General features: G+C 41.5%; 4 protein-coding genes across 5 annotated transcripts; 2 read left to right on the forward strand and 2 right to left on the reverse strand.

Annotated features, from left to right (window-relative positions):
• Positions 1–15,046: 15,046 nt before the first annotated feature.
• Positions 15,047–53,490, forward strand: LOC143673968 (apoptosis-stimulating of p53 protein 2). Its single transcript, XM_077149141.1, has 16 exons — positions 15,047–15,179; positions 21,157–21,239; positions 24,790–24,891; positions 26,860–27,034; positions 27,672–27,853; positions 28,222–28,386; positions 28,762–28,990; positions 30,268–30,378; positions 30,692–30,840; positions 31,429–31,891; positions 35,321–36,093; positions 38,782–38,919; positions 39,596–39,729; positions 48,344–48,510; positions 50,298–50,497; positions 52,523–53,490. Exons 1-16 carry the CDS (start codon positions 15,092–15,094, stop codon positions 52,562–52,564), a joined length of 3,201 nt encoding a protein of 1,066 aa, XP_077005256.1. The 5' UTR covers positions 15,047–15,091; the 3' UTR covers positions 52,565–53,490.
• A 3,507-nt stretch (positions 53,491–56,997) lies between these two features.
• CAPN2 (calpain 2) lies at positions 56,998–127,771 on the reverse strand. Of its 2 annotated transcripts, XM_077149147.1 has the most exons (21): positions 127,380–127,771; positions 122,842–122,911; positions 88,117–88,235; positions 87,324–87,457; positions 86,027–86,195; positions 84,805–84,888; positions 83,286–83,371; positions 82,405–82,479; positions 81,155–81,315; positions 79,121–79,290; positions 77,903–77,914; positions 76,839–77,050; positions 74,846–74,882; positions 73,728–73,793; positions 72,476–72,533; positions 69,422–69,486; positions 62,068–62,136; positions 61,314–61,392; positions 59,971–60,087; positions 59,670–59,728; positions 56,998–57,948 (listed from the first exon to the last, which is right to left on the reverse strand). In XM_077149147.1, exons 1-21 carry the CDS (start codon positions 127,614–127,616, stop codon positions 57,925–57,927), a joined length of 2,103 nt encoding a protein of 700 aa, XP_077005262.1. In that variant the 5' UTR covers positions 127,617–127,771; the 3' UTR covers positions 56,998–57,924. The 2 variants fall into 2 exon arrangements, with proteins under 2 accessions (XP_077005262.1, XP_077005263.1); XM_077149148.1 differs by lacking the exon at positions 77,903–77,914 and having other exon boundaries at positions 127,380–127,770.
• An 11,023-nt stretch (positions 127,772–138,794) lies between these two features.
• On the reverse strand, positions 138,795–139,219 carry LOC143662319 (eukaryotic translation initiation factor 1A, X-chromosomal-like). Its single transcript, XM_077135948.1, has 2 exons — positions 139,028–139,219; positions 138,795–138,977 (listed from the first exon to the last, which is right to left on the reverse strand). Exons 1-2 carry the CDS (start codon positions 139,217–139,219, stop codon positions 138,795–138,797), a joined length of 375 nt encoding a protein of 124 aa, XP_076992063.1.
• Positions 139,220–182,042: 42,823 nt separating this feature from the next.
• CAPN8 (calpain 8) lies at positions 182,043–247,812 on the forward strand. Its single transcript, XM_077149149.1, has 10 exons — positions 182,043–182,423; positions 191,270–191,339; positions 238,368–238,486; positions 239,100–239,233; positions 240,418–240,586; positions 241,579–241,662; positions 243,168–243,253; positions 245,872–245,946; positions 246,662–246,819; positions 247,489–247,812. The coding sequence occupies exons 1-10, from the start codon at positions 182,202–182,204 to the stop codon at positions 247,497–247,499; spliced, it is 1,128 nt and encodes a 375-aa protein (XP_077005264.1). The 5' UTR covers positions 182,043–182,201; the 3' UTR covers positions 247,500–247,812.
• Positions 247,813–264,335: the final 16,523 nt, after the last annotated feature.

Genomic DNA, 264,335 nt, shown 5'->3' on the forward strand with positions numbered 1-264,335 from the left:
GGTGTGCTGTTAAGTCCTTGATTTTTGCTCTTTCTTATTTTTTAATATAGACATTTAGGGCAATAAATTTCACTCTTCGTACAGCCTTTGCCACATCCCATAAGTTCTGATAAGTTGTATTCTCATTTTCATTCATATCCAGATAGCTACTGATTTCTCTAGCAATTCCGTCTTTGACCCACTGGTTGTTTAAGAGAATGTTATTTGTGAATGTTTTCTCTTCGGTGGTTATTGAGATCCAGCCTCATTCCATTGTGATCAGAGAAAGTGACTTGATTACTTTCAATGTCTTTAAATTTATAAAGACCTGCTTTGTGCCCCAGCATATTATCTATCCTGGAGAATGTTCCATGATACAGTAGAGAAGAATTGTGTTTTGGGGTGCAGTGACCTATATTATGTCTGTTAGGTATAACTCATTTACCAAGTTATTGACTTCTCTGTTTCCTTGTTGATCTTCTGTCTGGTTGTTCTATCTATGGAGGAGAGTGGTGTATTGAAGCCTCCTATTATTATTGAAACATCTATCACTCCTTTCAGTTTTGTCAGTCTGTCTCATGTACTCTGGAGCTCCTTGATTGGGAGCATAAACATTTATGATTATTATATCTTCTTGGTGAATTGGCCCTTAATTAGTATATAGTGTCCTTCTTTGTCTCTTTTGATGTCTTTACATTTAAAGTCTATTTTGTCCGATATCAGTATAGCTACTCCTGCTTTCTTTTGGTTACAACTTGCCTGGAAAATCTTTTTCCATCCTTTCACTTTCAATCTATTTGTATCCTTGTGTCTAAGATGAGCCTCTTGTAAGCAACATATAGCTGGATTATGTTTCTTAATCCATTCTGCCAATCTGTATCTTTTAATTGTCAAGTTTAGTCCATTAACATTCAAAGTTGTTACTGAAAAGGAGTTTCTTAATTCCATCATCTTACCTTTTTAATTTTATTTGTCAGATCTGTATATTCTTTTCCCTCTTTCTCTTTGCATTCTTTAAATTACCTTAGTGGTACTCTTCAGTTCTGAAAATATTGAAACCATCCATTGTGAGCTTCCTCCTTCCTCTGTACTTCAGATTCTTTATGAATGTGTACCTACCCTTTCTTCTTATTTTCTTAGAGGAAGAAGTGTTCTTTCCCTTTGCCAAGGCTTACTCTCTTCTGTGAAATGCTTGATTTCACTGAAGTTCAGAAAAAGAAGCCTAGGCTAGAGAGAGAATCCCTTGCTGTCTGAGTTTTGCTCCCGGTATTGAGAACTATTTTCATAAAACCAGTTCTAAATTTGGTCTTCCTTAAGTTTTTTTGCAGCAGTTGACTCTGATCCTTTGCTTTATGAGAGGGGTACTGTTCTGGTTCTCTCCAACATTTTTTGTGTCCTTTTTGTAATGTGTGTGTAAAAATGCTATATTTTTATTTGGTAGTAATATCATCATACCGGCTTCCTTTTGTAGAAATTTGCATGGTATGTTTTCCATCTTTTTACTTTCAGCCTTTCTGTATCTTTATGTTTTAGGTATGCCTTTTATAAATAGCACATATATGAATTTTTAAATTCAAATTTTGACTTTTCTCATGCAGTATAATGCTCTTGAGATCCATGCAAGTTGGTGCATGTATCAGTAGTGCACTCTTTTTTGTTTTTAAATTTTTATTGATAAATCTTAACACATAAACATTCCATACAGGGTGTACAATCAGTGGTTCACAGTATCATCACATAGTTGTGTATTCATCACCATGATCATTTTTTAGAACATTTGCATCACTCCAGAAAAAGAAATAAGAAGAAAAAAGAAAAAACTCACACATCCCATACCCCTTACCCCTGCCTCTTATTGACCACTAGTAATTCAATCTACTTTACCCCTTATCTCCTCTATTATTTGTGTACTTTTTACCTGTATTATTTTACACATCTGTCCTTATCTTGGATAAAAGGGATAGCAGACACAAGGTTTTCACAATCACATGGTCACGTTGTAAAGTTCTATCTTTATACAGTTGTCTTCAAGAATCAAGGCTACTGGAACACAACTCAACAGTTTCAGGTATTGCCCTCCAGCCACTCCAATAACCACAAACTAAAAAGGGATAGCTATAGAATGCATAAGAATAACTTCCAGGATAACCTGTCGACTCTGTTTGAAATCTCTCAGCCACTGAAAGTTTATTTTGTCTCATTTCTCTTTTCCCCCATTTGTTCAAGAAGGCTTTCTCAATCCCATGATGCTGGGTCCTGCCTCATTCAGGGAATCCTGTCCCATGTCACCAGAAAGATTTACACCCCTGGGAGTCATGCCCCATGCAGAGGGGATAGAGGAGTGAGTTCAGCTGCTGAGTTGGCATAGAGAGAAAGGCCACATCTGAGCAACAAAAGAGGTTCTCTAGGGGTAACTTTTAGGCCTAATTTTAAGTAGACTTAGCCTATCCTTTGCAGGAGTAAGTTTCATAGGGGTGAAGCCCAAGATTAAGCACTCAGCGTATTGAAGATCAGGAATTTCCCAGATGGGGAAGTTGAATATTTCTTCCTTTCTCCCCAGTGCCCCAACGGAACTTTGAAAATCCATTTTTTTCCTCTACCCAAATTACTCTAAGATATATCGGGGCATCACACTAACCTGTGCAAACCAACAAGATCTCATGCCCTAATCAGGATGCCATTTACTTATGATGTTCAGATAAACTGACTATACAAGTTAAATTAGGTAATGCGCTACCCAGAATTTGAATTTTGCACCAAATAAACATCTCCCACTTTGGTCTCACACAGAAGTTGAAGTTTTAGAATATGGGCCATATCATCCTTCACCCTGTATTCTGATCCACCTCAGTCCTACCCAGATCAGCTTCCTTCACATCTCTAATCCAAGTCTGATCCCTTTTTCAACTTTTTAAACATCTCCTCTGTGGGGTACTGCTGATTTTCATTGCGTCAGAACTCTAACTCAGGGTCTCGGGTGTCACATAAATACTCAAGTTTCTGGGAACGACCAGGTTATATACAAACAGCTCAGTATCTCAGAATTTAGAAATAACAGAGCTTCTGAATGTATTTGACTGCTGTAAAGTTTACAATCTAGGACCCTTTACGTTAGGCCCAACCTGATAACCCACGCTTTTGACTTTGGTTCACCGAGTTTTTAAATTATAGTTAGCTGATAGAGTGAGGCATTATAATATTTGTTTCTGACATTTCATTCAGTAAATAGCGCTTAATGTTCATTCACTTAGTTGCCTGCCTCACAACTTCATTCCTTCTGTGGCTGCTCAGTAGTCCTTTATATATATCTCTCAGTAGTCCTTTGTGTGTGTACTCCACAGTTTCCCCTTTCAGTCCTCAGTTGTACCCTTAGGCCACCTCCCTCCATTGAGCTTCCCAAATACTGCTGCCAGGAACACACTGTGTCCCCATACTCAGTTTCTCCAGGTATATACCTAGTAACAGGGTTACAGGATCATATGACAACCCCGCACCTAGCCTCCTGTGGAAACACTGCACTGCCATCCATGGGATTGCACCTCTCAGTTTCCTTACTGACAGTGAATAAGTACATCTTTCTCCACATTTTCTTTAGCACTTGTTTCTCTCTGTTCATTTTTAAACAGTTGATTCACACATCATACAATCCAACCTAAGTATAGACATGCTTTCTTCACCATAAGCTGTATGAAGACATTTCCTTTTCTTTCACAAAGAATCCATACCATTTCCCAATACCCCCACCTGTTCACTTTAGTTTTGGCATAACGCATTTGTAAAATTCAGTGGAAGCATATTATGGTGTTACTGTTGACTATAGACCTTAGCTTACATTGATTATGCTTTTTCCTGTATACCATCCATTTTCAACACCTTGCAATATTGACATTCATTTATTCTCCCTTATGCAAAAGTGTTTTTTTTATTTGTACATTTAATCACCATCATTGTCCACTCTAGGTGTTCAAGTCTTTCGTTCTGGTTTTATGCATGCTCCCAGTCCTCTCTGAACTAGACTCACTTTCAACTTTATTCAGTGTACTTCTGTTATTGTGCTACCATCAAGTAGTATTGTGCTGGCCATTTCTGAGTTTTTACAGTCAGTCCTGTTGGACAACCTATAGTCCTTCAGCACCAGTTGCCTAATCTCTACATTATTTCTATCTCCTGATAACCTGTGTGACTTCAACTCTCAAAGTCTCAAGTAAGACCGTACAGTATTTTACCTTTTGTTTCTGGCTAATTTCACTCAGCATAATGTCCTCTAGGTTCATCTGTGCTGTTAACATGCTTCATAATTTTATTCTGTCTTACAGCTGTGTAATATTCCATCGTATGTATATACCACAGCTTGTTGAGCCACTTGTTGATTGATACACATTTGTGGTGTTTCTGTATCATAGCAATCATAAATAGTATTGCTATAAACATTGGTGTGCAAATGTCCAGTGTAGTAGTGCACTCCTTTTAACTGCTGAGTAACATTCTAAGGTATGGATGTAACATAGTTTAAGCAGTCTCCTCTTGAGGATATTTTGGTCGTTTTCAAACTCTGCAGTCTGTTCTGTAACTACTTGTTGAAGTGTGCTTTGAATATTATTGCTTTTTTTTGCCTTTGCCTTGTATATGTGTTATATTTTATAATGAAAATAGTAGAACATTTTTCCTGTTCAGGGATTTGTTGCTGGGTAGTTTTCTCCTCTTAAGGAGCAGGACAGTTTACCTCATAGTATCTTGAAAGTGGGAGATTGTAAGGCTGGCTTTATTTTTGTTTTACCTTTTCCTGAAGATAAGTGTTCTTTAGAGTACTAGCTATAAGGAAATAGGGAGTCTTATTAGCCTCTCCTCTGTGAACAGGCCCTAAATTTTTATTTCTGTCCCTTGTGTCCAGCCAGACGGCTAAAAAGATAGCTCAAATTTGCGTTGCAGTTAGAAGGAACTGCATAGAGAAGTTTGCCAGGTATAGCAAATGCTGTCAATCAGGATAAAGCATTTTCTGTTACTCTCCCTAGGATCGTCCTTTCATTTAATATTTGGCCTACTAATTCCTTACAGTCTTGTCGGTTTCTCCCTGCTTTTATGAAGATGCTTTTAATATTTTATCTGATATTTTGGTTGTTTTCAGCCAAGAGTTTTGAATGTAAATAACCTTCCTTGCCATATTACTGGAAATGGAACTAAGTATTTATAGCTTTCTAGACATAGCTTTGTAACTTTTTTTAGCTTTTGTTTAATTTTCAAAAGAACTGCTTAATTTTCATTTGAAAAACTAAACAGAAGGCTACACAATTTAATTTTGAGGCAGTGCATATAGAAAAATAATGTAGCTCAAAATAGGGTTTTAATGAAATCCTAAAGCATTTTCACATTCTTGAAATTTAGCTAAATAGAGCTTTTCCTACTCTTTTCCATCAGTTGCAGTAATTGAGTAAGATTTACTACTTTAACAGATACATTATATTATTTATAATCATATTGTATACTTGGATAAAATAGAAAACAAAAGGCAAAGAAACTAGATCTAAGCCTTAAACTGTGAAGTCATTATTTTTATCCTGACGTGCTACCTTTACTGCAATACTTAAACTTTTTTTCCCCCGTGTTCATCATAGCAATATACAAAAGAACACAGGTATTTGTTATATATATATATATATATATATATATAGGTTTAGGATTATTGTCTTCCTGTGGCTTATTTCTTTTATCACAAAATATGCTACCTCTTTATCCCTGTTAATGCCTTTTGTGTTAATGTCAGTATTTTGCCTTATATTAATATTGCTGTTTGTTGTCGTCTGCTACCTGCCAGAATGCAATATACCAGAAATGGAATGGCTTTTAAAAAGGGGAATTTAATAAGTTGGTAGTTTACGGTTCTAAGGCCGAGAAAATGTCCCAATTAAAACAAATCCATAGAAATATCCAATCAAAGGCATCCAGATAAAGATACCTTGGTTCAAGGAGGCCAATGAAGTTCAGGGTTTCTCTCTCAAGTGAGAAGGCACATGGCCAACACAGTCAAGGCTTCTGTCTCAGCTGAAAAGACACGTGGCGAACATGGTGTCATCTGCTAGCTTTCTCTTCTGGCTTCCAGTTTCATAAAACTCCCCGGGAGGTGTTTTCCTTTTTAATCTCCGAAGGTTGCTGGCTCGTGGACTCTGCTTCGTCGTGCTGCAGCATTCTCTGCTCTTTCTGAATCTCTTTCTTTCTCCAAAATGTTTCCTCTTTTATAGGACTCCAGAGACTAATCAAGACCCACCCGCATGGGTGGAGACATGTTGTCACCTAATTCAGTGTAGCAACCACTCTTCATTGGGTTACATCTCCAGGGAGATGATCTAATTACAGATTCAAACATACGGTATTGAATAGGGATTATTCCTCTTTTACAAAATGGGATTTAGATTAAAACATGGCATTTCTAGGGGATATACATCCTTTCAAACCAGCACGCTGTTCCAGCCTTATTTTAAAAAATATTTTTAATTATAAATCTTAACACACAAACATTCCATACATGGTGTACAATCAGTGGCTTACAATATCATCGCAAAGGTGTGTATTCATCACCATGATCATTTTTTAGAAAATTTTCCAGCTTTCTTTTGATTGATGTTTGTCTACTCAGTCTTTTAACATCTCTGTACCTTCAGCTTTCAGTGTCATAATATTTTAAGTATGTCTCTTTCAAACAGCTTAGCTGGATTAGAAAAATCTAGCTGAGATTCTTTTCTATAATAGTAGTGTTTATTTTATTCTGATTTATGAAATTACTGGTATATTTGTACTTAATTCTGCTTTGAATTGTTTCCTTTTGCAAGTTTGGGAAGTTAAACATTCTATTTATCTATTACCCTTAAAGTCTACAGTTATTCATTCAGCCATATTTATTAGGTACCCGTTGTGTGCCAGACGCAGTTGTAGCTTCTAGGGATTCTGAGATGAACAAGACATCACAGGGATCCCAACCCTCAGGGAGTTCACAGTCTCCTGGTGGAGTTAGACATCAAATAGGTAAAAGAATAAAAGCAGGTGGTGATAGTACCATGGAGAAAAGTAAGATAATATCAAGAGGTAATTGACAGTGATGGAGAGGGGGTGCCTGTTTTATCTGAATTGAAAGGAAGGCCTGACTCTGGATAGTACTGCCCTCTGAAGTTCTGGGCAGTGAGTTTTCCAGGCTGAGCCAATTCTGAGATAATCTCAGTCCCTGAGATAATGAGCTTGGCACAGATGGAAGAGCAGCCACTGGGACCTCAGTCCTGGAGCTTAGCCGCAGGCTCGCATTCCCCTGGATGGTGTAACGTGGGCTGGAGGCGACTTCTTGTCTTCTGAGTGCTGTCTTTGCCCTGGAACCTGGAGGTTTCCCTTGTTTCTTTTGAATACTGCTATGTTGGTTTCTTTGGGGAGAAGGGTCTACTCAAAATTTCTTTTGATGGATGTCTACTCAGCCGTGGGTGTTTCCTTTTCGTTGGGGGTGGGATGGTCTCATTTAGAATTTCTGTGGTTTACAGAAGGGAGTTATCTGCCATCTCAGTATGCCGTGTTACTGGAAGTAGACCCAGAACTGCATTTGGTTATTGCCATCAAGTAGATGAATTTCAGAGTTAGTTTAAAAATTGACTGCTGTATGCTTGGCTATGCTGTTCTCTGCATTTAAGGTACTCACATAATGATACTCTTTAATTCCTGATTAGTTTATTGAGTTTGCTTAGAATATTTCAAAGTTCTTATATTTAAGAATTATAGGGCGGGCGACGGTGGCTAAGCAGGTAAGAGTGCTTGCCTGCCATGCCCGAGGACCCGGGTTCGATTCCCGGTGCCTGCTCATGTTAAAAAAAAAAAAAAGAAAATTATATTAACTTTGAGTTTCTTTGATCTTAAGCAGTTGTATCCTCAGACAGTATGTTTGGATTTTATATCCTGGATCCCTTGAGATTAAAAGATTTTTCTAGAGGTGTTCAAGATACATTATTTTTTCTGAAGCTTTCATTTATTAGGGCATTAACATGTGCCCTTCTTTTTGCTTTATGAAACTTCTGAGAACTGGCAGCCTTGTTAGGAGAAGAGACAGACAGATACATAGTTCCACGATAGTAAATAGCCCTTCATTGGAAATGAATGTCTGAATTTTAATATAATTTGCTTTTTTTTTATTAATTAACGGAAGAAAAGAAATTAACCCAACATTTAGAAATCATACCATTCTACATATGCAATCAGTAATTCTTAACATCATCACTTAGATGCATGATCATGATCATCGTTGCTTAGTACGTTTGCATCGGTTTAGAAGAACTAGCAACACAACAGAAAAAGATATAGAATGTTAATATAGAGAAAAAAAATAAAAGTAATAATAATAGTAAAAAAAAAAAACCCTATAGCTCAGATGCAATTCATTCAGTGTTTTAACATGATTACTTTACAATTAGGTATTATTGTGCTGTCCATTTTTGAGTTTTTGTATCTAGTCCTGTTGCACAGTCTGTATCTCTTCAGCTCCAATTACCCATTATCTTACCCTGTTTCTAAGTCCTGTGGGTCTCTGTTACCAATGACATATTCCAAGTTTATTCTCGAATGTCGGTTCACATCAGTGGGACCATACAGTATTTGTCCTTTAGTTTTTGGCTAGACTCACTCAGCATAATGTTCTCTAGGTCCATCCATGTTATTATATGCTTCATAAGTTTAGCCTGTCTTAAAGCTGCATAATATTCCATCGTATGTATATACCACAGTTTGTTTAGCCACTCTTCTGTTGATGGACATTTTGGCTGTTTCCATCTCTTTGCAATTGTAAATAACGCTGCTATAAACATTGGTGTGCAAATGTCCGTTTGTGTCTTTGCCCTTAAGTCCTTTGAGTAGATACCCAGCAATGGTATTGCTGGGTCGTATGGCAATTCTATATTCAGCTTTTTGAGGAACCGCCAAACTGCCTTCCACAGCGGTTACACCATTTGACATTCCCACCAACAGTGGATAAGTGTGCCTCTTTCTCCGCATCCTCTCCAGCACTTGTCATTTTCTGTTTTGTTGATAATGGCCATTCTGGTGGGTGTGAGATGAGATCTCATTGTGGTTTTGATTTGCATTTCTCTAATGGCCAGGGACATTGAGCATCTCTTCATGTGCCTCTTGTCCATTTGTATTTCCTCTTCTGGTAGGTGTCTGTTCAAGTCTTTTTCCCATTTTGTAATTGGGTTGGCTTTCTTTTTGTTGTTGAGTTGAACAATCTCTTTATAAATTCTGGATACTAGACCTTTATCTGATATGTCATTTCCAAATATTGTCTCCCATTGTGTAGGCTGTCTTTCTACTTTCTTGATGAAGTTCTTTGATGCACAAAAGTGTTTAATTTTGAGGACCTCCCATTTATTTATTTCTTTCTTCAGTGCTCTTGCTTTAGGTTTCAGGTCCATAAAACCGCCTCCAATTGTAAGTTTCATAAGATATCTCCCTACATTTTCCTCTAACTGTTTTATGGTCTTAGACCTAATGTTTAGATCTTTGATCCATTTTGAGTTAACTTTTGTATAGGGTGTGAGAGATGGGTCTTCTTTCATTCTTTTGCATATGGATATCCAGTTCTGTAGGCACCATTTATTGAAGAGACTGTTCTGTCCCAGGTGAGTTGCTTGACTGCCTTATCAAAGATCAAATGTCCATAGATGAGAGAGTCTATATCTGAGCACTCTATTCGATTCCATTGGTTGACATATCTATCTTTATGCCAATACCATGCTGTTTTGACCACTGTGGCTTCATAATATGCCTTAAAGTCAGGCAGCGCGAGACCTCCAGCTTCATTTTTTTTCCTCAAGATGTTTTTAGCAATTCGGGGCACCCTGCCCTTCCAGATAAATTTGCTTATTGGTTTTTCTGTTTCTGAAAAATAAGTTGTTGGGATTTTGATTGGTATTGCATTGAATCTGTAAATCAGTTTAGGTAGGATTGACATCTTAACTGTATTTAGTCTTCCAATCCATGAACACGGTATGCCCTTCCATCTATTTAGGTCTTCTGTGATTTCTTTTAACAGTATTTTGTAGTTTTCTTTATATAGATTTTTTGTCTCTTTAGTTAAATTTATTCCTAGGTATTTTATTCTTTTAGTTGCAATTGTAAATGGGATTCGTTTCTTGATTTCCCCCTCAGCTTGTTCATTACTAGTGTATAGAAATGCTACAGATTCTTGAATGTTGATCTTGTAACCTGCTACTTTGCTGTACTCATTTATTAGCTCTAGTAGTTTTGTTGTGGATTTCTCCGGGTTTTCGACGTATAGTATCGTATCGTCTGCAAACAGTGATAGTTTTACTTCTTCCTTTCCAATTTTGATGCCTTGTATTTCTTTTTCTTGCCTAATTGCTTTGGCTAGAACCTCCAACACAATGTTGAATAATAGTGGTGATAGTGGACATCCTTGTCTTGTTCCTGATCTTAGGGGGAAAGTTTTCAATTTTTCCCCATTGAGGATGATATTAGCTGTGGGTTTTTCATATATTCCCTCTATCATTTTAAGGAAGTTCCCTTGTATTCCTATCTTTTGAAGTGTTTTCAACAGGAAAGGATGTTGAATCTTGTCAAATGCCTTCTCTGCATCAATTGAGATGATCATGTGATTTTTCTGCTTTGATTTGTTGATATGGTGTATTACATTAATTGATTTTCTTATGTTGAACCATCCTTGCATACCTGGGATGAATCCTACTTGGTCATGTTGTATAATTCTTTTCATGTGTTGTTGGACACGATTTGCTAGAATTTTATTGAGGATTTTTGCATCTATATTCATTAGAGAGATTGGTCTGTAGTTTTCTTTTTTTGTAATATCTTTGCCTGGTTTTGGTATGAGGGTGATGTTGGCTTCATAGAATGAATTAGGTAGTTTTCCCTCCACTTCGATTTTTTTGAAGAGTTTGAGGAGAGTTGGTACTAATTCTTTCTGGAATGTTTGATAGAATTCACATGTGAAGCCGTCTGGTCCTGGACTTTTCTTTTTAGGGAGCTTTTGAATGACTGATTCAATTTCTTTACTTGTGATTGGTTTGTTGAGGTCATCTATGTCTTCTTGAGTCAAAGTTGGTTGTTCATGTCTTTCCAGGAACCCGTCCATTTCATCTAAATTGTTGTATTTATTAGCGTAAAGTTGTTCATAGTTTCCTGTTATTACCGCCTTTATTTCTGTGAGGTCAGTAGTTATGTCTCCTCTTCCATTTCTGATCTTATTTATTTGCATCCTCTCTCTTCTTCTTTTTGTCAATCTTGCTAAGGGCCCATCAATCTTATTGATTTTCTCATAGAACCAACTTCTGGTCTTATTGATTTTCTCTATTGTTTTCATGTTTTCAATTTCATTTATTTCTGCTCTAATCTTTGTTATTTCTTTCCTTTTGCTTGCTTTGGGATTAGTTTGCTGTTCTTTCTCCAGTTCTTCCAAGTGGACAGTTAATTCCTGCATTTTTGCCTTTTCTTCTTTTCTGATAAAGGCATTTAGGGCAATAAATTTCCCTCTTAGCACTGCCTTTGCTGCGTCCCATAAGTTTTGATATGTTGTGTTTTCATTTTCATTCGCCTCGAGGTATTTACTAATTTCTCTTGCAATTTCTTCTTTGACCCACTGGTTGTTTAAGAGTGTGTTGTTGAGCCTCCACGTATTTGTGAATTTTCTGGCACTCCGCCTATTATTGATTTCCAACTTCATTCCTTTATGATCCGAGAAAGTGTTGTGTATGATTTCAATCTTTTTAAATTTGTTAAGACTTGCTTTGTGACCCAGCATATGGTCTATCTTTGAGAATGATCCATGAGTACTTGAGAAAAAGGTGTATCCAGCTGTTGTGGGATGTAATGTCGTATAAATGTCTGTTAAGTCTAACTCATTTATAGTAATATTCAGATTCTCTATTTCTTTATTGATCCTCTGTGTAGATGTTCTGTCCATTGATGAGAGTGGTGAATTGAAGTCTCCAGCTATTATGGTATATGTGTCTATTTCCCTTTTCAGTGTTTGCAGTGTATTCCTCACGTATTTTGGGGCATTCTGGTTCAGTGCGTAAATATTTATGATTGTTATGTCTTCTTGTTTAATTGTTCCTTTTATTAGTAGATAGTGTCCTTCTTTGTCTCTTTTAACTGTTTACATTTGAAGTCTAACTTGTTGGATATTAGTATAGCCACTCCTGCTCTTTTCTGGTTGTTATTTGCATGAAATATCTTTTCCCAACCTTTCACTTTCAACCTGTGTTTATCTTTGGGTCTAAGATGTGTTTCCTGTAAACAGCATCTAGAAGGATCCTGTTTTTTAATCCATTCTGCCAGTCTATGTCTTTTGATTGGGGAATTCAGTCCATTAACATTTAGTGTTATTACTGTTTGGATAATATTTTCCTCTACCATTTTGCCTTTTGTATTATATATATCATATCTGACTTTCCTTCTTTCTACACTCTTCTCCATACCTCTCTCTTCTGTCTTTTCGTATCTGACTCTAGTGCTCCCTTTAGTATTTCTTGCAGAGCTGGTCTCTTGGTCACAAATTCTCTCAGTGACCTTTTGTCTGAGAATGTTTTAATTTTTCCCTCAGTTTTGAAGGACAATTTTGCTGGATATAGGAGTCTTGGTTGGCAGTTTTTCTCTTTTAGTAATTTAAATATATCATCCCACTGTCTTCTAGCTTCCATGGTTTCTGCTGAGAAATCTACACATTGTCTTATTGGGTTTCCCTTGTATGTGATGGATTGTTTTTCTCTTGCTGCTTTCAAGATCCTCTCTCTCTCTTTGACCTCTGACATTCTAATTAGTAAGTGTCTTGGAGAACGCCTATTTGGGTCTAATCTTTTGGGGTGCGCTGCATTTCTTGGATCTGTAAATTTAGGTCTTTCATAAGAGTTGGGAAATTTTCAGTGATAATTTCTTCCATTAGTTTTTCTCCTCCTCTCCCTTCTCTTCTCCTTCTGGGACACCCACAACGCGTATATTTGTGCGGTTCATATTGTCCTTGAGTTCCCTGATACCCTGTTCAAATTTTTCCATTCTTTTCCCGATAGTTTCTATTTCTTTTTGGAATTCAGATGTTCCATCCTCCAAATCACTAATTTTATCTTCTGTCTCTTTAAATCTATCATTGTAGGTATCCATTGTTTTTTCCATCTTTTCTACTTTATCCTTCACTTCCATAAGCTCTGTGATTTGTTTTTTCAGTTTTTCTATTTCTTCTTTTTGTTCAGCCCATGTCTTCTTCATGTCCTCTGTCAATTTATCGATTTCGTTTTTGAAGAGTTTTTCCATTTCTGTTCGTATATTCAGCATTAGTTGTCTCAGCTCCTGTATCTCATTTGAACTATTGGTTTGTTCCTTTGACTGGGCCATATTTTCAATTTTCTGAGCGTGATCCATTATCTTCTGCTGGCATCTGGGCATTTAGTCAGATTTCCCTGGGTGTTGGACCCAACAGGTTGAAAGATTTTTCTGTGAAATCTCTGGGTTCTGTTTTTCTTATCCTGCCCAGTAGGTGGCGCTCGTGGCACACATTTGTCTACGGGTCCCACCAGCAAAAGGTGCTGTGGGTCCTTTAACTTTGGAAAACCCTTGCCGTGGGGAGGTTCGCCAGCCGAAGCGGCTTGGAAGAGTGCCAGCCGGCCTGGGGGTCCGAACGCGGGGCGGGTTGCCGGCCGCCGCAGCCCAGGAGAGCGCCCCTCCGAATTTCCTAGTCGGCCCGGGGCGCCAAGCGTGGTGGGAGGGTGCCACCTGCCGCGGCCCGGGAGAGTGCACCGTTCCCAGCTGGGCCGGGGAGTCACGTGTTTGGAAGGGACCCCCCCCCCCGGTCACTGTTCTCCGCGGCCTGGGGGTTTCCGATCCAATTCTCTCAGTTGGTCTGGGGGGCCGCGCGTGGTGGGGGCGCCAGCCGCCGCAGCTTGAGGGGACCGCCTGCCCAATTCTGCCAACTGGCCCGGGAAGGAGGAAGGGAGGGGCTCTGGCCGCTTACCGCCCCGCCCGGGGAAGCTCACACCCCTCGGCGATCACCGGAGCGTGTTCTCCCAGCCAGTCAGCCGTTCCAGGATGGGGTACGCTGTCTTTTTGATCTCTGTCATGGCTCCGGGAGCTGTTCTGTATCGTTACTACTCCCCTAGTAGCTGTTCTGGAGGAGGAAAGGTGAGGATGGCAAGGCTGTCGAGGATGGTGGCGGAGGATCCGGTGAAGGCGGAAGAGGGCACGGTGGTGGTTGGAGAGCCGCTGGAGTAGGAGAAGAAAGGGAAGGATAAGATGGTGGATGGAGCGCCGGCGGAGAAGGGGAAAGAGAAGGGCAAGATGGTGGCGGGAGCGCCACGAGGGGAGAAAGTGGAAGAGGAGGGCTAGATGGCGGTGGGAGCGCCACCGGCAGAGAAAGGAAGAGGAGGGCTAGATGGCGGCGGGAGCGCCGCTGGCGGAGAAAGAGGAAGAGGAGGGTTAGATGGCGGCTGGAACGCCGGCGGAGAAGGGGGAAGAGGAGGGCTAGATGGCGGCGGGATCGCTGCCAGCAGAGAAAGGGGAAGAGGAGGTCTAGATGGTGTCGGGAGCGCCGGCGGAGAAGGGGGAAGAGGAGGGCTAGATATAATTTGCTTTTGAAAGTATAATTTAATAGCCTAGTGAGTAGTAAGACTAGGATATTTAGAGAGTGGTTTTTTAAATTTTTCTATTTTTATATTTATAGAATCATAGAACATTGGAGTTAGAAGAAACTTCAGAGACCAGCCTGAGCAGAAACTTTTGAAACCTAAAATATTTAAATGGCATGCCTGTGAATGTACAGCTAGTAAGAGGTTCACTGGATTAGAATCATGAACTCCCTACTGTTGACCCAGATCCATTCCTTTTTCTAGTACTCCGTTCTGGCTTGACACTGATTTTATGTGTGGAAAATCTGTGATACTTCATTTTCTAAGAGTTCTTTTAATGAAAAACAATTACCTAAGACTAATTTTTTCATACATTCAAAATGCATAGTTTGCAGGAAGTATAGATGGTTAAATGATTCCCTTTTTTTTTTTTTTTTTTTGCCAACTGATAATGTGATTTCACTTCATTTCTTTTAGAATGTCCAGTTGCTGATAATGAGCGAATGTTTGATGTTCTTCAACGATTTGGAAGCCAGAGGAATGAAGTTCGTTTCTTTCTTCGTCATGAACGCCCTCCTAGCAGGGACTCTGGTAGGTAATATTTTATGAATCATAGCAAATATTTGAGCTTTTGTTCTGTGCATTGGAGTAGTTGGGAAAGAGTTGGCACGTTATCAGGAGCCAGGTAATTTGAGGAATGAATGAGAGGTAAGGAAGTAGAAACAGTGAGGATAGACCACTCTTAAGAGCTGACTCTCAGAGGGAAGAGAGAAAGGATAATGGTTTTGTTCTGTTTTGAAAATCAGAGAAATTTGACCATACTTTTTAAAAAATATTTTTATTAAGAAATCTTTAATAAAATATACAGCCCATCTGCAGTATAGAGTCAGTGGCTCACAGTATCATCACATAGTTGTGTATTCATCACCGTGATCATTTTTTAACATTTGTATCACTCCAGAAAAGAAATGGTGAGAAAAACAAAAAACTCATACATCCCATACCTCTTACCCTCCCTCTTATTGACCACTTAGAATTTCAGTCTACCCATTTTTTTTTACCCCTTATCCTGCCTTATTATTTGTTTTCCTTATTTTTTTAAAAATTCATCTGTCCATACCCTGCATAACAGGAGCATCAGACACAAATTTTTTTAAAAATATTTTTTTTGAGAAATCTTCACACACATACAGTCCATACATGCTGTACAATCAGTGGCTCACAATATCATCACATAGTTGTGTATTCATCATCAAGGTCATTTTTGGAACATTTGCATCCAGGAAAAAAAATAAAAAGAAAAAAGAAAAATACTCCTATATCCCATACCCGTTACTCCTCCCTTTCATTGACCCTTAGTGTTTAAATCTATAATTTATTACGCTTTATCCCCCATTATTATTTACTTTTTATCCTTATTTTTTAATTCATCTGTTTATACCCTGTATAAAAGGAGCATCAGCCACAAGGTTTTCACAATCACACGGTCACATTGTAAAACCTATATAGTTTACAGTCATTTTCAAGAATCAAGGCTTCTGGAACACAGCTCAGCAATTTCGGGTACTGCCCTCCAGCTACTCCAATACACCGTAAACTAATATCTATAGAATGCATATGAATAACCTCCAGGATAACCTTTTGACTCTGTTTGAAATCTCTTAACCACCAAAACTTTGTCTTATTTTTCTCTTCCCCTGTTTGTTCAAGAAGGCTTTCTCAATCCCATGATGCTGGGTCCCAGCTCATCTCAGGAGTCCTGTCCCATATTGCCAGGGAGGTCTATATCCCTGGGAGTCATGTCCCGTTTGGTGGGGTGTGAGGCGGGCAGTGACTTTACCTGCTGAGTTGGCTTAGAGAGGCCACATCTGAGCAACAAAAGAGGTTCTCTGGAGGTGACTCTTAGGCCTCATTTTAAGTCGGCTTAGACTTTCTATTGCAGTAATAAGTTTCATAGGGGCGAACCCCAAGATTGAGACTCAACCTACTGAATTGGTTGTCCCGACTGCTTGTGAGAAGATCAGGAATTCCCCTGATGGGAAGTTGAATATTTCCTCCTTTCTTCCCAGTCCCCCAGGAGACTTTGCAAATACTTTTTTATTCTCTGCCCAAATTATTCTGTGATATATTGGGGCATCACACTAATCCTTGCAAACCAACACAATCTCATGCCCTATTCAAGATTCCATATAATTATGGCGTTCAAATAAGCTGATCATACAAGTTAAATTAGATAATGTGCTGCCTAAAATATAAATTTTGTATCAAATAAACACCCCTTCCACTGATCTTACACAGAAGTTGAAGTTTTAAAATGGACAATATCATTCTTTACCCTGCATTCTGATTTGCCTTAATCCTATCCAGGTCAGCTTCATTCTTGTCTCTAGTTGAAGTCTGATCACTTTTTCAACTTGTTTAACAATTGCTGTACAGTTGCTGTATGGGGTAATGTTGACTGTTATAGCTTTATAGCTCTAACTCAAGAGTTTCACGTATCACATAAATACTTGAAGTTTCTGGGAATGACCAGGTTATATACAAATAGCTCAGTATCTCAAAATTAGAAATCTCCTGAATAGATAAGACTACTGTAAGAGCATACACTCTAGGATGCTTTACAATAGGTGCCACGTGATAACCCCTACTCTCAACTTCAGTTCACCGAGTTTGTGTATTTATTGCTAGTCTATATGCATGAGGCATATTTGCCTTTTTGTTTCTGCCATTCCATTCAACATACTGTCCTTAAGGTTCCTTCACCTAGTTGCATGCCTCACAACTTCATTCTTTCTTGCAGCTGTAGTCCATTGTATATATAAACCACAGTTCCCCCTTCTATTCCTCAGTCAGTGTACCCTTAGGCCACCTCTATCCATTGCAAATCGGGAACACTGCTGCCATAAACACCTGTATGCAAATGTCTATTTGTGTCCCCACTCTCAGCTCCTCCAGGTATATATCTAGCAGTGAGGTTGCAGGATCATGTGGCAACCCCATCCCTAGCTTCCTGTGGAACCACCACACTGCCCTCCAAGGGGCTGCACCTCCCAGCTTCCCTACCAACAGTGAATAGGTACATCTCTTTCTCCACATTTTCTCTAGTACTTGTTTCTCTCTGTTCATTTTTTTTTTTGCATGGGCAGTCATGGGGAATCGAACCTGGGTCTCTGGCATGGCAGGCTAGAATTCTGCCGTTGAATAAACCGTTGCACTGCCCTCTCTGTTCATTTTTAAAAAGTTTTATTTGCACACGATACAATTCAACTTAAGTAGATGGGCATGCCTCTACCACCATTATCTATATGAAGACATTTCCTTTTTTTCTGCAAAGAATCCATACCCATCCCTCATATCCCCCAGTTGTTGACATTTAGTTTTGTGATCTTAATTTTTTAATGTGGATGGGAAGGAGCCAGTAGAGGAAGAAGTTGAGACTATAAGAAAGAAGGAATAGTTAATTTGGTAAGATCCCTGAGAAGGTACTCCACAACCGAGATGAAGAGTTTCCTCCTAGAGAAGAGGACAGAAAGGACAGAAAGAAAACTTGCAAATGCAGGTAAATTTTGTGCATTTTGTGGGAGCACATTGAGGGACTTCTTATCTGAAAGCATTTGTTTTTTTGTGAGGTATAGGAGGCAGAGTCATTTGAAAGTAATAATGATGGTGGCAGTGTGATGTGATTGGAAGTGTGAGCTGTTGTGAAGAATAAGAGAGGGTGCTTACCAGGGAAGCCAGATTGCTGGGGACTGTTGAAGGTGGGTTGTGATTAGAGACCGTGGGACTAAAGGCCATGGGAGACATGGGAGACTGTGATTTTCCTCTAGCATGCACGGCAGCCCAGGTGGGGCTTGTATGTGGGGAAGCAAACAGTTGGGTTGATCTGAGGGTGGGTTTTTGGCAGACAAATTCAGTGGAAAGTCAGTGGGACAGAGGATGGTGGGGGGACATTGGCAAGATAGAGGTTCTAATAATGAACTGTATCATTTAAGGTGCGTAGGGAAGAAGTGAATATTGGAGGGGGCAATGGGGAAAAAGTGAACTGGATTAGGAGACTGTGAGTCTCAGTTAGATTAAAGAATAGGTGTAATGAAAGGAAATGAGTAAATTAGATTGAGAGGAGGTTTTCATTGAAAGGTAAAATGTTTGGATTTAAGATTTCACAGGTAGAACATTCAGGTAATAAGATTCTGTGCTTGGCCATGAAATCTGTCTGGATTAGATGTAGATGAGGTAGCTACAGAACTGAGATTCTAGTTTTTGGATGTATCAATCTATGTGAAAGTAACGTGATTGGAATGAAGGTAGGACTTGGAGGTAGAGAACAAGGGAGTCAGGTGGTCACATCTGTTGTGACTTACGGTTGTGAGTAGAAGTTTTCGGTTGACAGTCAGGACAGGGTAGGAGGTAACACCAAAGGATGGAAGCAACACAGAACAGCGAAGGCAGCACCAGCCTTCCTGTGACCCTGGAGGTCTTGTAGGATGTGAGAGAAGCAGCTTCAAATCTAAGTTCTGAGAGAGAAGCTGTGTTCTCAGTGGATGGTCACTGTTCGAAGCAGTATTGCTGTGTGTTTCTGTAAATGTGGAATCTTTAAAATGGAAAGTTCAGTGTAATTTGTGACTTCAGTATATAATTATTGGGAGTAAGAATGGAAGTAATGTTAATTATTGGGTGTTATAAAATCTCAATTTTGTAATTAAATATTCCTTTCATACAAGTGCCCATGTGGTACCAAGCAATTAGAAATTAAGTTTAGAATGTGTAGGGTCCTAGAATTGCCTCAGTGTGGCCTCTGCCACTCTACAGATGAAACACACCGTTCCTTAGGGGTTGAATGGCTTGTCAGAGGCCACACATCTATAGGCCGAGCCAAGAGTGGAACCTGAATCACCTGAGCTAGCTTACTGTGTTTCAGCAGTACTGGTGTCTGCAATTTTATTTTAAGTAAACTTAAATTTTTCTTCCTATGCCTTCTTTTTTGTAGTTGTAGATTGGTACTTGCATTTTATTTTTGTTTTGTTCTTTATATTACTATACACCTCTTCTGATAAATAAATTGAATTTTACTTCTCCATCCACCAGTTCAAATATCTTCTTAATTAGTACTGGATAAATTATTAAATAGCCTCTCAATAGTGAAATATGCAGTGTCAATGTGTCTGTAATGTGAGATATAGAATCTGAAGATAAAGGAACTCTTTACACATTGTTGCAACACACCAGTGCCACACAGTGTTTAAATTGGGATAAAACAGTATTTTGTCTTTCAGTGTTAAAAATTAACCTTTTTAAATATAGACTTCTAGATTAAGGATTAAGAGATTGTTACCATATATATATTTATATGTTGCAATTTAACTAGGACGTGTGGCCCAAAAGGTATATGAAATGGTTTTTTAGACTCTTGCTTTTGCATACTCTTGAACAGGATTATGTAACTGAACACGTGAAGACGAGACTAGTTAAGTGCTTTCCCTTTGAGATGGCAAAGAAGGCAGTTATTCTTAAATTATAGAAGTTTTTCTTTTTCCTTGCAGAATTACTGTGACAGTTTACCTGAGCTCTTTCATTGGAGAACTAAAGAGAATTTTAAAAATAAAGCTAACATTTTAGACTAAATTTTAAGTGTGATACCTGGCTTTGAGGATTGACATTTCTGTTTAGTTATTGGCACAGGAATATGTGTTAAACTTCAAGTTAGGTTCAGTAGACGTTTTATTGAAAAAAAAAGATTTTAATCTAAAATTTCTCGAGAGGTAGTTTAATACTTTGTCTAATTTCTGGGATGACAGGTACAAGTTTAATTATTTTTAAAATTCTTGTTGTTATTGTTTGTTTCTCAAAATGTGTTAGTTTAAACCAAGACTAATTTCTTCTTATAGTGCATTAAGTGGGACTGACAAACCCATGTATTTTGGCCTGAAAAATCCTTTTTAGTCACATAAGCTGGATATTCAGTGTTTTCCAGCTAATACTTTTCCAAACTAAAAATGGAAACTTTTTACTTTAATAAGTGGGGCAGTACTTCATAGTGCTTATGAATTAATACAAAATGTCCTCAATAAACCACATAGTCAAGATACCACTTACTCATTTTCAGTTGCTTCCTTCCCCCTATAAGTTACAATCACTGTTAATGAACCCAAGGATTGACTAATTTAATTTTCATCTCTTTTGATGGAGCTATTCCTATTTAACGTCTGTATAGCTAAATAGAAAACCAGGAGAAGCAACTGTAAGCAAATGATGTGAATTACCCATTAATCAGAAATGAAATTATTTTGTTTATTTACCCGCCTTTGGTTTCCAAATCATGCAGCTTTTCTAGTGTTTATTTAGTATGTGGTATTTCTAAGTGCTAATGATTCACTATTCTAAGTAAGTAATTGATTTTCCTAAGTAGGCTGAATTATGAGACTTGAATGCCTTTGCTTTTAGAAAATATTTTAAGTATACTTTCAACTTAATGTGTCAAACAGCAATAACAGGATTCAGAAATGAACTGCTCTACTTACAGTATCTCCATCTTTGGTGCTAATGCATAGTGTTTTAATTTTGTGCTTAGTGAGTGGACCAAGATCTCAGGATCCAAGTTTAAAAAGAAATGGTGTAAAAGTTCCTGGTGAATATCGAAGAAAGGAGAATGGCGTAAGTGATTGTTTTGTACCCGTACTATGTAAACCATAATAATGTTACTTTTTTAACCTTTAAATCTCAGATTACTTTGTTATTTAGTGGATTAAGGATGACTTTTTAAAAATGTTATTTAGAAAATTACTTCATAATAAAATAAAAATTATTTCACAGAAACATTTAATATTTAATGGTGGCTAGATAACTATCGTAAGAAGTTAGATGCTTAAATGTACCACCAATTTAGGACAAAATAAATGTTGCGTAAGTTTGAGGAAGTATTCATTATTTTGTAATTTCTATTTGTTGCTATGATATCTTTAAGAAAAATGGAAAGTTGTATATTAATGTGTTATTAATGAATATGAATTTCAGCCAGTGTCTTTGGTGTACCTTGTAGGCATTTTCTTTTCAGAGTCAAAACTTTTAATACTGTTAAGGCTTAGCAAAATTACCTTTTTTCAGTCTATAGTAAGTATGTGTTAGAATTCAAATTGTGCTAAGGTACCATTTGCTCTTCCTCTGCCTTTCTCCACTCTCCTCCTGTTCCTGTTCTTTGACTTTATGGTTATCTTACAGTGCTGAAAGGATGATGTAATGGTCGCCAGAATGGTCTCACCCATTAACCGGAGTTGGGTGTGTCTTCATCCAATCTTTTTCCCTCATTGAGCTATAACTGACCTACAAAAAAACACACATTTGAATGTAGAGTTTGATAAGTTTCGACATATATGTCATATATTTAAATGTATGTGTGGGTGAAATGATCACCACAATCAAGATAACCAAAATATCCATCGCCCCCCCCAAAGGTTTCCTTGTGTATCTTCGTAATCCCTCCCATTCTGTCTTCCCTTTCTCCCATCCTCAGGAAACTATAGGTCCGTTTTCTGTCCCTACAGATTAGTGGTTTTTTTTCTAGACTTTTGTATAGATGGAATCATCTGGTCTGTGCTCTTTTTGTCTAGTTTCTTTTATTCAGCATAATTATTTTGAGATTCATCATGTTGTGTATATCATTAGCTAGTTGCTTTTTATTGCTCAGTAATTACTCCATTGTCTGGATAAACTATAACTTGTTTATCTGTTTACCTTTTGGTAAGTATTTGGCTCATTCCCAGTTTTTGGCTTTTGCATATTAAGCTGCTTTGGACATTTAGTTGGATTTCTCTTGGAGAGATACTTAGAAATGAAATGGCTGGGTCATAAGGTAGGTGTATGTTACCTTTTCAAAAGCTGCTATCAGTTGTTTTCCACAGTGGTTGTGTTATTTTACATTACCCCCAAAGAGTTCCAGGTCCTTAACATCCTTGCCGATATTTCGTATTTTTAATTTTGGCTGTTCTAATAGGTGTGTAGTGGTGTATCAATATTTTTTTTTCTTTTAACATTTCTCAGTTGCACATAGTTAATTTTTTTAATTAGGGAAATTGTAGTTTTACAGAATTCCCATATACTGCCCTCTTGCCTCCTTTCACACACTGCCACCCACATACCCAGAGTTTTCCTAATTAATACTGCATTAGTGTGGAGCTTTTGTGGTGGAACACTATTGTTATATTCATATAGTTTACATTAGGGTTCCCTGTGTTGTAAAGTTCTGTGGTTTTTAAAAATTTTTAATGTGGTTTTAATTTATATTTATCTAATGATTAATGATGTTAGCATCTTTTCTTGGTGGAGTATTTGTTCAAATCTTTTGCCCATTTTTTTTTCTTTATTGACTTGTTTGGCTTCTTATTACTGAGTTTTGAGAATTCTTTATATATTTTGGGTCCGAATCTTTAATCAGATACGGAATTTGCAAATATTTTCTCCCAGTCTAGACTTTTATTTTATTATTTATTTTTTTTGCATGGGCCTCCTGCATGACGACAGATGATAACTCTACCTGCTGAGCAAAATGCATCCTCTTTTTTTTGGTGGGGGTTGAGGTGCATGGTCCAGGAATTGAACCCAGTTCTTCTGCATGAAGGGCGAGCATTCTACCACTGAACCACCTGTGCACCCCCCCCCTTTTTTTAAACAGTGTTTTTGAAGAGCAAAAGTTCCTAATCTTGATGAGGATCATTTTTTTTTTTTTTTAATTTATGGAGCATGCTTTTGGTGTGTGTCTAAGAAATCCTTGTCCATCCTTTTCACAAATATTTTTTTTCTTTTGTTCTGTTCTAGAAGTTTTGTAGTTGAAGGTTTTATGTTTAAGTCCGTGATCCATTTGGAGTTTACATTTGCAAATAATGTGAGGATCAAAGCTTTATTGTATTTTTTTTCCTTGTGGCTATCCACTTGTCCAAGCAGTATTTGTTGAAAAGACTATTCTTTTTTTATTAAATTGCCTTTACACTGTCGACTAAAATTAATTGTACCATACACGTGTGCATCTGTTTTTGGACTCTGTTCTGTTCCATTGACCTCTTTCTTTGGATGGGAATATCATACTGTCTTAATTACTGGAACTTTGTAAGTCTTGAAGTAAAATAGTGTAAGTTCTCTAACTCATTTCTTTTTCAAAAGTATTTTGGCTATTCTAGATCCTTTACATTTCTATATAAATTTTTGTATCATCTTCTCAATTTCTGCAAAAATACCTGCTGGGATTTTGATTGTGGTTCTGTTGAATCCGTTGATCAGCTCGGGAAGAATTTCTGTTTGGACAATTATTGACCTTTTCCATTTATGAATACAGTATATTCCATTGATTTAGGCCTTTCTCTCAGCAATGTTTTGTAGTTCAGTGTGAGATCTTGTAATTCTTCTGTTAATTTTATCCCTAAATATTTCGTGTTTCTTGATGCTATTATTTTAAATGGTATTAAAAAATACCTCCTTGTTGCTACGTTAGAATACTGGTTAATTTATATTAAGATGGTAGTGTTTGTTGCTAATATATAGAAATACAATTTATTTTGCTTATTTTATCTTTTATCTTGCTAAACTACTTTATTTTGGTAGCTTTTTTGTGGAATTCCATAGGATTTTCCTCATAGGTGGTCATGTTGTCTGGGAATAAAAGCATCTTAACTTTTTCCTTTCCAATCTGAATATTTCTTTTCCTTTGTTGCACTGGCTGGAACATCTAGACAATGTGGAATACAAATTGTGAACCTAGACATTCTTCATTCCTGATAATCCAATGTTATCTTGAACTTTTTAATGCTAGTATCATATGCTGATTATATTCTTGGGTTGCTATCAATGTCCCTAACATGTTTAATGGCCAAATACTGCTCATCAAATATAAATTAACTATAGAGCAAGATAATTCCAAAATGTTCAATTTCTATCACTGACTGTTCAAATTATTTATTTTTAAATTTACAACATAAAACAAAAGATTATTGATCTGTATATTGTATGTTTTGCATCAATAATTTTCTTCATTATGTGGAATGAGGTAAGTATTCAGATATAAAAATTAATGACGTGTTTAATATTTTAAGAGAAAAATGGCTTAATAATTTTGTCATGGCTTATTTAGATGAAGCTTATAAATATTCCTTTGAGGGCGGAATCTCTGTGATCATTTTGTAAGTCAGTATGTGATTGTTTATGTTTTTATTTGTAGGTTAATAGTCCCAGGATGGATCTGACTCTTGCTGAACTTCAGGAAATGGCATCTCGCCAGCAGCAACAGATTGAGGCTCAACAGCAAATGCTGGCTACTAAGGTAATGTCTTCTTTTAAAAGACTTAACTGGCCACTGTTGTTAATGTATATTAATGTAAAGCTATTTACACTTCACCTTCATTTTTGAACCAGTTTACCTCACAGATATGAGTTAATATTATCAATCCAGAAAATACCTACTGTATGGTGCTTTCTTCCCCTTGCTGTAGCATTTTATAGAAACTTCTGTGTGAAGACTAAAGCTGTTAAATTATCCCACTTATTGAAGATCTTCCCGATCCCTTATTCAGGTCCAAGTTAACCATACTATATGATGATAAAACAAGAAAGGCACCAAAAAACATTCCATTTTGCTGCTAGAAACTATTTTTGTTTTTACTCGTTGCTTACAGCAAGAAAATCTTGAAAGTTTACTAATGCTAACACTGTCCCCTTCTATTGCTTGGTACCAATAACAGCCTGCTTGCCTTTATTTGGAGACATTTCCACCCACCAACTAATGCTAATCCTGGTCTTGAACAAGGGAAATATAGAAACCCCACTGCATTGCTGTCAAAACCATTCTTGCTGCTGATTCTTCTGCCAGCCCTGGGCTTCTTATTTAAACCAAATTCACCAAACTTTTTCTGTAAAGGGTCACATGGTAAGCTTTGCAGGTTGTACTGTCTCTGTGACAACTATTCAACTCCGCCATTTTAGTGCAAACAGCGGATTCATGATGTGCTGAATAACAGTAAAACCTTCGTATTGTGCAGAATATGTAAACAAATGGGTATGGCTGTGTTCCAATGAGACTTTACTCTCTAGACAGATAGTAGGCTGGATTTGGCTTGTTGGCTTTGTGGTTTGCTAACCTGTGGTCTTGATACTCAGTATCCATGTGTGACGTGTCTTTCAGTGATTGTCAGTTCACTGAAGCTGGAGTAGATATAGATAGCAAGTTACCCAAAAGGGCTTTGAACTAATGGCCAGGAATTCTTTAAGAGGGTTTTCAATATGTACTGTGGCCTTCCATACGTTACTTCCTAGGGTTTCTATGCAGTCATTCCTATTTGCGATACCAGGCACCAGCCTTTTCAAAATCATTTATGTCGTTGCTTCTCAGACTTTAATATGTATACAATTCACCTAGGGGACGTGTTAAAAACTCATATTCTGATTTATTAGGTGTTGGTTGGGGTCTGGCACGCTGCATTTCTAACCTGCCGGGGTAATGCCCATGCACTGAGTAGCAAGGACATGTATTGACATAAAAAGATTGATTGTTGCAGAATAAATCTCTAACCTTGGCTTCCTTATTTTGTAGTTATTTCTATGTATATGTTTTGGGCATATTATGCTGAGAAATTTACCTTGGATTCTAAATTGTGTGGCTCTCTCACTCAGTTTTAGTTAGATTTTTAAACTACAACAGGAATGTAATTTTTAATTGCAGTTTTCTGAAGGGATAAAGTATTTCTTTAGCTCTTTTTCAGTTACCATTTATATTGACTGAACACTAAAGAGCTTTACATTTCATACTTCATTTAGTCCTCACTGCAGCCCTATGAGGTGGTTAGGATTTATAATCCCTATTTTATAGATGAAGAAACATTTATTCATACTTGGTGAGGCTATGTAACTTGCACATAGTCTTATAGCTAATAAATTGCAGAGATTTAAACCGTTTTCTATACTATCCTTATTACATGAGCTCTTGAAATTGTAGCAGCAGTTCATGAAAACTAGTTCAAGAATCACTGATTGCTTGCTGCATAAGTATCATTTGTATTAAAGTTACTGATCCCTTGGCTCTTACTCCATAAGAGTCTGATTTGTTAAGTGTGGAGTATGTTTTTAACAAGATACTATGGTGGTTCTGATGGCAGTTTATAGGACAGATGTTTGAGACTAGAAAAATGTTGTAGGTGCATCTCAGTTGGGTATCTAACGATTGTGGTTAGATTATTTTCAGGTTAGTGGTATACTTGTTTAAAATGGTAAATCTGTTGATTGCCTTTCCCTTTAGGAACAGCGCTTAAAGTTTTTGAAACAACAAGATCAGCGTCAACAGCAACAAGCTACTGAGCAGGAGAAACTCAAGAGGCTGCAAGAAATAGCTGAGAATCAAGAAGCTAAGCTAAAAAAAGTGAGAGCACTTAAAGGCCATGTGGAACAGAAGAGACTAAGCAATGGGAAGCTGGGTAAGCAGATTATGTATTAAATTGCTTTGGTATAAGAAAACACACTGATGTTTGACATTTATATAAGTAATTAAGTAGAAGATGTAGTAAGATGATGAGACTTTGAAGATAACTTTGTAAAAGGTTTTTTTCTTTCTTTTTTAGTATAATTCAGTTTGGATTTTGCTGGTTCCTATGAATTGAATTCAGCTCTTGAATGTTTAGAAAAGGTTTCTAAGTTACCTTTGGAAAATGTGAATTTTTTTCTTGAGTTTTTTTTGACTGAAAGTTTTATCTAGGCAGGGATTTTTATTCATATAATAGTTCCATCTATTATGAAACCATTATAATGAAAATCTTAGTGATTTAATAGTGTCATCTGCCACTATAAAATTGAGAAGAAAGTTTTTAAGAAATTTCATTGTTACTCAAGTTTTGTGTTTAATGTTTAATAATATTTATAATATGAATTCTGCTAAAGAGACAGTGGCACAGACGTTTAGAGATGCCTGTGTTGATTTCAGTTGTTTCTAAATAGGTCAGTTCTGAAAATTTTCTCTACTCTTCATTAGAAAGTTTTTGCCTGGGTTGTGATCCATTGTTTTTTTCTTAAAGTTTTGTTGCTGTTTGTTCTCTCTCTCTCTCTATCTCATTCTAGTGGAGGAAATTGAACAGATGAATAGTTTGTTCCAGCAAAAACAGAGGGAGCTCGTTCTGGCTGTGTCAAAAGTTGAGGAACTTACAAGACAGCTAGAGATGCTCAAGAACGGCAGGATAGATGGGCACCATGACAACCAGTCTGCCGTGGCCGAGCTGGATCGCCTCTACAAGGAACTACAGGTAAAACTTAACCACTTACTAAGTACAGTGTAACTTTCTCTCCAAAAACAATTTGTTCGTATAAGTAGCAAGAAATACTGGGTTTTAGTTGCTTTTCCTTAAAGGGGGAGAGGGACCTACCCCGGAAAGAATCCAGAATAACCTTCATAGTACTGCATACAGGAAATTTAAGGCATTCCTCATAACCCAGCCAGAGGTCTGTCACAGGTGTCACTTCATTTTAAACCAGAAGATGAGAAATGTGGAGTGGTGGAGGAACCTTACGTTTTTAGAAATTATGTAATTGATGTCTTTGTGATTGTTTGAGAACATTTTATTCCTACTGCTTGGGTCCCTTTTTTCTTTTCTTTTTTTTTCATTTTATTCAGTTAAGAAACAAATTAAATCAAGAGCAGAATGCCAAGCTGCAACAACAGAGGGAGTGTTTGAATCAGCGCAATTCCGAAGTGGCAGTCATGGACAAGCGCGTTAATGAGCTGAGGGACAGGCTGTGGAAGAAGAAGGCAGCACTGCAGCACAAAGAGCATTTACCAGTGAGTGGGGCTGCTTGTGATGGGCCTAGGGAGGAGGGAACAGGATGACCAGGCCAGTGAGGTCAGTTATTAATAAGCAGCTTCTACAGAATCATTACAAGGTGTGCCCTGAGAAAAAGAGGACAGTGTTTATGGATCCTCACACCGAAAACTCTCCTGGTGTTTTACTTTTTATGTAGCTCTACTTTTCTTTCCAAAACTTGTAATAAAGAATGAGCAAGAGCTCCCTGTGAGGTGTTTTTTTTGGGGACATTTCTTGTAGACTCTCTTATTAGATCCTGCTTATTTTAAGGAAATATGAACATTAAAAATGTCATAGCTTTTTTTGAGTTTAGAGTGATTTGTAATATTGAAGAATCTGTGCCTCTTTCTAAGGTTTCATCTGATGGAAGTCTTCCCCAGCAAGCCATGTCAGCACCGAGTCGAGTGGCCGCAGTAGGTCCTTATATCCAGTCCTCTACTATGCCACGGATTCCTTCAAGACCCGAGCTTCTGGTGAAGCCCGTCCTGCCAGATGGCTCCTTGACCATGCAGGTTCCAGAGGGGCCGATGAAAATGCAGACACTGCCAAATATGAGAACTGGGGCTGCTTCACAAACTAAAGGTAAAAACGAGCAATTTCTCAGTCCTTTCATAACTTAATTTCTTCTCTTCTCCGCTGTTTTTTTCCCTATTTCTTTTTTTTTGTCTTCAGTATTCCTTGTTCACATTTAAATTCTAAGAATCCCCTTGTATTCTTTGCTATTACAGTAACAAGTTTTTTAACCCTAAATAATAAATTATATTCAGGAAATGAAATAAAACATAATAATTTCAGAAAATTGTTTTTAAAAGTTCTTTCCTTTTATTAAAGAGTTTTGATCTGATGTTAACTTGCGAATTTTCCTTTTTGGATAAAACACCATATATAGGTGTTAGTGGTATCATCTTTACAGAATGTGAGATTATGTGAGGTTAAAGCGTGTGAGGTTATTCTTGAACCATTGTGTTCAAGAATGGTGTTAAATAGTCAAATGTACTTATGCCTGAGAATTTCCTTGCTGGTAATTATTAGAATAATGGTTAAAAATATGGAGAGATAAAGGTAAAAATAACAGAGGCTCCTTGCCTTATGTGGATAAATAATATATTTAGCAGTGTTTGTATTTTGTGTGGTCCTCATATAATTGGGGAGTTCCAAGCCAGTTTTGAAATGGTAAGAGAATGAAGGGAGACATTTGAGAAAAGCAGGGGTGAAAACATATTTTAATGACCTTATTCAGATCCCTGGAAGGAGAAAGTGATAGTATTATTTGTTTTTCCTGACCACTATCATGTGTAAAAAGTAACTAATTAAAAAATTCATAATTTTCCCATAATTACTACTCTGAAGTGTCATGTTCTCTGGATTTTTATAGAGTTACATTTGCTTTATTTAGATAAAGAAAAGCCGTAGATTTGAAGTTTACTTCCCAGTGTAGAAACAAGCTTAAGCACACTGATTTGTGAGTCTGTGCTAGAAGTCATGGATTGAAAGTGTGCGCTTTTTTGCCTTGTGGTTGTGAACATATAATTTCTGGCGTTGTCTGTAAGACATACCTCAGTTGTGCTCAGTTGTAAATTATTTTCTGTGTGTGATGGTGATGTTTTCTTACACAGTGAAGAGTAATTTTTTCTGGCTGGTTCAAGCAGACTTGAACGTATCTGCCATGTCTAATTTTGAATTGCTTGAGTGAAGGGAGAAAATCTTAACTTAGAAATATAAAATCTAATACAATTTTTTCCTAAATAAATTGTTGTGAATCTGAAATTGAAATCTGTTTTTAGAGGTTAAAATTCTTAGCAGTAAAATGAAAAGCTCTTTAGAATACTCTTATCTATAACTGCTTTTCTGCATTCTAGGCTCTAAAATCCATCCCGTTGTCCCTGATTGGAGTCATTCAAATGCAGATCTTTTCCCCAGCCAAGGCTCTGCTCCTGTACTGAAAAGTGCTGGGAATACCCTGGAACAAGGTGAGGTTTATTTGTGCTGCTCCTGAACATTATATTTTGGTCATCTGAAAGGTAGGTGCCTGTGTATATCTTCTAAGAGTGTTGATTTTCTAGTGTGTTAAAACTATGGGCCGTGTTTAATAGTATTCTACAGTATCTTTATTTAGCTGTGGAACTAAGGTACTATCATTGTAGCATTTGGGTTACTCTTTTATCTATTTAATTTAAAAATATGAAAGCATTTAGTGGATACAGAGTTTCAGAGAGAGTTAGAAAAGTGAATAAAAAGTTGCAGAGTTTGGATATGAATGTGATTTCCTTCTGTCTGCTTCAGCTGATGATGGGGAGGTTCCACTGAGGGAGAAAGAGAAGAAAGTACGCCCCTTCTCAATGTTTGACACTGTGGACCAGTCTGCAGCCCCACCCTCGTTTGGTACTCTGAGGAAGAACCAGAGCAGCGAAGATATCTTACGGGATGCTCAGGTACCTAATTTTCTGGTTTTAGAAATGGAATGGCTATTGTAATTTCTGCTGCTAGAGTACATCTGTGGTTTCACACCAAGTTGGAGAATGGCTGCTATTACTTGTTTCTAGGTCATATTTTGTGTGATTCTCTAAAAATATGCGTTCATCGAAAAACATATTTGAGTTGTTGAAATACCTTATTTCTTCAAAATTTGGAGTTGAGGTTAATTTTGATGATGAATCTTCTATAATCTTAACCTTTGACAGCCAAGTTACAGATGAGTGCTTGAAGCTTATTTTCATTTATTGGAACCAGTGGTGAATACTAAAGATAGCAAAGTTTTCAAATGGGCACATAAAGTTGCCTAAATGGAAAGTTGCCTAAGTAGGCATGGAAGGAAGACTTAGGGGAGGAATTGTATTGCTTTACTGAAGTCCATTATTCAATGTGATTAAATCCAGAGATGAAAACTTTGTAGTGATTTAAAATGTTAGAGCTAATGAATTTTTATAGCTTGTACTTATATTTGTAAAATAAAGTTATCTAGAGCATCTGTGTCTCCAATTGAGCAGTATCTTAACTGGTTTTTTGTGTTTTTGTTAAAGGCTGCTAATAAAAATGTGGCTAAGGTACCACCTCCTGTTCCTACAAAACCAAAACAGATTAATTTGCCTTATTTTGGACAAACTAATCAGTTGCCATCAGACACGAAGCCAGATGGAAATCCTCAGCAGTTGTCAACAGCTGTTACATCCATGGGAAATAAACCGAAGACGGCAGGGCAGCAGCAGAAGGTCCTTCTGTCTCCCAGTATACTTTCAGTTGGCCAAGACCAAGCCCTTTCTCCAGGTTCTAAGCAAGAAAGTCCACCTGCTGCTGCTGTCCGACCCTTTACTCCTCAGCCTTCTAAAGACTCACTTCTTCCACCCTTCAGAAAACCACAGACCGTGGCTACAAGCTCAATATATTCCATGTATACACAGCATCAGGCTCCTGGAAAAAATTTCCAGCAGGCAGTGCAGAGTGCATTGACCAAGACCCACACCAGAGGGCCACACTTTTCGAGTGGTAAGGTTCTGGTTCTTAGTTTCACCTGTGTAGATGATGTGTCACAGTCCTGCACCAGAGCTACCATCTGTTCGTAAGTGGGCAAAATAACTTGGCTGATGCTTTTGTTCTAAGAGTTTTAATTGGGCATTTACAAGAGTGCCTGCTAAATGTTAGCTACTATAGTAGGCACTAAAGAGGATAGATGAATAAAATGTGGTTCCAATTCTTGAAGAACTCACATAGGTAATTACAATGTAAAAGGCTATGACTACACTGTAGGTTTGAACATACGTTTTTGGAGCACAGAGGATTGGACAACTGTACTTATATACAGGTTTTAAAAACATGACACTTTCTATTATATTTTAAATTGTTCAAATGAAGGCATAGCCATTAATAAAACGATTGGGCTGTGTTAAATATACAAAATCTGATAATTTGTTATGCTTTCTTAACATTCATTAGCCTGGTTTATGAGACTAGAGTAAAATGAACACTTTTAAAAAAAATTGTTAAATATAACATATATACAAAGAAAAGAAAGAAAAAGCAATGATTTTTCAAAGTACACGTCAACAAGTAGTTACAGAACAGATTTCAGAGTTTCTTATGGGTTACCATTCCACTGTTTCAGAGTTTTCCCTTTTATCTGCTCCAAAACACTTGAGGTTAGAAGAAATATATTTTTTCTTTTTTGTGAAACATAGCATATATTAAAAATAAAACCCAGTACATTTCAAAGCACAGTTGTCCTGTGCTCTAGTTCGCTTATTCTTTCTTCTTCCTTTTCAGATCTGCTGTTGTGTATCTCTAGTATAGTTTTGATTTGGTCTAGAGTATCTGTAATCTCTGTGATATCTGCTATTTTTCTATTTATTCTTTTGGATTCCTCTTTATGTTCTTCTAGTGTCTTCTTGATCTCCTTTATGTCATTAACCAACCATTGATTTTATTTAGTAGACTTATATGGACATCTTTGATTAGTTGTTCCAAAGTCTCTGTCCCCTCTGGTGTTTTAATTTGGTCATTAGGCTAGGCTATATCTGTCTGCATCATGATATGCTTAGTGATCTTCTGTTGACCTCCAGGCATGTAAATATGTTGGTAGGGTTACTTTGGAAGTTGATTTTCTTCAGTAGTCTAAAGCTTTGTATTTGTGTAATGGATATAGACCAGAATATGGGGCATGGGGTGGGGCACAACAATGCGGTGAGTGTTGCAGCATAGGTATAGGGTTGGGGTGCTGCTACGTTGGTGCCTCTGAGCATGGGGTTGTGGAGGTACAGTATGGGGGCCGTGTGGATGGGGTACAGCATGGGGAACACAGAGGTAGGGCGCAGTGGAGGTGGTTGGGGAGTCCTGTGCGGATGCACGGGGACTGGTGTACAGGTAGGTGCGGGTGGGCACGTGGAGCGTGGGGTTTTGGGTATCAGGGTGTGGGGTAGGTTGCACGAAAATCGGGGCACAAGGAGAACAGAGTGTGGGCATTTCCTTGAGCAGGAGGAGGGCTCTGGGCCCGGGATGTAGATGTATGAGTGTATAGGGGCGGGGCACAAGGTGTGGGGGGTTGCAGGACCTGAGTCAGGGTTGGGTGATGTCAGGTGGGTGAGGCTCTTGCGCAGGTGCGGTGGTGGTGGGGGCTATGTAGCACAGATGTGCATGTGAGCACCTGACAGTTCTGGGAGCAGGGCACTTACTATGGTAGTTAGGGCAAAGGTGTGGTGTGCACCTGTGCAGGGCAAGGGGTTGGGGTACAGGGGTCAAGAGATCAGTGCGTGGATGCGTGGGCGCCCAGCAGGAAGTTTGTGGCCGTGTATGCGCATAGGTATGGGAGGCGGGGCTCTGGTGTGCGCGTTCTTGGGCCTGGGGGGCGGGGTCCCGGTGTGCGCTGGCCTAGTGGGTGGGGTCCTGGGGCATCTGAGCAGGTCTGAGGGGTGGGGCCCTGGTGTGCATGTGTCTGGGGGGCAGGGCCATGGTGTTCATATGCGCAGAGCTGGGGGCATCGGCAGGGGTGTGCCTGCATGGACTGGGAGCAGGTGTGGCCTAGATGGGCTAGTCAGTGCTTGCCCAGAGCTGGGGTGCATGGGGTGGGGGTGGGGGCTCGTGTGAACGCACGTATCTTGTAGGGATGTATGCTGAGTATACTGATGTACACATGCGCGGAGCTGGGGGCGGGGCAGGGTTGCGCGACTATTTAAGCTGGGGGCGGTTGTATCCTGGGTATGAAGGTGAGTGGGGTCAGCCGGGTTCTGCCGGAGGTGGGGATCGCAGGTCGATGGAGCAGCTCCGCCAGACTGCGCGCTTTCGTGGAAGAGGTGGGTCCGGCTGGAGCAGCCACCCGCATGGGCGCGGGGTGGGGGTGCCTGGAGCACCGTAGTGTGTGTGTACTAGTGAGATAGGGTTCAGGTTTGTGAGGTTTGGGGTGAATCGCGGCTGGCGGGGCCGGGGTGGTGCGCGTCAGGGTAAGGTGTTAAAGGAACGCGGCTTGGTTTACTTCCTTTCCCTTGTTACCCTCTGCACTCCACAGGGCTCCTGGCCTCTGGAAAGGGGCTTCTTAGGCTCTTTGCACTAGTTGGACAGTATCTAGTTCTCTGTATCTCCGTTCTTCAGCTTTTGTAGCCAGGGCCTCCCTGCATGTTGTAGGAAACTCTCCTGGGTCACTTACACCCCGGGATTGCCGTCCCAGTCGTTCTCCCATCCCTTCTCTAGCTGTTCCTTGGAGCAGAGGTGAACTCGACTTATCCTGTTCCACCATTTTCCCGTTAATGGTCAAAATCAGTGCTTTTTAATTGAATGAAAAAAAGTCCTTCCAGTCATCAAATAAGCATGTAATTGGGGCCTAATATGTTATGAAGGAAATTAAACAACAAAGCATCAATTAATATGATACTTTTTCTTTCTGAGTCTTATGGTGAAAACGGCTAATATAATAATTTGGAAATTAGATAATTTTGGTATAATTAGAGTGTTAAAGAGAATGACTTAGCTAAATTAAGTGGGCCTTAATAATTTTATAGGCCAAACATCATTTTTCACATTAATTGACTTTTGAAAAGTGAAAGCTGGGATATTGCATGTTTAATTTCAATCTGGACATGGGAGCATTACCAGTTTTCATTGGTTCTAAGTTATTGCCCATATTTTGACATTCGAAATTTAGATACATTTTATAATCAGTGGTTTCTTATAATTGCCAGCATTCTCTTTCTTGTTGGTTCATGTTCATAAAGTAATGTGTAATCGGTAGGGGTTTTGATTCTGTAATAAGTTTATTATCTGTAATAAGTTTTTTGTTGTTTTTAAAATTATTACTTGAAAACATTAGTTGAAGGGCATTATGTAGTAATTGTAAAATTAAAGGAGGCTTTAGTTTTTGTTAGCAATATCTGTTGGTTGCCAGGTTTATTTACTTAATAGTAAATAGGGCTTCTTTTCTTTTCCAATTAGTATATGGCAAGCCTGTGATGTCTGCCCCAAATCAGCAGCAGCACCCAGAGAACATTTATTCCAGTAGTCAGGGCAAGCCTGGCAGTCCAGAACCTGAAACAGAACCTGTTTCTTCAGTTCAGGAGAACCATGAAAGTGAAAGAATTCCTCGTCCACTCAGCCCAACCAAATTACTGCCTTTCTTATCCAATCCTTACCGAAACCAGAGTGATGCTGACTTAGAAGCCCTACGAAAAAAACTGTCCAATGCGCCAAGACCACTAAAAAAACGCAGCTCAATTACAGAGCCTGAGGGTCCGAATGGGCCAAATATTCAAAAGCTTTTGTATCAGAGAACCACCATAGCTGCCATGGAGACCATCTCTGCCCCATCATACCCATCTAAGTCACCTTCAGTGACAGTCAGTTCGGAAAGCCAAATAGAAATCCAAAATCCATATTTACCTGTGGAACCGGAGAAGGAGGATGTCTCCCTGGCTCCTGATCCGGTGCCCCCCGAGGAAACTAGGAGTGCAAGTGCAGAGAAGAATGACATCCCAGCTTCTCTGGGCCTTGGTGATGTGCCTGAAGGAGCCCCAGAGGGCAGCCCGAATCTGCAGGGTAATGTGGAAGAGCCAAATGCAGAAGCTCCCCATCTACTTGAGATGTACCTGGAGGAGTATCCCCCATACCCACCCCCACCGTATCCATCTGGGGAACCTGAAGTGGGGGCAGGAGAAGACTCTGGGAGCCTACGCCCACCCGAAGTCACTGGGCAAGTGTCTGTGCCTCCTGTAAGTAACGTGGTAGTTTTCAACACTGTCACTTGTCATAAATGACTTTCTAGGGTGGTTGATCATCAGAAATCAGCGGAACACCAACAAGTAATTATGACCATTTTGTAAGGGATGGTTTGTGTTTAAATTGTCTTGTACAATTTGCTTTTTTGTTTTAAAATTCCCTTGGTACAGAATGGATCTTATAAATTTTATTGAAATATAGTATATTGAGTATAAAAAACAGTTCTTGTTCTTTTAGGAAGCACACATTCCTTTGTGAAGGAAGCAGAATTTTGTTTTCTACTTCAAGATACACACTAACTGTTTCATCTCTAGCTGATGCCACGTATTAGGGAAGCAACACTAGACTGGGAGTGAAAAGACCTGAATTTGAAACTTTTGATCACTAGCTTAGCTCTGTGAAATCAGGCAGATGGTCTAATTTCTCTTACTGGTGATATTGCTCTTTTTAAAACTTTTCTTTTTCTATCAGTGAATTTTGTTTTTAATGAAATATTAGTTGGGACTTTAACCAACAGTTCTGGATGAAATGGGGGCAGGGAGAAGTAACTGGGGCAGAGGGTAGGGTGGGCACCGTATTTAGCCTCTTCCTCACTTCCAGTATGGTTTGAAAATCTCTCGATAATGCAGTGATCCCAAAGTTCCTTTTTACTCTACCGTTAAAGTTACTCTAAAACTTCGTATGTTTGGCTTGGACCTGCCTTCCACACTTCTTTCAGATACTAAGCTTTTGTTCAGAAATTTAGCATGTCACCTTAAATAGGTGAGAGAAAATAAAAATCTCAGAATGTCTTTAAATAAAAATGCTTTTTCAGAATTTAATTTAAAGTCATTTTGTTTCAGTAAGTGCGGAAAGCAGGAGGGTGCTGAATTATGAAATTTTAAAAATGGGTCAAAAGCAAAATTGCATTTTTTAGGATCTCTTAAATTTTCAAAGATGATTATTCAGAGTTGCTTTAACTTATACTTATGGTAAACATTTGCGTTAAAGTTTTATATAGTAAATATTTGATTTCAGAAACAAAAGTTTTGAAATAGAGGTTAAAACTTTTTAAACAGCTCTGCGCCTCCTCAATCCTGAGGCTTGATTCTCTTAATTTGATTATTAAACATAAGAAAAGTAGTTTACACCATCATGGCCAAAACCAACTTACACTACAGTGACTTGTGTTATTTCCCTTTTTGTTGAGTCAAAATTTGTCATAATAGTTCACATTTTCAAGGAAAAAAAAGTATAATGGTGTTATGCTTTCTTTTTAAGGTTGTTATTCTTTTCCTAGGAGAGTGATTTACTTTTTACTTCTCAGTCTCAAGTAAAATGGAAGCCACACTGTCTGTGCATTCTTTGAAAGTGTGTATCGCGAGTGTCGTCACATGGGCATACTTGTGAATTATGTTCCCCATATCATTATAATGTTTGCAATTTCTCTCTCTCTTTTTTTTTTAAGAAACATTTTAGCCATTGCATATTTTGTGAAATGGTCTTTGCTCAGGAACATTTAAGGAAACATTTCTACTTTGCTGATTGTGTTTAAGAAACCTGTTTTATAAAAAGTGGAACAGTTTTTAAGTTTGGGGTCATTGAGTTCTGGCCTCTCCTCGTGGTTGGTCACTGTGCAGGCCTCCCCGGCTGTGTCTAGGCAGGAGTGCTTGTACCTCGCAGCAGCAGGACCTGCAGTGTGAACACTGGGCTCGCCTTCTCCCTCGCTGTGTATTGTCTCTCGGAAGGCACTGTAACCATGTGCTTGGCATTTTTTTCTTTAAGAAATAGTCACTGTATGTTGTGCAAGCACTTGTGGAAATTTGTAAAATAAAAGTTATATGAATGCTTCTATTTTTTAAAAAAAGAAACCTATTTTATAAGGATAGTAGATCTAGTGTTTAAATTTGCCCTTTTTTAGCCTGACTTATTTCAATATAGCAAGACTTGATTATATACTCATGGATCTTTGAGTATAGTTAGAATTTTTAATATAAATTTGTACTAACATTTTAAGACTGGTAGAGTATTACTTAGTATTTTTAAGACAGACTAATAATCTTTATTATTCACTTGAATTATGTGTTTACCCCCTGAGGAGGCATTCTGACATGAGATGATTAAGAGGAAGGGTTAAGAGATGTCAGATGGTCTGAATTTGAATTCCGGCCCTGCCATTGTTTACTGGCTGGGTGCCTGATTTTTCTTCTGAACAATGGAGATAATAGGGTTTTTGTGAGGATTAAATGAGTAATCATTCAGTTGTGCTTTTGCCCAGTTGAAGAATGTGGGATTTGCTATCCTATATCAAATATCTAACTTAAAGATTAGTTTTGGCTAATTTTAATACTTGACAGAAAGCCTGTTTGCCACATTCAATTATATTTTTAATTTATACTATAATGTAAAGAAAAGAAGCCCTGATTTGCATTAAATGTAATTTCAGTAGGTTTTGTAAAGTTAAGTTTCTCTCACTTTGTTGCTTACATGGGATATTCACTTTGTGAAAATTTATTGAAGTATATATTATGATTCATGTACTTTCCTGGATATGTTATATATACCTCAGTGAAATGTCCTAAATGCACCTATATTTTTAACATTCCTTTCACAAACATAGCTAGATGTCATTCCTGCCCTTTTGGTGTTGTTCTCTTCTGCTTGGACCAGAATCCTTTGTTTTCCATGTATCTCCTCTGCAGGGCAAGAGGACAAACTTGCGCAAAACTGGCTCAGAGCGGATTGCTCACGGAATGAGGGTGAAATTCAACCCCCTTGCTTTGCTTCTGGATTCATCACTGGAGGGAGAATTTGACCTCGTACAGAGAATTATTTATGAGGTATGGTTATAATTAGTAAATTTAAAAAATATGACTTTGTATTTTGTTATAAATCTCTAATCAGAAAACTATTATAGAGAAATTCTTTTTTTTTTTTAGTTTTTTCTCTTTTGGAGAGGTGAGATGGTGGAAAGTTCTTGATCATGTTCCAAAACAGACTATGCTATTTTAGAGAAGTGACTGAAGCTTGTGACAATGCAGAAGTTAAATTTTCATTGAGACTGCTCTAGAGTGCTTTTCTTTCTTATGGAGACCATTTCTCCCATTTACAAATTGCTCAGATATAGATGTGTACTGTACAGTATTAAATTACAGTTGTTATCCCTACTTTCCAGAAGCCTACTGTTTAAATGTAACTTCCACTTAGAAAAAAATTTGTGGTGGTAAGTTAGGATAAATAAACAAAAAATGACTATAAAAATATAATTCCTGGTACTTCTTCAATTTTCAAAAACCTTTTTATAGGGAGCTGCCTACTTAATGTGGTTATTTAGTCTGTTTTATTTCTAGAAATTTTTCTTGGTATAGTTTTCTTGGCTCCTATAGGTTTCAGTTATGCTTTTAAAAAAGTGTTGCAAGACTGTTTCTACTGTCTTGACCCTAAGGACCCAGTTAATGTGGTAGTTCAGGAGATAAAAAATTTTGAGTTATTTTTACCTTCTTGTTGATCTTATAGGTTGATGACCCAAGCCTGCCTAATGATGAAGGTATCACAGCTCTCCACAATGCTGTGTGTGCAGGTCACACAGAAATTGTTAAATTCCTGGTACAGTTTGGTGTAAATGTCAATGCTGCTGATAGTGATGGATGGTAAGATTTTATTTTAAATTCCAGTCAAACTTTAGTTGTAGTGTCTGTTGTATGTAAACAGCATTGTAGGTGCTGCTGAAAGGCAAAGAGGTATGCCAGTTATGTACTTAAACTGCTCACAGCCTAGCTGGAGAAACATGGTATAAATTTTTGAGGGGTTGATGTTATATCATGTAAAGCAAGTAGATGGAGTTTTAAAAAAGTTTAGTAGTTAAATAATAACTTCAAATTATCTCACTTTTTGAGATAAATTTAAAAAGTGGCACACTTTTCGTTAACATGCTTAAATTTGAGAAGTGCTAATTTAAGCAAGGTTACCCAGTGTTTTAGTTTCCCTGGCTGCTTCAAGCTAATACCATGCTATGGGTTAGCTTAAACAATAGGATTTCTTGGCTCACGGTTTTGAGGTTAGGAAAAAAGTTCAAATCAAGTCATCATCAAGGTAATGTTTTTTTCCCAAAGAATGGTGTTCTGGGGCTGGGGCTGGTGCTGGGGCCAGTGATCCTTCGTCCTCAGCTAGTCACATGGTGAGGGCAAGGCACCTGGTGGCCTCTCCTTGCCTCTTCCATCTCTTCCTGGTTCTGTTCAGCTTCTGGCTGCTGTCTCTGGCTTTCTTTCTGTCTGGATTTCACTCTACTTTTAAAGGACCCCAGCAATAGGATTAAGTGATGTGGGCCACACCTTAAGTGACCTCATAAGAGAGTTCTACTTGCGATGGGTTCACACCAAACCACCTGAAACTTTTCAGGCTTTAATATATGAAAGTCTATTGTGGGTCTCCAAGAGGAGAATATAATTTGCAGCATTTCCTAGATATATTTTTCATGGAACATTTTATGGAATTGCTGTTGTGGATAAGACAGGAAATATTATTTTAAAGATGAATATTGCTTGCTAGATAATGCAAATGTTAGTCTACGTTAAATAATAGTAATGGTCCTAATAAGTTATAGTTAATTCCAATAACTGTAAGAATGGATGGTATACAGTGTATTTAGGTTCATTTTTGGTTTTTTTTGCCATAGAGCCCTGGGAAATTTGAGAAAGTTGAAACCTCGACCAGGGGCTGATGCTCTGCAGGTTCTTGACTCAGCTATAGGAAAGAATTCAAGAACTAGCTAGTATGCACAGCCAAAGAATTCAAAGACTAGCCAGTGTATACAGCCCAAAATTTTAATGTGTAGTGAAAGTACAGGCTCAAAGGGGGTGAGCGTGGACCTTCTCCAAAGGAGGAGAAATCAGCTTCACTTTTTTAAAAAAAGAAAGTTTAAAAGTTTAATATACTCCCTTTGTGGAGGAGGATAGAAAATTGACTTTTTATGTAGAATTTTTTTTGTTAAGTTGTAATCACACTGTATCTTCTCTATATTTTAATTTTTTAAAAGTATTTTTGTTGAAAAACATCATACACATACAGTCCATCCGTAGCATACAGTTAATGGCTCACAGTATAATCACATAGTTCATCATTCCAGGATCATTTTTAGAACATTTGCATCACTCCAGAAAAGAAAAGAAAAAGAAAAAGAAAAACTCATATATCCCAAACACTTTATTTTGTCTCACTTCTCTCTTCCCTGTTTGTCTGGTAAGGCTTTCTTGATCCCATGATACTGGGTACTGGCTCATCCTGGGTGTCCTGTCTCGTTGCCAGGGAGAGTTACACCCCTGGGAGTCATGTCCCACATAAGGGGGAGGGCAGTGATTCAGCTGGTGAGTTGACTTAGAGAGCGAGGCCACATCTCAGCAACAAAACAGATTTTCTGGAAGTGACTCTTAGGCATAATTTTAAGCAGGCGTAGCTTCTCCCTTGCAGGAATAATTTTCATAGGGACAAACCCCAAGATCGAGGGCTTAGCCTATTGAATTGGTTGTCCCCACTGCTTGTGAGAATATCAGAAATTTCCCAGTTGGGGAAGTTGGATATTTCCTCCCTTCTCCCCAGTCCCCCAAGGGGACTTTGCAAATACTTTTTTACTCTCTGCCCAAATTACTCGGATATATTGGGGCATCACATTAATTTGTACAGACCAGCAAGATCTCGTGCCCTATTCAAGATTCCATGTAATTATGGTGTTGAAATAAACTGATCATACAAGTTAAATTAGAGAATATGCTATCCAAAATACAAATTTCACACCAAATAAACATCTCACCCTTTTTGGTCTCACATAGTAGTTGAAGTTTTAAAATATGGATGATGATATCTTTTATGTTGTATTCTGATTTACCTTAGTCCTATCCAGATTAGCTCCATTCATATCTCTAGCCGAAGTCTGATCCTTTTTCACCTTTCTTAACAGTTGCTGTATAGGGTAATGCTGACTTTCATAGCTTCAGTGGTCTAGCTCAGAGTCTCAGGTGTCACGTAAATTCCCGACGTTTCTGGAAACAACCAGGCTATTCACAAATGGCTCAGTATCTCAGAATTTAGAAATAAGTTACAACTCCTGAATATGAGTGACTGCTGTAAGAATTTACAGTCTAGGGACCCGTAAGTAGGCCCCAACCTGATAACCTGTGCTTTCAACTTCAGTTCACCAAGTTTGTATATTATAGTTAGTCCCTGTGAGTGAAGCGTGATAATATTTGTCTTTTATACTTGCCATTTCATTCAACGTACTGTCCTTAAGGTTCATTCACCTAGTTGCATGCCTCACAACTTTATTCCTTTTTTGTATCCACTCATTAGTCCAGTGTGTGTGTGTGTGTGTGTGTGTGTGTATATATATATACACACCACAGTTCCCCCTTCCATTGCTCAGTTATTGTACTCTTAGACCACCTATTTGAAATTACTTTTAAAGAGAGTAAGATTTACTATATCAAGGTTAAGTAAAAAATATATACCAAAATGGTAAAACTGTGCCTTTTCTTATGAGTCATTCTATTTAGTTTTCTAATATTTAAAAAAATACATCATATTGACAAGGCACGTACCCACACATACCTTTGCGTTTAGGTCAAAGGTATGTGTTATCAGGCCCCAACCTGATAACCCGTGCTCTCGACTTCAGTTCACTGTGTTTTTATATTGTAGTTAGTCCATATGAGTGAGGCATGATAATATTTGTCTTTTTGTTTCCGACATTTCATTCAACGTATAGACCTTAAGGTTCATCTTCCTACTTGCAGGCCTCACAACTTCATTCCTTCTTGGGGCTCTCAGTAGTCCATTGTATGCATACTCCTCAGTTTCCCCTCCTATCCCTCAGTTGTACCCTTAAGACACCTTAATCCATTGCAAATCATGACCACTGCTGCCATAAACACCAGTGAGCAAATGTCCATTGGTGTCCGCACTCTCAGATCCTCCAGGTATATACCTAGCATTGGGTTTGCAAGGATTATATGGCAGCCCCACCCCTAGCCTCCTGTGAAACCACCACGCTGCCCTTCGGAGACGCTGTGCCTCTCAGTTTCCCTACCAACAGTGAATAGATACATCTTTTTCTCCACATTTTCTTAGCACTTGTTTTTCTCTGTTCAGTTTTTAATTTTTTTTTTTTTTTTTTTACATGAACAGGCTCAGAGTCAAACCCGGGTCTCCAGCATGGCAGCAAGAATTCTGCCACTGAGCCACCGTTGCACCACTCTTTGTTCGTTTTTAAACAGTTTTATTTACATGTTGTACAATCCAACCTAAGTAAATAGCCATGCCTTCACGACCATAATCTATATAAAGACATTTCCTTTTCTTTGGCAAAGAATTCATATCCGTCCACCATATCCCCCACTGCTGACATTTAGTTTTGGCGTAATACATTTGTTACATTCAGTGGAAGCATTTTACAGTGTTACTGCTGACTATAGAACCTAGCTGGCATTGATTGTACTTTTTCCTGTATACCATACCATTTTTAGCACCTTGTACTGTTGACATTTGTTTGTTCTCCCTCATGCAAAAACATTTTTACATTTGTACGTTTAATGGCCATCATTGCCCACTTTAGGCATTACTAAATTATACTGTCTCAATCTTTATCCTGTATTGTTGTGCTACCATCAGATAGTATTGTGCTATCCATTTCTGAATGTTTGTAATCAGTCCTGTGGAACATTCTGTATTCTTTCACCACCAAATGCCCAATCTTTGCCTTATTTCTATCTCCTGATAACCTGTGTTCTTAAACTCTCAAAGTTCACTCATTAATGTTCGTATTAGTGAGACCATACAATAATTATCCTTTTGTTTCTGGCTAATTTCACTCATCGTAATGCCCTCAAGTTTCATCCACATTGTTACATGCTTCGTGATTTCATTCTGTCATACAGCTGTGTAATTTTCCACCATATGTATATACCACAGTTTGTTGAGCCACTCATCCATTGATGGACATTTGGGCTGTTTCCACCTCTTGGCAGTTGTAAATAATGCTGCTATAAACATTGATCTGCAAATGTCCGTTTGTGTAGTAGTGTACTCTTTTAACTGCTGAGTAATACTGTAAGGTATGGATGTACCATAGTTTGTTTAAGCATTCTCCTCTTGAGAATATTTTGGTTGTTTACAAACTCTGGGGTGTACATTCTTGAGCTTCGTGTTGTCATTCGATTCCCTGAGGCCCCTGCTCATAATTTTCCATTCTTCTCCCTGTATTTTCTTTTGTGTGTCGAATTTCAGATGTCCTGTCCTCTAGTTCACTAATCCTTTCTTCTGTTTCTTCAAATCTGTGGTTTTTGGTTTGCATTGTTTTCCTCTCTTCTGTTGTGCCTTTCATTCCCATAAGTTCTGCAGTTTATTTTTTCAGGTTTTTGTTCTTCTTTATGTTTACTCAATGTCTTCTTTATATCCTCCCTCAACTCGTTGATTTGATTTTTTATGAGATTTTCCATGTCTGCTTGAACATCCTGAATTAGTTATGTTACCTCCTGTATCTCATTTGAAGTAGTTGGTTTGTTCCTTTGACTGGGCCATATCTTTGATTTTCCTAGTATGACTAGTTATTTTTTGCTGGCATCTAAGCATTTGATTTCCTTAATTAGTTTGTTCTGGAGGTTGCTTTCACTCCTGTTCTTTGGCATTCAGTTCAACTTATACTAGATCTCTAGTATAGGTTCTGTTTAACTAATCAGAATTTTTCAGTTTATTGCCCTGCCTATGTGGAGACTTTTTTTTTTTTTTTTGAGGATGGTCTTCTCAGATAGTATCAACCCCAGTCAGATTTTCCCAGACCAGACAGACCCAGTCTCAGGAGGAGAGATAAGTCTGTATCAGGTTTCCCTGAGGGTGAGACCTAGCAGATGGTCAGACTTTCCTATGATGCCTCTAAACTCTGTGCTCTTCCTGTCCTGCCCAGCTTGTGGTGCTGGTCAGCTGGCAGCTCCGCACTGGTAAAAAGTGATGTTGTGTCTTTAAGTTCAGCAACCTCTCCCTGCCAGTGGTGTGGTTGAATCAGAGCCTGAGGTAGGAGGTGGGCTTTGGTTGCTTCTGGCCCTAGAGCCTGAATTCCCTGAAAGAGGGCCTCCACTTGAGCTGCCCCCATCCCTACCCCTTTTCTTAGAGAATATCTTCCCTTTAGGGAATTAACCCCTTTCATCTAACTAGTTACTTTGTCTCTCAGACATGCCTTAATTCTGCTCTTGCCTGAGGCAGTGCTGGAGCCTGAGAGTGCTTGCAATTTTATGAGCTGCCCAGAATTAAAAAAAAGGCATTTTTGGAGTTCCCTGCTCCCTGGGTTTGCCAGTTAAAGGCTGGTATTGGCCCTGGTCCCTCGTTGTCAGACTTCCTGAGGGGCTGTGGGCCCAGCTGGGGGGCTCTGGCTGAGGGGGTCCTGCATTTGAGTTCTCAGTTTGTCTCCTTTATTCATTGGCCTCTGGTAGGGCCTTCTGTGGGCATCTCGTGTCTGTCCATCTGTATGTTCATAGTCAGAAGTGGGGTTGGTGTGTGAGTGAGAGTAGGAATATTGTATTTATGCGATAAAATGTCCTTTTTCTTGTTGGGGGGGGGGAGTTGGGGGGGAAAGAGCTGGAGTTGGTGTGTGGCTCTATGTGTCCCCAGGCTCTGAGTGCCCCTTTTCTTAGGATCTAGCCCTTTTCCAATATTTTGTGCCATCCAACTAAAAAAAGCCTCTGATTTTTTGTTCTTTTTTTTCCCATCAGCCCCACCTCCTCTGCTGGGCCAGAAGTCCTGGTTCCCTTAGTGCTTATTCCACGTTTATCTGTGCTGCTGGCCTGTTTTCATTAGTCAGAATTTGTTAATAAATTCCACAATTGGAGCTTGGTTGAGCTAAGCCCTTGCTACTAGTAAAGTCTGTTTCCTTTCTCCTCGGAGAACCAGCCTGCCGTGCCCATGCAGGAGGGCTGCCGGCCTCCGTGGCTTGGGGGACTCACAGTTCTGGGTGGAATCACATCTGGTCCAGCTTGTCCAGACTGGTGTACGCTGTGTGTCTGATCACTGATGTGGCCCCAGCAGTTGTTCTGTACTGTTCCTGCCTGTTTACTAGCTGCTCTGGAGGAGGAACTAAATCCCACACCTCAATTAGTCACCAGCTTGCCCTCTGTATTTTAATTTTATAGCCTGTTTTTCTCTTGGAAATAGTTAATGATATATCACATCTCATATATACATAAATTAATTATATATGCACATACATTTAAAATATTTTTATGTATAGAATTTTTATATCTAGAATATACAAGTATATCTATTATATATATATAATTCTATATAATAGAATTATGTATTCTATCAAGTGACTACTCATTTTTTGTGAACTTTTCCCTCCTGTTAGACATTTAGATTGTTTACCCTTTTTTTTTTGTCATAAATAATGCTTGAGAAGCTTTTTGGTTGCAGTGTTGAAAGGTTTATAAAATTAATGTGTGCCTGCTGTGGAAAATATACAAAATATAGAAATAAAAAGAGGAAAATAAGCCATCTGTATGTACTTCCATAATCTAGAGGTAAACAGCATTTAATATTTTAATGTATTTCCTTTAAGCTCTTTTATATGAGGTGAGCTCAGAATGTATATAATTTTGTAGCCTAATATTTTGGTTTAATATAGCAAAAGCAAAATAAATTCTGAGTGTGTCATAATGTCCTTGCTTTTCTAATGTTGGGAGTATAGCTTGATTATTATTTTTCACTGTTAGAAACGATGCAGTTAAAAAATACATAGTAATATTCACCAAACTGTTGCTAGTAGTGGTTTGAGATGGAGGACGGCGAATTACAGCCGACCTGTATTTCATATGTTTCTGTGATGTTTGGAATGTTCATAGTGAACACACGGGAATAAAAATAGGGAAAGAAAGTAATGATGCTGATTGAACATCTCTGCTAAATGGAACCATTTCAGTAGTTAGACTTTTTTCTCTGAATGTGCTAAAGAACTTGACCATGCGGAATCTTTTTATAACACATCACACCCTGTTACTGCGTTGTTTTCTTGGATTCCTCATACGGTTCTGGGGAAAGGGAAATTGTGTTTTCCTGCTAGATTTATTGTGAATACATAAAGTGTAACAGTAGTTAAGAAAAAATATATAGATATAGCACTTATGAAATGGGAGTTCTTAGCGTCACTTCAAAGTTAAAGGGTCTTTGAGTTATAGTTAGAATGTGTTCTTGATACTGCACCAGCAGAGAGCTGGGATTCGAGGCAATGTATTGGATCGGGAGATGCGGTCTGTGTGTCCCTTATCTGGAATGCAGTGAAACAGGATTAACCTGAAGCCATACCCTACTAGGCAGCGCTTGGCTCTCATGCTCTTTAAAGGCTTTTTTTCCTTCTTTTTTAATAAAAGCACTCATTGCTTAATTTGCCAACTTTTTCTGCCCTTCCTTCCTTCCTCTCTCCCTCCTTCCCCAAGGGAGGGAAGAAAAAGAGAAGTAAACCAAGACTTAGTACTTTGGGTCCTGATCCAGTCGCTATTCTCAGGCCCATCGTCGGAGTTTGGTCCGTGATACTGACTCACCTTACACCTTCACTGAATTGCTGTGAGGCCATTTATAATGATACTCATTCATAACACATTTGAGGTGCTGGGGAAGATTCTCTCTGATGGTATTAATAAGTTCTTGCTGCCAGTTACCTGAAACAGATTAAAATAAATGTATTTTAAAGCCACTTTTCTACTCTGAATTTCCAAATAAGATTACATTCAGGTGTCAGGAATTAGGACTACGGCACATCTTTTTGGGGTACACAATTCGACAACTTTCGGCTTAATGCCTTTCGCATTGGCAGTGGTTGAACGGGGGTTGGTAAAGGCGCATGGTTTGAGTGCAGGCCCCATACTTTAAGGGCTGTTAGGTCCTTTGCTTACTTCTGGCAGAAATAATTAACCTGGGTGCTCCAGGACATAGACCTAAGTACATTTTAGTTTATCCTGTTTATTATTAGATTGTTAAAGAAATTTAATTTTCTTTCACTCATTTCTCTCACCAATACTCTGTAACATATTCCTTTGTGGTTGTAATCCTATGATGGGTTCAAGCATCTTTGTTTAATTGCTTTGTTTTATTGATTTATTTTTGTTTAAGAGGTTTTCAGAAGAAAGGGCTTACTAGGTGATAGACTCAAGAATTTTCTTTACAGATATATTGGCACAGTAGATGTCATTCAGATTAGGAAAACATTTCTAGCCCTTGTGTTTTACTTCACAGGACTCCATTACATTGTGCAGCCTCATGTAACAATGTTCAAGTGTGTAAGTTTTTGGTAGAATCTGGAGCTGCTGTGTTTGCTATGACCTACAGTGACATGCAGACTGCTGCAGATAAGTGCGAGGAAATGGAGGAAGGCTACACGCAGTGTTCTCAGTTTCTTTATGGTAGGTAACAATTAGAATTAAACATGCTGAGTACTTATCTTATATTGCTAGCTTGGGTATAATTTGATAATTATTTTTGTGTTTGTGTTGTATATAGTCCTAGGCATTGAAAATAAAGCAGTCTTAGCCACTAATATTAATGCAGCTTTTGTTTGCATGCCTAAGAAACAGTTTTTGTCGGGTACAACTTTAATTGTAAAAATAAGTGATGTAACACTGACCTAGTTGTGTTAGTGACTTTTTACTATCAAAATATCTTCTAAGATTTTTTAATACCTAGTAAGTGATGGTATAACCTTGCAAATAAGTAAATAGGACTGACTCCTTCCAAGTTGATTCTAGAGAAGTGTGTCAGCAGTATCAGTATAAGAATCCAGATGGCCCAAGTTTCCCTGCTAAAACAAACTTTTATGAAATGAAAACAACATGTATTGGAACTAATTGTCTTACACTTGTGCTGATACCACACTGTTTTGATTATCAAGTTATGTTCTTCATCTGTCTCATTTTTTTGTTTGTTTGTTTAAGTTTTGAACTCTGGACCATAGGATATTTTGATATATTAAATTAATTGGCTATCTTGAACTATATTTAATTATGGAATATAATTTAAAAAACATTTAGGGACATTTGATCAGAGGTCTTTTGTTTATTTAATATGGATACTCTGACTTTTCTATCATATCTAAAATGCCATATTTCTGCATTCTAACATTATGATTTTAAAAAATTGTTTCTTTCCCTGTTTGGCAATTGGTAGAGAGCACTGTAATTGACAAAACATTTAATTGAGATTGTTTTTCTCACTCTGCTCTTAGTGCTAGGTAAAGAAAGAAATCCTGTTTTCACAGTTCTTTGGTCATTATGCTTAGAAGTAGCTGAAATTTGACTGTCATGCCATTCTTTTTTGTGTGTGTGAAATATAACATATATCCAAAACAATATAAATTTCCAAGTACATTTTAACAAGTAGTTATAGAGCAGAAATTTTGGTATGGATTTTTAGTTTTTTTCTTCTAGCTGCTCCAAAACACTGGAGACCGACAGAAATATCAATATAGTGATTCAGCAGTCATATTCCTTTGTTAAATCCTATCTTCTCTTATACTTCTCCTTCGCTTTGACTAGCTATGTACATAAAAGCAGTAAATTTAGGAGTTCATCACAACAATTAGTTGTAGAACAGATTTCAGAGTTTGGTATGGGTTACAGTTCCACAATTTTAGGTTTTTATTTCTAGCTACTCTAAGGTACTGGAGGCTAAAAGAAATCTCGGTATAATGATTTAGCACTCATACTCATTTGTTAAATACAGCCTTCTCTGTACAACTCCACCATCACCTTCATACTTTTTCCCATTCTTTAGGGGTATTTGGGCTATGCCCATTCTAGCTTTTTCATGTTGGAAGGGTCACTTTTTTTTAAAATACTCTATAGGCTCAGAACAGTTCTTTCTTTATTTCCACAAAGGTTTGCGAACATTTTTGTACTCTGAAAGACCAGTTTAGAGAGATGCTTATATTTAAGGTTCATCAGTTTGTAGAGCTGTTGTAGAGATGATAACGTATGTATGTGTCTTTTGTATATTCCCTATACTTTCTTGGCCCTCCATTCTTGCCCCTTGTCCTCTGGAAGTTTATTTATTGAATCTTTAATGTAATAATTCTAACATTCTAGATGTACCCATTTCTATTTCTTCCCATTTGTTTTTATATAGCTAAAAGTTCTTAAGAGTGATATACTCTGAGTTATATATTCTATGCTGTATCTTACTCTTACAATTTTAGGAGTTCAGGAGAAAATGGGCATAATGAATAAAGGAGTCATTTATGCACTTTGGGATTATGAACCTCAGAATGATGATGAGCTGCCCATGAAAGAGGGAGACTGCATGACAGTTATCCGCAGGGAAGATGAAAATGAAATTGAGTGGTGGTGGGCACGCCTGAACGATAAGGAGGGATACGTTCCACGCAACTTGCTGGGAGTAAGTACTTCTAACATGTAATGATAGTCTTATATGTGTCAGAGAGGAGCTTTGCAAAAATTGCTGTTATGGCTACAGTGCAACTTCCTGCCCTTTAGTTAGATAATTGGATAATATGAGAATTGAGTTTGTGACATTTGAAATGGATTTTAAATCTTTCTAAATCAGGATTTATAAATCTGATCCATCTAAGTGTATGGTAGAGAGATGAAAAGGGCATTAAAGGCAAAAGTCTTTTTGACTTTGTTCTTTCTCTGCTTTTTTTTTTTGCATGGGTAAGCACCGGGAATCGAACCTGGGTCTCTGACTTGGCAGGGGAGAAGAGCCACATGGCCCGCCCTCTACTATTTGATTTTCATAATGTTTCATAAAGGGCGGGCCACGGTGGCTCAGCAGGTAAGAATGCTTGCCTGCCATGCCTGAGGAGCTGGCAGTCTGGATTCTGAGCTGCACCTCCTCCTGCTGAATTTTCCTCGTCCATGTTGTTTGTCTGGTGTATATTATAAATGACATCATACATCTTGACTGCTGCCTTCCTGATAACAGAATTTACTGTTACATAAACATTTGGGGTTTAGACAGCATTCATTTGTGTGAGGAGAATGCAAATTATAAAGAATAATGAAAGCGAAAAAAAAAATTAGGCCATATTTATTGTTAAAAACAACAGCAAACTTTCAGATTACCAATGAAAGTAGAAATGTAAAGGGCGTACTCTTTCAGGTACCTCGGTTTACTTCTGTGAAGTCTGTAGAACCTGAGAAGTATAATATCTTGCATGTTTTTCTCTAATAAACATTAATAGTAAATAAACACCATTACTTTTCATAGTTGTTTACCTGGAAAAAGCCCTCCTTCTTGGAAATTAAAATATTGATTTTCTAAAGAAGAGGCTCTGTGCTGCTGAGACATACGGGGAGAGTGATTCATTCCCAGGTGTGGAAGCAGTTAGTCAGCATCTGTAACTGCCTTGTGAACACGGCTGTCTCAGGGTTCTCAGATCAATAGCCTGAAGAGTTCATCTTAATCCTATGGTTAAATATTTGTGGTCTTTTGGAAATCCTTTTCTGGGTAGCTTCTGTTCAACTGTTTTTTGTTTCTTTTGAGGTCTTAAAAATTAAATTGCATAAATGTTGACTATTTAAGTCAGAGGCTCAGATAGCAACCCAGAAAATTATATTGGCTAAGTATTTTTTCTCAGATAGAAAATAATCCTTTACATGGTAATAATCCAATAGTTAGCTTTTCAGTTTTGGCTAGAAGTCGAGTTTTCTTTTCTCTGACTTTTTTCCTTCACTAATTTCTTTTACTAGTTTTTTTTCTTTTTCTTCTTCAAGGGTAGGAGGAGGAAGAAGTTTTGTTTCATTTGCCTGTTGAATTACTAGTTTGACTGGCTGTTAGCCTCAAGACTAGAGGTCTTGCAAACTTCACAAAACTCTCTAGCCCTCCTTATGGAAAATATAAAACAGCGAAAATCCTAAATTTAAAGACCTGCTCATCCTTCCTTAAATATGTAGAATTTTAGTCTGTGAAGCTTCGTTTCTCATAGCCGGCCCCTGACAGCATTAAATCCATTCTGAATGAAGTTAATCTCTTACCTTTCTTTCCTAGTAATGGGAGCTCTGACAGCTGGGATTTGTAGCATGTCGCAAACTGCCTTTAATAGTTTGTATTCCTTGTTAGGTTTGATTTATTGTTCAATGAACTGTGTAAATTGAGTTTATGCTTAGACCTGTCATGGTGTGGCTAGCCTTTGATTTTTATATTACTACACCATGATATTGTCACAGTTGGTAGGTCCCTGTGACGTCTGAATGTCTTTTGCAGAATAGATGACTAAAGCACTTGCTAAATGTGATCTTTGTGTACTCAGGCAGGTATGGGTGCTTCACCCAACAGAAAGTCCATCTTCCTTAGTATGATTTCCTTCCTCTGATATCTGCTCCCTTCCCAGTATTTCTTGAATTCTTGTTGTACTCACATGCTTCTTTGTATTTTGTAAATAATTTCTAAACTCTCTTACAGCTGTACCCAAGAATTAAACCAAGACAAAGGAGCTTGGCCTGAATTTTACAGAATTTTACTTAACGAAGAACTAATTCCCATCATCACCAAGAAGAAATGATACAGTTGTTTTGGGCAGAAAAATTCACAAGACTTGTTTCAACGACAGTGTAGTGTGAAAGTGCTGAAGATGTGCTTTAGAAGAAAGTGAAGGGCTGAAAACTGTTAGTGGAGTCTATTCGGCTTGATGAAAGGGAGCTTAGGAGGAAGCTGACGGTGCTGCTGGAGGTAAAGGTGTTCCAGGTAGCACGAAGGAAGGTGGGCAGCAGCAGTCTGGTTTACTACAGGAAATAGGACCATTTGTTTTGCTGTTGTGAACATCAACTTTGTCTCCTGCTTGGTTGGTGTTTCCAGCACTTGCCCCTGTGCTGGGCCATGATAGCCCCATCCCTGTCTCCACAGCACCAGAGCGCCCACAGCAGACTTGTGTGAAGGTTCAAAGGTGCTGCACACTTTTATATTATCAGTGAAGAACTGTGAATTGGTTATCAGCAATAACTTTATTATATAAGGTCTTGTAGCATCTTACTAATTATACATACATTTCAGATATTGAAACTAAGCTACACTATAGGTAATTAGATTTAGAATACTATTTTTAGGCTGAATTTGAATCTATATTTATTGTCTTTTGTATCTTGGAAATTAGAAACTTGCTATAGACTTACCTATAATGTTTGTCAAAATCATAACTGACTTTAAAAACAATTGTAATAAACTTTTTTCTCTAAGCTTTTTACTGGTTTTAGTTTTTAATGTCATAAACAGCCTTTGTTTAAAAATCACAAGCCACTGGAATATCTTACACAGCAGAATGATGACTTACTTAATGCAATATGTATTCATTGTAATAAATTTCCTTACTAGCCATGTGATTAAATATAGAAAATATTTCTTTGTTCATAAAAACCCTTCACATTTGCAATTCATGACTTTTGAGAGTGGTCTTTGATAAAAAAGTGGGTGCTTTTTTTTTTTTTTAAGCTTAGAGATCATGGTTTATAGAAGCTTTCTTATGCCTTTTGGCTAGAGCCTCTAAGAAACTGTTCGTTTTTGCATGGGCAGGTACCGGGAATTGAACCCAGGTCTCTGGCATGGCAGGCGAGAACTCTGCCACTGAGCCACCAGGCCCACCCTAAGAGACTGTTTTTATGTCCTGGTTTTATTTCAGGTTTTTCATAGAGTTATATAAATTGATTAATGGATTGAAAGCTTATATAGACAAATTTTCCACATTGTTTTATTGTTACCAAGTTTGTGAATTGTGTTGGAACCCATTTTGCTTAGTGAAACAATTTTATTTAATAGATGATATAAATGACAGTGGTCACTTTCCTTAAACATTTTTATGAGTTAAATTCTAACAGGGAAGGTAGATGAAACAGATTATACCATACCTTTCAGAGTATTGTAGAAATACTGATAACATGAACTAACTGTCAAAAGACTTGGGTATTAAGGAGAATTCTCAGTCCCCCCCACCAATATTCCTGTCACTGGTTATTCAATCAAACATTTATCTAGGTACTCTTGTGAAGGGGTGTTCAGATATAATTAGCTGATCTTAAAATAGGGAGATTATCTGGGTGAGCCCAGTGTAATCCTATGAGCCCTTAGCAGGAGGGTCAGACCAGAGAGATGAGGTCAGAGATTCAAAAGTGCAAGAACTCAGTCCACAAATGTCAGAAAAGAGATATAAAGCCATGATGATGCTTTTATATTCCTTAATCCTAAACTTGGGAGATCATTTGTTATTGTTCCCCTCTCACATATTTATTTTATTACAAAAATAATACTGCTCCTTGTAGAAATATTCGCAAGTACAGAGAATGGTTATGGAGCAGAGGGGGAAAGAGACCACTCCAGAGGAACTACTGTTAATATTTGGGCATATTTCTAATCTTATCAATGATTTTTTTTCCTTACATAGTTCAGTGCATGCTATTTTAGGAATTCATATTCTCCTGTTTCATTCTTGACATTGTATCATAAATATTTATTATCATGATTTTAATGGCTGTATAATATGTCATCATGTAATGCGCCCAATCATTTATCTAATATTGAACATATGACTTAATATTTTCTAGTTCTTATGTATTAAAATAGATGCTGTAGTCACATCTTTGTGTTAGCAGAGCTTTCAGGTTTTTGAAAAATAAGGTGGGTGGGGAAGGCAGTTGGAGCATAGTCCATGCTAAAGTGGGTAGAGTGTGAATTTTAGCTGTGTTCAGAGTGTAAAGGCAGTGGAGCCATAGGGAAATTTTAACTAGGGGACAAAGAAAGAGGAACACGTGAAAGAAGAGTCCTGAGAGCAAGAGAAGCAGAAGGGAAGTCAAGGGAGAATAGATTCTCAAGAGAGAGGGGATAGTGAATGGTGTTAAAGACAGCTGAGACATCCAAGAAGATACTGGCTGGTGCATATTTATATGATTTCGCGTCAGGCACTTTTAAAAGACTGGTAGATGGGTACAAGGGTGGTTCAGTGGTAGAATTCTGGCCTGCCATGCAGGAGACCCAGGTTCGATTCCAGGCCCATTCACTTCCCAAACAAACAAAAAACAAACAAAAATTCAACAAATGGTGCTGCAAAAATGGGATACTCACATGGACAAAGAATGAAGTGTGACCCCTGCCATACAGCATACAAAAAGAAAAGTGGTAGGGCCATTAGGCAGACTGCAGTAGGTTGAGTCATTGGGAAACTGAAATTGGAGATCTAATGTGGCCAGCTTCTCAGGAAGCTATGTTCTGGAGGGAAGGAGAGATAAGGGTAGAGGTATGTGTATGTCTGTACTAAGTGTACTTGAGGATGTGGTAAGCACTTAGGTATGTTTAAATGCTGTAGGGAAAGAAGAATGGAAAGAAAAATTGAAGATAGAAAACAGAGGGGGTCTAATTGATAGGCCTGAGGCTGTAATTCCGAGCAGAGAGTCTGGGATGGTTTTCCTCCAAGCGAAGAAGGAAAGAGGTATGATGATTTAGGTAAGGGTGAGTTTATACAGAGTCAGACAGTTGAGAGGATAACTTTACCATCTTTTTTTTCCCCCTGTGAAATAAAATAGGAATCAGCAAATGTTATAGTATGTGGGAAATCTCAGCATACTTAATAATATATATGGTATAATTACATAAAATTACATGCATGGAAGGAAATATATTAAGTTGTCTTTAGATGCTGATTCTATTGGTGATTCCCTTCCCCTTCTCTTTTTCAGTCTTTTCTAAAACTGCTTTGATAAACATCTACCAATAGCATATGTTGAGGCTTAAATAGCCTATTAGAAATGAGATTGTGAACTAGGTCAGCTCTACCGATGAAAGTGTGGCAGAAGGGACCCAGTACTCAGCACAGCAGTAAAGGTTTGGAATAACCACCCTGCGATTTGGGAAGGGCTTGCCTTTCTCCTCTCTTCTATACTCAGTCTCTAAGGCCCCCTCCCTCAGATCTCTTCTGACTCCACTTCTGTCCCCTCCCAGCCCACATCCTATGTTACCATATTCTAGCCACTCGAGTCACCAGCCTCAGTCTCTTCATCCTGTGTCCTTCAGCCTTACTTTGCTTGCCCACCTTCCACCCTGAATCCGTTCAGGTACCTATTAACTCTACCCCTAAACCTGTACTGCTGAACAGAGAAAACCCACTGAAGAGTGGATTAGGATCACTTCTTACGGTCGTCTCCAATCCCCTCTGGGCCCTCAAAACCACTCTGCAAGCAGGAAGAACTTACACTCATTTGAGGAGTTTGAGAAATCTCTGCTCTCCTTTTTTTTTTTTTTTTTTAAAGGAAAGACAGAGAGAAGGAAGGAAGGATAGAAGGAAGGAAGGAAGGAAGAAAGGGAAACATTTTTAAACATTTTCTTGTTTTATTGTATTCTGTTTCTCCGTTTTTTTGTTACATGGGCTGGGGCCGGGAATCGAACCGAGGTCCTCCGGCATAGCAGGCAAGCACTTTGCCCGCTGAGCCACCGCGGCCCGCCCTCTGCTCTCCTTTTTATGACAAACTAGGACATGCATCTTTCCCATTTTCTATGGTTTCTCAAGAATTACTAGAAGCAGACCAGTGATTTCACCTGCATGTTTTCTCTGCACCTTTGTTCCCTATGTAAGTGGGGGTCAACTGAATTGAAATTTAAGTGGCCCAGTAAAGCAGGAACCTTCCTTAGGAGCACGTGAATCCTTGTCTGTGCCTCCTTAAAAGAGACCAACAAGCAATAGAAATCAGAGCTGTGCTGACTTTACTAGGACTTCTGAATTGGATTTTTAAGAACTTTACAGTTACAAATTTTAATTTTCGGTAAGATGCCTTTTCCTCTCAATAGGTGAATTTGCAGAGGTAAATTAGCTACCTTGTTAAAGTAGAAACAAGCTATAATTATGTGTGATCATAAACCATCCTGCTGGGGTCACCCTTCAGAAAGGAAAACAGATACGGTGTGATTGCACAAGGCTTATTTATTTAACAGTACATTTGGAAGAAGATAAGGCAACAAGGCAATATTTTTATAGTTTTGCTAGCATTTTCCCAAGGTAAAGCCAGGAAACACCTTGTTTTTTTTTTTCCCTGTAAGAATTCCTACATGATATCTCCCTAACTCCATGCACAAACACTAGACAAGGTGAAGCTGGGAAAGTTTTGTGGCAGCAAATACTTTGTTTTGTCTATCATAATTGTTTTGCAAACTGGACTCCTGGTTTTGGTGTGCTGCTTCATCTGATCAAGGGCAGAATCTCTTCGCTGTTGATAACACGAGATGCATAAGCCAAATATGCCCAAGCACTTGAGTTGAAGACATTTTGTTGTTGCCAATCAATACTATATAAAACCTGTTTAACACAAATGTTGGAGGTAAGTCTCCTTACCTTGACAAAATTTTTCCTTGATGCATATTTCCCACTTTGCGCAAGGGAAATAGTAATTCCTGGGCTGCTGTTTGGTAGATGCCACAGTTGCATTTTTAAGCTCAAAGCTGCTTTAGATATTACCACCAAGGGCCTCCTGCCCTTTGAGACTGACTTAATATTTGCTCAGCTGTTAAATACCTTCCTGCATCTATCCGGATTTAATATTGCTATAAACAGGAAAGTGTGTAAAAGTAAAAAATATATACTATTTACAGACTGAAAGCTTTCTTTGAACTTATCAAGGGTTAAGTGACTCACTTTGCATTATTGTAAGATATACAAATCTTTTACTTTGAAAGTTCTGTTATGTCGATTAGTATTATTTTCAGCTATAATCATCAGTTGAAATAAATGCTCCCATAATTTCATAATCCAGATAAAAAGTGTTTCTCTGTGGAAATTTAGTCGTTGGCTGGTTTTCTTCCAAGGGAAGTCTTCATGCAGATTTGTTGTAACTTCAGAGTACTGAGAAACAGAGCCACTGTGAGGGAGAAAAAATACAAGTCAGATCAGTGAATGTTTTTTCAATTAAAGGCTATTTAAAAGTACCTGTTGGTTATTCTGCAAGTTCAAGAAAACTGACCCAAGGCTAAGATATAAATGCACTGACTCCTATTCTTTCTACCTAATTTTTAGAATCTAGCATTTTACACAAGGTTAGTAGCTGTGTGTAATTTGAATCAGGTAGTCACAAATCATATTACAGGGTTGACTGAATATATAAGATTTGAAATTCAGACAACATATAAATGAACATTTTCACTTATCTCTGCCTCAGAAAAGTTACATCAAAAGCCTTTAAACAGGAAGTTTTCAACTTTGGTTCTGGTTGGAATGACCTGGGGGGACTTTAAATCAGATTCTAATTTTAATTGGACTGGGATAGCACCTGAACATCAGGATTTAAAAACAAAAAAACAAAAAAAAAACTCCCCAGGTGATTTAATCTGCAGCCAAAGTTGAATGAAAATCAGTCAAATTGAAGGAGAGATTATGTTGCTCATCCTTAGCAGAGACTGCTAAAGTGTGGGAATCTCTAGGAACCTGTGAAAGACAAGTTGAGGAGTAGGAGGGAAAGCCAGTGGGTAAGATCTTTCTCGGAGGAAATGGGATGAGAGTGGACTGAGTAGGCAGGCCAGTATAGACAGGGTGGGAGCTGGGATGGAATAGGATCCCTAACAATAATGATAAAGAGCTAGAGGTTCCAGAACTTAATGATGTGGCATGTTTTATGTCACAATTGTATTGATTCTACTTTGTCTTACAGTCTCAATGTAGGGATATTTCCTGGGCTTCATATAGCATTAATCAAGTTGAAGTTATTTGTAACCAGTTAAAATGTATTTTCAACTGGCCAGAGATTTATGTCTCATTTCATAGTAGCAAACTTTTTTGCTACTAAATTTCTCCAGAGTTCAAAATTCAAGGAAAAGAGTTGCCAGTCCCTTATTCCAGATTCCTTCTTAGAACCTTGTTCCTCTGTTTTGTGGGGATGGGGCTGATTGCTTTGCCATTTCCACCCACTGCTGGCCACCTGACCCACTCCTCCCCATTTGGCTCATTTGCAGGGAAAGACCTTTCCTTCACGTTAAGAGAACATTTTGCAGTTTGCTTTTTGTGAAATTGGAATGCCAATGTAATTTGGATTGATGATTATTTCGGATGTGAGCACTACTGGATTCCAGACACATGAGCACAACGATATCATATATGGCAAGATTATTTACTTGTCAGTTTTTTTTTTAAAGGGGAAAGAGCAAAGTAATTAGCTCAGAAAGCATTTAGAGCTGTTCTAAGAATGACATCTTTCCAAAACCAAGTTGAATTTTATCCAGAGCGTTTCTTTATATAAGCAACTTCTCTCATGCATGTTAATTAGCAGTTCATTTTCCCAGCAGTGATCTGCCCTCTTTTCTTCTTTTAACCTTGCTCTAAACTCAAGGAAAGTTCACGGGGGACAGAGCCAGGTGTGTTTCCTTGGACTTGAGAATCAATTGGGGAAAAAAAAACTGCAAAAAAAAGTGCATCATGGCATCTCAGTGCCATTTACAGGCCTATCCCATACAGACCAGAAGGTTTAAAGCAAAGTTTTAAAAAGTAGGTCAACAACCCATAGGTCTCTGCCACTTACATAACAGTTCTTCTCCCCCTGCCCCTGTCCCTTTTAAGAGTGAGGTGGTTGGTGAAAAGCTGCAGACTTACAGAGATAAGGTTGAGCTCTATTGTTCCGGTATTCTCGGGATCCAGCTGCTTAAATATCTCTGTGGAGAAAGAAAAAGAAATGTCATACGTTACTTAGCTGAACCATGGATCACATTGTCTTCTTCCCTTATTTGGCAGGTGACTTAACTGAATGTCATAAGCTATTACTTCTCCCTCCCCCAAATTAATAGAGGACATTTCATTCTCAACTCTGGGAGAAGCATGTTTCACCTGGGGTGAAAAATAGTCTGCTTTAATACCAAGAAAACAGAAGTGGGTCTTTTCCCAAATATCCACTTACTGAACAGTGTTTCTAGGCGAACTAAGCACCGAACAAAATTATCAAAATCGATGATGAGCTCGTCGTCTGCAAACCGAGCGACGATGACTTGGTGGAGCTGGCAGGGCAGCTTGAAGCCTGGAGGTACAAGGAACAAGCAATCTGATTGGGAAGTATTAGATGGCAATGGATAGCTGTTCATGGGATACAGAACTGATGTGGCAACTTAAATGACAATTAGAATTGCTCTTGTCTCTTGGCTGCTCTTCTGTGAGACTTGTTTTGCAAAGCCAGTCTTTGCAATAACAACCTTCTGCTGTTTATTTTCACGTTTGCCCTTTCCCTGCCTGTTTCCTTACTGTTTTCTTCTACTGACTCAAATTTCCCTGACTACTACTACCCTTTGTTTTGAACAAACCTAACTCATGTTTCCCAAGACTTCTCTTGCCTGTCACTATTTCTGTGGTCCATGCTGTTTCATGACGTTAACGGTGCTACCCGTTTTTTTGTTTTTGTTTTAGCTCAGAATCATCTCAAAAACTAGATGCTACCTCATATATGTGGCAGAAACTGTGGTATCCCAATATTAATTCTCCCGTTTTCTATAGGAAGAGAATTTTAATGGACTCATAGCTGCCTAGAATGAAGGCCATATCTCCCAGCTTCCCTTCCAGCTCTTTACCACCTTGTGACTCAAGTCTGGCCAGTGGGATGTGAGCAGAAGTGATGCGGGCCTTGAAGGCAAGGACCCTGAAGAACCTTTAAGATCGGGTTCTTCCCTGTCGCTCGGATGTGGTTGTGTCCCAGGTCATGTAGGTTTGGGCAACACTCTAAGGAATGTTGAAGCAACATGACAGGAGGAGCAGATCCCCGATAGCATGAGGTGCCATTCCATCTTGGACTGCCTGAACTTGGATTGTTCTGAGGGGAAAATGTATCTTAGTGAAACCACTGTTGTTTGTGGTGTCTCCAGCAGCATTATATCCCAATTAATAAACTGCATGATTTCATGCTTTCATACTCTTAATCCCCACTCTGCTGGTCTACCTCAAGCTTGTATGCCTTTTACTGATATCAAATTCCGTCTAACCAACCCTACACCAGAATAGAGGAGCTGAGGGAAACCTATTGAGAAGCAGCTTCAGCGGCCTGCTGTGCCAGATTTCTCAGAAGGAAACTTGGATTTAAGAAGGCCATAGAGGACAAAGAGTTTTATTTTACCAATTCGTCTTTAAAAGGGGAATGAAAATGATGTGCCTGTATTAAATCAGCACCTACTTTATAGCCTACCAAACTTTGTATTGTCCAGTATAAAATAAGATCTTTTATTCTATAAATAAAAGAAAATAGTTACGAAGTATTACCTGCTTCTTCTAGTGCTTTCCGCATCTCATAGGAATTCATGGTACCAGACCTGTCAACATCAATTTCCCGGTAAATTTTCTGGAACAGGAAAAACAGCTATAAGAACCACGACCCAAAGCAAAGCAGGCGGCAAGTTACCACAGTGCTTTGTGTTGAGTGGGGATGAAGTTTTTCTAGATCTGTGCCTCTAGTTTGGCACTGGAAGACTCACTCGTGTTTCTACCATAAATATCTAATGGTACTTTGCCTCTTTCTGTGAGCTGGTTTGTAAATACTCCCATCATTATATAGTGGTTGCCTGAGAAAACCTAATTATTATTATTATTTTTGCAAGTTCCACTGCTTAGCAGGCTGCCCTTCTCAGAAATTCTCACCATCCTGTTTTTCAATCAATTAGCCTACTACCATGGGCCTTATGTTAATTTTTGTACTTGAGCTACCAAATATCCAAACTACAAGAGCCGCACAACCTTTTCAGGTACCCTTATGGTGGCTTTTTGATGTCTCCATATATGGTAAATAATCATGTGAAGATAGAGAGACCACTTAACTTGACAGGTCCCTAGTTTTCTCTAGGTGATTGTTTGCATTTCCCCTGCCCCATCTTTACTGAGCTCCATTATAGATAAAACCTTAAGTCCCATAAAACTTTCCTCACCCTCCTGATTAGTTGCTGCCTCGTAAGGTATGTGCACAGCATGTTCCTCAACATCGATCCACCCGTCCCTCCCATTAGCCCTCCCGGAGTCTTACTTGGTATTTCTGAATCTTTGTCCAGAGAATGTAGAACTCCTTCAACCCCAACTTACCACTCCCATCCGACTGCCTTCAGTTAAGGAAAGCTCTTTGAGTCTGGTTTCATTTGGGCATCTAGTTTGTCCTTTTAACCGGACACTTCTAATAATGAATATCCACAAGGAGGTTTGGCAGATCCTTGCAGAAAGACTTTTCTTTCTTTTCCATTGCCCAAACCTCCATCTAAAGGGTTGGAGGAAGGGCAAGGTAGATATCTGGCTCCCTTCTGATTTAAGTCAAGTTTTTTTTTTGTTTTTTTAATATTTGCTTGGCTTTTTTTTTTTTTAATTTTTAAAATTGTATAATATAACATATATACAAAACAAAGAAAGAGAAAAGCAATAGTTTTCGGAGCACTCTTCAGCAAGTACACAGGACAGATCCCAGAGTTTGTCATGGGCTACCATACTGTAACCAAGAAATCAGGATTTAGGGGGTGATTTTGATTAGTGAATTATTATATAAATATTCCATTTTGCTTTCTGGAACACTGGAGTAGACAGGGAAATACCTGAAATCTCTGAATTGTAATCCAGCTGCCTTAGATCTCTGATAATGATTGTATAGCCCTTATCTTCTGCCCCTAGGATTGTAAATACCTTGTGACTAGCTTTCATCTGTACCTAGGTATCCAGTTTTTCAACTTCAGAGTCTTGTAATCAGTAAAGATATCCCCTAATGGCTGTTAATGAAGGGTCTTGGGTCCACTCGGAACTAGTCCATCCAAGTCTCAAATTATCTTGATGACACAAAACTGGATTTAACCTAAGTGAGCCCACCTGACATGCGCAGTTCTTAGACTTTAACCTTTAGTGAGCCACCTATACCCCATTCTGCCATTTTCTTTCATACATTCTGTGACTAAGCATGGAATCAATCTGTGCATGCTTAATAATAATGATGTAATTACATCATCTGGGGCCATGGTGCTCATTATCCTAAACCCTGCCCACCTTTTCTCTAATAAAACTACCCGAATTACTGCAGATTTTGGGTTGTTAGGCCATCTGCTCTCCTACTATGCATATAGTAATAAACTCCTTCTCTGTTTGCAACTCTGGTGTCTCAGGAATTGGTTATTGAGCATGTTAGGCAGAAGAATCCACAGACTTTGGTAACAATATCATCTCAGATTTTTCTAGACCATAGGAGGCTAGAAAGAGTAAAATTTTTTATCACAATCAACTTTTTTTCTTTTTTGTAAAAAATAACATATATACAAAAAAAGCAATAAATTCCAAAGCACAGAAAAACAATTAGTTGTAGAACAATTTTCAGAGTTTGGTATGGGTTAAAATTCCACAATTTTAGATTTTTACTTCTAGCTGCTCTAAGAGACTGGAGACTAAAATATCAGTATAATGATCCACATTCATTTTTTAAACGCTACCTTCTCTATATAACTCCACGATCACCTTTGATCTTTCTGTCCCACTCTTTAGGGGTATTTGGGCTATGGGCCATTCTAACTTTTTCATGTTGGAAGGGGCTGTCAATAATATGGGGCAGGGAGATGGAACTAGCTGATGTTCTGGAGAGGTTGGGCCCTCTAGGTTTCTGGACTTATCTAGTCCACATCTGGAAGTTGCAGGTTTCTGGAAAGTTTCCATAGTGCATTGATTTAAGTTAGTTTTGATCTAGAGATCAAAACCTGTGGCAGCCCCAGATTCTGCTAAAGACGAGCAGAGGACTTCAGATGGCTCCTATTGGTTGGGCCCTTGCCATTTTTTTGAGTATTCCTGAGGCCTCTTGTGAGGGGAGCCCCAGAGTAGGTGCACACTGTAAGGAGACTCAGACCACCCCTTTCCATCACTTCCCATGGAGCGCATGAAGCAAGGTGGGTAGACTGTTATCAGTGGCCTTGGAAGGGACAAAGGGAAGGAGAATGATCATGGAGAGTGAAGCCCCTTATCTAAAAATCAAGAAGGAAATCTTGATCAAAGAACAAACAACCCAATTATAAAATGGGCTAAATATATGAATAGGCATTTTTCTGAAAAACAAATACAGATGGCCCAAAAGTACATGAAGAGATACTCATTTTCATTAGCTATAAGGGAAATGCAGATCACGACTTCAATGAGATACCACTTCACACCTATAAGCATGGCTGCTATTAAACAAACAGGGAACTATAAATGTTGGAGACGATGTGGAGAAATTGGGACTCTTATGCACTGCTGGTAGGAATGTATATTGGTAGAGCCACTATGGAAGACAGTTTGGCAGTTCCTTAAGAAACTAAATATTGAGTTGCCCTATGACCCAGCAACAGCACTACTTGGTATATTCCCAGAAGAGCTGAAAGCAATGACACAAACAGACATTTGCACACCAATATTCATAGCAGCATTATTCACAATCACCAAACGATGGAAACCATCCAAATGCCCATCAACAGAGTAGTGGAAAATGAAAATGTAGTATATACATACGATGGAATATTATGCAGCAGTAAGACAAAATGACGTCCTGAAGCACTTGACAAGATGGAGGAGCCTTGAGGACATAATGCTGAGTGAAATAAGCCAGACAAAAAGGATAGATACTGCATGACTCCACTTTTATGACCATGGTAAAGGTAAAATCAGAGGCTTATAACACAGAGTATGGGGGAAGTAGAGATGGGTGAATGATTAGCTAATGAGACTGAACTCAAATGTAAGGGAATAGATACAAGTGAAGGCAGTTCTCAAGTGGGTCTATAAGTAATATTACCATATTGAAGGTGAACAAAATTGAAAGGGGTTGTATAAACATATGTGTACCCCTGATTAACACTAGAAATATGTGAGCTCTTCCAAGAACTATTCCAAAGGTATGATTCATGTACAAAGAGTGCTTAAGTCCATGGTATGGGGGGGGGAAACTGCTATTGCATGTTATGGGCTATGTTTAACAGGAAAACATCAGTACTACCACAGCAACAGCAGGGGTAAATAATGGGTGAAAGGACAAGAGTTAAGGAGAGGTTTAGATTTCCTATTTGGTGAGGGTGTGTTTATTGGTTATCTTTCTTTTGCGAACAATGAAATTATCTAAAATTGAGAGTGTTGATGGACTGTGGACTTTGGGCATAATACCTGATGCCTAATGAACGCAGGTGGCTGAAGGATGTACTGACTGAGAAGTAGATTGGTGAATGATGGTGTATACGTTTGATTGAATATTGTGCTGCTACAAAAAAGTCCGAAGTCATGAGGCATGCAAAGATGTGAATGAACCTGTGGGACATTTGGTGAGACAAAATAAGGCAGTAATGAAAGAACAATTATTGTATGATCTCTTTTAGAAAATGCTTATAAGACAGGGGCCTAAACTGTAAGCTCTTATAGCAGATGTTTTAAGTCTGGAGTGATAATTATTACTTCTGGATTTTGAAAGACTGTTTTATGTATCTATAACCTGGTATTAGAGGTAAGAACGAAGCCAATCAGGTCCCGATTAAGGTAATTCAAAACAAAGGGGTAAGGAAGACATTGTCTATATTTTAGAACTGCACCTACTCTTTGAGACAAAGGAAGAAAGGTTTATTTTGTCCAGAACCTAAATTTTCTGTAACACATATTCTAACTCAGCTCATTTGAACAACTGAAACACAGGGAGCCCAGAAGAACGAGAGCCTTTATAAGTACATGGAACCTTGGGTAGGACATGAGATTTTGCTGGTTTGTCCAGAGTGATGCCCCGATGAATCCCAGAGTGATTTGATCAGTGAGTATTTGCAAAGTCCCCTTCGGGGAATGGTGAGAACACGGGAAAATTCAACTTCCCCAAGTTGAATTCTTGATATTCTCACAAGCAGTGTGGACAACAAAAGCTACAGGCTGAGCCTCCAGTCTTGGGGTTTGTTCATATGAAACTTAACCCCACAAAGGATAGGTAAAGCCTACTTAAAATTAGGCCTAAGAGTCACCCCCAAGAGAACCTCTTTTGTTGCTCAGAGGTGGCCTCTCTCTCCAGCCAACACAGCAAGCAGACTCACCACCCTCCCCCTGTCTACGTGGGACATGACTACCAGGGGTGTGGACCTTCCTGGCAACATGGAACAGAAATCCCAGAATGAGCTGGGACTCAGCATCAAGGGATTTAGAAAAACTCTAGAATGAGCTGAGACTCAGCATCAAGGGATTGAGAAAACCTTCTCAACCAAAAGGGGGAAGAGTGAAATGAGACAAAGTGTCAATGGCTGAGAGATTCCAAACAGAGTCGAGAGGTTATCCTGGAGGTTATTCTTATGCATTAAGTAGATATCACCTTGATAGTCAAGATGTAATGGAGAGGCTGGAGGGAACTGCCTGAAAATGTAGAGCTGTGTTCCAGCAGCCATGTTTCTTGATGATGACTGAATAATGCTATAGCTTCCACAGTGTGCCTGTGTGATTGTGAAAACCTTGTGTCTGATGCTCCTTTTATTTACCTTGTCAACAGATGAGTAGAACATATGGAATAAAAATAAATAATAGGGGGAACAAATGTTAAAATAAATTTAGTTTGAAATGCTAGTGATCAATGAAAGCGAGGGGTAAAGGGTATGGTATGTATAATCTTTTTTTTTTCTGTTTTTGTTTTATTTCTTTTTCTGTTGTCTTTTTATTTCTTTTTCTGATTTGATGCAAATGTTCTAAGAAATGATGAAAATGCAACTATGTGATGATATTTTGAATTACTGATTATATATGTAGAATGGTATGATCACATTACTGTTTTAGTTTGATGTTAAATTTTTTTTAATTAATAATTTTTTTTAAAAAACAGAAAAAAAAGAATGAGGTCCTTTAATCCTGTACAGATTATTGTAATACCTGGATACATCCTAGAATATATTAAACAGATAATCAAAAAATATTGGCAAAGTACCTTGAAGGACGGGAGAAAAAATATGGAACTATTAAACTTTACCATCACGGAATCCCCTGATACTGTGTCAAACATTAGGGACAACCAAGTCAATAGGCCAAGCCCTTTATCTTGTGAAGCTTATGTAGGTAGCAGAAAAGCTTAGACTACCTATAGGCATGCCTAAGAGTTACTTCTGGAGGACCTCTTTTGTTGCTCAGATGTGACTTCACTCTCTAAGCCCAACTCTGCAAGTGAAATCATTGCCTTCCCCCTCTACATGGGACATGATGTCCAGAGGTGAAAGTCTCCCTGGAGACATGGGAGTTGACTCCCAGGAATGAGTCCAGCCCTGGCACCATGGGATCAGTGATTACATCCTGACCAAAAAGGGGATAAGAAGTGTAACTAATAAAGTATCAGTGGCTGAGCAAATTCAATTGAGTTGAGAGGCTACTGTGGAGGTCCCTCTTATGCAAGCTTCAGTTAGACACTGCTGCCTATCACAACTTGCCAAAACCATTCCAGCCAATCATAAAGAACTCCTAGGGCAATATATAAAATTCTGCAATGGGTCCATGTGCTAGGGTAACTTCCCAGAAACCTACAATTTCTAGATGGGTCCCTGGACCAGATAAGTCCTGAAATCTGGAGAGCACAGCCTCTTCAGAACATCAGCTAGGTCCATCTCCCTACTCCATATTATTGACAGCCTCTTACAACATGAAAAAGCTAGAATGGCCATAGCCCAAATACCCCTAAAGAGTGAAAGAAAGATCAAAGGTGATGGTAGAATTATAAAGAGAAGGTAGGGTTTAACAAACGAATATGATTGCTGAATCATTAAATTGATATTTCTTTTATCTCCAGCATCTCAGAGCAGCTAAAAGTAAAAACCTAAAATTGTAGAATTTTAACCCATACCAAACTCTGAAATCTGTTCTTCAACCTATTGTTGTGCTGTGCTTTGAAATTTATTGCTTTTTTGTATATATGCTATTTTTTTACCAAAAAAGGAAAAAAAAGTTGATTATGATGGTAAAGAAATATTTATTCCTTCTAGCCTCCTATATTCTGGAGCAGCTAGAAAGAAAAATGAGAGGATAGTATAGTAGCTCATGACAAATTCTGGGATCTGTCCTGTAACTATTTGTTGAAGAGAGCTTTGATAACTATTGTTTCTTTCTTTCTTTGCTTTGTATATATGTTATATTCTACAATAAAAAAAGTTAAAAAAAAAAAAAAAAAAAAGAATACGAACTCAGCTCTGGCACTGCGGGATCAACAAAGCCATTCTGACCAAAAGGGAAAAAAATGTAACAAATAAGGTGGCTGAGAGAGTTCATATAGAATCTATAGGCTACTCTGGAAGTCACGCTTACACAAGCTTCAGTTAGACACTGCTACCCATCATAACTTGCCAAACCCCAAGCAAAACCATTCCTGCCAATCCTAAAGAATACCTGGGGCATTTATAAGACTCTGCAAAAGTTCCATGCACTAGGATAACTTTCCAGAAATCTACAACCTTCAGATGGGTCCCTGGACCAGATAAGTTCTGAAATGCAAAGGGCCCAGCCTCTCCAGAGCATCAACTATTTCCATCCCCCTATCCCATATTATCAACAGCCCCTTCCAACATGAAAAAGTTAGAATAGGCATAACTCAAATACCCTTAGAGAGTGGGAGAAAGATCAAAGGTGATGGTGGAGTTATACAGAGAAGGTAAAGTTTAAAAAATGAGTATGATTGTTGAATCATTATCTAATCTTTCTTTCAGTTTCCAGTACCTTAGAGCAGCTAGAAGTAAAAACCTAAAATTGTGGAATTGTAACCCATACCAAACTCTGAAATCTGTTCTACAACTAATTGTTGCAAGAGACTTGGAAATTTATTACTTATATATATGTATGTTATTTAAAGAGAAGTTCATACTGTACGTTGATTGATTTTATTAATAAAAAAAGAAACCTAAATAAAAAATAAAAATATAAAAACGAATTTAAAAATTAAAAGAAAAACAAAAAATAGAGAACGAGAAGTATAACAAAGGAGATAGGATTTTAAAAAATAATAATAATACAGATTCACATCAGAAATTTTATGGTTTAGGAAATATTTTCCTAGGGGAAGTAATGGAAACCCTGTGTCTGAGGAAACAAATTTAAGCTCTTTTGGGTAGAGGGTGGTGGGTGTGCTGTTGGGAATTTCCTGCGCCAGCTTGAGGAGTGGGCGGGCTGCTCTGCAGTCTGAGCCTCTGCAGGTGGCAGAGGTGGGATGTCTGTTTTCATCATCTGAGGTTTCTCACATCACGTTAGGGAGGGAGGTCAGTGCTGATGAGGGTCCTACAGCCATTCAGTGGTTTGAGCAGAACTAGCTGTTCTGAAGGGCGAGAAAGCAACGTGTTTGAATCTTTTCAGAAGGGGATTTTAAATTCTCTAAGTTTTGTTTTTGGAGCAACATTAAAGGATACATCCAGCATGTCAACCATGATTTTGCAAGTCTCAATGCTGAAGCCATCTGACTTGATGTCTTGGCCTAGAAGACAAAATAAGTATGAAAGGCAAACCTTCTAGAGCAGCACCATCCAAATCTTTCTGTGATGACGGAAATATTCTATATCTGCGCTATCCAGCACAGTAGCTATAGGTGGCTACTGAGCACTTGAAATGTGGCTTTTATTTAGTTTTTGTTAATTTAAATGATTTTAAATAGCCACATGTGGCTAGTGATTCCTATTCTGGGACAGTTCAGAGGGTGACTTCTCTGTATATCTGCAGTGGGCAAACAGGGTTTTAATTGCTTTTTTGAATAAGTGAAAAGATGATAAATGAATGTGCTAACAGAGTACAAATCTCTTGTGGCTGCCAGGCAGGGAAAAGAAAATTGGAGGGCATATGTGTTCATTGTAGGTTATGCCCTGTGATAGGAGGAAGTTTACTATAGCTGTCAGTCTGCACTGATAGCTTACCTCTATGTCCCCAGCTGAGTGAGAAACCTGATGACCAGGAGAGACTGTGTTCCACTGGATAATTCCAGTTGAGTTGGTGAGTGGCAGGGGATATGAGAACCTTGTTACAAATATGTGTATCTAGGCGTCCCACAGACTTCACAAAGAGCGAGGAGCCCACGTGTTTGCTATGTCCTTGTTAAAGGTTCTATCCTACTGATCTATCTGAGAGCTGCTGCCTGGGTACCAACCCCTTCTTAGGTGTAGAATTACAGCCCAGAGGCTGAGCTAGAGGCCTCGGGCAGAAGACGGGAATCTCCAGGCAGCCAGGGGGAGGGGACGTGAGCACAGAGGCAAGTAGTGTAGCAAATGGTGCTCCCCCAGCAAGGAGCAGGCTGAATCCAGGCATGATCTGATCCTTCCCCACCTCCCACCCACCGCTCTCCATCTGTGAAGAAACAATGAGGCTTTAGTCTTCCAGCACACATCTGAAAAGCCCCATGACCTCACTTGTGCCTGGCCGCCTCGAGGGGGACCGCCATCTTCTTACCTGCCCCCAAATCAGAGGAGGGAGGGCTTCCCAGGGAGCCCTGCAGCGGACTGGCCATTATGGCCCTTCCCTCTTGTGTGGAGGAGTCCTGGCTGGGAGCCCAGGGAATCCCAGAGGCTCTAATGTGGCCCTGTATGCAGTGGCCACAGGGCAGGGGGCAGTTATGTGTGGTTTCTGTGAGGGCATGGCATTCCCACGCTGGGCTCCTGCGGTGCTGACGGAGGCCTCTCTTTATCCTGCGGGCCAGGCCAGGGGCCGTTTTCACTGTCAGAGGGAACAACTTCCCTTGCACCCACCAGGCTTGTTGAGATGATCCACAGGGCTAATGTCCAGGACATAATGCTTTTGTTTCCAATCCAGATTTATAACTTACTTCTAATATTGTAAAAACCCTGCTCATTGGATTGCTATCTGTGCTGGTTTGAAAGTACTGTGCACCCAGAAAAGCCATGTTTTAATCCTGATCCAATCTTGTGGGGGACAACCATTTCTTTTAATTCTGATTCAAGAATGTAGGTTGGAATCTCTTAATTAGATCACCTCCATGGAAGTGTGACACATCAAATTGTGGGTGTTAGCCTTTGATCGGATGGAGATGTGACTCCACCCATTCAGAGTGGGTCTGGATTAGCTTATTGGAATCCGTAAAGAAGAGGAAACATTTGAGAGAAACCTGAGAGCCAACGAAACTTCAGAGCTGACAGAACAGAGACACGGATGTATGGAGATGCTTGGAGCCCAGCAGATGTTGCCGTGTGCTTTCCCATGAGATGTTAAAGAAGCCAGAACCCAGAGAGAGCCAAGGGAAGCCAAGAGTTGAAAGCCAACTTTCAACTTCCCCAGAGAAGCAAACTGAGGAACGCCCACAGGAACAGAGGCCGAAAGCAACGGAGCCCAGGAGCAAGGGACCAGCAGATGCTAGCCACGTGCCTTCCCAGCTGACAGAGGCATTCCAGACAGCATCAGTCTTTCTTGAGTGAAGGTAACCTCTTGTGGGTGCCTTAATTTGGACACTTTCACTTCCTCAGAAGTGTAAACTTGTAAATTATTAAATTCCTCTTTATAAAAGTAGTTCTGGCTCTGGCATATCACATTCCAGCAACTACAAATTAGAACACTATCTTTATCAAAAACAGCACAATCCTTGTTATTAATTTGAGAATATATATATATTTCCCCCCAGTGGCAACGAACACTGAGTGGGTTAAACAATCAATCCTTTGATAGTTTTGCTTAAGAAATAGTTACAGACTGAAAAGATTTTCAAAAATCGGGGGTCCGGTCCATTTCTCAAGTCTCTATCCAATTAAATTCATTGTGTGGAGACCCTGCAGCCTGGGCTGAAGGCAGCCACTTCTGGAGGCTTGCAGTTGTTTGCTTGGCCCACTGGCTTAAGTGACTTGACATTTCAGACTAGACTTATTTATACACAATTGGGAGATGAGGCCTGTTAATCTCTCTTTCTCTTAGTTTCGGCACAGGTATAAGATGGTCCATTGACCTTTCCATGCTGGCTCATCAGTGGGATTTTATCACTATATCAATGTTTCCCCACTAAATACAGCCACAGAATTCAAGAACTCGGGAATGCTTTCTGGCTCCCATTATCTGTGCTGCCTCAGTCTTTTCTTATCGATTTGCCATCATAATAGCTGCCATTTGTTGACACAGGCTCTGTGCTAGGCAATTCCCACATTTAAGGCTTTCAACTACTCTAAGAGCCAAGCAAAAATGCCTATTTTGTAGATAAGGAAACATGTGAGAGAGGCTACATGACTTGGTTTAGATCATAAAGTGGTGGAAATTTGGACTTGATCTTTGGCCTCTGGAAAATTTTGTTCATTTAAAAAAAATTACATTATATAAGAGCTCCCTTCATCCAATTCTTTGGGGGTAACAGTGTCTGTAGGAGTAGGGAGTGATGCTTTAGCCACAGCAGCCAGTATGTAGAAGGGAAGGATTCCATGTTCCCTCATGCCCATAGGAGGAGGATCAGGATGAGAGATTTACAGTGAGGGGATACTTACGCTTTGCTAGAACTCTTCTCAGGATTGTCTGCAACTCAAAGGCAGAAATCTCTGCATCCTGTGGACATGCAAACAGAGCACCATTACTCCCTCCTGCAGAGACAGATGCACAGGGTGGCAGGTGTGCACTGGACCCCTCCTCTGTTTAATCTTGTTCCAGCCCTTGTGAGGGGCATTAGGTAGGCCTAGGGAAGCATCTATAATCTGCAAGTCTGACAGCCCTGTATGCTGCTGCTGCTGTTCCAGACCACACTTTGAGTGGCACTGCCACAGCCCAGTCATCCATGTTTTAACATACAGTGTGCTCTACGGGGAATTCATTCAACATTTCTTTGCTGTAAAGAAGAAAGAATAAATTCTCCACCCTACCCAAGTTTGTGTCTTAGTTCTCTCATACTGTTTCTCCTGTCCAGCATGAATTCCTCATCCCTTACAACTCAAAATCTCAGGCTTTCTGTAAAACTGACTAAAACAAACTAGCTGCCCCTAAGAATGGTGTAGCCCTTTCTCCATTGTGTCGGGGCTCCTCAGAACTTCTTCAGGTACTTCCATTTACTTACGCCTATTAAGTGTAATCGAGGCGCAATTGCCTTTGTTTAAAATTGAGACTGACTGTAGTCATTTTTGCTTTTGGGGGGTGTGTGTGTATGACTCATGTCAGCAGGAAAATAAGTCGCTAGAATGCCCCTTTCCCTTGAGAAACTGGGAAGAGGAAAACAGGTGAGTTTTTGGCTAAGGAAAGGGAGGCCCAGATGAGCTCGATAGTAGATACTGGACAGGGCTAAATTTGTGTGTGTGTGTGTGTGTGTGTGTTGGGAGGAAAGAGGGCTGAATAATTTTGTAGAAAACTGCAATCTAAATGGCTGAGGGATTTTTTTAGGACAGGGAAGTCAATTACAATACTGAGTTGTAAGCTGTTTGCATTTTTGTGACTTGAAATACTTTCCTTTCCTCAAATGCTCATAAATGAATTGCTTTTGTGGAAATCCAGGATATGGGGCTGAGTTCCATGTCTCAGTGGGCATGGACAGAGAAAATAAAACAGCGACAAGATGAGAACAAAAACCCCTTGAAAGGAGAAACCCAGAGCCAGTATTGTGCATGAAAACGGAGGCCTCTGGCAATGGGTGGAGACCTTAAGGAAGACCCGTTCTCCTTTGCTTTTGTTCAGTTTGTTTATTCTCCCCTTTAAATGGAAGTTTTTTCCTTTGTATTAGGCAAAGTGCATAACGGAGGTTTTTGGAATATCTACCTCTCCTGCCAACTGGGCGAACAGTTTTCTGAATCCATCATCAATGTCATCCTCGCTGATATCAATCTGGAGGTGAGCGGCAGAAACAGAAATAAGAAAACATGGGTCAGAGCAAAGAATGATCACAAGGTCTCCCTTCCATGGCTGCCAGCTGGCCCTCTTCCTAGCTCTCCAACTCCATCCTCCCTTTGTAGGTTCTCTTGGGCCTGAATTCTAAGGTTATTGGGATTGAGATCAAGGACAGTGTGCAGAATTAATGATAGAATTTCTTTCCAGTTAAAACACATGAGAGGGAATATAAACCGTGTGGGAAGGAGTTATACTCAAATTTCTCACAACAGGTATCTTCTCTAGCATCCAATCCAAATCACCTTTCATGATCCACTCCAAAAGGCACTGGTAAGCTTAATGCCTAGCCGGAGTGTCATGGAAGAATTTTGACAGTGGCTACTGAGTGTAGCCCATGGGTCCCTTTGAAATTGTTCAGCCTCTTACTCAATAGAGACAAGCACAGAGCTTCAGCTACTGAAGCCACCTCAGTTCCCAGGACAGAAGAGAAGGATGTATCTCACGTGACTCCAAAGCTATGCCTATCGGTGGTGCTCTCCTCCCTTCACTTTGGATATGCTGATGTTCAGCAGAATTTGCAGTTCCCGAACTGAAGCCCTAAAATACCTTCAGGATTGTTACTGAGTCACAATTTTTGGAACGCTTAGGAACTTGAGAAATCATGTCATGCAGCTCTTTCATTTTCATCTCATTTCAGAGGAGCAATCCAAGGTCCAACAAGGAAAAGTAACAAGAATTTTGTTCCTCCAGCCCTCAGTGCTGCGTGGAGGTGCCTCCTTGTCCCAGCCCTCTCCATGCAGAGGGCCTAACTCAGCCCTAACAGGAAAGGAACTGGACCCCACACCCAGCACAGTGGCCAGAGCCCAGGCAGGGAGAGACCCTCTGATTCCCACTGCATCTTCCTGCTGTATCCTGCATTTTAATCCGTGTTTATGAAGTCTTAGGGGCCTCCTAAACTCTTGATATTATTTTTTGCTGCTCTGTTCTCTGGGCTGTCCGTGACAGAGAGAGGGTGGGACTCAAGGGGTTAGTTGTAAGTTTGTAAGTACCTCTTCAAGGTTGGCCTCAATTTCATCATCGACAACCCTGGAAATAGAAGGAAAGTATATGTTACTGGAAAGGAGGCTAGGGCAAAAAACAAAGTGTTGCAGAAATCATTGCTAAAATTGAAGGGCAACATTAAAATCCAGCTTGGGGTGGGGGTGACAGGATGATTCTGTGTCCCAAGTTTATATGATAGCAGATCACCTAAAGAGCAGAAATTAAGACACAAATGATCCATGGGAAGTGTCATGGCCAAAATAACTTGGAAAGTTGGAGATTTTTGTTTGCTAGTTTTCAGTCTTTAATAAATAGCACAATCTTTCCATCTGGTACAGTTCTAGTATTTTAGGCATCTCATTCAGTGCTGCCCTGAAGGAACAGCTCTTAAGTTCCAGCTGAAATGCTCTTCACCCTGGTAAACATATTGTCTACCCTTTTGTGTAAGGTTGAGAAGGCAGGCAGTGTGGAGGCCTTGTGTTATTTCAACAGAAGCACAGGCACTGGGTAATTTATTCCTGTGCACAGGCCTGCATATAAGGATGTCTTCTGCTTTATGAAGCAGATAAGGGTATCTCCTTGACCTGAGCATCCTCATAGAAGAAAAGATAAAGGGACCTCTTGTGGCTGATAGAATCTGGAACAGATTAATATCTTGGGACAAGGAAATTAGACACCTTTATGGGCAGGGGGAAGGGAGGGCTGTCCTATTGGGGTGGAGAAAAGAGTTGAACTGAGGGAACTGAGGCTCCCCTTGGACACTGCCTTGTGATTGGCAGGGAGGAGCAGTACTGAGTTTGATGCACACCAGTGTCATTCAGGTGCCATCTGGTCAAGTTCCCATTTCTGTGTCAGTGGGGACTGCAAGCTGAACACACGAGGCTTCCTCCAAGGATCCTAGTGGCAGCTGCGAGGGAAAGTTCCTTCCCTGTGGCAAGCTTAGCAACAGAAGAGAACCCATCGATGGCAGGAAACCTACAGCCACACTGTAGTGACGTGTGCCCTGCACTTGCAGCTGACTAGCAGTGTTTTCTCTCCTAAACAGCATCCTGATTTCTCATGTGAAATAATTTCTCTGTCATTTATTGTCTGGAAGCAAGGATAATTCCCTGCTTCTACCTCCCACTGCCCTCGTCCCTCTACAGGAGCCAGCAGGCTGGGTGGCTGACTGGTGCCCAGGCCCCACCACTCTCTACTGGGTCTCTGGATGTGAGCAAGGGGCAGAGGTGACCTAGCAGCTGCTCTGGCTCCTGCTTCCATGCCCAGGAACCTCCAGCACTTCCTTGGTTCCTGCCTTTCTTCATCTCATCCACCTGCCTCCCAACCATTTTGGACTCCCAAAGGCCTTTCACTGTTTGTCCTTTTGCTTAAGTTGTCCAAGGGTGATTCTGTCCCTTGCAGCCATGTACCCAACCGAATATACATGGCTGAGGCAGTGGGCAAAGTGGCAGGAACCTGTGTGAATAGAGGCCACTGAGCAGTGGACTAGAGATGATACTGAAACTGACAGTGGCAGGAAGCGGTAATGCCAGCCACAAAAGGGTACTCAGACAGCTGGGAGCCAATGAGGAAGGGGAGGGACCTGGAGGCCTAATGACTATGATAGGGAGAGGATATCACTTATATCCTTGGGGGCTGTCCAGGCCAGTGGAGAATTAGACCAGAACTGCCCACTTTTCTCCAAATGATGAGAGGGGGTTCAGAGGTAGTCTAATACGGGTCATTTAAATGAAAATAATTCAGTAATCCAGACACACAACTGTGAAATTAGATTCTACAATTCACTCTACAATCAAAATATCCTTGAGCGACTTTTTTCTTTGCTTATTTGACTATAACACTAAAAAATTCTTCGATCCCTCAAATTCCCATACCAACCCTTTGAAGCAGGCAGGAATGATGGATAAAGAAATCAATATTCAGAGGAGCTATTTATGGGTCAAGAAGAGATTAACGGATAAAGAAGGGGTGTGGGGGAAGAAGGGGGCCAAAACAACCTACTGGTAGTCAGCTTTCTTTTCAGAAAATACGCGAATGCAGAAATCGCCGTCCTTGTTGGGTTCGAAAGTGGAAGGCACTATGATGTACTCGCCCGCCGGCAGCTTAAAGCGGTTGAGCACCTCACGGAGGTTGATGAAGGTATCTGACCGCTCCCGCGCTCTGTGCGTCAGGAAGAAGTTTTTGCTGAGGTGGATGTTGGTCTGCCCTGTGAACTGATGGATAAACAGAGAAACAAGTGGAAGTAGCGGGGCAAAAGGCTCCACAGACATGTCTTTTCCACTTATCGAGATAAAAGGATTACAGTGACAATGTCTGCCTCATTTAGATATAAAGCAAACTTTCTACCCCAAACAAGTGTCCACTGAGAAACTCGTAGGCATACATGCAACGGGGGCCCTTCAGTCGCTCAGCTCTCTCAGCAGAGATGCCCCACTTCCCACAGGAAGTTAATTCCTCGGCCTTCACACAGGGGCACAGAAGACATCTAAGGAAGAAGGCCGTGTGACGACACAGGCAGAGATTGGAGGATATAGCTGCAAGCCAAGAATTGCCGAGGATTGCCAGCAGAAGTTAGGAAGAGGCAGGGAACGATTCTTCTGTTTTTAAAATTCTACTTTTAGAGACAAACACTACCCCCTTCCTTGCCCCACCAAACAAGGTTTCCCTAGAGCCTTCTGAGGGAGCCTGACCCTGCTGATACACTGATCTTGGACTTCTCGCCTCCCAAACTGTGAAAGGATTGTTTTAAGCCACCTAGTGGTAGTACTTTCTTATGGCAGCTGTAGGAGACGAATGCAGTTGTCTACCTGGAAAGAAACCATGCGTGGGCTCTGCCAGGCGGCGAGGAAGCAGCAAGCCATACAAGGAAGCCCTGGATACCTTGACTTGAAACTTAGACCAGTGGGATCTAGAACCTGGGCCCCTCAGCAGGAGGAGAATCATCCTTCACAGCCACCAGCCCTCCCCAGGCTTCATGAGATCCCCTGAGCTCCGGCAGCCTCAGCCTCTTGCTGGCTGATGAACCTGAATCCTCAGGAACAGGAACTAATGCAAGCCAGACATACCTCCTCTGGCACCTGCAAAGGTAAAGAGAGCCACGCTTAATTCTGATTCTGGGAAAGCTGCAAATAAAAAGCCATCACTCTGATTGTCTCTTTTATTACCCCCTTTCCTTGGAAGCTTTAGCAATATTAGCCAAATCAACATGATAATTATTTTCCAAGAAACTCAAAGCATTTCCACCTTAAAAAAAAATCTTATGACGTGGCAATTTATTTTAACTTATAAAGTCCACATTTATAGACCAAAAAGCAAAGGCATGGAGATGTGAAAGGACATGTCTAAGGTCTCTTAGCAGGGGAGCACAGCTGTACCCAGAGAAAGCAGGTGGGCTCCTATTCTTTGGGTTAGGAGCATGTGTCAGTTCTAGGCTTCTGTCTGTCACAGCCAGCCTGTGTTTCCTACTTCCTCTCTCTGGTCTTGGTTTCCTCATCTCTAAAATGGGACCAAATGATCACCAACATCCTTCCCAGCTCTGCAAATCCATGTCTGCATTTCCAAGTGCATGGGGGTGATGGAGGACCATATCTCACAATTCAGTTTGCACTGTCCCTGGAGCTATTCTGTCCCACATCTGAAATCCTCAACTGCTATTTCAGAGACCAAGGGGTATGGAATTATGGGCACTTTTAGAACTGATGGTACTTGCCCAGCTCTTGCCCAAATCCATTTCTCAGGTGGGTGAATGGTATGCAGTCAGTGTCCCGCCAGGGGAAGCCACATTGCCGGTGAGGACACCTTCTCCCTTGACCCCCTTGTCCAGGTTTCACTAGAGGTGTGCTGATAAACTGGTTCTCGGGGAATGGCAAGAGCCCTGATTTGTAGTATCTGCCAATTTCCATGGTAGAAAGACCCCCAGCGTTGTTCTCAGGTCAGTGTGTCCTCACTGATCACAGGGCTGGGAAAAGATGCACACATTCCGGCTTTCGGGAGCTGGGGGGGGGGGGGGCTGGCTCCCACACAGCATGGCACACCACCCATCAAATAAAAATGTACCCCCACACCCGCTGCTCTGACGTCTCCCTTTAGAGTGGGGACCCCTTTGCAGCTCTCTGAGGCTCCTGGAAGTTCTCCTAAGACTGGCCGGGCCTGTAGCTTTGCTCTTCCTTGGCCAAGACCCCTGTCTGGGTCCCATCCCCAGTCCTGCCTCCGGGGTTGGCCTTCCACAGAGAGGCTGGGAGGGCAGAGGAGGAAGGGGGGGCCCGCCTCTGGCCTGCGCGCACCTCGTAGATGCCGAAGCCGATGGTGTGCATGTCCTCGCCCATCTTCCTCTGCCGCCGCCGGTGCTTCTGGATGAGGCCCACCAGGAAGGTGCAGCCGCTCTCTCCGTCCTCCTGGTCCTCATCCTCCTCCTCCAGCTTGATCAGGTACTGAGGGTTCATCCAGAAGGTATCTGCAGCCAGAGAGGGCCGGGGCAGTCAGCCGGGGCAGCCCGGACGGGCTAGCACTGTCAGCACCGGCGTGGGCGGTGGGAGGAGCCTACAGGAACCCCGCCCCCCGGCAATGGGGTGGGGCAGCAGGAGCAGAGTCCAGGAGGGGCTGGTGGGCAGCGCCCTGCCGGTGAGCAAGGTGCAATGGGGGGCTGCGGAGAGAGGACGCCCCGTTGTGGCTGAGTCTCTTGGGGATCCTCTTGCAGTTCTCTCTCTCTCTCCTGCCCTCAGTCTGGCTTGTCTTGGGGACTGTTTCTATCACCTGGAAGCAGAGTGGTTAGAGCCCCAGGCACAAGTTTCCTTCGGCTCGGCTTGCAGCTCCCCTAGCAGTACTTTCCTGTCATCATGCTCTAAGGGGAAAGGAAGGATTGGCCAAGCTGTGTTGGCAGAGGAGATTCAGGGCTGTGTTCTCCCCTCAGTGAACCCAGAGGCCAGGAACAGCGTGTGCACAATATCAGCCTTGCATTTTGTGTCCCTCGCCCTCGCTACCCTATCCCTCTGCCTACGCTCGTGGCGTCTCAACAGTCCCCATTTCCAAAACCTGTTTACAGGAAGGATCTGGTATTCATTCATGGTTAAGGGTAACTGTGCTGACTGCCTACTCTAACAGGAAAAACTCTAACTGTGGAATTAGCAGCATCATCTAATGCAGCAGGCCTCGGGCTGCTGCCAGTTTCTGTAAATAAAGTTGTATTGGAAATGCCCATTTGATTAAATAGGATTGCCTTTGGACTACAGCAGGAGAGTTGAGTAATTCCAGTAGAGCCTGGATGGCCCTCAAAACTGAAATACTCTCTGGGCCCTCTACAGAGAGTTTGATCTAGAGGGTAAGGGAGGTAATAGTGTGGGAGGCGGAGGGTCTTCTCTGCACCTCTGAATCCACCACTTGGTGGCTGCGTACTTGAGGTGAAGGAGGAAGAGCCCCACATCTGGAGGTACCAGCCAGCTGGTCCCAGTGAGCCTACTTGCTCTGTGGCCCTGGTAAGCCCTTGGAGCCTCAGTTCCCTCGTCTATAACAGAGAATCAAGCTATGACAATGATCTGCCCACCCGAGTACTGAGAGTCAGACTGCTTGGGTTCACAGCCCAGCTTCCTACACTGCAAGGCTGAACCTCTCTAAGGCCTCCATTTCCTCATCTTGAAGACAGAGATGGTCATCAGAGGCCTGTCCTGAAAGTCTGTGGTAAGGGTCAAATGGAATAATATATACAAAGCACCTAGAGTAGGTCCTAGCACAGAGTGTGTTTGCTCCATACTCGGCAGCTACTGTCAGGGTTAGGGGATTCTGAGGGTGGAAGGGGAGTGGAGGATTGAGCCATCAGGGCAGAAGGGCCCAGAGAAATCCCCACCCTCCTCTCAGTAGGGGGTTAGTCCACATTTGCTGAATGAGTGGGGCAGGTGGGAGGGCTGCTGGCCACAGCGAGGACCTGGTATGCAGAGGGGCCTCTGGATGCGGTGGGTGTGGGTCCCTGCAGGGCTTGGCTGCCTGGGCTCAGGGTGGATAAGGGCGCTCCTGGGGGCGGTGGGGGGAGTGGGATTGTGCACAGATTCAGTGGGCACAGCGGAAGGTCACAGGTGCCAGTAAAGGACATCAAAGAAATAGCAAGTCATGGCTTCTACCTATGGAAAAGAAGCAAATGAATGCAGAAGATAATGGGCTGAGAAAATAGAGAAGGATGGCAGTCTGGGGCTCAGGGAGGAGGGAGATGGAGAGGATCTATGTGAGTGAGGGCTGCTCCTCTAGGCTGCCAGGCTGGGGGATGGCACACGGGGTAGGGTGAGGGGCGTCCTTGGCCTCTCATGCCCCAGCACGGTGACAGGCCTTACTCGGGTAGTTCCTGCAGCCTCCTGCGGTAGAACCCCGCCTCCAGTTCCCATCTTTCTTGGTGAGTTTCCACTTCTTATAGGAATCGCTGGTGAGAGTGTCGGGGGTCAGGTTGCAGATCTCCAGGCGGGAATAGTGCCTCAGGAAGTCACTGAAAGACATCCTGGCAAAAGCAGACACACAAGCATCCCACAGTTACAAGAGGATGCACCGGTAAGCTCTGACCTTCCATCTAAGGCCAGATGAGGAGCGCCCAGGAGATGGCTCCTTGGGACTGAACGGGCACGAGTTCTGGTCCTTACTATGCTACCTTCTAGCTGGATGACTTCAAGCAAGTTACTTAAACTTCTCTGAAGCTCAGGATGCTTCTCTATAAAAACGGGAGAAGGAATATCAAATGATGTTGTATATGGGGACTCATTTAGTAAAATGCAAGTTCTGTACAGATGTCCATGGTCCTCAGGGTTGCACAGACTCACAGACAAGTGGGTCTGCTGCTGCTGGCTAAGGGACCAGTGCTTCAGGGGCTGGGTAGAATCTCCAGGAACCAGTTAGGAGAAAGGCCCCATTTTTCTCCTAATTTTCTTTTGGCATCTGAGCATTCATTCCTCTCAGCCTTCTTTGTTTGTAAAGCTGCTCAGTTTTTTTTTTTTTTTTATTAATTAAAAAAAGAATTAACAAAACAATTAGAAATCATTCCAATCTACATGTACAATCAGTAATTCTTAATAACATCACATAGTTGCATATTCATCATTTCTTAGTACATTTGCATCGATTTAGAAAAAGAAATAAAAAGACAACAGAATAAGAATTAAAACAATAATAGAAAGAAAAAAAAACAAAAAAAATAAAGCTGCTCAGTTTTAAACCCTTTGTTGAGCTAGCCACATTGAAGTCAATTAGATTTAAGAACGTTTTGCTCAATGTTGCATAGTGAATCACTGAGAGGAATTTAAAATAATGACAACAAAAACAACAACAACGAAACCAGGATTCTGTCTCTTCTCTACTGGAATAATAATCTCATTTCTGGTTGACACTTTTTTCTAGTTAGAAACCTGCCCTTTACATGGGCAGGCACTGGGAATCAAACCCGGGTCCTCGGGCATGGCAGGCAAGCATTCTTACCTGCTGAGCCACCGTGGCTCGCCCCCCCCCCTTTTTTTTTTTTTAACTAACAATTTTCTAGTAAAAAAACCAACAACACGGAGGCAGATGCATCTTTCCCTGAAGACGCTTCTAAACTTACCAGAATTCCCCATCTTCATGCTGATTGGTCAGCCTTTCTCTGACCTCTGGGTCTATAGTGTTCCAGTTCGGGCAGCTGGAAAACAGCAATGGGAGAGGTATGAGAAGCAGTAAGGGGGATGATGACGTCCCCCCCCAGGACCCCAAAAGTTTCGGAACAGGGATGTCGACCCTCACCTCTGAGGGCCAGGAGCCCCAGGGGAGGAAGGCAAGGGGATGATTTATCCTGGGAGTTGTTGACCAGGAGAGCCCAGAAATGGAATACAACCCACCAGTGAGCGAGAGGAAGTAGCATCAACTGCCCAAACCGAGATGGGCTTGCCTCTGTTTTAGGGGAAAGTGAAAGTCTGACGAGGAGCGCTTGGCCCTGCAGCTGCCCTGGAAGCTTGTCCAGGTGTCTCTCTGCTGTGGCAGAGGTTACCTGGGATTGGGCCAGGGAAACGGTGGGAGAACTGCAGGTACCCTGCTGTGGAGGAGGAGAAAAGAGAAGCAGAAGGAAGGCTACAAGAGAGGCTCAAAGGAGGAGATTATACCCCAAATAGTTGAAACTATGGCAGGCCTAAGGGTGAGCTCCAGAAATCAACAGAGGAAGTTCTTTCTGGTCTTTGGCATAAAACTCACATCCTTGAAATAGAACAAGTGCTTGGTGGTGGCGGGGGAGGCATTTTTTTTTCCTGGAGGCTCAATGGAACGGTGAATTTGAGCTACAGAGGGAGTTAACCATGAGCTATAAAAGGAACAAGTATCACAGGAGCCCTGGGCTTTGCCAAAGGGCACCCGGACTGCTGAAAGTAGAGGCCCGGTTAAAAGACCCTTAGAGGTGCCCCCGACACCTACGCTCTCGCTTCACCTGGTCCCACGATTCCAACCTGGGGCACCTACTTGTCATTCCATTTCCCGGTCCACTCCACTTCTCCCCAGGGATTTCGGATGCGGATCAGCTTCTGCAGGCTTCCTCTACTTTCAACCTGAGGAGAGAGGCGGACTTCAAGCCAGGCCTGCAATGACTCGGGCTCGAAGCCTCCTCGGCATGAGCCAGGGGAGGTTTGGGAGTGCGAGGCGTGAGGGTGGGACTGGTGGGGGACAAAAGGTGGAATGAGGTGTGACTTCCAAACCATTCGCTGCTCAGGTTTGGAAAGTGGGATCTGGGTCTGGGAGGCCCACAGCTAGCTAACCCTTCTGGTGAGCCTGATGCATAAACGTGCTTTTCTAGGCTGTGCTTTGGCATTTTACCTCTCTGAACCTCAGTTTAATGGACTATATCAGGATGCACTTTCACCGTAGGAACTCAGGGAAGCTTTGCCGCTTGTCACAAGAACACTCTGGCAATAACAAGCAAGCGCAGTACATGAGTCTTGCTTGAATCCTGGATTGAGGGGAGGGTCGCTAAAGGACATTTTGGGGAGGGGGAATTGGGAATATTTAAATATGGGTTATATATTAGATGATGTTATTTAATGAACATTCATTTCCTTGGGTATGATAATGGTACTGTATTATGTAAGAGAATGTCCTATTTTTAGGAGACCAATGCTCAAGTATTTAGCAGAAAGTATCTCGACATCTGCAACTTTCAAATGGCTCAGGAAAAGTATACAAACAGACAGAAAGCCGATGGGACAAAATGCTAACAACTGTTGGATCTCGAGGAACAGTATATATATTTTATTCTACTCATTCAGCTTCTCTGTAGATTTGAAATTTTCCAAAACAAAGATTTGGTGGCAGAGGAGGGGAAATTCAAAAAACAAAACATGTGAGAAGACCTAAAGTCTAATCTGGGTTTTGTAATTAACAGTGAACTTGGGCTGTCTAAGAATATCTATAGTAATAATAAGAGTGGTAGTACTGGAGAAAGATAGCAAGGACAGCTACCTATTAATGCACAATGTGATTTAATCAACCCAGCAATTTTAAAGATGAGGAAACTAAGGGACAGAGTTTGAATCACTTGCCCAGCCCCACAGATGGTAAGAGGCTGAGGCAGAGGCAGATTTGCACACATTTGGATTTAGAGATAACGGCTTCAAATGTGAAAAGAGATCAAATGTGAAAGCCCTTTAAAGAATATAAGCCACTATAAAACAGAAGCGAAGTGTTCTTTTATTATTTTCACTTGCCTGCTCCAGAATACCAAAGTTGTAATTTATAAACCCATTTGAAAGAAAAAAATTCCTAGGAGCCCGACACGCCGCCACCAGAGGGCAGCACGGCCCGCGCGCCGGCAGCTGGGCTCGGGAAGGGAAAACCCGATTCCAGTTCCAACTCCAGGAATGCGAGGTCCGTTTAGAAAGGGGATCTTGGTACGCACAAGCTCCACCCCGGGCAATCGCGGGCAGAATGTGCTTTTGGTTACTGTGTTAAGGAGGTAGGCCCCTAGAAGTCCTTGCTAGGCAGTTACCTCCTCGGCTGCGGTGACCGAGTACGCGTGCCCCTTCACCAGCTTCTGGAACGTGATGGCCTCCGAGTCCGCAGCGCTGGTGATCTGCGAACAGGGCGAGAGTCAGCCAGGGCCAGCGCCTTCTCCCTTCCACCCGCTCCTCCCTCCTCCGGGCCTACAAACGCCCCAGGGCTGTCCCTGACCCCGGACGTGCAAGCGAGAGCAGAGGGCCCTGGCCTGGGGAGGGAGGCCACAAAGTTGGCTTTGCCGCACCTGGAGGACCTCCGCCCCACTTTCTGATGCTGAAATGCTGTTAACAACCAGCAAAAATGTAAATGATGCAACCCTCCAGGAGGGCGAACACAGTCTGACATTAAAGCCCTGGCATTAGTGTGGAGGAGGGGGGGGGTGCGCAGGAGACGCAGGCCGGGCAGCGCTGAGTGGCTCAGAACAGATGCCTAGAAAGCATCACGAGTCCCCCAGATGCACCAGCCAGCAGCATGGGCTGTATACGAGGTCAGTTCTTTTGTCTATGGCCAGCACTCAGATTTTGTTTCTTCTGTATTAGAAACTCCTCAAAACCACTCCATTCTCTGTCTATTTTGATGAAGGTTGATATTTTTGCCTTGGTAATGGGAGGAAGGTTGAGAGTAGAAAGGGTCTTGTGCTTTGGCATGGTCCCAGAAAAAGTTTGAGAACAGGGTTCCAATCTGTTCCCATGTGGACCTGTTCCTGGAAGCAAGTGGGGCTGGGGTATTGGGTGCAGCCTTTGCTATGAGGCTCCTTGAGGACAGGACGTCTTGCCACCTCCCTTCCCCTGGTGAGGTTTGCCAGCTAGGCTGTTATGAGGAAATGGTTCCTTTCTGTCCCTTTGCCATTAACCCGGGTATAGTGAAGGAAATGGCTTCAGACACAGGCTGTATGGACTGGTGGGGATAGGGGTGGGTTGTCCCAAGAAGTCCTTCCCTAAGGACTGGCATAGAGCATAGGGCAGGGGGCTCTGCTGAGGGGTGGGGATTCAGAGGAGGGTAGAGAGGAAAAGGCAGGAGACACCATCACCCCATCAGTGGTACCCCAGACAGCCTGGCTGCTGCCTAACGACCCCTTACTCCAGGAGTAATGGGGTGGGCAAGGCATGGGGTAATGGTAACTAGGGGCAGAGGACTTCCTTGGTCCTGCTGGAGCCTCACCTCAGTGAGAGCAGACTGGGGATGGGGTGTCAGGGAGGGAGGCGTGGACTTACGTCGATGGAGCAGCCAAGGAGGGAACCTTTCTGCAGAGCCCTCTGGATGATCTTGAACAAGTTGGGAGGGGCCTTCCTCAACTCATACCACTCGGCGATGCCTCCGGTAAAGTCCTCGAAGCCCTCAGTGGTGGCACCCCCCGAGAGCGCTTCATAACAGCCATTGATCCTGTAAGAGGGAGCAGATGCTTCTGACACTCCTGCCTCTCAAAGTGATGCCCCCTTTGTTTGAGGCTCCAGGACCCTCTGCTCAAATTTTCCTTGGCTGTCTCCAACTCAGGGTGTCCAGGAAGGCAAGTTATCATCTCCACAGTGGCCATTTTCTAGGTACTTAGTGACTTTTTTTTGAAACCTTCATAAAATCTAAGAGTTGGAAGGCCAACAATGATCATCTGTTCCAATCTATCAAGTGTGCGCATTGATTTTTCCCACATCCTGGCAGGAAAGGGGACGTCTGGGTGTTGGTTGTTTGGCATTGATAGCTCAAAAACAAAAGACAACAATTCAACAGCCAAAGAGTTTGCCTGAGACATAGGCACTGTGTCTCGTGGGCTCTTTGCTTCCGGCTTCCCGTGTTGGAGTCTGACAGTTTGTCTGACTCTCCTATTTGAGCATCACTCACACCCCAGGTTCTCCCAGCTGGGTATGTGAATCCTGACCCTTCCCCCTGGGCCTAATGCTGTGAACAATGGAAGTCCACACCATGTCTTAGAGTCAGTGGCTTTGATGGAAGGGACTGAGACAGCAAGGCCAGAACTAGGTCTTTCCAGAAAGGGGCTGGCGGGGGACTTCCTGCTGAGAATGGCAGCTCTGAGCTGTACAGTTTGACTCTGGGCAACCTGTGTGGGAAGCAGCTGGGTGGGGTGTGTGGAAGCCATCTCTCATCAGTGACACCATATATTTCAGGCAAGTTTCTGTAATTTTCATACTTTTCATACTTTCATACAAAATCTGCAATGGGTAGATTTTGTCCATTGGCAAAAACTCTTTGCTGTCTTTAATTGGGAAAAAAAATATATAATATGACCTGCCAAGAAAGTTGAGAGTTCCTCCCCAAGGCCAGCACAATCAGCAGCACAACTTGTTCCTGTGCATGTGGTTAAAAATGGCAATAGCATAGTGTGGGCCAGCCTCCCTGCACGCACTGTGTCCTTGAATTTAGAGGTCTGTTTTGGTCAAAGTTGTCCTGTTTTAGAATAGAACTTCTATACAAAGTAGTCCTTGACTGTTTTCTGTTGTTTGGGAACCTGGGGCTGACTCGGGGGCAGGCTGTCAGGGGAGGGGCATGGTCACTCACTTGGCATAGGCCTTCTCCAGCAGGGCACTCCAGAACTCACTGCCTTCTGCTGAATGTACAAAGAGCAGCTCTCCATCCTTGGTGGGCAGCCTGTCGTCCACCACAACCTCCACCCACTCGCCATACTGCCAGAACTGCAGGACAAGGGGAAGGTAAGGGGGTGGCATGAGGTGACTAGAAATGGAGCCAGGGACAGCGTGGGGGCCCTGAGCCTCAGCTGCATCTGACTCCCTCCTGACCCCACCTTCCGGCTCCATTCCTTGAGCCGCCTCCTGGGACGAGATGCTCCTTCTAACGTCCCTACTGCATAGAGTCCTCACCAAGAAACTGAGGACAGAAGACACTCTTCATTCCCTCCAAATCCACACCCACTTCTCTAGCAGTCTATCTTGCACCTTAGGCTTTTACAAATGTTATTTCTCATTTACCAGGACGAAGGGAGGGAAATGAGGAGTTCCTTGGCATTTTGTCTCAGATCTCAAATAATAAACTTAAAAAACAAACAAACAAAAACTTGAGAATTACTGTTCCTGAGCATCCTGCTCTACTTCCCTCCTTGCAATGTCCCAAGAGGCTTCCAACTACTATCCCCACAGGGACCCACATCAAGGGTGGGTCAGGAACTTCCTGCTCTCTCTCAGCGTCCTTGGTGGATGTGTTTCTCACACTTGTAAGCAGCGTTGGTCTTGGGAGTCTGCAAGCACCAGAGACTAACAAACTTGGCCAAACCAGGGAACCAATTCCTAGTGCCCAGGACCTGTTGAAGAGAATCTCGAGGTAACCACCGAATTACCTGAAAGTGGAAGATCCCTGCATAATTTTCCTGGAAGCTCTGGTTTAAGGGAACAACTCGAGCCAGGACTTCTTCATTCAAGGTGAGGGAGGCAATGGCTGCCAGAAGCCAGCAGTCCCCTGTAAACACAGTACAAGGAATGCTCATTGAAGCCGAAGACAACCAATGAACAGAGTGATGTTTCAATCAGTTCTCACCTTAGGGTTAGGTAGGAGCATTTGGATAGTTTGAGGAGAATGCTAAGGGAGAAATGTTTTTGTTGTGTTGGTGGTTAGGTGGATTTGGGAGAGCTCATTCTCTGAAAGACTAAGTAGTCTCTGTAACGGCTGAACTGTGTTCTCAGAGTATTTGTAGAGTGAAGGAATCTCATTCATCACCACTAGCTTCTGAGAAAATAAGGTTTAAAGGTGAGTTTAGAGTGAGAGGAAGAAGGTGTTTGATAGATGGGAAGAGGCCGAATGTTTTATATCTGTGATGGTTAAGTTCATGTGTCACCTTGGTTAAGTTATGGCATCCAGTTGTTTGGTCAAGCAAGCACTAGCCTGACTGCTATTGTGAGAGTATTTTGTGGATTTAAATCATCAGTTGATTGCATCTATGACTGATGATATCTACAGTTAACAAAGGAGATTGACTTAAACAATGGGAGAAGCTTTACATTTCAGGATTCCAGCAGTCAGAAGGAAGAATTTCCACCTCTGCTTTAGCCAGTCAGCTTCTCTTGAGGAACTGATCAAAAACCTTCATTGGAGTTTGCAGCTCGTGACCTGCACCTCAGAATTCAGACGTGCCAATCCTCATAATCATCTGAGCCAGTTCCTATAATAAATCTCGTAATTTTTACATATATATATGATCTCCTGTCAGTTCTGTTTTTCTGAGAAGGCTTACTAATATCTAAGAATGAGGTCCTGGGGAGAAGGGTACGGGGACAAGAAAAGAGATCTGGCAGTACCAGATCCTTGGTACCCAGATGTACCAAGGAAATGCAGATGGACTGTCCATGCGTCGGAGGAGAAGGTGTAGAATGCTGGATGGCTGTGAGTGTTCCCGGGAGGGGCCGGGACATGTAACAGAGGTCACTTCTAGGGCATGGGCACCTGCAGGGGACGGCAAGGACAGGAACAACCAGGTGGGCAGCCGGTCAAGCAGCCGGCCCCTCTCTGTGCCCATGTCCTCCTCTGTGGAATGCAGATAAGTGTGCGAGGCATAGTGAGAGCACGTGTGCAAAGCACCCAGCACCAGTTGGGGCTCAGCAAACAGCAAGTACCACGATCATTTCCTGTGGTTAGAGGCAAGCTGGTGGCAGCCACAGCACAACAGGCTTGCTGGGAGAGGTCATGTTTATCACAAACTACAAAGGCTCAGACTGAGGGGAGATCTGGAAAGAAGATGAGGAAGTTTACTCCATTCTTAAGGAATGTGCACTTTCCCACAGTTTCCCGTGACAGTAATAGAAAATGAAGTTCAGATCAGTTTACTTTTCATTGTTTGATTTAATGTTTTGCTAATTGGCATATTCTAATAAACAAATATGTTATCGAATTTCACTGAATTCTTTGAGCTCTGGTTGACTACTCAGCATCTTGATACTCCGTGAACTAAACTGCCCTGTTAACACAGAAACGATTGTGCTAACAGCTCTCTGGAGGCTTGTGCATGCTACTGACAAACCTAATGTACGTAGAGATACGTCTCTCCTTGATTAGTCAGTCAGTAAGCAAAGGGAAGTTAGAGCAAATCTTTTTGTTCTTAAGTTGGGATACCAGTGGGTGGTGTGGATTCCCGTTTTGTTTTGGGTTTTTTTGCCCTCCTGTTGGTAACAAGGCTTAGAGAGGTTAAGAACATTTCCAACAGTTAAACAGCTACACATAAAAGTTTAAAAAGCTTGGAATTAATGTCTATTAGGGGTCTCTAGGACAGCCATTTTGTTAACTAGGCATTTATATATGCCAAACTAGAGATTCTTGTTGACATGTTGAAACTAACAAGTTGGGAGAGAAATTTGGCAGAGAGTCTTTTTATCTTTGGCCAGTGGAGAAGGAGCTGAGAAGAGCCCCTGATAGGTGGGGACAGAAATTTACCTAGATGTGCTTTTCCCACCTGATTCCATATGGTGCCTGGCATGGACCATTATTTATTTTCTTGATAAAAGAGGCACCCTTCAGGCCTTGTCTGAGCATTCATTGCCCTCACTTGGGCCCTGCTGTACTATCCCTTCTGGAGAACTAATTCACCACATGTCAGCTGTTCCTAGGGTCTTCCAAAGGCTCCCTTTCAATCTTTTTCTCTTTCTATAACACCAGTCTTCTCATAACTGTTTTTCCTTCCTTGGGGACCTGGAGATGCCTGTGATTCTTATTTGTTCTTGAGTTTATTTGAAATTTTCTAGGAATCTTGCAAAATGCTTTGGTTTGACCCTATCAACATATGGAGGCAGCAAAAGGTAGTGGTAGGGATTTCAGCAAAAGGAGGCCTGAAAGCAGTTGCTCTGACAGTTCTATTTCCCATCAAATCCTGGGGCTTCCTCAGAATAGCTGCCTGGGTCTGCCTGATTCCTGGGAATGCCCAGAATTGATGTTCTTACACTGTGCATGTGTATGGGGACCTCACAGGCATGTGTCTGCGGGACCTGGCAAAAGGCTTCCATGGCCTTAGAGGTCTTGCTGCTGGTGCTGCTATCACAGGACTAGGAGAGTCCAACGAGTGCACGAGGGACTGGATTCAGGTAGCAGCGATGCCTGTTTTTTGTGGGTCTCATATGTAGGTCAGTGCTGACAGTGCACCTGTCTCAGATTTCTGCTCACCATCAGACCTGGGTGCTATGACTACGTCCCAGACCATGCTTTGTTCTGTCCGGCTCTGTTCCTTCATGTCTCAGAAGCATTTCTCCTGCTCGCCCTGGTGGGAGCATTTCCCCTGCTCTTTGTAGAGGACTGCTTTTTCTTAATCCCTTGTTCTTCCAAACTATCTTGTTTCCTCTGAAAAGATTTATAATCCTAGAATATTTCCTAGATGACAAAATTGTGTTTCTAGGAGATTAAGTTACTTGCTTGAGGTCATACATCTGGGAAGGGGCAGAGCAGAGATCAGAACCTGGGTCCCTTGAGTTTTAGTCTCGTGCTCCTTCCACCAGCAGGAATAAAAAGCTCATCAGCAGGGAAGCGGATGCTTAATATATGCAGGATGTTAAACTAGGGTGAACTTGGATACAGGAGACAGTGGCACATTATTGTGGGAATATTTAACAGTGCTGAGTGGTGTGTGAGTGTGATGGAAAGGAGAAGTTTAGAGTCATGTATACCATTAGAAGGAAAGTTGGAGGTTAAAACATGGGAATGTATAACACAGGGAATCTTGTGGTGGACAGTGTCTGTGATAAACTGTACAGGTATGAAACATTTTTTTCATGGAATAGAACAGATGTATTACTCTTTTTTATTTTAATTTCTTTTCTGGAGTAATGAAGATGTTCTCAAATTGATGGTGGGGATGTATGCACAAGTATGTGATGATACCGTGAGCCAGTGATTGTATACTGTGGATAGTCTATATGGTTTGTGAATATATCTCAATTAAATTGCACTAAAAAATCTTAATCAATAGCTAATATTTGTATAATACCTGGCAGTTTACAAAGCAGCTTTTATACATCTTATTTGATCCTCATAGAAATCTTAAGAGATGATTATCATTATCATCACCTTTTTTGAGATGAAGAAACTGAAGCCCAGGAGTTTATATAGTAGATAATTGGCAGGTTTTGCATACAAAGCCTCTGAATCTAAATTCTGGGTTTCATTTAAATACTATATCTCAATGAAGATTTCTTTTAGTTAAAAGTATCCTATAACTAAGGAGAGACCCATTAGGGATCTGACTGAAACTCAAATTTAAAACTATGGGGGACAACCTGGCAGCTTCCCTGAATTTTATACTGTATTTTAATAACATAATACCCACTGGCTCATGAAATATTAAAACACATTACCTATTCAATTAACAAGAACCATATGCATTTATAGTCTATATTTCTGAAAGGTTTTCATCAGTTCTCCAAATTCTGGAGCTGAGGGAGACTAGGTCACTAGAAGAATGTCTGATTTCTAGTAAGATAGAAGCATTTGAAATCCTATTTTATAGTTCTGATTCCTTAACTCTCGCTCACCCCAACCAGCAAAATGTTTTGAACTAAGTTTGGAAGCTATCTTACCCAGCGGATTTCTTTTATTTAGTTAATATCTGCTCATATAACAAGATCTAAACAATGATTAAACAATTTACATTCAGAGGGACTTACTTTGTGCCGGGCCCTGTGCTAAAAGCTGTACACAAGCATTCCCACCTTATTGCATTTCATTGTCACAAAATAATACGAGGTGTGTACGCTTACTGTCACTCTGTTTCACAGTCGAGGAAAACTGAGGTTTAAGGAGGTTGAGCGGCTTAGCTAAGGGTCCCATTTAATACGTGGCAGTCAGGTCTGTCTGAGCAAAGTGCATGCTTTTAAATTGCTAACCTAAATGGTCCTTTAAAAATAGGCTGGTGTCAATTTCTAATTCATCTAACAGGACCTTATCTTGGGGACTTTCTCCTTGCCAGGTGACTCTGTTATGTTTCAGAGTCTGGGCCTCATACTGCTTTCTCCCTAACCTCCTGCTCCCTCCCAGGACGGCCCAGTGGAATCTCTTACGGAACCTCATCAGCTGCAGGCTCCACTCAGTCCCGCCCTACCTTGGCTCTCCCCATCAATGTTGGAATCTACCATCCCTAAAATAACTTATGAAGACCTTTTTCTTCTGGATAACTCTTCAGTAAACTATTCCTGGAGAGGTGACCTGGTTGGAGAAGCCAATACAATCTGCTCCCATCAAAGACTGGGCCAGTTACATTCTGATCTGGATAAGACAAGGCTGGCTAGTACTGGACAGGCGGGGACCAGTTTAACTGTGAAGCTGCAAACTGCGTACGGCTTTCCTGCTTTTAGCTCTGGTGAAGGCCTGAGTGTGCCTTCCAGTGACTGAGGCCTCTCCTGGAAGGTTGTTACATGGATGTGGCTCAGAAAAGAAAGCTCTGGATAGGCAGCTATTTCTATGGGTTTTAAAATGATCTGGAAAATATTTTATATTATTGTTATAGAATAATAATAATAATTAGTGTTATTATTTTTGTAATATTATTGTCATTTTTTTGTAGAATTTTGTAATATTATTGTAATATTTTCCCTTGTACATTTTTTTGCCTCTGAACATTTGGCCCTGTACAACAAAACTCACTCATCCTTTCTATTCCTGCTGTTTTCTGTATGCTTTTAGCTTTCCTGCTTAGGTACAAAATCTTTTTATATTTGTTATGTTCTGGTAACCTTTCGATCTCGATTGTTTCCATTTCTATCAGAGCAGAAAGAGTTCTCTGAGAGACCGGAATGCTTGGATTGTGGTGGCTTGACTACCGTTTGTTTCCCCTTGTCCAGTCTATACCTTCTCCTTCCTGCTCTCTGTGCTGGGAGCTGACAGAAGCTGACCTGATGGACCAGACCATAAGCTCCCAGGTCCGCGGGGTGTTGGTGGGGTTGGGCCAGTGGGGAGCCTGGAGACCAGAGGGTGGGAGGAGAGGGAGGTTAGAGCTAGCGCCCTGGCCCCGTCTGTATGAGCTTGGCTCCAGCTGGCTGTGTCCCTTGACTGCTGGGCTCTGCTCAATGGGGCCATCTGTCCATGCCCCACTTACAGTTCTAGAATCCTGATAACTCCCCAACTTGTAGATCCAGGCCTTCTTCTGGGGGTGATGTGGTTACTCAGATAGCCTCAGACAAAAGCTGTTTATCTTCAAAAGTGATCAAACCTCCGCTGACTAGTTTACTCTGGCTCACCTCAGCCCATTTACCACTTCCCAACTCCAAGGGTATAATCCTGCCTGGAGGGGCTTAGGCATTATTTACTAATTTAAAAAGTGACCTATGTTCTTGGCTAGAAAGGTTCATTATCATAAAAATGCCCCTTCCTTTTATATTATGCTATTGGTATGATTCAATCTCAATAAAAAATAACAATAAGATTTTTTTATTGGAACTTAGCTGATTTTAAAGTTTATAAGGAAAAATAAACATGAAGTAAAGCCTGAAAATAATCTAAAAGGAAAGGAGATCTATCTATAGAAAGTCATAATAATTAAAATAGTACAGCCCTTGTGCAGGAGTATATAGATAAATGACAGTGAACAGAAAGTACAGAAACTTCCAAAGACAGGAATGTAGTAAAAATGGATTGGCACATCTATACAATGGAATTGTAGGCAGTCATAAAAAAGAATGAAGATGTGTTCTCTGTTTGTTGATATGGGGTGATCTCTAAGATACGTTAAATGTGATATGCTACTATTTTTGTAGAAAAGAAAAATGGGGAAACACAGTGTAACGCCCCCCTTTTATAATTTATATCTTAATAAACTGAAGTAATTTTTGGATGATCTGTTATATAGAATGTGCTTAGATTGTGGTTTCATTACCAGAGACCCTAGTTTATTGCTGTCCGTAAACTATTGGTTATGTTAGCTACTTAATGTAAAAAAATGGCAGAGTAGGGAGGGAGCAGCAGAAACTACTTTTCTCCACAAAGCAGTGAGTAGCCAGGCAGAAACTGTCCAAATCAACTGTTTTGGGGATCCAGTGACCAGGGGAGTTCAGTACAACATCCAGGGAAGCAAGGGAGGAAGAGACTGAGAAACGATGATCAGATGCTGTGATTAATTCTGTCCACAGCTCCTGGTGCCCATTCCCCACCCTTTGAGGGAAGCAGTAGCAAGCAGTCTGATCCTTGGCTGGGGGCAGCTGTGAGCTGGTTGCGAGAATCCTTTGCCCCAAGTACAGAGTGGGACACAGCCCAGAACTGAGCTAGATACTGGCTGGCAAAGTCAGAACATGGGATCCTGCAGTTTCAGCCCATCCAGATCAGACGCTGCTGGGTGCCACTGTTTCAACTGCATCAGAGGTGAGACTCACAAAGAGCCATAAGGAACTGCTTTTGTAGGTCTGGGGGGACTAAGTAGCCAAAGAGCACCATCTACTGGCTGTGATGTAGAAGGGAAAAAAAGGGCCTTCCTGGAGTCTTTTCTGACCTTCTCCCAGGGCCCTTTGGATCTGGTCTTTGCCCACTTCACAGGTACCTGGCCCTGTTTTGAATGGGAAATACTGACATACCATCTGTCATAGAAGAGCCTGAATAAAAACCCAATCAACAACAAAATCCTAGACAAGAGAGAGAAACCAACCTTCAGAAGAAGCCCATTAAGGAAATGAGATGCCCATTTATCAGCAAAAAAACATAAGGCATACTAAAATGTGGGGAGGAATGCCAGTCAAAAGAGCAAATTAAAAAGTCAGAGAAGTAACAGAATTTAGAACAACTAATCAAAGATGTTCAAACAAATCTCCAAAATCAATTCAAGGAGATGGCTAAGGAGGAAAAGGATATTTAAAAGTGAGTGAGTATAAAGAAGAATTTGAAGCCATACAAAGAAAAATAACAGATCTCATGGAAATGAAAGATAGAATAGATGAAATTAAAAATATATAAGAGGGAAGTGTAATGGTGGCTCGGTGACAGAATTCTCGCCTGCCAGGCTGGAGACTTGGGTTCAATTCCTGGAGACTGCCCGTGGTCCCCCCATCCCCCACCCCCACCCCCCAAAAAAACCCCAAATTAGAGACATACAACAGCAGATTTGAAGGGGCAGAAGAAAGGATCAGCAAGCTAGAAGACAGAACACCTAAATTCAGACATGCAAAAGAACAGATGGAAAAAAGAATGGAAAAATTTGAACAGGGTTTCAGGGAAATAATTGACAACACAAAGCACACAAACTGACACATCATGGATGTCCCAGAAAGAGAAGAAAAGGGGAAAAGGCCAGAAAGAATACTTGAAGAAATAATAGCTAGAAATTTCCCAACTCGTATAAAAGACATAAATACGCAAAAATCCAAGAAGCCCAAAATACCCCAAATAGAATAAATCCAAATAGACCCATCCAAGACACATACTAATCAGACTGTCAAATGCCAAAGAGAAAGAGAGAATTCTGAAAGCAGCAGGAGAAAAACAATTCATCACCTACTAGGGAAGCCAAATAAGACTAAATACCCATTTTTCATCAGAAACTATGGAGGTGAGAAGGCAGTGATATGACATATTTAAGATACTGAAAGAGAAAAATTGCCAACCAAGAATTGTTTTATCCAGCAAAGCTGTCCTTCAAAATTGAGGGAGCATTTAAAATATTCACAGATAAACAGAAGCTGAGAGAGTTCATTAAAAGGAGACTTGCCCTACAAGAAATACTGAAGGGAATTCTGCTGGCTGAAAAGGAAAGAAAGGAGAGAGAGGCTTGGGAGAGAATATAGAAATGAAGATTATCAGTAAGGGTAACTAAAAGGATAAAAAGAGAAAAAACAGATATGACAAATAAAAGCCAAATGATAAAATGGATGAAGTAAGTACTGCCTTTACAGTAATAACATTGAATGTTAATGGATTAAACTCCCCAATCAAAAAAAAAGAGACTGATGGAATGGATAAAAAAATATGATCCATATACATGTCATTTATAAGAGACTCATTTTAGACCCCAAAGTACAAACAGGTTGAGAGTGAAAGATGGAAAAAGATATACTAGGGATGCAATAACAAAAAAAAAACTGCTGGAGTAGCTATAATAATATCAGACAAAATAGACTTTAAATGCAAAAGTGTTATAAGAGACAAAGAGGGACATTATATATTAATAAAAGGAGCAATTCACCAAGAAGAAATAACAATCAGGTATCTATGCACCTAATCAAGGTGCCCCAAAATACATGAAGCAAACTCTGGCAAAATTGAAGGGAGTTATAGATGTCAATACAATAACAGGGGAGACTTCAACAAACCACTTTCATCAAAAGACAAAACATCTAGTGGCCTCTCTCTCCAGCCAACACAACAAGCAAACTCACCACCCTTCCCCTGTCTATGTGGGACATGACTCCCAGAGATGTGGACCTTCCTGGCAACGTGGGACAGAAATCCTAGAATAAGCTGAGATTCAGCATTAAGGGATTGAGAAAAACCCTAGAATGAGCTGAGACTCAGCATCAAGAATTGAGAAAACCTTCTCGACCAAAAGGGGGAAGAGTGAAATGAGACAACGTGTCAATGGCTGAGAGATTCCAAACAGAGTCGAGAGGTTATCCTGGAAGTTATTCTTATGCATTAAGTAGATATCACTTTGTTATTCAAGATGTAACGGAGAGGCTGGAGGGAACTGCCTGAAAATGTAGAGCTGTGTTCCAGTAGCCATGTTTCTTGATGATGATTGAATAAAGCTATAGCTTTCACATTGTGACTGTGTGATTGTGAAAACCTTGTGTCTGATGCTCCTTTTATCTACCTTGTCAACGGATGAGTAGAACATATGGAATAAAAATATATAATAGGGGAACAAAGGTTAAAAAAAAAGACAACATCTAAACAGAGGATCAATAAGGAAACAGAGAATCTAAATAATATGATAAATGAACTAGCCCTAACAGACATATGTTGAATATTGCACCCCAAAACAGCAGGATATACATTATTCTCAAGTGCTCATGGAACATTCTCTGGGATAGACTACATGCTGGGACACAAAACAGGTCCTACTAAAATTTAAAAAGATTGAAATTATACAAAGCACTTTCTCTGATCATAAGGGAATGAAGCTGGAAATCAGTAATCGCCAGAGAAATGGAAAATTCACAGATACATGGGGGTTAACACATCAACAATTAGTGGGTCAAAGAAGAAACTGCAAGAGAAATTAGTGAATATCTCAAGAGGAATCAAACGAGAACAGAACATATCAAAACTTATGGGATGCAGCAAAGACGGGGTTGAGAGGGAAATGTATGGCCCTAAATGCCTATATTAAAAAGGAAGAAGGGGCTAAAATTAAAGACCTCACTGAACACCTAGTGCAACTAGAGAAAGAACAGCAAACTAATCCCAAAGCAAGCAGAAGGAAAGAAATAACAAACATCAGAGTGGAAATAAAAAAATTGAGAACAACAACAATAGTGAGAATCAATAAAACCAAAAGCTGGTTCTTGGAGAAGATCAATAAAATTGGCAAACCATTAGCTAGACCAACAAAGATCAAAAGAGGGAAGATACAAATAAATAAAATCAGAAATGAAAGGAGGGTCATAACCACTGACCCCATAAAAATAAAAAAAATCATAAAATGATACTATGAACAACTGTACGCCAACAAATTAGATAATGTAAATGAAATGGACAATTTCCTAGAAACACATGAACAACCTACACTGACTCAAGAAGAAATAGAAGACAAATCACTAGAAAAGAGATTGAACCAGTCATCAAAAACTTCCCAACAAAGAAAAGTCTGGTACAAGATGACTTCTTCATTCCAAGAAGAATTAATACCAATCCTGCTCAAACTCTTCCAAAACACAGAAGAGGAGAGAACACCACCTAACTCATTCTGTGAAGCCAACATCACCTTAATACCAAAGCCTGATAGAGACTACCAAGAAAGAAAAATTACAAACCAATTTCTCTAATGAATATATGTGCAAAAATCCTCAACAAAATACCAGCAAATTGAATCCAACAGCAAATTAAAATAATTATATATCATGATCAGGTGGGTTTTATCCCAAGTATGCAAGGGTGGTTCAGTACAAGAAAATCAATCAATGTAGTAAACTGCATTAACAAATCGAAGAGGAAAAACCACATGATCATCTCAATTGATGCAGAAAAGGCATTTGACAAAATCCAGTACCCTTTCTTGATACAAACATTTCGAGAAGGAGGAATTGATGGGAATTTTCTCAACATGATAAAGGAAATGAAAAACCCACAGCTAACATCATACTCGATGATAAGAGACTGAAAGCTTTCCCTCCAGGATGGGGAACAAGACAAGGATGCCCATTATCATCACTGTTATTCTACATTGAGCTAGAAGTTCTACCTAGAACAATTAGGCAAGAAAAAGAAATAAAAGGCAAACAAATCTGAAAGGAAGAAGTAAAACTTTCACTATTTGCAGACAATATGATCCTGTTTTTAGAAAATCCCCCCAAAATCCATGACAAAGCTAGTGCTAATTAACGAGTTCAACTAAGTGGCAGTATACAAGATCAACATGCAAAAATTAGTAGTGTTTCCATAATAGTATCTGAGGAGGAAATCAGGAAAAATTCCATTTACAAAAGTAACTAAAAGAATAAAATATCTAGGAATAAACTTGACCAAGGATTGAAATGATTCATATTCAGAAAACTGTAAAACATTGTTAAAAGAAATCAAAGAAGACCTAAATAAATGGAAGTACATTCTATGTTCATGGACTGGAAGGCTAAATGTCATTAAAATGTCAAGTCTACCCAAACTGATCTACAAATTCAATGAATACCAATCAAAATTCCAACAGCCTACTTTGCAGAAATGGAAAAGCTAATTATCAAATTTATTTGGAAGGGTAAAGGGCCTTAAATAGCTAAAAACATCTTGGAAAAGAAGAATGAAGTGGGAGGACTCACACTTTCTGACTTTAAATATATTATAAAGCTATACTGGTCAAAACAGCATGGTACTGAGGCATGCAACTAGGTGTATGAACTTTCAGGACTGTATGTTGAATGAAATGTCAGTAACAAAAAGACAAATATTATCATACCTCAATCATATAGACTAACTACAATTTAAAAACTTGGTGAACTGAAGTCAGGAACATGGGTTATCGGGTTGGGAACTGCTGTAAAGGGTCCTAGATTGTAAGTTCTTACAGCAGTCAAATATATTCAGGAGTTGTACCTGTTATTTCTAAATTCTGAGATAGTGAGCTGTTTGTTTATAAGCTGGTTATTCCCAGAAACTTCAGTATTTATGTGACACTTGAGACTTAGAGGGAGAGCTCTGAAGCTGTGAACGTCAGCAGTCCCCCATACAGGAACTGTTTAAAAGTTGAAAAAGTGATCAGACTTTGAGTAGAGATATGAATGAAACTGATCTGGATAAGACTAGGTAAACCATAGTACAGGGTAAAGGATGATATTATATTTTAAAACTTCAACTTCTGTGCGAGACCAAAAGGAGAGATGTTTATTTGGTGCAAAATTTATATTTTGTATAGTACATTTCCTAATTTAAATTGTATGATCAGTCTAGCTGAACACCAAGTACATGTTCAGTACCCTATTCAATCTTGAATAGGGCTTGATATCTTGTTGGTTTGTCCAGGTTAGTGTGATGCCTGATAATCCCAGAGTAATTTGGACAGTGAGTAAAGAAGTATTTGTAAGGTTCCCTTGGGGGACTGGGGAAAAAAGAGGAAATATTCAACTTCCCCATTTGGAGAATTTCTGATATTCTTGCAAGCAGTGGGGACAACCAAATCAATACTGAGTGCTCAATCTTGGGGTTTGCCCCTATGATACTTATTCCTGCAAAGGATAGGTTAAGCCTACTTAAAATTAGGCCTAAGAGTCACCCCAGAGAACCTCTTTTGTTGCTCAGATGTGGCCTCTCTCTCTAAGCCAACTCAGCAGGTGAACTCACTGCCTTCTCCCTCGCTACTTGGGACATGACTCCCAGGGGTGTAAATCTCCCTGGCAATGTGGGACAGAAATCCTGGGATGAGCCAGGACCTGGCATCATAGGACTGAGAAATCCTTTTTGAACAAAAGGGGGAAGAGAGAAATGAGACAAAATAAATTTTCAGTGGCCAGGAGATTTCAAACAGAGTCGAGAGGTTATTCTGGAGGTTATTCTTATGCATTCTGTAGATATCCCTTTTTAGTTTATGGTGTATTGGAGTGGCTGGTGGGAAGTACCTGAAACTGCTGAACTGTACTCCAGTAGCCTTGATTCTTGAAGATGACTGTATAAAGATATGATTTTTACAATGTTACTGATTTTTACAACAGCCTTGTATCTGTTGCTTCTTTTATCCAGGTTATGGACAGATAAGTAAAAAAAATATGAATTAAAAATAAATAAATAATGGGGAAAAAGCGTAAAATAAATTGGGTAGATGGAAATACTGGTGTTCAAAGAGAGGGAGGAGTAAGGGGTGTTATATAGGAGTTTTTTTTTATTTCTTTTGCTGGAGAGATGCAAATGTTAAAGAAAAGATCATGGTGATGAATACACAACTATGTGATGATACTGTGAGCCACTGATTGTACACTATGTATGCAATGTATGTCTGCAAAAATTTATCAATAACAGATATATATTTTCTTTAAAATCATGAATTAAAAAAAAGAAAACAAAATCCCCAGCATGGTACTGGCATAAATAGAGACGTATTTGATCAATGGAATAAAATTTAGAGTCCAGAAATAGACCCTCAGATCTATGGTCAATTAATTTTTGACAAGGCTCCCAAGTCCACTCACTGGGACAGACCAATCTCTTCAATAAATGGTGCTGGGAGAACTGGAAATGCAATTACAAAAGAGTGAAAGTGGACCCCTATCTCACACCCTATATAAAATGAACTCATAATGGATCAAAGACCTAAATATGAGAGCCAGTACCATAAAAATCCTAGAAGAAAATGTAGGGAAGCATCTTCAAGATCTAGTGATGGGTGGTGCTTTCTCAGACCTTATACCCAAAGCATAAGCAATGAAAGAAAAAAACAGATAAATGAGACTTTCTCAAATTTGAATACTTCTGTGTTCCAAAGAACTTCATCAAAAGGGTGAAAAAGCAGCTGACTCAATGGGAGAAAATATTTGGAAACCATATATCTGATAAAAATTTGATAACCAGAATATACAAAGAAATTCTACAACTTAACAATAAAAAGAACAATCATCCTAATAAAAATGTGCAAAAGACAGGAATAGACATTTTTCCAAAGAAGAAATATAAATGGCTAAAATGCACATGAAAAAGATGTTCAGCTTCACTAGCTATTAGGAAATACAAATCAAAACGAAGATGAGATACCACCATTCACACTGATTAGAACAGCCACTATTAAAGAAACAAGAAACTGCATGTGGTAGAGAGGATGTGGAGAAAGAGAAACACTAATTCACTACTGGTGGGAACGTACAATAGTACAGCTGTTGTGGAAGACAGCTTGTTGTGGTTTGGCAGTTCCTCAGGAAGCTAAATATGATCTGGCAATCCTGCTACCTAGGTATATACCCAAGAATTCAAAGCAGGGATGCAAACAGACATTTACACACTGATGTTGATAGCAGCACTATTCACAACTGCCAAAAGATGAAAACAACCCACCCAGGTGTCCATCAACTGATGAGCGGCTAAACCAAGTGTGATATAAACACACAGAGGAACATTATTCAGCCGTAAGAAGGAATGAAGTCTTGATGCATGCAACAACATGGATGAACTTTGAGAGCATTATGTTAAGTGAAATAAGCAAAACACAAAAGAACAAATATTGTATGGTCTCACTAATACGAACTAGTTATAATGAACAAAACTCATGGAGTTAAAAATCTAGAGTTCAGGTTAGCAGGAGAGAGAATGAAGGTTGGGAACGAGGAACTGATGCCTAATTTGTACAGAATTTTTCATTGGATTGATTGTAAACATTTGGAAATGGACAGAGGTGATGGTAGCACATAATTGTGGGTGTAATTAATAGCACTGAATTATGGGTGTGATTGTAGTTGGAAGGGCAAGTTTCGGGTTGTGCATGCCATTAGAAGGAAAGGTAGAGAATAAAACATGGGCCCGGATAATATTGTGAACCCTGTTGTCCATGAGGCTTGTGGTTGATAATAACAAATAAAAGTATGTTCTTCCATGAACTAGAACAAATGTACGTCACTATTACAAGATGTTAATAATAGGGTGGTGTACGGGAAAAGATACAACTTATGCAAACTATGAACAGTTAACAGTAGTATTGTAACGTTCTTTCATGAGCAGTAATAAATGTATCACACCAATGCTAGGGGTCAATAATGGTGGGGGGAGGGATAACGGGTATGGGATGCTTTGGGGTTTTGTGGGGTTTTTTTGAGTAATGGAAATGTTCTAAATGTTCTACATCTACAATTGAGTGTGGTGATGAATGCACAGCTATATGATGGTACTGTGAACCACTTTATCAGCCACTTTGTTTATATACTTAGGATGAATTGTATGGTATATGAATATATCTCAATAAAACGGCCAAAAAAAAAAGAGAAGAGCCTAATATTATTTTAAAATGAGTTATTATTTTTGCTTGAGGTCATCCATTAAAAATTGGTCTATATTCAATAAGATCAACAACCAATTCAGTTACTTTTTCTCTAAAGTGTGTTTTGTACTAATTCCTCAAGAAGAGAAGTGAGTTCCATGATCAGTTCAGTTTGGGAAATGCAAAGCTAACAAGAGGCTTCTCAGAGCTTTTCAAATGCTAAATAAATATATAGTGACTATTGTGATTCTACCAGAGACAGGGAGAATGGAGTATAATATGCATTGCACTGGTTTGAAAGGATGTATGTCTCCTAGAAAAGCCATGTTTTAATCAAAATCCCATTTCATAAAGGCACAATAATCCCTATTCAATACTGTATGCCCGAAACTATAATTAGATCATCTCCCTGGATGATGTGATTTAATCAAGAGTGGTTGTTAAACTGGATTAGGTGATGACATGTCTCTACGCTTTTGGGTGGGTCTTGATAAGTTTCTGGAGTCCTATAAAAGAGGAAACATTTTGGAGAATGAAGGAGATTCAGAGAGAGCAGAGCAGAATGACATAGCCACGAGAAGCAGAGTCCACCAGCCAGTGACCTTTGGAGATGAAGAAGGAAAATTCCTCCCGGGGAGCTTCCCGAAACAGGAAGCCAGGAGAAGAAGCTGGCAGATGATGCTGTGTTCGCCACGTGCCCTTCCAGATGAGCGAGGAACACTGACGGTGTTCGCCATGTGCCTTCTCACTTGAGAGAGAAACCCTGATCTTTCCCTGGATGGATGCCTTTGATTGGACATTTCTATAGACTTGTTTTAATTGGGACATTTTCTCAGTCTTAGAACTGTTAACTAGTAACTTATTAAATTTCCCTTTTAAAAAGCCATTCTGTTTCTGGTATATTGCATTCCAGCAGCTAGCTAGCTAGAACATGCATGTTTCCCAAACTTATTTGACCTTGGAAACTTTCTTGTGGACATCCTACATAGCTGGTGTCATGGTGCCCACTGGAATGCTGGATTAGGTAGTGAAGGGTCATCTGGGGGTTCTCCAGGACACTGGCTGCTCAGAAGCCGACCTTGCCTGGGGGAGCAGTGAGAATGCTTTATGACAAGTGCTGAATGTGGGACCCACCTTTAGCAGCTATGAAGTTCTTTTCACAGCATGCATCCCTTATTATTTTTTTCTCTCTAGGTTTTAATACCCTCTTCTTTCTGGTTTTTCTTTTCTTTGGAACTGATTGTTTTCCTTTATGGTACATGGTTTTATTGTATGCATTAAAAAAGTTAGGCCTGAAATTTTTTGTTGAACGAGGTGAGACATATGTAAATAGTAACTAACTCTGCTGAGCCCACTCTAGAGCTCTGGCTCACCACCTCTATCTTTTTCTTACGTGGGAGCCTGACACAGTCTTCAGACAGCCTGCTCTGGCCTGTCTAGCTGGACATGGTCAAGGATAAGTGTCTGAGCTGGGCCATACAGGCCGTCCTTTGGAGAGATTCCGTGTGTCTCCTGAGGGGAAGAAATTGGCTCCTTTCAGCAGGCTGCTCCTGGCCTCAAGATGGACGCTTGTCTGGGCCGTGCCCACGGCTCCCGAGTCACCCAGCAGACACTGACCGCAGGCTCGATGGCCTGACCATTCCCACATCAGGGCTCCCTCCCACCCAGATAAGCGTCCGTCCTCTGCTTTCTGTCCTGGAAGACACTCAGCCAGCTCAGGCCTGAGAGCCTGGGGGTAGAGGGAGAAGAGGCTGTCCGCTGTGCTTCCTATCTAGGAAAACCCTCCTGGTTTACCACCCCAGCCTCCTGCTTCCTTGAGTAGGGGCTGCCTTCAGGATGGGATTTCAGAGGCATCCTGCCCTTCCTCCACAAAACCTCTACCATTTCTAATCTTAATTTCTGTAACAGAACAAAGAGCCTCTCTTCCCATACTTAGAGTTCAAACTTGGAATTTAAATACCTGTGGGAAAGGGGCCCTTAGTATTTAAATGCCCTGAACTGGAAATACCTCAAAGCGTATATGGGGGGAGATGGGTGAGGGGGCTTTTGGGAGACTGGAGCTTGGCTGGGGAGGTGGCAAGCCAGCCCTGGGGAGAGGAAGTCACCCAAGGGGAGTGGGTCCAGGCTGTGAAAGTCAGACTTGCCCCCTTCATCTTTACTTAGGTCGGCACTGAGAAATACGACACATGGATCCTGATCCAAGTAAAACGTGTGTCTCACTGGAGGCTGAGTTCACGCCAGTTTCCTCAAAGACCAGACCTCACTGGCTTTTCTCACCTTCCCACACATCTCTGCATTCCAGCACCAGGAGGTATCTGCCCAGAGACCATTACCTTCCCCCAGCTTCTCCGGGAGTCTAGGCTCTTGGCTGCCCTCTCATCCCCCTTTGGCGGGGTTTGTCCCTCCAGCCCAGCCTCTCCCTGCTTCCTCCCCACGGCTGTGTTCTCCTTCTCTCCCCTCTCCCCTCTCCCAGGGGCTGGTCAACATTGGCGGCTCAGGCCCCCTCTGGGCCAGCCCTGAGCTAGGGGGCCAAGCCAACAGGGCAGGCAGGCTCCCGCCCCCATCCCCATTCCACCCTGGCCCGGTAGGCTGAGAGCCTCGGAGGCCCAGTGCCCAGGCCTGCTGGGGCGCTTCTGCTGGCCATTCCCAGGCTGCCCGGCTCAGCGCAAACGCCCCGCGGGCACCCACAGCCACGCCTGCCTTCAGGAAATCACAAAACCAGAGAGGCATGGCCTGGGAAATGCCCTTGATCTACACAGGGTAAGGCTCGATAGCGGTAAACTGGGGTTCAGGGATGGGCTCCACAGGTGGGGGACACAGTGAACTGTGCACATTAAGCAATTGTGTGAATATATACATTTTCCAGGGAGGGCAGTCAGGATTCTCTCCCACCCTCACCCCAGGTATTAGGAACAGGAGAGCCAGAACACAGAGTTCAAATCCTGCCTCTGATCCCGGACAAACCACTCTTCTGTGCCTCAGTACCCTCACATGCAAAACGGGGATAATGATAGAAAACTACCGCACACTTGAGAATTAAATGGGAGAAAATATGCAAAGCACTTAGAGCAGTGTCTGTGTTTGCTGTTACCTTTTCCTAATTTTATAGGTGAGGAAATTGCCACCCAAATGAGGTGAAGTCTTGACTGCAGGCAGTGTCATGTGCCAGACACTGGCCACATTTGGCAAGCTTGCCCTGGGAAGGGTGAGGCTCACTGTGGTGGGGAAGTCACTTTACCCTGGGCCTCCAGGGAATCCCCCTCAAGCTCAGACTTCCCCTCCCCTTCTAATTTGCTCAGGAAAAGGCGGTTAGCTGGAAAAGCAAACCTTCAAAGGCAGTAAAAAGATCAGTGGTTGCAGAGGTTCAGGGGGAGGGAGGGATGAAGAGATGGAGCCCTAGGTATTTTTAGGGCAGTGAAACTATTCTGCACAACACCATAATGGCGGCTGCATATGACCCATTGTTCAAAACTCATAGAACTACATATACTAAGAGTGGGCCCTAATGGGAGAGAAGGACTTCAGTCAGTAATAATGCAACAATATTAATGATCTGTTGTAACAAAAGTACTACCCTAATGCAAAATGTTAATAACAGGGGGAACTAAGTGTGGGGAGTTCAAGGGAACCCGCTGTGCTCGCGCTGCAATTTTTCTGTCAACCTAAAGCTGCTGTAAAAAAAGTTTATTATTATTATTACTTTTTTTTTTTTTTTTACATGGATAGGCCGGGAATTGAACCCAGGTCTCTGGCATGGCAGATGAGAACTCTGCCACTGATCCACCATTGCACCGCCCTATTATTGTTTTTAAAAGGTGGTTTGAATCAGATTTTTGGAGCGTTAAACAGAGCTTCTTCACTTAGACAACCTGGTCGTACTTTAATAAAAGGTTTAATTATCTTCAGGGGAGTAACTCTCTAGCTGGGCTAGCTCTGCCACTATCTGCCCTCTTCCTGCCCTCCTCCTGCCCTCTCCTGCCGCGGGAGAGCACAGCCTTCCCTCCCATGCCAGACTCAGAGGACCGCAGCCAGTGACACACCCACCCGGGCCCTCCTCTGAGGACACAGCTCTCCCAAATACCCCAATGAATGGCTCCTTTAAGCTTCTGGCCCCCGGAGGGCGGGGGGCAGATGAATTCACACAGGGCCATGTCAGTAAGTTTCCAGAACTCTGCTCCCCAGCCTCTGCCCATGCCATGGAGGTCAGCTCTGTGCAAGGGCCGCAGCTGCTGGGCCCCATCCTGGGGGTGTGGAGTGTGGGGGGGGGGTTACTAATACTTGTGCCTGCTGGCAGTTTTCCCAAGAGCTGAGCATAATATTTACTGAGACGAGCATAATATTTGTTGCATGTTTTCTCCTTCTTCACCTTCCTCTATTGCTGTCCTTTTTCCATGAAAGGAGGCTTGTGTGCCTTTGGACCTTCCCAAAAGCTGTGATGGACATGGGTCTCGTTTGCCTAAGTCCTGGTACAGCCCCAGTGGGGCAGATGTTCAGTGAATCCAAACACACACACACACACACACACACACACACACACCTCTCTTAACTCTAAACTCCCTCCCCCTTCCCCACCTTGCCCTTCCCCCTGCTGCTTCCCCTCCCTTCCGTCCCTCTCCTCTTTGTCTGCCCCCCTCCCTCCAGTCATCCTCAGGGACTCAGTGCCACCCCTGTGCTCCCTCCTGTGTTCTCACACTGCACTCCACCTGACCCTATCACGGCCCAATCAAACTCATATTTGCCCATTTGATCGACTGTTTCCACCACTGGGCCATGTGACCCCTGAGGGCAGGACTTCTGGCACGAATGATCAAAAAGGACAGGACACAGGTGGGTACCCAGAGCACCTGGGGTGCACGTGAGAATTAAGGTCTGCCCTTGAGCAATGGGGGAATAGGAGGCAGAGGGGACTTGGAGATGAATGAAGGGCCTAGAATGGAGAGGACTGGCTGGATGTGGGGAGGGGAAGCAGAAGCAAGAGTTTTATGTAGAGAAAAGACTGTGTTTTGTTTTCTTTTGCTCTGCCTGTAGTAGCCACACAATAAGCTGAACGAAGGAGACAGGGGAGACAACTGTCTGGCCTGGGCCTCCAGGGCCCCTGGGCCCAGCAAGGGGTCTCAAGAATGCCTGGCAGTTGAATGGAGTCCTGAGCTGGTTTGACTGGCCCAGCGAGCTGGAAGCAGCCTTCGGACATACACTAGTAAAGGACCACATGCCTTATCCAAAGGGGAGGAACGGTGGCAAAATGGCCTCAACAATATCTCTGTTTTCGCATGCTCTTCCAGAACCTTGCCACTCCCCATCAAGAGGGAGATTCCTTGTCCCCTCCCCTTGAACCTTGCCAGGTCCCTGTCTGTGTCAATTCAGATGCCATGGGATTTCTAAGGCTGGTTAAAGTGCGCGCTCTCTCTTTCTTTCTCTCTCTCTCTCTCTCTCTCTCTCTCACACACACACACACACACACACACACACACACACACACACACACACACGTGTGTGTGCACGCACGCGTCCTGCTCACCCTGCGTCTTCCCAGCCCTGGCACCAGACATAGGGGGAGGGAGGCTTCGGGGGACCCCTGACCTAGCCCCTGTCTAGCCACAGCCAGGGGAGAGGCCCTGCGAGTCACCCAGCTGAGCCCAGGTACCCTTCAGAACCGTGAGGGATAAGGATAATTATCCATTAAGTTTAGGGTGGTTTGTTACACAACAGACCCAGGTACAGCAATACGGGGACCTTCCAGAAATCTGTGCCTGGGAGTCAGAACTTTGATCCAGGGACCATAAGGTGCAGCAGCTACCAGAGACTCCCCCTATGGGGACCCCAGCAGAAACACAAATCCACATGGACAGATGCCAGTGCCTGGGTGTCTGTGCCAAGGGGCCCAGTGTGCCCAGGCATTCCAGGGTCCCCAGGGCATCCCTGGATCCCAGGTGCACTCCATGCCCTCCTGAAGAGGGCTCTGGACCGGTGCCTGGAATGGGAAGCTGAGGAGACAACAGGCCTTTGCCATCAAGGATGCTTTTTCCACAAAGCAGGGGAGGGCCCCATCTCCTTCCTTTGTGTAGCGACTCCTGGGGCTGGTTGGCAGGGGGCGGAGCTCCTCTCCCACAACATCAGACATCCCAGCAAGGCTGCCGCCCTGACTCTGTTTTCTCCTTTCTTATGCTGTTCACTCATGACCGTGGCTGGGGTTAGGCTGAAGCAAGACTGGAAAGCCTGTGGACTTTGCCTCCAGCAATTTACTGACTAATGACAGCTGATAGTATTTTCCCACCTCCCATTTTAGGATCCTCTCCTCACTGGCTGCCTCCCTGCACCAATGCCGGCATTCTGTGCCCTGGATGCTCGATGATCCCTTCTGTGCCCCTCTACTTGGTGTTTCCTTATCTCTCCCTGACTCTTCCTCTAGATCAGTGGTTCTTCAACTGCGACCATTTTTTGTCCCCCAGGGGACATTTGGCGCTGTCTAGGGACATTTCTGATTGTCACACTAGGATCGGTTGTCAAACTAGGATGCTGTACAGCATCCCTGGCCTGATCCCACGAGATGCCAGTGTGTCTGCTGCACAACATCCCACAATACGGAGGACAAGCCCCGCCCCAACCCTCAACAGAGAATTAACCAGCCTGAAATATCAGTGCCAAGGTTGGGAAATCCTGCTCTATCTCAAATCTTGCTTGTCCTGGGTCCCATTCCATTAGTAGTCTGTCCCTTTGCTTTCCATGGTGACGGCTAGATAAATGATCAATGGTTACATCGAGGCAATGCATTTAATTGAGGCCAGGTACCTGCCCTCAAGGGATGGATCTCTCAGCGGGAAAGTTCAGCTCCCAGCAGCCCAGGGAGGAAATAAGATATACTCTCAGGCAGCTGCGAGGCTTCGCTTTTGAAGGCAGCGGAAGGAACCACCCTCTTGAAAAGCCAAATAGGGACAGTCCCCCTCGGGAGCTGAGCAGGGAGGGGGTTCTCTAGAGGAAGTGGACACCCTGCTAGCAAGCCAGCCTGAGATGGTGGCTGATGAGTCACAGTGATAACTCCACTTATGTTACTCATTTCACGGTCTGGCAGCAGCCCAGAAAAGCATATCTCCAAACTGGAACTCCCCACACATGCACTACCACTTTTCATTGACACCAGCGGCTAGGAGAGAAGGGGATAAAGATCTCAGGAGTGACTCACATCCCAACCCTTAACGATATGGAGGTCCTGGGCCTCTATAAACTACATCAGAACCAGGAGCAAGGGTAAAGGATCCCAAGGAAGTGTTTCCTTTGCCTTCCCTTTCCCGATGCTCCACCTCTGGGAAAAGGGCAGGCAAGGAAGCTGAGGCCTGCTGCTCACACTTTCCTGCTCTGAATTTCGGTGGCAGCTGCAGGGCTCTGGGAAGGGAGGTGGCCGACCTACCTCTGGACCACGAGGGAGCAGCCAGTTGCAGACTTCAGCTTTGCACCCCAGTTCCCGTGGCTCTGAACTGTCACTCCTGCTGAGTTTTCTCACCAGCACTCCAGAGGAGGAAGCTTTCTGTGGCTGCCTTCCCACCAGGAGGTCAACGCCAACCCCACTCCCCCTAGTTGCTGCTGCCATCACAGAGGAGAAGAGGAGGTGGAGACTTGCCCTGAACTGCCAACTCCAGTCCTAAATTTCTACTCCTCAAGGATGCTCCTCCCTCAACTTCTGGAGGAACGGGGGCAGGGGGGCAGGGAACAATACCTATTTTCCTTGATTTTCTGCAATTACAGTGCTGAACTAAAGAGAAAAGGTCCCCCTGTGGCTGGGGTAGCAGAAGGCGGGAGAAAGATCATATAGTGAATTGGCCAACAAGCACAAATGTTGGTGATTTTCTCACTCTGACCCTAATCCCCAGAGAGATGGGGAAACTGTAAGAGGTCCTGGGCCTCTCAGTCAGTTGGTTTCAGAGTTCTCCACCTTGTGGAAAGAAGGAAGCAAATGCCACCACTGTTACCATTTCACAGATGGGTAAGTGGATTCTTATGTCTGAAAATCATAGAGGTACATGGATGCAAGCATGTTGCTGAGTGGAAAGCGCCCAAGCTTATGGAGGAAAGGGCCCTCTGGCCCCCTGGGGAGAGGACCAGAAAGAAAGGCCATGGATGACCCCTATTGGGGTTGGGAGAAAAACCAAGTTTCTTGGACTTTCTCCCAAACATTGCCTTCTCCTATGTCACAACTCTTCCCCAAATTTCAGTGGTTTTCCATGTAAAGTGCTAAAGCTGGAACCCAGTCAAAGTATTCAAGACCCTCCATAATCTGGCTCCATCTCACCTTTCTAAACACATTTCGTAATTCTCTACTCCAGTGACATTCTCTCCCCAAAGGCCTTCCACTTGCATTTATTAGGCTTTTACTATGTGTCAGCCTCTGGTGTGTTGCACTTTACATGCATTATTTCATTTTATCCTTACAACCCTCTAAGGTGGGTACTATTACTATTCCCCAGTTTATGGATGAAGTAACTTAGCTTTGAAGAAGACAGCAATTTACCCAAAGTGACAGAGCTAGTAAGTGACAGAGTCAAGAGTTCAACCCCTGACAGACGGATGCCCAAGTCCTTGCTCTTAACTCTGATACTGATACGTATTGATTGATGTGCCTTGCTTGACTCTGTGCTCTCCCACCCTGTGGAGAGCGACTGATGGGAGCTAGGATCCCAAGACCCAAATAAGGCTATGCTGTCTAACCCAGCAGCCACTGGTCACATGTGGCTATTAAAATTACAATTAAATTGGACAGGCAATGGTGGCTCAGCAGGCAGAGTTCTTGCCTGCCATGCTGGACACCTGGATTCGATTCCCAGTGTCTGCCCATGCAAAAAAATATATATATATTTACAATTAAATTAAATTGAATTAGAAATTCAGTTCTTCAGTGGCATTAGTCACAATTCATGTGCTCTATAGCCATATGTGGCTAGAGGTTACCAAATCAGACGGTACAGATATAGGACATTTTCATCATTGTAAAAACCATTCTACTGGACAACGCTGGCCTAGAGTCTGTCTCACAGCACACCTGGTGACCAGGCCATTTCTTTCCAGGCCAGGTGCACATGGTGCTGACCACCCTCAATACAGGGCTTCATTGTCCACTTAGTACGGCTGGCCAAGATGCCACCAGAACTCATAGAACACAAGGCCCTTCATTGCAGGAATCCTCAAGATGGGAGCTCTTTTGTGGCTGATACTACTGAGTGGCTGATGCTGACCTCAGAGGGGAGATGTTATTGTCCACAAATAATAGAGCTGAAGCTGCCTATGTAGAGGTGAACAGCAGCTGCCATGGTGGGTAACAGATCCTAGAGTCAAAGGCTGTTGGGAGTAGTGGGCATTAGGAAAGGCTCATCTGACCCTCTCATCTAAGATTTGAGGCCACACGGGATGTGGCCTGGCCCCGGCCACAGGAAGCCAATGAGAAATTTGTACAGCACCTTGATAAGCAAAAAGCCACCCTGACTCAGAGGCCATGGGCAGGAGGCTGGAACCTTGGCTACACCTTCTGCACCCCTGCGGCTTCAGAGGAAAGTGTATGGAAGAGAAGGGAGATTCTTACCGAGATGGTTCCCAGAAGCAGGAGCAGCCAAGGAGAAATTTGTCCTTCAGGCATCAATGAGGCTAGAGGCCCACTGTGTGACTGCCAAGGCTGGGGCCAGTCAGGGCAGGGCCTGAGCAAAATAGCAGGTGAGAGCTTCATCCCTGCCCTTGTGATGGCACAGCAAGGGAAGGAGCTGGGAACATGGGCAGTAGCTACTGGGAAAAGCTGGGAGAGAACATTCATTTAACCTCAGAAGAGGCGCTGAGATGAAATGACACTTCACACACAGACACAACACTTGCTCCAGGAGGTTGGAAGGGGCTGGGTGGTAAGGGTGGCACTGCAGCTAGTGATGAAGCATTGCTTTAAAGAAAAGGAAAGGATTTACTTTCTCAATCAAACCAACTAATACCTATTTTCCAATCTTTTTTTTTTTTTTTTAACTATTTTTTGAAAGCTACCTGAAAACTCTAATAGAGGGGATGTACTGCCCCAATCAAGTTGGCTGAGTGAGATGCTTCAAGGTTCCATCCCCCACAGAAGTTCTGAACAACCAGCAAGTGCTGCAGAAACATGTTTCTCAAAGCTCCAGAAAAGTCAAAAGATTGTAGTGACAAGGCAAGTGCTGAATCAAGAAAAAGCTACTTAAAAGTGATAGAAACTTGGGTGCACAGGTAGTTCAGTGGTAGAATGCTCACCTTTCATTCAGGAGACCCGGGTTCGATTCCTGGACCATGCACCCCCCCGCCCAAAAAAAAAAAAAAAAAAAAAAGTGGTAGGATTTCTAGGAGTCCTGGTTGGCCTCTTCCCAACCCTTCACCAGCTCTGTGCTCCCAGCGTGTATTCCTGGTCCTAGTTCCAAGGGAGCAGAATAATCCTTGTGCATATACTGGGAGCACATATGTCTGACCTAATATCTCTGGTGGCAGCCTGAACTTTCCTTGTGTGTAGAAGGCGGCTCACAGAGCTCTTCTATTAAACACTGGGAGAGTAGTCAAGTGGCTGCCTGGGGCAAGAGATTGCTAGCTGTAGGACATTTACTGCAGTGTCTGGACCATAAGGAAACTGTTTCCTAGGAAAGAGAGGACATTTGTATTCATGTAAGTGGGGAAATTCCTAGGGCTGCACAGGTATGTCCAAGAAAAGGTGCATGTGCAGGTAGCTCCAGGGCTCCTTTACGTTTTGGCCTGGAGCTGTTCTCTAAACTCATTTTATGGATAAGTTCTGAAAGAGAGTGCTTGCTCAGGACAATGTGCAAAGACTGGGAAAGGAGTTTTCTTTTTTTTCTCTTCTAGCTCTTGGCATTCAAGGAAAGCTCTGTCATAAAATTAACTGGGTACAAGCTTATGGAACAGATGCCTCAGAATCTAAAATCCAGCAATAACACTGTAAAATATCAAAATGTCCAAGTTCCAACAAAAGATTACAAAACACAGGGCAGTGCGAGGGTGGCTCAGTGGCAGAATTCTCGCCTGCCATGCCAGATGCCAGAGACCCAGGTTCAATTCCTGGTACCTGTCCATGCAAAAAAAAAAAAGATTTAAAACATACAAAGAAATAGTAAGTGATAATCAAGGCAAAGGAGAAATGAAAGCATTAGAAACCAATAATGAGAGGGCTGGACCTGAGGCATTCCACACAAAGACTTTAAAAAAATGGTTCTAAATATTCTCACAGAACTCAAGGAAAACATGGACAAAGAATTAAAGGAATTCAGGAAAACAACAAATAAACACAAACATTATCAACAGAGAGATGAAAATTATGAAAAGGAACCAAACAGAGCTGAAGATCACGGTAACAGAAATCACAATTGCCTGGTGGGGTTCAACAGCAGATTGTAGCTGGCAGAAGAAGAATCAGCAAAGTTAAAGCTAAGGCAATTGAAATCACCTAGACTGAGGAGCAGATAGGAGAAAGAATGAAGAAAAGTGAACAGAGCCTGAGAAACCTGTAGGATACCATAAAGTGTTCCAATATACACATTGTGGGAGGCTCAGGAAGAGAAAAAAGAGAGAAAGAACAGAGACTACTCAAAGAAATAATAGCTGAAAACTCCCCAAATTTAACGTCAGACATGAAAATATACATCCAAGATGATCAATGAATTCCACATAGGATAAACCCAAATAGACCCATACCACAACATATTATATTCAGACTGTCGAATGCCAAAGATAGAGAATTCTGAAAGGCATAAGAGAGAAGCAACATGTCACATATAAGGGAACCTCAATAAGACTAAGTGCTGATTTCTCTTGGGAAACCATGGAGGCAAAAAGACAGTGGGATTATATATTAAAAGGGGTGAACGCAAAGAATGGCCAACCAAGAAATCTTTATCTTGCAAAACTGTCTTTCAAAAATCAGGAAGAGTCCGAGTGATGCCCCAATGAATCCCAGAGTGATTTGATCAGTGACTGGAAAAGTATTTGCAAGCCCCCTTCGGGGAATGGTGAGAGTGGGGAGAAATTCAACTTCCCCAAGTTGAATTCTTGATATTCTCACAAGCAGTGTGGACAACCAAAGCTATAGACTGAGCCCCCAGTTTTTGGGGTTTGTTCATATGAAACTTAACCTCACAAAGGATAGGTCAAGTCTACTTAAAATTTAGGCCTAAGAGTCACCCCCAAGAGAGCCTCTTTTGTTGCTCAGATGCGGCCTCTCTCTCCAGCCAACATGACGAGCAGTCTCACCACCCTCCCCCTCTCTGCGTGGGACATGACTCCCAGGGGTGTGGACCTTCCTGGCAACGTGAGACAAAGATCCTGGAATGAGCTGAGACTCAGCATCAAGGGACTGAGAAAAACCCTAGAATGAGCTGAGAATTAACATCAAGGGATTGAGAGAACCTTCTTGACCAATGGGGGAAGAGTGAAATGAGACTAAGTGTCACTGGCTGAGAGATTCCAGAGTTGAGAGGTTATCCTGGAGGTTATTCTTATGCATTAAGTAGATATCACCTTGTTGTTCAAGATGTAGCGGAGAGGCTGGAGAGAACTGCCTGAAAATGTAGAGCTGTGTTCCAGTAGCCATGTTTCTTGATGATGATTGAACAATGATATAGCTTTCACAATGAGACTCTGTGAATGTGAAAACCTTGTGTCTGATGCTCCTTTTAGCTACTATATCAACAGAAGAGTAGAACATATGGAATAAAAATAAATAATAGGGAGAACAAATATTAAAATAAATTTAGTTTGAAATGCTAGTGGTAAATGAAAGCGAGGGATAAGGGGTATGGTATGTATAATCTTTTTTTCTCTGTTATCATTTTATTTCTTTTTCTGTTGTCTTTTTGTTTCTTTTTCTAAATCAATGCAAATGTTCTAAGAAATGATGAATGTGCAACTATGTGATGATATTAAGAATTACTGATTCTATATGTAGAATGGAATGATATCTTAATGTTTTGTACGTTAATTTTTTTAATTAATAAAAAACGTTAAAAAAAAATCAGGAAGAGGTTCAGACCTTCCCAGATAAAGGAGTCTGTCATCACTAGACCAACCCTACAAGAGATGCTAAAGGGAATTCAGCAGGTTAAAAGGAAAGTGTACTAGGAGATAGATAAAAGCCAGATGAAGAAATAAATATCTCCCGTGAGAGTAATAACATGGGTAAATATAAATACCAGTACTATATATTTGGTTTGTAACTCCATTTTTTACTTCCTATAGGCTCTAAAAGGCAAATGCATAAAATGTAATGATAAATCAATGATTTGGGACTCATAATGTATAACATGAATTTGTGACAAAAACTACTCAAAAGAGGAGAGACGAAGGGATACATGAACATAGTTTGTGTATACTATTGAAGTTAAGTTGTTATTAAACAAACGAGAATGTTACTAATTCAGGATGTTAAATTCAAGCCCGGTGGTAATTACAAAGAAATATCAGAGAATATACAAACTCACACGCAGAATTTAGAGTGCAGGTGGCCAGGGATGGGGGTAGGGGAAATGGAGACTTCATGTATGGTGGGTATAGGGTTTCTGTGGGGGAAACAGGAAGTTTTGGGTGGTATAGGGTGTTGAGGACACCACAACAGCATGGGTGATGAGAAATTCCACTGAATGGTATGTTTGGTAGTGATTGAGATGGGAAGGATTATATAGTATATATGTTTCCACAATTTTAAAAAAAGGAAGGAGCAACTTAAGAGACAATGGCAATTAAATATAATATGTGATCTTAGATAGGATCTAATAAGGGAGAAGAAAAAGTCTAGAAGGACATTTTTGAGGTATGTGAAAAAATTGGAATGTAGACTGTAAGCTTCATATTAAATTATTATGCCTTGATAACAGCAGGCAAGGTGGTTACATACATGGATATCCTTGTGTTTAGAATATGTACATGGCAGCATTAATTCAGGGAGCAGGATATATACAATCCACACTTGTATTCAGAAAATGGATTGATAGACAGATAGATGGAAGGGCAGACAGATGGACTGCCAGATTAATGGACAGATGGAATGATATGGAAAATGTGGCAAAATGTTCAGTGGATGGATCTGGGTATCTAGGGAGAGAGGGGTATGCTGAGAGTTCCCTGCATGGGGTTTGTATTATTTTTGTCACTGGCATGTAAGTTTGAAAGTATTTCAAAGTACAGAGCTGTTTTTTTTTAAAACAGACTAAAAAAATTCCAGTAGAGGGGAAACACTTGACCAGTACCCTTCAAAACTGTCAGGCCATTAAAGCAAGGGAAGACTGAGAAACTGTCCTAGTCAGAGGAGCTGAAGGAGACGTGATGAACAAGTATAACGTGGTGTCCTAGATGAGGTCCTTGAATGGGGCAGGAACATTAGGTAAAAACAAAGGAAATCGGAATGAAACATGGATTTTAATTAATAATAATGTATCAACACTGGCTCATTAATTGCAACAAGCATATCATACTAATGAATATTAATAATAGAGAAAACTGGGTGTGGAGTACATGGGAACTCTTGCTACTGTTGTCTCAATTTTTTTTGTAAATCAAAAACTGTTCTAAAAAATAAAGTCTATTAAAATAAAAAAGACACCGGCTATCTTAAAAAAAATTTTAGTTGAAGTGCATGACTCTGCCCCCTTTATGTTTATGATCTCCAAATATTTCTCCTTGCTTCTGGGTGTTACACTCTGGATGTTACCCAAATACGGGCCTCAGATTTGCAATTTCCACTTCCACTGAGATTATGAGCTTTATAGGGACAAAGATCTGACTTCCAAAGTAGCTTTATTTCCTTTTCCCCATCCTCCTCTCTCTCTTCCACAATCTGGCAAAGAGCCTTTTCACATAGCTGGACTCGATAACAATCACTGCCCCTGGAATTTGTGCCAGTATGTTTTGCCTATATTAATATAATTTCTTACCACAGCCCTGGGGAAGAAGTGTTACTATTATTCACATTTTATAGGAGGAAATCGAGGTTCAGAGAAGTCAGGTTAGTAAGCAGTGTGGGGAGCAGAGTCTGGAAACTCTGTTTTCTAACATACTTTCCCCGCCGGCCTGCCCTTGGCCCCTCTCTCCACAATCTGCTGAGCTGGGCTGTGGAGAGGGGTGCCATGCAGCCAAACACCTCCCACCTGGTGTCTGCATGACTCTAGGGGCAGAGACAGTATCATCCACTTCTGGGGGGGCCCAGAGGACATTTGTGAGGTTACAGTGAAACGGGGCTGTGTCCGTTTCAACAGCTTTGGCAGCCTTGGGCTGCCCCCCATGAAGTTAGGGGTCTGTGGGCACATGTGACCTGGGCCTTTTGAGTCCTGGTAGCAGCCACTCTTACCTGTGAGCTGGGAGGTGCTGGGGGAGGGGGCAGTGGAGAAAGCTTGACAGCAGCCCAGGGAAAACTACCAGTGGTTAGAGGAGCCGTCTTTGAATTATCTGGGCCCCTTGGGGCCATACCAAGTGGCAATCACCTGTAAGAATACACTTGCCACCAGGCAATTACAGAGCCACATTTAGCTGCACGCCTCACGCAGGGCCAGCCCGCTGAGGCTCAGTCTGGCTCTCTAATCCTTCCTCCAGATGGGCAGATTTTTCTTCCCCGAGTGTTCTTAGCACAGCTATGTTCTGCACTGCAGATGGCTCATTGTCTGAGCAGAGTTCCGCAAACACGGTTTGAATTACTTTTGCTGATGCTTCAAAGCTGAGCTTTCTGGGAAAGTGGGTAGAGTTTGTAGAGTAACCATTGCTGGGCAGCACAGTTGAGGCTGGCAGGGCCTTGAGAAAAATACAAGTCCAAGGATACCACCCACCCAGCTTCACTTGGTGAACTGAGTGAGTCTCGGGGCAGAAAGCCAAGTTGGTACAGAAAGTGCTTTGAGAACTTCACCTCCACATTTCTCAGCACAGCCTTCCGGCAACTTCAAGGGAGCATGGGGTTATGAAAAGAGGGGAGCATGGGGTTATGAAAAGAGGGGAGCATGGGGTTATGAAAAGAGGGGAGCATGGGGTTATGAAAAGAGGGCAGGATTTTTTTTTTTCATGGAATTACAGGGTCACATTTTAATTCCTGAATTTTACAGTTCAGCATTAATATCACCACATGTATACAAATGGTGTAAAACAAGTACAGTGGTATTTTTAATACAGAATAAACATCTGTTTTATGGAAAAACTATACTTCATATCTACACAGACAGCCCATCTTTTCCAAACAATAGCCAAAATGGAAATTAACTACAAAATCTCCAAAACAGGGGAAACTGCTTCAGTTTAAGCTATTCCAGGAAAAATGGACCCATTAACACATTACAAGGGTGATCTAAAGATTGTAGCTGGAATTACTGTCTTTAGCTTTTCTTTTACCAAATTAAATTGTAGTTTGGGGATATTTTTCTCACTTCAGCATGATCTCAGATCGTAGAGAACAAAACTAACATTAAAATACTTACAGTTAACTTGCTATTCTAAAAATAAAACCTCAACTGTTTGCCTCAATTTATTATTTTAAATTCATTACGTACATGGAATGTGCTTTCATTCTTAAAAAAGCAGCTTTCATATTACACCCTTGTTTATTGAAAAGCTTCATTTGCTACATGTTGACTCTGACACTTCGTACTGTTTGGTCCAAAATGGTTTCTAGATATTAAATACCATTTAATTCAGCACTATCTTTGAATGTTAGTCTTTATAAATTAAAACATGCCTGCTGCTCTGGAGAGAGAGAGAATTTTACTAACAAAGCAGAAAGTTATTTCAAAGTGCCTTCCATGAGACTGTACTGGTAGGTAGTTGTAAGCATTTTGTTTTATCCATTATCATGTTTGTAAAGAAATCCTTTTGGAACACTATCGTACTGATTCTTGGCATCTGTTAGCTCTAAAAGTGCTGATTTTAAAATTACGTTTACAGAAATATCCATTTTGAATCCAGCTTGCTTATCTTTGTCAAAACACATACCGAAAATTCTTGGTGTAGAAAACTTAACATGCACTTTAATATAGGGTGTACTTCTCTCCAATACCTACAAGGCTGAATTTCTGTTAAGAGTTTCAAAGAAATGGTCAGAAGGCAGGATTTTAAATCAGATTAGGATTCATTCCTTTGGCAATTTCTACCTGTGTGGATTTATGCGCAACCTCCCCTCTCTGAGCCTCAGTTTTCTTATCTGCATAGTGGGGTGAAAATATTTACTTCAGAACTGAGTTGATTACAGGAGATAATGGGATGAAAAATGCTCCAAGTTATGTACTGTATACAAGCATCAGGCTCTGTTACTATTCCATTTTAGTGATAAAAGACGCTTTAAGACAAAATCCAGCCTCAGGAATGAGGAACAGCTTTGAGTGGTTGAATGCCACATCTCAGGGATCTTCGTGGTCACTTCATTCACCCTCCTTCCTCCTCAGTTTTCGAAGAAACTGAGTGCTGGGAAGTTAAAAGACTTGCCCAAAGTCTCCCGACAAAGCTGACCAACAAAGCTGAGCCTGAGCTTGCATCTCTGGCTCCATGGGCTGGAGGCACTGCCACACCCCTGTCTCTGAAACTTCTGGTCCTCTTAGGACTTGGTGATGGTCACAGTCGGGGTGAGAGTTCAGTAAGCGGCATTTCCAAGTCTGTAATCTAACCAGGATCCTCCGATATAAAAAGGCCAAGAGAACAAAAAAGGCCGACATGGTATAAAACACCTTAAAAATTACAGGCCCGTTACTGAGAAACTTTCAAAAGGCTTACATTTAACCCTATTTTATTTGATTTGGTGCACAAGGAGGGAAATCCGCCCCAGGAACGTAAGCTTTGCTTGTTTCCTCTCCGGATGGCCTGGTAGTATTTAAACAAGACTTACATCAGGCATTCATTACTTGCAATTTGGCTCTGAAGATGTTGTTAAGCTCTGAAGTAGATATTTAGTACAGGTGTGGTGTTTACTACAGGTGTGGCAGTTGCTACATTTGTCTCTGGAGTCTCTAAAGCCCTCCAGGATTGGGTGACGTTTCCATCAACTTCCAGCCCCATTATCTTCCCTCTTCTCTAAACAATGGATTTCCACAGAGCACCCACCTTAGACACCTGGGGACGCCTGGCCTTCTTTCTTTTGGAGGGAGAGGGGGAAATGGGAGACAGAAGGTGGAAATGGGGAGCCATGCTTTCTGCAGGTGAGAACGTGCTCTGGCATCTCAGGAATCTGGGCACTGAACTTAAATCAGCTTGGTTCTGCTGCCCAGTCCTGCGTCATGGTCTCCCTCAGAGGAATTTCCTACCGGGCTCCCATGTACCTGTCCTAATGATTCACATAGCTGCCTGACATCCGTTCGGGGGTGAGAACTTTTCCAGGCCTCCTTCTCAGGAGTCTAGCTCAGGAGCTAAGCACACAAGCCCTGGACCCGCCTGAATGCATCTGCACACCAGGTCCCTACTTCAGGGGACCTTAAGCAAGTTACTAGGACCCCGGAATCTTCATCTATAAAATGGGAATTATCAAAAAACCTTAGCGTTTTCTCAAGTACAGTTTAATTTCCAGCACATAGTAAATGTTCAATCGATATTAGTTGTTATTATGAGTATTAGAATCTCCGCTAGGTAAGTGAGAAAAGGGACTACAAGATGAACTCGTTTGGGGAGCTAGCTGAAACTGGTGGCAGGAAACAAGTTTTTCGTTTACCAGAACAAATAATCTGCTCAAGCAATTACAGACCCATATTTATCATCAACAAAAATAAATCAAGGGTGGATTCTATGAGAATTTTAAATAATAGTCCCAGCCCCCACTGGGACTTCTTTGGTAGCTTTCATACTAAAGTTGGAGGACTATGGGTTCAAATCCACAGACAGCACTATATCCAGAAAAACACATCAGAACTCACCTTCAGAGAGCAAAGTTGTAGACCTTCACACTCAGCTACTCCAGTTAGCTTTACTTAAACATTCCAACTGCCTTTACAAGGAAATACACCGCTTCCTACTGTTGTGAAACCATGGTGAGCTTGTCTTGCAAACACTGAAGACTCTGTGGTAGTTGGACTTCCTCTCAGCAGTGAGCATTAGGGTCTTCTCTTCATTCACACTGAGTCACCTTCCCCTGTCCCTGAACCTCAGAGCACTGGTATCTTAAACCTGTTACTGGCCTGGAGGTGTCCTCCCACCCGGCCCTCGGCCCAGACCCTGACCATTTCACAGGCCACCTGGTGACACTGGCTCCAGAGGATACAGAGACCAATTGGTGGCTGAAATCAGGAGCTCCTCAATTCTTCCGGGGGAGCATCTTTGTAACCCCAGGAACTAGCCCAGTGCTGGGGCCCAGGAGTCCCTCAATCCTGTACATATGCATTGGTGTGCTTGGCATGGGGTTGGGGGTAGAACTGCTACCTTTGGGGACAAGAAATTCCAGGAGCTCAGAAAGCTGGAAATGGAAATCACTAAGCTTCTTCTGAAAGGGAGAGAAGCCACCGTCACTCCCTTCACCCCGGTCTTGTAGACCCAACCCCACAACTTGCTCTGGATGTCACCACTTACCTAAGGCTCCTTGGCAGATGTCTGTACGGGTGGCTCCTTCAACAATGAACTGGGGGTCATCGCAGATCTCCTGGGAACGAGACCAACAGACCTATTAGTCCACCGTGCATGCACATTTGCATTTTGGATGCCTCAGTTCCCCAGAGGTACTTTGGACCGCTTCTCCCCCTTTCCCTCCCCCCTGGGAAATGTCTCCCTCAAGGGAAGCCCCTGTTCTGCTGCCATGGCAGAACCCTGCTCCGGGGGTCCCAATGGGTGTGGGTGGTGGACGCATCTGACTGAGAAGAGCAGTAACCGACCACACACATTCCCACTGCCTAGAGCCTACATCCACCTGCTATTTCCTGGTGGCTGTGGCAGCATCAAGCCCAGTCTCCTCTGACTCTAAGGCCCTCTATAACCTGGAGCCACCCTGTCTGCCATGCTTGTACCCGCTCCTCTGTCCTTGAATGCAAGTATTTTTTTTCTCAATTTTACCAAAGTGTTTAAAAACATGGTAAAATATATATAATATAAAATTTGCCATTTTCACCATTTTTAAGAGTGCACTTTAGTGACAATAACATTTACAATGTTGTGCTACCACCACCACTGTGCATTATAGAAACTTTTTTATCACCCCTAACTGAAACTCTACCTATAAAGCAGTAACTCCCCATTCCTCCATCCTCCCAGCTCCTGGTAACCTCTAATTGACCTTCTATCTTCATGGATTAGCTTATTCTAGATATCTCATAAAAGTGAATTCATCAATATTTGTCCTTTTGTGTCTGGCTTATTTCACTGGCTATGATGTTTTCTGAGTTCATTCAGTTGTACACGGATCAGAACTTCATTTCCTTTTAAAGCTAGATAATATTCTATTGTATGTATATACCATGCTGTATTCATCCATTCATCCATTCATCGATGGTCACGATGTTTTAAACTTGGCCTGTTGTGAATAACGCTGCAGCTGTTTTGCTTGCATGGAACTCCTCCCTTTCCTGCCTTGTTCTCTCCTTTCTCTTATCTTCCCACATTTCAAGGCTCACTCTCACCTCCTCCATGAAGCCTTCCTTCGTAATCTATCCCCACACCCCTCCCCTTGATTCTGATACTCACAGTATTTGTACTCTGCAGTTTAGCACTTAATGGCAGATTGTCTTTTGGTGTTCATGGGTATTACTCTTGTCTTCCTAACACGTACACATTTCTTGAGGGCATGGAAGTGTATCATTAGGAGCCTTCTGAATTCTTCCATGATTTATGGGATGTCCCAATAATACTTGGATCATCCATATGTTAGGTAGTGCTTAGAGATGCTTCTGAAAAGTGACCCTTTTGCACAGTAATACAGCACTGAATTAAACATGGCTGTAGCAATCAGGGGAAGGGTTGAAGGCTTGGGCTTTGGATTCACATATTGTGCTTGATGCTTTATCTAATGCAATTCTTCCAAGAACACAAGATGGGTATTATCCCCATTTTACAGATGAGGGAATGGGTTCAAAGAGGTAAAGAGGTTTTTCTGAAGTTACACAACTCATTATGATAGATGGTGCTTGGTACTGGGATTTGAATTCACCGGTCTTACTCTGATGACACACTCTTCACATCTGCACAGCCACTAATTGATTAGTAACAGGACTCCAAGGGCACTAAAACCCCAGGGACGACCGTACCACAAGTGGCTGGATGAAACCAACCTTGAACACTTCTGGCTCAGACTCTTTCAGTAGCTCTCTGAGTGTGTTTCCTGATTCATAAGAGCTCCACCCCAAAGCCACAGAGGAAGTTGGGGGCATGAATCTGGGTTGTTCTTGGCTTGGACAACCTTGGTTTGTACAAGCTGCTCTTCCATCTCATGCCTGTTTGAGCATCATATGCGGGTGCCTCGGTCCCAATTTCTTGGTTGAGATCTGCTGGATGCAGGCCCTGTCCAAGCTGGCTTGGATTGTAGAGGCTCTTCGTGAGCCACACTCAGTTGCAGAGCAAATGCCTTTAATGCCTCTGCATTGTCTCTATCCCTGCTCAGGTCAATCTGTTTGGGGAATGCCAGGGGCAATGAGAATGCTTTTCTGCGAGCCAAAAGAAACCTGCATTGCCTGAGGCCTGCCAACTGAGCACTTATCTGGCTGCCTAGTGCTAGGAGCCTCTTTATTATGGACACTCATACTGATAATCCTCAATGTGCCAAGCACTTCCCCTGAAGGATTTTTCCATCATGTTTCAGAAACTTTCTCATGCCTCTGGCAGTCTCTCCAAAAAAGTCAAATTTCAGAGTGGTGTTTAGAGATGATCCAGAAAGCCAAAACTTGTGCACAGCATTAGGGCATTGCATTAAACACTGGCTGTAACAGTCAGGGGAAAGAGGTCGGGGGCTTGGGCTTTGGATTCAAACTCACTTCAGATGGGCTCTATGATGCTAGGTAAGAAACTTAGCTTTTTATGCTTTAGTTTCCTCATCTGTAGAATGGAGATGGTGACAAGTATATCTACTGCAGAGGTTTTCAGGGTTATGAAATAAATATGTAAATATGCCTTGGTAAGCACTCTATAAATGTTACCTCCCACCAGCATTATTTTGAAAAAATTTGATGATGATAATCCCTGAGCTTGGAGGCAGGAGATGTTGGTTTGAGGCTGAATTCAACCAGTGCAAAATAAGTGAGTTGTGAATACTTCAGAGGCTTGGTTCCCTCAGGGGGAAGAATGGGGAATAGAAATACCTGCCCTTGCTCTTACCCGACTGTCTGTAGCTGGGAGCTTCTGAGGTGACATCCTCCAATCATGACAGTTCTTTCCTTACTATGCTTCCTGCACCAGCCCTAGGAGCTCACCGTGACTTCAGCCATTTTCTGCTTTATTCCTTTTCCCATTCCTGGAGGCCCTCTCTTGCCAATATTGTAAAATCTTTTGTCTTCTAGCCCTCTGGCCCTGCCCACAGGAGAACCAACCTCTGTTTGAGGAAGAGCAGTCCCTATTCACGCCAAGGCTGACCAGACAGACCCCTGTCCTCCAAGGACCCTATACTCCTATTTCCTCAGGGATCCTGTCTCATGATTACCTCCTTTCTTCTTTATCTTTAATTCCTTCTTCTCTGGTGGCTCAATATAGAGCACATATAAGGTGCTTTCATGTGAAGAAAATACCAGCCTCTCCCACCCTAGGCCCCGCTCTACCCATTCCTGTCTCTCTTCCCTTGTTCCCAGTACCTTTCTCTGGAGTAGATTTACTCCTCCGCCTAATGCAAGCTGGCTTCTACTGCCATCTTTCCCTTGAAATTGCTCTGCTAAAGTCTTGGTAATGGACACATCCAGCTGGAAGTTTTCTTTTTTCTTGCCTGACCACAGTGGAGTCTGACAGTGGTAGGACAGACAGAAGCAGTGAGGGCAACCGTAAAGTTGAGGGCTCAAAACACGCACAGGTTAGAAACTTGGTACCACCATGTATACCTGAAGCTTCAACGCCTTCAACTGCCTCATGAGAATAATAACAGCTACACCTCCCCCTCAGCTGTGTAGTACAGTCTGCCATACTCTAAGTAGCTGCCCTGAAATGAAGAGGTCCCAATCCATAACGTATTACAACCCTCAAGATCTCTATATCCTCATTCAGAAGTCCCACAAGCATCTCCAACTGTTGGGTGACTTGTCTGAATATAACAGTGGGGTGACCTGGGAGGCTCAGGGGAGTAGAAGCAGGGCAGGGATGCTTATTCCTTTAGGAATCTAAAGGTTGGCTTTCCCAGGAAGCCTCATTTAGGGATGGTGGAGGTAGCTTGGTGACATGTCCTATAGGAGAGGGCAGGAGCTAGCAGGGGTTTCTTGGGAAACTAAATGGACATCTAGATTAAGAGGCTGGACATTCAGGTGTAAGGGCTGGAAAAGCTCTCCAGGTGAGGTTTCTGGGGCACTGGAAGGATGATAAACTTGCTCTTTGCAGCATCTCCCAAGTCTTTTGTTAATCACCAATTTAAACATTACAGGCCGTTTTTGCTAAATCCCATTTAGAAAAGTGAACATAAAACTCTGAGTGATACATCTAACCACTTCAACTGTGTGACACAATACTTAGTCACAAAACGAAGTGGGCTCTGGACTTTTCCTGCTCCTGAAGAAGAGATAAGCGGAGGTAGAGACTGACTTTGTCAGAGACTGCCTCTTGCGAACCCCCCAACCCACTTCCCAACATCTTCCCACCAGGGTCCAATAAAACTTATCTCCCCCCTTGTGTCAAAGTTCAAAGGTGGCTCCCCTAGCAGACCTGCAATGGGATTTGAGGACAGAGACCCACCTCGACACGACCCGTCCTGGGTGTTGGGAGTGGAAGAGGGAGCCAAACCCCTCTGAGGACCGCAGAGCGCCGGAGATCCAGGCTACCCTCGGGGCCCAGGGTAACGGGATGGAGGCAGCCCGGGGCGAGTCAGCCGGAAGGCTCACTCTGGTTTGCGACTTTCCCCGGTGCTGCTTTCCGTCCACACCGCGGGGTGCTCCTGGCACCGGGGGGCCCGGGCCCCCTCCCCGCCCTGCACCCGGCCGCGCCCGCGCTCCTACCGTGGGCCTCTTCCACACGATGCCCTGCGTCTTGCTGGAGTAGGGTCCCAGCTCCTTGAAGCCCAGGGAAGACGCGATGGCCGGGAAGGAGGGGTCCTGAAAGAGCGCGCCGGCTTCCAGGCACTCGTCCCGCAGTGCCTCGTAGTCCTGATTGAGGTACTTGATGGCTTTCTCGTGGGAGCCCAGCCCCTCGGCCGCCTCCCGGTCCTTCACCAGTTTGGCTGCGATTCCCGCCATGGCGCTGGTCCCCGGCCCGAGAAGGAGCGAGGGTGGGGGCGTCTGGCTCCCTGCGCGGGTCAGGGGCGCTGACGAGGCCTGGGCGCGCTGCAACGGGACTGCGGGAGCGGCAGCTGCGGAAGATGATTCACCCAGAAGGGGAAACGCTCCCCGCCCGGCCTGGGTGTGGCCTCGGCCGCTCCCGGCCTGCTCGGCGGCGCGGCCCGGGACGCGGCTCCCCCCGGGGCCTGGGGAGGTCCGGCCGGGGACCGCGGCACGCGAGGCCTGTGCTGCCACCTGCCGGCCGCTCCCGGGGCGGCGCGAGGGGCGCGGCGGGGCTGGGCTACTGCGGCTCAATCCAAGACCCGGCTGCCAACTTCCTACTTTCCGGGGAGGAAGGCTGGGAGAAACCCGAGGCTGGGATAATTGTTAACTATCCTGGAAACACCTTATGAGTCAGTAGGAAATTAGGGAGCTAGGATTAGACTAGCTACCATTAATTGGGCTCTGCTTTGTGCCAGACACCGTACTACTGGCTCTAGGCTCTATATATGTTACCTTATTTAATCCTCCCAACACCTCTTTGAAGAAGGTACTGTACTGTCCTCATTTTACAGATGAGAAAACTGAGGATCAGAGAGGTTAAGTGAACGGGGCACGACTAGAAGTCGCGATGCTACACTGTTACTGATCAGCTATAATATCACAAGTGGAGTTGCCATATTTGGCAAATAAAAATACAGGATGCCTAGCTAAATTTGAATTTCAGATAAACAAGGAATACTTTTGTGTATTAAGAATATTGTCCTCCACGTGACTTCCCAGCTGAAAGAGGTGTTCCAGACCAATCCACCTTTCTTGAGTGTAGGTAACCTCTTGTTGGCGCCTTACTTGGACATTTTCACTTCTTTAGAACTGTAAACTTGTAACTTATTAAATTCCCCCTTTATATATATATGTCCTAAATATTGCACAGAAAATACTTATACTAAAAATAATAATAATAATAAAGACCACTCCTTGTTTACCTGAAATTCAAATTTAACCAAGGGTGCTTGTTTTTCATTTTGAACTGTAATCAAGGAGGTTTCATGGTCCTCTAACTCTGGGGCATCTAGCTATGCAATGGCAGGCCAGCTGGGACGGCCTTAGGAGGCTCAGGGTTAGGAAAGAGTTCCAAAGCTAGCAACTTGATTCCTTCATTGATTAGGCATCTTTCAGCGTCTTATTACATGCCAGGCTCTGTTGGAGGTGGGGGTGGAGGTGAGTCTGTGGTTAAAACATAGATGTTGAAGCCAGCCCACCTGGGTTTGAATCCCAACTCTACTATTTAGTAGCTGTGTGTTGTTCTTGGGCAAGTTAGCTAACATTTCGGTGGCTCGGTTTCCCCATTTCTAAAATGAGAACAATAATAGTTGGAGGAATTCATTGAGCATTGAGTTGCTCCTTGGTAGGACACTTAGAACAGTGCCCATGCTAGTTGTTTCTTTAACCGCTCTGTGGGAGAGACAGCATGCGATTCTGTCAGCTCACAGAGAGAAATGGGTTATGTGCTAAAGATGTATGGATTGGAAAAGGTTGCTTCTTCTGGATATAGGGAAGAATTTGTGTTTCAATGGAAAATTGCATTGTCTAGAACAATGGTTCTAACTGGGGGTAATTTTTGCCTCCCACCCCTACCCCAAGGGACATTTGACAATGTCTGGAGACATTTTTTGATTGTCATAGCTTCATGGCTTGAGGGGGTTGGGGTTACTACTGCTCTTTATTGGGTACAAGTCAGAGAAGCTGCTAAACATTTTACACTGTCCAGGACAGTTCCCCATAGCAAAGAATTATTTGGTCCAAAATATCAATAATGCTGATGTTGAGAAACTCTGGTTTAGAACATCTCCTTCCATATTATCTGATTCTATCCTTTCATTGTTTTTTAATTATCTTAAATTCTTAGTTGCAGATAAGTGTAGCAATGTAAAATAATTCTCCTTTTAAGACATGCAAATGAATTCTGCCCAATTATGGAACTACCCTCCCTTTTGTGGGAAAAAGTACACTCATGTATATTTGAACATCCATTTCAATATTCCTTTGCTTCATATATGTTTTTTATTTGTTTTCTTGTATTTTTTTTGTTTTCATATGTTTTTAATAGGCTTTATTTTTTAGAGTAGTTTTAGGTTTACAGAAAATTTAAGTTTAGCAGAAAGTATGGAGAGTTCCCATATGCCTTCTTGCTTTCCATACTTTGTCTTATCATCAACATCTTGCATTAGTGTAGTATATTTGTTATAACTGATGAACCAATATTGATACATTATTATTAACTAAGGTCCGTTAGTCCATTACATTAGGTTTGCCTCATATAGTTCCATGGGTTTTGACAAGTACATGTCATATATCTGCCTTTACAGTATCATACAGAATGTTTTCACTACCCTAAAATGCACCTGTGCTCCACCTACTCATCTTTCTTATCCTTTCCCTGAACACTTGGCAACTACAGATATTTTTACTGTCTTTATAGCTTTGCATTTTCCAGAATGTCATATAGTTGGACTGTACTGTATGTAGCCTTTTTCAGATGGGATTCTTTCACTTAGCAATAAACATTTAAATTTCCTCCACATCTTTTTGTGGATTGATAGCTCATTTGTTTTTATTGCTAAATAATATTCTATTGTATGGATATATCACACTTTGATTATCCATTAACCTTTGGAAGGGCATCTTGATTGCGTCCTATTTTTGGCAATTATGAGTAAAGCTGCTTTTAAACATCCATGTGCAGGTTTTTGTGTGGATATAAGTTTTCAACTCATTTGGATAAATATCTATGAGTGCAATTACTGGGTCATATGGTAAGTTTTTTAAGAAACTGCCTAACTCTCTTCCAAAGTGGCTGTACCATTTTGCATTCACAGCGGCAATGAATGAGAGTTCCTGTTGCTTCATATCTTTGTCAACATTTGGTGTTGTCAGTGTTTAGAATTTTAGTAATTCTAATAGGTGTGTAGTGTCATGTCATTGTTGTTTTAATTTTAATTCCCTAATGACGTGATATTGAACATCTTTTCAAATGCTCATTTTCCACTGTATGTTTTTTTGGTGAGGTGTCTGTTCAAATGTTTTACCCATTTTTAAGTGAGTTGTTTGTTTTCTTATTGTTGAGTTTCGCAAGTTCTTTGTATATTTAAAAAAAATTTTTTATTAATTAAAAAAATTACAAGAAAGAAACACATTCCTAATATATGCTCATTCCATTCTACATGTATAATCAGTAATTCACAATATCATCACATAGTTGCATATTCATCATCATGGTTATTTCTTAGAACATTTGCATCAATTCAGAAAAAGATATAAAAGGACAACAGAAAAATAAAATGAAGACAGAAAAAAAAAATTTTACATACCATACCCCTTACCCCTCCCTTTCATTGATCACTAGCATTTCAAACTGAACTTATTTTAACATTTGTTCCCCCTATTATTTATTTTTATTCCATATGTTCTACTCATCTGTTGACAAGGTAGATAAAAGGAGCATCAGATACAGGGTTTTCACAATCACACAGTCACATTGTGAAAGCTATATCATTATACAATTATTATCAAGAAACATGGCTACTGGAACACAGCTCTACATTTTCAGGCAGTTCCCTCCAGCCTCTCCATTACATCTTGGATAACAAGGTGATATCTACTTAAAATGCGTAAGAATAACATCCAGGATAACCTCTCGACTCTGTTTGGAATCTCTCAGCCATTGACAATTTGTCTCATTTCACTCCTCCCCGTTTTGGTCAAGAGGATTTTCTCAGTCTGTTGATGCTGGGTCTCAGCTCATTCTAGGGTTTTTCTCAATCCCTTGATGCTGAGTCCCAGCTCATTCTCGTATTTCTGTCCCACGTTGCCAGGAAGGTCCACCCCTGGTAGTCATGTCCCACCTATCAGGGGTAGGGTGGTGAGTTTGCTTGTTGTGTTGGCTGGAGAGGCCACATCTGAGCAACAAAAGAGGTTCTCTTGAGGGTGACTCTTAGGCCTAATTTTAAGTAGGCTTGACCTATCCCCTGTGGGGTTAAGTTTCATATGAACAAACCCCAAGACTGGGGGCTCAGCCTATAGCTTTGGTTGTCCACACTGCTTGTGAGAATATCAAGAATTCAACTTGGAGAGGTTGAATTTTCCCCCGTTCTCACCATTCTCCGAAGGGGACTTTGCAAATACTTTTCCACTCACTGATCAAATCACTCTAGGATTCATCTTGGTATCACTCTGGACAAACCAACATCTCATATCCTACCCAAGGTTCCATGTACTTAGGTTGTTCAACCAACTATCTACATAAGTTTTATTAGGAGATGAACTAATCAAAATATAAATTTTGCACCAAATAAACATTTTTTGCTTTAGTCTCACACATAAGTTGAAATTTTAAAATATTAATTACCATCTATTTTCAGCACCCTGCAGTAATGACATTCCTTTGTTCTTCCTCATACAAAAACATTTTTAAAATTTGTACATTTAGTCACTATCATTATACACTCTAGGCATTCCCAGATTATACCACCTCAGTCTATCATCTATCTTTCTTTGTGATTTCATTTATGCCTCAGCCCTCCTCCCTCTATCATTCTCACATTCAGCTTCATTCAGTGTTTTAACATAATTGCATTACAGTTAGGTAATATCGTGCTGTCCATTTCTGAGTTTTTATATTCAGTCCTGTTGCACAATCTGTATCCCTTCAGCTCCAATTACCCAATATCTTACCCTATTTCTATCTCCTCATGGTCTCTGTTACCAACAAAATATTCCAAGTTTATTCACTAATGTCAGTTCATATCAGTGAGACCATACAGTATTTGACCTTTCATTTTTGGCTAATCACACTCAGCATAATGTCCTTAAGGTCCATCCATATTGTTACGTAATTCGTAACTTTACTCTGTCTTACAGCTGCATAATATTCCATCGTATGTATATGCCACAATTTGTTTAGCCACCCATCTGTTGATGGACATTTTGGCTGTTTCCATCTCTTGGTAATTGTTAATAGTGCTGCTATAAACATTGGTGTGTAAATGTCCATTTGTGTCCTTGGCCTCGTGTCCTTTGAGTAGAGACAGCATATAGATGGGTCCTGTTTTGTAATCCATTCTGCCAGGCTTTTGATTGGAGAGTTTAATCCATTAACATTCAGTGTTATTACTGCATGGGTAGTACTTTCTTCTACTATTTTGCCTTCTGGATTTTATATGTCATATCTAATTTTCCTTCTTTTTACCTTTATTCATAGTCTTCCTTTCTATACTCTTCTCCACACCTCTCTCTTATGTCTTTTCATATCTGTCTCTAGTGTTCCCCTTAGTATTTCTTGCAGAGCTGGTCTCTTGGTCACAAATTCTCTCAGTGATTTTTTGTCTGAAAATGTTTTAATTTCTCCCTCATTTTTGAAGGACAGTTTTGCTGGATATAGAATTCTTTGTTGGCAGTTTTTCTCTTTTAATAATTTAAATATATCATCCCACTGTCTTCTCGCCTCCATGGTTTCTGCTGAGAGAGTTACACATAATCTTATTGGGTTTCCCTTGCATGTGATGGATTGCTTTTCTCTTGCTGCTTTCAAGATTCTCTCTTTCTCTTTGACGTCTGACATTCTGATTAGTAAATGTCTTGGAGTATGTCTATTTGGATCTATTCTCTTTGGGGTACCCTGCACTTCTTGGATCTGTAATTTTAAGTCTTTCATAAGAGTTCGGAAATTTTCAGTGATAATTTCCTCCATTAGTTTTTCTCCTCCTTTTCCCTTCTCTTCTCCTTCCGGGACACCCACAACATGTATATTTGTGCGCTTCATATTATTCAATTCCCTGAGTCCCTGCTCATATTTTTCCATTCTTTTCCCTATAGTTTCTGTTTCTTTTTGGATTTCAGATGTTCCATCCTCCAGTTCACTAATCCTAACCTCTGTCTCTTGAAATCTACCATTGTAGGTTTCCATTGTTTTTTTCATCTCTTCTACCATGCCTTTCATTCCCATAAGTTCTGTGATTTGTTTTTTCAGACTTTCGATTTCTTCTTTTTATTCATTTCTTGCCTTCTTTATATCCTCCCTCAATTCATTGATTTGGTTTTTGATGAGGTTTTCCGTGTCTGTTCATATATTCTGAATTAAATGTTTCAGCTCCTGTATCTCATTTGAATTGTTGGTTTGTTTCTTTGACTGGGCCATATCTTCCATTTTCCTAGTGTGATTTGTTATTTTTTGCTGGCATCTAGGCATTTAATTGCCTTAGTTAGTTTATTCTGGAGATTGCTTTCACTTCTTTTATCTAGGGTTTTCTTGTTGGGTGAGTTTGTTGTCTGTCTGTTCTTTGACATTCAGTTCTGCTTCATCTGGACCTCTAGCATAAGTTTTGTTTAACAGAGGAGAATTTTTCAGTTCTTGTTTTCTTGTTTCTTGCCCTGCTTGTATGGTGCCTTCCCCCCACACACACTTAGGAGGGTCTACTTAGGTGTTATAGACCCCAGCCAGATTTTCCCAGACCAAACTGGCCTCCTATCAGGAGGAAAGAGTCACCTGCATCAGTTTTCTCTGAGGGTGAGACCCAGCAGGTTGAAAGACCTTCCTGTGAAGTCTCTGGGCTCTGTTTTTCTTATCCTGCCCAGTATGTGGCACTTGTCTGCCTGCAGGTCCCACCAGCATAAGATGATGCGGCACCTTTAACTTTGGCAGACTCTCCCTGCTGGAGGTGTGGTGGAAACAGAGGAGAGGTTGTAGGCTGGTTTTAATGGCTTCAAATTACCAAGCCCTGGGGTCTGAATTCCTTGAGGGAGGGATTCCTTGGGCTTCACCCCTCCCCTGCGGAAGGCAAAGGCTCCAGACAAGGCCTCAAATGAGCTTGTTTCTGCCTATGCCTGGGGCAGATGCAGCCTGAGGAGCCCTGCCTCTATATCCAAAGGCAGTCAAGCCTTTGTAGAAACACAGCCACAAAAACCTGTTTCCTTCTTTTTTTTCCTTTTTTTGTCAGCCCTGCCCCCTTGGCGCTGGGGCTAAAATGAGCAACCTCAGCTTTGACCAGGTTCACCTGAGCTGGGGGCCTATTTTTAGCTGTCAGAATTTGTTACTTAATTCCACAATTGATGTTTGGTTGGGCTCAGCCCCTGCTGCTGGTAAAGTCTCTTTCCTTTCCCCTCTCGGAAGCAGTCTGTGGGGGAGGGGCGCCGGCTGCCATGCACAGCTTGGGAAGCTCACGGTTCTGGGGGGGGCTTGCAGCCAGTCCAGCTAGTCCATACTGGGGTACGCTGTGTGTCTGGTCACTGACGTGGCCCCAGGAGCTTTCTGTACTGTTTCTGGTTATTTGGTAGTTGTTCTAGGGGACGAACTAAAATGCGCACATTGTTTAGCCACCATCTTGGCCCGGAAGTCAGATATAGAATTCTGTATATTTTTTTTACAGAAGTCCTTTATCAGATATATATTCTACAAATATTTTCTCCCAGTCTCTAGCTTCTCTTTTCTTTGTGTGTACTTTGCAGAGCAGAAGTTTCAAATTTTAATGAAGTCCAACATCAATTTTTTTCTTGCTTTTGGTGTGTATCTAAAAAAAAAAAAATCATTCCCAAACTGAAAGCCATCTAGATTTTCTCTTATGTTATCTTATAGAAGTTTTATGGTTTCACATTTTACATTAGCTCTATGAATGATTTTGAGTTAACTTCTGTGAGAGGTGTAAGGTCTGGGTCTAGATTTTTTTTTTTTTTTTGCATATAGATGTTCAGTTTTCTAACAACTTTGCTGAAAAGACTATCTCCATTGAATTGCCTTTGCTCTTTTGTCACAGTGCAGTTGACTATATTTGTATTTGTGTCAGTTTATTTCTGGGCTTTCCAGTTTGGTCGTTAATCTATTTGGCTATTCTTTGCCAATGCCACACTGTTTTGATCATTGTAGCTTTATAGTAAGTTTTGAAGCTAGTCTCTGACTTTGTTCTTCTTCAGTACTGTGTTGGATATTCTGGGTCTTTTGCCTTTCCATATAAACTTTAGAATCATTTTGTTGAAATTCACAAAATAACTTGCTGGGATGCTGATTGGGATTTCATTGAAGCTATAAATCAATTCAGGAAGACTTAGCATCTTCATAATATTGACTTTTCCTATCCATGAACATGGAATGTCTCCCCATTTATTTAGATCTTTGACTTTTTCCTTAAGGTTTTGTAGTTTTCCTCATATAGATCTTGTACATATTTGGTTAGATTTATACTTAAGAATTTCTTCTTTTTGTTTCTTTTTTTGGCATTGTGTTTTTTATTTAATTTCAAATTCCAATTTTTCATTGCTAGTATACAGGAAAGCAATTGGCTTTTATATATTAACCTGTTATTCTTGCTATAATCATTTACTAGTTCCATGCTCCGTATAATTTTTTTATATATATTTAACATGACATTTTCTTTATTATAGATCTTAGTTAGCTGTAACTGTTCCATTCAGAAATTAGAAAACATCTTTTCATTAAGTTGGGGTTTCCTCTACTTCTCCCAGAGCAGTAGGTCGAAACTATGATATACCATAAAATATATATATGTATACCAGAAAAGGCCATGTTTGTTTAATCTGTTCCTGTGAGTTAGACATATTATAGGTGGGATCTTTGATTAGGTTATTTCTAATTGAGATGTGACCCGCCCCATTCAGGATGGGTCTTCATCCTCTTGCTGGAGTCTTTTATAAGAGGATAAAGTATCTCTCTTAGAGAAGCTAAAAGAGATGAAATTAAGAGAAGCACACAGAGAAGAGCACCAGAGAAGTTGAGAAACGGAGCCACTGAAGCCAGAAGCTGAACCACTGGAGCAATGAAATGGGGAGAAAAGGTAAAGCAGACACTGCCATGTGCCTTAGTATGTGACAGAGGAGCCCCCGATGCTGGCAGCCTGTCTTCAGAGTCCAGGTATCCTCCTGTTGATGCTGTGAGTTGGACATTTCCATGGCCTAAGAACTGTAAATTGTAAGTTAATAAATCCCCATTGTTAAAAGCCAACCCATTTCTGGTATATGGTGTTTCAACAGCTTTACCAAACCAAAAACCCAGCTTAATTTATAAAATTTATCATAAAACCTTTTCATTTGTAATGTTCAAAACATAACTTTTTTGCACAGTAAAAATATTCTATGTATTTTGCCATCAAAATCTGTCATTTGAGAAATTGTCTATGTATTTAATTAAAAACTCTTATAACTAATATATACATATTTTCAAAGTTAAGATAATTGATTATCAACCTAGTATCTGCAACTGTTATTCTTCAAACTGAAAACTACTATTCAAACACATGTTCTAAAATCATTTTGGGATTGCATTTTTTGTTGTTGTTGTTTAAATTATAGTGGCAATTAAATAGGGTGAAATAAATGTGAGGTATCAAAGTTAGTAGAAAATATACATGGCTACATAAATATGAAAATACCTCCATCATTTTTTTCATTATTTAGAGAATACTTTATTAGTTTCTATAATCAAAGCCATGTTGATAAGCCCTTACATATTTAACACAGTGTGTTACTTCTGTACAAGTGGAAAAAAAGTAAGTTTAATGTTTCTAGACCAATATGGCTGTTAATTTCTGTACAATGCCAGCTCAACATGGTACAACTGGTATACTTTTCCCAAAGTTGACAGCATAGCTAAAGTTTCCAAAAATTCAAACAATACATATATTTATATTTATATAAAAAGACCAAGAGCAGTATGCCATGTATCAACAACAGCAACAGCTTTTCCAGGCTCTGCAGTTATCTGAACAAAATTATAGGGGCATCAGCACACTCCATTAAAAAAAAAAAGTTAAATACAAAAATCCCAGAAAATAGCAAGTTGTATTGCTTTTATGGAACCTGGCACTTTTATTAGCTTCTCGATCATCACCTGGAAAGAAAAATATTTTAGAATAATGTCATTAAAAGCAGGTCTGATATAGCATGGTCACTACTACATATCATAAAGCAGGTACAAGAGGTATGATACAGTATTGTCCTATATCTGGAATACTAGAGGATACAATTTAAAAGGAATAATTTAAGATTGGATTCTACTTTTCTAGCAAAGGGCCCAATGGTTGGTGAGACACAGCTCTGGTGAAGAAATGCACCTTCTTAGAAAGGACTTTCTTTAATTAGTGTCACAGTTCTAAGGACATTGCTCTTTACAGCATCAGCTAAAAGCCATTTAAAACAAGCAAACAAAAAACATTTGATTTATCCCTCATCACTTTGACTTCAAGTGCAGATTTCTGTCTTCCTTAAATTTTATCAAAATCAAAAGAGAAGATTTAGGTAACTGGAAAATGCAGACTCTATATACTACACATATTTGTTTATACTGGGACTCATCATAATACATGATGATTATAAACTTTAATGGTTAGGTTCTAGTGTCAAGTTGGCCAAATGATTATGCCCTAGTTGTCCAGTCAGATGGGCCCTATTGTCTGGCCTGACTGCTGCCACAAGGATATTTTGTGGCTGGTTGATTAAATCAGCAGCAGTTGATTGCATCTGTGGCTGATTACATCTGCAGTCAACTAAGGCACGGCCCCACAATGAGATAATCCAATCAGCTGAAGGCTTTTAAGGAAGAAGAGAGACTTCTTCACTGCTTCTGCAGCCAGGGATCCTTTCCTGTGGAGTTTGTCCAAACCCTACATCAGAGCTGCCAGCTTCACAGCCTGCCTTTTGGATTTTGGACTCTTTCATTCCCATTGTTCTGTGAGACACCTTTATAAATCTCATATTTACAGATCTCTCCTTGTTGGTTCTTTTACTCTAGAGAACCCTAACTAATACATACATAAACCCAGCAATATTTAATACAGTCATTTATTTATTGGAAGTGATCACAGTAGGAAAGGCATTTCTTTTTTTTTTTCTGTAACAGCAGATATTTACCCTTAAGTTCCCTAACATCAAAAGAATAAAGTGGGTTAACATTTCACTTGAGATCCTCCAGTTTTTAAGGAAAGATACCAGTTTTTAAGGAAATATAATAAATACTTCAAACCAAACATTGAACTGTTTTAATAAACTACACTTATGCTAAATGAAGGTTTAGTTTTCTTAACAAGTGATAACCAAAATCCAAATTGTAGAATAATGCTCAGAAAAACTGTAATGTGAAACACTGAATTAAATTTAAATACCATCAATGTCTTCATCATCGCCAATGTCATCAAATTCGATTTCATCATCATCTGCAGGACCAAATATATCTCTCTCATTGATTTTAGCATGCTCTGGAAGCTTGCCATATGCCTTCAGACGTATAGCTTCATCTGCATTGTATTTTAAAATTACATCAGTTTTTTTTATCCTGATAGTCCCATAGATCAACCAATATAATATCTGAGATATTTAATCAAACATTTTTTCCCTGTGATATTACATAACCTCTTTACACCATCAAAACACATTTCTTCTAATCGTCCATTTTCCAACAATTCGATTACCCATGCATTCTCTTGTTCATCTTCTTTAAACACTAACTCTTTTTTTCTCAGTTCATTCTCATTTTTACTTCTATGTCTGTTTTTATCCCCTTTACCCTTATTCATGGGCATGGTGGAGACTGCAGTTGGCAGTCAGGACTCCTCAGAGAGGGACACAGGGCAAGGCAGGAGAGAACACTGCACAGAAGAGCCTGGGAGGCCAGGCACACGTGGGACTCCCTTTGAACTGGTTATAACATTTACCTGATTCTCTCATTTGTAATTAAGGAGGTAAATGAAGTCTTTAACAGGTGTTCAACTTTCTGAGGGTAGTTGTGACGGTCAAGGTTCTGGTGTCAAGTTGGCCAAATAATTATGCTTAGCTGTCTGGTCAGGCAAGCACTGGCCTGACCTTAGTGGTAAGGATATTTCATGGCCGGTTGATTAAATCATCAGTTAGTTGATTGCATCTGTGGCTGATTACATCTGAGATCAACTGAGGCATGTTTCCCACAAAAAGATACTGCAGTCAGTTTTATGCTGTCTAGTGGTGGTCAACATTTCATTCTTTTTCCATGTGACTAAAGCAGCACCATTTGTTGATTTTTTTGGGGGGGGATTTGGGTAGATGCATGGGCTGGAAATCAAACAAGGTCTCCTGCATGGCAGGCGATAATTCTACCACTGAACTTGTGCCCCAAGTTGGAGGCTCTTAAGGGAGAAGGGAGACTTTTCACTGCCTCAGTCAGCGAGCCTCTCCTGTAGAGTTCATCGATACCCTTCATCCGAGCTCCCAGCTTCACAGCCTGCCCTATGAATATTGGACTCTTCCATTCCCACAGTTGCGTGAGACACCTTTATAAATCTCGTATCTACAGATCTCTCCTGTTGGTTCTGTTTCTTTAGGGAACCCTGACTAACACAGGCTCCTGCACAGCCGGTGGCCCGGGCATCCTCTCTGCACAGACGCGATGGGCGCCCCAAGGCTCTCCTGTTCCGGAGGGGCTGGGGCCGGGCAGGTGGGGGCTGCCCTGAGAGCCACCAAGGCCGGAGCATCGGGTTAGGCTCAGCTTTGCGGTTTTAAAATATTTATTTTTCCTCCTTTTTTTTAAGCTAATACATACAGTTTATTTTTAAAACCCAGAAAGGTAGTAAGTACTGAGAGGTTTATAAAGAGAGGCGACCACTCCCACTCCTCCTTTCTCACTACCACTTTTCACTGTTTCTGTTTTTAATTATTCCGGAGCTCCCCTCCTCCCGCCTGAACAATACGCTTCCCTCGCCGTTTTGTGGTTGATTGGCTTTAGAAATCTGTTGACTTCCTGCTGCGGCAGCTGAAGATTCAACTCATTTAGGCCCCCAGGCCCGGTCCAATGATCTCCCTATTTTTAGTTCCTCCCTTACTTACTTTGGAGCTCAGAGTTCTGTCTTTGGGCCTCGCCTGGGGCCGGCAGCTGCCTTCCTCGGGGGTGCAAAGGGGGGCCACGGGCCTCGTGCCTCGAACCGCATTGGTGAGCTTTGCGCAGAGATGCAGTCGGGACTCCACGTGGAGTCAGCGGCGCCACGGTGGTCTATTCCCTCCAGCGCTGCCAGGAAGCCTCCGAGTCCTGGATGGGGTTCAGTGTGGGGAGAGCCGAGCGCAGCGCGGTCGCTGTTGGGGCCCCTGCCGGTGCTCGCGCGTGGGCACGGCTGGTGAGGGTGGAGGCGGCCTTGGGGACGGCGACCCGGAGGAGCTCAGGCTCTTTGTCCTGGAATTCCATTTCAGGAACTGCATCCCAAAGAAACAGGAATATTAAAAAAGACTTATGAATGATGATGTGTCAACCCAAAGAAAAACAATTTCAAATACCCAATGGTAAGGGAAAGACGGATTAAATGATGGCATCGCTGCTTCGTGGAATATCATGCCACTACGGAAAAGAGGAGTTCTTTATGAAGGATTTAAATAATATGGAAACACATGAGCTAGATAACAGGGTATGAAACTGAATGTCATGCGAGCCTATCCGTGGGATCTATCCCACAAGGGAAAGGATACTTTAGGGAGAGCAGAAAGTGCAGCAAGATTCACACAAATGGTTGTGGCGGTCACTTCCGCCTGGAGAAAGATGGTGATTTTTTTCCCCCTCCGACTCTTCTTTTTATTCCAAATTTTCCCTCCTGAGCTACCCTTTAATTGTGAAGTCCCGGGAGCCAAGGACTTGTCACAGGTGTCCTGCAGTCTCCGGAACCTCGCTCGTCGACTGGCTGTATGAGCAAATGAGCAAACATGATTGCATTTACAGTGGAAAAAACCCAACGCTTTTAATTAAAAGCGCCAAGTTCCTCCGGCAGGACAAGGTCTGAGCCCTCAGGAGAGCTGGCCTGGCGGATCTGCAGATGGGTCGTTGACGCTTTCCCTAGAGCACTCCCGACCCAGGTCTTCCGTAAACAGCCCCGCAGCCGCCGCGGCCCCAGGTCTCCCGGGTGGAGGGGAGGGGCGGAAACACCGGTACGGTCTGGCCGCTGGCTGCTGCTGACCCTCCCAGGCTCTCCCGGGCTCCGGCGGCCACAGCTCTGCCAAGCAAGGTCGTGCTCTGAGGTTTCAGAACAAAAACACTGCCAGGACAATGTACTAGTAATATATTGACTTAGCTTTTTTTTTTTTTTTTTTTTTTTTAATTACCTATACCATGCGGAAGGACTAGCAGGGAACGCTCAGTGAAGGCAGCAAAAAAATATATTCTTGGGTGTCCTATTGAATGCTACGTGAAGCCTAGTGCATTCTTCCAGAGTATCAAATTCTATAGCGATCTGTGCCTTTTATAGTTTCCAGTTATTTTACAGCTCTGTAAATTTTAAAAACTGATAGTAATGAAAATAATCCTTGTATGTATATATGCAAATGAGTTTCCTGTGGTGGAAATGCAATCAATCCTAATACCCTCCCTGACCCCCAAGTCAGGTTTGCAATTCAACATTCCTGATAGCCTGTATAGACAGACGGGTCTGCTCATTTGGAGTCTCCTTTGATATATATATATGTATATATATCTATTTTTTAAATTGGGAAACCTTCACGCACATACAGTCCAACCATAGTATGAAATCAGTGGTGTACAATATCATCATCATAGTTCCGTATTCATCACCATCATCATTTTTAGAGCATTTGCATCAATCCAGAAAAGGAAATAAAAAGAAAAAAGTAAAAACTCATATATTCCATACCCTTTACCCCTCCCTCTCATTGACCGCTAGTATTTCAATCTACCCAATTTTTTACCCTTATCCCCTCTATTATTTATTTATTTTTTATCCTTATTTTCTTACTCATCTGTCCATACCCTGGAAAAAAGGAGCATCAGATACAAGGTTTTCACAATCACATAGTCACATTGTAAAAACCATATATTGATAACAGTTGTCTTCAAGAATCAAGGCTACTGGAACACAGCTCAGCGGTTTCAGGTACTTTCCTCTAGCCACTTCAATACACCATAAACTAAAAAGGGTTATCTATACAATGCTTAAGAATAATCTCCAAGATAACCTCTTGACTGTTTGAAATCTCTCAGCCACTGAAACTTTATTTTGTCTAATTTCTCTCTTCCCTTTTTTGGTCAAAAAGGCTTTCTCAATCCCATGATGCTGGATCCTGGCTCATCCTTGGGAGTCAGGTCCCATGTTGCCAGGGAGATTTACACCCCTGGGAGTCATGTCCCATGTAGAGGGAGAGCAGTCAGTTCACCTGCTGAACTGGCTTAGAGAAAGGTCACATCTGAGCAACAAAGGAGGTTCTCTGGGGGTGACTCTTAGGCATAATTATAAGTAGGCTGAGCCTAGCCTTTGCAGGAATAGGTTGCATAGGGGTAAACCCCAAAATCACACTTATTGATTTGATTATCCCCACTGCTTGCAAGAATATCAGGAATTCCTCAGACGAGGAAGTTGAATATTTCCCCAATTCCTCAAGGAGACTTTGTAAATACATTTTTGTTCTCTGGCCAAATTACTCTGGGGTACATCATAAATGTATATTTAAAACACCTTACTGGTTCCCTCCTTCTTACTTAATGAGTACTTAGTAAATGAGTTAAGTAAAATCTTTGACATGTGTTCATGTTTTATTTGTGTAAGGGTTATTATTTTACCCTTTTAAAAAAGTATCTTCTAACAGACACCTTGTGACAGGCCCTATCCCTTCTCATATTTTGCTATGTTTCATGCACATTATAGGTTCTTAATGGATGACGGTTGTGGCAGCTTGGAGCTATGTATACCAGAAAAAAACAAAAACATGTTCTTAATACTACACCTATTTCTGTTGGTATGAATCCTTTTAAATAGGCCATTTTCATGATGTTACTTCAATTAAGGGGTAGCCCAACTGAATCAGGATGGTTCTTTTGCTTGTTTGTTTATAAAGTATTTTATTTTTATTAAAAAAAATTAACAAAAAAAAACTTTAGCATATCATTCCATTCTACATATATAATCAGTAATTCTTTTTTTGTATTTTTTAACTTTTTTATTAATTAAAAAAAATTAACAAAACATTAAGATATCATTCCATTCTACATATACAATCAGTAATTCTTAATATCATCACATAGTTGCATATTCATCATTTCTTAGAACCTTTGCATTGATTTAGAAAAAGAAATAAAAAGACAAGAGAAAAAGAAATAAAATGATAACAGAAAAAAAAAAGATTATACATACCATACACCTTACCCCTCACTTTCATTTATCACTAGCATTTCAAACTAAATTTATTTTAACATTTGTTCCCCCTATTATTTATTTTTATTCCATATGTTCTACTTGTCTGTTGATATGGTAGATAAAAGGAGCATCAGACACAAGGTTTTCACAATCACAGTCACATTGTGAAAGCTATATCATTGTTCAATCATCATCAAGAAACGTGGCTACTGGAACACAGCTCTACATTTTCAGGCAGTTCCCTCCAGCCTCTCCACTACATCTTGAACAACAAGGTGATAGCTACTTAATGTGTAAGAATAACCTCCAGGATAACCTCTCGACTCTGTTTGGAATCTCTCAGCCATTGACACTTAGTCTCATTTCACTCTTCCTCCTTTTGGTGGAGAAGGTTCTCTCAATCCCTTGATGTTAAGTTTCAACTCATTCTAGGGTTTTTCTCAATCCCTTGATGCTGAATCTCAGCTCATTCCAGGATCTCTGTCCCACGTTGCCAGGAAGGTCCACATCCCTGGGATCAGGATGGTTCTTAATCCTATTACTAGAGTCTTTTCTAAGCAGAATGAAATTCAGACACAGAGAAAGAATGCCCAGGGAGTAGAAGCTGGAAATCAAAGGAACCTGGAGGAGAAAGGAGAAGACATCACCCTGTGCATTGCCATGTGACAGATTGGCCAAGAATCACCAGCATTCAGCTCCAGAATGCCAGTCTGCTGGGAGAAAGCTTTGCCTTGATGATGCCTTGATTTTGCATCTCTCTTAGTCTCAAAACCTTGTTGCTTCCTATGAAACGGAGCTCGAAAGATATTAAGGAATGATGAGAAAGAAAGAAAGAAAGAAAGACGGGATCAGGGGGTCTGAAGCTTAGCCATAACAGAAAACAGACAACTTTATTCTTAACTAGTTCCTGCTTATATACTGCAGGGTTTATGTGACTAAAAACATGCATACATTTTGTGATAAAACACAGTGCCTACTTTTCATTATATTACTCTCTTTATACAAGAGATAGCTAACAAGACCTTGGGGCTTAGGAAAAAACAAACATTCTCTCCCTCTCAGACTGTCCTCCAATTAAGCGGATAACAGCCTGCACAATTTACTGCCGACGCCACTCTGAAGCCAGTTGCTCCCAACAAATTCCGCAGGTTTTCCATTAACTCTGGCTCCTACAAAACCTTAAGCCAATAAATTCCCATTGTTTAAGCCAACCCATTGCACGATGTTCTAGTTTGAAAGCTGCCGGAATGCAATATACCAGAACTGGAATGGCCTTTAAAAAGGGGAATTCATTAAATTGCAATTTGACAGTTCTAAGGTACCAACAAGAGGTTACCTTCACTCAAGAAAGGCGGATGAAGTTTAGGGTTTCTTTCTCAGCTGGGAGGCACACGGCATTGTCTGCTAGCTTTCTCTCCTAACTTCTTGTTTCATGAAGCTCCCCCGGGGGCATTTTCCTTCTTCATCTCCAAGGCCTCTGGCTGTGTGGGCTCTGTTGGTTCTGTTGGCTCTAAAGCTTTTTCCAAAATGGTTCCTTCCTAAAGGGCTCCAGTAAGTAACCCCATCTTGAAAGGGTAGAGACACATCTCCATGGAAACCATCTAATCAAAACTTACCATCCACAACTAGGTGGGTCACAACTCCAAGGAAATAATAAAAAAGATCCTACCCAGCAATACTGAATGAGGATTAAAGGACATGTCTTTTCTGAGGTACACAACAGATTCAAACTGGCACACATGGTTTTTGATTTAACAGCCAGGAAATGAAAACAACGGTCAAATAAATAAAACGGATGAGAAGTATTAGAAGAAAATGGAGGCTTTTGCTTGGGTAAGATAAAGATATTGGGGGACTTGATGGTAATTTCACGTATTGATAGGATTTTCATGGAGAATATGGAATGTATTTATTTTCCAGAAGGAGAACTGGGAATAGCAACTGGGCTTTAAAGGGAGGTGGGTTTTGATTAATATAAAAGCTGACTTTATGGTGGCCTGAGCAGTGCAATGAAGAGTGGGCTGTCTTATAAAGCAGAGTACTAACCACTGGCAATGGCTAATTCTGGTCAGGGGTTTCCTTACTTGGTTGATCATCAGAATCACTTGGGGAGCTTGTTAAAATACAGGTTCCAGCTCTCACAACCGAGATGCTGATTCAGTGGGTCAGGAAGTCTTTGGTCTTGAATGATATGGGCTAGCCAAGTTGGCAACTACTGCTGCAGGGCCCTGCAGAACTGGAGGATGGTGACCCCTGAGGATCTTTCCTAACCGGAGTCCATGATCTGAGGGTTTGCTGGCAGGTGGCAATAGGCAACTCTGTCAGTGGTTTTCCAGTTTGCCCTAAATGCCAGATTCTATTTAACTTTAAAGTCAGCATTGACCTTGTCCTTGGGGAGCCACACACTTGTTTTATAAGGGTTCCTTACATTTTGGAGGTACTGTGCTTTGCCCCTCAAAATCTTTTGGGGACTGCCTATTGTTCCCCATTTTCCAAATTTCGCAGATGGGAGAAAGGAGTCCTAGGATATGTGAATTGCATTCTGTCACCATGGTTAGTTATTCAAGTTTAAGAATCGAGTCCCCTTGCACTAAATGCTTCACAAGTGGAGTTACCAGGCATCCCATTTATATGCAATCAGCTTGCATTTGAGTTTTTTTTTAAACTTTAAGTATAGCAATATTCTCCCACCTCCCCTTCTCTATTCTTGCCCTCCATCTCTGGTTTGCTGGTCTGGGTAGGCTGCCTGATAGACAGGGTCCTCTGCCACCATCAGGGTCTGCTTTCTCTACCCTTGGATGAGAAGAGGAGGACACAAGCATGTATTTCTAGCTCATGGGCTTCTGGTGTCAGGGTCTTTATGAAACCATGACAGCAAGGAACAGAGGAAAGAGACAGCCCTTCCCTTGAAGCTGTTTGTTTCACTGTCTGCCACTGAGCCCACAGTAATTTCTTCTGGCTTCTGGCCTCTGGGCTTTTGGGAGCTGGCTTGTACACCTGTCCACTATGGCAGAGCTTCTGGGAGTGTATCTTGCAGATTCTCGGACATTTCCTCCTGCCACTCTCATGCCCTGAAGGAAGTGCCTCCTCTCTGGCAGGTGCATGTTGTTCCGCTTCCAAGTCCTCTAAGCAACCTAGGAGATGGGCAGGTGTATTGACTGAATTGACATATTCCAGTCAATTCAGAGGCTTCGCACAGCTCTTGGAGCAGCAGAGCCTCCTGGATCACCCAAATCTTCCTATTCTCTGCCCTGGGCAATGCTCTTTTTGATGCTGGGAGCAGATCAGCAAGCAGCTCTCACAAACCGTTCAGAGCTTGGGGCTCTGAGTCACGTGAGCCTCAGGCTCTGGAGAGCTGCTAACATTTATTTGCAAACACACACAGACAGTGCTGCCACCGTTTGGACAAAGTCCAAATAAACCCTGCTCTTTGTACTTTCGCACATAAATTTTATCTCATTGGGCCTGGCAAAGTCTTATATTTTTTTCTGTCACCACACAATCCCCTTCCTAGGAACCACAGGTGCAGACAGACACACCCCCCCATGGTCATCACTGTGGAAAACCTTCTGGGGTGAATCATTAGCCTCTGGGGCAGTGAGTGAGTCAGCAGCAGCTGGGGTTACCCACATCTGCCAGGCCGCAGTCTTTATGTGTGTGTATGTGTGTGTGTATGCGCACGCATGTGTGTGTGTACACATGCTGGAATCTTCTTTTCCAGCATTGTTCTTAGATTAATTTTTTTCTAAGTGAAAAGAAAAGAAAATCTCTTTTATCTTAGGCCACGCTAACTCAGTGGTCCTGGATGTTTGAGATATATCAGATGTACCCTCTGCAGGTTCTGAAGATAATAATGGAAACTCCCTTTTTTTATATTTGGAGCCCCTCCAGGTGCCAGGCATTGTGCTCTGTGCTTTGTACTCATTTGCACATTTCATCATCACAGTAAGGGAGATCTTAGTTCCTCATTCTGCAGATGAGAAAATGGAGGTTCAGGGAAGTGTCAGCTCGTGTGTGATAGAGGTTCTTAAATCCTGGACCACCAGTCTCTTAGGTCTCTCTTTTCCTGGTTTAGAAGAGCAAGGGGAAGGGCAGGGATCTTGAGTTTGACACTAGGGCTGAGGCTGAGGAAAAGCCAGTTCTTTCCTTTTCAGAGACTATGAATTTCATAGTGGTATAAAAAATGATCTTGTTTTAAAGTAGATTTATTTCTCATTTGAAGCAGTTACAGGATTTATTTATTCTTTCCGTATAGCTAGCATGGATGTTGGACAGGGGCGAGAGGTGGATTCCAAGGGCTGAAGAGGAGATGGGATGGGACTTTCCCTGGTGTTGCAAAACTTGGGAGGTTCTGAGACAAGGAGTGGAAAACTCTGGAAAGAAAGCTTCCAACAGCTCAGACAGTATCCCAGAACTTTCATTTGCTTTACCAGTCAGTGGGACTCATGGTTTTAGATCCCGCCCTTGCCTAGAAGGCTGAAGTTCTGGAGTTGTTGACTCCTCACCCACCAAACTGTCTCTGGGAGGTGTTTTCATAGCAGCCTTGTCCTAGTGATGACTTTGCTAATAACACATTATATTTGTGTTTGTCAGTCCTTTGCAATTTTTAAAGTTCTAGCCATTACTGTGGAAAACCTTCCTGGGGTGAATCATTAGCCTCCAGGGCAGTGAGGCTTAACTTTTAAAGTATGGAAATAGTACTACTTTTGCACAGTTCAAGGGTTGTTACAGGCATCAGATCAGTTTCATATGTGAAGTTGCTTTGGAAACTGTGTAACATAGGTGCTGCTATTGTTATCATCATCAACGATGGCACCTTTCTTGTAAAGGCATCCATGGTGGTTTGGAGCTGTATACACCCCAGAAAAGCATGTTCTTAAAGCTAATCCATTCCTGTGGGTGTGAACCCATTGTAAGCAGGATTTTTGATGAAGTATTTCAGTTAAGGTCTCTGTGGCCCAGCCCAGTCAGGATGGTTTTAATCCTATCACTGGAGCCCTTTATAAGCGGAATGAATTCAGACATGAGAGAGAGAATGACATTTGAGGCAAGAAGCTGAAACTGGCGGGGAAGGGAGAGACTAGGAGATGCTGTCATGTGCCTTGCCACATGACAAGCTTCTTAAGAAAATGCTACATGGTCTTTCAAAGTTGCTGTACCATTTTGCATTCCCAACAGCAATGAATGAGAGTCCCAGGATATTTGTCTTTGAGAGATTTGGTTTGGACTTCCAAATTATTGCCCGCATTAGTTAAAATCCTGGAAGAACATTCCCATGCAACAATACTGTGCGAGGTTGAGCGAGTCAGCTCTAGAACCTGCCCCAGCAGGCTGTCAAACTCCAAAGAATGAAGGTCACAGGCTCCTCCTTGGAGGAGAACAAGGCTCTGCCCATTAGCTCCCCAGAGGAAACACAGAAACCCTGCCTAGAGCCAAATAAGGGAATATTACAAAAGGGACTCCAGAGCCAATTCTGGGTCTGAGTCACGTTTTAGCAATGAGGCCACACCGCTTCTGACTCAGAGCATGGAGATTCTTCAGCAATTAATGGGAAGAATGAGAATCACACAGGCATAGGCTTAGCAGTGGAAAAAGAAAGAGCAGAACTGTTTCACCACATCTAACCACTGCAGAGGAGAAGCTGAGACCCAGGGAAAGGGGGAGACCACTGAAGGTTCAGCAGCCACAGGGGCTGGTTAGAGCCAGCACTGTGGTCTCTTGACCCATCGATGAGGGCTTAACATGCCACCAGCCCCATCGTGTCTGCTTCTCAGACGATGCCCGCCTGCTGCTTGGAGCCTCAGAATGTCCCAAGGCCCAGCCACACTGCCTGTGACCAGGTCAGTCTGGGTGGGCCCCGGCTGCCTGACTCACACTCAGAAGGGAGTGTCTTGGTGGAGCTTCTTTCCACCCTTACTTACCAGACTTACTTACTGGTAAGTCTCATCAAACGTGTGTTCTCTAGACTGTATTCTTCGGCGTGGGTTTGAATATAAACTGAAAAGCACAATAATGAATAACAATAGCACCTTAGTGCTTTTCATGTAACGCCTATCAGAGCACTTGTCATCAGGTATTATAAATATCTAATAAATTAGATTCCCCACTAGCCTGTAAGTTACTGATGTGGAGAGATGGTGTCTTACTCAACGCTGGGATGCCTGGCAGCTGATGGGTCTGTAGGGAAGGGGCATTGAATGAAGGCCCGTAGACAAAAGGCTTCTGAAGGCAAGGCTTGCTGGTGTCTTCCTTGTTGGTATCATCGATGTGGGGTGGGGCAGGCTGCATGGGGCTCTGATAAAGTACTCTGATAAAGTACCTGATAAAGTACTCCCCGAATTGAAAGTGTTGGACAGCCCAGATTTAGTATCCAGGAGGATTGTTCCAGATAGCTGTGTTTAGAGTGATATGGGATGCACCATCCCTCTTTTCAAGAGCACCCAAAGACTTCTTCTCCCCAGGTGGGGCCCTGTGATATCTACTCTGGGAGAAAGGTGACAATTTTCTTGGACAAATGCCCAGCAAACATTTAAAAAAAAAATCTTTATTGGCAAATCTTCACGCATACATTCCATATATGGTGTGCAATCAATGGCTTACAATATCCTCACATGGTTGAATATTCAGCACTATGAATCATTTTTTAGAAAATTTGCATCACACCAGAAAAAGAAATTAAAAAAATAAAAAACCTCATATATCCCATATCCCTTACCCCTTTCTCTCACTGACCACTAGTATTTCCATCTACCCTATTTGTTTTACCCCTTATCTCCCATATTATTTATTTATTTTTATCCATATTTTTTAACTCATCTGTTCATACCCTGCACAAAAGAAGCATCAGACATAGGGTTTTCACTATCACATGGTCATATTGTAAAAGTTATGTCTCAAGGCTGTTGGAACACAGCTCAACAGTTTCAGGTACTTCCTCTAACCACTCTAATACACCATGAATTAAAAAGGGATATCTGTATAATGTATAAGAATAACCTACAGGATAAACTCTTGACTCTGTTTGAAATCTCTTAGCCACTGAAACTTTATTTTGTCACATTCCTCTCTTCCCCGTTTTGGTCAAGAAGGCCTTCTCAATCCCTCCAGCAAGCATTTTCTACTGTGCCCCTATTTCCCATGCTCTGGGGCAGAACTGCCCATCCCCTTTGGTGGGGGTGCTCATAAGGTGAGTGGGTTGGTGGGAGCTGGGGCCACACTCACTGCTCAACCTTGGAGGCATTTTGGGGTCAATGATAAAAGTGCTGGAGATCATGGAAGCCCTGGGAACTCCCTCGACCTGAGAATTCTGTACATGGAGGTGGTGGGGATGATGTGAACAGGCTAGAGGAGGCCAGAGGTAGGGTGGGGAGGTAGTGAGGGGCCAGATCCTGCAGGGCCTTGTAAGAGCAATGGGGAGCTGTGGAAAGGTTAAGGGGGTGAGTGCTGTGGTTGGCCTTGGGCATGGGGAAGGGATCTTGGGCAGCTCTGGTTGAGAGAGCCTCTGAGCACCATTCCACATATGCCACCAGGTACTGCAGGCTCCTTCTGGGAGGCAGAATTCTAGCAGACAGCTCTGATTCCAGGAATTGGCTTTTTAAGAAAATTATCATTCCCCATGGCTTCTCCCAGTGTTTCTCCCACTCACAGTGAAATAGCAAGCTCACTCATCTATGCAGTTTGTCTTGGTGGTAGCCAGACTCAAACTGGCAAGAACATAATTCTCTTCAGTTGTTTGTGGAGCTGGGTTGATTTTGAGTCGTGGAGATCACTAAGATTGGCTGAGACAATAAATGTAAGCCTTGTTGTAAGCTTTTACACCAAAATAATGCCCTTCTGTGTGAACCACAGTGGGTGATGTCACACCCGCTCTGAGAATGAGAGTAAAATGGTTCCTCTGAAAGTCTCTTTGGTGTTACATTGGCTCCATCTCATGGCAAAATGCTGTATTGTTCTTTTAAAGCAAGAAAAGCCCCAATTTCTCTTCAGCTGTTGAAAATCTCTACCTAAACCGCCTTTCATACATTTCAGCACAAACAATTAAAACTGGCAAAGTGTATTGCTATGAATCTCGGACAATCACAACTGCAGATTCCAGAGCCCTTTGGAGTCTGATATAGTGTCCTTCATCTATCTATCTATCTATCTATCTATCTATCTATCTATCTATCTATCTATCTATCTATCTATCTGTCTGTCTGTCTGTCTGTCTGTCTGTCTGTCTGTCTGTCTGTCTATCTGTCTGTCTATCCATCCATCCAGTCATCCATCCATCCAATTTTTTTTTGTCTGTGACCGGGTATGTGCCAGGTGTAATATGCCAGGCATAATGCTGGGCACCGAGGCTTCACCAGATGCCCTCCTCACAGAGTGCAATTCACTGTGCTAAGTGCCATGGTAGGAACAAGGCAGACTGGCTGGGATCTTCACTCAGACTCGGGGAGTCCTAGACAGGTTCACTGAAGAAGTCATAACCATGCTGAGATCTGAGAGCTAAGTTCAATTCAAGTAAGGGTAGATGAGAGGGTGGGGGAGAGAGAGAGAGGATAAGAAGGGAAAAGAGTTCCAAACAGATGGGTGTGGGCCAGAGAGAGTAACAAGGAGTTGGAGGAACTGAAAGAAATTTAGAATGACTGGCATGTAGAAGGCAAAAGAGGAGAGGCAGCAAGAGATGAGGCCAGAAAGGAGGCCAGGACCCAGAGTTTGGACTAACATCAATAGGATTTAATCCAAGGTTTTTGACTTCAGTGTGGCATATGGGTTGGAGGGGGGAGGAGGCCAAAGAAGGCAGTTGCAATGATCCAAGGAGAGATGCAGATGAATGAACTGGCAGGGGGTGGCTGTAGTGATAGAAACAGACAGATTTGAGAGTGGAGACCTAGAACCCAGTGATTGGATGTGCCGGAGGGTGTTCTAGTTTGCTAGCTGCCAGAATGCAATATACCAGAAACTTAATGGCTTTTAAAAATGGGAATTTAATAAGTTGCAAGTTAAAAGTTTTGGGGCTGTGGAAATGTCACAATTAAAGCAAGTCTATTGAAATGTCCAATCCAGGGAAAAATACTTTGATTCAAGAAGGCCGATGAAGTTCAGGGTTTCTCTCTCAAATGGAAAGTTATATGGTGAACACGGTCAGTGTTCTCTCTCACCTGGAAAAGGCACTTATTGAACACAGCATCATCTGCTAGCTTTCTCTCTTGGCTTTCTGTTTCATATAGCTTCCTGGAGGCTTTTTCCTTCTTCATCTCCAAAGGTCACTGTCTGGTGGACTCTCTGCTTCTCATGGCTATGTCATTCTCTGCTCTCTCAGAATTTCTCCCTTTCTCAAAAATATTTCCTCCTTTATAGGATTCCAGTAAAGTAACCAAGACCCACCTGGAGTGGGTGGAGACACATCTCCACCTAATCCAGCTGAATAACCACTCTTGATTGGGCCACCTCTCCGGGGAGATGATCTAATTAAAGTTTCAAACATACACTACTGAAGAGGGATTGGAAGAAATGGCTGCCTTTACAAAATGGGATTAGGATTAAAGCATGGCTTTTCTAGGGTACATACATCCTTTCAAACCAGCACAGAGGGAATTGTCTTGAGGTCATTTACTGAGATAGGGAAGACTGAAGTAGGAGTTGGGGGAGGGAAACGGGGGTATGGGTACGTTCAGTTTGGGACATGTTGAGTTTGAGATGCCTCTGGGATATCCAGGTGCGGATATCCAGTGGACACTTGGAACTGCATTCATGGGGCGTAGAAGACAAAAATGGGCATAGGAAAAATAAGGAGCTGGGAATCTTTGCATGAGGTAGTAATTGAAGCCACGAACCTATACTAATAGAGAGAAAGAGGAACCGGTAAAAAGAGATGAAGAATGAATGACTAGCCATGCAGGAGGAAAAGCAGGAGAGAACATTGTCAATGGAAGCTGAGGGAAGAGATATTCTTAAGGAGAAAAAGCCAACAGCAGCTGAGAAATCAAGAAAGCTTAGAATGGTGTGTGTCCACTGAATCTGGTCACTGCAGTTTCATGGCCGTGGTGGACCCATAGGCCAGAACGTTTGGGTCCTTCTTATTTACTTGGCACCACCGTGCCGTGCATCTTGAGCAGCAGTTTCCAAACCTCGTCATCTTGCAATTAACCATTTCTTCATGGAACCTTTGTTCCTTTTAGTGGAAAATGGTATTTAACAACCAAGTTCTGTGTGCTTATTGCTACTGAAGTAGCAATGCTTCCAGGTGCTCATGGCAGACAGATCTATCTACTCACCAGCTGGCAGGCCCACCCGAAGATTTTCTTATTCTTTAGAAAAAGAACTGTAAACACCTATGAACCCTAGTTTGATCTGCTATTCACTATTGAATAGGACCAGCTTCTATAAAGTTATATGTTATCTTGTAGATTGTTTGTCTGGTACAGGTGCAAATAATTTGTCAGGTAAAGATGAAAACAAAAGCTAAAAACTAAACCACAAATCCCCCAAACCCAAAGGTTACAGTTTTCTCACCCTATATGATATTAACTAGTTTGTGTATAATCCAGCAACCCTACTTTAACAATCTTTAATCAGTGCCTATAAATAGTTAATCTCTCAAATTCTCTTTGAACCAGCTTTACTATCCTGTTGGTGCTCTTATTAATTAGGCAAATAAATCTTTGACCCATGCTCACTTTATATTTATGAAAGCTGTAATTTTAATTTATAAAAAGTTATACTTCATGATATAGCCTTCACAGTGTGACAGTGTGATTGTGAAAACCTTGTGTCTGATGCTCCTTTTATTTACGATATAGACAGATGAGTAAAACATAGGGATTAAAAATAAACAAATAATAGGGGGAACAAATGTTAAAATAAATTTGGTAGATTGAAATTCTAGTGGTCAATGAAAGGGAGTGATAAGGGGTATATAAAAAATGGGGGAAACAAAGGTTAAAATATATTGGGTAGATGGAAATACTAGCAATCAGTGAGCGGGAGGGGTAAGGGGTATGGTATGTATGAGTTTCTTCTTTTGATATCTTTTTCTGAATTGATGTAAATGTTCTAAGAAATGATCATGGTGATGAATATGCAACTATGTGATGATATTGTGAGTTATTGATTATATACCAAGAATGGAATGACCATATGGTAAGAATGTTCGTTTTTGTTGTTATGTTTAAAAAAAGAATGCAAAAAAAGTTATACTTTGATATATGAGTTCATACTGATACATCTAATTCCAAATCAACATCACATGATTCATTTAACCCTCCCCCTTTCCATTTATAAATAATCGCATCTTTGTAATTTCCTCCTCCAGCAGTAAAAAGCTTGGTTCCCATCATTCGCATTCGTTTACTCATTTTTTAAATCCTAGAATACACAGAAAGCAGTTTCAGCAATGCTCACCCATACTGCCGAGAAAATCAAATGCACCAACTAGTATTCAGTATGTGTTTGCAGTACTTTTTGTACTTGTTGAGAGTTTATAGTCAAAATGCTATGGGTAAAAGTCTCTTGGGTTAGTTCTTTTTATCCTGCCCGATAGATTCTTTCTGGGTCTGAAATCTGTTTGGAACAAGAGTGATTCAGTTTATTCTACCATCCTAATCTACAGTGTAGCTAACTGTGGAAGTTCCTTTCACATGAAATAGATTCTAATTTATGTACAAGATGGTGTCAAAGAAAATTGCCCTGGACAGTGTTAAACAGGCAAGGATGACTTATTTAAAAGCGATTGCAGTAGGAGAGTGAGACCACAACCAAGTCTGAATTCAACTATTGAAATAAAGAGCAGTGGTTTTTTTGTTTAAGGCCAAAGTGGAAAAGTAGTGGACAGGGTGTTAGGAGGCATTGATCAATGGAATGAATGAGCAATTTGCTGAGCTTGCAATTTAAGGCCATTTGGCTGGGAATGCTTGGTTTTTGTTTTTGTTTTTGTTTTTTTTACTTTTTTCCTGTAATTAAGCTTCCTGAGTCATGCAAGGGCTGAGAGAAAGGGGGAGGGAAATAAGGGAGGCCTTGGTTAGGGGTCTGGATAATGTGAGGGCTGGGGAGAGGGATAGGTAGAGAGATAAGGCAGGAAGAAGCCTGACTAAAATTTTGTCAAGCTGAGGAGAACATTAAGGCCATCTTGCTTAGTAGCTATGTAAATAGTAATATCAATTACACATGTAACAGAATGTAAAGAGAAAAAGAAGTGTTTTGATAATCTCCCAGGAGTTGTGCACTCAATTAACCAATCACTTACATTTTTTTACTAGTGTTTTGATGATATCCTAAATGTGCATTAGTTCTTTCTCTCCACATGGAAAATGGCAATATTGGCACACTCTAATTAACTCCATATTTTTTTTTTCTATTTAGAATGCTGAGAAATTGATATCCCTCTAGAGAGCCTCAGATGATAAAAAAGAAGTGCCATTTCTCTGGAGTTGGGCCTCTCACATCCAGTTTTAACAAGAGGTTGAATGATGTCCCTGAGTGCTTAGTTTTATATATTGTGTTGGGCATACTTCTGGCGATAAGGGAATTTTTTTATGACTGATATAAATGACATCTTAATTTTCAGTTTTTAATAGCTAGGCTCTGTGCTTTGTTCACAAGTGTCAGGCACTGGATTCTAACAGAGCTTATAACTCTGGCCAAAATTTAGAATTTGTCTTCAGGCCATGGTCCTTATTTTATCACTGTTCCCCACCTTAATGGTTTTCTCTCTATTTTCCATGCCATGTAGTGCCCCTGGGATCTCCGTTCATCCATTTAAAAATCTCTCAGAAAAGGATCTGAAATTCATCCACATTAAGGTATAAACAGCAGATAATAGCTTAAAGTGTTGCTCCTCTCTTCTGAACTCCTTCGGGGGCACCAAGTTAGTGGAGCATGATCCTATCCTCAGGCCGCCTGTACAATTTGCAGGGCTCAGTGCAAAGTGAAAATGTGGGTCCTTTGTTCCAAACACAGGAAAAATGTGCCATCAAAGCTGCTAACATGTAAACCTTTATAAACATTTTTTATTTATAGTATGTAATAAGGGTTAGAGTGATACTTAGCAACACAAACTCACAAATTGCAAAAAAATACTATTTTTAGTGTCATAATTATAATACAACATGTAATAGTACTTTATTAATGTGACATCTTGATTGCTCATAAGATTTTTTCTGATTTACTTTTCTGCAAATTCATTTATTTGGTCATCAAAATGTACATTTGAGAAGTCAAATGCGATGCAGCCCTGACAAAGATTTGGCCAATCCCATGGGATACTCTGGAAAATGCATGGCCTGTCACAGTTGCTATGTTGGGCCCAAATATCTGGGTCTTTAGATCCTGGCCTCTGTAAGTCAAGGATGAGGGCTGCAGCAGCTGCGGGGAGTGTGACTGACAGCTCTTAGCTCCTTTCGGGTTTGTCTCAGCTGTATACCACCTAACCCAAGGGCATACCCATCCTAAGTCATCTACACCCTGCTCTCTCTGTTGAACAAAATATCAGCCAACCCAATCCTGCTACATATATGTGTCTATGCACATGCACATACAGTTGATCCTCATAATTTGTGAATCCTGTATTGCAAATCTGTCCACTTGCTCAAATGTATTTGTAATCCCCAAATCAATATTCACAGCACTTTCATAGCCATTTGTGAGTGCCGCAAAAAATTTGAGTTGCCTGGTGTCCATGTTCCCAGCTAAGGGTGAACACGATGATACTCTGCCTTCTTCTTTAGCTCTCAGATTGTACACAGATGTCCTTTCCACAGTATATTTAGTGATACTTTGTTGCATTTTTGTGCTTTTTTTCTCTGTTGGTGGTGATTTTGCTATTTAAAATCCCCCATGTGTAGTGCTGAGGAGCTGTCTAGTGTTCTTTTTTTAATGATAAAATTAATTTTTATTTGTTCAATTTAAAAATTGATATAACTCCTTCTCTGTGTGTGAGCAGACATACTTTCACATGCACAGCCTCTTTTACAGGACCCTGCTGCTCCATGTCTGGTGTTCTTAAGCCCAATGGGTTAGTGATGTAGAAAAAGTACATGAGTTAGGTGAGCTTCATTCAGGCATGATTGTAGTGCTGCTGACTCTGGGTTCAAGGTGAATTAATCAACACCTTATTTAATGAGCTCCAATTTACCTCCATCCCAATGTGACTTCTAATTCATTTGCTTAAATTTATGTTCAGAGACTTTGTTTAAATGTTGCTGTAAAATGTTTTGAAGGCAATGATACTGTTTCTAGATAGGGTTAAATGTGGGTGATCTCTCATTACCCATTTCTTCTAGGGACTCTTACGTAAATTTAAAGCTGAAGGAAAAGAAACACGCATAAAATGAGGTTATATATTGTTTGGTTGACAAAATGTTGTGACCCAATGTTCTCAGGGATCTAATCCTGTAATTCTCCTAGGGGCAGTGGCTCAGTGTTCAGTCAGTCAGTGTTTTCTGCAACTGTATAGAACATTACCACAAATAAGAAAAATTGATTGTGTGTGTGTCTGATAGGTAATACATCACATCTAGCAAGTTGGGTCTGTTCCAAGAATAAAGGGTTGTTTTAACATTAGAAAGTCAGGAAATCTATCAATGTAATGCACTACATTAACGGAATAATACATAAGGATACAGATACAGAAGGGTGGAAAACAAAATGATAGGAAAGACGTCCATGTAAACATTAACCAGAAGGAACCTGGTGTAACTGTGTTAATGCCAGACAAAATAAACTTTAAGGCAAAATGCATTATTAGAGAAAAAAGGGGTGCTTTTGTAATGATAAAGACTCAAATCATAAGGCACACTAAAGGGGTAGGAAGATGGATGATCTAAAGAAAGGGACGCCAGCAATATCGAGGGAAGCTCGTACTCCAGAAAGCTCAAAGCCTGTTCAGATCTCTCCCACCAGAAAGCAGAAAATCAGAATTGTATGTTTAATTTCTTAGCATTAGAGCTTTATTGTATGGTTAAAATAAAAATATTACCAGGAGTCTTGTACACAGAGTCTCTTTTGGTGTAAGGAACAGTAACCAAACTTCAAGTTAACCCCAAACAAAAGTAAATGCATGATAAAGATCCTGGAATATCATGGGAAAACCAAGGATAAGGAGACAGTTATGTTTCAGCAACAGAAGAAACAGGATTCGCTCTCCAAGCTTTGTTTTCTACTGAACGCTTGCCTCTTTTTGCCCTCGTGGAAGGAAATGTGGAAGGAAAAGTACCCAGGCTGCTGCTCTCACAACTTCAGCCATCAGATTCGAATTCAGAATATCTAGGGAAGGGACTCATTGGTCCATTTGGGTCAGGAGTATTTCTCTCTAGCAATCGATTATGGACAAAAGGGTGCCCAAGGTACCAGGAGTGTGGGGTATATGACAATCAGTTTTGGTAAATGTTCTATGTGCATTTGGAGAGAACAGGTACCCTGCTGTTAGGTGCTGTGTTCTATACATGCCAATGAAGTCAAGTCAGTCAGCTATGTTGTTCAAATCTTTATTTCCTTATTGATATTTTTATTCACTTATTTTAAAGTTACTGAAAGTTTTGTTTTAAAATCTCACACTAAGATTGCATGTTTTCCCTTTTCGTACTGCCAATATTTACTTCAAATATTTTAAGCTATGCTGTTAAAAGTACACAAATTTAAAATTATTATATCTTCCTGATGAATTGATCTTTTATTACTGTGAACTGTGTATCTCTACCTTTTTTTCCCCACCAGAACATCACTTTATTGTTAATCTGTCATCAGAAATATAAAACTCTAATAGATACTTTATCCTGGTTTTTAAAGTGGCAAAAGATTACAACTGGATTAGCTACTTTCTGCAAAAGAAACTACAGCAATCACAGAAGAGGGAAAATTTGGATGACTCCCCAAAATGTACACTATATGCAAAGGGGAATGTACATTAAATCAAATGTCTAGCAAGGCTTTTTGCCTCAAACTGTACTTTTTGTGATACTAGTTTAGCTATGCCAACTTTCTTTTGGTTAGTGTTTACTTGCCTTTTTTCTATCCTTTTACTTTTAACCTTTCTATATCCTTATATTTAAGAATACTGTTTAGTTTTTAAAAATAGTGTGAGAATCTTGTTTTTAAATTTATTTATTTATATTTAATGTAATTACTGATATTTGTATTTAAACCTACTGTCTTCTTTTTGTTTTCTATCTGTTCCATCTACTCTGCCTCCACTTTTCTCTCCTTTTTTTTCTTTCTTTTGGATGGATTAAATATTTTTTGTTTTGTTTTAAACTTTAAAATTGTGTAATATAACATATATAGAAAGCAAAGGAAGAAAAAAAGCACTGCTTTCAAAGCACTCTTCAACAAAAAGTTACAGGACAGATCCCAGAATTTGTCATGGACTACCATACCATCCTCTCAGATTTTCCCTTCTAGCTGCTCTAGAACATAGGAGGCTAGAAGGAATAAATATATATATTTTTTATCATCACAATAGACTTTTTTGTGAAAAATAACATATATAAAAAAAGCAATAAATTTCAAAGCACATCACAACAATGAGTTGTGGAACAGATTTCAGAATTTGGTATGGGTTATGATTCCACAATTTTATGTTTTTACCTCTAGCTGCTCTAAGATACTGGAGACTAAAAGAAGTATCAATTTAATGATTCAGCAGTCATATTCATTTGTTAAACTCTACCTTCTCTATATAACTTCACCATCATCTTTGATCTTTCTATCCCACTCTTTAGGGATATTTCCCTAAAATATTTTTCATGTTGGAAGGGGCTAGCAATAATATGAGGGAGGGAAATGGAACTAGATGATATTCTGGAGAGGCTGGGCCCTCTAGGTTTAAGGATTTATCTAGTCCAGGGACCCATCTAGAGGTTGTACGTTTCTGAAAACTTACCCTAATGCATGGAACCTTTGTGGAATCTTAGATATTTCCCTTGGTGTTCTTTAGGATTGGCTGGAATGGTTTTGGTTGGGGTTTGGCAAGTTATGATAGGTAGCAATGTCTAACTGAAGCTTGCATAAGAGTGAACTCCAGAGTAGCCTCTTGGCTCTATTTGAACTCTCTCAGCCACTGACACTTTATTAGTTACACTTCTTTTTCCCATTTTGGTCAGGATGGAATTGTTGATCCCATGGTGCCAGGGCCAAACTTATCCCTGGCATGCCTCCCATGCTTCCAGGAAGACCTTCACCCTTGGATCTCCCATGTTGGGCTTAGAGAGAGTAAGGCCATGTCTGAGCAACAAAAAAGGTCCACCAGAAGTAGCTCTTAGGCATGCCTATAGGTAGGCTAACCTCTGCTATCCATATAAGCGTCACAAGAGCAAGCCTCAAGATCAAGGGGTTGACCTATTGATTTGAGTGTCCCTAATGTGTGACACAGTTATCAGGGGTTTTCCTGACAGTAATAGTTCCATATTTTTCCTTTCATCCCTCAAGGGACTTTGCCAGTGCTTTTTTCTTTCCCAATACTTTTTGATTACCTGCTTAATATATTCTAGGATGTATCCAGCCATTACATTAAGCTATAGAGGATTAAAGGCCCTCATTCTTACTCTGGGCTCCCTGTGTTTCAGTTTTTCAATGAGTTATTCTGACAGGTTGAGTTAGATTATGTGCTACAGAAACTTTAGGTTCTGTATAAAATAAACCTTTCTTCCTTTGGTCTCAAAGAGTGCATGCAGTTCTAAAATATAGACAATGTCTTCCTTATCCCTGTGTTCTGAATTACCTTAATCCTGACCTGGCTGGTTTAATTTTTATCTTTAAATATCAGGTTATACACATATAAAACAGCCTCTCAAAATCCAGAAATAATAACTACCACTCTGGACTAAATGTATCTGTTATAAGAGTTCACAATCTAGGCCTCTGTTTTCTTATAAAAGTTTTCTAAAGGAGACCATACAATAACTGGTCTTTCATTTCTGGCTTATTTTGCTTCAACAAATATCTCTCAGGTTCATTCACATAGTTGCATGCCTCATGACTTTGTTCCTTTTTGTAGCAGCACAATATTTGATCACAGGTATACACCATCATTCACCAATCTACTTCTCAGTCAGTGCATCCTTCAGCCATCTGCATTCATCAGGCATCATGTATAATGCCCAAAGTCCACAATCCATCAACACTCTCAATTTTAGATAATTTCATTGTTCCCAAGAGAAAGATACCAATAAACACACACTCATCAAATAGGAAATCTAAACCTCCCCTTAACTCTTGTTCCTCCCCCCATTATTTACCCCTGCTGTTGCTGTAGTACTACTGATGTTTTCCTGTTAAACATAGTCCATAACATGCAATAGCAGTCTTCCCCCTGTACCCTGGACTTAAATGCTCTTTGTATGTGAATCTTCCCTTTGAAGTAGTTCTTGCAAGAACTTATTTATTTTCTAGTGTTAATTAGTGGGTCAAATAAGTCTATATAACCCCTTTCAATCATGTTTACCTTCAATATGGTAATATTACTAATAGACCCACTAGACCCACTAGAGAACCACCTTCACTTCTGTCTATTACTGTACATTTGAGTTCAACCTCATTAGCTAATGGTTCACCCATCTCTAGCTTCTATGTATCTCTAAGTCCCCTATATTCTGTATGATAAGCCAATGATTTTACCTTTACCATGGTCATAAAAGTGAAGTCCTGCAGTATCTATCCTTTTGTGTTTGGATTATTTTACTCAGCATTGTATCCTCAAGGCTCATCTATCTTGTCATGTGCTTCAGGACGTCATTTCATCTTACTGCTGCATAATATTCCATCATATGTATATACCACATTTTGTTAATCCACTCATCTGTTGATGGGCATTTGGATTGTTCTCATCTTTTGGCAATTGTGAATAATGCTGCTATGAACATCAGTGTGCAAATGTCTGTGTCACTGCTTTCAGTTCTTCTGGGTATATACCAAGTAGTGCTATTGCTGGGTCATAGGGCAACTCAGTATTTAGTTTCCTGTGGAACTGCCAAACTGTCTTCCATAGCAACTGTACCATTATACATTCGGACCAGTAGTGCATAAGTGTCCCAGTTTCTCCATATCCTCTCCAACATTTGTAATTTCCTGTTTAATAGAAGCCATTCTTATAGGTGTGAGGTGTTATCTCATGTAGTCTTGATCTGCATTTCCCTTATAGCTAATGAAAATGAGCATCTCTTCATGTACTTTGGAGCTATCTATATTTGCTCCTCAGAAAAATGCCTATCCATATCTTTAGCCCATTTTATAATTGGGTTGTTTGTTCTTTTGTTGTTGAGTTGTGTGATTTCTTTATGTATACAGGATATCAAACCTTTGTCTGATGTATAATTTCCAAATATTTTCTCCCACTGAGTTGGCTGCCTCTTCACCTTTTTTGACAAAGTCTTTTGAGGTGCAGAAGCATCTGATTTTGAGAAGTTCCCATTTATCTAATTTTTCTTTTGTTGCTTGTGCTTTGGGTGTAAAGTGTAGGAAGCTACCTGTTATTATTAAGTCTTGAAGATGTTTCCCTACATTTTCTTCTAGAAGCTTTATAGTGCTAGTTCTTATATTTAGGTGTTGAGCCACTTTGAGTTAATTTTTGTGTAGGGTATAAGTAAGGTAATGTCCTCTTTCATTCTTTTGGCTATTGATATCCAATTTTCCCATGCTCATTTATTGAAACGACTGTTTTGTCCCAATTCAGTGAATTTGGGGGCCTTGTCAAAAATCAATTGACCATAGATTTGGTGGTCTATTTCTGCACTCTCAATTCGATTCCATTGGTCAATGCTTCTATCTTTCTGCCAGTACCATGCTGTTTTGACCACTGTGGCTTTATAATAAGTTTAAAATTAGGAAGTGTTGGTCCTCCCACTTCATTCTTCTATTTTAGGATGCTTTTAGCTATTCAGGGTCTCTTTCCCTTCCAGATGAATTTGGTACTAGGTTTTCCAAGTCTTCAAAATAGGTTGTTGGAATTGTGATTGGTACTGTGTTGAATCTGTACATCAATTTGGGTAGAATTGACATCTTAACTAAATTTAACCTTCCTGTCAATGAGCAGGGACTGTCTTTCTACCCATTTAGATCTTTGATTTCTTTCAGCAATGTTATGCAGTTTTCTGTGTACAAGTCCTTTACGTCCCTAGTTAAGTTCATTTCTAGGTACTTGCTTCTTTTAGTTGCTATTTGGAATGGAATTTTTTCCTTAATTGACTCCTCAGTTAGGTCATTACTTGTGTATAAAAACTGATTTTTGCACATTATTATTATTATGATTTTAACATGGGCAGGCACTGGGAATTGAACCCAGCTCCTTTGCATGGCAGGTGAGAACTCTGCCTGCTGACCCATCGTGGCCCGCCCTGCACATTAATTTTATATCCCACTACCTTGCTGAATTTATTTATTAGCTCAAGTAATTTTTGTAGATTTCTCAAGTATAGTATTACGTCATCTGCAAATAATGAAAGTTTTAATTCTTCCTTCCCAATCTAGATGCCTTTTATTTCTTTTTCCTGCCTGATTACTCTACCTAGAACTTCTAGTACAAGTTGAATAGTAGTGGTGACAGAGGGCATCCTTGTCTTGTTCCCAGTTTAGGGGTAAAGCTTTCAGTCTCTCTCCACTGAATATGATACTGGCTATTGTTTTTTCATATGTGCCCTTTATCATATTGAGGAAGTTACCTTTGATTCCTATCTTTTGAAGTGTGTATCAGAAAAGGATGTTGAATTTTGTCAAATGCTTTTTGTGCATCAATTGAAATGATCCTGTGATTTTTCCCTTTTGATTTGTTAATGTGCTGTATTACATTAATTGAACCATCCTTGCATTCCTGGTATAAACCCCACTTGGTCGTGGTGTATACTTCTTTTGATGTGTTGTTGGATTCGATTTGCTAATGTTTTGTTGAGAATTTTTGCAACTATGTTCATTAGGGAGATTGGCCTGTAGTTTTCCTTTCTTATAGCATCTTAATTCAGTTTTAGTATTTAAATGATATTAGCTTCATAAAATTAGGTAGTACTCCTTTTTTCTCATTTTCTGGAAAATTTTTAGCAGGATTAGTGTTAGTTCTTTTTGGAATGTTTGATAAAATTCCCTTGTGAAACCATCTGGCCCTGGGCTTTTTCTTTGTAGGAAGATTTTTGACGATTGTTTATATCTGTTTACTAGTGATTGGTTTGTTGAGTTCTTCTATTTCTTCCTGAGTCAGTATAGCTTGTTTGTGTGTTTCCAGGAATTTATTCATTTCATCTAAGTTGTCTAGTTTATTTGCATATGGTTGTTCATAGTACCCTCTTATGATTTCTTTTATTTCTTCAGGTTTTGTGGTGACAAACCCCTAACTCATTTCTGATTTTGTCTATTTGCATCCTCTCTCTCTCTTTTTTTTTTTTTTGTCAGTCTTGCTAGTGGCCCATCAATTTTATTGATTTTCTCAAAGAACCAACTTTTGGTTTTATTGATTCTTTTTATTGTTCTTTTGTTCTCCCATTCATTTAACTCTGCTTTAACCTTTATAATTTCCGTTCTTCATTTTGCTTTGGGGTTAGTTTGCTATTCTTTCTCAAGTTCCTCCAGGTGAGCAGTTAAGTCCTCAATTTTTGCTCTTTCTTGTTTTTTTTACCATAGGCATTTAGGGCAATAAATTTCCCTCTCAGCACAGCCTTTGCCACATCCTGTAAGTTCTGATATGTGGCATTCTCATTTTCATTCATCTCCCCAGATAGCTACTGATTTCTCTAGCAATTTCTTCTTTGACCCACTGGTAGTTTAAGAGTGTGTTATTTAATCTCCATATATTTTTGAAAGTTTTCATTCTTTGATAGTTACTGATATGCAGCTTCATTCCATTGTGATCAGAGAAAGTGCTTTGAATAGTTTCAATATCTTTAAATTTATAAAGACCTGTTTTGTGCCCCAGCATATGATCTATCCTGGAGAATATTCCATGAGCACTAGAGAAGAATGTATATCCTGGTGTTTTGAGATGTAATGGCCTAATATGTCTATTAGGTCTAATTCGTATATCAAGTTGTTTAACTTTTCTCTTTCCTTGTTGATCTTCTGTCTGGTTGTTCTATCTATAGAGGAGAGTGGTGTATTGAGGTCTCCTACTATTATTTTTGAACATCTATTGCTCTCTTCAGTTTTGCCAATGTCTGTCTCATGTACTTGATTGGGAGCATAAACATTTATGATTGGAATTTCTTCTTGGTGAATTGTTACTGTATTGTCCCACTATTAATATATGGTGTCCTTCTTTGTCTCTTATGATCTCTTTACATTTTAAAGTCTATTTTGTCTGATATTAGTATAGTTACTCCTGCTTTCTTTTGGTTAAAACTTGTGTGGAATATCTTTTACCATCCTTTCACTTTCAATCTATTTGTATTCTTGTGTATAAGATGAGTCTCTTGTGAGCAGCATATAGCTGGATTGTATTTCTTAATCCATTCTGCCAATCTATGTCTTTTAATCGGTAAATTTAGTCAACTAACATTCAAAGTTATTACTGAAAAGGTGTTTCTTGAATCCATCATCTTATCTTTTAAAATTTATTTGTCAGATCTTTTTATTCTTTAAGTTACCCTTACAGGTACTCTTCAATTCTGTGCCCTCCTCCAAACCTCCCTCTTCTGTCCTTTTTTTTTTTTTTTTTTGCCAACTGGCAGAACTCCCTGTAGTACTTCTTGTAGGGCCAGTCTCTTGTTGACACATTCTCTCAGGATTGGTTTGTCTGTGAAAATCTCTCTCTCAGTTTTGAAGAACAATATGGCTAGGTACAAAATTCTAGGCTGGAAGTCTTTCTCTTTCATATATCGCTTCCATAAGATATATGGCACCTCCATGGTGCCAGTTGAGTAGTCTCAACTCAGTCTTATGTGGTTACTCTTGTGTGTAGCAGATTGTTTTTCTTTTGCCACTTTCAGGATTTTCTGCTTATTTGATAGACTGATGAGTATATGTCTTGGGGAAGGCCAAAAATTTTTGAATTTTTCCCATTTGGAGTTCGTTGAGCTTCTTTAACTTGCATAAATATTTTTAATTTTTTATTATTTATACAAGTCAAAGAAACTCAATGAATTCCAAGTAGAAAAATATTTTTTTATTCCATTTCACCATTAGCTTGGTTAGCTATACATTATTTTACTATTCCTTTAGAGGTTACCCTAAGAGATGATGACATATATCTTTATCAAAATCTAATATAAAGTAGTACTTTTACCACTTTCTGGCCAATGCAAAGCCTTAGACCACTTAAATTTTATTTATCCCTTTATTTTATTTCAATTATGCATTTTCATTTTCTCTAGATTTAAAATACCATACAACATTATTGTTATTGTTATTTTACACACTTTTCATTTAGATGTATATATATCTACTTCTTCTTTGCTCTTTATTCCTTCTTACATCTCAGACCCTTCATCAGGAATCACTTTTCTTTAGCTGAAGTATATGGGAATTTCCTTTTCTGCTTGTGGAAAACACTCTCAGGTTTCATTACCTGAAATTATCTTTATTTTAGCTTAATACTTGAAGGGTATATTTTCTGGGTATAGAATGCTAGGTTGGCACTTATTTGCTTTTGAGTAGGTCAATTGCAATCTGTAATTCTGTTTTCCTCTGTGTGCTGGTTTGAAGGGAAGTATGCCCCCTAAGAAAAGCCATGTTTTAATATGGATCCCATTTCTTAAAGGTAGAATAGTCTCTATTCAATGCTGTGTATTTGGGACTGTGATGGGATCATCTCCCTGGTTGATGAGATTTAGTTAAGAACGGTTGTTAAACTGGATTAGGGGATGACATGTCTCCACCCATCTGAGTGGGTCTTGATTAGTTTCTGAAGTCCTATAAAAGAGGAAACATTTTGGAGAATGAGAGACTCAGAGAGAGCAGAGAATGCTGCAGCACCACGAAGTGGAGAGTCCATTGGAGATGAAGAAGGAAAATGCCTCCCGGGGAGCTTCATGAAACCAGAAGCCAGGAGAGTAAGCTAGCAGATGATGCCATATTTGCCATGTGCCCTTCCAGCTGAGAGAGAAGCCCTGACTGTGTTCGCCATGTGCCTTTCCAGATGAGAGAGAAACCCTGAACTTCATCGGCCTTCTTGAACCAAGGTATCTTTCCCTGGATGCCTTTGATTGGACTTTTCTATAGACTTGTTTTAATTCTCGGCCTTAGAACTGTAAACTAGAAACTCATTAAATTCCCCTTGTTAAAAGCCGTTCCGTTTCTGGTATATTGCATTCCGGCAGCTAGCAAACTAGAACACTCTGTATATTTTTAAGATTTTCATTTTTGCCTCTGGTTTTCTGCTTTTTCCAAGATGTGTTTAGATATGAATTTCTTTTTATTTTTTCTGGTTGACTTTATTTGGCTTCTTGAATGTATGATTTGATAACTTTTATTTCCCAGCCATTGTCACCTCACTATTCTCTTTCTCCTCTCCTTATGGTACTTCAGTTATACATTCTTAGACTTTCTTACTGTACTCTTTATGTCACTTGCCCTATCTTTTGTATTTTCCACCTTTTATCTCTCTATTCCTCAGTCTTCTGATCGATCTTCCAGTTCACTAAATTTTTCTTCTGTTTTTTTAATTCATTAAACATATCCAATGGGTTATTTTTAATTTATTTTTTATTATCAAACCAAAACAACATACAAACATGAACATTCATAACATGCAAACATTCCGTGCATGGTGTACAATCATTGGCTCATAATATCATCACATAGTAATATATTCATCACCATGATAATTTTTAGAACATTTGCATCACTCAAGAAAAAGAGATAAAAAGAAAAAGAAAAAGCTCATATATACCATACCTCTTACCCATCCCTCTCATTGACCACTAGTATTTTCACCTACTCAATATATTTTAACCTTTGGTCCCCTTATTTTTTTCTATACCCCTTACCACTCCTTTTCATTGTTCACTAGTATTTCAATCTAATCAATTTATTTTAACATTTATTTTTAATCAATATTTTTTTACTCATCTGTCAATATCATAGATAAAAGGAGCATCAGACACAAGGTTTTCACATTGACATAGTCACATTGTGGAGGCTGTATCATTATACATTCATCTCCAAGAAACATGGCTACTGGAACACAGCTCTACAGTTTCAGGCACTTCCCTCTAGCCTCTCTAATACACTTTAAATTAAAAAAGAGACATCTATAAAATGTGTAAGAATAACCTCCAGGATAACCTCTTGACTCTGTTTGAAACCTCTGAGCCACTGACACTTTATTTTGTCTCATTTCTCTCTTCCCCCTTTCAGTCTAGAATGCTTTCTCAATCCCTTGATGCTGACTCCTAGCTTATTCTAGGATTTCTATCTCCCTTTGCCAGGGAGGTTTACACCCCTGGGAGTCATGTCCCATGTAGAGAGGGGGAGGGTGGTGAGTTGCTTGCCATGTTGGCTGAGAGAGAGGTACGCCACATCTGAGCAACAAAAGAGGTTCTCTGGGGGTGACTCTTAGGCCCTATTTTAAGTAGGCTTAGTCTATCCTTTGCAGGGACAAGTTTCATATGAACAAACCCCAAGACTGAGGCTTGGCTATTGAGGGCTCACTGCTTGTAAGAACGTCAGGAATTCTCCAAATGGGGACGTTGAAATTTTCCTCTTTCTTACCATTCCCCCAAGGGAACTTTGCAAATACTTTTTTATTCACCGTTCAAATCAATCGCCTATTTTTCTCTTCTGGTTTCATTTGTGTCCCTAGCCCTCCTCTCTCAATCATTCTCACATTCAGCTTCATTGAGTGTACTAACATTATTGTGCTACAGTTAGGTAGTATTGTGTTGTCCATTTCTGAATTTTTACAATCAATCCTGTTGCACGATCTGTATCCCTTCAGCTCCAATTACCTAAAATCTACCCTATTTCTATCTCCTGATGGCCTCTGTTTTTAACTGAAATTCTCCAAGTTCATTCATTAATGTTAGTTCATATCAGTGAGACCATACAGTATTTGTCCTTTTGTTTCTGGCTAATCTCACTCATCATGATGTCCTTAAGGTTCATCCATGTTGCTACATACTTCATGACTTTATTCTGTCTTAAAGCTGCATAATATTCCATCGTATGTACATACCACAGTTTGTTTAGCCACTCGTCTGTTGATGGACATTCTGGTTGTTTCCATCTCTTTGCAATTGTAAATAATGCTGCTATAAACATTGGTGTACAAATGTCCGTTTGTGTCCTTGCCCTTATGTCCTTTGAGTAGATACAATGGTATTGCCGGGTCATATGGCAATTCTATATTCAGCTTTTTGAGGAACCACCAAACTGCCTTCCACAGTGGTTGTACCATTTTACATTCCTGCCAACAGTGGATAAGTGTGCCTCTCCAGTACTTATCATTTTCTGTTTTATTGATAATGGCCATTCTGGTGGGTGTGAGATGATATCTCTTTGTAGTTTTGATTTGCATTTCCCTAATAGCCAGGGAAGTTGAGCATCTTTTCATGTGCCTTTTAGTCATTTGTATTTCCTCTTCTGAGATGTGTCTATTCATGTCTTTTGCCCATTTTGTAATTGGGTCGTTTGTCTTTTTGTTGTTGAGTTGAACAATCTCTTTATATAGTCCAGAAACTAGATGCTTATCTGATATATCATTTTCAAATATTGTCTCCCATTGTGTAAGCTGTCTTTTTACTTTCTTGACAAAGTTTTTGGATGCACAAAAGTGTTTAATTTTGAGGAGTTCCCATTTATCTCTTTTTTTCTTCAATGCTTGTGTTTGGGTGTAAAATCTAGGACTGCCTTCTATTATAAGTTTTATAAGATATTTCCCTACATTTTCCTCTAAAATTTTTATGGTCTTAGATCTAATGTTTAAGTCTTTAATCCATTTTGAGTTAGTTTTTGTATAGGGTGTGAGATAATGTTTCCTCTTTCATTCTTTTGCATGTGGATATCCAGTTCTCCAGGCACCACTTATTAAAGAGAGTATTCTGTCCCAGGTGAGTTGGCTTGACTGCCTTATCAAAGATCAATTGTCCACAGATGAGAGGGTCTATACTTGAACACTCTATTTGATTCCATTGGTCAGTATATCTATCTTTATGCCAGTCCCATGCTGTTTTGACTTCTGTAGCTTCGTAATACACTTTGAAGTCAGGTAGTGTGATAGCTCCGACTTCATTTACTTTCTCAGATTTTTTTTGCTATTCGGGGTACCCTGACTTTCCAGATAAATTTGGTGGTTGGTTTTTCTATTTCTGAAAAGTAAGTTTTTGGGATTTTAATTGGTGTTGCATTAAATCTATAAATCAATTTAACTACATTTAGTCTTCTAATCCATGAACATGGTATGCCCTTCCATTTATTTAGGTCTTCTGGGATTTCTCTTAGCAATTTCTTGTAGTTTTCTTTATATAAATCTTTTGTGTCCTTAGTTAAATTTATTCTTAAATATTTTATTCTTTTGGTTGCAATTATAAATGGAAAATTCTCCCCCCTGATTTCCCCCTCCTATGGCTCATTACTGATGTATAGAAACACTACAGGTTTTTGAGTGTTGACCTTGTAACCTGCCACTTTGCTGTACTCATTTATTAGCTCTAAAAGTTTTGCTGTGGATTTTTTGGGGTTTTTGATATATAGTATCACATCATCTGCAAACAGTGAGAGGTTACTTTTCCTTTCCAATTTTGATACCTTGTATTTCTTTTTCTAATACAAGAAATTGTCTAATTGCTCTGGCTAGAACTTCCAATACAATGTTGAATAACAATGGTGATAGTGGACATCCTTGTCTTGTACCTGATCTTTGGGGGAGTTTTCAGTTTTTCCCCATTGAGGATGATATTAGCTTTGGGTTTTTCCTGTACTTCCTTTATCATGTTGAGGAATTTCCCTTCTATTCCTAACCTTTGAAGTGTTTTCAACAAGAAAGGATGCTGAATTTTGTCAAATGCCTTTTCTGCATCAATCCAGATGACCATGTGGTTTTTCTGCTTTGACTTGTTGATATGATATATTACATTAATTGATTTTCTTATGCTGAACCATCCTTGCATACCTGGGATGAATCCTATTTGGTCATGGTGTATAATTCTTGTAATGTGCTGCTGGATTCGATTTGCAAGAATTCTGTTGAGGATTTTTGCATGTATATTCACTAGAGAGATTGGTCTGTAATTTTCTTTTCTTGTAGTATCTTTGTCTGGCTTTGGTATGAGGGTGATGTTGGCTTCATAGAATGAGTTAGGTAGACTTCCATCCTCTTCAGTTCTTTTGAAGAGTTTGAGCAGGTTTGGTACTAATTCTTTCTTGAACGTTTGGTAGAATTCACATGTGAAGCCATCTGGTCCTGAACTTTTCTTTTAGGGGAGCCTCCTAATGACTGATTCAATTTCTTTACTTGTGATTGGTTTGTTGAGGTCTTCTATTTCTTCTCAAGTCAATGTTGGTTGTTCATACCTTTCTAAGAAGTTGTCCATTTCATCTACATTGTCGAGTTTATTAACACAAAATTGTTCATAGTATCCTCTTATTATCTCCTTAATTTCTGCAGGGTCAGTAGCTATGTCTCCTCTTCCATTTCTGATTTTATTTATTTGCATCCTCTCTCTTCTTTTTGTCAACCTTGCTAAGGGTCCATCAATCTTATTGATTTTCTCTTAGAACCAACTTCTGGTTTTGTGGGTTTTCTCAATTGTTTTCTTGTTCTCAATTTCATTTATTTCTGCTCTAATCATCATTATTTCTTTCCTTTTTCTTACTCTGGGGTTAGTTTGCTTTTCTTTCTCTAGTTCTTTGAAGTGCCCAGTTAATTCCTTGATTTTTGCTCTTTCTTCTTTTTTGATATCGGCATTTAGGGCAATAAATTTCCCTCTTAGCACTGCATTTACTGCATTCCATAAATTTTGATATGTTGTGTTTTCATTTTCATTTGTCTCAAGATATTTACTGATTTCTCTGGTAATTTCTTCCTTGACCTACTGGTTGTTTAAGAGTGGGTTGTTGAGCCTCCATATGTTTGTGAATTTTCTGGCTATTTGTCTATTATTGATTTCCAACTTCATTCCTTTATGATCTGAGAAAGTGTTTTGTATGATTTCAATCTTTTAAAATTTATTGAGACTTGCTTTGTGACCTCAGCATATGGCCTATCCTTGAGAATGATCCATAAGCACTTGAAAAAAAGGTGTATCCTGTTGTTGTGGGGTGTAATATTCTATAAACATCTATTAAGCCTAGTTCATTTATTGTATTATTCAAATTCTCCATTTTTAATTGATCCTCTGTCTAGATGTTCTGTCCATTGATGAGAGTGGGGAATTGAAGTCTCCAAGTATTATGGTAGATGTGTCTATTTCTCTTTTCAGTGTTTGCCTCATGTGTTTTGTAGCACTCTGGCTCAGTGCATAAATTTTTATGATTGTTATGTCTTCTTGTTTAATTTTCTTTTTATTAATACATAGTGTCCTTTGTCTCTTTTAATTGTTTTGCATTTGAAGTCTGATTTGTTGGATATTAGAATAGCTACTCCTGCTTTTTTCTGATTGTTGTTTCCATGAAATATCTTCTCCCAACCTTTCACTTTCAACCTGTGTTTATCCTTGGGTCCAAAATGTGTCTCCTATAGAAAGCATAGAGATGGGTCCTGTTTTATAATCCATCCTGCCAGTCTATGTCTTTTGATTGGAGAGTTTAATCCATTAACATTTAGTGTTATTTGTATGTCCTGCTACCATTTTGCCTTTTGGATTTTATATGTCATATCTAATTTTTCTTCTTTTTACCTTTACTGAGAGTCTTCCTTTCTACACTTTTCTCCACACCTCTCTCTCCTGTCTTTTCCTATCTGTCTCTAGTGCTCCCTTTAGTATTTCTTTCAGAGCTGGCCTCTTGGTCACAAATTGTCTCAGTGATTTTTTTGTCTGAAAATGTTTTAATTTCCCCCTCATTTTTGAAGGACAATTTTGCTGGATATAGAATTCTTTGTTGGCAGTTTTTCTCTTTTAGTATCTTAAATATATCATACCACTGTCTTCTTACCTCTATGGTTTCTGCTGAGATATTTATGCATAGTCTTATTGGGTTTCCCTTGTATGTGATGGATTGTTTTTCTCTCCCTGCTTTTAAAATTCTCTCTTTCTCTTTGATATTTACATTCTGATTAGTAAGTGTCTTGGAGTATGTGTATTTGGATATATTCTGTTTGGGATACATGGTACTTCTTGGATCTGTAATTTTAAGTCTTTCATAAGAGTTGAGAAATTTTCAGTGATAATTTCCCCCATTAGTTTTCCTCCTCCTTTTCCCTTCTCTTTTCCTTCTGGGACACCCACAACATGTATATTCATGCATTTCATGTTGTCATTCAATTCCCTGAGTCCCTGCTCATATTTTTCTTTTCTTTTCCCTATATTTTCTTTTACTTTTCCATCAAAAATTAATGAATCATACTAGGAAAATTGAAGATATGGCCCAATGAACAGAACAAACCAACAATTCAAATGAGATACAGGAGTTGAAACAATGAACAGATGTCCCATCCTCCAGTCTGCTAATCTATCTTCTGCCTCTCGAAATCTAATGTTGTAGGTTTCCATTGTTTTTTTTTTTTTATTTCTACTGTGCTTTCATTCCCATATGTTCTGTGGTTTGTTTCTTCAGACTTTCTATTTCTTCTTTTTATTCATCCTTTGCCTTCTTTATATCCTTCCTCAATTCATTGATTTGATTTTTGATGAGGTTTTCCATGTCTGTTCGAACATCCTGAATTAATTGTTTCAACTCCTGTATCTCATTTGAACTGTTGATTTGTTCTGTTCACTGGGCCATATCTTCAATTTTCCTAGTCTGACTCATTAATTTTTGCTCGCATCTAGACATTTAATTTCCATAATTAATTTATTCTGGAGATTGTTTTCACTTTTTTTCCTTAGGATTTTCTTTGCTGCATGACTTTGTCATCTATCAGTTCTTTGATTCAGTTCAGATTATTCCAGACCTCCTGTAGCTTAGGTTTTGTTTAACAGATCAGAATTTTTCAGTTCTTGTTTTCTTGTTTATGCCCTTTTTCCCCCCTTAGGAGGTTCTACTTAGGTATTATAGACCCCAACCAGATTTTCCCGGACCAAACTGGCCTCCTCTCAGGAGGAAAGAGTCACCTGCATCAGTTTTCCCTGAGGGTGAGACCCAGAAGGTTGAAAGACTTTCCTATGAAGCCTCTGTACTCTGTGCTTTTCCTATCCTGCCTGGTATGTGGCGCTTGTTTGCCTGGGGGTCCCACCAGCATAAAATGATGGGGTGCCTTTAACTTCAGTAGACTCTCCCTGATGTTCACATGGTTGAGGCAGAGGAAGGGTTGTAGGCTGGCTTTCATCTTCAGTTTTCCAGGCCCTGGGGTCTGAATTCCTTGAGGGAGGGATTCCACCTGCGCTAGGCCCCACCCCTCTCCTGGGGAAGACACAGGCTCCAGACAAGCTCTCAGACAGGCTTAAATTCACCCTTGCCTGGGGCAGTTGGAGCCTGAGAAGGCTTGCAGCTGTATCCAAAGAGCAGTCAAGCTGTAGAAACACAGCCACAAAAAAGAAAAGGAAAAAAATCCTTTTTAGAGCAGACCCCCATTCCTCGGGTTTGCCAATGAAAAGCTTAAGTTGTTACGTTGCTCTGTGTATCTCCAGGTCCTATGTGCCCCCTCCTTTCCTTCAGGGCCCAGACACTTTCAAGTATTTTGTGCCGTCTGATCCAGAAAAAAAAAAAACAGTTTTTTTTTTCTTTTCCTGTCAGCCCTGCCCCCTCTGTTCCCGGGGAAAACCCAGCAACCTCAGTTTTTACTCGAGGTTCAGCTGAACTGGGGGTCTATTTTTAGTAGACAGATTTGTTAATTTATTCCACAATTGGTGCTTCAACAATCAACTTTCTCAAGTTGTTGTTTTATCTACTCACCCTTTCATTTTTTCTTGACTGTTTTAAATCAAAAGGAAGACAAATATCATTTCATCTGAAAATACTTCAGTGTTGGTGTTTATCAGATAAGGATTAAAAATGTATATAAAACTACAATACCTTTATCACACCCACAAAATTAAATAATAATTTCTGAATATCATATAATACCAAATCTATGTCTATTTTTCTCAATTGGCTCCAAAATGCCTTTTTACAATTTGCCTAAATGGGATCCAAAGAAGGCCCATGCATTGTATTTGTTTGACAGGTTTCTCAGGTACCTTTAGATATAAAACAGCCTTGTCCTTCTCTTCTTTTTTCATGCCATTTATTGAAAAATATGGATTTTTTGTCTTGTGGATTTCCTACATTCTGAAGTTGGCTGATTGTATACACAAGGTATCATCTAACATGTATCCCTCATTCCAGTGGTGCTTAAGTGGGGGTGATTTTGCCACTCAGGGACATTTGGCAACACTGGACATTTTTGGGGTCTCCACTAGAGAGGTGTAACTGGCATCTAGTAGGTAGAGGCCAGGGATGCTGCTCAACGTCCTATGACACACAGCACCACACCTACAACAAAGGATTATCTGGCTCAGAGTGTTAATAGTACAGAAGTTGAAAACCTGGCTTCCCCTCTTGTTTTCTTTTAAATGGCAATTAGATCTAGTGTTGGCGAAGCCCTCACTCTCCCCTGAGGGTTGTCTCCTGAGTCGTGTGCTGTGTGCTCTGTGTCTGTGTAACTGACTCAGTACGGCCACTTACCCACAGCCATCAACTAACCAGCCACCAGCTACCCCACAATCTAGGGGCTTGATTAGATTCAGGTTCAGTTTTGGGAAAGGGACAGAATTCTTCATAGGTGGTGCTGTGTGATACTTCTTATGGTATCATTTCAGAAGGCAATAATGTCCCGTTTTTAGGGATGTTCAGATTGACAAGTGAGCTTAGGTATTGTCAGCCGATCCTCCCATTACAAAATTCCTCATTAGCCTTTTGTCTAGTGGTTTTAGTACCTATTGGTGATGTTGCCTAGATTCATTATTTCGTTAAAGGTTGCAAAATGGTGACTCCTCTAATTCTATTGCTCTTTCTCCTATTAGCTGCAATTCCTCTATAAAGAAAAACATTACCTCATCAGCTATTTAATTACTTTAAAGTATAGTCCATATATTTAAAAAAAGGCAGGACAAATGGATAATTCTTTCCCTTTGCCAATTTTCAGAATGTCCTAGTCATTTAAAAATAGGTTTAAAATATTCTTCATGGTTGTTAAAATAAAGCAAACAAACAGAACAGCTAGCAACCACCCTGTGAAGAGGAAAATAGGAAAAGGGTATTACTACACAGACAATGTTTTGCCAAGCGCTTGGTTTTGAGTTCCAAAAGGCTTGTTGGGAGGAAACAGGGGTCTAGGGGGCAGCAGAGACCACCAGCTGCTGAAGCCAGGAAACAGTGACTTTGATATCTTTAAAAATTGATTACCACGGTCCATAGCTGCTTGCAGTTCTGATTTCAGCTATCTAGGATCTGAGTTGATCTGAGAGCCCACATCCCCCTGATGGCTGCAGTGAGGGGTAAGGGCTCTCTGATACCTCTGGCCCTGGCTACCTGGTGCTGGGAAGAGAGGGAGTGTCTTACCTGTGCTAGCAGCAGGAACCCAGCAGCCCCTGCCTGGCTTTGGTGCTGCTGAATGTACTCAGCTTGCTCTGGAGCCCCTGCTCCAGGGGAGCGGATGGGCACAGAGGCAGATTATCTCTAGATATTCCTAGCCTCCCCCTAAGCCCTTCTTAGGTTGTCTTGGTTTAAGTCATACTTGCAAACATTTTCAAAGAGTCATGCATGAAATAAGAGACCTCAGGATACAGATGCTCTTAAATTCCAAGTTATAGCCATTTGGGCTTAATCATACTCTGTCTCTTGCCAATTCAAGAGTGTGAGATACAAAGTTTGAATGACTTGTATATTTAACTAGTTATTACTTAGTTATTAATTATCAAGTATATAATGAGCATCTATTACGTGATAGTTTACTAGGCCACAGGAGGGAGGCTGAGATAAGAATGGATAGAGACAAAGGGATGAAAAATGCAGTCCTTTCATTAAAAAATTTTCAACTCTAATGGGTATGTGTATGAGGGGGGAGATTGGAGCAGAGAAGTAAATCAACAATTACAGTTTCATGGGATGCCCAGGATGGCTTTTATCTCGGAGGCTTTCTGGAGGAGGGACACCTGAACTCAATCTAAAACAGATGAGCCACGGCTCTTAGAGAGAAGAAGATGCAAAACAGTTCAGACAGAGGAGCGTAGGAGGTGTCAAAAGTAGTGAGTTTGTGGGGAATTTCTCATAGTTCTGTTTGGAGAAAGCCTAGGGTGACTGGCGATGGGGCAGGGGCAGGAGTCCGATGATGAGGGTCATGGTGCTGTGCCAAGAAGCTGGAATATCATTTTTAAGGCAAGTTGAGGGGCACTGAAGCATCTGCTAAGGAGCCCTAACCTTTCTACTCACATGTAAGTTTTTGCAGTATCAGCGCACCAGTCCGCAGGATCTGGGTTGGCCACTGGGGGGCAGTATCAGCTGGCTTACCTGCTGGGCTCGACTGGGCCCATCCCTGCCAGGTTGAGGGTCTGGGATGCTGTGTTATCCCAAAACGTGATGAGTGAGGCCAGGAGGTGGAGAGGATGAGTCCTCACGTCCTGATTGATCCACCAAGCCTTCTGTTTACTGCAGCCTGATTAGATAGGGGCTTAGTCTTGTAGCTCCAGAACCCCTTTGGCATGTGTGGGGCACTTGCTGCCTTGGGCCAACCTTTTCCTTAGAGACTACAAATGCTGGGATCACAGCAGCCCTTCCTCTCTGTGATGCTCTTGGCGTTGGGTTCATCTCCTGCTTGCCTTAGCATTCTGAAGTGAGAAGCCCCAGGAGAGAATTTGCCTGCGAGCTCTTTACCCCTCCCTTTCCCAAGGTTATGCTTATGCGAGACAACAAGCTTTGCAAACTTTAATCTTCTGAAAGCACATTTGGGCCTTTGGGTGCAGCTAGGGCCATTTATCTTCTTTGTTAAGGGCTAAAACAGCCTTGGCCCATCCAGCCAAGGAGAAGCTGTTTGTGGATTAAACTGGCACCCTGGCTCAGCTGGGGTGCAGAAAGTGCACGGCATTCACCTGGGCTGTTGCCCGGGAAGAATTCCTACTATGTAGGGGCCACGAAGCCTGTGTTAGATGTGAGTTTCTGAACATATAAAGGGTCCCAAGGCTTCCTGGACGGAAGCTGGCATTGGCTCTTGCAGGCTCCTGGGGCATGAGGCTGGAGAGACATCTGTCCAGGTTGACAGAGGCAGCAGGCGCCATCTGCTTCCTTCCAGACCCAGGTTGCATAGCCAGTAGACGGAGGTGTTCCACTGTCTGCTCAGGAGGGGCTGGTGAGTGGAGACTGCTCCTGACTCCGCTCATTTCTTTTCGTGACTGGGCTTTCCTTGCAGTGGGTCTGTCTGCCTGGTTGAGGAAGGGTTTGCTTGTGCAGCATCTGGAGGCAGGCAAGTCAGGTATTTTAGGCAGGCGGGGTGGGAAGGAGATTTTCTAGCCCCAGAGGAGTCCCCTTATGGAGAAAGAAAATAACCAGTTGTGGTTACTCTGCAATTGGGTGGAGGAAGGGCTTGTTCATTTGAGTCAGTTTGAAGGGAGCATTTCAGGGAGGAATGGGGAGAAACAGCCAGGGAAAACAATCCCAGGAGAGAGATCCTTGTTGATCAACTAACGAACCTATCAGAAAGAATAGGGTCCATTATAGATGGTGCACATATCTGAAACCACAGTACTTTTTATACCTTGTGGCTGTTTATTCATTCGTTAAATATTTATTGGGTTTCTGCTATGTGCCAGGAGGTCTCTAGGCTCCAGGGATACAAAGATGAGCAAAAGAAACATGGAAAATTGCCCTTGTGGACATCAGGGTCTGTTGGGGCAGAGGAAGCATTGATTAAAGAAACGTAGAAACCAGTGCTGGACAGGACACTGTAGGCTGGTGTGGGAGTGTATGAGGGAAGTGGCTTAGTGTGGGACATCTGGAAAGCCTTTCCTGGGGCACTGGGTGTGAAGCATGAGCAGGAATTCTCTAGTACTGGGGTAGGGAACAGGCAGAAGAGCCTCTTTGACAGAAGGCACAGCAGCTGCAAACCTTGAAGTGTGTCAGAGCCTGACATTCCAGGAACCGAAATAAAACCAGGGAGCTGGAGAGCAGAGAGGGAGGAGGAGCACGGGAGAGACAAGCCGGAGAGGGCCAGCCTGTGCAGGCTCTTATAAGCCCAGTAAAAATCTCTCTCGTTCTTATCCCAAGATCAGTGGGCACCCTTGGTGGGTTTAAGTTTTAAGACGTGGTTAGGTTTGTGGTTGAAATGATCACTCTGGGTAGATGGAAATCAACTACAAGGTTCAGATAATTAGGTTGTAGATTCAAAAGTAAAAATAAATTTCTCCTTTCCATTCCCACATAGGTTTGCTAGGTGTCTCTTGGAACCTCTTGGAACTCAGTGTGCTGAAGGGTATTCTGTGTTGACTGAAGGGAATTGGATTCTGGTTTTGGGGGAGAATGGGGACGTCTGAGTGAGACCGGTGTCAACTTTGTGGGCTGGTGAAAACATAACTGGGAATGCTGGATGCGTTTACTGGTCGGGGCGGAAGTTGAATGGAGGTGGGAGGTGTGGAGAGTGGACTGTGCAGTGGAGAGGGAGGTGGGCCCTCCAGGTGGGCAGGGGTCATATGTCGAGCTCTCAGTGCTGGCTTGAATCTCTGGAAGTCATTTTGGTGTTGAATTTCTGGTGAATCTTGGAAATACTGTTTTATCTTAGACACCCGGGGAGCAGACCCTCTGCTTTCCCAGGCCTGCCTACCTGGCTAAGTGCTTAACTCACTGTGACTTAGCAGGTCAGAGCTGGAGGCCTCAGACGTCTCAGCAGGTCCGGGGCTTTTGGCGTGTGGCCCGTGGACCCCTGTATTGGCATCATCTCTGGGATATTGGTTTAAAAACTGTGGTTTCCTGAGTCTTATCTCAGATCTGCTGAATCAGAACTTTTTTTGGAGGGTGGGAGGAGTGGCAGTGGTAGGATTTGTGAAGGAATCAGCATTTTAAGTAAGTGCACCAGTGGGTTCTTACGTGCACGGTATTAATTTCCTGTGGCTGCTATAACAAATCACCACAAACCTGAAAGCTTAAAACAACAGGAATGTATTCTCCCTCAGCCCTGGGGTCTAGAAGTCAGAAGCCATGAAATCAAGACATCAGCAGGGTTGTGCTTCCTTGGAGGCTCTAGGGAAGAATCTGTTTCTTGCTTCTCCCAGTTTCTGGTGGCTGCTGGCATTCCTTGGCTTGTGTCCACAGCACTCCAATCTCTGCCTCTATCGTCACATCACCTTATCCTCTATGTGAGTCTATTCTTCATCTGTCTCCCACTTACAAGGACCCTGGTGGTTGTATTTAGGGACCACTGGGATAATTCAGGATAATCCCCCCATCTCAAGATCCTTAACTTAATCACATCTGTAAAGACCCTTTTTCCAACTATGGTAACATTCATAGGTTTCAGAGATTAGGATATGATCTCTTTGGGGGATGAAGCAGGTGGCACGTTTTTCAGACTACCACACACACTGAAGTTTGGAAGCACTATGTGGTCAACATCCTTAGGGTCGAGTAGGCAGAGGAAATTGAAGTCTGGAGAGAAGTGACTAATCCAAGGTTACACAGCCCATAATTCATATCTGTGATTAGGACCCACTCCGATTCCTAGGCTGACTCTTGATATCTACTGAATGCTTCTTATGTACTATTTAGTAAGAAAATTGCATGTATTTCTCATCACGCTTCCAAACAACCCTAGGAGCTTCGTCCTACTATTATCTTCTATTTTACAGATGAGAAAATTAAGGGACAGAGACATTAAATAACTTACTCAAGGTGATAAAGCTAGTAAATAGTGGAAGTAGGATAGGAACCCAGGCATTTCAATGCTAAAGCCTTCATTCTTAGGTTAAACAACCTCCAGCCAGGCTCATGCTGAGTCCACTCTGAATCACCTCTCCGGTATTTCTGTCCTTCTAGCAAATATGGAATCAGGCTTCTCTGGAAGAAAATGAGAGCCCTCTAACCACCTGCCCTCCTCCTGCTTGGAACCAGTTCTCCATCTTCTCATAGGAGGGAAGCGTCTTGCAAACAAGTGTGGGTGGGGATGATCCTAATGGACTTCTTAGCTGAAGGCCTGGGATGGGCCCTGGCAGGTTTCCAGTCTCCTTGATGTTCTACTGAAAGGTAGAAGGTGAAGGTGGGGCAGCTCCATTTTGCACCTTGGGTACACGTTTGTTTCTGGCCTGACTCACTTCCCTTTGGAGCAGGGCCTGGGGTGAAACGTCTACCTGCTCCACCTCCTCTCTGCTGCCTTATAGCTTCTTTCCCAGCAGAGCAGATCTCTGACAGCTCAGAGCAGCTCCGTCCTCCATCCCAGCCTACAGAGCCCTCGGCCATGGCAGTATCCAAGCAATGGACAGCAGCTGAAGGTTTCAGCTCCAACCAGAGGGCCGTGAAATATTTGGGCCAGGACTTTGAGACTCTGAGGCAACAATGCTTGGACTCAGGGGTCCTTTTTAAGGATCCAGAGTTCCCAGCATGTCCGTCAGCTTTGGGCTCTAAGGACCTAGGCCCATCCTCCCCCCAAACTCAAGGCATCGCCTGGCAACGGCCCACGGTAAGGACACAGTCTTGCTGTCGAGAGTCATGGAGGGTGGAGGACCTTCACCTTGGTCAGGAGGAGTCCATTGAGGAGTATTCGCTCTGGGTCCTAAGTTCTTGGGTCCCATATTTAAGAAAGCTTCCACCCCAAACCCTCCTTTTAAAAATTCCTTTAAGAGGCAATGTGGTATAGAGGGAAGAGGATGTATGGGCTTTGGAACCAGACAAATTGGATTTGAATCCTGGCGCTGCCCTTTGTGGCTGTGTGGCCTTGAGCTGATTGCTTAACCTCAGTGAGCCTCAGTGTTCTCATATGTAAAATGGTGCTACTGACGTCTTATTTTTAGGGTTGCTATGAAGACTAGTGATGAAGCTCAGAGCGTTGTAGCCAACACAGAGGAGGCAAAGAATGCATAGGAGTTATTATTGCTTACACTTCTCCTGGGCCAGATCACAGTGGAACAAGTAAATGCTGGCTATAATCAGTCCTGGGGTAAGGAACAGGGTTGTTTGAGGCTGTGAATTGTCATTGCTCTGTCAGGGCTGGTGGGTGCAGAAGTTGGGGTAATGGGTCTGTGAATGCAGATGGGGCTTTGGGACGTTGTCACTGTCACCACCCAACGCTCAAGGGTAGAGGAGAGAGAACTGTCCTATCCAAACGTACTCCCTGAGCCACATCTCTCAGCCTTTCAATGTTGGGTCTGTCACTTACGGCTGTGTTACTTTTGTCAAGTGACTTGACCTTTGAACCTTAGAGATAGAATCCCCTCTGTACAGTGTGTTTGTGAGACCTGACCTAGTCCATATGGAATTCTCTGTATAGTGTCAGGCACATGACAAAGTCTCAAAAGAGGGACTATTAAATGGACAAACTCAGTGCCCTGGGCTGGAGCTTCTTTTGCCTTTTAGGTCACAATGGAGAAATCAAGTCATGGTGTCTGTTTTCTTGGTAGTGGCCGAGAAAGGAGGATAAAGAGAGAGTAATTCTTTGAAAATGTTCAAAATCACTATTTAACTCCAGCTATTTCTACCCCTTCTGTTTTAAACCTCTCCATTTTGCCCAACACTTTCTACTTCTGTGAAAAACTCCTTTACCTGTCTCCTTTCTGCCCAAAATGTCCCATCTTACTGCCCTCCTCAGAAACCCTAGGTAACTCTGGGATATTGGAAAAAATCAAGGTTGAGAGTCATGCTTTTATATTCAACTACAGAGTTGACAGCCACATTTCCTTTCCACAGCCAATGTGTTGAGCCTCTCTTTGGTGCTGGCAGTAGGCTATGTACTGTTTGGGAAGGTATCATGAGGGAAACTGTGGTCACAGCTCTGACAGAGGTTAGGGGGAGACAGAAGTGTGAATAAAGTGCTGACAACCAGGGCAAATGAAGTAAGTGCTAAACAGGCATACACAATGGGCCAGAAAAACTGGGATGCTACCATCATTTGGATGGAAACACTTCATGGGGGAGGAATGAATTCTAGCAGAACTGAAAGATTCCAAAGGCCTGGAGTAGATGGGGGAGAGAAGATTTCTCTTAGTGATCGAAGTCAGGTATCAGTTAACCTTTGTCTAGTTTTTTTCCCTTCTTTCGAAATTCTTAAAGTTCTTACCTACTCAACCATATTGTCCATTTTTTCCAAACCATGTCTTCCCCTGGTCTCAATGTCTATATAAATATAGTAACAACTGGATGTGCTGATCTGTGCTAACCAACAAGATACTATAAAATCCATAGGACCTAATTAATATGGAATTGAAGGACTCTTATTACTTGGAGTTTTCAGATGCTTGTGGAATAAATGGATGCTTGTCAAAATTTAATCTCTCTGTTCTCAGTTGGTTAAGATCCTGATCCTACCTCTATCAGCAATGTGCCTTGGAATCTGGAAATCAGCCTATTCCTAAATGCTTCATTTCTTTCCTCTAAGAACCCTCTCAGGCAAGTAGTTTGTGGTGTCTAGAAATGCAGTGTATTACAAGTACACTTGCAGCTTTTGAGGGTATGGTGGTTTGGAGATATATGTACCCAGAAAAATATGTTCTTAAATCGAATCTATTTCTGTGGGTGTAAACCCATTGTCAGTAGGATGTTTTGATGAGGTTACTTCGGTTAGGCTGTGTCCCACCTCAGTTAGGATAGGACTTAATCCTTTTACTGGAGTCCTTTCTGAATGGGATGAATATATATAGAGAAAAAAAAGCCATGGAAGCAAGGAGCTGAAATTAAGAAAATCTGGAAGAGAACAGAAAGACCCGTGGGATGTACCATGGGTTTTGCCATGAGGCAGAGGAACCAAGGACGGCTGGCGGCTTATCTTAAGGAAGAAAGCACAGCCTTGATGATGCTTTGAGGTGGACATTTTTTTTTTGCCTCAAAACTGTAAGCTAATAAATTCATTGTTTAAGCCAACCTAATTCATGGTATTTGCTGGAGCAGGCTAGGGAATGAAAACAGATTTTGATACTTGGAGTGGAGTGTTGCTATTGCAAATATCAAAAATGTGGAAACCGCTTTGGAATTAGGTAATGGGTAGAGGCTGGAAGAACTGTGAGGTGCTTGATAGAAAAAACCTAGACTGCTTTGAAGAGACTGTTCATAGCAATATGGGTGCTTAAAGGTACTTCTGATGAGGGCTTAGAAGGAAATGATGGAAGTGTTATTGGAAACTGGAGGGAAGGTGATCCATGTTTTAAATGGTAGGGAACTTGGCAAAATTGAGTTCTGATGTCAGGTGGAAGGTAGAATTTGAGATTTATGAGCTTGAATGTTTAGCTGAGGAGATTTCCAAGCTAATGTGGAAAGTGCAGCCTGGTTCCTCTTTGCAGTTTATAGTAAAGGCTGAGAGAAGTGGAGAAGATGAGAACTGAATTCCTGGGCACAAAGGAGCCAGAAATTGATAGTTTGGAATATTCTGAGTTTCCAGAAAGTGAGTACCCAGAGAACCGTACTCTGTGTGTGGGTTTAAGTGAGCATGGATCCGGTCAGCCATTTCAGTGCAGGGTGGGATTGAAAGTACTGTTATCCAGAAAGAATTTGTGGAACACAAGTTCTACTATTTGATGGTTTGGACAAGTTTTTTTTTTTTTTTTTATGGGATCTGTATGAATGGAATGACTGCCAGCCTAGACAAACAGGGACAGACTGAAGGAAAAATCACTTATAGGATAGAACCGTGGAGGCTGAGGTATGGACAGAAGATGTCTCCCCCACCCAGTCTGCCCTGGCACTTGGAGAGGGCGGGCCTTCTGCTCTGTTGCTCGGGAATAATGCTGCCATCTTGGTGTTCTGAGAGGGTTGAGCCTATCTCCCTTGGATTTCAGAGAGCTGGCCATCATCCCAGTGCTTGAAGAGGGTAGAGACTTTACCCCAATGTTTGGGGAGAGCATGGCCATTGCACTTGGAAGGGTTGGGATTGCCACTTCATCAGATCCAGAGGACAGAACATTATTCCGTAGATGACTCTCAGACCTTGAAATCCAATGGAGTGTGCCCTGCAGGTTTTCAGAATTGTTTGGAAACTGTTACCCCTGTTTTCTTTCTCATTTCTCCCTGTGGGAATGGAAATGTCTATCCTATACCTGTGCCTTCACTTGTATATTGGGAGCAGATAACTTGTTCTCTGGGTTTCACAGGTCCACAGTCAAAGAGGAATTCTGACCCAGGAGAGATTATACCCATGATCAATTTTGATGAGACTTTGTACTTCATATTATTATTGAAATGACTTATGGCTTTAGGAATACAGTGATGGAATGAATGTATTTTGCATGTAAAAAGAACATGTCTTTTGGGCTCCAGAGGATGGCATGTAGTGGTTTGAAGTTACCCCAGAAAAACATATTCTTAAATCTAATCCATTCATGTGGGTATAAACCCACTGTCAGTAGGACCTTTTGATGAGGCCACTTCAGTTATGTCACATTTCAATCAGGATGGTTGCCCAGTACCATTATTTTTACTGAAATATTTCATGGTATTTGCTGAAGTAGCCTAGGAAACAAAAATGGACGGTGACTCCTTACTTTCTTAGTCTTGGGGGATTGAAGTTAGTTGCCCAGATGTGGCTATTATGATCCCAGTTTATAATATTAACCAGGATGTTAATTTTCACCTGCCTTTGTGGGGACAGGCAGATGAGTAGATATGTATATATGTTTTTGCCCTTCAATAATAAAAAAGCTTGATAGTTAGATGCTTTCTGAATCCATAAAGTTTGCCTTCCTGTCCCTGTTGGGTGTTGCTGCCTGTCTGTAAGTCGCTGAGTGAAAGGTTTGTTTGTGCCCTTGTCCCAAGGGTTGGAATTCAAGTTTGCCCACATGAAGATCTCAGGTTCAAGCTTGGGCTCTCCAGGTGTGTTTTTGGCTATTCACAATGCCAAGGCAGTTTTTCCAATTGGTGTTGGGCAAACACAGCAATCCTATCACACATTAAAGGGTTGGGTCTGTGTGAGATCAGAGAGTGCCTTAGCAGCTGCATCTCCCAGCTTCCCCACTGGGCTGAATCACCTCCCAGCCCAGGCTCCTAGAGCTTGGGGTTTACCCAGTGTGAGCCGGCCCAGTCAATGACATTCTTCTCTGAGGTGTCTATCGTTTGGCAATTAAGCAGTTTATTGATTTTAAGGGGAAATTTGGAGAGATAGGAGCTAAGCGATATCAGATGAATAATAAGGACCCATTAAATATCCAGCTCAAGTTAAGGGAAACATTGAAGGGTTGAATTGTTGGAAGAAATTTGGGATAAGGTTGATGGGGGAGAGGCCTCAGTTTGGGGCTTCCAATCTGTCTCCTGCTGCTGCCTTTTGGATTAGTGAGTTGGGGGTTTTAAGCTCAACAGTGATTTATTGGGTATTGACCATGTGCAAGTGCTAGAGAGGAACCTTTTGTGGAGCTTCTGCCTAGTTGGCGAGAGAGACAAGGGAATGAATAGACAAATGACAGGCAACGGGGGATTCAGAGCATGGGCTTGGGCATCAAGTGATTCTGAATTCTGGTCCCTTTTCTGCCATTCAGTAGCTGTAGGACCATGAGAAAGCTCCAAACTGCCCTGAGGCTCAGTTTCCTCATCTGTAAAATGGGAATAATACTATTACCTACTTGAGTGGGTTATTGGGAGGCTTGAATGAGAGAATGAGCTTATACAGTGCCTTGTACATAATAAATGTCTAATACAATGAGATATCATAGCTATTTTCACAAGCCAGATTGTCCAAAGCGTGAATTATAAACCTCGACAAACTGTTGTGGAAGTTCAGGGGAAGGTACGGTTCAATTTGACTGTGGAATTGGAGCAGCTAACTACTGGACAAATTTGAATTGAGCTTGATGGAGAAGGTCTTGATAGAGACCAAAGAGAATGCGCCCTAGACAGAGGGCACAGGTGTGAACAATCCATTGCATTGGGAAGTGTATTCAGAACAAGTGTACTCAGAGGAAGGCAATGACCTGTTGTAGTGTGAAAGAGAAAACATTGTAGGAAATTGGGAGAGATGAGGCTGGAAACATCAAATGGGGTCAGATCATAGAGGGGTAAGGGTACTTGCCTAAGGGATAGGGGCGTCATTAATGATGATGATGATGTTGAAGACGGCAGTACCTTTCAGTTTCTTTAAAGGGCACAGCCAGAGTCCCTGAAATGTCAAACAAAGGTGTGACAACCTGGGAGAATGGTGTTTCCAAGTAGTCATCATCATTGAAAATGTGAAACTTTAGATCACCTCTTGCCTTGGATTCCTTACTGATAAGGAATTTCTTATGTCCATTCATCAGAGTTTGATAAGAGGCTTCAGTACAATGATTTGTGTTTATGGAGTGATGAGAAAGGCTTACCTGAGTACTAGTAAAATTTTATTACTAAAAGAATATGATTATTGTTAAGGAAGAAACAAAAACATTGTCCTAAGTGTGGGAATGTGGGGGCCCCTCTTCTGCACAGAAGCCTGCTTCTTTTAAACCTCTTCTTGGGCTGCCAAATTACTCTGTATCTCTGATTTGAGATCCAAGAGAAAATTAGCAATAGAGAGAAGACTTTGGTCAAATTCTTCAGGCATAATGCTAAGATGCCATCTTCTTGCGAAGTCGAGGACTTTTTGTGGCCCTGAAAGATTCATATAAGATATTATTCATGACATTTCTTAGTTTTTTGAGGTGGGTGGGTAAGGAGCAATTTTGAATTATGCTAATGAATAACAATGAAGTAAAATGAGCATTCCACCACCCTATAAACCACTTAGCCCCATTCTGGATACAGTGCTTCCTCTTTAAATTGTCTGTAGCTTTGCCAATGGCCCTGACTCAAAACTTGAGCAGAACTTGGTAATCGTATTAGATTTGAGTCTACTGGATTTACATCACATGGACAGCATGATGTGGGTAATTGAGTACACAGCTCAGGGGAGTGATTTTAGAAGTGTCAGCATGTTCTATAATTAGTAGTCAAAGCCATGGTTTTGGATGATGTCACCAAGAGACAAGGATTTGGGTATGCTCTTGCTGTATGACACAGGATCAGAGAAGGGGTTGAGCCCCATGCCTAGGTGTTTGCTGATGCTTAGGGATGAGCAAAGGAGAGGAACTGATGAGGGCAACTGATAAGGAATATTGAAAGAAGTAAGGAGAAAATCAAGAACGAGTAGGGGTCCCATAAGCCCAGGAAGGAAAGAGTTTGCAGAAAGAAGGAATAGGCAATAGTGTCACATATCAAAGATCAGACAAGTAAAATCAGAATAGAAAACACCCATTAAATTTAGAAAATTCTGGGAGTACCATGAGTTAGAGGAGAGCAGTTTCACTGGAGCTGTGGAGGTCAGTGGCAGATTTCAGGGAGCTGAAGGATGAATGAGATTAAAGGATGAAGAGGAGAATATACTAAGAGGGTTTCAAGGATGAAGATTCACCCAAATCCCAGAACAGTGTGTTCTTTTCCTTTCCTTCTCAGTGAAGTAATCTTTTCCTTCTTTAAAAGAGTTGTTTTAAACCAAAAAAATAGTTTTTTTTTGGTTCTTTCCTTTTTTATTTATTAGTTTTAGACTCTTTCCACCTTTTATTTACCAAGAGATGATGGTCTGGAGACCAGGCCTTCCTAAGATATAGAAGTCCTAGTTTGGTTAATGCCACTTCTCTCTTTAAATTGTCAGCAGAGATGGCAAAAGATGGAAACAAACAAAACTAAAGGTCCGTCACTAAGAAGCCTGGCTAAATAACTTGTGATACTTAAAATGAAATTATAAATATCTATATGTGCTGATAAGAAAAGATGTATAAGATATATGATTAAAACAAGGACATAAATATAAATGTGCTTTTATATGCAAAGACAGAATCTGGAAGGATACATAAGAAATGTTAACAGTGGGGAATATGGTGGTAAAAGGGATTTTTTTTTGTCTTTTATACCATTATTTACTGTTGGATTTTTTTCCCATGCACATGTATTACATTTTCAGTAAAAAACAAGCTAATGAAAAATTTTAAAGCTTTTTATTGTGGTAATACATATACGACTCAAAATTTCCCATTTTAAACACTTTCAAGTATACAATTCAGTCGTATTTATTACATAGTATTTATTACAATATAGTCTTAATTACATTGACAATATTGTGCTACCATCTAAAAAGTTTTTTAATACTTAAAAAAAAAAGCAATCCAGCCCATAGGTACTGTTTCCACTCATTTAGGTGGGAACTGGCAGCCTTATATCCCACTATACGGCAGCAACTTGGAAGGTTCCATCTTACCCAGCAGAATCCCAGAGCCTGCAGTTCACTCTTCCATTCATACCCTGTGCCTCTGTCCTAAGTCCCACTCTTTTGCTTCCTAGTCCTTTTTGATCTACCATTTTTTCATCTAGAAATGTCTCTCACTCTTTATGATTAGACAGCCCTTGGTGTAGCACAACCCAGATGCCTCTGATTAAATGTACACTGGCGTATTTTTTGTCCCTTGAGATCCTCATCTCCCATCACATAAATCTTTCAGCCATAATTCCTACTGGACATGTCTTGTTTTTCTCACTTTGTGTATGTAGTCCACATCCCATTATCATGCACGAGACTGTTCTCTCTAATTTTTCTCATGAGTGGCATACACTCATGTAGAATGAAAATTCTTTGAGGTCAAGAACGATTCTTTCTTTCTTTTTCCTCTGTCTTCATTTTACTATGCTCTTCCTGCCCCTGCCTGCCATGGTGCAAATAGTACCAGATATAGAATGGGAACATAATAAATCCTTGCTGGGTAAACAAATAAAGAATGCGTAAAGAATGCCTCATGTGCCCCATTTGAGCTCTGGGAGTATGAGACTGGTTTAGGCAGATGCTGGTTTGATGTAGGTAAGAGGAGGAAGTTGAGTTCTCCTCTCTGGATATGGCATTTCCTGATACTTCAGTGTTTCCATCAGCAAATGAGATCTTTATCATGTAGTTAAGTCTTTAATGAGTAACCACAGGGTGCATGGCATTTTCCTAGAATGCTAAACACTACCCTAATCTTCTCTCTGTGTAGATGGGGTGGGGTCAGGATGGATGACATCATATTGCATTGCGTTATTCTCCCAGCATTTGCCTTTCTCTCCCCTGCCCCACCTTTTCATACCCACACGCCTACACAAAATGTATAGCAATGAAAACACCAGTTGTGATGGTGCCCCAGGCTCTGGTTCCTGCTCTGCCTCTCCCTCCCTGGGTGGTTGTGGGCAGGTCTCCTCACTTCTCTAAGTCTCAGAATCCTCAGCAATAGATCAAGACATGTGCAGGAGATGATCTCCTTACTCTCCTCCAGGTCTGGAATTGTGTGGCTCTAATGTACCTTGACCTGCCACCATCACTGGGCAATTTGTGACTTTTCTTTTATGTGAAACTTTCAGGAATTGTGTCCCAGCCCTCAGTTTATCATTGGTGGAGCTACGCGCACAGACATTTGTCAAGGTGGTCTGGGTGAGTAACTGTGGAGAGTCCTATTTGTTTTGGGAGAGGGTATGTCTGTATATACATGAGCAGCATCAGATTAAGCTGGTAGACTTGACTGAATGAATTACGTGCATATCTATACATATTTGTGTTTTTGAGACTGCTTTCTTCTCTATGGCTCTCAAATGCTGGAACTATCTTTTGACTCTCAGCAAGAGATTTTCTGCAGGCTCATTTAACCCATTTAATGCTGGAGCAAGGAGCCAGGATTATGGGCATAGAGTAGATAACTGGGCTGCATTTTTTAATGGTCATTACCTCTGAGCAGACATAATTTACCCTATGGAGTGGCCATGTCTATATAATGATGGGCTGTCATAATAGATGTTTTTATAATTAGTAAGAAAACAAGGATCTTAATTTTCTGGTCAAGCTTTCTTTCATAGGCCCAGAATTCCAGAACCAAGAAACTTCATTTCCCAATCTTTCATATTTCCTTCAAATCAGGTAGCATTAAGTTTAGAAATAACTCATTTTATTTTGTTTGGCAAGTGCTAGCTTCAAGGTTCTCCTTGATAGCAGGCATAGCTTTGTTGATCTCACAAGCCCTCCGGATCTCAGGGCCTAATAGATGGGAATTTCTGCACTGAGTGGGACAACACTTATATTGAACTTGCTGGGCTTCAAAACTGCTGCAAAATAGAGAACCTGGAATGAAGGCAAAGAAGAAACAAACCCAACTTGGTGGAAAACAGCAAGACAAACAAAAAGTTCAGCATCTGTACAGACCCAATTCAAACAAGAATTTTAAGGAGATTCCCCATTTTTCTTTTCCCCCTTGTTTCAGCCAGGAAAACCTTCTCTCTCTAGCTTGCTTGAAATCTTCATGAATTTAAAAATCAGATGGTACTTTATTTTAAGTGCTCCTAATTTTCTTTCCTTTAATGAGTGTAGCAAATCCTCAGCTAGACAGACTCAGGGGGTATAAGTACAAAGCTGCGAGAATGATTCCGGGTGCCACAACAAGCCTGTGCCCTTTTCCCAGATAGCCGCGGCTTCCATTTCCTAAGCCTTTGTGTGAGGGTTCACACTGAGGGGTAGCATTCTGACCTTTTCTCGTTCTGGGTAAGTGTGTGGTGCCTTTTCGCTTCAGGCTAAATGTTTAACCTAATTTGCCTACGTCTCAGGGAAATAGAACTTGAAATCTGTGCCTGTAACAGCTCTTCATTATAGGTGTTTTCGCTTTGGAAAAGGGCTTATTGAGTGCCTTGTAATTGATTGACTTGGATGGATTTTCCTTTGAATAATTTTAAGCAAGAAAGGAGTATTTCCAGGAAGGGGCATCACCATGGCAAGGGTGCGCTGCTGGTGGAGACAGAGCCTGAAGTGCAGGAACACGAGCACAACCAGCTCTCTGAATCCGACTCACATCCCAACAAGTGGGTGGCCTGGGTCAGCCCAGCTGCAGCGGTGGTGAATTTTAATGGACCCAGTGCAGTGGGGCTGCTGAGTCACATCTCCAGAGAGGGGTGAGGCCCTTGGTATGAGACATACGTGCCTGAAGAGATTGAGCCTCGGTGGGTAGATTGGGGCTGCCATGTTAGCCCTGGGGCAGGAAGCCAGCAGCTGAGCTCAGCAACCTGTGAGGTTTGAGCCAGGACTGTCCCTGGACAAGGGGTGAAGTGTGGCGAGATTAAGAAGAAAGAGTCCTTCCCCAGCCCACAGCAGAGAGTTCTCAAAGAACAGTGGGGTATCCTGCAGCCCTTGTGGAAGGAGGGTGCGACACGGATCCATGTTTGTTAATGCCTTTTTGCCTTTTCAGAGTCCAACACAGCACAGTGGGGTCTGCCCTAGATTTTTTTTTTGTTTGCTGTTCTACTTCTTTTAAATAGTTGATATATATAATGGAAATGATATCTTCTTCATGGAGTAATTTTGTTATTTTTTAAAATTATTTTGGATATGCATGGTTCAAAAATTTAAACAACCAACTAAAAGGTATATAGTGAAAAGTTTGGGCTTTCCACCCCATCTCCATCGACCGCACCACTCACTGCCTTCACCGCTTTATGTGCATGTGTGTGTCTCTTCAGTGTTTCTTTTTGTCATTGCAAGCAAGTCTAAATTTTCTTATTTTTATTGCCTTCTTTTTTTTTGTTTTTTTGTCATTTATTTTCTCTCTGCATTTTCTGCAAAAATTGGCCAGATGTGAATTTTTATACTTTACCCCTTTCTTACTGTTTTTATATCTTATGCAGTAGTTTGAACTTTTCCAGTACAACAGTGAATGTAAACTATGATGAAAAATATCCTTGGTTTGTTCCTGACTTTTAAAGTAATGCTTCCAACAATTTACAATTAAGAATCATGTTTGCATAGGGTATTGGTAGGTAGACTTTGTCAGTTCAAGGACGGTTCCTTCTATTCCAAGAATTTTTTCTTATATTTTTTGGCTCTATTTTATTTTAATCATAAATGAATATTATCTATTGTGGGGAGAACTACATTACTATATCTCTGCATTAATAATCATAATTAATCTTCCAATTATAATTGAAATTACCTCTAAATTTTCTTTCTACACACTCTTTGTCTAATTGTGGCATAAGTGTTATACTAGCTTCATAAATTAATTGGAATCTGATTTGGAACAGTGTATTTATTGCCTTCTTGAACTAAAGGTAACCTACTGTAAATGTGGTTCAGCAACTTGCTTATTTCACTTAATAAATTATCTTGGAGATCTTTCCATATTAGTACCTAATGAGTTTTGTCTTTTTCTTTGCAAAAACATTTTATTGTGGTAACACATATATAGCATAAACTTTGCTGTTCTGTTTTTAAATGTACCGTTCAGTGGCATTAATTCCATTCACAACACTGTGCTTCTGTCACCGACATCTATTTCTAAAGGTTTTTCTTGTTCCAAACAGTAAACTCTATACCCATTAAGTGTTTGAATGGTTACCAACCCCTGATAACCTCCTACTTTCTGTCTCTATGAATTTATCTACTGTAGCTATTTTACACAAGTGGAATCATGCAATATTTGTCCTTGGTTTATTCACTAAGCATAATGTTTTCACAACTCATCCCTGTTGAAGTATGTCTCAGAACTTCACTCCTTTTTGTGGCTGAATAGTGTTCCATTGTACGGACATAGCACATTTTGTTCTATCCATTCATCTGTGAAGGAACACTTGGGTCATTTCTTCCTTTTGGCTGTTATGAATCATGCTGCTATGAACTTTGCTATAGAAATATCTGTTTGAGCCCCTGCTTTCAATTCCTTGAGATATATACCTAGGCATGGAATTGCTGGATCATATGGTAGTTCTATTTTTAACTTTTTGAGAAGCTTCCAAATTGTTTTCCACAGTGGCTACGTCATTTTATGTTCCTACCAACAATGACATCCGTTTTTAAAGCACTAAGAGTACTGTATTCCACCATGTGGAGGTATCGCAGTTGATTTAACCAGTCTCCTATAGATGGGCCCCTCTTATTTTCACTCATTTGATATCATAAAAAATGTTGCAGCCTTGTCCTTGCATCATATTATCTGTGTGAGGGTATTTGCCAGCAGGTCTGGTGAATGGCTGCTTCAGACATGATGGGGTGTCCATTCTCCCTTCATCCTTTTTTACTGTTCTTGCTAAGCTAGACCTTCATCCTGAAAGTGTGATTCTCTCAGCGGCCATCAGAGTTTCTGCTCACATATAGTCCTATTGGCTTTGTTTGGAAACATAATTATTGAGAAATAAAGACTGAGGAACCTGATATGTGAAGGATCCAACTGCTCTCAACAATTCTTGCTACAGGATATGACTTCTCCTTGGGTAGGCCAGTTTCTGCAGGAGGAAAGCATGGTTTGGCCTCCATGCAAGTAATTAAATGGGGTGTCTGTTCTGGTTTGCTAGCTGCTGGAATGCAACACACCAGAGACGGATTGGCTTTTAATAAAAGGGGATTTATTTTATTAGTTCTTCAGAGGAAAGGCAGCTAACTTTCCACTGAGGTTCTTTCTTACGTGGAAGGCGCAGGATGGTCTCTGCTGGTCTCTCCAGGCTCCTGGGTTCCAACAGCTTTCCCCTGGGTGACTTCTTTCTGCATCTCCAAAGGCCTGGGCTGAGCTGCAAGTGCTGAGATGAGGTATGCTGAGCTGCTTAGGCTGTGCTATATTGTGCTCTCTCATTTAAGCACCAGCCAATTAAGTCAAACGTCACTCATTGCAGCAGACACGCCTCCTAGTCGACTGCAGATGTAATTAGCAACAGAGGACGTTCACCTACCATTGGCTTATGTCCGCAGCAACAAAACTAGGTATGCTCACCTGGCCAAGTTGACAACTGAATCTAACTAACACAGTGTCTTTCAATTAAACAGCCCCCAAACAGAAGCTCTCCACATGTCCATAAATGAGGCCCTATTCATGCAGGCTACCAAGAAGGAGAGTTCTCCAAAGATGATGTCCCTTGCAGTGCCACCTTTGTGCACCCATCTTCTTGGGGAGCCTTTACTCACCAGGTCCAGGAAGGACAACACACACACACAGTTTCCTACAACAGGGTGAGGAAACCAAAGGGACACTCCATATTGTGATGGAGCAAGTTACAAGTGTGCAACTTTCTGTTGCACCTCAACTGGGTACCTGTGTGTCAGCTGGGTGACTCAGATTCTTTTGCCACTCTGTGCATGCCTGCAAATGACTGCAAAAGTGCTGTGACTATTGATTTTGGAGTTATAAATAAATTTTATTGCATAGGTGCAGAACTTCAGAGACCTAGGGGGTCCCTCTGCTTGTTCCAGCGCAGTGTGTCTCTCCCTGTTTTGTGGTATCCAGGGGCCTCTGTGGCCATGGAAATGGACCTCATCTTACACGTGAAGTACTCATTTGTTTTTTGTGCACTCCACGAAGTGAGTCACACCTATGCATCAACTGGACTCCAACCCAATTAGCTTAAAGAAAAAAGGGGGAATTTATTGGCTCATCCACCTACCGCCTGAAAAGAGAGGGACAATGTTGGCCTCAGGGAAGCCTGGATCCAAAAGCATTAGATGCTACTGGGGCCCTTTCTGTCTGTCTTACTTTCCTGCTGGTTCCTTTGGTGGTCTTCATTCTCTTCCATGGCAGACAAGTTTCATAGGTTAGAAAATGTGCACACTAGTGGTTCCAGGATTCATCTGAGTAACATTGCAAAGCATTTACAAATCTCAGAAAGATTTGATTCTGATTTGATGGTTTGCTCTGCAGCATCTGTGCCAGTTGCTGCAGAGGGGTGAGGTACTATGTGGTTGGAGCAGTCTGGCTTATGTTCCACCTTGTGGCCATGTGGGTAGGTTTATATTGGGAGCCTCCCCCAAAACCACAGTGGACATTCACCACAAGATGGGGGCAGGCAGAATAATGAAAGTACACCTCAACATGCAAATGGAGGCAGGGGATGGGGTCCCAGGTCTGGCCCAGCCTGTACTTTCTCCATTTCCAGATCACTTCCCCTCTGTTCTCTGACCCAGTGTCACTGGCATTTCCCACTTGCTTCTAATTTCAGTTGGTCTTCGTTATTTGCAGATTTTGTATTTGTGAATTGGTCTACTTGATAAAATTTATTTGTAACCCCAGAATAAATACTTGCAGTGCTTTCACAGTCATTTACAGACAGGGAAGAGCAGCAAAAAATTTGAGTCTTCCCACGTGTAGGATCCCAGATGAAATCAAACAAGGTGATGCTCTGCCTTCTTTTTTCAGCTCTCATTCTGTAAGCAAATGTTCTTTTCATAGTGTGCTGGTTTGAAAGGATGTATGTCCCTGTATTAGTCAGGGTTCTCTAGAGAAAAAGAATCAACAGAGAACATTCGCAAATATAAAATTTATAAAAGTGTCTCATGTGACTGCAGGAATGCATAGTCCAAAATTCACAGGGCAGGTTCTGAAACCGACGATTCCAATGGAGGGTCTGGACGACCTCCGCAGGAGAGGCTCACCAGCTGAAGCAGGAAGGAAGAGAGCCTGTCTCTTCTGAATCCTCCTTAAAAGACTTCCAGTGATTAGATTGAGCATCACTCATTGCAGAAGACATTCCCCTTGGCTGATTACAAATGGAATCATCTGTGGATGCAGCTGACATGATCATGATCTAATTCTATGAAATGTCATCCTTGCAACAGACAGGCCAGCATTAGCCCACCAGACAAACAAGTACCAACACTTGGCCAAGTTGACACATGTCCCTGACCATGACGGTACCCTAGAAAAGCCATGTTTTAATCTAAATCCCATTTCATAAAGGCAGAATAATCCCTATTCCATACAGTATGTTTGAAACTGTAATCAGATCATCTCCCTGGAGATGTGATTTAATCAAGAGTGGTTGTTAAACTGGATTAAGTGATGACATGTCTCCACCCATTTGGGTGGGTCTTGATAAGTTTCTGAAGTTCTATAAAAGAGGAAACATTTTGGAGAATTAGAGAGATTCAGAAAGAGCGGAGAATGCTGCATCACCACCAAGCAGAGAGCCCAAGAGCCAGCAACCTTTGGAGATGAAGGAAAATGCCTCCTGGAGAGCTTCATGAAACAGGAAGCCAGGAGAGAAAGCTAGCAGATGACGCTGTGTTCACCATGTGCCCTTCCAGCTCAGAGAGAAACCCTGACTGTCTTCACCATGTGTCTTCTCACTTGGAAGAAAAAAATCCCTGAACTTCATCGGTCTTCTTGAACCAAGGTATCTTTCCCTGGATGGATGCCTTTGATTGGACATTTCCAGAGACTTCTTTAATTGGGACTTTTTCTCAACCTTAGAATTGAAAACTAGCAACTTATTAAACTCTCCTTTTTAAAAGCCATTCCATTTTTGGTATATTGCATTTTAGCAGCTAGCAAACTAGAACACATGGTGTAGTTAGCGTCACTTAAAAAAGTTGTGCTTTTTTTTGTTTTCATGATTTCACTGTTTAAAATGGCCCCCAAGTATAGTGATGAAGTGCTCTCTAATATTCTTAAATACAAGGAGGCTGTGATGTATCTTATAGAGAAAATACTTGTATTAAGTAAGCTTTGTGCAGGCATGAATTATAGAGCTGCTGGTTGTGAATTCAGTGTTAATGAATCAAGAATGTATTTTAAGTAAGTTGTCTTTAAACAGAAGCACATGTAACAGAAGGTATTTACTCATCAGTTGATGAAAATAAAGTGACCAGAGGCTCACGGGAACCTAGCCCTGTATTTGCTCCATGAACAGTGGTTCAGTGTTCACTAATTTAGTGTTTGTGGACACTAATTTTATAGACCATAGCTATGCAAATAGTGAGAATCTTCTTTCTCTCTGGCATCTACCATGAGCGGTGCCAAACTGTACACTGTAGCGGAAAGAGCCCCTGGGGCTTCAACAGGTGGACTCGCCACCCCAGTTTACACAGCTGTGAAGTGGGAAGTGGGGGTAGAATCAAACTCAGCTTGCAAGGTTGTTGCAATGAGTTGAGAGTTGACACTTGCTCCTTGTCATCCAGGAAGTGGGTACTACCAAGTGTAGGAATGGGTGTTATTGACCTTGGGAGTCCTAGCTGTGTGCTCCATGGACTGTCTTCCACCTCTCCTTATCCATTGAGCCTGGTGCATAATAGTAGGGCTCAGTGAATGCTTATTGACCTTTTGATCGGAGCCCTCTGAGCTATATCATTATTAAATAATTTGAAAACAGGTATAGTGTAAATCTGAGGCTATTTGTGTATTTTTCATTCCTCCTTCCTTCCTTCCTTACCATTCTCTCCCTTCCTCCCTTTCCCCCTCCCTCCCTCTTCTCTGTCATTCTTGACAAGTAGGCTAGATCAGGCATTTAGAATAAAAATCCCATCCTGAGGTTGTCTATGTGTCTTTATTGTCAAAGGATTTCAAAGTTTCATGTAAACCAGCTTACCTACTTTTCTGTCCTCAGCTTGCTGACATGGCTGGGTAGGACCAGAAAGGTGTTTGCTCATCCTCAAAAATGGAAGGTTGTCCCTGGGACAGACCATGAAGGAAACTGACCCAAGACCCTGGTAGTGCCATGGATAAAAAGAAGGAGCACAAAGAGAATCTACTCCTTACTGCTTTGCTGGATCCTGTAGTCCCCAGTGGGCCTCTGTTCTGACGTCTCTTAGAGCCCGGCTCAGCTCTCAGAGGTTCAGCAGGACCTACTGCCCTCCCTTTTGCAAAGGCTCCACTCAGTCCTTAGCCTAGTTTCACATGCAGGGAAACACTAAGAAGTTGCGTGTCATTTGTGCCTATAGTTTTGTAAATGCACCAGGGCTTAAAATATCTTCGGGTATAAATGGGACCACAGGTTGCATAAAGAGGGCTGTTACTCTATATAACAGTAGAAAACCTTGGGCTCTGAAAAATGAAATACAACACTCAATATTTTTGGGTGCAAGAAATTTTCTTCTTTAACAAATGAAGAAAGGAGACTTCCAGAATTTTGATAGAAATTAGAATACCTTCTAAATAACAAATGTTACAATGTTTATTCAGAATTGAAAAAAAATTATTGTGATAACATATATACAACATAACATTTCCTATTTTCACTACTTTCAAGTTTACAAGAAATGTTAATTGTTTTACAATGTTGGGCTACTATTACCACTATCTATTACAAAACTTTTCTGTCACCCCAAACAGAAACTCTGTACCCATTATATTTACCCCAAATTTAATCTAAAATTAAAAAATTTTCTTTATGAATTATTTTCCATATATGACAGGATTAATGAGATGAGCTTTCCTTGAAGTGTTTGGTAAGTGTTGGGTTTTCCTCTCTATACTACCTTCTCCAGCTATTTTTCACTCTCAGGCTTACACTGTGTGTGTGCCTGTGTTTGCTTATCTCTTCTACCTCCCTTTTTCTATTGACCTGATTTTGAATCCTTCTCTGTGGAGTTGATGTCTTTTTCATCTTTTGTTGTATTTATTGAATAGAGTTTTATATTCCATATTCTTGTTTTGAAAAGGGAATTACTGGGCCATTTCACCTGTCTCTAAAGACAAACAAAGAACCAACAGCCATGATCTAAATTCATTTTTTTTCTCTTATGCATCCCTCGTATTGATTTTCCTCTGTGAGTCAGCAACCCCCAACCAAGAAGGGCCTGCACTCCTGGTACGCAGGCTGGGAACACACTGCTTGTAATCAGTTAGGAGTTGTGTTAGCATCTTTAGGAGCACTTTTCTAGACACCTTTTGATCTGTAGTATCCTTAGAGGACTGGGGCGAAGTAAATCAATTTACTAGGACGGAATGGTTACTTTTAATGAGCAATTAGGGGAAGCCTCATAGAACTGAGGGCCAAAACTGCTCATTGATTCTGGAGAGTGCAGGGTCAGATGTCCACGAGGCAGGAAAATCGCAGATGACTGTTCCATTCGGCCCAGCCATGTGATGTGCAGGAAGTTTGCTTAAAAAAAAAAAAAATATATATATATATATATATATTTTTTGGGGGGGTGCATAGTCTGGAAATTGAACCCGGGTCTCTTGCATGGAAGGTGGGCATTCTAACCACTGAACTACCTGAGCACCCTTAAAAAAATATTTTTATTGACATGTCTTCATGCATGTAAAGTCTCTACCTAGTATGTAATTAAATGGCTCATAATATCATCACATAGTTGTATGTTCATCACCATGATCATTTTTAGAACACTTGCATGACTCCAGAAAAAGAAATAAAAAGAAAAAAGAAAAAACTCATACATACCATACCCCTTACCATTCCCTCTCATTGACCATTAGTATTTCAATCTATCCAATTTATTTTATTTCCCCTATTATTTGTTTGCTTTGTAGCCACATTTTTTTTTAACTCATTTGACCATACCCTGGATAAAAGAAGCATCGGACACAAGGTTTTCATAATCACACAGTCACATTGTATAAGTTATGTCTTTATGCAATCGTCTTCAAGAATCAAGGCTACTGGAACACAGCTCAAGGGAAATTGGCTTTTGCTCACAAGGTCTTTTCCTCTCTGCGTGGTTCCCTTCCTCTCCCTCTGTGTTGGTTCCTATGCTGAGTGCCTCGTGTCCAGTCCCACCATCACCACTGCCCTATCTATTCTGATGAAAAGGCCTGAGGCAACATTTACACTTTAATAGGAATTTGAGTTAGTTGGTTTCAGGAGGATTTGCATCTTGAGTATTATTTAGAAAATATGAAAGCATTCATTCTATGTTATGTCTTTAGTTTCACTAATCCCTAACTGAAGTATGTCATTTTCTTCCATTATGAATGCAGGCAATGAAGCACAGTAAACGGAAATCAGAAATTACTTTCATATCATATTACAATTGTTGTAAATATCTTAAAATGCCGTTTCTGCTTATCATTACTTCAAAAGTATGCTGTTTGTTAAGCTCCTCTCTAAATCTTTTCTGCAGGACATTAATAAAGAAGCACAGATATTACAATTTTTAACATAATTTGATAACTGTTTTGATATGGCTCCCTTTATAATTCCTTTTTTCACTTTATGCATTTAGAAACATTATTCTGAGAAAGGCTTCACTGACCTGCCAAAGCTGTCCATGCACAACAAAGGTTAGGAGTCCTGCATTTTAGGAACATAAGCTTTCACCTGGCAGTTGGAGATTTCTTTTTTGCGGCAAGGGAACTCCAGTTTGATCCGAGGTGTCCTGACTATCCCTCACTTGGTAAAAGAAGAGCAAAAAGTACAGGCGAGCCTGAGTCTCCAGGGAGACATCCCTTACTCTCTCTCTCTCTTTTTTTTTTACTATTTTGATTGGTAAATCTTTACACACATACATTCCATACATGGTGTACAATCAGTGGCTCACAATATCACCACATGGTTGTGTATTCATCTCTGTGATCATTTTAAGAACATTTGCATCACTCCAGAAAAAGAAATAAAAAGGAAAAAGAAAAAAGTCATATATCCCATACCCTTTACTGTAGCAAGCAGGCCTTCCCCTCTTTCTAGGTCAGCTGTGCTCTCTGTGGAAAATCGCCAAACCCCCTCTCCTTGCAGGCAAGTGAGATAAGGCACATTTCCTGGTATAGAAACCCCCTCCTCCAGCCTTCAGGAACTGGTAATAATGCACATAGGCAAAAGAAGACCTTCCTGGGGTGGGGGCCCCTCAACGGTTCAGCTCTGGGCCATTCTCAACTTAAATCATCCAATTGTTTACCTTGTCTTTAACATGTCAAAGAGTCTATAAAAGCTAAGGTTGCCTTTTGTTCGAGGCTCAGACTTTCAGAGGTTACTGCCTGAGCCCTATGGCCATAGCAAATAAAACCTGCTTCCTGAAACTACGGATCCTTAGTCTCAGCCTGTTCTAACTTCGTGGAATGTTCCTGGAGGCCTGTGGCCTTGTTCCTGGTTTTCGTGCTACATTTCCACTCCCTTTCGTTGACCACTAGTATTTCCATCTACCCAATTTTTTTTTTTTACCCCTTAGTCCCTATTAGTTATTTATTTTTTATCCTTATTTTTTTACTCATCTGTCTATACCCTGGATAAAAGGAACATCGGGGGCAAGGTTTTCACAATCACATAGTTACATCGTAAATGTTATATCTTTATACAATCATCTTCAAGAATCAAGGCTACTGGAACACAAGCTCAACAGTTTCAGGTCTTCCTTCCAGCCACTCCAATACACCATAAACTAAAAAGGAATATCTACATAATGCATAAGAATAACCTCCAGGATAACCTCTCTTCTCTATGTGAAATCTCTCAGCCTCTGAAAATTTGTTTTATTTCTCTCTTCCTTCTTTTGGTAAAGAAGGCTTTCTCAGTCCCATGATGCCACACCTTGGCTCATCCCAGGAGTACTGTCCCACATTGCCAGGGAGATTTGCACCCCTTGGAGTCATGTCCCAAGTGGGGGTTGGGTGGGGAGGGCAGTGAGTTCAACTGCTGAGGTGAACTCACTGCTGAGAGAGAGGCCACATCTGAGCAACAAAAGGGATTCTCTGGGATGACTCTAGGCATAATTATAAATAGGTGTAGCTTTTCCTTTGCAGGAATAAGTTTCATAGGGGTGAACCCCAACATTGAGGGCTTATTTGGTTGTTCTCACCACTCGCAAGAATATCAGGAATTCCCCGGATGGGGAAGTTGAACATTTCCTCCTTTCTCCCCAGACCCCCAAGGAAACTTTGCAAATACTCTTTCATTCTCTGACCAAATTTCTCTGGGATATATTATGGCATCACATTAGCCTGTACAAACCAAAAGGATCTCACACTCTATTCAAAATTCCATGTAATAATTGTGTTCAACTAAACCAATCATACAAGTTAAATTAGAGAATGTACTAGCCAAAATATAAATTTTGCACCAAATAAACATCACTTCCTTTGATCTCACACAGAAGTTGAAGTTTGAAAATATGAACATATCATCCTTTATACTGTATTTTGATTTACCTTAGTCCTATCCAGATCAGCGTCATTCATATCTCTAATTGAAGTCTGATCATTTTTTCAACTGTTTAAACAGTTGCTGTGTGGGGTAATGCTGACTTTTGCAGCTTCAGCGCTCTAACTCAGAGCCTCTGGCATTACATACATACTGGAAGTTTTAAGGAACGACTAGGTAGGTTATAAACAAAGAGCTCAGCATCTCTGAATTTAGAAATACAGTTACAACTCCTGAATATATGTGACTGCTGTAAGAGCTTACAGTTTAGGACCCTTTACAGTAGGTCCCAACCTGATAACCCATGCTCTCGACTTTACTTCTCCAAGTTTGTAGGTTATAGTTAGTCTGTATAAGTGGGGGATGATAATATTTGTCTTTTTGTTTCTGCCATTTCATTAAACATGCAGTCCTTAAGGTTCATTCACTTAGTTACATGCCTCAGAACTTTATTCCTTCTTGCAGCCACTTGGTAGTCCATTGTATGTATACACCATAGTTCCCTCTTCCATTCCTCAGTCATTGTACCCTTAGGCCACCTTCAGCCACCTAAACACCAATGTGCAAAGAACTCTCAGTTCTTCCACGTAATATACCTAGCAACGGGGTTGCAGGATCGTATGACAGCCTCACCCCTAGCCTCCAGTGGACCCACACTGCCCGCCAAGGGGCTGCACCTCTCAATTTCCCTACGGACGGTGAATAGGAACATCTCTTTCTCCACATTTCTTTAGCACTTGTTTCTCTTTGTTCATTTTAAAGCAGTTTTATTCACACATCATACAATTCAACCTAGGTGTATAGACATGACTTTGCCACCATAATCTATCTGAAGAAATTTCCTTTTCTTCCACCAAGAATCCCTCCCCCTCCCCCATGCCCCCACCTGTTGACATTTAGTTTTGGCCTAATGCCTTTTTTATATTCAGTGGAAGCATATTACAATGTTACTGATGACTATAGATCCTAGCTTGCATTGATTGTGCTTTTTCCTGTATACCATCCATTTTTAACACCTTGCAATGTGTACATTCATTTGTTCTCCCTCATGCAAAAACATTTTTATATTTGTACATTTGATCACCATCATTGTACACTCTGGGCATTCCTAAGTTATACTGTCCCAATCTTTACCCTCTATCTTTCCTTCTGGTTTCATATGTGCCCCCAGCCCTTCTCCCTAAATCATACTCACATTCAGCTTCATTCAGTGTACTTACATTATTGTGCTACCATCAGGTAGTATTGTGCTATCCATTTCTAAATTTTTACAACTAGTCCTGTTGCACAATCTGTATTCCTTCAGCACCAAATCAAATGCCCAGTTTCTACCCTCTTTCTATCTCTTGGTAACCTGTGTTCTTAACTTTAACTCTCAAAGTTCATTCATTAATGTTAGTTCATATTAGTGAGACTATACAGGATTTGTTCTTTCATTTCTTGCTAATTTCACTCAGCATAATGCCTGCAAGTTCCATCCATGTTGTTACATGCTTCATGACCTTATTATGTCTTACTGCTGCATAATATTCCATTGTATATATACGCCACAGCTTGCTTAGCCACTTGTCCATTGTGGACATTTGGGCTGTTTCCTCCTCTTGGCAATCATAAATAATACTGCTATAAATATCGGTGTACAAATGTCCATTTGTGTCCTTGTGTTCAGTTCCTCTGAATATATACCTAGTAATGGGATTGTGGGATCATATGTCAATTTTATGCTTAGTTTCCTGAGGAATCACCAAACTGCCTTTCAGAGCGGTTGTACCATTTTACATTCCTACCAACTGTGCATAAGTGTGCATCTTTATCCACATCCTCTCCAGCATTTGTCATTTTCTGTTTTTTTTTAAAGGCTCTTCTAACAGGTGTGAGATGATATCTCATTGTGATTTTGATTTGCACTTCCCTAATAGCCAGTGAAGTTGAACATCTTTTCATGTGCCTTTTAACCATTTTTATTTCCTCTTCTGAAAAGTGTCTGTTCATGTCTTTTGCCCATTTTTTAATTGGGTTGTCTTTTTGTTGGGGAGTTGAAGAATCTCTTTATGTATTCTGGATACTAGACCATTATCTGATATGTGGTTTCTAGATATTTCCCATTGCGTAGGTGGCCTTTGTCCCCTGACTCTTGAGGTTATTTAACAGCCTTATTGGAGGTTGATGGGTGGTCCCTGGCCAGGGGTCTCTCCTCAAGTTCCATCCTGAGGGAGCAGCCTGAGGTTTGGGTGTGAAAACCAGGTCCCAGAGTGTGGCTGCTTCCCACTCAGGTGGGTTTATAGAATACTTGTCATCCACTTTTAGTGGACAATGATTTTAATATGCTCCACAGTCCCAACAGCACCTCCCCTATTGGGGTCCAATATTATACCTTAGGTTACAGTGGGAAGACTGTGCCCTACCCATTGCCATGCAGCTTTGGTTCCCACTTTGTAGGTACCAACCCAGGGCTCAAGGATGGTTTCTCCATTAGAATATTGGGCCCATGAGTCTTTGGCTTCTTCAGCTCTGTTCTAGTTTGTTAGCTGCTGGAATGCAATATACCAGAAACAGAATGGCTTTTAACAAGGGGAATTTAATGAGTTGCTAGTTTACAAGCATTTTCTAAGGCTGAGAAAATGTCCCAATTACAACAAGTCTATAAAAATGTCTAGTCACAGGCATCCAGGGAAATATATCTTGGTTCAAGAAGGTCGATGAAGTTCAGGGTTTCTCTCTCAAGTGAGAAGGCACATGGCAAACACAGTCAGGGCTTCTCTCTCAGCTGGAAGGGCACATGGCAAACACAGCATCATCTGCTAGCTTCTTCTCCTGGCTTCCTGTTTCATGAAGCTCCCCGGGAGGCATTTTCCTTCTTCATCTCCAAAGGTTGCTGGTTCGTGGACTCTCTGCATCTCATGGCTATGTTGTTCTGCTCTCTCTGAGTCTCTCTCTCCAAAATGTTTCCTCTTTTACAGGACCCCAGAAACCAATCAAGATCCCCCCAAATGGGTGGAGACTTGTCATCCCTTAATCCAGCTTAACAACCACTCCCGACCAAATCACATCATCCAAGGAGATGATCCAATCACAGCTTCAAACACGCAACATTGAATAGGGACTACTCTACCTTTATGAAATGGGATTTACATTAAAACATGGCTTTTCTTAGGGGGCATACTTCCTTTCAAACCAGCACAAGCTCTCTCTGACTTATTAGGAGTACACCACTGCCTCTACCTTAGTCATCAAGTTTAACAAAGAGGACAGTTTAAGGGCATAACTAAATGAGACTCCTGTACCAACTTCAGACTGCTTGGTGGATCTAGCCCCAGCAGGGTAATGCCCAGGTCCCCAAAGCTAAGGAGCCCCATGTGCACTGACTTCAGGGGACTTTACTGAAAAGGAAAAGGTGGAGGCAGGCTTGTGTAGGAGCAGGCAGGATGAGGTTACAGGCTGTGCCCAGGCCTCTGTCAAGTTCAGAGCAGCATTCATTAGAAGTTCCCACAGGACCTTCTGGGACTGTGGCTTGGAGGCATAACCCTTGAGTTCTTCAAGAAGCTGACTCGCAGCATCCAAAGAGCAAAAACACAGGTCTTCCTTTTCCTTCCTCTGCTATCTTCTCCCCCAGAAAAGACTGGTCCTCATAGAAGCAAACCCAGACCACCCTCAAGGGGGCAAAAGGACAGGGCTTCCTTTGTTCTAGGAGGCTATGCTGATTTGAGGAATTGAAACAAGCAGGGTGTCCTGGTGCACCAGTTTAGGTCATTTAACAATCCCTTCCTAAATGCCACTCTCTTTCAGATGCTTTCTTTTGGTCTTATCAGTTCCTGTTGTCCCCCTCTTGCCACCTCAGTTGTGCTTCTGATCTTGGGCTGAGCACCCCCTCACCAGCAGATAGAAACTGGTTGGGCCTGCCCTGTAGAATGCTCTCTCAACTCCCACAGTCACCTCATAATAATTACAATTGGGCTTTTTTAGGAATTGCACAAGTCCACTTCATATCTCCCCCATACCCACTCCTCGAGAGTGTGACCCTCTCCGTCGTGCACTCTGTTTACCTTCTAACCTTCTGCTCCTAGTTTGGAAGTCCCAAAGGATGGCTGTGAGGCCCTGGGATCTGTTCATCAGCTTTGGGACCCAGCCCCTGGGGGTGGTAGCCTGCATCCTAACAGTTGACTTTGGTTCTGGCACTCTGCCACTGGGGGTCCTCCAGCCTTCTGCTCTGTAGGGAGAAAGAGACCTGGGGATGCCCTGCCACATCTTGGGCCTCTTCCGCACACCTGCTCAGGTCTCAACGACTGTGTTTTTCCATCACTTTGCAGGGCCAGTGCCCAAGGAGGAGCTCCCCATCATGTTAACTGAGAGGTTAGGGTTTAAGGGATGATTATGATTATTGAATCATAATATAGATATTCCTTATTTACCTTCTGGTATGTTAGAGTAGACAGAGGGAAATAGCTGAAATCTTTGGTGTGTAATCCAGCTGCCTTGATCCCTAAGAATGATTATAAAAGCCCTTATCTTGTGCCTTTCTTTATCTATTTTTTGTTTAGCATTTCATTTAGTGTTAGCAAATGCCCTAATGCTAAGGAGTCAGCCGTTAACTAGCTCCAGCCCCAGCTTCACTCCTTTTACATCTGTAAATTGTTTCAGCATGTACCTGCTGTTGAAATAACTCCATCTCCCTTACTTTATGCTTACATTTGCTATTGAAATAATAACTCTCTCTCTTTTCCTTTCTACTTACTATTGAAACTGCATTGACTTCATGTACCCTTGTCAGAATCCATAAAAACCTTGAACCTCCTAAACTTGGAGAGACAGATCTGCTCTCCTGCTTTGCACTTAGCAATAAACTCTTTCTCTCTATGAAACACTGGTATCTCAGGAATTGGTCATTTGAGCCAACAGGCAGAAAATTCACCACCTTTGTCCGGTATTAATCAGACTTTGTCCTCATGGCCTCTCTCATGGTGTACAACCTTGCCTTGTCTTCTCAAATGCTATTTGCTCTTATTTGCTCTCTTTTGCCTCCTTGGGCCCAGAACCTCCCTTCTACTCTGGATTCTGGGTAGCTGGAGTTAGAGAGATTGAGGTGAGGATTAACTCCAGAGGTCACAGCTCCAATGCTTCCAGATGCCACAAAAAATGAGTAAAGTAGGCCAGCAGTACACTGTAAAAGGTGGTAAGGACTGAGGCAAACTAGAGCATATGCTGTGTATGAGGGGGAGCCATCACTCAGCTTGTTACTAGGATGGATCAAGGAGACCTACTCTCACTGCCCTACATTAAAATAGTTTGCTCCTTCTTACTCTCACATCCCTTCCCCTACTTTAGTTTTCTTTACAGCATTTACCACTCTCTGGCATATACATTTATTTATTTTTGTTTTCCTTTCCACTAGAATGCAAACTCCATGAGAGCCAGGAATTCTTTTCCTTCTTTTTTTTTCCCTGCTGTTATATCCTTAGGGCCTCGAATACTACTTGGCAAACAGTGTAGATACTCAATAGATATTTGTAACCAGGGCCCAGGCCCTGCCCCCTCCTTCATTTTATGAGAACAAGTCATTGCATGCAGCCAACTGCATGACTGGGACAGACATTAAAGGTCAACAGATCCCCTCAGTGGGGAAAGAAAGTCATTAAAACTCCCCTCCCCTAATCAAATCTCACGAGACCCTTCTGAAACTCCATTGTCACACCTTGTGAAACTAAACCTCTTTAAGACACTCCCATAGTACTCTTTTCTCTCTTTTTTTGCAGTGAACACTGACTTCCCTTTCCTGACCAGCTAATGTTGGGTAGAATCTTCTTCCCAAGAAGATTCATAAGTCACTAATTAAACTCATGGGCAACTCCGTGTCAATTTGTGTTCTTTGGTCTTTGAAGGATGCATTGAATGAGACGCTGTGCCATAAAAGTCATGAATACTAGGAAGGGAAGCTCCATAGGGGAAATCTGGAGATGACTGACAACATCTATGTGGGGAATAGTGGCTACCCTTCTAGATGAATGGAAGCCAACAAGGGAGTATGGGGATACCCAGGACTCCCTGGCTGGACTAGTAATTACTCCTACAGCAGACAGCAGGGCAGTTAGGATTTCATAAGAAAAAGGAGAGCTGTCAGGCTGCTGTGGCCATCGCATGGCTGCTGTTAGGAGCTGTGTTCAGCCATGGACGAGGACCTGCCCACTAAAGCTGCAGTTCACTGCTTAAAAGAAGAACTTAAGTTAGAAAAGGATCTGTGTATAGTTCAAGCAGACTTGAAGCATGCTTTGTATGAGAAGCTATGCCATGTGGTTTAGAAATATTGGCATGGTGGTATGCTAGAGTAAGAGGGTGTGGACTGCTCAAGGGGCAAGTGAAGCGTATCCTGAGTATCCCTGACTGGGACCCTAGAACATGGGATCCTGTTGGTTTCTTTTAGATGAAGATGAGCCCCAGTCTGACCTGGATATTGAAAATCAGGAAAGGAAGACTGTTCATCCTCTGATCCAAAAAAAGTTAAGTAAGAACATATTCAGCACCTTCTCCACCAGTGGGCAAGGGTGATGCTGAGGGTGCCGCCACTGCTGCAGCTGTCCCAGCACCCCCTCCTCACCAAAAGATCTTAGTTGCCACATGGTACCAAACTGCCACTGAATTACATGAAACTGGGAATCAATACAGACAAAAGCTTAAAGAAGTCCTGCCAAATTGGCTACTACATCTTTGGGACACTGGTGCAGAGGGAGTGTTACTTTTAGGAAAAGAAATAAGTAAATTAGCCTCAATCACTACGCATCCCACCCTCTGCCAGCATATGTATACTGTGGCTGCCAGGCAAGAATCTAATTCATTGCTAAATTGTCTTACAGCTCAATGTAGAGAAACTTGGCCCAATGTGTGAGATGTACCATATGCTGCTCCCCACTGGAATATGGTAGATGAATTGCAAGATATACTAAGGAGCCTAGGAAAGAAGCATGCCATTTATGCTGCTAATTTTGTTAGACCAGATAATGAAAACTTCACAACAGGCATAAAGGACATGATCCTGCATAGTGCCCCCAATCAGTGATATGGTATTCTTGTACACATTCTTAGCACAATAGTAAGGCAACCCATTTCAAAAGCCATCCAGTTGTGACCAATTTAGGAGAGTCAGAACCCTTAAGGCACAGAGGGACCAGAGTAAGAGCTACAGGTTGTGCCCCAAGGGAGCATGATGGTCCAAGCTGTGCATGACACAGACAGATATAAGCTGACTTAATAGCTGCTGGCACTAAAGTGAAGATATTGATGGGCAACCTAATGCAGTACTTGTCAGATTCTTGAGTAAATTACGCAAAGAACAGAGATTTGTGAAACTTGAAACTGGATTAGTATAGGGGGATAGAAGAAATTTGGGCTGGAAAGCCTGGCCCTTACAGTCTCTGAGGCCCTCTGCTCCTCCTGCTGGATGAAGAGCCTGGCAAACTCCTTTTCCCCTCACATAGGAGACTGGCCAAGATCTCCAGTAAGAGCTATATATGGGGACACTGGGGATTGGAGGCCACATACCGAATTAACAATCTTCTGGTCCCCACTAATGAGCATAGGGTTTTGTCATTTGTGGACACTGGAGTGGAATGTACCTTAATCACGTTAGGTGAGTTCTGTCTGGAGTGCCAGGTGGTCAAAACTGTCCAAAGAGGACATCCTAAGTGGTCACTGATAATGTTACCCTCCCCAAAATGCATGGTGGCAGTTATCAGGGGGGCCTTCAAGAAATTACTGCTACCCTTAAGGAACTGGAAAGAATGGGCATTATAATTCCCATTCATAGCCTATTTAATAGCCCAGTCTGGCCAGTGAAGAAGTCTCATGGTGCCTGGTAGATGACTATTGATTATAGAGAGATTAACAAAGTAACTCCTCCTTTGTTTGCAGTTGTATCAAACATAGCTAGTTTGTTACAGTACATAAGTACTCAATTAGGCTAGTTTCATTTTGTGTTGGATCTTGCTAAAGCCTTTTTTGGTATTTCTTTAGATCCCTCCAGGCAGCCTGTGTTTGCCTTCACATGGTAAAGACAACAGTGGACATTTACGGTGCTACTGTATGGATGTCTTCATAATCCCATTATCTGTCATGGGTTTGGTAGCCCAAGGCTTAAAAATGTGGAAATCTCCAGCAGAGGACCCTCTTTGGTATTATATTGGTGATGTTATATTAACCAGTAACTCTCTCGCACAATTGGAAACCACTGCTAAGACTGTAGTGACCCACCTCGAAGGCCGAATATGGGCAGTAAATTGGGACAAATTGCAAGGACCTGGATGCTCTGTCAAATTCTTGTGTATTGTTCGGTTGGGTAAGACTAAGACTATTCCCTCTTCTGTTGTTGCTAAAGTGCAAACTTACCCCACTCCACGTACTTCTAAACAGCTCATGACCTTCCTTGGTTTGTTGGGTTATTGGAGACAGTTTATACCCCATTTAGTGCAGATTCTAAAACCCTTGTATGCCCTAGTTAGAAAAGGAAAAACATAGGAATTAGATATTTCATAACAGGCTATGCTGGTTTGAAAGAATGTACGCCCCCTAGAAAAGCCGTATTTTAATCAAAATCCCATTTCTTAAAGGTAGAATAATCCCTATTCAATACTGTATGTTTGAAACTGTAATCAGATCATCTCCCTGGAGATGTGATTTAGTCAAGAATGGTTGTTAAGCTGGATTAGGGGACGACATGTCTCCATCCATTTGGGTGGGTCTTGATTGGTTGATTGGAGTCCTATAAAAGAGAGAATGTTTTTGAGAATGGGAGTTTCAGAGAGAGCAGCACCATAAAGCAGAGAGTCCACCAGCCAGTGACCTTTGGAGATGAAGAAGGAAAATGCCTCCTGGGGAACTTCATGAAACAGGAAGTCAGGACAGAAAGCTAGCAGATGATGCTGTGTTTGCCATCTGCCCTTCCATCTGAGAGAGAAGCCCTGACTGTGTGCCATGTGCCTTCTCACTTGAGAGAGAAACCCTGAACTTCATCGGCCTTCTTGAACCAAGGTATCTTTCCCTGGATGGATGCCTTAGATTGGACATTTCTATAGACTTGTTTTAATTGGGACATTCTCTCGGCCTTAGAACTGTAAACTAACAACTCGTTAAATTTCCCTTTTTAAAAGCCATTCCATTTCTGGTATATTGCATTCTGGCAGCTAGCAAACTAGAACAGATTTTGGTACTGGAGAGTGGGGTGCTGCTGCGGTTTGCAAATACCAAACATGTTGGAGCAGCTTTTTAAATGGATAAGGGGAAGAATCTGGAAGAGTTGTGAGGAGCTTGATAGAGAAGGCCTAAAATGCTTTGAGGAGATTGTTGGTAGAAGCGTGGACTCTAAAGATACCTCTGATGAGCCCTTAGACAGAAAAGAGACATGTGTTATTGCAAACTGGAAGGAAGACAATCCTTGTTTTAAAATGGCAGATAATCTGGCAAAACTGATTAGTAGCTTTGGCTGGAAGGCAGATTTTAAAAGCCATGAACTTGGATATTTAGCAGAAGAGATCTCCAAATTAAATGTCGAAAGTGCAGCCTGGTTTCTCCTCACAGCTTATAGTGAAATGCGACAGGAGAGAGATAAGCTGAAAGCTAAACTCTTGAGTACAAAGAAACCAGAAACTGATGTCCTGGAAAATTCTGGGCTTCCAGGAAGGGAGACCCCAGAGAATAGTGCTCCATGTGAGGATTTGGTCACATGTGGAACCAGTCAGCCATTTCAGAGAAAGCCAGGATCAGACATGGAGTTATCCAGGAAGGATTTGTGGAAACTCCTTATGTCTGATGGGCATGATCCAACACTACTGCATAGAAAGCCGACGAGAGTGCTGTGGGACCTGTATAAACAGAACTGCTGTCAGTCTGGACTGGGGGGTTCAGAGAAGAGACACATTGGAGGAAAAATAACTTCAGAGGCCAAACCATGGAGGCTAAGGTCTGAAGTCAAGAAGCCTTGGGCCAGGAGAGCAGACACACCCAAGCCCAAGGAGAGGGTGAGTTTGCCCCAAAGGCAGAGAATGGGCCTTCCACCTCTTTGCATTGGAAGAGTCATGCCACCTCAGACCTTGGAGAGGGTGAAGCACATTCCTTGGGGTTTGGGGAGAGCCTTGCTGCCACCACATGGAGGGGTTGAGTGTGTGCCCCCGAGGTAGCAGAGAGCCCGCCTGCAGCCCCAATGCTTGGAGAGGGTGGAGCCGAGAAAAAGGTGGTCTCCCTAATATCCCCCAACGTTATATTAGGAGAGAGGCAGGCCTCTGTGTAGGCCCTTGGAAAGGGTGGGACTGCCTCTTTCTAAAGCCCTGAGGATAAATGACTCTCAGACTTTGAAATCTAATGAACTTTGCCCTGCAGGTTTTCAAAACTGTATAGGTCCAGTGGCCCCCTGTGTTCCTTCCTCCCTATGGAAATGTGTATATGCATCCTATGAATGTTCCTCCTTTGTATATTGGCAGCAAATAACTTGTTATGAGTTTTCAAAGGTCCAGAGCAAATGGAGAAAATTTTGCCTTAGGACAGATCATGCTGCAACTGACTTGATGAGATTTTATACTGTCTCTAATGTTGTACTTCATTTGTATTGCTACTGAAAGGCTTAAGGTTTTCTGATATTGTTATGAAATTAGTGTATTTTGTATATGGGAAAAATATGTCTTTTTTAGGGACCAGAGGGTGGAATATGGTGGTTTGGAAGGATGTATGCCCCCTATAAAAGCCATGTTTTAATCAAAATCCCATTTCATAAAGGTAGAATAATCTCTTTTTAATACTGTATGTTTGCAACTGTAATCAGATCATCTCCCTGGAGATGTGATTTAGTCAAGAGTGGTTGTTAAACTGGATTAGGTGATGACATGTCTCCATCCATTTGGGTGGGTCTTGATTGGTTTATTGGAGCCCTATGAAAGAGGAAACATTTTTAAGAATAAGAGATTCAGAGAGAGAGAAGCACCACAAAGCAGAGAGTCCAGCCAGCAACCTTTGGAGATGAAGAAGGAAAACACCTCCTGGGGAGCTTCATGAAACAGGAAGCCAGGAGAGAAAGCTAGCAGATGACGCCGTGTTTGCCATGTGCTCTTCCATCTGAGAGAGAAGCCCTGACTGTGTTCACCATGTGCCTTCTCACTTGAGAGAGAAATCCTGAGCTTCAATGGCCTTCTTGAATCAAGGTATCTTTCCCTGGATGGATGCCTTAGATTGGACATTTTTATAGACTTGTTTTAATTGGGACATTTTTTTGGCCTTAGAACTGTAAACCAGCAACTCATTAAATTCCCCTTTTTAAAAGCCATTCCATTTCTGGTATATTGCATTCCGGCAGTTAGCAAACTAGAACACAGGCTGATTTTGAAACAGCCAAATGGGCTATTGCATAGGCTCAGGCTTTACAGGGTGTTCTAGTTTTCTAGCTACCAGAATGCAATATACCAGAAACTCAATGGCTTTTAAAACAGGGAATTTAATGAATTGCTAGTTTACAGTTCTAAGACAGATAATGTCCCAATTAAAGCAAGTCTTTAGAAATGTCCAATCAAACGCATCCATGGAAAGATACCTTGGTTCAAGAAGGCCAATGAAGTTCAAGGTTTCTCTCTCAAGTGAGAAGACATATAGCGAACACAGGGTTTCTTTCTTATCTAGAAAGGCATGTGGCAAACACGGTGGCATCTGCTAGCTTTCTATCCTGGCTTCCTGTTTCATGAAGTTCCCCGGGAGGCATTTTCCTTCTTCATCTCCAAAGGTTGCTGGCTGGTAGGCTCTGTGCTTCTCGTGGCTCTGACATTCTGCTCTCTCCAAATCTCCCAATAGGACACTGCCACTAAACCTCACTCTGGCAGTGTACAATTGACCACATTAATGAAATGGAAAGTTTATCTGCTACAGCACAGCATTTTAAACAGCAGTCCTTTAAGCACAGAAATGTATGAAATCTTAGGACCAGTTTCCTAAGTGGAAGAACAGCACTAGCCTCCCCACTGATCTTCTCAAGGTGGCTGTTTCTGTGCTCACCGTTGACAGATGTGGCAGTATACCTAAGTCTTCCTGTATACTGACAGATCAGCACATGGGCAGCCAGCCACCTGGATGGCAGTAGCCATGCAACTAGTACAGACACTATATGATGGGAAACTGGGGCCATGCAAGGCAGCCAATGGGCTGAATTAAGGGCTGTATGAATGGTCATTGTCCATGAACAGGAGATGCATTAACTGTGCTGACAATTGGTCAGTGTACCAAGATTGGATTAAGATTAGAGCATGTCTTTTCTAAGGTACAAAAATTCTTTCAAACCCATACATTCCACCCTCTGGACCCTAAAAAAAGACATGTTCTTCCCATATACAAAATACATTCACTGTATCACAATATCAGATATTCTTAAACCATTTCAGTAACAATACAATTACAATAGAAGGTTAAAACCAGTACAAAGTCTCATCAAAGTCAGCTGCAGGCATGGTCTGTCCTAAAGCGAAATTCTCCTCTGGATTTGGACCTATAAAACTCAGAACAAGTTGTTTGCTGCCAACATACAAAGGAGGAACAGTCATAAGATACACATACCCATTTCCATTGGGAGAAATTGGAAGAAACATGGGGGTCACTGGACCCAAGCAGTTTCAACAACCTGCAAGGCAAACTCCATTAGATTTCAAAGTCTGAGAGTCATTTATCTTTGGGGCTTTAGAAAGTGGCAGTCCCACCCTTTCTAAGGGCCTACACAGTGGGCTGCCTGTCTCTAAACGCAACCTTGGGGGACATTGGGGAGACCTTCTTTTCTCAGCTCTACCATCTCCAAACATCAGGACAGCACCTGGGCTCTCTGCCATCTTTGAGGCACATGCTCAGCCCCTCCATGTGGTGGCAGCCAGGTTCTCCCCAGTCCCTAAAGGATGTGCTCCACCCTCTCCAAGGCCTGAGGCAGCACAACTCTTCCACTGCGATGAGAAGGAAGGCCCGTCCTCTGCCTTTGGGGCAAACTCGCCCTCTCCACATGCTTGGGTGGGTCTGCTCTCCTGGTCTGAAGTTCCTTGACTCTAGGCTTTAGCTTCCATAGTTTTGCCTCTGAAGTTATTTTTCCTACAATGTGTCCCTTTTCTGTTCCACTCAGTCCAGACTGGCAGTGGTTCTGTTTATACAGATCCTGCAACACTCATGTTGGCTTTCTATGCAGTCAGCTCAGAGCATGCCCATCAGACAGAAGGAGTTTCCACAAATCTTTCCCGGATAACTCCATGTCCAATCCTGGCTTTTTCTGAAATGGCTGACTGGTCCCACATTTGGTTAAATCCTCATATGGGGCACCATTCTCTGGGGTCTCCCTTCCTGGAAGCCCAGATTTTCCAAGACCATCAATTTCTGGTTTCTTTGTACCCAAGGGTTCAGTTTTCAGCTTATCTCTTTCCTGTCGCATTTCACTATGAGCTGCGAGGAGAAACCAGGCTGCACTTTCCTCATTTAATTTGGAAACCTCTTTTGCTAAATATCCAAGTTCATGGCTTTTAAAATCTGCCTTCCAGCCAAAGCCTCTCAGTCAATTTTGCCAGATTATCTGCCATTTTAAAACAAGGATCACCTACATTCTAGTTTACAATAAAACATGCCTCATTTCTGTTTAAGGCCTTATCAGAAGTATCTTTAGAGTTCGCATTTCTACCAATGGTCTCTTCAAAGCATTTTAGGCCTTCTCTATCAAGCTTCTCACAACTCTTCCAAAATCTTCCCCTTAATCCATTTAAAAAGCCATTCCAACACATTTAGTATTTGCAAACTGCAGCAGCACTCTACTTCTCCTGTACCAAAATCTGTTCTAGTTTACTAGTTACTGGTACGTGATATACCAGAAACAGAATGAATTTTGTTTTGTTTTTTTACATGGGCAAGTTCTGGGAACCAAACCCGTGTCTCTGGCACAGCAGGTGAGAATTCTGCCACTGGGCCACCAGTGCACTGCCTGGATGGCTTTTTAAAAAAAGGAATTTGATAAGTTGCTAGTTTACAGTTCTAAGGCTGAAAAAATGCCCCAACTAAAGCAAGTCTATAAAAATGTCCAGTCTAAGGCATCAGGACAGGATACCTTGGTTCAAGAAGGCTGATGAAGTTCAGAATTTCCCTCTCAACTGGAAAGGCACATGGCGAACATGGCAGGGTCTCTTTCCTTTCTCTTCAGACTTCTTGTTTCATGAAGCTCGCTTCTTCATCTCCAAAGGGCTTTGTCTCTCTCAAAATCTCAAGCCTTTTCCAAAGTGCGTCCTCTTTTAAAGGATTCTGTAAGGTATTCAGGACCCACCTGGAATGGGTGGAGTCACATCTCCTTCTACTTAAAAGTTCATACCCACAATTGGGCAAGTCACATCTCTGTGGAGATACCCTAATCAAGTTTCCAACCTACATTATTGAATAAGGATTAAGAGAAACAGTTGCTCCCCCAAGATTGGATTAGGATTAAGACATGGCTTTTCTAGGGTACATAAATCCCTTTAAACTGGCACATGGGCTGAAATAGGAACTTTGGACAGATTTTGTAGTTTTAAAGAGAAGCCAGAGGTCTCTGTTTTTAATGTGAAAAATACCAATTCAAATATATGATTTAAATCACTGTGCAGTTTAGTACTGTACAAGTTGAACAAAATAGATCAGCAAGTCAATTATGACCCGCTGGATTTTCTGGCATTCCAGTCAATTCCCACCCTTCTGATTGTCCTCACTTTTGTCTTTGGAGAAATGCTATTCCTAGTAGATAAGTCCCAGACACACCTGATTGGCTTCTGTTTGAAATTGTTTTCCCTGCAGTTGCCCTACTTACCAACCTTGCAGAGTCCCCTCTACAACTAACCCTAAGTGTTTTGCTTCCTCCCTGTCTCCTTTTGCACATTTTTGCTCTTAGGCATGACACACAGATTATTTTCCCAGACTAAAGAAACCTCATTTCCTTCCGCAACACCCCACTGGGCTCCTGGGCATTGATAAAACTAAGCTCACGTCTCATCTCTTAATGAAATGCTGGAGGCTGAAAGGACATCTTTGTCTTTCCATGGAAACCCTCCGTTGTCCTGTGCTTACCACTTGACACACTTTAAGGACCCACATTTATATTTGGAAACCTCAGAATCCCTATCACAAATTTTGAGGTGCCATTCAATTTACTGTCAGTTTTGGAAGGGGGTATTTTAACAACCTGTCCCAGTTGGCACATGGCACAAACAGTGATGGGCCACTTTTTACTTTACTACATGTATGTCAGCCTTGGCTGGAGTGAATTATTAAATCTTAGAGCTTAAATCTTTTTATTTCTTTCTCTTCTAGACCTGGGTTCTAACAATATTTAGCCTTAGTTTTGAGTCCAAAGAACATTATAATTAAACTCAGGAAGGACACCGCTTTCCCTTGAAACTAGCTCTGAGATGTATTTACATAAGCAACAAACATATTTACTTAGTGATTTTTTTCCCCTTGGGTGAAACAATTCCAGTTTTATACTCTGCTATGAAATTTTCTCTTCTCTAAATAACATTAAACGTCTGATTTAAAGCTGGGGGAAAAAAAAAGCCAGGAAGTCCAGAAGCAGTTTCACGCCATTGAGCTTTATTCCTTCAACAATAGCAGAAATTAGATGAGAATTGGCCTGGCGGGCTTCATGAGCAGCCAGAAGAAACTTTGAAATAATCTGAATGAGGTTTCTTGGCTGTGAAGAGTTTTCTTTCTTTCTTTTTTTTTCTTTCCCCAGTGATAACTTAGAAGGGAAAGCAAGATGGCCTCTGATTCAAAGAGGACCTGCCAACCTTTCCCTTTTTTTTCCTGTCCCTTCAGACATTTTCTGAAGTATATTAACTCTCCAGGGTGCTCTGTGGTTCCTGGAGGCCCAGCCCCCTTAGCCGAGAATGGCCCTCAGCCAAATGCAGCGATGTGCCATAGCCGCCCCCTCCATGCTGAGCTGCCCACTCGCTGTCAGGTCTGAGAGGTGGCTTCTGTGTTACCATGGGAACCAGGGAATGGAGGGCAAGCCGACCTACAGGGAGCCCCAGAAGTGGATTATTTAGTGTACTTTATTATACATAGTATGGTTTGAAAGGAGTTATTTTGAGGCTATAAAAATTATCATTGCCTGTAAATGGGTTATACTGCCCCTGCTCAGAAACATATCAGTAAGATTTGGGGTGAATCTTTGAAAGCCTAGTGGTGATGCTCCTCCCCAAGTCCCACACCCTGCCGAGAACATGGCACCTAGATCCTTCAGAGCTTCTGGACATCTGTAATGCTAGGATTGGTGTACTCTGGGGTCTTGTTTCTAGAACACTGGTACCTTGCTATATTGCAAACAAAGATTAAGGTGCACCAGATTTTAAATTTACAAATACAGCATGAGGTGGGGTTCATAGTGTTCAATGGTTGTGGAATCAGGTAGAGCTGGTGGTGGGATGCTCACAAGAGTGAAGGAATGTGTGGCTTATCTGATATATTAGTTTGTCAGAATCAGGAAGAACTTTCACAGCTCATTCATTTATCTAACAAAAGTTTATTAAGTGTCTTCTCTGTGCCAGGCACTGTAGACTTAGGGGGAAACATTGGAGAACAACATACCTGGTCTCTCCTCTCAGTAAAGAGGAAAGGGAAAAGGGTACTAGGCAGTGGAAACAATATGAGCAACTCTTTTCTCTAAAAGAGCATGGCATTGGGGGCAACCTGCATTAAAGCTGGGTGGGGGTGGGCTAGAACACAGAGGGAGTGGGGAATGCAAAAGTTGAGAGTGGAGATGGTGGTGTTTCAAACCATACAGGGTCCTGATGCTGTGCCAAGAATTTGGACTTCATTCCTAAGGGAAAAGGGGAATCATGGAAGGTTTTAAGCAGCAGAGTACCACGGTTAGATCTGCCGCAGTGTGGAGAATCGCAGTGTGGCAAGAGACAGTTGCGACACAAGCATCCCTCATTGTTTGAGGATCACTGGTATTGGAAGGAGGCTGCTAAAGTGAAATGGAGGCCCACCCTTCTTAGGAAACTGTTACTTTGAAAAATGAACCAAAAGCCATGAAAATTTTTTATATTTCACAATGTTTATGGAATAATTGCAGCTTTGAGTTAAATCTTAGAACCAGGAATGAATCCATTGTTGACTTTCTGAGGTGTTCACTTTTACTGAACATATTACAGGATAGTGGGATGCAGCACTTCCACTTCTTGTTTGGCTTTAGAGTTCAAAGACTTCTTCAGTTTTCCCAAGGTCCTCTCCTACTCCTTTGATACTCAAACTATTGTCTTTTGAAGTGTCATCATCCCAGGCAGTTTTCTCTTCCTGGGCTGTAACTGCTCTAACTCTGTCAGGTCCTACTTTCTCAGTGATTGGGCAGTAGTTCTTCAATATTACTTTCATCAGATTCATGAAATCCTGCATCCTTAACAAAATACTTAGTGTCACTCTAGGTATTTGTATTTTCATGTGAGACTGGCATGACTGGTAGGGACAGTTATAGTATTTAGTGGTGCAAACCCATGAGTATTTTCACAGCACAGCAATTTTGCTTCTTTCTGTACCCTCCTCAGTTAGAACTCCTGGATAATAAATATTTGGAGAAAGAGGGTCCCTTATAGATTCAGAGGGAGGAAGGCAATATTAGGGGGTGTTAGAGAGGAGGGACAGGATTTGAGAAGCAATTGGTGTAGAGTGAATGAGGGAATCAAAATGACTCGCTGGTTTCTTGCTTGAGCAACTGGAAACTAATGGTGTTGCTATCTCAGAGAGGAAAATCAGGGTGAGAGGCAGGGAGAGCTGGGCTAGATAGTGAGTGCTGCTTTCTGTATCAAACACAGTTGGTATCAGGAATTGCACCTCCAAGGTTCTAGCATGCTTGTCGTTTTTGCTTTCTTATGGTGGGAGACACTCAATACATCTTTGCTTGTTTGTGTTCCCTGGTGTTTTGGGTTAGCTGTGTGTTAGGTGGTAATAGGTAATAAAAAGGACTTTTTCTGAGGGCTTGCGATGTGGCAGGCACTAAGCTGAGCAGATGTTACATATTATCTTGTTCTTATCTTCATAATAACCCTGAGAAGTAGCAGCTATTTCGTATTATTGCAATGGAAGTAGAGTCTATCCTACGTGGAAGTCAGGGGGTGAACCACATGCTAGGTTAGGGGGTGAACCACGTGCTGGCTGGGGGACTAAGGGCAAATGGAAAGTTAGGGTGAGGGGAGGGTGTGATTTGAGGAGGGGAAGGATGGTTCTAGAAATTCGTTGCTCCTCCCACCCAGAGGTCTAGGGTTATATTTCAAATAATGATAATCCTGTCTATGCCAGAAGCCCTCCAGGGTGTGAGAAAGGCACGAAGCTTATAAACTTGCTGGTCAAGTCCTGGCTCTGACACTGCTGAGGAAAGTCACTTAACTGCTCAGAGTCTTAGCTTTCCTCATCAGGAAAATGGGGCTTAAATACTGCTCTACCCAGGGCAAAGGGCCAAAAGAGTCAAATACAGAAAGGCACTTAGAAAACTCCAGTGCAATATACTAGCAAGCCTTTGCTTTATATGATTTTAGGGAAACCCTCTTGGAGGGTGTAGGGCTGAGCCTAGAATGAATTTTTTCTCATTCCTAGAATGAGAAAAAATTAACTTCTCTGTCCAGAAACCACTGGATTAACCTATTTTAGGATTTTAGCAGGATTTATGGTGGGCAGCTTTGGGAAGTGCAAGGTCCATTAATCCCAAGTACATTTGCAAAATCAAAGAAGGTGCAGAGACCAGAGCTTTAAATCCCACCCAGAGCAGCTTAATGGTGGCAGGTGAATGGAAGAGGGAGGAGCTGGGCCAGGGCAAGGGCTGATGTGTGTCAGCGGTGAGCATGAGCAGCTGCTCCGGGATGCATTTCTTCTGGCTCAGTGTTGTCTGTTTGAGGGAGGGTAAAGAGATCAGCTGTACACAGAGCCTCTGGTGCTGGCAGAGCCCTCACCTACCTATTCCAGGAGGCCACTGAAGGTCCTGTTTTACCCAGGGTATGGGAAAACCACATGGAATTATCCCTCTTCAGCAGAGAAGCTGCTGTCCATTGTGGCAGTCTTTCAAAGCTCATCACCGGGGAGCTCCTCTGGCACTCATTGGATGGGCTCAGAAGCATACTTGCTCAGAATCTATATGCACAAAGAAGAAAAGTAGGTTTTTCCTCTTGAAAACGGCTTTGATCTTCCTCAGGTGTTCTGGCTATGAAAGTAAGGAACTAAATGTAGCCCAATTCATTGTCCAATTCAATGATTTAAACAGCTGTTTTAGGCCCTACTCTGTCCCTGTGGGCTGCCTGCCTAGTCTCAGCTCCCTCCCTCTCCCCAGCCCTTTCCAAGATGACACTGGGTATGGTGGGCAGGTCGGGCAGCTGGCCAAGGCCCTGGGGTGTGTGTGGGCTGGGGTTTGCTGAGGTGGGGTCGGCCTGGTCCTCACCCTGGGCTGTGTGCTGAACTTCACTGCTGACGTCCTATCTGTGGCTTCTTGTCCACTTCTTTGTTGAGCCCCAGGGGAACCAAGGGGATTTCTGGAGAGTCAGTGAGGCATCTCTGTCCACCCATAATACCTTAGCACCTTTTTAACCTTGCACAGGCTGTCCCCGGTTAGCATAGGGCTTCTTTCACTAGTGGTTTCTTTTCAGAGTCTCAACTGGGGAGGGGGCCAAGGCTCCTTTATCCTCTGTGCCCACCTCAACTCACTCTGGGCAGCTTCTACCTGCCATGGGGTTTTGAAGCACACACTTGGCTTCTCCTCTTTTTCTCCCTTCTCCAAATCTGTATTGGCAAGTTGAGTGCGGGAAGAGAGAAGCTGGCTTACCTCTAGGGAAACATGGATCAAGAAGTACTCTAAAAATATTATGCTTGCTGTTACAATACATCCATGTGTATCTTTTAATATTTTACGCCTTTTATATCTTGATGCCCTGTCTCCCAAATATACACACATATATATTTCCCCTAAACATTTCTGTTTTCAGCTAAGTCTTTGTTTTTCAGTAGCAAATGATCCTGTATAACAGACTGTGAGGTGCAAACCCAGGTGAGTTTACAGACTAGAAAATTGAGGCTCATTGAATTTACGGAACTGCTAAAGGGCACTCAGCAGATAGATGGGGACCTGAGGATTTAAACAGAGGCCATCTGCATCCAAAGTCCATGCTATTTTTACTCTTCTAAGCCTGTAGGCTTCTCAAGGGCAGGACTGTGTCTTCATCTCTCTTGTCCCAGAGTCCTACAGAGTGTCCTGTACCTGGTGATACTTTTGCTAAGTGCTGATGAGTGATGGTGACCTAGAGGAACTACTTCCTAAGCTGAAAGGAAAGAACCCCCCAGGATATATTTCCTAAGGGAGGTGTGAGGCTGGTGTGAGATGGGAGAGATGTACTGAATGATTTTAAGAAAACAGGAATTTAATTGGAGGCTCCCACCAGGATGAAGGGACCCTGCTTGTCATCAGGTCAGCCTTCACAGGTGCTGCTTGCTTCCAGGTGGTGACGTGGCTTAGGAAAGCAAGGTCACAATGACCTAAGAGCAGATAGGGGCACCTGAGGGAGACAACAGGCCATGGTAGGGCTGAAACAGACATCTGTGCTCCAGGGCTGAGCTGTGGGAGAGGAGAGCGGTGTATCTATGGAGGTGGCCACAGACGAGGGGCAGGGGTATAGGGTGGGCACCCATTCCAGCTAATATCTCCCAGGTTCAGAAATGTCTTGCTTTATCTCTGCTTGTGAGGGATGAGGGTTGGCATCTGGATAATTTGGAAGGAATGAAGAAAGACATAATTATATGGCTTGAAGGGCCTACAAGAAGTCAAGAGGCCTGAATGTCATCATGTAGTTCCAAGGGACTCCAGAGAATCTAATATTGGAAGTTGAGGAAAAAAGAGACTATACTTCCTGGCCTGGGTGCCAGATTTGAGGAGCAGGTCAGAGACTTCCTCTGGATGTTACAGTTTTCTTTAGTCAGAGAAAGCAGGACTGAGAGAAAGAAGAGGGAAGCAGAAAGTGGGTTCCTGGAAACTCTAGTAGGGATAGGCTACAGAAATATTATCGTCATCCTCAGTGGCATTTTAAAGACAAGCAACTATTTAGAACAGTAAACTCATGAGAATCCATTTTGTCTAATGCAGAGAACCTTCCTCAACCCGATTTTACCACAGTAAAAGTGATTCTAATTGGATGTTCTGACTCAGTAGTTCTCAGGGTACGGGGTTGGGGTATTTGGTAGTCTCTGGGGACATTTTTGGGAGTGCTACTGGCATCTAGTAGGTGGAGGCCAGGGATTCTGGTAAACGTCCTACAGCACACAGGACAGTCCCCATGGCAGAGAACCATCCAGCCACAAATATCAGTGGTTCTGAGGTTGGGAATCCCTGTTCTAGCTGGATATATTCTTTATTAAGGGGCTTTATTAACTAAGTATCTCTAAGTTCTAAATCTGGTTCTGGTAATGTAAAGTATTAATATATGCCATTTTATCTCTCCCTATTTGAGCTATCAACTGCAGAATGGGCTAAACCGTAAGCCCTTGCTAGTAATCAAGGCATGAAATTTTCAAATAAGTTCTGACAAAATCATAATGAAGTGATTTTGTTCATAAGCATTTTACACTGAATTCTATGATAAGCATGAGGCCTAGTGTTTGCTTTCTGAGAGCTGTCAGTCTAGCCAGAGATGGGAAGTGTCAACAAGGCAGTAGTCAAAAGTATGTGTGTGTTGCCTTTTTAATGTGGTCAAATGGCATGAACAAAATGCCAAGGCCTCAAAAGGTCATTCACCAGTGGGTGGGAGGGAGGCAGGTGTTGGTGACTGTTTAGCAGTACTGTGTGGAGCTGAAGTCACAGCGGTGTGTATAAAACACTTAGATCAGCCTTATTTGGAAGAAGAGGTGCCAAGGCCTTAGCTGTGATAAAATATCAAAGTTGGATGTTTTAAAATCAAGCATATATTAGAGGGGCCAAAATCTTTACATTGCATTCAGAATCAGTGCAGCATTCTTTAGTTTTCTCTACTGTTTTGTTTGCTTCTGTGCTGGTTTGAAAGGATGTATGGACCCTAGAAAAGCCATGTTTTAATCAAAATCCCTGCCCATAAAGGCAGATTAATCCCTATTCAATACTGTATGTTTGAAACTGTAATCAGATCATCTCCCTGGAGATGTGATCTAATCAAGAGTGGTTGTTAAACTGGATTAGGTGACATGTCTCCACACATTTGGGTGGGTCTTGATAAGTTTCTGGAGTCCTGTACAAGAGGAAACATTTTGGAGAATGGAGGAGATTCAGAGAGAGCAGAGCAGAATGACATAGCCATGAGAAGCAGAGTCCACCAGCTAGTGACTTTTGGAGATGAAGAATGAACATGCCTCCTGGGGAGCTTCATGAAGCAGGAAGCCAGGAGAAGAAGCTAGCAGATGATGCTGTGTTTGCCATGTGCCCTTCCAGATGAGAGAGGAACCCTGACTGTGTTCAACATGTGCCTTTCCAGATGAGAGAAACTCTGACTGTGTTCGCCATGTGTCCTTCCACTTGAAAGAGAAACCCTGAACTTCATCAGCCTTCTTGAACCAAGGTATCTTTTCCTGGATGCCTTTGAGTGGACATTTCTATAGACTTGTTTTAATTGGGACATTTTCTCGGCCTTAGAACTGTAAACTAGCAACTTATTAAATCCCCCCTTTAAAAAGTCATTCCGTTTCTGGTATTTTGCATTCTGGCTACTAGCAAACTTGAACAGCTTGGGAGCCCCAATTTCCATTGACAGTGAGTGGGAGGGAACTGTAAACTAGCCAAATTAAGGTATTTCAGTTACTGCCTATTTCAGGTTCTCATCTCCTTTGTATAAATATTCCTTGTTCGAGTCCTTTATTTAGGTGGTTTCTTCTTCAAGTTTTGCCCTTCTCCCTTCCCAGGGATGGCTCTTGAATATAAGGACATCCAAAAGTCCCTTTGGGAAATGTGGGAAGCCCTGGCTTATCCTATTGCTGACTTAGTTTTCAGGGGTCCTTCCCTGGCTGGTGTAGCCCCACCTCCGTGCTGGTTTGCACTACAGATAGGACACTTCATGTCCTCGATTCGGTTGCTGACCCAACAGCCTAGCCCACAGTTTCTGAAATAGAATTGACCTGCCCCTATCCTAAGCTCAGTCACCAGATGATGGCTGTGGGAGACTTAGGGGTGCTCTTTTCCATCTTCTCTCTGCCTAAGCACTCTATATCATTTTTATTCTGCTCCCAGAATGGGAAGCAGAGCATCAGTTCTCTCAGCTTTCACTTCCTCTTTAAACTATCTGAGGTTTTGCTAGTAATGCTGCCCCATTTTTCAACCTTAATGAGGGGGTGGGGGCAGCTATCACAGTGTGCTGTGAACTGGATTGTGCCCCCCCCCACCAACAAAAAAATATGTCCAAGTCGTAAGCCCTGGTACCCTTGAATTTAACCTTATTTGGAAATAGGGTCTTTGCAGATATAGGTTAGCTAAGATGAGGCCATACTGGATTAGGGTGTGCCTTTGTAAGAAGAGAAGAATTTGGACACAAACACAGACACACAGACACAGAGGGAGGATATCATGTGAAGAAGGTGTTATGCTGCCACAAATCAAGAAATGCCTGGGGCTACCAGAAGCTGGAAAAGAAAAACAACCAGTTTATTGCTTTAATAAACATGAAATGCATTACATATATTGCCTGAATTAGAAGTAGGAAGAGCAAAGCTCAGATCTTCCTGTGAGGTCAGTGACCCAGGCAGCTAGTTCCCTGGTTGGCCCCGGTCCTGTTCAAAGTCAAGAGCCCATGAATAGCCCCAATGTATCACCATCATTATCCCAATGAGGAGAAAGGATGGCGACTGCAATTTATCTTTAGTGACATCACCTAAAGGTTTATTTCTTCTCATACAAGATTTGCTATGAGTCTTGCTGCGGTCCCGGGCAGCTCTCTTCCCAGTGGTGACATGGGGACCTCAGCTGCTTGCCTCTTGTAGCTATGTCATAAAAACATAAAGCCTCCAGATTACAGCAGCAGGGCAAGAGAGAACTGGGTGTGTGCTGGCCCCTAAACGCTTTGGAACAGTAGCATTTAGGAGCATTTTACACTCATGGCCCATAGGCCAAAACTGGTCACATAGCCCCATTTCATGGCAAGGGGGCCTGTAAATATGAGAGAGTACTTGGATATATGGTGAACAATAAATATCTCAGCTCTGGTCACTAAGGACCTTCACATTGCCGAATACCATGGTCTGTTTGCAGTTTTCATCTTCTCTGATCTATGTGCAATATTTGACATAGGTGATTAATCATTCCTCTCTGTAGACTTTCTTCACTTTTCTTTACTATAGTTTAGTGAACACCTACTATGTTCCAGTTGTTACTGATCTCATTTGATCTCACAGTACCTATTCCAGTAGGTATTATTATTACTCCTATGATATACAATAGGAAACCAAGGCTCAGAGAACCAGTATACCTTTCCCAAGTTTACACAGCTAGTAAATGGTGGAGAAGAGATGCTAATCCTTTTTTATGCTAAGGGTATTAGATCCCTTCACTGTAATCAACCTGGAAAAGGTTCTAGAAGTCTCTTTTTTCTCTTGCATTTTCTTTTGGAATTTAAAGAAGAAATACCCACTCTATCTCCAACCTAGCCTTGGGTAGGACTTCATATTCCTAGTCATCTGCTTCATGAAATCCAGACCTGTTAACAACCAGTTTCCACCCCCCTAAGAAATCTCTGGACTCTCTTTTTTAAAACTAACAAATCCTTTTAAATTGTCACAACTGAGGTGGGTGCCCTGTTTTGACCATGAGAACTTTAAGACAAAATATCCCATCTGTTCTAGTTTGCTAGCTGCCGGAATGCAATATACCAGAAATGGAACAGCTTTTAAAAAGGGGAATTTATTAAGTTGCAAGTTTATAGTTCTAAGGCTATGAAAATGTTCAGATTAAAGCAAGGCTATAGAGATGTCCAATCTAAGGCATCCAGGGAAAGATACCTTGGTACAAGAAAGGCTGATGACAGTCAGAGTTTCTCTCTCAATTGGAAAGGAACATGGTGAACATGGCGACGTCTGCTAGCTTTCTCTCCAGGCTTCTTGTTTCATGAAGCTTCCCCTGGGGCATTTTCCTTCTTCACCTCCAAAGGTCTCTGGATATGTGGGTTCTCATGGCTCTCCTGGCTCTGCTTTTCTCAAGCTTTTTTCCAAAAATGTCTCCTCTTTTAAAGGATTCCAGTAAAGTAATCAAGACCCACCTGGAATTGGTGGAGTCACATCTCCCTCTAATGAAAGGTTAATACTTACAACTGGGTGTGTCGCATCTCTTTGGAGATAATCTAATTGAATCAAGTTTCCACAAGATGGATTAGGATTAAAACATGGCTTTTCTAGGGCACATAGACCTTTTAAACCAGCACACCATCCTAACAAACAATCTGAGTAGAGTCATGCCCTTAAAAGCTTTTCGGCTGTTTTTGGAAGTTAAAACTATGCTCAAAGATCAAAGTTTTGTCTCCATGGAGAATAGCCAATAGACCCACTCTGGTAGCAAATTTTTTCCCTCCAAAGTCTTCACAGCTAAGTTTCATCAGTGAGACTACATTGCTAGGAAAAAGTTCACCTAATGCCCCCCTTTGGAACTTCTATTTCCTGCTGAAGCTGCTCCTGCTTTCCTTGCATAAGTGGTTCTCTAGCTCATTCTCTTCTTCCTATCTATCTATCTATCTATCTATCTATCTATCTATCTATCTATCTATCTAATCTATCTATCTTTCTCTATCTCTAACTCTATCTCTTTCACACACACATACCATCCAGGCTCCGTGTAACTCTTAAACATGCTCTTAGAAGAGTATCTTTTCTGTGCTTTGAAGTATATCATCCTTACTGGGAGTTGGGATCATGGAAGGAAGTTTTTTTCAGACAGCCTCCCTCTTCCAGCCCATAAAGGTCCATTTGCAAATGCTATGGTACCTCCTGGGAGATCAGAAATAGGCAGTCCTATCTAGGTCTTCTAGACTCACTAGAACATATTCAACCGTAATGTTGACATTTCAACTGTACTCCTATTACTAACTTTTTTTTTTTTTTTGCATTTCCTTTTGTGGAATATTTTTTTTCAGAGCCAATTTATGGAACATAACCAACCACTTTGCAGTCATTGTATCAGTTAGGAAAATATTTGGCTGCAACTAACAGAAAGCCCTACTGTAGCAGCTTAAACAATTTTTCTTTTTATAGTAAGAGGACTGGGCATTGGTAGTTCAGGGCTAGAGTAGCTTTCAATAATGTCCTCAGAAACCCACACTCACACTGTCTTTCTGTTATACTCATCTACATGTTTGCCTTTCATCCCGTGCTTATTGCTTTGGGATTGCAAGATGACATCTGCACCTCCAGGCATGATGTGGACTTTCTAGTGGGAAGAAGGGGGAGGGGCAAAGGGCAGAAAAGATCCTGCTAGCTGAGGTTGTCCCATTTTATCCCTGAAGTCCTTCTGATGAGACCTCTGCTTAAAGGTCATATGTGAGAACTCTAGTGCACAACTACCCCAGCTGTAAGGTGGCTGGGGAGGAGAGTCTTGTCTATCAAAATAACTTCCCAGGTTTTTCACCCACCATAGTCATTAAACTTAGATCTAAAAGCTTTTTGGCTGCTTTTGGAAGTTAAAACTATGCTCAAAGATCAAAGTTCTGTCTCCTTGGAGAATAGCCAAAAGAATGTGCCACAAGCTTCAAGGCAAGTCCCAAAGACAAGTTCCTGAAATGTTTTGAGCAGCAGAGTAAATGTCCATTATCCCCCAAGAGGACACTTTGAAGGGGAAAACACTCATTTAGATATGTTTGTTAGAAAAAAACCTCCAGTTTCTACAATCCATTCACACATTGTATAGTAACTGGAGAGGATCCGAAAGTGTAAGTATCCTCTGCATCTCCTAAGAGCTGTTGTGGCTTGCTGCATAAGCCAGATAGATCCTGTGAAATGTCAGGAGTGAGACAGATGAAGAGAAAATTAAACTCTTCTCCAGCTGGGAAGCCTCATTTGATGTCAGCAACTGAGGAACATTTTGTTGTCATGCATTAAATCGTACTGACTAGGAAGTGCTATGAGACTGGGAGCCAGGATCCCAGTCCTGGGATCTGTTGGAAGCAACCCAGGCTAGGAACCAGGATCTTGAGTTTTCCCCATCAGTCTCCTGAACCGATGGCTATCCCTGCTCTAGGGATAACCTTAATGTGGTCTGTATCTGAAGGGAGCCAGGGATATGCCCAGCAATAAGGGTCGTTTGGCTGCACTGATCTCTTTGAAAAGCCACTTGCCTCAGAGATGTTGGCAGAGCAGCCACCCTGTCCACTCCCCAGAGGCCTGACACCCCATCAGCCTGAGATCTTTGGATGGCAAAGGACACTGATGGTGATGGAGGTGGAACCTTCTGGGTTCAAGTGGATATCTCTGTTGGACCCCATTTCTCCAAAGACCTGGGAGATTCAGGTGTGAACATATGCTAGGTGCTTCTGGATATGTGCAGAAGAAAAAAAAATATGATCCATTGATCCATTTGGTGTCTTTATTTATTCATCAAACGGAGACAGAGCCCCAACTATGTGTCAGCCACCAAGAAGAATGAAATAACGTCCTTGCTCTGCAGTTCAGAGAGGAATGGGGGAGAGAGACCACAAGTCATGATTAAGTATCTAGGACAGTCTGTGTGCTTTGAGGAGGGGGCACCTGGGATGGTGATGCAGGCTGAGGGAGGAGAAAGAAAAGCTCCACTAAGGACTCGATGTATGAATGGACTTTGGAGTCCAGTCTGGGTGATAACTATGATCTGAGGCAGCTTGTGATAAGTGCACAATAGAAATATCCACAAAGAAAAATAGGTGACTTCTGGCTGGAAGGAGGGAGTATCAGGGAAGGCTTCTTGGAGAAGAGGTCAGATTCAGCAGGTGAGGGTGAAGTGAGGACTTTGCAAGCAGAGATAACAAATGAGCAAAATACGGAAGTGAAAAAGACCAGGGTACTAACTGTTGTCCATATCCAAATTTGATTGAGTGTTAGATTCATGGTGGGGAGTATAATGGTAAAAAGGCTGGAGTGGTGGGTTGGATTCATATTGTCTCATTCAAGGGTCTCGAGGACCTGCTGGAAGTCTTTCTTTTGTTCCTAAGCATTGAAAGATAGTTGAAAAGTTTTTAACAGAGGAATAACGTGGTCACAGGTGTTCATAGGAAGAAAGGGGGAATGAGAGCAGCTGGGTGGGAGGAAAGAACTCTGTTTATTTTATTCACTCTTTGGAAGTTGCCTTTTAACAAGATACTGCAGAATTTGCAGCCTTCTCTGGTGGGAAGCAACATAACCCAGGCCTGTCCACCAGATCTAGTCTCACCTTGGAGCACGGTTGCCATGTTGAGGATGGTGTTAGCAAAGTGGAGCCTGGTGAGAAAGACAGGTGGGAATCAGGGTTGCATCTTCAAAAAGTAAGTGAATATTTGTGTGTGTGTGTTTGTGTTTGTGTGTGTGTGTGTGTGTGTGTGTGTGTGTGTGTGAGAGAGAGAGAGAGAGAGAGAGAGAGAGAGAGAGAGAGAGAGAGAGAGAGAGAATGAGAATGAGAATATGAGATTGGGGAAAGGAGAGGGGGAAAGCAATTAATTTGGAACTAAATCATGAGTTTTGTGGAGAAAGATAAGGCAGCTAAAGCAAAGGACTGTCTGCGATGACCTGGTGATGGAGTTATTCTGAATGATAATGCATCCCAGGATGTAGGTTACTAGGTCACAATTTCTTACTGTTTGCTTAGATAGCACAATCTGAGAAAAGTATGGTGTGTTCACATCTGGGATATGTATGCAACTTTGGCCACAGTGGTAAAAGCAAAACATAGACAAGGTCTTCAGAAGGGTGTCTAATGAGTTGAAGAAAAAATTCAAAATTTTCATACACGGACAGGATTTTGGAGCCATTTGGGCTGAATGAATAGTGGGGACAGGGACTTGCTCCCCAAATCCTAGATTCCTAGTGTTAGGACTCTACAGTGAAACTGGAAAGTGGTAGCAATAGGGCTAGTAAGATGAAATATTCTTTCACACAATGAGACGCACACTTAAGGCATATTGAGACCTCAGAGGTAGGTGTAGAATAACCATGTACATATATATGAGAAAAGTTTATGTCAATTCCCAGATGATGGATCCATCATTGGGTGTTGAGGTAAGAAAGGGACGTTTGGGATCTGTGGTGGTTTGGAGCTGTATATACCCCAGAAAAACCTGTTCTTAAACTTAATCCATTGCAAAAAGGAACTTTTGATGAGGTTATTAAGTTAAGGTGTGTCCTACCTCCATCAGGATGGGTCTTTTCCATAATTTATTTACATTTATTTTGAAATAATATCAAGCTTCTTTTATTTTAGCAACAAATACAAACCCATAAAGAGAACATCCCACCCCACCCACATATCCTGGTGCACAAATTTTAACATTCTGCCAACTTTGCCCTACATTTCTATCTGTCTATTTTCCACCCATCCACCCATCCATCTGTCCATCTTCTGAATATTTTGAGAGCAGGTTGCACACATCATAATCCCTGAACACTTTCATGTACATTTATTTTGAACAATGATATTCATTTTTGTAATCACTTTGAATACAGTTTATCAAGTTTAAAAATTTAACATTGACATAAAGTTTACATTACTATTTTAATGTCCCAGTAATGTCTATTTGAGCCTTATCTCCTCCATTTGTAGATCCTATTATACATTTTCTTTTTTTTTTGGCCTGGGCAGGCACTAGGAATCGAACCCGGGTCTCCAGCATGGCAGATGAGAACTCCGCCTGCTGAACCACTGTGCCCCGCCCTGTATATTTTTTATTGTAGAAATATATATATAATAAAAATCTTGCCATCTCAACCATACCCAAGCGTGCCATTCAGTGAAATTACTTGCATTCACAATGTTGCAATACTCTGACCACCGTCCATTACTAGAATTTAACCTTCACTCCAAAGAGAAACCCCACACTCATTCTGCATCACCTCATCGCCTCTGTCCCCCACATCTGGTAACTTGTAATCTACTTTCTGTCTGTATAAGTTTGCTTATTTGCTGATATTTTCTTTGTGGTTACCATGAGGCTTAAGTTTAGCATACTAAATATAGAACAATCTCATTTGTTTTGATATCAAATTAATTTCAATAGCATACATAAATTATGTTCCTTTACCTTCTGCCACTCCACCTGTATGTAGTTCTTGTCACAAATAACATATTTATAAATTATGAGTCCGAAATGATTGACTTATCATTACATTTTATGCATTTGCCTGTAAGTAGTAAAAGGTGGAGTTGCAAATGAAAAAATACAGTAGTACTGGTATTAATATTTTCCATGTCATTTTCTTTATTGGAGGTCTTTATTTCTTCATGTTGATTCAGTCAATTGTCTGGTGTCCTTTCCGTTAAACCATTAGCATTTCTTGTCGGTCTGGTCTAGTAGCGTTGAAATACCTCAGCTTTTGCTTATCTGGGAATGTCTTAATTCTTCCTTCATTTTTGAAAGACAGTTTTACCAGATGTAGAATTCTTGGTTGGCAATTTTTTGCAGTCAGTACTTTATGTATGTCTTTACACTGCCTTCTTACCTCCATCGTTTCTGATGAGAAATCAGCACTTATTCTTTTGCAGGCTTCCCTGTATGTGAACGGTTGCTTCTCATTTGTGGATTTCAGAATTCTCTATCTTTTGCATTCAGCAGTTTGATTATAACATGGCCTGGTGTGAGTCTATTTGGGTGTATCCTCTTTGGAGTTTGTTGAGCATCTTGAATGTGTATATTCATGTCTCTCATTAAATTTGGGAAGTTTTCAGCCATTATTTCTTCAAATAATCTTGTTGCCCCATTCTCACTTTCTTCTTCTGGGACTCTGACAATGCATATACTGGTATGCATAATTGTAGACCACTAGTCTCTCAGGCTCTATTCACTTTTCTTCATTCATTTTTCTTTCTGTTCCTTAGACTAGTCAACTGTTTTATCTTCAATTTCACTGATTATTTCTTCTGCCAGCTCCAATCTGCTATTATATCCATTTAGGGAATTTTCAATCATTGATACTGTGGTATTCGTCTCTGTTCTTGATTTCTTTTCAGAATTTCCATTGCTCTATTGAGATAATCTTTATGTTCATCTACTGGAACACAGCTCAGCAGCCTCAGGTACATTCCTACAGCCACTCCAACGCTTTCTATGCTATAATTCTCCAAGTGAACATAAGCAGGGATCATTCATAATTAAACTTTGCATTTTCATGCCATGACATAGTGCCTCCTCAAAAATACATTGCTTTAGTGGGGGCAACCAAATCAGCAGGCCAAGCCCTTGATCCTGGGGTTTGCCCCCATGAAACCCATCCCTGCAAAGGATAGGCCAAGCCCACTTGTAACTATGCTTAAGAGTCACTCCCAGAGAACTTTCCCTGTTGCTCAGAAGTGGCCCCTTTTCTGAAGCCAACTCAGCAGGTGAACTCACCACCCTCTCCCCAGTGTGGGACCAAACTCCCAGGGTGAGCCAGCACCTGGCATAATGGGACTGAGAAAGCCTTCCTGACCAAAAGGGGAGGAGAAAAATGAGACAAAACAGTTTCAGTAGCTGAGTGATTTCAAACAGAGTTGAGAGGCCATCCTGGAAGTCATTTTTATGCACTGTTTAGATATTCCTTTTCAACCCATACAAAACTCTGAGATCTGTTCTGCAACTAATTGTTGTGAGGTGCTTCAAAATTTATTGCTTTTTTTGTATATATGTTATTTAAAGAGAAGGAGGAGTATAACAGAGAATATAGGATTTAATAAATGAGTATGAGTGCTACATCATTATACTGATATTTCTGTTGGTCTTCAGTGTCTTGAAACAGCTAGAAGAAAAAACAAAAATGTGAAACTGTAACGAATGCCAAACTTTAAAATCTGTTTTATAACTTCTTGTTAAAATATACTTGGAAATTCATTGCTTTTTTTGTACATATATTATATTTTACAATAAAAAACAAGCAAACAAACAAAACAGTTGAAACTCTTGAGCTGTGCTCCAGGAGCCCTGAAGACAACTGTACAATGATATAGCTTCCACAGTGTGACTGTGCTACTGTGAAAACCCCATGTCTGATGCTTCCCCCATCCAGGGCATGGACAGATGTGCAAAAAAATATGAATAAAAAATAACTAATAATGGAGGGAACAAGGAGCAAAAATTGGGTAGATGGAAATACCAGTGGTCAACAAGAGAGAGAGGTAAGGGGCATGGAATGTATGAGTGTTTTCTTCCCTCTTTTTACTTCTCCTCCTGGAGTGATGCAGATGTTTCAGAAATGATCATGTTGATGAATACACAACTATACGATGATATTGTGAGCCATTGATTGTGTACCATGCATAGACTGTGTACATGTGAAGATTTGTCAATAAAAATGTTTTTAAAAAATGCATTCTTTGATGTCAACCTTTTTCTTTCAAATGGAGTTTCCCAATCTGCTCCCTGAATCCTCCTATTTTCTGTACAGTAATACAGCTCTCATTTGGAGACCCATGCTTTTCCCTTTCCAGAGTGAACTCCGGGCTTCTGCTGGGGTGGAAGCTGACTGGTTAGCCAGCTGTCGTTGGAAGGTCATCTAGGCCCACACCCTACTGGCATTGTGCCTCCTCTGGGCTGCTCTAGTGGGGCCTGTCACCTGGCCAGCGACTCGCAGACACCTCCACAGTGCACAGGGTCAACCATGCAGTGTGGCCCTCAGGCCAGGATGGGTCTTAATCCTATTACTGGAGTCCTATATAAGCGGAATGAAATCCAGACCATGGGAGAGAAAGCCACAGGAAGCAATGAGCTGAAATGGAACCCAGGAAAGAAGGAAGACTCAAGAAACACCACCATGTGCCTTGCCATGTGATGAAGGAGCCAAGGATCCGGGCAGCCAGTCTCAGAATGTCTTCAGGGAGAAAGCATTGCCTTGATGATGGCTTGATTTGGACATTTTCTTGTTCTCAAAATTGTGAGTGAATAAATTCCCACTGTTTAAGCTAAACCTTTGAGAATATTTGCATGAGCAGCCAAGGAAACTCAAACAAGATCTATGATTAATTTCTTGACGTTGTCATCAAAAGGGACAATGACATCTTCCAAGGAGTTTCCACTCATTGGCATGGCCTGGGGAGTTCCATTCTTGCAGGAATGATTTTTCTGTATTTACCTGACTCTCCATAGTGACCAACACCAAACCCTAGGATCCTTAACCTCTCTTGACTTTTATTTATTCTTCCCCGAATTATGAGGATTTAATGCTAATAAATTTCTGAAGAATGTTATAGGCAATGTGATATCTAGGCTGTCATGATAAACTCTGAAACTTTGAAAAGTCATGTTCAAAACAAACAATGTAGAGTCAATTTTCCATTATCCAAGATCACTGGGTTTAAGGAACACACACACACACACACACACATATGCCTACTCACTTGCATACACACATCCTGTGATGGCCAGGTAGCTCCAAAGTTTTGCACAAGCAAATGCCTTGCCAGAGCTGCTAATAAGGGACCAAATGGACTGACTTTTGTTTCTTTTGTTTCTTTTGTTGTTTTTTTCCCCCATTTTCCCCATTCAACCATTCCACTGGTTGAATGCCTAGAGGATGTGATATGATCAGAATGTGGAAAGGCAATAGGGAGAATTTCCAATCCTAAATAAACAACTGTCAAAGAGGCCTTAGGAGCTAATTGCTGCACATGCATTTTGGACACCAAAGGGATTGAATCTGATTACCTGACTTAGAAGGAAGTGGTGTGACATGGACTCTGGACTCAATGGGACAGTGTGCTTGTATGAAATTATGTATGTACCCTAGAAAAGCCATGCTTTAATCCTAATCCCATTTTTAAAAGCAGCTGTTTCTTCTAATCCCTATTCAGTATTGTATGTTTATAACTGTAATCAGATCATCTCCCTGGAGATGTGATTTAATCAAGAGTGGTTGTTAAGCTGGATTAGGTAGAGGTGTGTCTCCACCCATTTGGGTGGGTCTTGATTAGTTTCTGAAGTTCTATAAAAGAAGAAACATTTTGGAGAATGAGAGATTTGGAGAGAGCAGAGAATGCTGTAGCACCTCGAAACAGAGTCCACCAGCCAGCGACCTTTGGAGATGAAGAAGGAAAATGCCCCCTGGGGAGCTTCATGGAATAGGAAGCCAGGAGAGAAAGCTAGCAGATGATGCCGTGTTCACCATATGCCCTTCCAGCCAAGAGAGAAACCCTGACCATGTTTGCTGTGTGCTTTCTCACTTGAGAGAGAAACCCTGAACTTCTCAGCCTTTTGAATCAAGATATCTTTCCCTGGATGCCTGTGACTGGATATTTCTATAGACTTATTTAATTGGAACATTTTCTCGGCCTTAGAACTGTAAACTAGCAATTTATTAAATTCCCCTTTTTAAAAGCCATTCTGTTTCTGGTATATTGCATTCCGGCAGCTAGAAAGCTAGACCTGATAGTGAGGTGTGACCTGGACTCTGGACTCAATTGGACAGTGAGGGCCAGATAAGCAGAGAGCCTGCAGGCCTGGCTTGACTAGTGCATGTCTCCCATGATACTGTACAGGTAACTGCTGGCTTCTGGCGGCCATCACCTCCCTCACCTTGAATGAAGAGCTGCTTTACCGGGTGGTTCCCAGGGACCAGAACTTCCAGAAGAACTATGCTGGGATCTTTCATTTTCAGGTACTGTGCCTTGCTCATGGCCCTTACCATTGTTTTGCAAACTCTGAAGCAGTGGTTTTCAAAATGTAGACTGGCAGTATCAGCATTACCTGGGAACTTGTTAAAAATGCAAATTCTCAGGTCCTATCCCAGACTACTGAGATAGAAACTTTACTGGTGGGGCCTGGTAAAGTTATGCTTTAACAACCCATCAATGTGATTCTGATGCACACTTAAGTTTGAGAACCACTCAACCACTGTATCCGTACAATCATCCACATATCCACCTGCTCTCCATCCACCTCCAGGCCCCACAGCCTTGAGAAAAACACTTTGAACTGAGGATTAGGAGTTGTGTGTCCAAGTCACCTCACTATTGCTTCTGTATGAAGCTGGGCGAATTTTCTTATCCACACTCAGAAATTGGACGAGATGTTTCCTTCCTTATCTGGCACCTCCTACTTGCCCAGATAAGTAAGACCCAGATCCTGCTCTTAAGGAGCTTGGAGCTGATGGAGGATCCCAGACGTCAACTTGGAGGACCACAGAGTCACCTTCTGAGGTCCCATGAAGGGACTCACTCTGCCCCATCAGCTTGTCCCCACGAGCAGCTGCTGTGTTTTCCCGTCCCCAGTTCTGGCAGCATGGAGAGTGGGTGGAGGTGGTCATTGACGACAGGCTGCCCACCAAGAATGGGAAGCTGCTTTTCCTACACTCCAAAGAAGGTGAGGAATTCTGGAGCGCACTGCTGGAGAAAGCCTATGCCAAGTAAGTGGGGGTAGTTATGAGCTCAGAAGACCCCAGAGTCTCCAGGAAGGATCTCATTCCCCTCCCCAGGCCCCCTACTTAGGCTGTCAAGCCCAAGCCTTTCCAAGCACCTGGGACCCCCATGGGCAGGAGAAAAAGCATCCTTCAGAAACTAAAAGAAACATAAATTTGGGCCAGGAGTTAAAAATCTCTGCTCTGTCCGATATGAATGCGTGAATCAGGGCAAGCCCCTGAACCTCTCTGTGCCTTAGTTTTGTCTTCTTTCAAACCCCAAGATAAGTTCTTCAGTCAGTATAAAGTTTTAGAAGAATAATGCATAACAATAAAACAAATGTACTTAGATACCATATTAGTGCCTAGCTGCTAAAACAAGTACTGTCCAATAGGTTAGCTTATTAATAGGAATTTCTTGGTGCATGGTTTCAGAGTCCAAAAGGCTTGCTTCCTCCTGGGGTTGGTATCTTCTGGCTGGTCAGAAATCTTGGGGTTCCTTGGTTTTTCTGTCACAATACAATGCTCATGGCGCAGTCTCTTCCTTCCTCTTCTGGGTTCCATTGAACCCTTCCTCTTCTGGCTGCTCCCTATGGCTTCTTTCTTGTGCATCCAGTTTCCTTTGCTTCTAAGGACTTCAGCCACATTAGACTGAGGCCCACTCTCATTCAGTTTGGGCATATCTTACCTAATAGCGTCTTTAAAGGTCCTGTTTACAAATGGGTTCACACCCACAGGATCATGGGTTGGGACGTGAACATGCCTTTTTGGGGGACCCAATTCAATCCCCAGTAGATTCCAAACCCAACAAAGTATCCACCCTTTCCTTCAGGAGCTGTTCCCCTTCTCATTTATACATATTCTTTTCTGCAACCCCTTCCAGCCTCCTTCCCAAAGCAAGCCCCATATGGTGCCTTGAGGGACGGCCCCCTCTATCTTTACCTATACCAGAAACCCAAGAATTCTGGGTCAATTCTGGAGGAGATTCCTTTGCTCTTTAAAGGAGGGAGTGTCTCAGTGAGAGGTTGTCTGAGATTCATTCCTGGTACAGTATTGGGCTGGCCACGTGCAGCAGTGGCCTAAGTACCTTCCTGACCCACAGGCAAAATGGGCAAAGGGTCCTCCTTTACCCTCCAGTCCAACAACATATCCTGAAAAGCTGTGGATGGTTCATGTCTTTTCTTTTCCAACAGGCTCAATGGTTCTTATGAGGCACTCACTGGAGGGTCCACAGTGCAGGGCTTTGAAGATTTCACGGGTGGCATCTCTGAGATTTATGACCTGGAGAATCCGCCTGCCAGTCTGTATCAGCTCATCCAGAAGGCCCTCCGCGCTGGGTCTATGCTGGGCTGCTCCATTGACGTGAGCCAACTGTGGTCAGGAGAGAGGCCTGGGAGGCTCTGGGAGTTAATGGGCAATCTGGTGAATATGGGTCCCCAGCACTTAGGAGCTGGTTAAGATTGGTAGATGGGAATTGGGGTTAACCTCATCTGAGGAGCCCCAGTTTCCTCCAAACTCTTACTGCCCTTTTCAGTTCTGCCAGTGTTGCCCGAAGAACAGACCCTTTATCCAAGGATCCTAGCCCCCAACCTTGGTTGCACCCTTTTGCCAAGTGATCTTGTGATTTTGGAAAACAAATGTGATGCTTGACAATATTTGATGGTCTTTATGATCCTGAAGAAAAGGGAGGCGGTTCTGAAACCAGAGGCCATGACCTGACAGGGGGTTGGCTGTCAGAGTTCCAGGGTGGTACAGAGAGCAGAGCCTGGAGCTCACCGGACATCTGATCTGTGCCCTCTGCTGCTCTCTCTTCCTTCTTCGCTTGCCCTGATGATCTCAGAGATGAGTACAACAAAGCAAGAATACTCTCCCTCTCCTCTCTATTCAAATCCCAGCAGGATATGTGTATTTGTGATGGAGAGGTGATGCGGGGCATAGGGAGGGGGGCCGGGTGAAAAAAAGAGGGCAACTAGGAAGGCCTCTCCGTGAACACGCTGGAGAGGGGGGGATGCATCCAGATCAGACGTCACAGATAAATTAGCCTTCTTCAGGCAGCAAGGGGTCACTTTTGGAGAATAAATGTCTTCTTGATTTCCTGGTGGCATTTTAAAGGCTGGTAGGTCATACTCCAGGCTTGGCAGCTACATAGCACCTTGTCCTGGACTGCAGGACTAATTAAAGAAGGATTGAATGGAGATGGCTCTATTTCCCTGAGATTTGTCACTGTACCTGCATTCCCAGTCCTGGCTGGGCCCTGCCTCTGTGGTGCCTTAGGATGTCCTAGGAAGGTACTATAAGGCAGAGCCAATGAGGTCAGGGCTAGGCATCCTAACGGGACTTTATTCTCAACCCAGCTCTCCAGAACGCCCAAAATAGAAGCCGTCGCCAGCCGGGAGCTGGTTAAGGGTCACGCGTACTCTGTCACTGGAGTCGAAGAGGTAAAATTGGGTGGTGGGGAAAGTAATGTGTCATAATAGTAGCATAAGTCCATGGCATCCCTCAGAGAAAGAGAGAGGTGGTCACGGACCAAGAAATTCAGCTCTGTCTGCTTAGCTTCCCTGACCTCCACTGAGGCACAGCCTCTCTCGGCCACACAGACCTGTGGTTCACGTGCTCACTACGAGGCCCCTTCTGACCCTTACACATGGTGTAATGGGCTGTAGCTATAGCTCTATGGGTCCTAATCAAATGCAGGCTCTCTCCTCTGAGGTGTGGCCAGGAAAAGGAGGAAGGTTCTGGAGGAAGGTTGAAGAGATTGTCAATTAGATTCTGCATACATTCCAAGAAGTATGTTTGTAAGTAAAGCAGTAGAAATCCATAGGATCCTGGAAGGGAAAAAAGACGGCAATAACTGCCCTGATTTTCAGGATGAAGGAAGGAATTCAGATATTCTTCATTCTCCCACCCAAGAAGGAAGCATGGGCTATCATTTTCATTATTTTATTTATTATATTCTACCTATTTCCAGAAAAGGATTTGAGGTGGTTTATAATAAAAGGCATAGATGCAATAAAACCATACAACTAAGGCAAAATACATCAGGCAATCTAGATTAAAGACAATGCTACAGCTGAGAAATGCATTTTGATTTGAGTTTCCTGATGGCTGAGGCAAAAAAAGGAAAATGCCACGAGTGACTCAGCTCTTGTTCCTTATTAAAATAGCATGAATGCTCATTACATGAATATGATTTTTAATCAAGTCAATTCCATAGCTATGAGTTGAGCACATGATGGAAGCTACAAAGGAAAGTAAGACACCGAGGACCTAATGGTTTGTGGTGTTTATGGGTGAGTGTATGAAAATGCAGCATGTTCAGGGTGTGTGGGGCTCATAGGGAGAGGACTTTATATAGGAGGGGAAGGTAACATGTGTGGGCTTATGAGGATGGACTTTGGAAACAGACTGGCTGTGTTCCCATCCTACATTTCTCACTTGCTAACTGGGTAATCTTGGATCACTTAACTTCAAGTCTCAGTTTTTGAGCTGTAAAATGAAGACAATAATAGGACCTATCTTACAGGATTGATGTGAAGTTTCAATGAGGCAATAATGCATTTGAGATGCTTAGCACAGTGCCTCATTCAATATATGCTAGCTGCTGTGCTATTAGTGTTTATATGGAAGACATTTATTATCATTAGGTCCCATATATTAGGCACTGAGTCAATCTTAGTCAACAATAAAATCCAAGTTAAATCAGATATAAACTTGTCTTTGCACTAGACCCACGCTTCATTCATTCAACCAAATTATGATGAATAGAGCACCTCATAAAGGCCTGAAAACGTGCCTGAAGAGAAGATAAAAGCATAGTTGTATAGAGACATTTGAAAATTTTAATGCAGACCCTTTCTGGTCCAGACATAAATGCAGGACAGCAGGTGTCTGGTAACTGACTGCCTGATTTGCTTTTGTGTGTGTGTGTGCATGGACCTTGTAGGTGGATTTCCATGGCCATCCAGAGAAGCTGATCAGACTCAGGAATCCATGGGGTGAAGTGGAGTGGACAGGAGCTTGGAGTGATGAGTACGGTCTTTCCTTCCTTTCACCATCCTCACCTTTCTCCTAGGAAAGGCGTTACGTAAAAATACAGTGAGACTGACATTACAGTGAATTTAGCAGCACTTTCTGTCCATGAATTACAGTCTGTTCAGAAGAGGATTAAATGGTTCCAGGCTGGGAAAAGTCAAACAAAAACCTGTAGTCCTTGATTCTGGATTTCTGCTTTGGCATTTGAAAGTTTGGCAGCTGAGTCCAATTTTGCTTAGCTCTGAAGGGTTTGCCTGTTTCCTCCCCACCATGCCGCAGTAGAGGTCAAATCAATCCCTTACAACCTGATTCTTTACACTCCTAAAACACTGGTCACTCTGACAAAGACCAAACTCCTCAACACCAGAAGACACTTAGAAGATGGAACTTGATCCGAGTTGCCAACGGTGACAGCAGGCTTGATGAAGCCGAGTGGAGCTCGCTCGAAGAGCTCTTCACCGAGGGCTGATATTGATCTTTCCTGACAAAATCATTAATGACTGTAGAGGTTCTTCTCCCGCAGGCCTCTCCACTGGGGAAAGACAGGCAGTCAGAGATGACCTCTGAACAGCCAGACCTCCCGCAATGGCTTGGGACAGTAAGATCAATGTCCCTGTGGGCTGGGGGGACCGGGAGAGTGCCGATATAACTCAGAGAAGCAGACCGCAGCTGCGGAGGGGCCCAGAATTTGCCAATATTGTTGATAAAGAGCCACCAGAGTTGATAATACACAGTGATAATCCTCCTCCCAGCTGCCCTTATACCTCGGGTGTGTCCCCCACCAGCTGCCCTTACTGTGCAATGCCATTTAGGGTCTCTGAAGGGAACTTTACTGTGCTTAATGCCAGCAGCTTCACTACTTACAACTGCTGTTTTTCCCTTCATGCCTGTGTCTTGGAGAAACGTATGCTCCTGGGGCCATGGATTAGGCTTCTCAATTGAAGATTTTCCATTCCAGTGCCGAACATTGAACAAAGCCCCAAACCTTCATTCTGCCAACCACCTAAAAAGGACGACGTGGCTGAATGAAACGAAAACCCCAAGTTTTGCCCATTTTAACCAATAGCTATTGACCAAGTTACCAACAGGGCTTTTTCGATTTTACCTCCTTTCTCTGACACCAGTCTCTAACAGGCTGGGGTTGTCCAAGGGTGGGAGGGCATGACTGGTGAGGCCTGGGAGGTTTATATACTGGCTGTTGGCAGAAGTGGGGTGGAGGTGGGGTGTCTCTGAGGTAACATCCCTAAGCTCAGCACAATGGCTACCTAAATTTTTATTTTTTGAAACCAACTGGGAGATATAAGTCAGATCTAGAGTTCCCCAAACCTGTCCCCTAAAATTTGTTTACCACAAGCATATCCTAAGATTCTCTTCTGATCAAATGAATGTTTCAGGGAATTAAAGAGGCCCCAGGGACTCTTCTGTATGCTCCTCTAGCGGCGAGGGAGGACCCGGGCTTGTGGGCAGCTTTCATGCAAGAAGTGGGGGGAGGGGGAGCTGTCCTGGGTTCTGCTGAAGGGATGTTTTTTTTAGACAGATCTTGATATTGCTTATTTAGACACTGCAGACATATTTCAGGAGAACAAGACTTTATAAAGATCAGGTAGTTGAAGATGGTATTTGAACAAAGTTCATGGGTACTGCCACGGAAAGGCCACCAGCAGGAGGCCTCACAGGGTGATGTGACTTCAGAGAGAGAGAGCGGTAAAACAGCCTATTGTCATTCTGGCAAGCTGGGAAAGTGGCTATGGCCACACCCTCACCATCCATTCACCCAGACTGATAAAGAAGCCAGAATGACAATTACTAATTGACCCTAGTGCGCATCCCTTTCTTGGGACAGAAATTCTCACATCTGCTGTCTTGCACATCTCCCTTCCTATTATCAAGGCCAGAGAGTCTTAATTAGAAATTTGAAACTTGCCCAGACAGTGAAAATTAGGAGGCATAAGCATAAGTGTTCCTGCTGCTCATTGTCACTCTAGTGCCCAGAGAGAATACACATTGAAAAATTATCATTTTAACCAGTTTTAAGTGTACAATTCAGTATTGTAATGATGTGGCAGCCACCACCACTATCTAGTTCCAGAAGCTTTCTGTTACCCCAAACGGAAACTCTGCACCCATTAAGCAGTAACTTCCCTTTCCTCCCTCCCCTGGGACCTGGTAACCTTTAATCTGCTTTCTTTCTCTATGAATTTACTTGTTATAGAGATGTCATGTATGTGGATTCATACAATATTTGTAGCTATGTCTGACTTATTTCACTCAATATGATGTCTTCAAGGTTCATCCATGTTATCGCATGTATCAGAATTTCATTCCTTTATATGGCAGAATAATATTCCATTGTATGTATGCACTGCATTTTGTTTATCCATTCATTGGTTGGTGGACACTTGGGTTGTTTCTACCCTTTGGCTACTGTGAAAAATGCTGCTATGAACACTGCTGTACAATGTACAGTATTTGAGTCCTTGCTTTGGCCTTGCCATATTTAGGCATTCCATGTCTGGCCCTTAGGGGGTAATTTTGCTGCAGTAACAGCTCTTCTTGCATCAGAACCCTTCAGGAATGATCACCTCTGCTTTGCTTTGTTTTGTTCTTTTTCTCAGTGCACCAGAGTGGAAGTACATAGATCCCAGGAAGAAAGAAGAGCTGGACAAGAAAGCTGAGGATGGAGAGTTTTGGTGAGAGGGTTGCCTGCTGGAGAGCTGTCCCATTGGTTGTGGGTTCATTCCCACTTCTGATGTGGGGGCCTTGTGTCTCTAAGTGTTCCAGTAATGCAGCGTGGCTCCCAGCTAGGTGGGGAGGGGGGCTTTCATTTTTCTCGTCCTTTTTGTTTTAGTATAATCCTACCTCAATACCTGTATATCTAAAGTTTTGAAATCAAGGTATCTGGGCCCTCAACCTGGATTAGCCTTCAACCTGTCTTCCTCAGCTTCTGTGTCTTTCAATGAAATAATAACAAAATACTTCTAAGATTTAACTTACCATCAATATATAGTGTAACTCCCTTCACTGGTAGATTAAGGAAAATAATAAGGACCCCCCCCCCCGATGTGGTATGGCTATAAGGAGGTGGTAGCATCTCTATGATGGGCATCACTAAGAATTAACTAAGAAGTAACCTGTTTTGGGCTTGGATCTAATGCAACCTGAAGCAGGCACTTGGTCCAGATTACATCCTGGGGCTCTTGCATGGTTGGTGAGGTGACGGGGCTTTCCTAAGAAATGAAAAGTTAATAGTGAGAACCTTGACATAGTTTCTGCATATTTGTACCAGTGGGCTGCAGAAAGGTTTAGAGGTCACCCTGGGCCTCCAAGCCACTGACCCATCCCCTGGATATGTCTCCTATCAGTCAGTCAGCTTTAATAGGAGCCCTTTGTTTCCTCTGTTTCCAGGATGTCTTTTTCGGATTTCTTGAGGCAGTTTTTCATCTGGAGATCTGCAACGTGTCCAGATTCTCTATCCAATGAGGAAGTACACAAGTGGAACATGGCTTTGTTGAATTGCTGCTGGACACAGGGCTGCACTACGGGGGGCTGCCAGAACTACCCAGGTGAGGGGAAGGTCTGCTTTTTGCATGTCTGAAGCTGAGTATCTTTCTATGTTAATCCTTGGATAATGCCTTTAGGCTTTTTCTCTGGCTTCCAAGCACTCTGCTGCTTGTCTCTGGGTAGAGAAGCCGGGTGCATGGTGGGCAGTGGTCTGCAGTCTCTCACCTGAGCCTGATCTCAGGTAATGCCATTCTTCAGCATCTTTGAGGTAAAACCGTGCCTGCTTCACACACCTGCCCCTGCCCCTACCATGCTTTCCCCACCCTACACTACTCTAAAGTCTCCTGTTCTGTAGAGCTTTCACGATCCCCCCTCATCCTAGCTGGAGGCACCCATCCCACTGAGCTCTGGGGGCAATGCGTCTCTAGCAGAGTGTGCTAGAGAAACACAGGTGTAATATCTGCTCTTTCAATAGACTGCATCTCTTAGAGCAGTTACTTTGCTTCGTTCTCCTATCTGAGTCACAGGCAGAGGAGCACGGCAATGTGAATTGAGATGGTGCACATAGCACATGCGTCTGGCCGTACTCCACTCTCAGGGGCGTCACTGGGACGATTGCAGACCATTGCCTCTGCGATTGCAGACCATTGCCTCTGCGCTAGCCCTGAAACTGCATCCTGTTAAAGGTGGGAAGCCTTTTTAGTATTCAACAGTCGCTAATACATATACAGGCTCCTCCTAGGTTGAATCAGCGAAGGCAGCATTTGATGAAGAAATTCCGAAAAACAACCCACATCTTCAAAGAGAAATGAAGGAAAGCAAAACCTGCTGTCTCCACTCTCTCCACTTTTCACTTCTCCAGCCCCCACACTTCCTCTCCAATTTGACGTGGACCTGTTGAGTCACTTAGACTGTAAACACAAAGGGCAGAGACTAGCCCTCTTTCCATAAGAGGGATCTTGTCCTGGGGCTGTACTCAGTGTTCCTGAAAGTGGCATTGTAATAAAATCCCACATGAGTACCATTCTGGGGTCTTTTTAAAAAATATATTTTTATTGAGAAATCTTCACACACATACATTCCATACATGGTGTACAATCTATGGCCCACAATACCATTACATAGTTGTGTATTCATCACCGTGATCATTTTTAGAACATTTACATCACTCCAGAAAAATAAGTAGAAAGAAAAAAGAAAAAAATTCATATATCCCATGCCCCTTACCCCTCCCTCTCATTGACCACTAGTATTTCCATCTACCCAATTTGTTTTACCCTTTGTCCCCCCTCATTATTCATTTATTCTTTTATCCATATTTTTTTCACTCATTTGTCCATACCCTGGATAAAAGGAGCATCAGACACAAGGTTTTTATAATCACACAGTCACACTGTAAAAGTTATATCTTTATGCAATCGTTTTCAAGAATCAAGGTTACTGGAACACAGCTCAACAGTTTTAGGTACTTCCCTCCACCCACTCCAATACAGTATAAACTAAAAAGGGATGTCTATATAATGCATAAGAATAACCCCCAGGAAAATTTTTTGACTCTGAAGTCTCTCAGCCACTGAAACTTTATTTTGTCTAATTTTTTTCTTCCCCCTTTTAGTCAAGAAGGCTTTCTCAATTCCATGATGCTGGGTCCCGGCTCATCTGGGATTTTTATCCCATGTTGCCAGGGAAATTTACATCCCTGGGAGTCATGTCCTGGGGTCTTGACAAGGTTTCTCCTCCTTCATCCCTCATCCAACCCAAAGTTATCATTTCTGGCAGCAGAAGACAAGAGTGCTGAGCAGAGAAGCAGAAGCCAAGTTCATTTTCTGTCACTGTTACTTAGCTTGACATCTGTGGGATCCTGGGGGGTATCATTTTCCATTTCTGAGCATTAGTTTCCTAATCCTCAAAATGGGGTAATAAGGCCCACTTTCCAATCTAACTGGGTTACAGTGAAAATTGTAACATGGGATGTGTGGGAAAATGCTTTGTAAACTGTACGTTGTTATAGAAATGGGAAGTATTACTTTAATGGCCCATTCTCTTCCTCTGGTTCTGTTAAGGCACAAACAAAAAGAAGTAGGGACTGCAGTAACGCTGCCTCTGGGAGATGGGGTTGGAAACTAAAATATGCTCACCATTAGCAAGCTCTTAGAAATGCATAGGAAGTTGGCATGGATCATTTTGGGGACTCAGAACTGTAGGGGGTGCCCAAGGTATCTGTTTGCACCAAATCTCCATCCCATCTGTGCTGGGCTGCAGCTAGCTATCAGGAAGAAACACATTGTTCGTGTCCCTTTGGTAATAGTGTAAGTATAGAAAATTACAGAATTTTCTCTGTTTCCTCTGGAATCTACAGGTATTTGGTTTTAAAATCCATATACACATGTGCCTTAAATTAAAAATCTGCAAGTAGAAGCTCTGGGAAATTGGAATTAAGGGTGTATTCTTATTGTTAAGAAGCAATCATATGGGTGGGCCATGGTGGCTCAGCAGGTAGAGTTCTCGCCTGCCATGCTGGAGACCCGGGTTCAATTCCCATGTGCCTGCCCATGAAAAAAGAAAAAAAGAAGCAATCATAGAAGATTGTGGGAAATGGTGGAGTAGGAAGCTCCAGGAATCACATCCCCACCGGAACAACTATTAAGCAGGAAGGAATTGTCTTAACTATTTCAAACTCTAGGGTACAGTGGAACATTATCAGGGAGTCCCAATTAGATAAAATGCCAAGTTCTCATCAGAAGCCATGGAAGCAAGAAGGCAGTGACTTGGAATACTAAAAGTGATGAAAGGCAACAATTTCCAGTCAAGGATTTTATATCTGGTGAGAATCTATTTCAAAAATGAAGGAGAGATTAAGACATTCCAAGATAAACAAAAGCTGAGAGTTTATCACCACTACACCTATCCTATAAACACTGCTAAAGGAAGTTCTTCAGACTGAAAGAAAAGGACAGTAGATATAGGTTCAAGCTGGCATAAAGAAATAAAGACCAGTGGTAAAGGCAACCATTTGACATTTATAAATGTCAGTATATTGTAATGTATTTTGGGGGTGTTCTAGTTTGCTAGCTGCTGGAATGCAACACACCAGAGATGGATTGGCTTTTAATAAAAGGGGATTTATTTCATTAGTTCTTCAGAGGAAAGACAGCTAACTTTCAACTGAGGTTCTTTCTTATGTGGGAAGGCACTTCTCTCCAGGCCTCTGGGTTCAAACAACTTTCCCCGGGGTGATTTCTTTCTGCATCTCCAAAGGCCTGGGCTGAGCTGCGAGTGCTGAGATGAGGTATGCTGAGCTGCTTGGGCTGTGCTACGTTGAGTCTCTTATTTAAGCACCAGCCAATTAAATTAAACATCATTCATTGCAGCAGGCCAGCCTCCTAGCCAACTGTGGATGTGAACAACAACAGATGAGGTTCACATGCCATTGGCTCATGTCCACAGCAGTAGAACTAAGCACCTTCACCTAGCCAATTAAACCTAATGCAAGCAGAAAGAGGGAAATGACAAAGGTTAGAGTGGAGATGAATGAAATAGAAAAATAAAAAAAAATAGAGGAAATCAACAGAACCAAAAGTTGGTTCTTCCAAAAGAGCAATAATATTGGCAAACCTTTAGCTAGTCTGCAAAGAAAAAAAGTGAGAGGACACAAATGACTAAAATTAGAAATGAGAAGTGGGGTACATTACTCCTGACCCCACTGAAATAATAAGGACTGTATGAGTATACTATGAACAATTGTATGCCAATAAATCAGATAATCTAGATGAAATGGACATATTCCTAAAAACATACAAACTACCTATACTGATTCAAGAAGAAACAAGATTTCAAGAAACCAATAATTAGTAAAGACATTGAATTAGTAATACAGACCTGCCAGCAAAGAAAAGCTCAGGACCAGATGGCTTCACAGGGGAATTTTACCAAACATTCTAAGAATTAGTACCAATCCCACTCAAACTCTTTTCCAAAAAAATCAGAGGAAGGAACATTCCCTAATTCATTCTATGAGGCCCAAACACCCCAATACCAAAAACATATAAAGGTACTACAAGAAAAGAAAATTACAGACCAATATCTCTTTTGAATATAGATGCAAAAATCTTCAACAAAATACTAGTAAACTGAGTCCAATGGCACATTTAAAACATTATATACCATGATCAAGTGGGATGTATCCAAGGTATACAAAGGTGATTCAACATAAGAAAATCAATGAATGTATACACCACATTAATGTAACAGAGGAAAAAACCACATGATCTCAACTGACCTAGGAAACAAATTTGACAAAACCTAGCACCTTTTCTTAATAAAAACACTTAGAAATATAGGAATAGAAGGAAACTTCCTCAACATGATAATGGGCATAATATGAAAGACCCACAGCTAACATTATAACTCAATATTGAATGAATGGAATCTTTCTTTCTCAATTTTGGAACAAGACAGGGATGTCCACTGACATCACTGTTATTCAATTTTGCACTGGAAGTTCTAGCCAGAGCAATTAGACAAGACAAAGAAAAAAATGCAAATTGAAAAGGAAGAAGTAACATGTATTAGTTAGGGTTCTCTAGAGAAACAGAATCAACAGGGAACACTTGCAAATATAAAATTTATAAAAGTATCTCACGTGACCGCAGGAACACAGAGTCCAAAATCCAAAGGTCAGGCTGTGAAGCCGATGACTCCGATGAAGGGTCTGGATGAACTCCACAGGAGAGGCTCACCAGCTGAAGCAGGAATGGAACATGTCTCCTCTGAATCCTCCTTAAAAGGCTTCCCGTGATTAGATTAAGCGTCACTCATTGTAGAAGACACTCCCCTTTGGTTGATTACAAATGGAATCAACTGTGGATGCAGCTGATGTGATCATGACCTAATTCTATGAAATGTCCTCATTGCAACAGACAGGCCAGCACTTGCTCAACCAGATAAACAGGTACCACAACTTGGCCAAATTGACACATGTCCCTGACCATGACATAACACTTTCCCTATTTGCAGATGATCAGATTCCATATAAAGAAAATCCTGGAAAATACACACAAAAGCTCCTAGAGCTAAAAATGAACCCAGCAAATGGTGGTGTATAAGGTCAACATCCCAAATCAGAAGTGTTTCTATATACTAGCAATGAAGAAGTGTTTCTATATACCAGCAATTTCTGAAGATGAAATCAAGAAAAATTTCCATTTACAATAGCAACTAAAAGAATAAAATATCGAAGAATAAACTTAACCCAAAATATGAAGGACTTGTACAAAGAAAACTTCAAAACATTACTAAAATAAATCAAAGAAGATCTAAATAAATGGAAGGACATTCTGTGTTCATGAATTGGAAGACTCAATATTGTTAAAATGTCAATTCTACCCAAAGTGATTTACAGATGCAACACAATCCCAATAAAAATTCCAACAACCTTCTTCACAGAAATGGAAAAGCCAATCATCAAATTTGTATGGAAGGGCAAGGGGCCCCGAATAATCAAAGCCATCTTGAAAAAAAAAAAAGAATTAAATTGGAGAGCTCACGTGTTACAATCTTAAAACTTATTATAAAGTCAGTAATCAAAACAGCATGGTACTGGCAGAAATATAGACATATAGACCAATGGAATCTAATTGAGAGTTCTGAAATCAACCCTCACTTTTACAGCCAACTGATTTTTAACAAGGGACAAGATCACTCTATTGGGAAAGGATAGTTGTCAACAGATGGTGCTGGGAAAACTGGATCTTTATTTGCAAAAGAATGAAAGTGGAACCCTACCTCATACCACATAAAAAATCAATTCAACATGTACCAAGACCTAAATAAAAGTATCCAGAACTATAAACTGTTAGAAAAAAACATATGGAAGTATCTTTAGGACCTTGTGTTGGGCAACAGTTTCTTAGACTTTGCACTTAAAGGACAAGCAACAAAAGAAAAAATAGATAAAATGGGATCTCACCAAAATTAAAAATATTTGTGCCTCAAAGGACCTTATCATGAAAGCAAAACAACATCCTATTCAACTGGAGAAAATATTTGGAAACCACATATCTGATAAGGGCTTAATATCCAACTCAACAACCAAAAGACAAATAGCCCAATTAAAAAAATGGGCAAAAGTCTTGAATAGACATTTCTCCACAGAAGCTGTACAAATGGCCAGAAAGCACATGAATAGATGTGCAACATCATTAGCCATCAGGGAAATGCAAATCAAAACCACAAAGAGATACTATTTCACACCCATTAGAATGGCTGCTATTTAAAAAATGGAAAATAACATGTGTTGGAAAGGATGTGGAGAAATAAGAACACACATTCATTGCTGGTGGAATGTAAAATGGTGCATCTGCTGTGGAAGACAGTTTGGTGGTTCCTCAGAAAGCTAAATATAGAACTACCATATTACTTGGCCTTCCCACTACTAGGTATATACCCCAAAGAATTGAAAGCAGGGACTCGAACAGATATTTGCACACCAATGTTCATAGTTGCAATATTTACAATTGCCAAAAGATAGAAGAACCCAAGTGCCCATCACTGATGAATGGATAAACAAAATTTAGTATAGACATACAATGGAATATGATTCATCCATAAAAGGAAATGAAGTCCTGATACATGCTACAACACAGACTCAGATATTGGCACATCAATGTTCATAGCAGCATTATTCACAATAACCAAAAGTAGAAGCAACACAACTATCCATCTATGCATGACGAGATACCACAAAATGTGGTAAATAACAATGGAATATTATTTAGCCGTAAAAAGGATTGAAGTTCTGATATATGCGACAACTTGGATGAACTTTGAAGAATCATGTTGACTGAAATAAGTCAGACACCAAAGAACAAGTATTATAATACAAAATTGATACAAAATAATTAAAGTAAGCGAAGCCATAGAGCCAGAATCAAGAATATAGTTTACCAAGGATGTGGTGGGGATAGAGAATAAGGAGTTAAGGCTTAAATTGTACAGAGCTTCTATTTGGGATGATAGAAAAGTTTTGGTACTGGTTGGTGGTGATAGTAGTCCAACATTATGAATGTAATTAACAGCACTAAATTATGTATTTGAATGTGATTAAAGGGGACATTTTATTGTACATATGGTACTAGAATAAAAATTTAAAAAACCATGGAACTACACAACACAAACAGTAACTCTAAGTTAAACCATGAGCTATAGTTAATAGTGCAATTATAAAAATGTGCAATTGTAACAAATATTTCACACCAAATAAGGAATTAATAATAGGGTGGTATATGGAAATCTTGTATTTTAAGTATGGCTGCTCTTTCAACCTGCAATATCTCTAATTAGAAAAGAAAGATGGGGCTGGTGATGGTGGCGCAGTGGCAGAATTCTTGCCTGCCATGCCGGAGACCTGCATTCGATTCCCGGTGCCTGCGCATGTTAAAAAAAGATGAGGAACTCATAACCAGTGAACACCTATGAATGCGTTGCTATTTCATCAAGTCAGACCCTTATTTAGAAGTTGGAAGAAACCCCTCCCCCACTCTTTTCTCCCCTTAGGGCACATCATTGTTGAAATTGTTGAAGTCTTCTTTAGTGTGGAGATGCCTGTCAGTTATGACTTCTTTGATCGTGATCTTTGTCTGTCAGAGAATTGCTGTGTGCCGTGGATAATCCATTTGACCTCTCTGCACCTTGGTTTCTGTAGTCACTATTTCGAGAGATTTTTGTAAGAAGGACTTTTTAAAAATACTCATATGTGTTATGGCAGGAATGCTTCTTAATTGACAGTTATTATTTCCCATGCATTATTACATGCCTTACTCTTGAAGAGAGTGTGTCTCAACAGTGGATGCAACACTGAAGTGATCAAGTGAGGCTCCTGTGTCAACGGATAGTGGATTAGCTCTCAGGGCTACTTGGGGATGCGATCTGAAGCTGGAGCTCTCTCCGAGGGATCATACATGCCAATCAGACTGGATTTTCCATGCAGCAAGAGCTGTCATCTTCCTAGCCTGTCAAGCAGAAGCCTCTTCGGTAGCTAGTCTCCTTTGAGATTTTGTCCTCATTTTGTTTTCGGGGCCCATACCTTTTACCCAGAGATCTCCCTTCACCTAGGAGGTGGGATTGTCTGCACAGATCAGGAAGCTGAGAACAAGGAATTGTCACCAGTTTCTCCAGGCAGACTTGGAGGTGCCTTCCCAATGGGGTTCAGTATATGCCTGGGGTCATGATACACTGAATATTCCCAGTCAAGCCTCCTGGAGTGCCTTCTAGATCAAATGAACAAGTACACAAATTTCAATTGCTATGGGATATTTCTGTTGTGTGTGGGGTAGGTGGGGTAGGGAGGTAGGAGGACATGCCTGACTGTCTTGTAAAAAAAGTTTCTGAAGCCTGCTTATTAAGTATTGTTTGTCTAGAGTCATTCTTTCATTGGGATGATCGAGATTCTTCTCTTCTGTTTTATTCTTTCATCTCCTCACTACCCGCTAAGCCCCCACTAGGGGGATGGGGGTGAGTACCACCATCACCCAGGTGACTTCCAGTCACATACTGGACCAATCTCCAATTCATGATCTATTTGACGTGCTGGACCATGTCCATGAGGAGAGCATGGGTGAACCCTGCTGTATGGTACTTCTGGACCTGTTGAGAAAAATTGCCAGTGACAGAAGAGGTGAGGTAGGACAGGACATGCTTATTATTGGCTATGCCATCTTCCAGGTACTCCAGGGCTAGGCTCATCCTTTATTGCACATTTGATTCTTTGGTCTGATTATTTTGACCAGTGATTGGAATGTACTTTTCCTATCATGTAAATACTTGTAATCTAGCACTCTTGTTCACGTAAATATCTCTCCTAATGCCCTTACTAAGGTCTAAATTTCACAATTAGAGATTCATTCCTATGGCTTAATCTCTGTCTACTGTTAACATTGAAACATATAATATATTAAACTTTGCCTGTCATTTAGAACATAGTGTAAATATGATTAGTAGTCTCTCTCCAAGAATGGACTTGGAAAATGACGCAAGAACAAGGGAGCACAAGCAAGGATGAGGGGTATCACTGAGTGGAGGAGGGAAAGCTAGATATGGGAGCCAAAGACAAATACCCCCTTCTTCCCACCACAGGAAACCCTGACACACTTGGAGTACACAGGGCAAGGGGTAGGGTGAAGGAAGTCACATTGCCATTTTCAGTTCTTGTGTCTTGGGATGAGGAAACATGAGCTGGCTTTGGTCTCAGGCTGCAGTATTTAGCTCAATATGCCATTTGCACCCCTCTATGGCTTTAACAATTGGCAGTATGTTAAATCAAGACCTCCAAGTCTTGACAAGCCTAGCCAGGAACAAATTGGAATCCACTTCTTTATACAGGCAAGACTCCTTATAACAAATTCCAGAGGGATCCATAGTGGTTGTTTTATACAATTTTGTTTAAAAATGCATTTCTCAGGAAAAAATACATTTCTAATCAGGAAGACCAACGTATAAAGCAGAGTTGGCTGGAAGACTAAATTCTCTGTATAAGCTAATGCATAGAAAAGAAGAGTTGTGATTAGAAACTAGTAAGAGAAAGTGGGATTGTCAGGCTTATACTACCTCAGCCCCTTTCTTTTCCCATTTTGGAACCCATGGCTTTAGAGTTCAGTTGTGTGTGTGTAGTTTTGGCTGGAATAATGAGAGTTGGAAAAGAATTGTTACTTGATGGCCGGACGAAAGAATTGCAAATAAGTAAGCTCCAACTCTTCCATCCCACCTAGAATGTAAATAGCACAAAACCAAATTCTTTGCTTACCAGGACAAAACCCTGAGAGAGCTCTTACTGTATGCATATTAATTCAACAAACTTTAGTGAGCATCTACTATGTGGCAGGTGCCATGCTGAAAGCTGAGGAGACAGAGAAGAAAATCAATGGTCATTGCCTTCAAAAAGCTCACAATCGGAGTGGGAAATTAGACCCACAACTCATCAAACTAACTCAATGAATTCACACAATTCAACTAACTACAGTGCGGCTCAGATTGTGTTACTATGGGGACCAGCACACCAGGCTGCAGCCTCCTCAGAAAAGTCAGCTTCATCAAGGAGGAGACATGCACTCAGATCTGAAAGATGAGTCCCCTTTCCCAGGTGTAGGGAGAGCATTCCAGACAGAGCAGGCACTTTTTTTTTTTTAACAGAGTGAAAACCAAATTCTTATTTTGCATGATGATCCATCTGATAAGAAAATTATTACGAATCTTGTAAAACTACGAAATTCTTAGCCAACCTTAACCACAACCAATAAAATTCACTTCTAACAAGACTTCTACAACTTTCTATATCCATCCATTTGTCCTACAAATTCCTGTTTCTCATTCTGCAACAATCAGTGAATTTACTTTAGGGGAGAAAGTACTCTCTTTTTCCTTAACAAAAATCCTTCCTGCATAATTTCCATATTTAAATTACCAAGAAAGATCTTCAAATCAATCTTTAACCAACATCCTACAAAACACAATTCTTTTTTTTCTTTTTTGTGAAAAATAACATATATAAAAAAAGCAATAAATTTCAAAGCATATTGCAGCAATTAGTTGTAGAACAGATTTCCAAATTTGGTATGGGTTACAATTCCACCATTTTAGGGTTTTATTTCTAGCTGCTTTAAGATACTGGAGACTAAAACATCAGTATAATGATTCAGCAATCATACTCGTTTGTTAAACCTGACCTTCTCTGAATAACTCCACCATCACCTTTGATCTTTCTGTCCCATTCTTAAGGGTATTTAGGCTATGCCCATTCTAACTTCTTCATGTTGGAAGGGGCTGTCGATAATATGGGATAGGGGAATGGAACTGGTTGATGTGCTGGGCCCTCTAAACTCTGCACTTCTTGAAAGCTTGGAAGTATGGGATATTTTTGGAGAGTGGATGGTAAGTGGGAATGGCTGACCATTCAGTGACTTTGGCCACCAGGTTTTTTATCTATAGGGCATATGTTATTTATGTAACAAGACCAGCAAAGAATTCTTTCAAAGGGACCTGAGCTAACACACCAAAATTGCTTTGTTTGGCATGGAATTAACTCTAAGAAATAAAATATAAAGCATGTTGGTTTTTCAAATACCAAATTACAGCTCCTTATAAAATCAACCCAAGAATGTGGTCCTTTGTTTTTTTGGCAGAGGCACATAATTTAGACTGTGACATCTGTGAACAGAGCATTTGTAAGGGTAGTTTGTGGTGATGTGTATAGGGTTGTAGGGGGTACTGTACTCTTACCCCTGTGCCTACAAACTGGGGTCTGGTTTGAGGTTTCAAACCTGAGGCCATTGAGAAGTGGCCAGCATCCCCCCTAGGGCTTAGAGAGCCCTGCTTGTCCCAGCTCCTCTCTCCTGTTATCTTACAGAAGTGACAGGTTCATCCTAGGTAGAACGGTCATTTGCATTTGGGATCCTGCATTTCAAAGATGACTGTCCCTTTCCATCCATCAGTGGGCAAGGGCTGGGGCCCACTCTCCTGCCTTGCTGCTCTGGCCTTGTGCCATCAGAGGTTCCGCCTGCCCAGCTCAGTTCCTCCCCAGTGACTCTTGGCAGGGTGGATTCAGAGCACAAACACGGGGTTGGGGTCGGGGGGAGGTGGGTGTCTGTTCTTAGTAGGAAGGCAGCCAAGGCCCTTCTTTCCCACTGTCCTGCAACCTGTAGGCATGGTCATGCTGAGCAGGAGATTCCTGGCAGAGGATGGATAAACGCTTTTAGGCAGGGAGTGGAGAGGAAGATACCGGCGAGGGTGCCTGGATGGGTAATTTTTGTTTTAAACTCACAATTAGAGGAGTAACAGTGGCTCTGGGCTTATCTATCTCTGCTGCCAATTACAAATAGGGACTCCAGCAGTGAGGATGCCAGCTGATCTGGGTTCTCACTGACTTATTATGATTTTTTTCAGGATTGCAGGCAATTGCCCTTGGTCCTAAGGCACAAACAAGGTCCTGCCTGCTCTCCAGGTCTCAGGAGCTCATGAGGCAGAGCGAAGAGGTCACAGTAGGGACTGAATCCTCCTCTGGCCTGGTAAAGGGGCTGGTACCTGCATGGGGAGGGCTCCCACTCTGTGAATCTGAGTCAACATTTTCAGGTTCAAATAATAGAGACAAGACTAGTAAAAACAGAATTAACCAGCTCATGTAAGTTAACCAAGGGAAAGGCAGGGATACCTGGGACAAAGGACCGTCTCCCTCCACATCTCTCTGCTGTCAATGCCATTTTCCTAGTCTCACTTTCTTCACGGCCTCCCTAATATCGCCAGTACAAAGGAAGGGGCCTTCTCTGAGTTCCAGTTAAAAGTCCTAGGGCAGCCTCTGCTGAACTTGGTTTGGGCTCAGCTGGGGTGATAGCACCATCCGCAGGCCAGGCTGCTGACCTGGGAGGCAACGTCTGTAAGAAAATGTTAGCTCTCATTAAATCTTCAAGATTATTGTAACCGAGAAATCAGGATTTAAGGGGTGATTTTGATTACTGAATCATTATAGACACATTCCTTTTTGCTTTCTGATATATTGGAGTAGACAGAGGGAAATTCCTGAAATCTCTAAATTGTAATCCAGCTGCCTTGATTTCTGATAATGATCGCAGAGCCCTTATCTTGTGACTAACCTTCATTTGTACCCAGTTATCCAGTTTTTCAACTTTCGAGTCTTATAATCAGCAAAGACAGCCCCTAATGTTTATTAATGAAAGGTCTTGTCTGGGGTTGTTTTGATGACTGAGACGGGATCTAACCAGGTGGGCCTGCCTGACATGCCTGGTAGCCTGGATTTTGACCTGCAAGACACCTCTACCTCATTATAATACTCCGCCATTTTCTTACGTGTGACTCAGCATGGAATCAATCTGCGCATGCTCAATAATCAGATCCCCTCTAATTACATCATCAGGGGCCCCTGTGCTCATTATTCTAAACCCTGCCCATCTTTTCTCTAATAAAATAAGCAAAATTACTGCAGTTTGGGGAGAGAGATTTTGGGCCACTAGACCACCTGCTCTCCTGCTATGCACCTTCCACCTGTAGGATGGGCATGTGCGGCCCAGGGAATAGGATTTAGATGACAGCAGCCCCTGCTCTCCATCACACACACACACACACACACACACACACACACACACACACATCACATGCCCATAGGCACACACATGGCTGTGAGCTTGCTGCCTCCTTCCTCGGAGGCCATTCTAACAAGGTTTCGTGTAGCTGGGTTCGCAGATTCGGAGAAGCACAATAACGGGCAATGTGGGGGGAGACTTTCTAAGAAGAATAGTCCACCAGGGTGAAAATTCTAGAATCCATGAAAGGCCTTACTTGGAGTAGGGTAAGTATGGGAGAGGTGAGGGAGGGAGTTAAAGATTCCTACTACCAGTTTGAAGTTAATAGGATCTGAAGGTCTTGGGTAGGAAGCCAATCCCTCAAAAGAATAAAAACTTCCTAAAAGAATCTAGTCATTAGCTGTACTTTTTATTTATGTTTTCTTTCTTTCTTTTTCTCCCCCTCCCCTCTCTTTTTCTCCCTCTGTCTCTCTCTCTCTCCTTCCTTTCCTCCCTCCCTACCTCCTTTGCTTCCTTCCTTTCTTAGTGTTTTTGAGAAATTGGGGATGTTGTAGCTAGGAACCCAAATGATATATGCAATCTTTTAGTAAGCTAGGCTCTGCCACTGTTGCATAACAGTCGTACGTGGTTTCTTATTGATTCATAAGAGTGCTTTATATATTAAGGATAGTAACTTTTTGTCAGGGCCACATTTTCTAGGCCCTGGCTCTTCCTGATGTAGATGAGGTAGAAGCACCAGTGGAACCTGAGGGGAAGAGGGTCTCAGTGTTTCCTATATCCACTCAGTTTGACCCACAGGTGAGCTCTCCTGTGTCTTTGAGCAGTTGTGCTACGTCCTTAGGGTGGGATAGTGAAGGCAATGGGAGAAATAGATCCAGTCCCCTGCCATCTAATAGACTTCCAGTCTTGTAGGAGACAAATGATGAAATTATATGAAAAAGATAAAGGAAAACCCATGCCAGAGATGGGTGTAAACATTTCAGGGCCTGTGTGTATAAAGCTCTCAGGGGTTCTGGAGTTAGCACCTGGTCATAGAGTATAGTATACATATACTATATACTGTATACTATATACTCATTGAATTACATGAGCACCCATGGAAGAAGTGAGCTCAGAGCAGACTTTGGAAAAGGAAATGTGCAGGGTGTAAAGCCACCTGCCTTGCTCCCTTTACCCCTTGTTTGGGCCTCACTTGGCTGTCCTTTTCCTGAGATGGCTGGGTGGAGGCAGCAGGCTTATGGTTGCTTCCCTAGGAGGGAAAGTGTTGTGGGGGCCAAACTGTGTCTATGGCCAGTGGGCACTGGACCCAAGGGTGGGGTAGGACTATCTTCCTGGGGGCACAGGCCCAGCTTTCATGTCTCCATTCTGTCTACCTAAAGGGATTGAGGGGTCTCTGACTATAGAGCCACGCCAAGCACCCTCACCCCATCCCTAGCTGCTGAACTTGTCTTCTTTGACTGAATTGGGGTGGGGGGGAAGAGGGCGAGGGGCACATTCTATTATTTGGCATATATTGAATTTGTAAATTCATATTTGTGCATATTCATGAGAAGCTGCCAAATAAGGATCCTTCTTACCCTGGGGTTTTATGTTATGAATTTATTAGATAGAAAATATGTGCCCCTGGTCTGTTTTTTGTCATTCCAGTTAATCCCTGTCCCTGAACAGATGTGGCTCTTCCCCCAGGACTTGGTGCACAGTTGTTAACCCAAAGGTCAATAGTGCCCCTACCCCACCACCTCCAGTCACTGGCCCAGGGGCTCTTTCCAGGCTTGCGGCTTTTGGTGATCTGAGCTGGGCACATCTCCCATATTCTGCTCCAGTTGCAGCCACCAGCTCAGCACTCTCATGGCTCCCAGGAGGACATAGTTTTCATGGTCGGTCCCAGGGATCTTTTTTTTTTCCTAATATTCTTATTGAGAAATCTGCACACATATACATTCCATACATGGTGTACCATCAGTGGCTCACAGTATCATCACATAGTTGTATACTCATCATGACAATCATTTTTAAAAATGTTTGAATCACTCCAGAAAAAGAAAAAAGAAAAACTCATACATCCCATACACCTTACTCTTCCCTCTCATTGACCATTGTATTTCAACCTACCCATTTAATTTTATCTGTTCTCCTCCCTATTATTTATTCTTTTATCCATATTTTCTTACTCATCTGTCTATAGTGTGGATAAAAGGAGCACCAGACACAAGGTTTTCACAATCCCACAGTCACATTGTAAAAAGTGTATCTTTATACAATCATCTGTAAGAATCAAGGCTATTGGAACACAGCTCAACAATTTCAGGTACTTCCCTTCGGCCACTCCAGTACAGCATAAACTAAAAAGGGATATCCACATAAAACATAAGAATAACCTCCAGGATAACCTCTACTCTGTTTGAAATCTCTCAACCACTGAAACTTTACTTTGTCTCATTTCTCTCTTCCCCCTTTAGGTCAAGAAGGCTTTTTCAATCCCTTGATGCTGGGTCCCAGCTCATCCGGGATTTCTGTCCCATGTTGCCAGGGAGATTTACACCCCTGGAAGTCATATCCCACATAGGGGGGAGAGGGCAGTGAGTTTACTTGCTGAGTTGACTTAAAGAGAGGCCACAACTGAGCAACAAGAGAGGTTCTCTGGGGTTGTTTAATTATAAGTAGACTTAGCCTATCCTTTGCAGGAATAAGTTTCAGAGGAGTGAATCTGAAGATTGAGGGCTCAGCCTATTGATTTGGTTATCCCCACTGCTTGTGCGAATATCAGGAATTCTCCAAATGGGGAACTTGAATATTACTCTTTTTTCCCCAGTCCCCCAAGGGGACTTTGGAAATACTTGTTTATTCACTGCAGTTCCAGGGATCTTTAGAAAGGCCAGTTGATGGTATGGATTCTAAATCCACAACTTAGAAGGTTAGAGTGATTCTCCCCTGTCCTGTTTTTTTGTTTGTTTGTTTGTTTCAGTTAAATCAACTTAAAACTGGGTCTAAGTCCCCACTGAACTAGCTCGGTAGGATTTCAATCTCAGGTATTATTGGGGCTCCCCATCTCTACCTCCTATGGTCTTGGGGCTTTCTGAAACACCAAAGCAACAGAAAGTATTTTCCAGTCATGGAGCCACAGTGGTCATGCCTGATCTGCCCTGTCTCAGCTCACAGCTTCCTGTGATTCCTAGGCCTGGAATCTTTGGTGAACTAGGGGCTCCCTTCCCATCTGAAGTTCCTGGTGCCACGTATCTGTGCAAGCATTCCCAATATTACAAGGCCCTGTGGTTTCCACACTGCTCTAGTTTGAAAGCTGCTGGAATGTGACATACCCGAACTGGAATGGCTTTTTAAAAGGGGAATTTATAAAGTTGCAAGTTTACAGTTCTAAGGCCAAGAAAATGTCCAATTAAAGCAAGGATCTAGAAATGTCCAATCTAAGGCATCCAGGGAAAGATACCTTGGTTTAAGAAGGACAGTGATGTTCAGGGTTTCTCTCTCAGCTGGAAAGGCACATGGCAAAATCTGCTGGCTTTCTCTCAAGGCTTCCTCAGTGGCTTTCCTGAGGCTCTGTCCACTCTTGGAGCTCCACAGCTTTTTCCAAAATGGTTCCCTCTTAAAGGGCTCCAAGAAGCAACCCCACCTTGAATGGGTGGAGAAACATCTCTATGGAAATCATCTAATCAAAGGTTACCACCCACAGTTGGGTGGGTCATATCTCTGTGGAAACAATAAAAAAGATCCCACCCAGCAATATTGAATGAGGATTAAAGGTCATGGCCTTTCTGGGGGTAAAACAATAGCTTCAAACAGGCAGACGCCCCATTCCTGATCTCAGGGAAACTCCGCCTTTTCTCTCTAGGGAAACTTGTTCCCCTCCTGCTCCCCCCACCCCTCCCCCCAACTTACACAAAGTCCCCAAACATACTTTCAGGGGACTCAGGCTTTACGAGAAACAGAAGGGCCATTGCCTCCAAGAACTGTTTTTTGTCTCTCCAAATATCTCCAAGTCATGAAGATTCAAAGCACCTGCCCACCTGCCTGGACTGGGAGAGGGAAAAAATACAAGGTGAGCAAATACACTCTTGGAATTGAGATGTATTCGCTATAAGCAGGGTTGTAAAGTTGTCATTGACACATGATGTAATAACAGCAAAATAATTCCTTATTTTTGCCATACTGTCTTACCATTTACAATGCCTTTTCATATATAATCTGTCAGGACAACAGATAATTTCACTATAATAAGTTCCTTGAGAACAAGAACTATCTCTTGTTTACCATTTTATCTCAGACACAGATACAGAACAGTTCCTGAATGGGACAGGTGCTCACTAAAGCTTTTTTTGAATGAATGAATAGACAAAGTACAAAGTACAGTATTTTCATCATATAAAGGCATCTTCTGGTACCCCAAAATTACCCTGTGCCCTGGGATGCCCCCTACTGGCGGAGTGCCTGCTACATACTAGTATTCACCAATATCCATATATTGTTTTTTTAATATA

This window comes from Tamandua tetradactyla, chromosome 2, assembly GCF_023851605.1.
Source record: "Tamandua tetradactyla isolate mTamTet1 chromosome 2, mTamTet1.pri, whole genome shotgun sequence".
Taxonomy (NCBI): Eukaryota; Metazoa; Chordata; class Mammalia; order Pilosa; family Myrmecophagidae; genus Tamandua; species Tamandua tetradactyla.

Bases quoted from the DNA above. Each gene is read 5' to 3' on its own strand.
- CAPN8 (XM_077149149.1), top strand. From the start codon at position 182,202: ATGGCAGTATCCAAGCAATGGACAGCAGCTGAAGGTTTCAGCTCCAAC. The intron at 238,487-239,099 runs GTACTGTGCCTT...TCCCGTCCCCAG, and splicing joins CTGGGATCTTTCATTTTCAG to TTCTGGCAGCATGGAGAGTG. The intron at 243,254-245,871 runs GTACGGTCTTTC...TCTTTTTCTCAG, and splicing joins ACAGGAGCTTGGAGTGATGA to TGCACCAGAGTGGAAGTACA.
- CAPN2 (XM_077149147.1), bottom strand. From the start codon at position 127,616: ATGGCGGGAATCGCAGCCAAACTGGTGAAGGACCGGGAGGCGGCCGAG. The intron at 84,889-86,026 runs GTAAGTCCACGC...CCCTGTTCGCAG, and splicing joins TCCTTGGCTGCTCCATCGAC to ATCACCAGCGCTGCGGACTC. The intron at 81,316-82,404 runs GTAAGTTTAGAA...TGCTTTTGCCAG, and splicing joins CATGAAGATGGGGAATTCTG to GATGTCTTTCAGTGACTTCC.
- LOC143662319 (XM_077135948.1), bottom strand. From the start codon at position 139,219: ATGCCCATGAATAAGGGTAAAGGGGATAAAAACAGACATAGAAGTAAA. The intron at 138,978-139,027 runs AAATGTTTGATT...ATCTATGGGACT, and splicing joins TATGTAATATCACAGGGAAA to ATCAGGATAAAAAAAACTGA.
- LOC143673968 (XM_077149141.1), top strand. From the start codon at position 15,092: ATGTTTGATGTTCTTCAACGATTTGGAAGCCAGAGGAATGAAGTTCGT. The intron at 27,854-28,221 runs GTAAAACTTAAC...CATTTTATTCAG, and splicing joins GCCTCTACAAGGAACTACAG to TTAAGAAACAAATTAAATCA. The intron at 48,511-50,297 runs GTAGGTAACAAT...TTACAATTTTAG, and splicing joins GTGTTCTCAGTTTCTTTATG to GAGTTCAGGAGAAAATGGGC.